The sequence below is a fragment of the Leucopleurus acutus genome (assembly GCF_964270905.1).
Source record: "Leucopleurus acutus genome assembly, chromosome: 2".
Lineage (NCBI taxonomy): Eukaryota > Metazoa > Chordata > Mammalia > Artiodactyla > Delphinidae > Leucopleurus > Leucopleurus acutus.
In genome coordinates this window covers 170,852,001-171,140,358 of record NC_139143.1, presented here as the reverse complement: position 1 = coordinate 171,140,358, position 288,358 = coordinate 170,852,001, and the positions used below count along the sequence as shown (strand labels likewise).

The 288,358-nt window shown below is 42.9% G+C and overlaps 3 protein-coding genes across 31 annotated transcripts; 2 read left to right on the top strand and 1 right to left on the bottom strand.

The window, feature by feature from the left end:
- Window positions 1–1,481: 1,481 nt before the first annotated feature.
- Window positions 1,482–37,850, top strand: OPRD1 (opioid receptor delta 1; the record flags this gene model as incomplete). The annotated part of the gene is made up of 3 exons (XM_082864174.1): window positions 1,482–1,696; window positions 34,299–34,648; window positions 37,309–37,850. 3 exons carry the CDS (start codon window positions 1,482–1,484, stop codon window positions 37,848–37,850), a joined length of 1,107 nt encoding a protein of 368 aa, XP_082720300.1.
- Window positions 37,851–60,303: 22,453 nt separating this feature from the next.
- EPB41 (erythrocyte membrane protein band 4.1) lies at window positions 60,304–270,266 on the top strand. Of its 29 annotated transcripts, XM_082863799.1 has the most exons (24): window positions 64,263–65,207; window positions 140,767–141,241; window positions 145,012–145,224; window positions 148,396–148,500; window positions 155,723–155,765; window positions 162,737–162,812; window positions 164,885–165,103; window positions 176,400–176,487; window positions 180,667–180,819; window positions 183,271–183,368; window positions 185,773–185,945; window positions 204,930–205,135; window positions 208,453–208,509; window positions 208,675–208,716; window positions 209,709–209,771; window positions 214,421–214,597; window positions 216,375–216,425; window positions 217,766–217,873; window positions 237,517–237,966; window positions 239,187–239,315; window positions 251,198–251,299; window positions 262,875–262,955; window positions 265,749–265,853; window positions 266,509–270,264. In XM_082863799.1, the coding sequence occupies exons 1-23, from the start codon at window positions 65,155–65,157 to the stop codon at window positions 265,845–265,847; spliced, it is 3,261 nt and encodes a 1,086-aa protein (XP_082719925.1). In that variant the 5' UTR covers window positions 64,263–65,154; the 3' UTR covers window positions 265,848–265,853; window positions 266,509–270,264. The 29 variants fall into 29 exon arrangements, with proteins under 29 accessions (XP_082719917.1, XP_082719918.1, XP_082719930.1 ...); XM_082863791.1 differs by lacking the exons at window positions 64,263–65,207; window positions 208,675–208,716 and adding an exon at window positions 60,304–60,384 and having other exon boundaries at window positions 140,784–141,241; window positions 204,927–205,135; window positions 266,509–270,266; XM_082863792.1 differs by lacking the exons at window positions 64,263–65,207; window positions 208,675–208,716 and adding an exon at window positions 63,643–64,256 and having other exon boundaries at window positions 140,784–141,241; window positions 266,509–270,266.
- A 108-nt stretch (window positions 270,267–270,374) lies between these two features.
- Window positions 270,375–271,301, bottom strand: TMEM200B (transmembrane protein 200B; the record flags this gene model as incomplete). The annotated part of the gene is made up of 1 exon (XM_082834834.1): window positions 270,375–271,301. One exon carries the CDS (start codon window positions 271,299–271,301, stop codon window positions 270,375–270,377), a length of 927 nt encoding a protein of 308 aa, XP_082690960.1.
- Between the last annotated feature and the right edge of the window lie 17,057 nt (window positions 271,302–288,358).

Sequence of the window (288,358 nt, the reverse complement as noted above, 5' to 3'; positions counted from 1 at the left end):
ATCCAACAAGTATTTCCTGAGCACCCACTATGACCCCAGCCTTCCACTGGGTCCAGGGATCAATCAGGTCTGGTCTTCCGAAGGAGAAAACAAACTTGGATAGAAATAATTACCGTATGGGATAATTTAGTCTAGTCTTCTCGTCTGTAAACTGGGGACACTAATAATAGAATCTACGCCAAAGTGTTGCTGCATGGATAAAGGGCTCAGCACAGTGCTGGAACAGTAGGGAGAATGTTCTGGGAAAGACAGGAGTCCCAAGAAGGAGGATGGCTCTGGGTCTGGGCTGGTCACGTTAGGGAGAAGGTGTCAGAAATAGCCCCCTTCCATCTGCACCTACAGCAGCCAGAGTGATCTGTAAGGTGGTCTTTGAGATCCTGCCCACCACCTCATCCCCTTCTCCCCACACTCCCTTTCTGCCTTCTTCTCTTCCTGGCCTTTAAATCCCTCTGACCACAGGGTCTTTGCACATGTGGCTTCTTTGTCTGACATGCTCTTCCCTAGTTTTTCCCTAAGTCAGTCCCTCCTCACACTTCACATCTTACCTTAGGTGTCATTTCCTCAGGGAAGCTGTCCTGACCCCTGGGTTTTGTAGGTCCTGCCACAGGAATGCCTTGCTTTCTTTCACTTTTCCTCCGTGTGTAACTGTATCTTCATCAGTATGGTCCTGGGATTGATGTCTGTCTCCTCCACTGGGCTGTAAGGAGGCAGGGGCCGCATCTGGTTTTATGCACTAGTGGCTCCCCAGTAGTACCTGGTTCTTATATTCGGCACCCAAAAAAGATCTGTTGAGCAAATGGAGTAAAAGAAAGCCATGGATGGTAATGGTTATTTACGGAGCATTTACTGTGTACCCGGCACTGAGCTAAGTTCTTTACCCGCATCATCTTACTAATCTCCCCAACAACCCTCTGAAGGAGGTGGTGCGATTATCCTCATTTTTCAGAAGAGAAAAATGAAGTTGAGAGAGGTTAAGTGACTTGCTCAAGGTCACTCTGTTAGTGCAGGAGTGGGAGGTGGGATTCATATAAAGGTCCTTCCAATCCCCAAGCGGCAGAGGATGCAGAAGTGAGTCCCGGCTGGGGTGGGGGCGCAACCGAGCCGGCAGAACATCTCTAGGGAGAGAGTGGGTAGCTTCCCTGGCTCCACTCCAAGTTGGTGGTGCAATGCCCGGCCCCCGTAGCGGGCGCAGACTGGCTGCCGCCTCCGGGCCACGTGGTGCGCGCGGCGGGCGCGTCCAAGGAGCCCGCAGCGGCTCCTGGCTCAGAGCGGTCTGGGCTCGGAGAGCGGGCGGGAGCTGGGGGCCGGGCCGGTGCGAGCGGCGAGGCGGGCGGAGGGGGCGCGGAGATAGCCGGGCTGTCGGGGCGCAGCAGCCGGCGGCGTCGGGGCCGCGGCCTCGTCCCTTGGCGCGCCGCTCGCACCGGGTCTCTGCGCCCAGGGCGCACGGCGGGCAGGGACGCGGCGCCGGCCGCCTGGCCGCCATGGAACCGGCCCCCTCCCCCGACGCCGAGCTGCGGTCCTTGCTCCTCGCCAACGCGTCGGACGCCTTCCCCAGCGCGGGCGCCAATGCGTCGGGGCCGCCGGCAGCACGGAGCGCCTCGTCCCTCGCCCTGGCTATCGCCATCACCGCGCTCTACTCGGCAGTGTGCGCCGTGGGGCTGCTGGGCAACGTGCTCGTCATGTTCGGCATAGTGCGGTCAGTGCGCTGCGGGCTGGTGCGTCGGGCTATGCTCCGGGGTGGGGTGGGGACTACGGACCTGGGACCCTGACCTCAGACCCCGCACTCCCGGGGCCTCTGCACTTCCTGAAGGGGGCGCCCGGGCCTCAGCGGAAAGACCACTTCCATCTCGAGGGGGACGCTGGCGCGCGCGCGCGTGCGCGTGCGTGTGTGTGTGTGTGCGCTCCCGCGTTTAACTAATAACATTTGATCATCTGTTGGCATCCCCTATTTCTCTATCAATCTATGTGGGACAGTTTGGCGACAGTTGTGTGTCTGTCACAGTTTGTGAGTGCGTGATTTTGTTTGTGACAGTACAGATGTGTGTTTGGACCTCCAAAAACCTGGTAGGGGTGGGCAGAGATGCCGGAAGGGCCTCTGGGGAGACGGCAGTGTGTGGGCTGACTGCACAGATGAGGGCACAGGAGCGCTTGTGTGACCGCATCATGCGGAGGTGGCACTTACCAAGTCACACTCGGGGATCTTCTGCTGGGGTCCCAGTGTTGGTGTGTGTGCTTGTCTCACACTGTCAGTTTGTGATTCTCTCTGTAGGAGCACGTGACAGTGTGACTTGTTTCTTGTCAGACCCCTGAAACCCTCGGAGGAGGAGAGCATCCAGAGTGGCTTTGGACACTTGTGTTTGTGCACCTGTGTGTGCGTTTGTTAAGGGGTAGCCATGGTTCCTGGGTACAGTGGGCCAGCTAGTCGCTCTCTGCTTCCTTCCCCAGTGGCCCTCTAGTCCATGGCTCTGGACGTGATTCAGAGAGACCTCAGATCCTCCTCACAAATGCTCCCTCTCACCTTCTCCTCCTCTCCTCTAACAGTCTTTTGTTTTATGGAAAAGACAAAAGTGATTTGTTTGGGCTGGAGTGGAGTTTGTACTTTCATCTGAGGAAGTGAAGTTCGCTTCTTGGTATCTATGTTCAGTGCGGGGACCTTCTCAGAGAGTCTAGAACATCATTGGCTTGTCCAAAAGGAGCCTTCCTGACCCAGCTCTGTCAGTGCAGACACTGGCAAAAAGAATTGAAAGGAAACGCCTATCCTTATAACAACAAAGATGCCCGAGTATTTACTGTTAGTTGGAAATGGGTCATCCACGGTGGTTGACCAAGAGTACAACCCTGAACATCTCTGGGCTCTGGTGTCACCAAGCCGGGCAGAAGGCACAGGGCAGATTGTGGATTCTGAGGTGGGAGATGTGAACTGTGGTCTTGGTGCAGTCACTGATGCCTATCACATTGGGGGCCCATTCCCCCTGCCCCACCATCTGCCCCATCTGCCTCAGTTTCCCTGTCTGAGGGATAGAGACCCAACCTCCTCAGTTGGGAGTATGAATTCCAGAGTCTGGGGTCTCTGCCGGGCAGGGTGCAGTATACAGGAGAGTTGCGTTGGTGTGTGGGTATTGAGGGAGCTTTGGCGTAGATGACTCCAGGGGAAACTTTGCTCCCCCAGGAAGAGTGGAGGGCACAAGAGCGTCCTGTGCTTTCAGTGACTCATCGCCAGCCACAGTGGGAAAATTCCCTCAAGCACAGGCAGGATTGATCTTTGCTTTGCATTTTTGTCGGTGATGCTCCCCACTTTACCTTCGGAAGTAGCGTGGCATGTAGACTTGGGTCAACCTGAGTGTTAATCCCAGCCACGAACTGGCTCTGTGACTTGGGTAAAACACTTAGTCTCTTTGAGCCTCAGTTTCTTCATCTATACAATGGGGGAATAATAGAAGCTTCCTCGACAGGGTTTTTGTGAGGTGTCACTGAGCGAGCATATATAATGCAGCTGGCGTGGTGCCTGGACCCAATAAGTGAAAGCTGTGTGTACGATGCGGATGAGTAACTTTCCAGATTCTTCAGAATCCAGTGCCTACGACAGAGGAGAGTGAGGGGGCGCTTGTCCTAAGGTGGGCCTGGGAGTAGCTCTGATTCAGGGAGTCCCAGGTTCCTGGCGCTTGCGCTCTCTAGGGGGGCTCTAAGTGCTCTGATCTGGGGAAAGCTGAGTGTCAGTGTGTTCGGTTCCATCTCCGGTCTCTTTCCTGGGGCCTCTGGCTGGTGGGCTGATGAGCACGGCTCCCGCACTACCACTGAGCCAGGGGAGGGCCTCTCACTTCTGAGGGTCCACTCAGGGCAGGCCCTGGGCTCTGCCTGCTAGGGTACTCCAACCAAGCTTCCCAAAATCACATTGTCAAATGCATCTTGGAAGCAGCAGAGCTGGCCCCTCAGGTCCCTGTGTTGCTAAGACATTTCCTGGGCCAACCATCTATGTGATCACTGTATCTCTGGGCCCGACTGATTTAATACTTACCTACAACCCTGTGGGATAGGCATTGGCATCCCCTTCATTGTCACCTCCATTCTACAGGTGAGGAATCTGCAGTTCAGAGGGAGGCAAGGTGGCCTGTCCCCCTGAGGTCCCACAGCTGGCTCCAGACCCAGAGTAGAACCCTGGTCTTGTCCAGAACTTTTTCCAGAGCTGCCTGGGATAGGGGACAAAGAATTGCATGGAAGGCGGGGGCAGGATCCTGTCCCTCCTCTTGTCCTAGGATTCTCAGAGAATGATGGAGACAAAAGGACGATGAGCCTACACATTATTCAGCACACGTATTTTAGGCTGCCATCCTTGGGGAGGGGAATGACGGGCCCCTGCACTTAGTCCTTCCCCACTGAAAGGGAGGCTAGGGACAGGGCAGCTGCCTGGGGCTTGGCTTCCGCTGGCAAAGTCCCAAGAGCAGTGCAGGGAGGGGAGCCAGGATGGAGAAAAGCCTCTGGTTTATCTGTGGTTCCCTGACACCCCATGCAGAGCTCAGCCCCACCAGTAAGTTACTCAGTTGACTGGTTGAATGAATGAGTGATTGAATGAATGAATTCTGCCTGTCAGTCCTGAGCTGAACCTATCTGGGGAGCAGGGGAAGGTTTGCAAAGGAAGATCCAGAGGACCATTGAGGCAGAAAAGCAGGAGATGTAGTGGCGGAGCCGGCGCTCTGAAGTCAGATGCATCAACGGGCAAATCCTGATTCAAAGCCACTTACTTGCTGTGTATTTGGACTAGCGACTTCACCTTTCGGAAGTTCATTTCTTCACCCGTAAAGTGGAAGTAACAGCAATGCATCTGGGCTTGTGGCGAGGATTAAATAACACGTTGTGTCTGAGCCTTTTAAGCCCTTTGAGAACAGGGAGGGTCTCTATGTGAAGGAACGAAAAGAATTAACTCATTCAAGAAAAATCCTACGGATGCGCTCTGCTAGATGCTGAGATGATGGTGGGGAAGAAAATCCCCCGTCCCTGCCCTCAGGGAGCTCAGGTCTGGGAGAAATAGACATTCATCAGCCAGCCAGCCAATGGATTTAAGTCTGTAGCCGTGGTGAGGGCCGTGGAAGAGTATGAGGGAGCTGTGGGAGCCCCCGAAGCGGGGAGGGTCTCACCTGGTCTGGAAGTTCAGGGAAGGCCTCTGAGGAGCTGAAGGATGAGGAGGGGGTAACTAAGTAAAAAGGTGAGGGAAGAGCCTGTGACGGGAAGCCTGACATGGATGAGGGGCTGAACAAACAGAGCACGGGTATCTCAGAATCCCAGAGCACAAAGCACTCTCCGTTCCCTCCTCCCCCCCGCGACTCTGACCCTCTCCTTGGTCCACGGACCCGCCTGAGAAGCCCACTCATCCTTCTGGATACATGAGAGGGGCCTCTGGAAATTGCACTCTGAGCAAACAGCCTGTGGTGCCTGAGCGTTCCATGAAGTGTGAGCAGGAGTTCTGGGGATGTGTGGTCCCCAGGCAGACACTCCCTACCCCTGCAGGCTGAGTTCAGCAGGGGTGCTGACTTGTTGGGTCTTTAGAGCAGACACCCAACAACCCCTCCTTCTGGGTGCAGTCGTACCCTGAGCAGCGCTGGCATCTCAGAGTCCCCATTGGCGGCCCTCTAGGCAGGGTGGAGTGTGAAGGGCTTAAGGACCCCCACATCTCTGATGGGTGACCCCATCTTCCCTCTATGTGGCTCAGGGCTTCCCAGTTTGCTTGTCCTGAATCCAGTAGGAGATTGGAGTCAATGCTTCTCCACCTGGTCTCTTGTCCACCTGCCCTGTCCCCGGCCTCCACCTCTCCCTGACCCTGGTTTCGGCAGGTTTGCACCTTGCTGTGTCTCTCACCACCCCCATCAGCCCCGCCGGGCCTCTCTGCCTCTTACCAGCCTGGCCTGCCTCTTCATGACTGTTTCAGACTGTGCGTTTCTCTGCCCCTTGAGCTCTTCCTGGGCTGGCGTCTCTTCTGACTCTTGTATCAAATGTCAGCTCTGCCACCTGCTAAGATCCTTAGCAGGGTGGATGGCCACTCTGCACCGCAGTTTCTCTATTTATAAAATGTGGATCGCAGCACCTGCCTCAGAGACACCTTCATCTTAAAGATGACAAGATGACGTTGGTAGAGCGTCGTGTGTTCCCTCCCGGCCCAGGTGACTGCAGCACAGAGCAGGGAGGGGAGGTTGGGCCTGGCAGCCTAGTGTGGGGCAGGGCCGTGACAGGTGAGTAAGGGTTCTGGGTGTCCCCTCTGTCTACTACCGAGGTGCCAGGGGTTGCTGGGACAAGTGCTCAGGGTGAGAGCTCTGAGTCCCCGTCCTGCTCTTGGGGACGCAGCGTGAAGCCCTTGCCTTCTTGTCTCCCTCCCCTCTCTTGTCCTGATTGGAGTCTGCGGACGCAGGGCTCCTGGGCCAGGAGAGATCCCAGTGAGGTGACACAGTGCAGTGGTGAAGGTTCATGGCTGGGGGTCAGGTCATGCTGGTCTCCATCCCCGCTCGACCATGTCCCAGTGTTGTGGCTTTGGGCAAACAGCTTAACTCCCCTGAGCCCCATTTCTGCATTTGCAAAATTGGGGTGATCAGGATACATTATTGGGAGCATTAAGTGAGATCATGAATGTGAAGGTCATAGCACAGCACCTGGCACATAGTAGACCTTCAGTATGTGTCAAATGCCGAGATTAACAGGCACCCCTGCAGCTGCTCCAGGCAGGCAGAGCTGGTGGCTATGAGACCTGATCGTCTACACTTTCCACCTTGGGTCCTTTCCTGTTTCCTGCATCGTCTGCATGTTTACTCATTCAACAAGCCTGTGCTGATGCTGACCCGTGGCAGGCCCGTCCAACCTCAGCTCCCACTGACCAGACTCTCAGCTTAGGCCTCAGCATGGCCTCTGGTTTCTGAGGTACCCCCAGGACCCCCTAGTTAGTTACAGCTCCAGGGACAATTGCAGCTTCCTGGAGCTGAGGGAGGTCAGGGGGGCACCTGACCCAGCCAGAGCAGGTGTCTGTGCTGAGTCGTGAAGGGGGAGCAGTAGTTGGCTCCACGGAGAGGGGGGTAGAACATTCCAGGCAGAGGGAACAGCACAAGCAAAGAAAGCTTCAGCAGATGATCGCATGGCAGAGCTGCAGAGGGCAGGGAGGTTCACCGTGGCAGAATGGAGAGAGCCAGGGGCTGGGCTGGCTGTGAGGCTGCAGAGGCCATAAGGACCAAAGCAGGGAAGGCCTTGCAGACAGGTGTCCTCCTCACCGTGGTCGTCAGCAGTGCCTGCTGTGTGTTGAGCTGCGGCCAGGCCCTGGGGCCAGTGATGCACCCACCGACCTTCCAGAATTCCTGGGGGAGGGTGCAAATATTAGAGGAACTCCATGGACCAGCCCCAGGGAATTGGAGGGAGTCATTCTGGTGAGGGGGGGTGGGGAGGGAGGACGGAGGAGGGGCCTGGAGTCCGGCCCAGCGTGGCTGTGTTAGGGGCCAGAGGCCGTGCTGTGGCTCGAGTTGTGCTAGACAGGTTCTTGGGGCCCATGGTAAGGCAGCCATGCTGGGAAATGAAGGAGCTTTTGGTCACAGGCCATGGGGAAGAGGACTTTGGAGCAGTCTGTGCAGAATGGAGTTCAAGAGGATAAATTTGCTGTGGGTGGGCTTGGGGTGGATTGGAAGGGGTCAGCTCAGGGTGATGGAAGAGAGCTGGGCGACCTGGGCCAGGCCCCAGAAACCCTGGCCTTGGTTGTTCCTTTCTAAGCCGGAGCGCTGTGGGACCTGCAGAAGGCAGGAGGCTGGGCCAGATGAGCTCTGGCGAGGCGAGTGGGGAGGGCAGCAGCCCTGGATGGTGTCCCAGAGCCTCCTGGCCCTGCCCCAGGGCCTAGCTTCCCAGGTCTTGGGTTCATTCCCTGGGGAACATGTGTGACTCACAGACACACCGGGGAGAATCTGGAGGAGTCAGTCCCGCGCTCCTGCCACTTGCCAGAGGCTCCTCCAAGCTGCATGACAGGCCTGCGAGGGTATGAGAGATGAGGGCGGGAAGGCTCCGAGGGAGCCTCTCACAGCCAGAAGGAGGCACGCCCAGGTCTTTCTGACTCCCAAACCCCTCCACGTCCACTCTGCCACTGCCATCCATGGGACACATGGGGAATGGAGGCGAGAGCTGGGGCTGTCTAGTTAGAGGAGGGAGGACCAGGGCTGGGGAGGAGGGCAGATTGCTGTCTGCAAACCTCTGAGGCCTCTGTGTGGGGTGACAGCACTTGGGAGTCTGGACGTCATAGCCAGACTGACCTGGGATCACATTTACTAAGAGAGTGAGCTTGGGAGATACATACATAACCTCTCTGAGCCTCAGTTTTCTCATCTGTGAAATGGGAGTAGCAATAGACCCTCATAGGGTGGTTATGAGAAGTTCATGAGAAGTTCATGAAGTTCATGTGAAGGACTTCAGCACAGAGCCAGGAACTTGGTAAATATTCTATAAACATTTTCTATTATTATGTCTGTTTAGAAGAGGAGTGAGACTTGCTTCTCACTCATTTGATCGACATTTATCGAGCCCCAGAGGAGCTAGAATTATTGGGTGGATGCTACAGGGAAACTTTGTCAGCTCAATACTAGACATTTTTTTTTTTTACAATAAACACAGTATCATAAATCACCACAAGTAACACTGTAGTTATTTCAGAAAATACTGAGACGATTAGGCAGTGACAAACATTACCCATAATCCTACCATAAAGAGAAAAGCTTTGTCGTTTTGGTGTATTTCCTTCCCATCTCTTTCTGTGTCTCTCGCTCTGTGTTTGTTTGTATGTGTGTGTGTGTGTGTGTGTGTGTGTTTTAATGACATCTATATCATACTACATTGAAATAATGATCACATCATATATAATATTTTGTAAGCTGCCTTTTCACATACCATTATGAGTGTATTCTCATGTTATCAAACATTCTTTGAAGACATGATTTTTGACGGCTGCGTTGTAAGAACGTCTTCTATATGGGGGCACTTACATCGTTTCTCATATCATGCCAGTCTAAATAATGTGTCTGTGAACGTTCTTGAACCCATATGTTTGTGCACATCTCATATTATTTCTAGAAGAAAGTTTCTAACAGTCAGAGCTCTTCAGGAAGGTATGGGCTGCTGTGTAATATAGGGAGTTTCCTGTCCCTGAAGCTATGCAAGAGGGCACTGGCAAACCACTGTGTGGAGGTTTGGCGATGGAGATTTGGGTGGAGAAAGGTAGACATACGTAATTTCAGGCTCCTTTCCCCACAGCTGAGACTGGAGGAAGAATGCTTCTCAGATTCTGTGATCTCAGATTTCCCTTCTCCCCTTCCTGGCGGATGATGCCTGAACTTTAGAGGACGGGGGCTGTGCAAGGGCAAGGCATGATTTCATTAACCTCAGAGTCCTGGGACCTCGAAATCTAATTGGCTACCCAGACATCATAACATGCACAGGAAGAGGGATAATCGTGGCGTAGAGCAGAAAGCCCGGCTTAAATTAGCAATTTATCATCTTGCAGGCTGCAGAGGCTCCAGTACCATCTGGGCGGCATTGGGTGGGGTGGGGTGTCTGCGTTGTGTTCTATTGATTTAGAGCTCCCAGTTCAGCTGCAGAAATCAGCAGCTTTGTCTCTGGCCGGGGTGGGTGTGTGCAGCAAGAATTTTTTCTTCTGTAGCTTCCCAAGTCTTTCTTGATAAGTGGAAGGAACTCAAACTTCAGAGTCCTGTGAGGTCAAAGAGTCCCATTCAATAAACATGACACAGGGAGAGGTAGAAATGGCCTCACTCCCCTCCCCTGCCAAAGTAACCTTTTCACTAGGGCGTAGAATTTTGAATCACGGATGATTATTCTCTTTATTGCACATTTATTTTGTGCCAGGCACTCTGCTTAGAGACGTATGTATATTATCCTATTTAATCCTCACACACCTCTACTAGGTGAGTGCAGTTGCCCCCATTTTCTAGATGAGGAAACTCGAGGCTCAGAGAATGTTTGATATAACATGCTCAAAGTCCTGGAGTCGGATTGAAGTCAGGTTGTTCTGATCGCAGAGCCTGCACTTTTTTTTTTTTAATTGAAGTATAGTCAATTTAAAATGTTGTGTTAATTTTTGCTGTCCAGCAAAGTGATTCAGTTATACATATATATACATTCTTTTTAATATTCTTTTCCATTATGGTTTATCTCAGGATATTGAATGTAGTTCCCGGTACTATACAGTAGGACCTTGTTGTTTATCCATTCTATATATAATAGTTTGCATCTGCTAATCCCAAACTCCCAATCCATCCCTCCCCCACCCCCTCCTCCTTGGCAACCACAAGTCTGTTCTTTATGTCTGTGAGTCTGTTCTTTTTTTTTGGCGCGGGGGTGGTATAGTTGTTTTACAATGTTGTGTTAGTTTCTACTGTACAGCAAAGTGGAGTTCCTGTGCTATACAGCATGTTCTTATTAGTTCTCTATTTTATACACATCAGTGTATACATGTCAATCCCAATCTCCCAGTTCATCCCACCCCCCCACCCCCACCCCCACTTTCCTCCCTTGGTATCCATATGTTTGTTCTTTATATCTGTGTCTCTATTTCTGCCTTGTAAACTGGTTCGTCTGTACCATTTTTCTAGATTCCACATGTATGCATTAATATACGATATTTGTTTTTCTCTTTCTGACTTCACTCTGTATGACAGTTTCTAGATGCATCCACGTCTCAACAAATGACCCAATTTTGTTCCTTTTTGTGGCTGAGTAATATTCCATTGTATATATGTACCACATCTTCTTTATCCATTCGTCTGTCGATGGGCATTTAGGTTGCTTCCTTGACCTGGCGATTGTAAATAGTGCTGCAGTGAACTTTGGGGTGCATGTGTCTTTTTGAATTATGGTTTTCTCTGGGGAAATGCCCAGTAGTGGGATTGCTGGGTCATATGGTAATTCTATTTTTAGTTTTTTAAGGAACCTGCATACTGTTCTCCATAGTGGCTATATCAATTTACATTCCTACCAACAGTGCAAGAGGGTTCCCTTTTCTCCACCCCCTCTCCAGCATTTATTGTTTGTAGATCTTCTGATGATGCCCATTCTAACTGGTGTGAGGTGATACCTCATTGTAGTTTTGATTTGCATTTCTCTAATAATTAGTGATGTTGAGCAGCTTTTCATGTGCTTCTTGGCCATCTGTATGTCTTCTTTGGAGAAATGTCTATTTAGGTCTTCTGCCCATCTTTTGATTAGGTTGTTTTGTTTTTTTTTAATATTGAGCTGCATGAGCTGTTTATATATTTTGGAGATTAATCCTTTGTCCTTTGATTCATTTGCAGATATTTTCTCCCATTCTGAGGGTTGTCTTTTCATCTTGTTTATGGTTTCCTTTGCTGTGCAAAAGCTTTTAAGTTTCCTTAGGTCCCATTTGTTTATTTGTGTTTTTATTTCCATTACTCTAGGAGGTGGATCAAAAAAGATCTTGCTGTGGTTTATGTCAAAGAGTCCTCTTCCTATGTTTTCCTCTAAGTGTTTTATAGTGTTTGGTCTTACATTTAGGTCTTTAATCTATTTTGAGTTTATTTTTGTGTATTGTGTTAGGGACTGTTCTAATTTCATTCTTTTACATGTAGCTGTCCAGTTTTCTCAGTGCCACTTATTGAAGAGACTCTTTTCTCCATTGTATATACTTGCCTCCTTTGTCATAGATTGGTTGACCATAGGTGCATGATCCATTCATCTGTCGATGGATGTTTAGGTTGTTTCTGGGCTTTCTATCCTGTTCCATTGATCTATATTTCTGTTTTTGTGCCAGTACCATACTGTCTTGATTACTGTAGCTTTGTAGTATAGTCTGAAGTTAGGGAGTCTGATTCCTCCAGCTCCGTTTTTTTTTCTCAAGATTGTTTTGGCTATTTGGGGTCTTTTGTGTCTCCATACAAATTTTAAGATTTTTTGTTCTAGTTTTGTAAAAAATGCCATGGTAATTTGATAGGGAGTGTATTAAATCTGTAGATTGCTTTGGGTAGTATAGTCATTTTCACAATATTGATTCTTCCAATCCATGAACATGGTATATCTCTCCATCTGTTTGTGTCATCTTTGATTTCTTTTGTCAGTGTCTTTTTTTTTTTTTTCTTTTTTTTGCGGTACGCGGGCCTCTCACTGTTGTGGCCTCTCCCATTGTGGAGCACAGGCTCCGGACGCGCAGGCTCAGTGGCCATGGCTCACGGGCCCAGCCGCTCTGCGGCATGTGGGATCTTCCTGGACCAGGGCACGAACCCATGTCCCCTGCATTGGCAGGCGGACTCTCAACCACTGCGCCACCAGGGAAGCCCTTATCAGTGTCTTATAGTTTTCTGAGTACGGGTCTTCTACCTCCTTAGGTAGGTTTATTCCTAGATATTTTATTCTTTTTGTTGCAGTGGTGAATGGGATTGTTTCTTTAATTTCTCTTTCTGATCTTTCATTGTTAGTGTATAGGAATGCAAGAGATTTCTGTGCATTAATTTTATATCCTGCAACTTTACCAAATTCATTGATTAGCTCTAGTAGTTTTCTGGTGGCATCTTCAGGATTTTCTATGTATAGTATCATGTGAGTCTGTTTCATAGATGGGTTCATTTGTGTCATATTTTATTTTTGTTTTTTTTTTGTGGTACGTGGGCCTCTCACTGTTGTGACCTCTCCCGTTGCGGAGCACAGGCTCCGGACATGCAGGCTCAGTGGCCATGGCTCATGGGCCCAGCCACTCCGTGGCATGTGGGATCTTCCCGGACCGGGGCATGAACCCGTGTCCCCTGCATCTGCAGGCGGACTCTCAACCACTGCGCCACCAGGGGAGCTCTGTGTCATATTTTAGATTCTACATATAAGTGATATCATATAGTATTTATCTTTCTCTCTCTGATTTACTTCACTTAGTATGATAATCTCTAGTTGCACCCATGTTTCTGCAAGTGGCATTATTTCATTCTTTTTTATGGCTGAGTAGTATTCCATTGTATTTATGTACTATGTCTTCTTTATCCATTCATCTGTCAATGGACGTTTAGGTTGTTTCTATGTCTTGGCTGGCTATTGTAAATAGTAGAGCTCGCACTTTTAACCATTGCCCTGACCTCTGCCATCTCGTATATCAAGTTTAGCCCCTCTGATTTACAAATGAGTAAACTGAGGCCTGGAGAAATTCTGTGTCTTTTGAGTCAGTGGCCAAGGCAGGACTGGAACTTGCCTTTCCTAACCCCTTGCCTTCTCTTGCATCTGTTTCCATGCTTGGGATTACCTGGGCTAAGGGAGAGCCAAAGGGTGGCTGGGAATAGGAGTAGCTGGGAGCATGAGACGTTAGTTCCTACACAAGGCAGTCCAGCTTGGGGGTCACTGACAACACCTAAGAGGCCCAACGAACCCAAGTTCCCTGGGGCAAGGCCAGCATCTAGTGAAGCAGCCATATCCTTCAGAGATTGGATTCCAATCCAGGTCTGCTTCTTGCTGGCTTTCCACCCTTAGGCCCACCTCACAGAGCCTGTTTTCTTATCTGTGAAATAGGGATGATAGAAAAACACCTACATTGCAGGTAAACATACATTCAGCAACTCTTCCTAAGTATCAGGCAGAGTTCTAGGTGCTAGGTATGCAACAATGATCAAGACACAGTCCCTGTCCTCATGGAGCTGACATTCTAGTGGGGAAAAGATAGACAATAAAGAAATAGATGTAAGGCCTATAGGCAATGAAGTCAACTGAAACAGGCATGGTGACAGAGTGGCGGGGCTGCAGATGTAGATGGGGAGGTTGGGGAGGAGGACACAATTGAGCAGAGGTCAGTTGCTAGGAGGAAGTGTTTTAGCAGGGGGAACAGTGAGGGCAAAAGTTAAGGGAGATGATGTATGGCCTTAGCACAGGGCCTGGCCCATAACAGGAAATTGTTGGTGATAATGATGCCTTTTGGCTGGTTGCCTAGGACTTGGGAACAGGGGCAAGGATTAAGCCAAGGGAAAGAAACTGCTTCTGCCGGCCAGGCCAGATGCCCCTGCAGGACAGATGGAGGTAATTTGTTTCCCTTGGTTACAAAAACTCATCTTCCTGAAGTGCTAGGAAATGCCCCACATCTAGTGATTTTCCATTCCTCCCAGTGAAGAGGGAGCAGAGCCCACACGTGGTCAGAGGGCTGTCCTGCTGGGAGGGGCAGGTGGCCACAAGACGCTTCCTCCACAGGCTCAGGCCTGGTCATCCCAGGTACGAGAGAGGTCAACAGCAAAGAATGGCATATTGACTTGTCGGACTTAACACCAAAAATAGCACTGCTGACGTTTCTTGAGGGCTGACAAGGTGGGCAGCTCTGTGCCCAGCGCCTCACATAAATGATCTCATTGAATTCTCCCAATTCTTTGAGCTTGGTACCATGTTTCTCTCCATTTGACAGATGAGGCCACTGAGGCTCAGAGGTGATAATTCACTTGCTGAGGGCAGAATCAGCCTTGGGTAAATGGCAGAATCAGCCTTGAACTGAGGCGCCTTGATTCCCGGAGCCCACTCATGCAGTGTCCAAGAAGGAACGTCCATGAAGAAGGTCAAACTCATGATACCCTCTGATCCCAAATGTGGAAAAATGACTTTGTCACACACGCAGGGATTGGGAGAGGCCATGGAGCAGGACTGATTTATCGTTATTAAAATACTGACTTATTGGGCTTCCCTGGTGGCGCAGTGGTTGAGAGTCCGCCTGCCGAGGCAGAGGACATGGGTTCGTGCCCCAGTCCGGGAAGATCCCACATGCCGCGGAGCAGCTGGGCCCGTGAGCCACGGCCGCTGAGCCTGTGCTCCGCAGCGGGAGAGGCCACAACAGTGAGAGGCCCGCGTACTGCAAAAAAAAAAATAAATAAATAAAATAAAATACTGAATTATTAATTAATAGAACAAAAGTGAAACTCTATTGTGTGTCAGGCAGAAGGAAGTATAAGTGATGCCCAGCATGGCCAAAGGCCTAGAGGTGGGAAGCCTGGGCTTTTCAGAACACATGACTTTAGACCGTGGTTCTGTCCACCCTGCGCTTCTTCTCTTTGGGCTATAGGTTTCTTCTGTGAACGAAATGGGAATGTATTGATACCCACTTTTCCCGGTGGGTGTGAGTCAAAGGAGAGAATGTGTGTGAAGCGGTCTGCATGGGGCCTGCCTTGCCCATTGTCCTCAAGGAGTGGCCCTGGTGGGTGAGGCGTGGGGCGGGGTGGGAGGGTACAGATTAGGCAAACTGTAGCATCCATATGAGGCCACTAAGAATGCAAAACTTGAGGGCAATTTTTTACATGGAATTATGGGATTGGAACATTTACTTGGCAATGGTAAGTACTCAAAGTAATTAAGAATTCACCCATTACAACTGTGGCAAAAATGAGTGTGCGTTTTTTTCTTTTTTTTAATACATTTATTTATTTATGTATTTATTTTTGGCTGCATTGGGTCTTCGTTGCTGTACGGGCTTTCTCTAGTTGAGGAGAGCAGGGGCTACTCTTCGTTGCGGTGTGAGGGCTTCTCATCGCGGTGGCTTCTCTTATTGCGGAGCACGGGCTCTAGGCACATGGGCTTCGGTAGGTTTTATTATTTTTTTTACCTTTTTTAAATATAAAAGTTTTATTGAGATATAATTCACATACCATACAATTCACCCATTTAAAGTATAGCAACAGAGTTGTGTAACCATCATCACAACCAATTTTAGTACATTTTCATCCCCTCAAAAAGAACCCCATAACCACAAATAGTCACTCCCTTACCACGCCCTGCCCCAGACCTGGGTAACCACCAATCTACTTTCTGTCTCTGTAGATTTGCCAAATCTGGACATTTACTATAAATGAAATCATACAATATGTTGGGCTTCAGTAGTTGTGGCACGTGGGCTCAGTAGCTGTGGCTCGCAGGCTCAGTAGCTGTGGCTCACAGGCTCTAGAGCACAGGCTCAGTAGTTGTGGTGCACGGGCTTAGTTGCTCCGTGGCATGTGGGATCTTCCCAAACCAGGGCTCGAACCTGTGTCCCTTGCACTGGCAGGCGGATTCTTAACCACTGTGCCACCAGGGAAGTCCCAAGCATCCGTTTTGGCCCTATTACCATGCTCCATACAGGAGACCGTCCGTGCAAAATCTCACTTAATCTTCACGACACTTCTGTGAGGTAGGAACCATCTGCCTACCTCAGATGAAGAAGCTGAGGCTCAGGGATATAAGACTTTTGCCCAAGGACCCCAAGGTTAGTAAGTGATTGCAGGGCCTGCCCTCTCCATTGGATCACGCTGCCTCTCATCACACTGGACCCCTGAAACAACCCAGCGTGGTGGCAGTTGTCATTGTCCTTTTCCGGGTGAGGAGATGGTGCGGCTTCCCGGCGCCATCCTTAGCCTAGAGCATGGCTTTCGGGTCTGTATCCGTCAAGGTCTTACCAGAAAAGAAAAAAGACCAGTAAGATATATTTTGAGGAACTGGCTGATGCGATTGTGGGGTCTGGCTAGGCAAGTCTGAAATTTGTAGGGTGGGCTGGCAGGCTGGCAACTCTCAGGCAGGAGGAATTTCTTCTTCTTCTGGGAAACCTCAGTTTTGCTCTTAAGGCAGACCCTCATTATCATGGATAATCTCCTTCAAGTCAACTGATTGCAGATGTTAATGACATCTACAACATCCCTTCACAGCAACACCTCGATTAGTGTTTGATTAAATAACTGGGTACTATAGCCCAGCCACTTTGACACATAAAATGAATTACCATCACAGGGTCAGACAGACCTGGGCTTGTGTCCTGGTCCTACAGCCTATAGGCTGTGTGACCTTGGGCAAGTTTATCTGCCTCTCTGAGCCTCAGAGTCCCCTTGTCTGCCAAATGCAGTGATAGTGCTTACTACCGTCATTTGTTGTGAGGATTAAGTGCAATGATGTAAATCAAGTACTTTCATCCAGTGCCTGTCATATAGGAAGAGGGGAGATGCACACAAACATTGATGGTCTTGAAATGGATGTTTTCTAGTTGTAGTGTAATTGCTTGTTCCTGTGTTTGACTTCCATTTTAGACTGGTGGCTCCTGGAGGGCAGGAACTGTATCCCCTTCATCTTCTTTCCTGTTTCCTAGCCCAGTCCCTGACTCTAAGGAGGCATCACTGAGTGTTTCTTAAATATCTAGTTGGCACTTGTTAATGAAATTCCCTCTGTGGGGTTCTTGGGATCTATAATAAACATCCCCCAACTACAAGAGGGAAAGCAGACATGTAGGAACCTCAGGCCTCTGTTTCCTCTAGAGAAACCCCTTACTTTTCGGCTTAGTAAGTCTTTCCTCCAGGGAGCCTTCTTTGATGCCTCCTCTGTGTCCCCACAGTGTCCTATGTGTCCCCCATCAGAGACCATACACTTTTCAAACCGCTGATCGCTCCTTTCTCTCTCTCTCCCCCCGAATGAGGGGGTGTGGGGTGGAGCGAGCATCCTTTGTTTGTAGCTGGACCCCCAGCCTAGGGTCTGACACTCATGCAGCATGTCAGTACATGTTTGTAGGAGGGACATGTCCTATTTCCAGAGACCCACGGGCCGACATGCCACACTTAAGGAAATCTGCTTTTCCAGGGCTTCTGTTGTGTCTGGCTGCCCCACGCCCTGGTCCAGCCGTCCTTATGCCGGAAGCAGAGCCAGGGTGATGGAGAAGAACTTCTCTTCCCTGCATCCCATGAGCATGTTGTGGTTCTTGAACTGAACCGAACAAGGTGTCTGCCCTGTTTATTGCTGAGCGCGCCCTGGTCGGCCTCCCCGCGCATGTGCGGCTCAGGAGCTCTGTATAGCCATGTTCCAGTCCTTAATCTTCTCTTGGTGACATACTCGCTGGGCCTCGTTATAATTAAGCACTTTCCTTCCTCAAGGTTTGCCAAAACTGAGATGGCTAATTCGTTTCTGGCCTCTCGCCACTCCCGTGGAATGGTGGGCAGGGTTGTAGCTCCCAGCGCTTGCTGCCCAGCCCTGCTTGTTTTGCCAGCCAGAAGGGCAGCCACCCTTTGTCTACACATAGAGGGAGCCCCAGCTGGACCCAGTTTTATTTAAACTGCTTATTCCCTAGCGTGGGCAGAGCCTTTGGGATCCCTGCTGTAGCTCTGCCTTGGTTTCCTCATTTGTAAAACAAAGGGGTTGAACTTGACAGACAGGGAGAAGATGGGGTAGAAGTCAGGACTCTGGGTTCTGGAGTCAACCCAGGCCTAACCTAGGCCCTGCCACTCCCAGCTGCGGGACTCTGGGTAAGTTACTTCATCCCTCTGAGCCTCAACATTGCTCACCTGTAAAATGGGGAGAATAATGCTTACCTCCTGTGATGGTTGTGTAGATTCAGTGGGATAGTGAACACCCATATGGCCCTTAGCAGGGCAGCTGGCGCATAGTAAATGCTCAGTAAATCAGCCATCTTTCCTTTCAGTGCCAGCAATCTGTATTCCTGATGAAAAAAGTTGTTATGTTGGGAGAGCTGTGGAGTGGAGCAATTTTAACAGACATTGCTTTTGTGTTTTAGGCCATGGCTGGCAAGATGATTAACCCGTCTGTATCAGTTTCCTAGGGCTGTCATAACAAATTACCATAAACTAGGTGGTTTAAAACAACAGAAATGTTTTCTTTATCGTTCAGGAGGCTGAAGAAGTCAGAAATCAACAGGGCCATCTCCCTCTGAAGGCTCTGGGGAAGAATCCTTCCTCGCCAAGCTTCTGGTGGTTGCCGGCAATCCTTGGTATCCCTTGAACTTGCAGCTGTATCATTCCAATTTTTGCCTCTGTTTTCACATGGCCATGTCCCTCTGTGTGTGTCTCTGCATCATATTGGATTTAGGGCCCACCCTAATCTAGTATGACCACATCTTAATGAATTATATCCGCAAAGACCCTAATTCCAAATAAGGTCACGTTCTGAGGTTCTAAGTAGACATGAATTTTGAGGGCAACTGTTCAACCCAGTACGCTCTCCAAGGCTCACTTTCCTCCTCTGTATGAAGATGATAATAGTAGCAATTTCGTAAGGTTGTTGGAGTGATTGAATGAGATAATCTATGTAAATGTCATGGTAGGACACAATAGAATACATCAGGCCTGTGTAAGCACTGAGTCAGTGTAGCTGCTGTGATGGAGATGGTGGCAAAGATGATGACAGTAATGGGAACAGTTCCATCCATGGACCCACCCTACATTGGTTAATCACTGGACACAGGGACATAGAACGTAGGCCAGGGCCTTGTCAGGAATTCTGAAGCCTTGGATAGGAGCCCCTGTTTCTTTTTGGCCTCAGCCACCTTGAATCCTCATCTGAGACTTAGCTCCTGGGAGGGCAGCTTGTAGAAGTAGAAAGACCTTGGGCTCTCAGAAGTCAGGGAAACTGATAACCCTGTGTAACATTGCACAATTTTCTTTCCCTCTCCAGGCCTCAGTTTCCCTATCTGTAAAGTGGGAGAGGAGGTTGGAACTCAGTGTTAGATCAGAGCCTCTTCTAGTATTGAAGTTCCAGCACAGGACTCTGTGTCCCACCCCAATGGTAGTAGGTTACCAAGGGCCAGGAAAGGAGTCAGGAGCCTGGGACCGCAGGGCAGCTCATCAGGTGTCATTCTGGGCCCATTTTCCTCATCTGGACAAGAAGAGAAGCCACTATGATATGAGTGTGCCAGGCAGTGTGCTAGGGACATTGTAGGCATGAACTCATTCCACACTCACCACACCCTCAAGCAGTAGGATGCTTATACCCACTTCACAGAGGAGCATACTGAGGCTCAGAGAAGTTAGAACTCACCCAAGGTCATACAGTGAGAGGTAGAGCTGGGGCTTAAATCTAAGTGTGTCTTGTGCCAAAGTCCGTGCTTCTCCTTGGCTGCGCTTTTACTGTATCAGTTTCCTAGAGCTGCTGTAACACATTAGCGGGACTTAATGGCTTAAGACAACAGAAGTTTACCCTCTTACAGTTCTGGAGGCCAGAAGTCCAAATAGTGTATTCAGGGCTGCACTCCCTCTGAAGGCCCTTGGGGCAAATCCTTCCTTTCCTCTTCAGCTTCTGGTGGTGCCAGCAGTCCTTGGCTTGTGACGGCATCGCTCTTATCTCTAATCTCTGCTTCCATCTTCACATGGCCGTCTCTTCTCCCTGTGTGCTGTGTGTCTCTTACAAAGACACTTGTCATTAGAGTTAGGGCCCACCCATATAATCCAGGGTGGTCTCGAGATCCTTAACTTAATTACATATGTAAAGATCCTTTTTCCAAATAAGACCACGTTCACAGGTTCTGGGGGTTGGGGCGTGGACTTGTCTTTTAGGGGCCACCATTCAACCCACTACAGTTATTAAAGCCTTGGTGGTGACAGTATCTGCTGGAGGTGCAGGGAGCGGGGAATTTCTGGAACGGCTTAGAAGTAGAAAAGAGAGGGATACTTCCCTGGTGGTCCAGTGGTTAAGACTCTGTGCTTCCACTGCAGGGGGTGCCAGTTTGATCCCTGGTCAGAGAACTAAGATCCTGCTTGCCGCTTGGTGCAAATAAAAAAAAATGTAGGAGAGGAACAAAGTTGTGAGCTAAGGAGGCCAGTCTGGGGACCATGAGTGACAGGGGGTGTGGCTTAAGCTGGTGTTCCACCAGCAGTGATGTCAGTGAGGTAATAAATACACACAAACCACACCTGAAAAAAAGAAAAAGAAAAGAAAAACAAGTAAAAAAAGAAAAAAAAAAGAACCCTCCCCGCCCCCCACCCCCCACCCCATGCCACATCTGGGTATGGTGAATACAGCCAGCCATGGGGCGGAAACCTGAAGACTTGTCCACAGAGCCCACCCTTCCTATTGTGACATGTGTCTACATTAATGACTTTGAGGTTATAGATCCCACAGAAAATGGATTTGGCCTTCCTTACTTGCCTGGAGAGATGGGACAAGGCCTGGCCTGAGTGCCTGTGATGTGATTTACCTGCATCATCTTGGGCCCTCCCTTAACCTAGATGGTGGTATCATCTGTTTTTTTTTTTTAATAAATTTATTTATTTAATTTTTGGCTGTGTTGGGTTTTTGTTGTTGTGCACAGGCTTTCTCTAGTTGTGGCGAGTGGGGGCTGCTCTTCGTTAAGATGCACGGCTTCTCACTGCAGTGGCTTCTCTTGTTGCGGAGCACAGGCTCTAGGCGCGTGGGCTTCGACAGTTGTGGCGCACGGGCTTCAGTAGTTGTGGCACGTGGACTCAGTAGTGGTGGTGCCTGGGCTTAGTTGCTCCACAGCATGTGGGATCTTCCCGGACCAGGGCTCGAAGCCGTGTCCCCTGCATTGGCAGGCGGATTCTTAACCACTTCGCCACCAGGGAAGTCCCGTGGTATCATCTTTACTCAGATAATCACACTCTTGAATGCATGAGGCCCAACCGAGATGAGGGCTCCAAGGAATGGCTACACGGCGTGAGAAGGCAGCTCACCAACTGGCCAGAACCCCTAACACATACTGAGCGCTTGTACTAACTCAGGTATCATCATAGCTGGGTGAAGTGTGTATAGTTTTTTTTTTTTTAATGAATTTATTTATTTTATTTATTTATTTTTGGCTGCATTGGGTCTTCGTTGCAGTGCACAGGCTTCTCATTGCGGTGGCTTCTCTCGTTGTGGAGCACGGGCTTTAGGAGCGTGGACTTCAGTAGTTGCGGCATGTGGGCTCAGTAGTTGTGGCTCACAGGCTCTAGAGCGCAGACTAGGTAGTTGTGGCGCACGGGCTTAGCTGCTCCGTGGCATGTGGGATCTTCCCGGACCAGGAATCGAACCCGTGTCCCCTGCAATGGCAGGCGGATTCTCAACCACTGTGCCACCAGGGAAGCCCCTGTGTACTGTTAATATCTTTATTTTCCAAGACGTGGAAGGGAGAAGGGTTAGGTTTAGATTCTGTGATTCTGTGAGCAGAACCAGGAAAAATGGTGCCAGGTGAGAAGGAGGCAGTTTTCAGCTCAAATAAAACAAAGAACTTGTTCTCCTGTGAGTGGTCCCAACAATAGGATGGACTGTGCCTACAGGTGGTGAGTTCCCCATCTCTGGATATACTCAAGCAGAAGCTGCGTAGCCATTTGTCTGGAGTGCCACAGAGGGAATGCCCTCCCTGTGAAGTTTCCTTCTATCTCTGAGATTCTAGGAATTTTCCCCAAGGAAACCGTCAGATATCCGTGTGCACAAAGATGTTTATCACACTATTATTTATAATAACAAAAAGGCAGAGACAACCTACATGTCTTTTAAAGGGGGATTTATTAAGTAACTGTATTCAGGAACTTTAGTGTCTATAAGTGAGACTAGCTCTAGCCTGCAGTCTGTTTTTGTATGGTCCTTGGGCTAAAGATGGTTTTTACACTTTTAAAGGCTTGTAAAAAAAAAAAAAAGAACAAAAGCAAGAAACAGAAGAATATGCATCCAGGCCTACCAAGTATTTCGGCCTCCCAAGCCTAAAATATTTACTCTCTGGCTCTTTACAGAAAAAGCCTGTTGACCTCTAGACTAGAATAACAGTCGGTCACCAAAAATTATATTAATTAGTATCTGTGGATATAGAAAGATGGTCACAGCATATTTTTGAGAAGAAAGAAACAGGTTATTTAATAATGTTAGAACCAGATCCCATTTATATAAAACAGGGCCTGTGTGTTTGCCTGTTGTCTGTTAATGATCGTCTGTACCATTGATGTTGGTTTTTAAATTTTCTTTATGAAGTGATTCTGTATTGTTTGGACCTTTTATAGGGAGCAGATGTTATTTCTGAGATCTCACAAAGCATTGGGGAATAAAATTAACTCTAAATGCTCCAGAGTCCACGCTGTTTGGGACCAAATGAGTTTTGATCTAGGCTCAAGCATTTTGTTTGATTTGGTTCCTAAGGTGCCGTAAGGTCGGTCAGACAGAGGGTTGGTGCTCTTCGCTGGTTGCTGTTGCTGTTATTGTTTTTAGGTCTCTTGCCCTGGCTTTGACTCCCATGAGCTCTTGTGCCTAAGGGAAAAAAAAAATACCCCTCAGTTTAGTTAAAAACAAATTAGCTGCTTTGGGGAAATGATCTGACAACATTTCCGTTTGCAGTGGCAGAGCTGAGTCACTGCAGATTCGGGGCAGACAGGGTCAGGCCCAGGTGTCCTTCAGGGGACCTGGGTTGGTCCAGGTTAAGGATAGAAGGGAGGAGGGGAGGAAGGAGAGAGGGGGGAGGCGGGAGGAAGAGCTGTCCTAATTTGTCCCAAAGCTCTTGGGTCTGTGGCTGGTTACTTCCAAGAATCAGGGCTCCTGACTCTCTGTCCCACAGGGAGTCCTCCAGTAACCACTATGTCCCCTTTGCACAGCATGAAGGGGACACGGTTCCTGCCTGCAGGACGTCCCAGTCTAGTGTGGAGGACAGACATGTCGATGTTCATTCACTCAACAGATGTGTTTTTTTTGTTTTCCGTTTTTTTGGTTTTTTGGCTGCGCCTGTAGGATCTTAGTTCCCCAACCAGGGATTGAACCTGGGCCCCAGCAGTGAAAGTGCCGAGTCCTAACCACTGGACCACCAGGGAACTCCCTAACAGATGTGTTTTGAGCGCCTGCTCTGAGCTGGGCGCTGCTGGAAGTCCCAGGCACACAGTGGTGACCAAGACAATGCCACGCCTTCGGTACCTTATGTTTTCCTTGTCAAAGAGAATACGTGGGCTTCCCTGGTGGCGCAGTGGTCGAGAGTCCGCCTGCCGATGCAGGGGACACGGGTTCGTGCCCCGGTTCCCACGTGCCGCGGAGCGGCTGGGCCCGTGAGCCATGGCCGCTGAGCCTGCGCGTCCGGAGCCTGTGCTCCGCAACGGGAGAGGCCACAACAGTGAGAGGCCTGCGTACTGCAAAAAAAAAAAACAAAAAGAGAGAATACGTGAGGGGCGCACAATTTGGGTCCTCAGGGGAGAAGCTGAAACTGAAGTCCAGAGGAAGGCACTGGGGTCTCCGGGAAGAGCACGGGGTTTGAATCTCTGCTCAGCCCCTGACTGCAACCGTGGACAAGTTCCTTTACTGCTCTTTATAAATCGGGAATGATAAATACTGTCTACCCTGTAGGGGTGCTAGGAAGATTAAATGATGTAAAATGCTTTCCCAGTGCCTGGCAAAGAGTCAATGTCCAACAACTGTTTATTATCCATTAAAAAAACAAAACACAGGTGTAAGAAGTACATAAAATCATGCCTGAGAAAGACCTGGCACGTAGTTGTTGTACCACAATACTGGTTGCCACCCGCTTGTGACCAGAGGTGTACGTTTTGTTCTGAATTGACCTCTCCTCCTTGCCCCACTGAGCCCTGTCACGGTGCCTGTGACATTGTTCTGTTGTTTATAAGTCTGTCTCTCCCCGACCCTGCCTGGGCTGTGAGCAGATTTTCTCCAAACCCTCGCGGAGTTGAGGAATGTGTGAAAACAGGCAAAGGCTCTGGAGGCAGCCCACCTCTGGACCAGTTCCCTCCCTTTGGTCCCGGCCTCCAGACTGGCCTCCTCCCCATGGCCAACGGGTGATAAGCTAGCGCAGGGTGGCGGGGGGGACAGTGAACAGTGACGTACAGACTCGAGTGGTTATAAGTGTGGGCTCTGGAAACCAAGTCTGAGTTTGAATGCTGCCATCCTAGCCGCGTGTCTTTGTATGAGCCGTCTAACATAGCTCCTCTGTAGAATGGGGACGTTCCATGCATGGTCTTAACGCTCAGGGTTGCAGTGACGATGAAATGAAATCATGCATTCACTGCTTTTGGCATAGTGCCTGGTACATGAAAGAAAAGACAGAGAATATTGCTTAAAGAAAACAAAGGACCCGCCCAAAGCTGTTAGACCAGTCCCTGGTCTAACAGGGACTGTTAGAAAGGAGAGACTGTTTCAGCCTTCTTCTGGGCACCGGGCATTAAGATGTCAGCACGCTGCCCTGGCTTTGCCTGGGGAAGGAAGTTCTTACTAGGAGCTTCCTTTTCGGTTGAGAAGCCCAGCTCTCCAGAGACCCAGGAGCGTGTGTGGATTTAATGTGGCCCGGGTCGTACGTCAGTCAGAGAACATGCCCAGTCGCCATCAAATTGAAGGAAAATGGATAGAGGTGGCTGTGTTCTTCCCTGACAGGGGGGCCTGTTGGACAGATGACGGACTGGATCTAGGGCTCTGAAACCAACATGGTGCTTCATATAAGGGTAGCCTCCGTGGGGTCTGAGAAGAATGGTTGGGAGCAAATTCCCCAGCAGCTATGGAATTCAAGATGAGCTTAAAGGGGATTTTGATCTAGAAGAAAACCAAAGAGCTTCCCAAGGCATTGCAGAGGCAGTAGAGTTCACCCCCAGGGTTAGGTCCAATCCATGGAGGATTGAATTCTATGAGAAAAAAAAGCAAAAATTGTCAGGGGAAATAAACGCAAAAGGGCTGCTAATTCTTGTTTGTGTGCTGGCTAGTAAGCTAGACACTTTCACATGTGTTGGCCCTTCAAAAGCATGAGTACACTGAAATTATCAAGGAGGGAAACAGCTTCAGAGAGGTGAAGTAATATATTCAAGATCACACAGCTAAGTATGTTGAGCTAAGATCCAAATGGCTCTAAAGGACTCCCTCACCAAACTCTCTAGCTTAGACAGCAGACACAGTGCGAGCACTTGATTATAGCCAGAGCTTCTTTTTTGATAGCGGTACAATACACATGACATAAACTTTACCATTTTAACCGTGTTGAAGTGTACGTTCACTGACGTTAAGTGCATTCACCTTGCTGTGCAGCCATCCCCACCATCCATCTCCAGAACTTTTTTTTCATCTTCTCAAACTGAGGCTCTGTACCCATCAAATAATGACTCCCCATTTCTCTTTTCCCCCAGCCCCTGGCAACCACCATTCTACTTTCTGCTGCTATGACTGGCTAAGTACCTCATATGAGTGGACTCATAGAGGTTTTTGTCTTTTTGTGGGTGGCTTATTTCACTTGGCCCAATGTCCTTAAGGCTCATCTATGTTGTAGCGTGTGTCAGAATTTCCTTCCTTTTTAAGGCTGAATAATGTTCCATTGCATGTATAGACCACATTTTGTTTATCCATTCATTCGTCAATGGGTACCTTTTGGTTATTGTGAATGATGCTATGTTGAACATGGGTGTACAGATATCTCTTCAAGACCCTACTTTTAATTCTTTTGGATATATACCTGGAAGTGGAATTGCTGGACCATATAGCAATTCTATTTTCAATTTTTTGAGGAATTGCCATGCTATTTTTCACAGTGGCTGCGCCATTTTACATTCCCCCAACAGTGCACAAGGGTTCTAATTTCTTCACATCCTCGTCAACAATTGTTATTTTCTGTTTTTTTTTTAAATAGTAGCCATCCTAAGTGGTATCTCATTGTGGTTTTGATTTGCATTTCTCTAATGATTAATGATGTTGAGTATCTTTTTTATAGCTTTTTAATATGATTTTTAAAAATTAATTTTATTTATTTATTTATTTTTGGCTGTGGTGGGTCTTTGTTGCTGCTCGCAGGCTTTCTCTAGTTGTGGCGAGTGGGGGCTACTCTTCGTTGCAGGGCGCAGGCTTCTCATTGTGGTGGCTTCTCTTGTTGCGGAGCATGGCCTCTAGGCACGCGGGCTTCCGTAGTTGTGGCTTGCGGGCTCTAGAGCGCAGGCTCAGTAGTTGTGCTGCACGGGCTTCGTTGCTCCGCGGCATGTGAGAACTTCCCAGACCAGGGCTTGAACCCGTGTCCCCTGCATTGGCAGGTAGATTCTTAACCACTGCGCCACCAGGGAAGCCCGATGTTGAGTATCTTTTCATGTACTTATTGGTCATTTGAATATCTTTAGAGAAATGTCTGTTCAAGTCCTTTACCCATATTTCAAATCTAGTTGTTTGCTTTTTTATTGTTGAGTTGTAGGAGTTCTTTATATATTCTGGATATTAACTCCTTATCAGATATGTGATTTGCAAATATTTTCTCCCATTCTGTGGATGGCCTTTTCACTCTGTTGATAGTGTCCTTTGATGCGTAAGAGCTTTGACTTTTTTATTTTAATAAATTTATTTATTTTATTATTTTATTTTATTTTATTTTTTGGCTGCGTTGGGTCTTTGTTGCTGCGCGTGGCTTTTCTCTGGTTGCAGCGAGTGGGGGCTACTCTTCGTTGAGGTGCGCAGGCTTCTCATTGCGGTGGCTTTTCTTGTTGCGGAGCATGGGCTCTAGGTGCATGGACTTCAGTAGTTGTGGCATGAGGGCTCAGTAGTTGTGGCTCGCAGGCTGTAGAGCGCAGGCTCAGTAGTTGTGGTGCACGGGCTTAGTTGCTCTGTGGCATGTGGGATCTTCCTGGACCAGGGCTCGAACCCATGTCCCCTGCCTTGGCAGGTGGATTCTTAACCACTGCACTACCAGGGAAGCCCCAAGAGCTTTGACTTTTGATGTAGTCCAGTTTATCTATTTTTTCTTTTGTTGCCTGTGCTTTTGGTATCATATCCCAGAAGTCACTGCCAAATCCAGTGTCACGAAACTTTCCCTCTATATTTTCTTCTAAGAGTTTTATTGTTTTAGCTCTTACATTTAGGTCTTATATCCATTTTGAGTTAATTTTTAAGTATGGTATAATATAAGGGTCCAATGTCATATCTACAACTTTTTGAAATAGGAAAAAGAAAAAAGGAGTTAGAGACCAACAGTAGGATTTTGAGATGTGGGGAAATAAATAATTTATCTTCCTAGGAAATTCATTCTCTCACCCATTCTTGCTCTGCCCTACAACTAGCCTCCACACAGTAGAGTCAGAATGATCTTTTGAGAAACACACATAAATCAAATCACATCACTCCCCTGCCTAAACAGTGCAGCAATTTGTTCAGTGTCTGCCCCCTCCCTGAGACCATAAATTTCAAGATGTCAGACTGCCATCTTTACTCCTATATCCGTTACTCAGTGCCTGGCACATACCAGCTGCTCGATTAATATCTGTTGGATGCGTGAACAAACCTCAGCTTATAATAAGCTCACATTCCTTGACTTTTTGAAATATGGGGGACAAAGGAAGTGGAGGAGGAAGGAAGGTAAAAATCATGGAGGGGCAGAACAGCAAAGTCATTACCAGGTGTTGGCACTAGACTTCCTGAGTTAAATACCAGCTCTGCCACTTAATGGCCATGTGACCTTGGGCAAAATCACTTCATCTCTTGTGTCTCAGTTTATGTTCTTTAAGGTATGGCAACACATATTTGGATGATGAAAAGCAATTCAAAGAGGAGGAACAGGCTAAGAAGGGGTGAGATGTGGGGCTGAAAACAGGGGCAGGGAATTGATTACCTACAGAGAGAGCAGTGAGACCCTTAGTCCCCCATCCCTTGTTCCCTGCATAGCCAGGTGGCCACCCCTCCACTCTGCAGGAGGCCAGGGTTTTTTCCTTGGAGAAGTTAACCTGGAGGAACTGAACTTGGGACCAGTAGACACAGAAAGGGTCAGAGTGAGATACCAAAGGAAAAAATGGAGGTTTCTCAGACCCCTTCTCCAGCTCTGCTACCAGAATCCTGACAGCCAGAAGTGTGCTCCCCAGGCAGGAAATGGGAGGATTCTCTTCTGAAGGCCCCAAAGAAGAGACCTACAGACACTGATATTTAAATACTGCTAGTGTAAAAGCCAGATCTTCATTCAATCCCCGTAGAATGAAGCATACCAGTTGACAGCCCCCCACCCCAAGAGCTATCAATTAGTTAATTAGTGCTTCACTCAAAGACCAACCTTTAGTCACATATCACTGGATATTTGAAGGAAGTCTCCAGGATAAAAGAGGGAAGCCAAAGCAGACAAATAAAGAAAAATGTTCGAAGCAGATAGACAATGCAGAGAGCAGAAGAAAATACAAAACAAAAATTATTAGTATCCTCAGAGAGAGTAGAGAAGATATTAGAAATAAGATGCTATATAAAAAGGAACAATAAGGGCTTCCCTGGTGGCGCAGTGGTTGAGAGTCCGCCTGCTGATGCAGGGGACATGGGTTCGTGCCCCGGTCTGGAGAGATCCCATATGCCGTGGAGCGGCTGGGCCCGTGAGCCGTGGCCGCTGAACCTGCCCGTCTGGAGCCTGTGCTCCGCAACGGGAGAGGCCACGACGGTGAGAGGCCCGCATACCGCAAAAAAAAAAAAAAAAAAAAAAAAAGGAACAATAAGAGAAGAAAGTGCACTGGGAAAATAAAACATGAGAGACAAAACAAAGTTTTAAAAAGTCAGTAGAAAGGTTGAGAGGTAATGAAAAGGAAATTTCCCAGAAGATGTACCAAAAAGATGGAAAATAAAAAAGATAAGAAAATTAGATGATCAATCCAGGGGACCCGATATCTGACTACCAGATTGTCCAGGGATTCCAGAGAAAGCAGAGGGGAGGAAGTGATCAAAGAAATGATGAGAGGACATTGTATACTGAAGGGCATAAACCTGAGACTGAGAAGACCTAATAAAAATGAAAAAGAGCCATCCTAAGGCACATCATCACAAATGTCAGAATACTGGGAATAAAAAGAAGGTCCTAAAAATTTCAGGGGTGGGGAGGACAGATTGCATACAAAACATCAGGAATCAGAATCATTTCAGATACTTCAGTGACAACACTATAAACTAGAAGATGAGGGAGCCATGCCTTCAATTTTCTGAGGGAAAATGATTTCCAATCTACTCTTTTATGTAGAATGAATGAAATCAGAAGTGAGGATAGAAGAAAGACATTTTCAGACATGCAAGGGTGTAAAATTTTTACTTCCTACATGCCCTTTCTTAGGAAGTGACTAGAGGATATGCTCCACTAAAATAAGGGCATAAACCCAGATAAGAAGACTTGTAACCCAGGAAACAGGTGTGCAGCTTGTCTAGAAAGCAACCAGTCCCAGATTGAAAGGGGAGGAGGGAAGCTCCAGGAAGTGGATTCACTAGAAAAACAAAAGGAACTGATAGATTATGTGACTGCATGGAAAAGGCATTTTATGGATCTGCTGGAGTGTTTGAAGAGATTTATCAATATGTACCCAGAACTAAGCAAATGAAAAAAAGAAGCAATTATTAACTCCAGGAAAAACAAAAATCAGTACTAGAAAATAAGTGTAACTATAGTATACCATTTGGCTCAGTGGACAGTATCTACAAAGTCATAAGAATATAAACCCTGTGGGGCTTCCCTGGCGGCTCAGTGGTTAAGAATCCGCCTGTCAATGCAGGGGACATGGGTTCAAGCCCTGGTCCGGGATGATCCCACATGCTGCGGAGCAACTAAGCCTGTGCGCCACAACTACTGAGCCTGCACTCTAGAGCCTGCGAACCACAACTACTGAGCCCGTGAGCCACAACTACTGAAGCCCGCACGCCTAGAGCCCGTGCTCCGCAACAAGAGAAGCCACCACAATGAGAAGCCTGTGCACCGCAATGAAGAGCAGCCCCACCCCCGCCGCAACTAGAGAAAGCCTGCACACAGCAACGAAGACCCAACACAGCCTAAAATAAAAATTAAAAAAAAAAAGCTTAAAAGAAAAAAAAAGAATATAAACCCTGAAAAAAAGTAAACCTTGAATATCAATTTAGCTAAAAATTTTAAAATGGTGGTAGAACTATATTGGGAGGATGGAGAGAGGAAGTTGTGTAGTGTAAGAGAGTTAATCCTCATCTACCATATTTAGAGAGTTGTGGAGGATCTTAGTAGTGTTCACTAATATTTGGTTCTCCCTCCTTCTGGGCACATGAAAGACAACTTACTTCTCAGCCCCTTGCAATTGGGTGGGGCCATATGACTAGTTCTGGTCAGTCAGCTTCAGGTGAAAGTACTGTCTTGCAGCTAGAATGAAGCTTAGATGACCCTGTGGCTGTCACTTCTCCCTCTGTGGTGACCAAGGAGGCCTTGGGTTAAGATAGCAGAGCCACAAGGTTGAAGCAGGCTGGAAATGCCTCATGGAATATGGTTGTGCTGGAGACACTGAATGGATTCTGCAAGGGTAAGAACTAAAGCTTTTTTGTGTGTTAAGCCACTGAGATTTTGGGATCGTCTGTTACTGCTGCATAGCCTGGCTTAACCAAATACAAACTTCGACAGATACTGTCTAAAATAGATACATCAAGAAATAGACATTTAAGCATATTATTTAGAATTCTGGAGATAATCACTAGAAAAATAATTTAAAACATTAAAAGCGGTTGCCTCTGGTGAGCAGGACAGAGAAATGAGGATGGGGTAGGGCAGAGGGGCAAGTGTTTCCATTATAGTACTGTAACGCTAGGTAATTGTATTACATTGGCAGAAACCACACCTATGCGGTTTGGAAGGATTCCTGCCAAACCATCACAGCGGCTGTCTCTTAGGAGGGAGGGCTTGCTAGAATGAACGAGCATCTGAGGGAACCACAGATGTGGCTGGATGTGATGGGCAGGCACAGTGGGAAAGGAGGCTACCCAGATGGAATGCCAGTGTGAGGAGTTTGGTTTTTATCCAGATGGCAGTGGGGAGCCATGGAAGGACTGTAAGCGGTAGAGTCGAATCTGCCTGCGAAAATCTACCTTTTCATGTGGAGGATGAAGTGTGGGGCAGGGAGCCTGCTGTGATGGTTCCCGTGAGAACTGAGGAGGCTTGGACTAAGACATCTGTACCACAAATGTCTACTGAGAGCCTGCTATTGGCCAGGTACCATTAGTAGGCCTGACGATGCAGCAGCGAATGAGATGGGCAAAGTGCGCTGCCTTCAGGGTGGTGGTTCGTGCTGTAAAGAATGAAGCAGCGTAAAGAGAGGGAAGAGAGGGCACTTAAGATAGAGAGGGCAGGGCAGCTTCTCTGAGGAGGAGATATTTGAATAGAGTCCTGAATTACGTGAAGGAACAAGCCAGGCAAAATTGGGAGGATGAGGGTTCCAGGCTGAGCGAGCAGCGGTCTGGAGGCCCTGAGGTGGGATGGGAACAGCAGAGAGGCCGGGATGGGGGGTGGGGAGCACGTCCATCAGGGGGAAGGTTCTGGGAGCTGAGACCCAAGAGGTGGTCAGGGCCAGTTTGTGGAATGTGGAGGAACTTTGGGGGGCCCCTATGGGGCTGAGAGCCAGAGAGTGGCAGGATTTGTCTGAGGAGGTGAAGAGGATGGGGCTTGACAGCCTGTGAGCCGTGGGAGTGGTGGGGGGGCCTGTGACGAGAGGCCTCCCTCTCCCTCTGCTGGGGCCCCGCCTGCCAGAGTCAGCTGTGCCTCAGCCCTGCCCGGACCAGCTACAGCAGCTTCGTCACCCACTTCCCAGCGTCCCAGCCCCCTCTGGGAATTGAAGGATCCTTTCCAAATCAAAATAGCAGGCAAAGAACAGCCTCTGATTGTTCTGCGCAAAAGAAGTGAAATTAGACAAGTCAGCTGCGGGATTGAGGCGGCCTCCCACACAGCTGTTCCTGCACCCGCTGAAGGCGGACCTCCCGAGACTTGCAGTTCTGCTGTCTCCGAGCAAAACTTTTTGCTTCTCCAGCCCAGGGCAGATAGTTATTTTGGGAGGGAGTGGGACAGATGCTGGCCCTGAAGGACCATGAAGGAGTCAATTTTTTTTTTTTTAACCAAAACGATCAGTTACTTCATGAAGGAACAGCCTTAGCTGATATGAGTTTGTTCAGTCATTCAGAACACACTGGGTGTGCTCATCCTGGGTGCCCCGGGCTCGGCATGGTGTCAGGGGGATTCTGGCCCGGAGGAGCAGAGGCACACAGTGTGCTTCCACCCTTGGTGGAGGGTGGAGAGAGCACTGTCTGGGAGCCGGGAGGTCCAAGTTCTCACCTTGGTTCTGCCGCTGTCGCTCTGTGACCTTGGGTCAGTTTCCCATCTCTCCCCCGTGTGGGCTTTAGGCTACATATTGTTTCTCAAACTAAACTCCGTGAGAATCATGTGTGTATATGTGTGTGTGTGTGTGTGTGTGTGTGTGTGTGTGTGTGTGTGGTGTCTTGTTAAAGATGAAGATTCCCAGGCCTGAATTCCAGAGATTAAGATTGAGAAGGGGACTTCCCTGGTGGTCCACTGGTTAACACTCTGCGCTTCCAATGCAGGGGGCATGGGTTCGATCCCTGGTCGGGGAGCAAAGATCCCACATGCCGCGCATGGCCCCCCCTCCAAAAAAAAATACTGAGAAGGTCTGGGGTGGGGTCCAAGAATTTGCACTTCTCACAGGCTCTTCCGGTAATTCCTTTGGGAGTCCTTGGACCACATGGTAGCAAAATCACTTCCCGTCAATCTCTCAGGGCTCTTCCTGCTCTGAAATTTGAGGAGTTCCTCATGCAACCCTTCCCTGGGTTTCTCAGATCATTCCAGGGGCATGAAAGGCATCCTTACCCCTGCCTCAGTGTGCATGTGTTTCCGTGATGATCACACTGCATGGGAATGGTCTATTTCAGTGTAGTTAGCCTCCTCCAGGCTATCCGGTGCCCAGCCCAGGCCCTGGTACAGAGGCGTTTTGACTATAAATGTTGGCCCGACAAGGGGTCAGCTGTAGTGCAGGCAGCTGGGCGGCAGCGTAGAGCATGGAGGGACGTTGCAGAACTCTGGGTGCCCAGCTTGTTGCAGACATCGGGCTTGGACCCTTGGGCTCACACCCTGGGTCAGATGTGTGACTCTGTCACCTTCCCCACAGCTGGGTGAGTCCAGCTACCTGGGGATAAGATGGTCTGGATGGGACCATAGACTGGGAGCCCTGGTCTACCATGGAGAATATCCAGGCAGTGTAAGGCCCCAGCCAGTTTGCCCCGGCTTCCTTGGAGCTGGCTAGTCATATTCCCAAAAGGCCAGATCAGTGGCAGAGGCCAGAGGGTCAGGTCACTCTGGTCTAGCCCCCAGCTTCACTCTTATATATGAAGAATAATAACAGCTATCACATACCGAGCACTTACCATGCTTTGAGCTCAGTGCTAAATGCTGTATCATCTCATTAAATTTTATAACAACCCTATGAGGTTGGTAAGAGTATCACCCCTTTTTTACAGTTATGGACACTGAGGCTTAGAGAATTCAAGTTACTAGTCTAGAGTCACTCAGCTAATAAACAGTAGAGGCAGAATTAGGACCTAGACCTGTTTTCCTCTGGAGCCCAGCTTTATCTTTAACCATATTGCTTAGAACCCCTGGGAAGATAAGGGTTTTTCCTCCAATACCTCCTGCCAAAGTTACCCCCTGCCAGAGAACTCCTTTTGCATCTGTTATAGTGGAAAGGAGCGATGCTGAATCAGATAGTTCAGGGTTCTAGTCCCACTTCTGCCCCTGACCTTTTGTGTGATCTTTGGCAAGTCATTTCCCCTCCCTGAGTTTCATGTGAAACTGAAATCTGTGAAATGGAAAAATTACAAATGCACTTCCTTTTAAGGTACACTAAGATGAAGACGGCCACCAACATCTACATCTTCAACCTGGCCTTGGCAGACGCACTGGCCACCAGCACACTGCCCTTCCAGAGCGCCAAGTACCTGATGGAGACGTGGCCCTTTGGGGAACTGCTCTGCAAGGCTGTGCTCTCCATTGACTACTACAACATGTTCACCAGCATCTTCACGCTCACCATGATGAGTGTCGACCGCTATATTGCCGTCTGCCACCCTGTCAAGGCCCTGGACTTACGTACACCTGCCAAGGCCAAGCTGATCAACATCTGCATCTGGGTCCTGGCCTCGGTTGTTGGTGTACCCATCATGGTCATGGCCGTGACCCGCCCCCGGGGTGAGTGAGGGAGGGAGCCTTGGTACAGGTCACTGACCGCAGGAGGCAGCTCACGGGCCTCCGTGGGTTTGCAGGCCACTTACCAGGGTGGGTGTAAGTGGCTCACCAATGGAAATATGGATTGCTGATCAATGAAAGTGTGGATGGCTGGCCAGTGGGACTGTGAATAGGCAACCAATGGGAACGTGAATGGTGGACTGTTGTGAGGTGGCCATATGGGTAGCTGGCCAAAGGAAGTTTATAAATGGGATTACAGATGGCTAGATGTGTGGATGACTGACCTTTAGGGAGATGGATGGATAGCCGGTGGGGTGAGGGTGTCACTGACCAGTAAGCAGTGCAGGCCACAAGATCTGCAATCCCACCCCAAATTCCCTTCCACCCCGTTGACCCGGATGACCAAAGCAAGGCCTAGAGAATGGCCTGCACAGAATGACAGGTGCATTTTCTCAGAGTAAAATGGTAATTCGTACAGTAACCACCTGTATCAGTCAGGATGGCTGCTGTAACAATCTCCAAAGCTCCAAGGCTTAACACAGTAGAAGTTTCTCACTCACATCGCAATCCAATGTGAGTAAGCGGAGGAGGGGCTCTATTCCACACAGTCATTCAGGGATCCAGGCTCCAAGTGATGGTTTTGGATGCAGTGTGCTGGCATCTGGCCAGCAGATGAATATGGGAGTGGTGAGGAAGCACAACCACTTTTAAATGTCAGGGCGCATCACTTCCTAGTGATGGCTGGTCACATGACCCCTACTTGATGTAAGTGGGAAAAGTAGTTTAGCAGGGGGCCAAAGACACTGGTCACTAACCTAGCTGAGCCACACTCTATCATGGAGTGTTGAAAAGATTAAATGAGGTTGTACGTGTAAAAGACTTAGGACAAGGCCTGGCTCATTGTCAAGGCCCAATAAGTAGCAGCTATCAGAATGATTAAGCCTGTGAGATAGACAAGGCAGGGACTCCTACTTCCACAGGACCGAAAGAAAACAATCAGAGAGGTCAGGTGGTTTACTTAGGGTCACATAGCCAGACATTTGGTAGAATCGGCCTAGAACCCAAGGTTCCTGCCCCCATATCTGTTGCTCCTTTTGGCTGCTGGGGTGAAGGTTTGTGTTGTGGTAGGAGAGGGAACAGGCTTGGTGGGAGGTTTCTTGGCCACCTTCCACTCTCACAAGGGTAGAGCTCCTGGTGCCTTATATAGTCTCTGTGTGATTAGACTTGACTCACCAGCTGGGCCCCATTCCTCACTGTCAGCCTTGAGTTTACAGGCCATTAACTGCAGCCCTTCTGGGGCCAGGCCAGATGGGCCCCCTCATCCCCAACCCCCCCCCACACACACTCTTTTACACACACACACACACACTCCCCCAGCGTGTGTCACTGGCACTCAGTTCTGTAAGCCACTTGCTGTGTGACCTTGGACAAGTGCTGTTCCTTTCTGGGCCTGCTTCTGCCATCTGTACAATGAAGTCCTTGGGTTCAGTCATTGGTGGGGGTCCTGCCAGCCTGATGTCCCGTGGACCCGCTCTGTCTGTGGATCCCAGCCCTTTTCTTACATCTCTCAGGCTCCAAGTCCACTGGGTGGGTCCTCAGATTCCAGAATCCCAAGAGGTCCTGGAAGTCCCCTGGGCCAGCCTCAGCCCTGTATCTGAATCCCATAACATCCCCTGAGGTGCTCATCCAGCCCAAGGCCACACTCCTGGAACAGGGAGCTCCTTCCATCCTAGGTGCCCCTCTTATCTTGGGACAAGTGGTGGCAGTCAGAAAGTTCTTGACATTAAGCTGACATCTGCCTCCTTGGCCCTAGTTCTGACCCCCGGACTCCCATACGTTTCTGCTCCTCGGCCCTGTGAGTGCACCAAGTGCTTGAACCCCATGCCATGGCCCATTTAATCCTCACAACAACCCTATGAGTTTAGGTACCATTGTTAGTCCCACTTTATGGGAGCTCTGATAGAGGTTCAATAATTTGCCCAAGGCCACATCACACAGCAGGGCTTGAGTCCTGCTCTTTTTTTTTTTTTTTTTTTTTTTTTTGCGGTACGCGGGCCTCTCACTGCTGCAGCCTCTCCCGTCGCGGAGCACAGGTTCCGGATGTGCAGGCCCAGCGGCCATGGCCCACGGGCCCAGCCGCTCTGCGGCATGCGGGATCCTCCCGGACCGGGGCACGAACCCGTGTCCCCTGCATCGGCAGGCGGACTCCCAACCACTGCGCCACCAGGGCGCCCTGAGTCCTGCTCTTAACTCATGCTAAGTCAATCCTAGCAATATTTTCCCCATTGGAGCTACTTTGGAAATGTGTGGGGTATTTTCAGTTATCATAATGACCGTCATTTAGTGGGCTTGGGCTAAATTATATCATTATCATTATATCACTGCTGCCCATGTACATAGAGGCTGATAAAGGGACTGGGAGAGAATATAGAAAGCAGACCTCCTAGGTTAGGGCCAATCGTGCTGAGGTCTTGAAGGATGAGTAGGAGTTCACCAAGTGCAGAAGTGATGGAGGACATTCCGGGTAGAAGAATCACCTTGAGAAAAGGCCAGGAGGAGGCAGTGGGGCTTGACTAAGCTGAGAAGGGTGGGTGAGCAGGGAGACAAGGTCCTTAGGCCCACGAGCCCCTCACCCACTGTCTTTCCTTGTTTCCCCGGCCCAGACGGGGCAGTGGTGTGCATGCTCCAGTTCCCCAGCCCCAGCTGGTACTGGGACACGGTGACCAAGATCTGCGTGTTCCTCTTCGCCTTCGTTGTGCCCATCCTCGTCATCACCGTCTGCTACGGCCTCATGCTGCTGCGCCTGCGCAGCGTGCGCCTGCTCTCTGGCTCCAAGGAGAAGGACCGCAGTCTGCGGCGCATCACACGCATGGTGCTGGTGGTGGTGGGCGCCTTCGTGGTGTGCTGGGCCCCCATCCACATCTTTGTCATCGTCTGGACGCTGGTGGACATCGACCGCCGCGACCCGCTCGTGGTGGCCGCGCTGCACCTGTGCATCGCGCTCGGTTACGCCAACAGCAGCCTCAACCCCGTGCTCTACGCCTTCCTTGACGAGAACTTCAAGCGCTGCTTCCGCCAGCTCTGCCGCATGCCCTGCGGCCGCCCGGAACCTGGCAGCTTCGGCCGCGCCCGCGAAGCTACGGCCCGCGATCGGGTCACCGCCTGCACCCTGTCCGACGGTCCCGGCGGTGGTGCCGCCGCCTGACCCCGCCGGGCCGGCCCGCCGCGCACCCCTCCGGACTGACCCCGGCGGTCATGCCGAGTTCTAATGGGGGCGGGGGCCACGACGCGGAGTGGGGCGGAAGGGGGCCGCTGGTCTGGAGATGGGGCCCCTGCAGTGGGGTGGACCTCTGGTCTGGGGAAGGCGGGGTGGGGGCGGGGGGGGGGAAGGATGGTGGGGCGGTGCCTCTAGGCTGAGCTCAAGGTCAAAGGTCTTTGGGTTGGGCTGGGGAAGCTAGCGAGCCTAGGGGAGTGGGACCTGTTGCTCTAGGATTGGGCGGCTAAACGGGGCCCCCGCGGGGGGGGCGGGGCCTCAACCTCGAGACAGCTACGGGTTCTAATGGCAGCTGGGCTTGCAGGAATTGGGGTCTGGCCTGAGACCGGGCCCAGGACCAAGGAGGGGAAGTGGTGAGGACGGTGGAATTGAGCTTCAAGATTGGGCCTCTCTGTGGTGGGGAGGGGCCCCTTCTGGGGGTGAGTCGAAGGACAGGACAGCGAGGCTGCGTCTACAGCTCCAGATCGGGCCACGAGATAGGGCCTGTGTGCAGGGCATGGGGCCTCAATTTGCGGTAGAGTACCAACCCCGAGTTCCAGAAAGAGGCGGGGCTTGCCGAGCTCCAGGTCCAACTTGGCATCTTTATAAACAAAGAGAAAATAAAATAGAGAGAAACACTCTACCTTTTCTCTCCTTGACAGTCGTTTCCCTGGAATGGGCGGAGATGCCCCGCATCGAAGTAGTGTCTCCAGCACTGTGTCCCCGTGAGGTTTGGGATGAGACAGTGGAGCAAGGACAGAGGCTGCAGGATAGGGTAGCCTCAGGTGGGGTAGGGTCCCAGCAGGAAGGAGTAGGGAGGGCCTGCGGATCCCAAACCAGAGTTGCCAGTCGGCCTCTGTGCCAAGGGCTGGTGGGGGTGGCAGAGAGAGGGGGCTTCTGCTTTGAGGTTAGGTCCTCAAGCTGGAGGGCAGATGCTTTGGGGATCCCCACGGCCCTGGCTTCTGTGGCCCAGGTGCTGGAGGACAGAGCTCCACACTAGTTAGAGCTCCGTGAATGTAGGTGGCACCTGGGACTGGGTGGGGGCATCTGAAGCACCAGGGTGGAATTTTCCTTCTCTCAGTCTCTGGCGCCTTGATAAGAACCTCCGGGAAATCCTCTCTCCCTCCTCCCAACATCTGGCTGCACCCGACATGTCCAGTGAACTGGAACCACATCCCCTCCCCGGGACCTGACTTTGAAGGAACCGGGGGGGAAGAAGATTTTTATAACTGCAGTGCCAGCATCAGTGTGCGTCCCCAGGTCCCCCACCTGCTCGAGCTGCCCCCTTCAAGCTGCGAAGGGCGAGGTCCACCAGAGCTAGGCATAGAAGTTTTTCTCTTTGTTTGGCATTTTATTCAGCCACTGCCAGGTCTTTGCTTCCCCCCAGTATCAGGGTCTGGCCTGTTCCCTCTGCCTCCCCCATGCTTCATCTCCCCACCTCCCCACCTCTCTCCCCTCTCTCCCCAGCACTGTCTCTATCACACACCGCTGAATCCCCACTGAAGCAGTGTGCTGACATCTTTGTAAAAACAAATTTAATTTTCTTCCCTTTTTGGGACAGACGGAAAGAAATTGACGTCTTTGTCTCAAACAGAAAAAAAAAAAAAGAAACGATATACCTCTTCTCCCTTTGACAGTCATTTCCTTGGAACAAAAGCCTTTCTGCTGTCTGGGAGGCTGTCACTCTAGCAGGGGCTGAGCTAGCATTCAGGGGCTTTGGCACTTAGGCACCAAGGTGGGCTTTGGACACATTAGGGGTAGGGATGCCCTTAGTGGGCAAAGCATAGTCCCCTTCTCGGGAAGCCCCAGACCTGGGAATTTTCTTCCCTCAGGAAATGGCTCTACTAGGACCCTGGAAGATGTGGGACAATGCCCAGTACTTAGATCCAGGCTGATAAGCTACCAAGGCCTGGGGTCCCAGCCCACCTAGACCACCTTCACCATCCAAATGGATCCTTGGACTATAGAGATCTCTGTGTCTGAATGACGGGGTGTCAGCAAGGCAGGGGACACACTCCTGGACACTTGTTATCACTTGGGACCCCTCCTGCTAGTGCCTTGTGGAGATGTCATAGAAAGGGGACAATTTAGGAACAGGGGAAGACTCCTGAAGGAGGTGATATTGGAGCCAGGGCTGTTTCTTCTCCGTGTAAAGACTGTGTCCCCTTCAACCCCTCCTAGGACAGGCCTGTCTCGAGGCTGCTCTGGATCCACTCACTGCCATTTCCTGTGGCTGTAACAGATCTGCCTGTTTTTTTTTTTTTTGTTGTTTGTTTGTTTTTTACCACTTCTTATATATAAATTTGTCTTGGAGTCATCAGGGGCTGGCTGCTTCCTGTGCACACTGGGCACTGGGACGCGGAAATGAGTCAGATACGGCCCTGCCCTCAGAAAGTTCAAGCCCATGCTCAGCAAGAGCATAAACAGATCTTTGCATCTCAGTGTGATGCGTTCCGTGATAGGGAGGGCGGGGGTGCCACAGGGAAGTGCCTTTCCCAGCTTTTTACTGAAACCTATATTTGTAGGAATTCTGGAAGAGGTGGAAAGGGTCAGAGGGCCTTCAAGGATGACTAGGAGTTGACCACCGAGAAGAGAGAACAGCGTGTGCAAAAGCTGGAAATGTTCAAGTACTTGGCAAACCCAAGAAGCTGTGTGTAGCCAGAGTGTGGGGCTTAGCCGAACGCTTCTGTGTGCCAGGCCCCATGCCACGTACTCGATGCACATTATCCCTCTGATCTTCATGACAGCCCAGTGGGGCAAGTGTATTGCCCTTATTTTATTTTATTTCATTTTTATTTATTATTTTTGGCTGTGTTGGGTCTTCCTTGCTGCGCGCAGGCTTTCTCTAGTTGCGGCGAGCGGGGGCTACTCTTCGTTTCGGTGTGCGGGCTTCTCATTGTGGTGGTTTCTCTTGTTGTGGAGCACGGGCTCTGGAGCGTGCGGGCTTCAGTAGAGGCGGTGCATGGGCTCAGTAGTTGTGGCTCGTGGGCTCTACAGCGCAGGCTCGGTAGTGGTGGCACACGGGCTTAGTTGCTCTGCGGCATGTGGGATCTTCCCTGACCAGGGCTTGAACCCATGTCCCCTGCATTGGCAGGCGGATTCTTAACCACTGTGCCACCAGGGAAGCCCCAGCATTGCCCTTATTTTAGACAAGAAGTCAGGCTCAGAGAGGTCAAGCCACTTACCCCTAAGTCACAGAGCCCGTTCGTTGGTGGTGGCAGAACTCAAGTCAGTGGAACTCCGGGGTCCAAGAGCCTCAGTAGCTGGCATCCTGGGATGAGGTTTTTGAAGACTTAAGACTTAAATGGAAAAATCTGAGGGAAAGGGGCGATTTTCCATGCACTTTTGTTCCTCCTGAAGCCCTCCGAATCTTCATGTTTCAAAGTGTATTGTGCATGCTGCATGTTAAAGCTCCGAGTTGACAGTGTAGTTCCGGATCATCACAGAACTCTCAAAGCGGTGGAGTAGGTTTGGTTTCCTCCAAAATTTCCACTCCTCTCTTTTCAAGAGGTGGGAGGAAAGTTTTTGCCTCTGGTTTCAAAATGTCCTACAATTTCATATCTCTTCTTGTAATAGAAGTAGTGGTTAATCAAGGCTGGAGTCAGACCTTGGCTTTCCCTCTCTGTGCCTCAGTTTCCTCATCCGTAGAATGGACTTCCTTCATGGGATTGTTGTGAGGATTTAATGAATTAATGTATGTATAGGGGCCAGCACATAAGTTCTTAGCACGTGGTAAGTAGCCGTCATTACTTAAAAGTGGAGCTGCAGTGTAAGGTCAGAGCTAGAGGCCTAGACGGAAAAGGAGATGAGCTTTCAGAGGTAGTGATGAAGAGAAGAGATGGGGGACCCAGACTTGGGATCCCCCTGCATCTTAGGCTCAGGAGCCACCATGGAGAGTGAGAAGCTGCCAGAGAAGCAGGAGGAGGATGGGGGGAGAATGTGCTGCCATGGAAACCGGAGGAGGGCGTTCCCAGGGGGGGGAGAGTGATGGATAATGTCAAGTGTAATGTAAGAGAGGTTGGGTGGGGAGGGCAGGAGGGTGATGGGAGTAAACCAGAGCCCTCAAGTTCAGTCTTCTGCATGGCCTGGGAAGCCCCAACAATGGATTCAAATCTCGGCTGTGATGCTAACCGGCTGGCTGTGTGACCTCAGCAAGGGATTTGCCCTCTCTGAGCTTCTGTTTCCTCCTAGATTTAAGACGAGGGAATGAGTCAGTCTCTAATATGATGCTCAGTTTCTAGTAAGTGTCCTGATTTTGCCGGATTATTGGCCACTTGCTAGCAGTGTGATCTTAGGCAAGTCCCTTCACTTCCAAGCGCTCTCTCTGAAGGATAGAGATGTTGCCTGGCACATAGTAGGCCCCCAATACAGGGTTATCCTGTAATAATAATGGGGGTGCCAGAAGCTTCTGTCTAAGGAGGTTTGTTTGGCTTGGAACTTGAAACGTTCCCCAAGATGGAGAGGGGTCACTATGTCCTGAGAGGACTTCAAGGAACAACAGTCCAGGCTGGGCCCCTGCTGGGCCTCCACCCAAAGACCGGCCCCTCTGTCATCAGCAGCAGATCCTTAGCCTGGCCTCGGCGTGCCTTCCCGCCTGGCAGCTACTGCAGATCCAGGCTGGGAGCCAGCTTGGAGGCTCCAAAACACCTAGGAAGTGATCCCCCCGGATCCTGGCACCAGCATTCACACTCACTCGCACACACACACGCACTCCTTTCTCTTACCGTTTATATTCTCATCATCATGTCTTCCATTTTGTCATTTCTGGGCACTGAGCACATGGTGCTGGGTGTTGGGGGGAGTGACAGGAGAGGGTCAGGACTCTCTAGCAGGGGCTAGAATAGCAGGCTGTGTGGCTCTGGTGGTGGGCAGCTTGGAAATTCAAAATGGGGGCCAGAGAGGGGCTGGTGAGGTGCCTTCCTGACGGAGCGGAGCGCTAGGCTTGGGGGTCGCTCCGGTTCTGGCTCCACGAGCACCACCTTCATGAGCCCCACCTGTGCGCAGCTCTTCCCAGGCACAGATCTCAGTGCGAGGCCAGTGTAAGCATAACAGGTAATACAGCATGCAGGGCCCTTCATTGTTCTAGGCACTTTACATGGGGTCACATTTCATCTTCACAGCATGACTGTGACGTAGGCATTATTACCCCTATTTTACAGATGAGGAAACTGAGGCTCAGAGCAGGGAATGACTTGCCCAAGCCTACACGGCTTGTCCATGACTGGGCCAGCTAGGATGCTGTTTTGGGTCTGTCGAGTGCACTTCCTCGGCTTTCCTCCTCCTGGCTCCCAAGAGGACACTCTGTGATTACACTGGTGGTACTAGGGAGACCCTTGTGTCCGGCTGACAGGTGTGAACTGAGCATCCTCCTGCCAGGCTCCGTGCCTCATCACCTTGGCAGCAGGGGCACAGGCCAGCCATCCAAGAAACTGCTGTGACGTTGGCAGGTCGCTCTCCCTTCCAGTTTCTCCCTGCCTTGGAAGACCTGCTTGTTCTGTGATTTATTTTGACTGCCTGCCATGTCTTTGCTGTGTGACTTTGGGAAAGTCACTTCACTCTTTGAGCCCATTTCCTCCATTGTGGATGACAGACAACGCTTATCTGGTAAGAAGTTGTGAAGATTTACAAAGAGGCTATGAACGAAGGACCTGTCTGTTTGGGTCACACAAGTGTTCTCGGCAACTGACACTGCAACTGGCACAGGGCAGTTATTCTACGGAGTGGGTGAAGGAGTGTCAGGCAGAGGAACCTGGCTTGGTAACACTATGCCTGGTGCATAGTAAGTGCTCAACAAATGGAGCTTTTTAATGTCATCTAACGTGACACCTTATACCTGCTCCGACCCCCGTCTCTTAAGTGCTGTAGGTGGGTCAGGAGCAAAGAACTTTACTTTTTAACCATCTCCTTGAGTTTCAGAAGCGGGGACAGCATGCGTCGGAGAAGCAAATTTCAAGAGGATGTTTTCTCTCCAAGTACCTTCTACATAGCTGTCCCCTTTTGTCCTCACCGGGGCTGCCCGCCCAGGGACCTGAGATTGGGCACAACCTGGGAGGGAAGAAAGGTCCCCGGGTGGCACTGGCCTGGACCTTTTGGCTTGCATGTTTGAGTCATGGGGATGGTCCTTTGGCGGGCGTTGGTGCAGGTGACATCCATCTAGTGGGGCTCATCTTCTAGAATCTCCTCTTGGAATGAGTCCCAAGCCAGGAGACAGGGCATGTGGGTTTGACTCTCCATCCTCCACTTGCTGACTGTGTGCCCCTGGGCAGGGCTCTGTCCCTCTCTGGGCCTCTGCACAATGGAGGGGCAGAGGCAGGAATTGATGGGTTCTGAGTGTGCTGCCATCCTGGGAGAGAAAGAGACATTTCCCTCATGTTCCTTTATCCCAGAAGCAGACATCTATTGGTAAAATCCCCTGGGCATTTGCCCAGAGACTGGGAAAAACCAGAGATCCCCTGGGGGTCTGGTGTTTGTAATTGGAGCTGCCCCCCTTTGGGGGTGACGGAGGCAGGCATGTCAAAATGAACTTGACTTAGACACCTGGGGTTTGCCTCTCCCAGGTCCCATTTTGGGACCAAGGACCCAACCTTCTGTTTTCCCAATAAAGTGAGGCCTATTCTCAGTGTCCACATCTCTGGCTGTTTCTTTTCTTTTTTTTTTTGCGGTACGCGGGCCTCTCACTGTTGTGGCCTCTCCCGTTGCAGAGCACAGGCTCCGGACGCGCAGGCTCAGCGGCCATGGCTCACGGGCCCAGCCGCTGCGCGGCATGCGGGATCTTCCCGGACCGGGGCATGAACCCGTGTCCCCTGCATCGGCAGGCGGACTCTCAACCACTGCGCCACGAGGGAAGCCGTCTGGCTGTTTCTTTTGCTCACCCTCTGTGGTCCGCTCCTGAGGGGGCCCCAGTCTGGGGGGTGACATAGACCTGCCTGCTCACACTGAGTGGAGAGGGTAGCCCTACCCTCAGGACCTGTCTCAGAGGGAGATGCTACACTGTCCTTAAGAACCCCACCTGACGGGAGAGATAGACACACCAGGCAGCTGTAGCCACTTCCTAGAGCGTCTCCCACCCCCACCCCTCCAGACTGGCTCCTCCTTCTTCGCTGTGGCCCACCCCCTAATCTAAGGCCCTTGTCCTCCAGAGCCCTGCCCACACGCCTCTTGGGGCTCCCACTAACCTTCCTCCCCGCTTCCACCCTCCTCCCACCTGCCCTACCGTGACCCTGCCTTTGGTCATAGAAGCCCCAAGTCTCCTCGCCCTGATGGTTGGTTACTCAATAACTCTGTAACGGGAACTTCCTGCCCAGGATGTGCCTCCCCACCATGTGTGACTGGGTCCTTAAGAGAGCACCAGGGCACAGAGCCCCTCTTCCCCTCTGGGGCAACCTCCCTTTCGAGCCCCAGCCCTGGGCTGCCCACCTGGGCCCTGCTGTGTCAAGGTGAAAAGCTCCAACTCAGGTGGGTGCCCTGACCCAGACTGGGATCTCACCCCACCCCCAGCTGCAGACTGTGTGGGCAGCGGTGGAGGCAGGGCTACCGGGCTGCAGGGGGGTAGGGAGGGCCCTGACTGCTTGGCCTCACTCTACTCAGGGAGCGGCTCAAGTCCAGACCTCCCAGAGGCTCCGCAGCTCTGCCCAGAGCCAACTCCCACTGAGACTGGGAAGAACAGCTCTGAAGGTGAGGCGGGGAGGGGAGGGAGAGGAGGGGAGTGGGGAGAGGGAAGCACGTGCCAGAGCATTAGGCATTTATGTGAGTATGTGCACCGTCGAGATTTTTTAATTCACCTCTGGAGTTGCCCTGAGGAAAAGCGCATCTGCAGGACCACTCTGGGCATCACTTTCCTCTTTTGTAAAATAGGATAACAATTACTGTAACTAACTTGCCAGGATTCTCTTGAGGACCCAGCAAGACAACAGCTGTGCATGTAACGGGGGCACCTTATTATTAATGGGGAAACACACTCTGCTTTTAACCTTCAGTAGCTTCCAGTTGCCTGAAAAATCCAGATGACCTCTCGTGCTCCTTCCCAATAGAGGATGCTAGGAGTCTAAGTTCAATCTTTCCTGCCTGCCACCTCAAAATCCCTTGGAGAGAGAGGGGGACCCTCTACCGGAAGGGGACTGCTGAGGCCCAGCCCAAGGGCAGGCGGTTCTCAGAGAAATGGGGCGGGATGGGCAGACTTCTGTCAGGTGCCAGCTTCTTCACACTTCCAAGTCAGTGCCGCTTCCACTGCCTCCAGGAAGCCTTCTCTGACTGCACTGTGCTGACCCTTGGCCCTGCCTGCGTATCCCACAGCTGCTATCAGAGCACCCCCATGCCCTCTCTCAGCAAGCTGCTGGGCCCTACAGCTCGTCCAGACATAGGGGAACCCAGCTGCTTCCTAAGGGGTTGGGAGGAGAGGGGAGGAAAGACTGGTGGAAGGGAACACAGGGGTTTTTTTCTTCAGTGATGTTTGTGGTCACTATAAAATGCTCATTATAGAAACTGAGAATAAGCTTGAAAAGAAGGGGCAAAACGTCATCCATAGTTCTCCATTCTATTAGCATTTGGATGTAATCCCTTACCCAGGGGAACCCCCAGGGGGTTCACAGTGATTCCAGAACCCTCTGAAATGGGGTATGCACTCTGTGTCAAGTATGTGCTTTGCCACGGGATTCATTGGGTGCCCAGGGCTCCAGGACCCAAAAGGTTAAGAGGCTGCTCTGGGCGTTCGGGGGGAGTCCATACACACCACACAGCCACATGCAAATAGACCTACACTGACCCGGAGGCAACACGTACACATACCTGACTGGGTGCACGAACCTCCTCCCACCACACTCCTCCACACTGCTGGGTACGTTCTGTTCTCTCACCCAGACTCACTCCTGGCACCTGTACACGTATTGTTGACATACACATGCACACGCACTTCTTTGTACACACACCTCCCACCAGGACACACACTTGTTCACACTAATGTGTTCACTGTATGAATGCAGCCTGGTCTGGGAGAAATTTAGGAGAGGCTGCAGGAGGACAAGCTCATTTTACGGACGCTGCTGCCATCTACTGGCCACGCCTGACATTAGCACCCTTATTTGGTTCCTATTCCTTTCTCCTGTTCTGCTGTCCACAGCTCATCCACTGGCCCAGACTTCTCCTCATCCCTGGAAATTGTGGACTGGAACTGGTTTCTGAAAGAGGGTCCTAAATGAGGGAGGCATTCTGTTGGGAGATACTGGGTGAGCATGGAGAACTATAACTGACACCACTCTTTATGTGTCAGGCACTGCTGTGCTTTAAAGCTATTACCGCCTTTAGTCTTTAAATCTATGGGCCTTATGCAGTGCCTGGCACATGAAAAGTCATAATAAATATTTCAATTGAATAATTTAAAACCTTGAAAGTGAGTTTAAAAAAATTTTTTTAAATTAATTAATTTATTATTTTTGGCTGCATTGGGTCATCGTTGCTGCACGCAGGCTTTCTCTAGTTGCAGTGAGTTGGGGCTACTCTTCGTTGCAGTATGTGGGCTTCTCATTGCGGTGGCTTCTCTTGTTACAGAGCACGGGCTCTAGACGCACGAGCTTCAGTAGTTGTGACACGTGGGCTCAGTAGTTGTGGCTCACGGGCTCTAGAGCACAGGCTCAGTAGTTGTGGCACATGGGCTTAGTTGCTCTGCTGCATGTGGGATCTTCCCGGACCAGGGCTCGAACCTGTGTCCCCTGCATTGGCAGGCAGATTCTTAACCACCGCGCCACCAGGGAAGTCTGAAAGTGAGTATTTTTAACAAATGAGGAGCTGGAGGCTCAGAGAGGGGAAGTGACTTGCCAAACTCACACAGCAGCTTCCTCTGATAGTCAGGATGTTGCTCCAGAGAGAAAGAGAAGGAAGACACAGCAAAGTTGAAAATATTTACTAAGAACTGTAGGGGGCTTCCCTGGTGGTGCAGTGGTTAAGAATCCGCCTGCCAATGCAGCGGAGCAACTAAGCCTGTGCGCCACAACTACTGAGCCTGCACTCTAGTGCCCGCGAGCCACAACTACTGAAGCCCGCGCGCCTAAAGCCTGTGCTCCACAACGAGAAGCCACCGCAGTGAGAAGCTGCGCACCACAAGGAAGAGTAGCCCCTGCTCGCCGCAACTAGAGAAAGCCCGTGCACAGCAACGAAGACCAAATGCAGCCAAAAATAAATATATAAATAAATTTATATGAAAAAAAAGAACTGTAGGAAACCCAGCCCAGATCCCCACCCCCAGAGGACCAGGAGAAGCACCCAGAGGTGGATGAGGTCAACCTGGAGGGATGATTTCCCCACCCAAGAAGGTTCCCCAACCCTGAGCTGCTGCCTCAAATTCATTCATTCAACTAATATTTATTGTGCACAGTGTGGCAGGATCTGTGCTCAGACTGAGGATAAGCAGTGAATAAACAGATGAAAGTCCAGTCTTTCCCCTTGTACAGTGTGGGGCTCCAAAAGGGCCCCTTCCTTGCTATTCCACTCCCATGGGCCCCTGGGACCCCTTTGAGCTTCTCTTCACCATCCTGGTTGTACTGAGTGGATGGAGAATCCAGAATGAGAGCGGAAGGAGATGTGGGTCAGGGGTGGGAAGGGGTGGTTCAGCCTGGACGGTCCAGTACTGAGGTTGAGCAAAGACAGCCTGACACCTTGAGTCAGGCAGACCTAGTGTTACCGATCCAGGTTCGTCTGCCTGACACATGGCGAGCCAGACACTGAGATGCCGAAGTCTGCAGCAGAGAAAGGGTTTATTCACGAGGCAGCCAAGTGAGGAGACAAGAGAACAAATCTCAGATCTGCCTCCCCAAAGGCAAGGGGTGGGGGATAAAGAAGCAGGGTCTTACGTGTGTGGAAAGGTGGTCGGCAGTAGGGAAAGGGTGAGGTAATCAGGGTTCTGCACAGGTGTATCTGAGTGACGTGGCTTCTTTATAGGATGTATGTTCAACAACGGAGGCGCTTAGCATGATCTGAGGTGGAGTTTTTGGCCCTCTGATGTCAGAAGGTCATTCATCAGACACCTGTGCAGGCCCAGTTTTAGGGTCAGCGGCCCCAACCAGTCTTAGCCAGCTTGCACTGGACAGGAGCTGATTCCAAATTCCTGCAAAACAATGTAAGCCCCCTGTTACAGTAGTGACCCATATGTCAGAGGTGTTGTCTCTGCGTCTGAGTCCTCTCTCTCTCTGTCTCCCACCCTCCATGCCCCAGCCTGGCTGTAAGAGGAGGGGCTTAGGATGTGTCCATCTAGACTGACCACACGTGGGTGATATCCGACTGACAGCACTGCAGGGACTCAGACAACAACTCTGTACTGACCAAAGGCCTTGGTGCCAAGCACAGTGCTAGCACTGTCTGGGGAGGCAAGGGCAGGCAGAGAAGGCTTCCTGGGGCTTATGGGCTTGGACCTCCAAGCCTGGAAAGCAAAGGAGGATTCAACTGATGGAACAGAGGATCCCTGAGCAGTCCTGGCTGGAGCAACCTAACTGTTAGTAGGTGGCCACACAGAAGGTACATTGAGTATGGGCTTAGTTACAGGTAGGAAGCTCTGGAAGATCTGGGTGAAAGCCTGCCTGTGAGGCATGGGAGTGGGGTTGGTAGTGGAGGGGATTGGCTGGGAGACATGAACCCAGATCCTGCTCTGGCTCCAGAATTCCCAAATCTCCCATGGGCACTTCATACTTGACCTTACCAGGCCTAGGGGTGGACTCACCATGGGGTTTATTTGTCAGTCAAGGCCTCACACTTGCATAGGCCCTAGGAAGGACCATGGCCTTGTGTTCACAAGGTCATATGTGTCCGTAAAATTGGCAAAAGTAAAATCCATGAACTTCAGATAGCCTCATCCACAAGAGGGCAGACAGCAGAAGCAAGAAGAACTACAGTCCTGCAGGCTGTGGAACAAAAACCACATTCACAGAAAGATAGACAAGATGAAAAGGCAGAGGGCTATGTACCAGACGAAGGAATAAGATAAAGCCCCAGAAAAACAACTAAATGAAGTGGAGATAGTCAACCTTCCAGAAAAAGAATTCAGAATAATGATAGTGAAGATGATCCAGGACCTCGGAAAAAGAATGGAGGCAAAGATCGAGAAGATGCAAGAAATGTTTAACAAAGACCTAGAAGAGTTAAAGAACAAACAAACAGAGATGAACAATACAATAATTGAAATGAAAACTACTCTAGAAGGAATCAATAGCAGAATAATGGAGGCAGAAGAACAGATAAGTGACCTGGAAGACAGAATGGTGGAATTCACTGCTGCGGAACAGAATAAAGAAAAAAGAATGAAAAGAAATGAAGACAGCCTAAGAGACCTCTGGGACAACATTAAATGCAACAACATTGGCATTATAGGGGTCCCAGAAGGAAAAGAGAGAGGGAAAGGACCCGAGAAAATATTTGAAGAGATTATAGACGAAAACTTCCCTAACATGGGACAGGAAATAGCCACCCAAGTCCAGGAAACGCAGAGTCCCATACAGGATAAACCCAAGGAGAAACACGCTGAGACAAATAGTAATCAAATTGGCAAAAATTAAAGGCCAAGAAAAATTATTGAAAGCAGCAAGGGAAAAACGACAAATAACATACAAGGGAATTCCCATAAGGTTAACAGCTGATTTCTCAGCAGAAACTCTACAAGCCAGAAGGGAGTGGCATGATATACTTAAAATGATGAAAGGGAAGAACCTACAACCAATATTACCCAGCAAGGATCTCATTCAGATTCTATCGAGAAATCAAAAGCTTTACACACAAGCAAAAGCTAAGATAATTCAGCACCACCAAACCAGCTCTACAACAAATGCTAAAGGAACTTCTCTAAGTGGGAAACACAAGAGAAGAAAAGGACCTACAAAAACAAACCCCAAACAATTAAGAAAATGGTAATAGGAACATACATATCAATGATTACCTTAAACGTGAATGGATTAAATGCTCCAACCAAAAGACACAGGCTTGCTGAATGGATAGAAAAACAAAACCCATATATATGCTGACTACAAGAGACCCACTTCCAATCTAGGGACACATTCAGACTGGAAGTGAGGGGAGAGAAAAAGATATTCCATGCAAATGGAAATCAAAAGAAAGCTGGAGGGCTTCCCTGGTGGCGCAGTGGTTGAGAATCTGCCTGCCAATGTAGGGGACACGGGTTCGAGCCCTGGTCTGGGAAGATCCCACATGCCACGGAGTGACTGGGCCCGTGAGCCACAACTACTGAGCCTGTGTGTCTGGAGCCTGTCCTCCGCAACAAGAGAGGCCACAACAGTGAGAGGCCTGTGCACGGTGATGAAGAGTGGCACCCGCTCGCCACAACTAGAGAAAGCCCTCGCACAGAAACAAAGACCCAACACAGCCAAAAATATAAATAAATAAATGAGTTAATTAAAAAAAAAAAGAAAGCTGGAGTAGCAATATTCATATCACATAAAATAGACTTTAAAATAAAGAATGTTACAAGAGACAAGGAAGGACATGACATAATGATCAAGGGATCAATCCAAGAAGAAGATATAACAATTATAAATTTATATGCACCCAACATAGGAGCACCTCAATATATAAGGCAACTGCTAACAGCTATAAAAGAGGAAATCGACAGTAACACAATAATAGTGGGGGACTTCAACACCTCACTTACACCAATGGACAGACCATCCAAACAGAAAATTAATAAGGAAACAGAAGCTTTAAATGATACAATAGACCAGATAGATTTAATTGATATTTATAGGACATTCCATCCAAAAACAGCAGATTACACTTTCTTCTCAAGTGAGCATGGAACATTCTCCAGGATAGATCACATCTTGGGTCACAAATCAAGCCTCAGTAAATTTAAGAAAATTGAAATCATGTCAAGCATCTTTTCTGACCACAAAAATTTCCCTGTAATTGATTTCTATGAGATTAGAAATCGATTACAGGGAAAAAAACATAAAAAACACAAGCACATGGAGGCTAAACAATACATTACTAAATAACCAAGAGATCAATGAAGAACTCAAAGAGGAAATAAGAAAATACCTAGAGACAAATGAAAACGAAAACACAACAATCCAAAACCTATGGGATGCAGCAAAAGCAGTTCTAAGAGGGAAGTTTATAGCAATACAAGCCTACCTCAAGAAACAAGAAAAATCTCAAATGAACAATCTAACCTTACACCTAAAGGAACTAGAGAAAGAAGAACAAACAAAACCCAAAGTTAGTAGAAGGAAAGAAATCATAAAGATCAGAGCAGAAAGAAATGAAATAGAAACAAAGAAAACAATAGCAAAGATCAATAAAACTAAAAGGTGGTTCTTTGAGAAGGTAAACAAAATTGATAAGTCATTAGCCAGACTCATCAAGAAAAAGAGGCAGAGGACTCAAATCAATAAAATTAGAAATGAAAAAGGAGAAGTTACAACAGACACCGCAGAAATACAAAGCATCCTAAGAAACTACTACAAGCAATTCTATGCCAATAAAATGGACAACCTGGAAGAAATGGACAAATTCTTAGAAAGGTATAGCCTTCCCAGATTGAACCAGGAAGAAATAGAAAATATGAACAGACCAATCACAAGTAATGAAATTGAAACTGTGATTAAAAATCTTCCAACAAACAAAAGTCCAGGACCAGATGGCTTCACAGCTGAATTCTATCAAACATTTAGAGAAGAGCTAACACCCATCCTTCTCAAACTCTTCCAAAAAATTGCAGAGGAAGGAACACTCCCAAACTTATTCTATGAGGCCACCATCACCCTGATACCAAAACCAGACAAAGATACTACAAAAAAAGAAAATTACAGACCAATATCACTGATGAGTATAGATGCAAAAGTCCTCAACAAAATGCTAGCAAACAGAATCCAACAACACATTAAAAGGATGTTAAGTGATCAACACCCCCATGATCAAGTGGGATTTATCCCAGGGATGCAAGGATTCTTCGATATATGCAAATCAATCAATGTGATACACCATATTAACAAGTTGAAGAATAAAAACCATATGATCATCTCAATAGATGCAGAAAAAGCTTTTGACAAAATTCCACACCCATTTATGATAAAAACTCTCCAGAAAATGGGCATAGAGGGAACCTACCTCAACATAATAAAGGCCATATACGACAAACCCACAGCAAACATCATTCCCAATGGTGAAAAACTGAAAGTATTTCCTCTAAGATCAGGAACAAGACAAGGATGTCCACTCTCACCACTATTATTCAACATAGTTTTGAAAGTCCTAGCCACGGCAATCAGAGAAGAAAAAGAAATAAAAGGAATACAAATTGGAAAAGAAGAAGTCAAACTGTCACTGTTTGCAGATGACATGATACTATACATAGAGAATCCTAAAGATGCCAGCAGAAGACTACTAGAGCTAATCAATGAATTTGGTAAAGTTGCAGGATGCAAAATTAATGCAAAGAAATCTCTTGCAATCCTATACACTAATGATGAAAAATCTGAAAGAGAAATTAAGGAAACACTCTCACTTACCATTGTAACAAAAGAATAAAATACCTAGGAATAAACCTACCTAAGGAGACAAAAGACCTGTATGCAGAAAACTATGAGACACTGATGAAAGTAATTAAAGATGATACAAAACAGATGGAGAGATATACCATGTTCTTGGATTGGAAGAATCAATATTGTGAAAATGACTATACTACCCAAAGCAATCTACAGATTCAATGCAATCCCCATCAAATTACCAGTGGCACTTTTTTTAAACAGAACTAGAACAAAAAATCGTAAAATGTGTATGGAGACAAAAAAGACCCCGAAGAGCCAAAGCAATATTGAGGGAAAAAATTGGAGCTGGAGGAATCAGACTCCCTGACTTCAGACTATACTACAAAGCTACAATAATCAAGACAATATGGTACTGGCACAAGAACAGAAATATAGATCAGTGGAACAGGATAGAAAGCCCAGAGATAAACCTATGCACCTATGGTTAACTAATCTATGACAAAGGAGGCAAGGATATACAATGGAGAAAAGACAGTCTCTTCAATAAGTGGTGCTGGGAAAACTGGACAGCTACATGTAAAAGAATGAAATTAGAACACTCCCTAACACCATACACAAAAATAAACTCAAAATGGAATAGAGACCTAAATGTAAGACTGGACACTATAAAACTCTTAGAGGAAAACATAGGAAGAACACTCTATGACATAAATCACAGCAAGATCTTCTTTGATCCACCTCCTAGAGTAATGGAAATAAAAACAAAAATAAATAAATAGGACCTACTGAAACTTAAAATCTTTTGCACAGCAAAGGAAACTACAAACAAGACGAAAAGACAACCCTCAGAATGGGAGAAAATATTTGCAAATGAATCAACAGACAAAGGATTAATCTCCAAAATATATAAACAGCTCATGCAGCTCAATATTAAAAAAACAAACAACCCAATCCCAAAACAGAAGAAGACCTAAATAAACATTTCTCCAAAGACATACAGATGGCCAAGAAGCACATGAAAAGCTGCTCAACATCACTAATTATTAGAGAAATGCAAATCAAAACTACAATGAGGTATCACCTCACACCAGTTAGAATGGGCATCATCAGAAGATCTACAAACAATAAATGCTGGAGAGGGTGTGGAGAAAAGGGAACCCTCTTGCACTGTTGGTGGGAATGTAAATTGATACAGCCACTATGGAGAACAGTATGGAGGTTCCTTAAAGAACTAAAAATAGAATTACCATATGACCCAGCAATCCCACTACTGGGCATATAGCCTGAGAAGACCATAATTCAAAAAGACACATGCACCCCACTGTTCATTGCAGCACTATTTATAATCGCCACGTCATGGAAGCAACCTAAATGCCCATCGACAGACGAATGGGTAAAGAAGATGTGGTACATATATACAATGGAATATTACTCAGCCATCAAAAGGAACGAATTTGGGTTATTTGTAGAGCCGTGGATTAGTCTAGAGACTGTCATACAGAGTGAAGTAAGTCAGAAAGAGAAAAACAAATCTTGTATAGTAACGCATATATGTGGAACCTAGAAAAATGGTACAGATGAACTGGGTTGCAGGGCAGAAATTGAGACACAGATGTGGAGAGCAAACGTATAGACACCAAGGGGGGAAAGCCGCGGGTGGTGGTGGTGGTGGTGGTGTGATGAATTGGGAGATTGGGACTGACATGTATACACTAATATGTATAAAATGGATAACTAATAAGAACCTGCTTTATAAAAAAAATAAATAAAATAAAATTCAAAAAAATGAATTACATGAACTTCAATTGGTTGAGACCACTGCATCTTTCCACTCTGACTTTCCCTCCTTCCCACTTGTGTCCTCTGATCTTGAGTGGCTACAGGTATTTTTTATTCTTTTTTGTTTTTTTGGTGTTGTTTTGCATGATATATATTTTTTGTAATCAATTTTTTAATTGAAGTATAGTTGATTTACAATGTTGTGTTAATTTCTGCTATACAGCAAAGTGATTCAGTTATACATATCTTGATATATATTAATATATTCTTTTTTAAAATATTCTTTTCTATTTTGGTTTATCATAAGATATTGAATATAGTTCTCCATTTTTTATTCTTAACTTTACATTTTTTTTTAGAGAGGGCTCCAAATAATCTTTAGGCCCCAGAATCCTAGACCTGCCCACTGAGTCCTGAGTTTACCCAACTGTAAAGATAGAGTAAAGGCTGTGAAGGGTCTTTACAGGAGTAAAGATGATCTCTTTTAATCCTCTCAAAGGCACTGAGAGGAACACCACAACCCCCTGCCTCAGAGCTGACCCCCATGCACCCAAAGCAGCCCCCCTATGACAGGTTCAGCCCCTGGCGCTGGTCCCCTTCGGCAGCCTGGGCAGCTGAGCTCTACACCACCCCAGCGGCTCTATGACCGCAAGGTGGCGGCAGACACCATCTTTCCTTCTCCATGAAGCCTGCGCCTTCCAGATTCCTGGCCCCAAACAGCCAGAATCTTAGCCTTCCCACCAAACACCTCCATCAGCTCTTTCCTGCCCTCTCAGGAAACGGGGAGTGCTGCCTTCACGTCCTGGCCTTGCCACTGGCTGTGTGATCGCAAGTAGTCACTTCACCTCACACAGATAAAATAGGGGGATCTCATGGGAACAGGTTAGTGAAGTACCTGGCAGATATATAAAAAGCCAATCATTGGCAACCACTGCTGTTTGAATAGGGGCTTCTGGGGATGACACCTTCCCTGGCAAGGGGTTCTCCTGGCGGGATTGGCCCCCTCCCCAACTAGCAAAGCTGGGCAGCAGGGCCTTCAGAGACCTTCGGTGTTTATTGGTGGGCACCCTCTGTGCCCACACATGCGTCCCTCCCTGGACTGGGGCATCTGACTCGGCTTTTTCTCCATCCCTACCAATCCCCATCTGTCCCTTGGAGGGGGCTCTGCAGCGTCTTGCCCACCTTGATGTCATCCTGGGGATCTTCCCCAGGCTTCAAATGGATCCTCCTGGGGAGGGTTCCTTGAACCACTTCTCACCAGTTCTCTCTCTCTTCACCTCAGATGTCCCCCAAGTGACTGCCACACCCCAGCCAGCACATGGCTGTCTCTACCTCAAAGCCTCCCTGGCTGATCCCCAAATGTCAGTATCTGCCCTCTCCCCCACCACCTGCCTTGCTCTTTTATTAAAACAAATATTTATTTATTTATTTGCACCGGGTCTTAGTTGTGGCATGCAGGATCTTAGTTCACCGACCAGGGATCGAACCCAGGCCCCCTGCATTGGGAGCGCAAAGTCTTAGCCACTGGACCACCAAGAAAGTCCCACCTGCCCTGGTCTTAACCTGGCCTTCAAGGCCTTCCACTATGTGGTCGCACAATTCACTCTGTGCTCCAAATATACCAGACCATTTTCTGTTCCCAAAGTACACCTTCACTATTCGACTTCCAGGCCTCTGTGCAGGCTGTCCCTCCCCCTGGAATGCCCTCTTGCATTTCCATATAGAAAATTCATCCTTAGAAGTCTAGCTGGAAGGTCACCTTTTCCAGGCAATCTTCCCTAATCCCTCAGATGGGATCCTTTTTCTTTTCTGGGCTCTGGGTATACAGTTGCTTTAGGGCCTTCATCACAGGAGGCCGTGAATCACAACAGGAACATCCATTATGTATGGAGAGCAACTTTCAGTTTACAAATGGCAATCCCGACTAATACCCTAGAGTCATGATGCCCTGGAGTCAGGAAAGTGAGGTAATGGCAGGATGAGTGAGTTACCTCATTTGACTGTTGAGGAGACAGGCTAGGAGAGAAATATGACTGGCCAGGTCATACACCCACCCTGTGAATGGTGGAGTCAGGATTCAAACCTGCAGCAGATTCCAGCCACATCCCCTGCCTCAGGCCTGAGCTTTCCACTCTGTCTCCATCATTCCTTGTGGCCTGGTCTTGTGACACCCTTCCCCTGTTAGACTGGGTACTGGTCAGTTCTGAATAATGTGTTCAATTAAGTTTTGTTGAAGGAACAGACGCTCCCATATTGGCCCTGTCCCATACCCTGGCCTCATTATCATCCAACTCAAAACCCAATCAGGGCTGATGGCAGAGCCCAGGCTCTGGCAGGATAGGGAGTTGGCTGGAGGCCCAGGCAACGCAGGAGGAGGGGGAGACACAAACAGGTTCCTTCCCCCAAGCTTATCAGTCCCCCACAGGCCCCAGGCAAACTCGGTGCTCAGTCTGGGGAAGAGATCTGCCCCCCACCTGTAACCTTCATGCCTTCTATTACGAGCTGTGTGACCTTGGCTGTCGCTTCTGCTCTCAGACCCTCTTTAGAACACTTTTGGCTGTAAGGATTCAATGGGATCAAATGAGAGAATGCACATAAAATATAGTGATCGCCTCCTCTGGAGGCCTCCCCCACAGGGATCATCTCAGGGAACAAATTACTCCCTGAGTCAGGGGAGGGAGGTGGAGACTTCACAGGCAGGGGCAGTGGGGCAGGGGGCCACGAGTCCAGGCAGTGACAGCACCCAGCCATCCCACCCCCCACACAAGTGCACAAGTCACCTCAGCAAGAAACCCAGGCTGTCTAGGCAGAGAGGGCCCTGGGCAGGGCAGACTTCTCTAGGGCCCCAGGGCCTGGTGGGAGGTGGGGCCGGGGTGGGGGTGGGGGCCCAGTTTATATGACACAGAGAGAGACAAACACAGAGTCACAGCCTCTGTGCAAACTCACCCACAAGCACACACCCATAAATGCACCCCGCCCCCAATACACAGAGATGAGAGACACACACAAGGTCAAGATCACAAGCACACTCCCACGTAGACGTCCCGCGCACGAACTCGGAAACACAGAGGCCTCCCCCACCACACACGCATTCCCAGGCCCACACAGTTATCAGGCCAGGGCAGGCGCTGGCGTTGCTGAGTCACCCCCAAGCAGCTCCTGCCTAGCAGAGGAGGAGCCAAGTGCCAGCCCCAATCCGGGAGGGGGCGGGGCCTGCGGCAGCTACTTAGAATAGCCTAGTCCGGGCCGCTGCGGGATTCTCCTCGCCCGGCTCCTTCGATTGAGGAGCGGAGAAGAGGGGGGTGTAGGGGGAGGAAACCCCTTTTGCCGAGGCTAAATCTAGGCATTCACAGCCTGCTTTCTCCCAGGTGAATGAACACATGTGGGAGCAATTAAAAACTAACATTGGATCCATTACCGGGTATTTGCTTATGTATTTTCACATACTCTCATTTAATTTTCGAAACAGTTCTATATGAAGTTGGGGCTATTATTAATCCAGAGGGAAAGTGATTTGCCCAGAGGTACGAAGCTGGTAAGATGAAGAGCCTAGACTCGATTGCCTCCAAATCCCAAACTCATAACACTGGGCAATATCACCTGGTGGGCAGGTGAGAATGTGGACGAGTTAAAGGTGCCTCAGTAGGCTTGGGAACCTGGGTGTGTGTGTCAGCTTTCCCTGTGGGGTCCCCTGGGCGAAGGACTGAAAGGGTCTCAAGTGTCCAGATTTCTGGTTAAAGGAACTAGAGATTCTGTGGTGCATTCCAATGCACCTGTGCACCTTTATCAGAAAGCATCCCCTAGATCTAGGGGCTCAGACCCTTCTCTGCTAGACTGTGAGCCTCTTGAAGGCGGGGACCAGGGCCCTGAAAACTAAAACAAAACTTGGCTCAGAGGAGGCTTCAGTGAATTTGGGGGAGCAAACCATGAATTTATAACTTTGATATAACGTTAACATCAATAATCATAATAAAGGCTGACACTTTTTGGGTGCTTACCCTGAGACTGGCACTGTTCTTTGTACTTTACATGGATTATTTCATTTAACAACACAGCTTGTAAGTAGCAGTGTTGGGTTCTGAGACTAAGGCAGTCTGATTCCAGAGTCCATCTAATAGGAAGACCACTGAAGTCATAGGAAGTCACTAGTCCTCAGTGGGCTTCAGTATGCTCCATTTGCCCCCAGAAGTGATTAGCTCTCCATGGCTCTCCAACCTGAAATATCCTATGATTTTATGATTCTTTGATTCCTCAACAGGGAAGAGGGGTTAGGTTTGTTCTCTGTGGGCAGGACTCCTAAAGGGCAGAGCTGGCCTTAATTTTAGGCAGAGCTTTTTTTTTTTTTTTTTTTTTTTTTTTTTAGGTAGAGCTTTTGAAGTCTCAGGACGTTTTTAAAATGAAGGCGGCCTGACTGGTAGGTGGTGAGCTTCCTGTCATTGGAAGTATGTGAGAACAGGTCTGAAATGAGGTAAAGAGGGGAGGGGACTTGGACCAGTGACTATGTAAGCCCTTCCAGCGCTGATGGGATGGACAATCAGGAGGGCGAAAGTCTCTGAGAAGAGTGGCAAGATGGGGATGAAGGGAGAACCCACATTTACTGAACGCCACCAACTGTGTGACAGACCTGCCCTTGACACTTAACATATATCGCTAATTCTCAGGAAAACATTGTAAGATTTATAGTTGAGGAAATTCAGATTCAGAGAAGTGACTCGCTCGAGGTCACACAGGTGGGACAGGCCACCAAGGGGTCCTCGCCAGGGTCACTTTCCTAGGTCCCTTATGACCAACTCCCTATCTCCCTTCCAGCCTTAAGGGTAGCACCACGTGGCAAATTGCACCATACTTTCGCCATATGACGTCAGACACCACACCAGCCAATCCAGCAGCTCTCTGCCCGACCCTCCCCAGACCCAAAGGGTCAGCACCCTGCCGCCCAGAGCTAGGCGTCCGGTCAGGCCGCACCTGCAGCCCCCGCCCCTTCCCGCTTGCGACGCTCACAGTGCCTGGCTCTTTCCCCCACGCCGCCCCGCTGACTGGCAGTTGCCTGCGCCAATCAGAAGGCGCCCCGGGTCGGGGGCGGGGCCTCAAGCCGGAGTTGCCCTGTCAGTGCAGGTGGAGGCCCCCGGCGGGGCAAAGTGGCAGGAACCTCTTAAAGGGCGAGAGTGGCGGAGGGCAAGAACGCGGCCCGGCCCGGCCCAGCCAGGTCTCCGCCCCATCCGGCCCAGGTGAGCCCGGACCGCCTGGGGCCGACCCCGGGAGGGACGGGGTGAGAGACGGATGGACCCACTCCCTAGGGCCCGGGCCGTCCCGCGGGTGGGGAGAGATCTGGTGCTAGGGGTCGGGATCGGGGGCTCTAGGGGTCCCGGGTTCCAAGTTCCGAACTGGGGGTCCAGAGGGGCCTGGGCGTCTCGAAGTTCGGAGTGCGGGGAGGGGCAGGGGCGACGGGAAGCGGGTCCGAGAGCTCGCGTCCGGAGATGGACTCTTGGCGCTGGCGGTCCCAGCCGGTCCCGGGCTTGTCTGGGTCGGGGGTCCCGGGTTAGGTGCCGGCGGGCGTGTCTCTAAGGAGTGCTGCAGCCCAGCCCTCCCCCCCAACCCCGCCCTGTCGGGCCCCGAGTGCTCCTGCCGGGCCAGCTGCAGCGCCGGCGGAGCGGGCGGGCGGGCGGCGTGCAGCGGGAGGGGGCACCCGGGCCCAGGGCCCCTCCGGCCCTTACGTAACTGACTTTGAGTTTCCGGACTGAGGGACCCGTGAGCTGGGGCGCAGGCTCTGCCCGCCAGGGTGGCTCTCCGGTCGCCGCCCTGGACGCACACGCTCCCTTCCAGGCTTGGTCTAGGAGACTTCTCTCTGTCTCCAGTCGGCCGGGTATCTCTGTCGTGCTCTGGTTCCTGCTTGCCCGCGGTTCCCTGTGTCTCTTATCTCCTCTGTGTGGCCCAGTCTCTCCCTGTCCCTGTCCTCTGTCTTTCTCCGAGAGTTTTCTGCCCTCGCCTACACTTTCCTATCCTACCCCCAAACAGAGACCCCACCTCTTTGGGGGTAGGATAGGACTTCTCCCCTTCAACAAATTGAGGGCCGGGACTTGTCCAGATCGACCTCAGCCCTAGCTTGCCCCAGAAGGCGGGAGGGGAGGACTACCCCGTGGGACTGGGGGAGGTTACTCCGAGGCCCACAGCTTCTTCTGGGAGGGAGTGGCTGAATGTGACACCCTTAAGTTCCCGGATTAGGGCTGAAGGCAAACCCCTCTCTGCTTCTGGAGTCATTTTCTCCAGGAGGAGGCTTGGGGAGAGCCTGACCTGGGCTTGGGCTTAGGGAAGCTGGGAGTCCCTGTGAGAACTGCCTGGTGTCAGGTCAGGCTAGCTGCTCAGCTACTGAAGGGAAGAGGGTGGGGCCGGGGAGGGGCCAGAGCACTGGCACAGAGCCCCTGATGTTACAGCATGCTCCCAACTTCACCCCAGTTACAGGCCTGGGGACTGGCGTGGGCAGGCGATCAACAGGAGGAGGCCAGAGGACTTTTGCATGGGGGGCGGGGGAGGGTGGAGATAGAAGTGACAGACTCTCAGGTCTAAGGAGCACTTACTGGGATCACTCCCTGCTTTCAGGTCCCTCCTGAGTGTCAGAGAGACAGACACCTCAGAAATAACTCCCATACTGGCTGCTGTCCGGTGCATGTAAACAAGGTGTACCTGCTACTGTCGGGTGCATGTAAACAAGGTGTTAATAGCAGCTATGAGGTGGTAATTGTTAATTCTGACTAGGAATGGGGGAGGAGAGACTTTGCAGAGGGGGTGGAAGTTTTGGGAGGAAGGGCATCCAGAAGCTGTAGGGAGCAGAGAGGAGGGACAGGAGGGGACTTCTGGTACCCTGTAGGCTTTACATGCAGCAGAACTGGGTTTGAATCCTGGTCCTGCCACTTCCTTGCTATGTGACCTTGCATGAATCACTTCACCTCTCTGAGCCCCAGGTTCCTCCTTAGTCAATAATCCAGATCTTACAGGCATTAGCAGAATCAAATGAGGCAAAGCATGTGCAGTGACCAGAATGGTAACTGTTCTGGGAACAGGCCAACAGGGGTGTTTTAAGAAGGGAATAGAGTGAGGAAGCCCTGAGGTTTCCTCTGGGTATATAGGAGAGACAGGCAGAGCCTGCCAGTTCCTAGCAATGTGGGATGCAGGAGGAGTGCCTGGGTGTGTGGGTGACACGCATGTGTTTCCTGCTCAGCCCATCCCTGAACTGCCTAGACCAGGCTGGCCTCCCTCCTGAAGGCCCCAGGTGCCAATAGAAGCTCCCAGGCTGCCCCACTCCCTAGGCCAGTGGGGGTGGGGCCCCTAGCAGGGCAAGGCCAGCACCCCCTTTGCAGAGTGGACCCTGGCAGGGAGCCTGGCTGACTCTGCTGGGCAGGAACCTCCCAGCCTGTCTGGGAAGATGCTGATACAGTACAGGTCTCTGGAGGCGCAGAGCTCTGCTGGCTGGAGTTGGGTACAGCTGATAGGACCTGAGACAGAAGCAGGCTGTGGTGGAAGTGAGGAAGGGAGATGCAAGAAGAGACCTCTGGAGGGGGAGCCTGAGCAGAGCTGTGGAACCAAAGAGTAATTTCATGTGGTTATTCCCTAAGCCTTTCCTGAGCACCTACTGTGTGACATATATGGGTCAGCTGGCCAAAGAGCTGAATAGGATACCCATGAAAGACTCACCATAGAGGTCATGGTGGCCTGAGATTTGTTGGGGATTTGCAGAGTGGACCTTTATGATAGTCCCCGGGGGATGGGGCATTCAGAATTTCCCCGGGGCCTAAGATTTATATTAATGGGGCAGGATTCCACTCCCTGATAGTCTGTGGGCAGTCACTTTTCTCCCTGGGTCTCAGTTTCTCTTTCTGGGAAATGAGAAGGCCAGATGAGCCTAGAGTCTCTAAGGATCTTCTGGCGCCTGTTACTACAGCCTCTGGGACCTGGTTTGGGACTACCCTCACCCCACGTGAGGGGAGGGGGAGAGAATGGGGCAAGGGCAAGTTTGAGTGTGATGGGCCCCCAAGTCCTGTTCTTGGCCTGTGTTCTCGAATCACAGTTGGAACTGCAGCCGCTCGAGCACTTACAGAGTGCATGGCGCTCTGTGCCAAGCCTTTAATATGCAACATTACGTATTCCTCATAATTCTTACATCCTCGTGAGGGAATAGGTATTATCCCTATTTCACAGGAGTTCAGGGAGTGAATTGACTTGACCAAAGTCACACAGCTAGGAAGTGGCTGGGCTAGGATTCTAAGCCAGGTCTGTCTGCCTCCAAAGCCCAGACTCGGCTAAAAGGGGGAGACTCCACCTGTAGGTACTGAGGTGCCCACATTGCTTAGCCCTTACCTGCAGAACCTGCCTGACCCCTGCTGGGTGAGCTCAGAGCTCTGGGATGTTCAGGCTGGGGAGGTGGGGGACAGGCTCTGTGGGTGCCCACTGGTTCCAGTAAGGGGGGAAAGAAGCAGAAGGAGCAACTTGGGGGTCAGGGCCTCACAGGGAGTTTCTCCAGAGGGCCAGCCCCACCTGCCTATGCTCAGTGCAAGAGCTGGGCACTGAAAGGCAACCCTGGGTATGTGGCCAATTTGGACCTCAGTTTCTCCGTCTGTAAAGCATGGGTTTAGAGTAGTTGAGTACAGACATTCCTTGGCCTGTGGGTGAGTGGCTGAGGTTGGTGATGGGGTCAAGGGTTAGAGGAGGGGTTGGGTAGAAGTGGCTGAGCCTGCGGAGGGAGAATCTGGGTCAGGAACAGCTTGGATCCTGGGCTGGCTGTTTGACAGCAACTATTTTAGATGAAGGGACTGAGGTTGGAGAGGTTCAAAGGCTTGTCTGGGGCTGGACAGCTAGTATGGCAGAGACTGAAGGGCAAAATGGATGGGAAGACCTGGAGAACAACATCCAGGCAGATGCCAGTTGGCATCCTGGCTTGGCCACTTAACTAGTCTTGGAGATGTGAAGTGAGCGGCCAAGAACACACAGAGAGGAGTCCCTTCACCTCCTGTCCTCATCTGTAAAATGGGAAGAGTAATAATTTTGCCTTTGTCCACTTCCGGGGTGATTGTGAAGGTCAAAGGAGATGCGGCATTTGTGGAATCAGGTGAGAATGTGGGTGCTGGTTATTTTTCAGTCCAAAGCTGCACTTCTGGGTGTGTGTTTGTGGGGAGGGAGCATTTCTGACAGCAACGCTGCTGAGATGCTTCACCCTGGGGTGATGCACTGGAGAACAACCCTAAGAATGTCACCACTATTTATTGAGTAATTTGTTACCATACACCAGGCACTGGGCTCAGAGCTTCACCTCTCATTGTCTCCTTTAGTCTCTACCTTCTCAGGTAGATGGTGGCCTGACCCACACCAGATCTCTCTGAAACCCATGCTTACATCTCCCTGTGATAACAGTAGCTAACATTTATGAAGTTTGCTGTGTTACTGTGTGCCAAGCATTGTTCAAAATGTTTTACATATATTAACTTACTTAATCTTCACAACAACCCTGGAGGTGGGTACTAATACTTTCTGCATTTTACAGATGAAAATCTGAGACACAGAGAAGTCAAGAAATAGGCCCAAGGTCACCAAGCTAGTACATGGTAGAGCCAGGGTATGACCCCAAGTTCTCAAGTCTCCTCCTTGAAGCACTCATCACAGTTGTAATTCAGTTATTATTTATAAGATTGCTTCCTCACTGACTGTAGGTTCCATGAGGGCAGGGACCAACACCTGGCACACAGTAGGTACTCAGCTAATGTTTGTCCGCAGGGATCCTGCTGCCTCCAGTGGGCTGGGCCCATGGAGACCCGATGAGCTCAGGGTGGATTATCAGATTATCAGACTGTTGACTAAGACGGTATCTGCCCCAAAGAGCCCCGGAGGCAGACGGAAGGGCAGGGTTTCCCCCGGGCCCAGGCTCAGGCCAAAGAGGGGCCCCAAAGACTTGTTTGTTGGCTGTGCTTTTATCTCACTGCTGTCCTTTGCTCCCATGTGCCACTGCGGCGATGACTCCACGGCTTCTCCCCCAATGGCTGCGTGACCCCATGGCTGCTTCTGGGTGAGTACTGGTTTGGCTAAGTAAATGCCACATGGGCTTTATTCTAATGCGCGTCCTGTGGCTCTGAGGCCGCTGGGAGGTGTAAAAGGAGGCCCGGGGTGTGGGAGGAAGAGCTGAGGGAAGATCCTAACTCTGAAGTTAGGATCCTATCACAACCAGCTGACTTCTTTCCAGACTCCTGACACACTGATGCAGTGATTTTTGCATCTGGTTTTAGCCACTGATGGGTGGCTCTTTGCATCTCCGTTTTGCATCTGTAAAGTGGGAATATTAACACCTACCTGACACAAGTATGTTTATTCTTTTATTCTCGTAAGCCCCACGAGGGCCGGGATGTTTGTTCACCTGTGCACTGCTGTATCCCAGCACCGAGGATAGAGTGGCTCATAGTAGGTACGCAATGAATATTTCTGAACGAAAGAAAATATTAATTCAGCATCACTGTGCACCCGTCATTGTGCTGTGTATTGGATTAAATGGCTAATGCATATGAAGTGCCCAGCCTTATAGGGGCTCAGTGAGCATGAGTCCCCTCTTTGCTCCCAAGATTGTGCATTCCTTGGGGGCCAGGTCTCTGTTAAGTGAGCTCTGGGTCCTCTGAACTGAGTGTGGGATCAAGTACCAAGGAGGCATCAGTCAGCAGAGAGAGGGGCCTAGGCAGCGAGACTCAGGGCCTCCGCTTAGGCCTGGGGAAGGAGTGGCAGAGCCTCTGGATTTCATCAGAAGGGTGGGTCGGCTGGGGAGGTCTGGGGCTGAAGGAGGGAGGGATGAGGAGGGACTCTGCCTCCTAGGACTGCCACTTTCCTAGCTGTGTGATCTTGGATAAGTCACTAACCTCTCTGAGTCTTGGAGACCTCATCTGCGACATGCATATCATAGCACTTGCCCCACACGGGCGTGGGAAGGAGCCAGTGAGAAGTGCGGGGCACAGGGCCCTGCTTGGTAGCTGTTGGTTTTCTCCCAGGCCTGGGCTCATTCTGGGAGAGGACTAAGTAAAGTGTTCCTCTTTTTGGCTCCTTTCTCCTACTTTTAACTTCCCACCTGGGTGGAAATAGACTCTAGGAGTCAGGAACCCCAGACTCCCCAGCAGGCTGGCCAGGGCCCAGGGATAAGGGCTGGCTTCTGCCCAGTGTGGAAGTAGCTGAGTGGAGGTCCCAGCTCTGCCATTTTTTGCTGTGACTTGGTTCAGTAAACCACCTTCTCTGGGCCTCAGTTACCTCACCTGTAAAATAGGGTTAATAAAGCTTACTTCCCTTGAAGGATTATTCAGTGAGCGAATGGGTGGAGTAGGAATCATCATCACTATTACTATTTGGCCCTGGCTGAGGAGGCTCCAGGGAGGGCCCTGGAGAATTGCATCCCACCTTGGCCGAGGGATCCTGAGACTCTCTAGTCATCATATGTACTATTGCCACTTATTGGATATTTTTCATATGCTGGGCTGGTTGTTATATGTTATTTTAGACACATTATCTCATCTAGTCCTCCCAGTGACCCTATGAGGTAGGCATTATGGCCTCAACTTTATGGATGAGGGAACTGGTGCAGAGTAAATCAAGTGAGTTACCCAGAGTCACATAGTTATTTAGGGGTGGAGCTGGGGCTCAGACCCAAATCTGCTCACCCTAAGGCCGCAATTATTAGTGTGAAACCCTCTTAACTTCCCCAAAGGAGGCAGAGGCTGGGTCTGGGTCTTCTCTGTCCATCTCCATTGCCCAGCACAGTACTGGTGGGGGCTGCTGGGCTGTTTGCTGAATATATAGATACACACACACGCACACACACACACACTCACATATGTGCACGCGCGCACACACACACACACGTGGCGCACACACACACACGCATATGCACGTGCACACACACACACACACATGCACAGTACCCCCACCCAGCCTGGTGCTCCAAGAGTTTTCAAGAAAGGAGAGAACAGAAAGCAGGAGAAGGCCTGCCAGTGTAGTTGTTGAGAGTCAGACAGACCTGGCTTTGAATCCTGCATCTATCTCTTACTAGTTGTGTGACCTTGGGCAAGACATTTAACCTCGTAGAGACTTAGTTTGCTTATCTGTAAAATGGGGATAGAGAAAGAAACTACCTACCTCTTAAGAGTTCTTATGAGGATTAGATAATGCACGTAAGGCACATGGTGAGTACTCAATGATAGTAATTATTGTTATTATAGTTATAATTATGAGTATTATTTTGGGATTACAAAGATATCCCTCTTGAGACAGTGGAGACCAGGCCTGGGAGGAACCCGCTGGGGACAGGCAGGTAGTAACCAATCTAACAGGTTCTGAAAGTCACCTGCATATAGGGAGGGAGGAGGCCTCTTGGAAGTAGGAATGTACCTCCCTTTCCTAGCCATCTGCTTTCATTCATACCCACTCTGTGCCAGGCCCTGTGCTGGGCATGGGGCACAGAGGTGAATCTGTGTCACCTCTGCCCCCAACTGCCTCCTCGCCTGGGAGCTCAGAGTCTGGTTGGGGAGGAGGACACAGAAACTACCAGCTCCACCTTTGATTGAAGCACTAAAGTGTGAACTGTGAACATCTCCTCCAGCAAAGGCCAGGAGAAAGGGCATTCCTAGTGGAAAAACTGCTTTGCCAAGGTACTGAGCCGTGACCTGCACTTGGGGGGATGCGGCTGGAGAGACAGGCTCAGGGGAGTTAGGGGACTTGGCCCAGAGGCCACAGGGGACCATTGGGTGTGAAGCAGGGGAATGGCCTGGCCAGGCTTGTATTTCGGAAGGATCACCTTGTGCGGAGGACAGACAGGAGGGAAGGGGCAGGGGCAACTCTCCAGGTGAGTGATGCTGAGGCATGGGGCCTGGGACTGAGCCGCAGAATGGGGAGCAGCGGGGGGTTGTGAGCTCTGTCCAGGAGGCAGAGCCAGCAGGGCGAGCTAAACTGCAGTGGGCAGGCAGGAGGGGGAAGGGGTGAGAGTGAGGTCTTAGGTCTGGGGGTGATGGGGCCTGCTGGGGTCTCTGGCTGAGGGACACAGCTGGGTCAGGGGGTAAAAGCCACTTGTCTGCTCCTTGCCACCTTCTGCCTCAGTTTCCCTAGGGCCCATGCCCCCTACTTCTGCCTTGGGGGTCCCTTGTGGTGAACCTGGTAGGTCTAGCAGGGAAGAGAGCTCTTTGGGGTGGAGGCTGGACAGGGGCTGTGAGGTGCAGACAAGCCTTGGGTTCTAGCCCTGCCAGTGTCACTGAATGTCTGTGTGGCCCCTGGACGTCACACCCTCTCTTGCCCTGTTGTCCGCGCCTTGAGAGGGAGGACAAGAAAACCTGTTTTGCCTTCCTCAAAGGTTCAGTGATAAAATACAAGTATAGACAACATACATCTATTGAGCATGGACTGTGTACTAGGTTCTGGGGGCACAAAGATGACTCAGAGGGGGGTTCTTACCCTTCAGGAAGCATGAAGCACTTCAGAGCGAGCCCAGCCCAGCAGGTGCCTAACTCTAGGCCTCAGGGGAAGAGATAGCTAAGCTGGGACTTGAAGGATGAATAACAGCTCTCTAGGTGGGCAGTGGAGGGAACAGATTTCTAGGCATAGGCAAGAGCGTGTGTGAAGGCTTGAACCTACACAATGTGCTTGGGTCCTAAGTACGTAGTTTGCTATGGCCGGAGCAAAAAGGGAGAGGTAGGTGGTGATGGGAGGTGAGGATGGACAGGGAAGCAGACCTAGATCACGCAGGGCTTTGGAGATGGTCGCTTTGGAGATGATCGCTTGCTACTCTCTCCTTCCTGCATCTTCATAACTGCCTGATCCCCTCATAGAGACTGCCAGGGCCCTTTCCACCCTCCTCCTCTCCCATCCCCCCTCCTTCCCTCCTTGTCCCTTCTTACCCCCACTCTAGTCACACCCAGTGGCTGCCTCTCTCAGGAGTTAACAACCTGGGTTCCCTGCTGGCTCTGCCACTTATACGTTGTGTGGCCTTCGGTCATTTGCCCTCTCTGAACCTCAGTTTCCACCTGAGTAAAATGGGGACAGCAGCCTTCCTCACAGGGAAGGGTGGAGGCTTCAATGAGGTAATCCCCACGAATGGCCTTGTACAGTGTCTGAATGTAATGTGCCCCCATCAAAAGCAGCTCCACTTAAATCATCATGCTTTGGACTCCTCGGTCTCTCTGGTCCCACCCACTGCTTCCCCTGCCTCTCCTGACAGTGAGCGCTGGCCAGCAAAGGAAGGAAAGGATTAAGAAACAAGCCCAATCTCCAGAGGGGTCCTGGCCCACTGCCGGGCTTGCTCCCTCCTACCCCTGGCCCCCCCCTTGGCCTCAGGCCCAAGGACGCTCAGCCTTGAGGGCAGGGCTCTCCCCAACTCCCCACCCTAGAGGCCCCTCCTGGGCTAGAGGCCAAAGCCAGCAGCAGAGTGATGTCCCGTATCTGTGGGAGGCCCCATAGTCTGGGCAGAACTGGATCCCTGAGCCTCTTGGATTTTACAGCAAAGGCTGGTGACCAAGTCCCTTTTGGCACAGATGCAGGAACCTCAGATCAGAGCAGGTGGCTGATGGCGGAAGGTCATGCAGCAGGAACCTAGGTCTCCGGACCCTTTTTGCACTATCCTGTGAATGGTTTTGACGCTGGCTATCATTTCACCTCCCTGAGCCTCAGTTTCCTCTGCTGTAGAATGGGGCTGATTTTCCTGTGAGGATTGGCCATAATGCAGATAAAGCACTTAGTCCAGGGTTCAGCACTCTGAGGCCTCAGTGGCAGGTAGCAACCGTGACTGCTGTTACAACTGCTGCCTCTGAGAGCCTTCTTCTGCCCTACCTCTTCCCAGCCTAGGAACCTGGAGTATCTGATACGGTTTCTTGTTGAACTGATGACACCCAATAAACTGGTTTTAAAGCCAGAGGCTCAGCATCTTTTGCCCCCTCTCCCCCACCTCCCCCTTCCTAGTTGGCTAGAACACTCTATCCTCACCCTTGGCCTGATTTTGGCCTCTGCCCCTTGCCCATCTCTGCCCTCCTGGCACCAAGCCTGCATGGTCTCTCTTCCAGGAGCCACATGAGGACAGAGTTTCCCTTCCGCAGCCTCCTCTGATCAAATGCCGCTGCCAGTACTTTGAAAAGCAGAGTCAGAAGGGTCTTGGTTACCCAGGCCTCAGCTGATTTTACTGTGGAGACAGTTGAGGGCTGAGGGGACAGAGGTGGACTCTGAGTTCCCTGGAACTGCCCTCAGGCAGCTAAGACGACACTAAGACTTTTGCAGAGGCCATGAAATAGGCCTAGAAGGGCAAACCTGGTCCACAGCCCCAAATGTGGAAGAGTAGAAGGACCACCAGACTGGGGGCTGGAGGGCTGCGGCCCTCACCCAACTCTTCCTGACCTCTCTGAGCCTCTGTTTTCTGTTTTCTAAAAGGAAGGGTATGGATTGATGTCAGAGGTTTCTCCTAACATTACAGGATTAAAAGAAGGGCCAACAGAGCTCAGTTTGAGTCGCAGTTTCATCACTGACCAGCCGTGGGACCTCTAGCAAGTTGTTTACCTCAGTGAGCTTTAGTTTTCTCAGTTACAAAACGGGAAAAATATTAGCACCTTCTCATAGGTACTTAAGGGCTAAATTAGATAATTCAGGTAGAGTACTCCATCCATAGCTGGCACACTGGAATTTTTGTTGTTGTGATTCTTAGATTAGCAGAGGCAAGAAGAAATCAGCCAAGGCCAGTTAGGAAGCAGTTCACGGAGAAGGCAGGGCTTGAGAATGCGCAGGATTCGTCTGTTCATTCATTCACTCAACACATACGTATTTAGGATTTGCACAGACGGGGCATAGAGAAGAGGAGCAGGGAGGCTGGAGAAAGCTGGAGGCAAGCAGACCTGCCTATTCTAGATGTGTGATGTGGGATCATTACTTCTCTTCTGTGGGTCTCATTCCCTCAACTGTAAAGTGGTGAGAAAAGTGAGCATAATCCTTACCTCCAGAATTGTCCTCAGATGCAAGAGAGTTCAGGTACACAGTGGGTGATCAGTCTGTCTGATGCCTTTTCTCTCCCAGCTCTGTTAATGACTAGAGGTATGATCTCAGGCAGCAAGTCCTTGAATCCACCAACCACACTTCCACCCCAGGGCCTTTGCACTTGCGGGTCCTTTGACCTGGAACACTCTACCCCCAGATCCTTTCACGACTTGTTCTCTCATCTCCTTAATTTTTTTTGTTTACATGTCACCTGCTCAGTAAGGCCTTTCCTGACTACTCTATTTAACAGTGTGGCACTACAACACCAACACTCCCTATCCTCCCTCCTGGCTTATTTTTCTCCACAGCACTTATCACTTTTTGACATACAATATTTTATAGAATATTTGCTCATTGTTTGACTCCCCCCACTGGAATGTAAGCTCAGTGACGATGGTAATATTTGTCTGTCTTGTTCAATGTTATACCCCTTGTACCTAGAAGAGTGTGTGGTTCATAGTAGGTGCTCAGTAAATATTTGTGGAGTGAATTAGTGAATAAATGAAGCCTCTCCTCTCTGGGTGTAGCACTATTCTGAGCGCACACACACACACACACACACACACACACAATAGATTCTCAATAAATAATTGTATGAGTGGTCATCATCTCCATCTGCCAGATAATACCTTGGTTGGGTCAACCCTGAAGCCCTTTAGCTTCTGACATTTTCTGCCAGGGCATCATTTCAGCTGGAGTGCCCAAATCTTTTGTTCCTGAGTCTGAGCTATGCAGAATTTCTAGTTGGGACTCTTTGGCTGTTGGGCCCACATGGTTATTATGTCATTATTGGTAATTAGCACTTAGGCCCAGAGGATTGAGCTTTTTGTTTTTCAGCAGAAATCACAGCAAAGAGCTGTGCTAGCCAGCAGGGGCCCAGGCCTGGAGTGGCTTCCTCTATAACTACCCCCTTCCCAGCTATGGGTCCATGGCTTAGGAAGACCAAGACAGAGGTGCCCAAAGCTAGGGGCACCTGCATACCAGCTCAATCGCTGTCTTCCCCAGGCAGTATTCTGCAGACTTTCTTCTCCTGCACATGCTTGGTTCTCCATGCCTAGCCTGGTTTAGAGGGGGGTCCCCATGCCTCTGGGGGAGGTATAGTTCCCAAAGGTCCAGCTCACAGGGCCATTTTCTGGTGCCCAGGATTCAGGTATTATGGGTGGAGGAAATAACCCTATGTTTAAGACTCAGGAGACTGGGTTCAAGTCCCTGCTTAGCTGCTGAGTTGTTGGGTCCCCGTAGGCACATCAGTACCTTTTGCTGGGCCTCAGCTTTCTCATTTGTCAAACAGAGATAAAGAGATAGACACCTGCTTGGCTTCACCAGGGAAGAGAGGCAGGTTAGTGTAGTGGGCAAGGATAGGGATCTGGAGTCAGACACACTTGGTTTCCCCACTATACCCCTTCTTAGCTGTGTGACATTGGGCAAATTGCTTCACCTCTCTGACTTCAGTTCCCAAAGCTAAAGAAGGGGGTTAAAATAGTACCCACTCCAAGGGTTGTTGTGACAACTAAATAAGGAAACGCAGGTAAAGGATCTAGGCACATAGAGAGTGCTCTTTACGCTGGTATTATTATAATGACCATTACAGGAATGCAGACCATCTGTAAACTGTTAAGACGGTACTAGCAATAAAGCCAGGCAGATGTGGGTTTGAATCCTAACTCTGACTCTTACTAGCTGGGTGATCTTGGGTAAGCTTTTCACTTCTCTGAGATTCTGTTTCCTCATCTGTACAATGGGAATTAGAGTCATACCGTGTTCAAGGGGCTGTTGTAAAGGTTCAGTGACGTGTTGCATAAAGAGTACTTGGTACAATGGCTTGCAGATGTCATCCCCATTTTATAGATAAGGAAGAGAGGAGTAGTGACTCGCTTGAACTCACATAGCATCTCAGCGGTGGAGCTTTGATTTGAACCTCGGTCTGCTTACCTTAAAAGCCCCCAATCCTTTTATCTCTTCTTGCCATCACCCAAATATGGGACGATGATGAGGGTGTTTGTTCTTGGTGCTACTGGTCTCATCTCATTCATCCCGTGATCCCCAGTGCCTACGCACAGGAGGTGCTCAGTAATGTCTGCTGGGTGAAGAAAGGGGGGACCGGCATGTCCTCAGTTCCAGGGAGTCTTTTGCCTTGGGATTGAGGATTTTTTTCTGTTTGGTTGATAGCAGAATAAAAATAAACAATAAAAATCATACTTAGCACAGGCGTGGGCTTGTAATCTGAAGAACCCTTTGCACCTCCCACATAATTGATCCTTCTTGCTACCCTGGGTGATATCCTGGGTGGGTACCTCTATTTGATTGGGGTGGAAATGGGAGCCCAGAGAGGGTGTAATGGATGAAAATTTGCATCCTGCCCAAAATTCACATTGAAGCCTTAATCCCAATGTGATGGTATTTGGAGATGGGGCCTTTGGGAGGTGATCAGGATTAGATGAGGTCACGAGGGAGGGGCCCTCATGCTGGGATTAGTGTCCTTATGAGAAGGGATACCAGCGAGCTCCCCCTCTCTTTGCCATGTGAGGACATGAGAAAAGGTGGCTGTCTGCAAGCCAGGAAGAGAGCTCTTACCAGAATCTGACCAGGGTGTCACCCTGATCTTGGACTTCCAGCCTCCAGAATTGTGAGAATATAAGTTTCTGTTGCTTAAGCCACCCAGTCTATGGCATTTTGTTAAGGCAGACCGAGCTAAGAGAGAGGGTAAGTGACTTGCCCACAGTCACACAGTGAACTTATTGCAGAGCCGAGGCTGGACTTATTTGTAGTCATTTCTCTCTTTTTTCCCCGTGGAAAAACTCCCAGTCACTGGAAGGCTTAGAAATGGAGACTAGCTAAATGCTAGACAGACAGCTCAGGAACTGTCCTGCCACAGCAGCTTTGGAGGATCTTAGGGCAAGTCAAACCTGGCCATTTCTGGGTACCCAGTCTCCTCCTGCTTCCCCATAGCTCCTCCTCTGCCCTATCCCAGGGGAGGGTTGGGCCAGGCTGACTTTAGCAGGTTTAGAAGGGGCTCAGCTAGCTGGTGGCACTGAGCCTGTTCCCATGTTTCTTGGGAAACCCTCTGGGCCTAGAGGGTTGCCTGCCTGAGGGATAGAGAATCAGTGGGTTAAGCTTGAGTGAGCTGGAGGCTTGGCTGGATCAGGGACATTAGGCATACCCCAGCTGGTGAGAGAAGGGGGTTGGGGAGGGTCATGGGAGGTCAGATTCTTGGGTCTCTCCTTGAATGGCCCAGGGCTCCAATCAGAAGCAGCCACAACAGCCTTTCCCTGGGGTCTTGGGACAGATGTTGATGTTGCTCCTTCATCTCATTTCCAAAGTGCTTTCCTGAGAGTGATATGAAAGCAGTGTGGAGCAGAGGACAGTGGTAGCAGATGGACTTCGTTTAAACTGTGTGACATTGGGCAAATCACCTAATGTCTCTAGACTGTAGTTTCTTCAACTGCAATTGAGGCTAATAACACTTTGTAGGGTTGCTATGCGGCTAAGTGCATTAATGCATATAAAGTACTCAGTACGTGACTGGCACATAGTAAATATCTAATAAATGTAGTGGTCATTATTTTTTAAAATTGTTTTTAAATTTTTTATTTTTTTGTGGTACGCGGGCCTCTCACCGTTGTGGCCTCTCCCGTTGTGGAGCACAGGCTCCGGACGCGCAGGCCCAGCGGCCATGGCTTACGGGCCCAGCCGCTCCGCGGCATGCTGGATCCACGCGGACCGGGACACGAACCCGCGTCCACTGCATCGGCAGGCGGACTCTCAACCACTGCACCACCAGGGAAGCCTGGTCATTATTTTTAATAATAAGTTATCTCTAAGGTCCCTTCCGGCTCAGACAGTCCTAGGTTATGTGGCTGTACAATTTAGCTTGGCCTCCAGCTTTGGATGAGAAATGTAGCTGCACTTAGAAGAAGGCAGTGAACAGAATCTGGAGTAGGGGTCAGAAAACTTGGGTTCAAGTTTGGGCTCTGCCGCCCCTGTGCTATGTGACCTCAGGCAAGTCTCTTCCAGTTTCTGGACCCATTTCCCAGTATGTTTAAAATCAGCTTGGGCTTGATGATCTCTAAGGGCCTATCCAGTTCTAACATTTTGTGAATCTAGAGGCCTAAAGGAATTCCTTACTAAACGGTCCACTGGGTCCTATTTTACAATTTTGACTTCCTTCCCTTCTGTCCCTTGTTTCTTGGAGTGTCTTCACAGCAGAAAGGACGTAACTTGCCAACGCCAATATATGGATTTTAATCATACTTAGCTGTTTTTGCTTTTACTGTGCACAGGGAACTCTTTAAAACAGAGCTTAATGCAATTTTTGTAAGCAAAGTGCATTCTATCAAAGACGTCAAAACATGCTCTTGTGTTTTCAAATGTGAAAGAGTATTCATTCATGGTATTGTCTTTCATTGCATTTGCTGATTTCTTTTGCTTTTATCTCAAAAAATGACCAGCACAGGCAGCTGTGTAGGTTATAATTAAAAAATATATGCTGCAGTCAGTGTGTTCTAAAAAACAATCATGGGTATGATTTAGATAAAAAGATATTTGTCAAGTATATAAGAGAAAAATGGGGGGAAAAAAGGGAAAGAAAAAGAAAAAAGAAATAAAAAGAGAGAAAAATGGGAAATAACCTAAATGTCTAATAACATTTAGGTTTAATTAAATTATGGTACATCCACTTGAGGGTACTGTGGATGTCATAATATATTGTTAGGAGAAAAAAGTTGTTTCTGAAACAATATGATCTAAAATTTAAAAAAGCATTAGGTTGAACCATATGCAATTGCTGATACTTGACCATTTTAACCTATAAAATCAGCAATTTCATATGACTTAATATATATAAACAAAAATGTACATCTGGGGGCTTCCCTGGTGGCGCAGTGGTTGAGAGTCTGCCTGCTGATGCAGGGGACGTGGGTTCGTGCCCCGGTCCGGGAAGACCCCACATGCCGTGGAGCGGCTGGGCCCGTGAGCCATGGCTGCTGAGCCTGCGCGTCCGGAGCCTGTGCTCCGCAATGGGATAGGCCACAACAGCGAGAGGCCCGTATACCGCAAAAAAAAAAAAGAAAAGAAAAAAAAAAGTGTATCTGTCAGGAGAGGTACTAGAAGGGAAATCTCCCACCAAAATGTTGATGGTAGTTATTTCTGATTGATGGCTTTATGCTGATTAAAATTTTTTTCTTAACTATATTTTCTGTGAACAATGCAAGCACTACTACTGAAAATAATCCCCTAGAAAGGTATACCACTGTATAAACAGCAATTTTTCCACCTTGTTATAGCTTGTTTGATTTATCATTTGTGTTTAAAAGGTCTAAAATGACTGCAATTTTATTACCATGGGCCGGATAGAAAGCTCTACTCTTTTTTTTTTTTTGCCGTACGCGGGCCTCTCACTGTTGTGGCCTCTCCCGTTGCGGAGCACAGGCTCTGGACGCGCAGGCCCAGCGGCCATGGCTCACGGATCTAGCTGCTCTGCGGCATGTGGGATCCTCCCGGACCAGGGCACGATCCTCCCGGACCGTGTCCCCTGCATCGGCAGGCGGACTCTCAACCACTGCACCACCAGGGAAGCCCGGAAAGCTCTACTCTTCATGTACTTTTGGTACCAGGATTGGTTTTTATTCAGTAGTGACTGTTCAGAACACTTTGCTGGTGGGCCCAGGTTTTCAAAGCCCTCTTCATCTCTTGCCACTCCCCACAACCGACAAATGTTTTCCATGAGTCCTACCACTGGGGCTTCAGGCCAGCTGTGTCCCTAATCTGCCCACGTCCCAGATTTGGGAATGGTTCAGACTCCAACTGTTCCCCCACCCCACCCCCGCTTTCTTCCAATCTCATCTTTTCCAGGTCATTGGAGGCCCCATCTACTCTCCCTGGCCTTCCCCCCTGGTCACCACCTAATTTCACCATCTAATTTCACCCTCTTCTGTGCAGCTGGTGTTTGCTTTTTGCTGGAGCTCAGTTTGCAATGGGGAAGGATTAGGACCCTTTCATGTTGTCTTTTTTCTTTTTTTCCCTTAGTGCCCTTGACCGCTCCAGGGTCTGAGAGGCAGCTTGCAGGGCCTGTATTCCCTAGGAAGGAAAAGGAGGGGTGGTGGGGGAGGCAGAGGTGGGCTCAGCTGGCAGGCGGGATAGAGATGGCCCCTAGAGACCCCATCCTGGGGCTTGGAGCATGCATGGCATAGCCCTCACCCTGATGTGAGCATGGAGCAGCAGGCAGGGAGGGAGCTGAGTTTCTTCCTAGGAAATTAGCTTCAGAGAAGGTGCTTGGGACCTTTACCCTGTACTCAATGGCAGTCTCTGCAGGGTGAGCTGGGACCGGATGTCTGGTTTGTAGAGGCCTCTTCCGAGAGGGCAGATGGGCACAGGAGTAAGGGTAGTTTCTCTGCCTTTGGGTTGGGCATTACTTTTCCTCTCACCCCCTACTATGTGTTGGGCCCTGCTACACTCAAGCATCTGGCACTTAGCCTAACAGGTGATGGTGTGTACCTAACTAATAACAAAAATCCCTCATGTGTGGAGAGTACTTTACAGTTTACAAAGCCCTTTCATCTCCAGGCTAAGAATGAAAAGCCAGGACTGGATTTGAAACCTTTAAGATTCTAAAGCCTGTGTCAACAGTTCTGGTGTGGTGTTGCACGGCACTCTGCGTTTGAGTGGTTTACATCTGCCTTATGTCTGGCTGTTTTCTGCTAGCCTAAGGTCCCCACTTTTTTTTTCAGGGTGATGATTATTAAATACTACACACTCCAATGAAGCCTCTTTAAGTACAGTGTGTCATTGCCTAGCACTTCATGGCATAGAGAATCTTGGTTTTCATGAATCTGTATTTGCTGGATAACACAGAGATGGTAGTGGGGAGCTGTCTTGTGATTGATCTTCAGGATTTATCCTTCACGGCACCAGATTTCCAGGTCTGATAGGTGAAGGAAGCCTCTGAGGCACAGAGGTGGTAGAGCTAGAGCTCCCGAACCTGAGGACCTGAGGCAGGGGACCAGAATATTCAAGAACAGATGCTTCACCCCTAGTACACAGAATGACCTGGGCCAAGTCACCTGACCTAACTAAGCCTCAGCTTCCTTATATATAACATGGGGATAACTCATTCACTCGTTCAGCAAATACTTATTGAGTGTGCACTGTTTTGGGAGATGAGCAAGAGGACAAAGTCCCTGCCCTCCTGGAGCTTGCAGTCTAGTGAGTCTAAACTGCAGCAATTTATTGAGAGGGACAAATGAGTAAATATGTAGTAGAAAGTCAGGTAGAAGTGCCATGAAACAAAATTAAAGCAGGGCAAGGGTGTGTAAGTGGAGGCTGTCTTAGATAGGGTAGTCAGGCGGTCCTCAAGGGTCTCTTATGATGTTTCAAACAGATAACCATGTAATGTGCTCAGCTCGGTGCAGACAATTGAGTGCTTACCAAATATATGATGTGATGTCAGCGAGCCCCACACCTCTCAGTCCATATTTTAGTCTCCAGATAGCAGTAGTAATTAACACTTAGGTAGATCTTACTGTGAGCTAGGCACTGTTCTAAGCCCTTTACATATATATATATTTTTAATTAATTAATTAATTTTTGGCTGCATTGGGTCTTCGTTGCTGCTGTGGGCTTTTCTCTAGTTGTGGCGCGCGGGGGCTGCTCTTCATTGTGGTGTGCGGGTTTCTCATTGCGGTGGCTTCTCTTGTTGCGGAGCATGGGCTCTAGGTATGCAGGCTTCAGTAGTTGTGGCTCATGGGCTCAGTAGTTGTGGCTCATGGGCTCAGTAGTTGTGGCACACGGGCTTAGTTGCTCCACGACATGTGGGAATCTTCCTGGACCAGGGCTCGAACCCGTGTCCCCTGCATTGCCAGGCAGATTCTTTTTTTTGCGGTACGCGGGCCTCTCACTGTTGTGGCCTCTCCCGTTGCGGAGCACAGGCTCTGGACGCGCAGGCTCAGCTGCCATGGCTCACGGGCCCAGCCGCTCCGCGGCATGTGGGATCTTCCCGGACCGGGGCACGAACCCGTGTCCCCTGCATCAGCAGGCGGACTCTCAACCACTGTGCCACCAGGGAAGCCCCAGGCAGATTCTTAACCACTGCGCCACTAGGGAAGTCCCAGCCCTTTACCTATTTTAACTCATTTAATTTTTACAATAACTCTTATGAGGTAGGAATTGTTATTAACCCCTTTTATGGGTCGGAAGCAAGCACAGAGTAGGGCAAACAATTAGGGAGACAGAATTGAACTCAGGTAGTCTGTTTCTAGAGGCTGAGCTGAGTTGTGAGGGGGCTGTGATTAGATACGAGGAGATGGTCTAGCTGTCATATACAGGCTCCGATGTCAGATTGCCTGGCTTCTTATCGTGGCAGGTCTAAGCCTCTCTGCTTGGGTTTCTTCATCTGGAAAATGGGAATACCAGAATTATCTTACCTTATAGGGACCATGCTTAAAACAGAGCCTTCTTTCTGCTCGCCTGTTCAGGCACCAGCCTGGCAGGGAGTGTGAAGGTCCAAGGGGCCTCTGAAACTAATGAAAGGAAATAACAGCACATCAGGCAATTGTCAGAGCAACCCTAAGTTCAGCTGGAGACCAGACTTCCGAAGCTAAGTTTTCATGATTTTGAGGCAGCCAGGGCAGAATTAGGAGACCCGTAAATGCAGAAGACAGCTGAAATCTTGGCGTGGCCACAACACTCAGCATCCATTTCAGGCCTTACACAGCTGCCCGGAGAGGTGAAGTCTCATCGAATGTCAGTGTTGGAATGGCGCCTAGAGACGTCAAGTTAGTAGATGGGGAAACTGAGGCCCAGAAAAGCTGAATGACTTACGCAAGGTCACTAGGTCCATTTGGGGGACAGTCAGCGTGGGTAGCTTGGGAGCAACTTCCAAATCTCAGACCCTTACCTGGCCCTCCTTGGGGTGGGTGGGGTGGGAAAGGGCGTCATCTTCGTGCAGGGCACTGGCTACGTTCCCCACGTGGGTACCTCAGGGGCCGGGAAAGCACGGACTCTAGAGCGGGTTCGACCTGCGCCTGCGCACACGCGGCCAGCCCCCTAGCCTTTTCCCCTCTTTTTCCTTCCCCTCCCTGCTACTTACCGGCCTAGGGAAGGGGGGGAAATGAGAGGAGCCAGAACTTGGCCTCAGCCAATGGGCTGGCGGGCCGCGGGCCCGGCCCACTACTTCCCTGCGGCGCCACCCAATAGAAATTTACTACAATGTTGTGGCGAATAGAGGGGGAGGGCGCGCGGGGCGGGCTGGCTAAGGGCCGGGCGGGCCTCGCTTTGCTGAGTGAAGGCGGGAGGGCGCGGGCCGGGGCCGCCTGCTCGCTCCCTCACTCGCTCGCTCCCTCCCTCCGCCGGTGGGTTAGTCAGTCAGTCAGTCCGCCCGCCAGCAGCCCGCGGGCCAGCGAGCCGCAGAGGGCCGAGCCTCGGACGCCGGCGCCTCCTTCTGCCATTGTTCGTCTGGCGGCTGCAGAGGCGGGCACGGGAGCCCGGGCCCCGGAGCCAGCGGTGAGGCTAGGTGGCGGCGGCGCGCGAGCGGAGCTGGGGTGGGGGGCTCGGAGCTGTCCCCGAGGGGACGGTCCTGGAGGCCGCGGCGGCGCCGAAGCCTCTTTGTCTTCAGCCCCCCGCAGGCCCGGGCCGGGGGCGCGCGCTCCACGGCCTCCGCACGCCCTCGGCACGCCGGTGGCCGAGGGGCTGGAGCCGGGGACGCGGCCGGCCTGAGGGGAAAGAGGAGGGGGTGGCGCTGGGGGAGCGTTTAAAAGTTAGGCTCAGGGTGCATTTTTGACGAGGGGAAATCGGTACAGTCTGGTCTGTCAGTCATTGTACAGTGGGCAGGAGCCCTGGAAGGAAACCAGATGGGGGCGAGTTGCAGGTTTCGGGCGGCGAAGGTGTGGGGTGCAGCCGCAGAGAGGTTTCTCGGTGAAGAGGTAGCTGGGCGGTCTGGAGAAGTCAGGCACAATGTGAGGGGTGGAGGGAGCCCTGCAAGGACTTTAAGGCCTTCCCGCCATAGACACCCACATCATTAAGAAAAATTCCCCAAACCCGAGGGCTCTGTGCTCTCCCGCTGAGTCTTCCCGGGTCCCAGGGACCAAAGGGTTAAACCGATTCTCTCAGCGTCGTGACCTCCTTTTTCAGTTCGCGCATCTGTCGGCTTGGACGTATTTCCTCCTGCTTGCTGGGCTGCCTGTACCTGTGGAGAGGCTGGATCTCGACTCGCCCTCCGAGATGCATCCCCAGGCTGTTAGTCCTGGTGGGGGTTTGCCAAAAGAGGTTTTTTCTTCCCAGAAACGGGCATTCTCTTGAGAGAGAAAGTGATCTCACGTGAAACAAATTGCTGACGGATAGGTTTCTGGCCACATGATAGCGACTGTCATCCTGTTGTTTCTCTAACTGTACCCAACCATAAATGCCTAGTCTGTGGAGACGTGTCGTTTTTTGGCATGTATTGCTGATTAGGAGTTCGTTTTTTTTTTAAAGAGATGCCGAGCTTTTTTTAGTAGTCTGGGTGATTTCACAGCTGCTATTCTGTTCTTTCTGTTTTTAGGGAAGGTTGCAAGAAATGGTTATGTCTCTGTCTTGGATATTATTATAGTGAATTTATACTCTCTTGAGGATATATACTGTACCCAGTGCTGTTGCTCATTATTGTTTTCTATATCTCAGTCTTGGCAGTATTTTTTACCGTTTAAATCAAATATATTTATATACATGCTATATATATTATAAATATCTTTATATAATTCTTATCATCTCAATTTTGTGTAGCATTAACTCTTACTTTTTGTGGAAACTTGATGTACTCTTCATTTTCCTTTTCTGTAAGTTGGAAACATAATAAGTTCTTTGCCAGCCGACCAATTTTGGTTTTATAAAATAGTTTCTTGGGGTGTTATTAATATAATCCATATGGAGTACATAGCAGAATATATGGCACACAGTAAGCACTCAATAAATGACAGATTAAAAAAAGTTGATATAATACCTGAACATCAGATCGCCTTGGTACCAAGGTGCTAATTCAGACTGCCTTCTACAGGAAGGTTATAATTAAGGTAAGATAGGTGTTATTCATATCCCTGGGGAAACCGAAGTGCGGTATATCTTGGCCACTATTAAAAGTGAACTTACCTGCAGCAGCATGCTAACCTTCTGATTCCTCTTTCTTCTAGTAACAAAACTATACTTTTTTTCCTTGTATAATTGAATTCAGGCTTACAAATAAATGATTTTGATCTTTAAGCCTCACCGAAATTCTTCCAACATTTATACCAGTGTTTTATAACCAAATATCTTTTAGGTAAGTCCTTGCACAATGTGGTCCCAATCTACCTTTCCACCTTTATTCTCTATTACTTGTATTTTCCAACCAAAAAGAACTGCTCAGTAATAACCCATGCTTTCCTATCTCTGTACCTTTGGCCATGAGGTTCCATCTACGCTTTGTCATATATATTCCTTCTGATAGTTTTGAGTTCTCTTAAAAATGTCCCATATTAGTAATTTGAAGTGTGGGGAAAATTTCCCTATGTGAAAGGAACTTGATGGAATTTTTTGTTTTGTTCTGAGTTTTCTTTGAGCTTCATTAATATGGCCAGCCAGTTGAATTTTTTTTTTTTTTTTTGCGGTACGCGGGCCTCTCAGTGTTGTGGCCTCTCCCGTTGTGGAGCACAGGCTCCGGACGCGCAGGCTCAGCGGCCACGGCTCACGGGCCCAGCCGCTCCGCGGCATGTGGGATCTTCCCGGACCGGGGCACGAACCCGTGTCCCCTGCATCGGCAGGTGGACTGTCAACCACTGCTCCACCAGGGAAGCCCCAGCCAGTTGAATTTTAACTGGTGTTTGTTAAAAGGATTTAGGTCCTAAGTGCCCCATCAATGTGTGTAGCCCTTAGTGGTAGATGATGGCTGATGGTAGATTAAGAAAACCGCTTAGGCTTCCATTCTACTCAGAGCTAAGAACTCTACCAGTTGACAGGTTTAACACTTGGAAACTCTGGCTGTCAACAAATAGACTAAACTAATAGAAGAAAGTTTTACATTTTAGGTGGATTTCTGCTTGCTTTCTACATCTCTTTCTTGGTGGTCTAAGGGTCAGCGTGTCCTTAATGTTGGTTAAACACTCAAATCATATTTATTGTATCCAAGTATTAGATATGGTAAACAAGCCTGTGTTTTATTTAATTTTATTTTTTGGCCACGCCTCAAGGCATGTGGGATCTTAGTTCCCTGACCAGGGATTGAACCGGTGACCCCTGCATTAGAAGCTCAGCGGCTTAACTACTGGACCACCAGGGAACCCCCAAGCCTATGTTTTAAAGTAGGCTCATCCTCAATATAATATATAAAATAACATGATGTGATACTTTATATAATAGTAAGAGAATAGTACACAAATCTTTCTCTTTTCATTTTAGAAGTACTTGTATCCTTTCTTTTTCTCTTAAGAAACATTTCTAAGCTAATATCTAAATTAACAAATGATTTTAAAATATTTCTGTCTCCTCTGAAAAAAAATGGTTGTGTCATTTTGTTGAGATATGACCTATGTATTTTCCTGTTATTCTCTCTCTCTCTTTTTTTTTTTTTTTTTGCGGTACGCGGGCCTCTCACTGTTGCGGCCTCTCCCGTTGCGGAGCACAGGCTCCGGACACGCAGGCCCAGTGACGATGGCTCACGGGCCCAGCCGCTCCGCGGCATGTGGGATCTTCCCGGACCGGGGCACGAACCCGTGTCCCCTGCATCGGCAGGCGGACTCTCAACCACTGCGCCACCAGGGAAGCCCTGTTATTCTCTTTTGTCAGGTTTGTGCCTCACATTTAAAATTCACCAGTGTGATGTTTTCTTGTATGCAGCTTGAGTTTAAAATTTTTGGAAACTACAAAGCCAGCCTTCCATTTTATTCCTTAGTTTATGGTCTTAATTTTAAACAGATTCATTTTATGGGAGATAGTGTGCTTACAGTGCTATTTGGTTTCCTTCCTCCTGCTCCTAAGAAGGCTTCAGAGTTAAGCTTGTCAGAAACGTTGCCTAAAAGTCACAGGATTCTTGAATTCTCTGCAGGTACTTTGGTATGCTTATCAGTAGATTGTGATTTAAAATGTGCAGTCTGTGATTTGTGATGTGAGTTATAGGGCTTGCTTATATTGTTTTCTGAATGTCCAAATCTAATTTAATATTGGTGATCTGATTTTATAACTTTAGAATATCAGTGGCTATCAGGGGCTAAATGTGGTTCTGAAATCAATAGGAGTGTATATTTAGATCAGTCTGTTTCCTTGTTATCTAAGAAGCAGGTCAGTGCAGGTGCTGCCAGTGTACTTTTCCAAGAGTCTCATCAAATTCGTGATTGGTCACATGTATATTCAAATGCAGATTCATTGCTACCTCTAAAGGACTTATTTTTTCCCCAACTGCTAGAGCGTAGAATCACCTTATTTTATTTGTGAGCTAAACAATAATAATTCTAACATCTTTTTTCTTACGAACAACTTTGCTTTTTTTCTGTGAATAAAGGCCCCAAAGATTAAACTTTTAAAAACTATTAAGAGAGGCCTCTGAATTGATCAGTTACAGGTCTTATTTATGCAGAGTATCTAGAATTATTGGAAGGTAGTTGATTCATTGCATTTGTAATAGCTTTTAGTTAGAAAAGAGCCAGATTCCAAATATATATGTCAGTTTTTGTTGTTTATTTAAGTTTGTTGGTATGCCACTGGTAGCTTACTTTGTGTCCTTTTTATGAGTGGGTTCATGGTGTGCTCAGTAAAATGTGGTGTAACAAAGACTCTGGTGTACACACTGGCTTAGATTAATATTTATTTATTTTTAAAATAAATTTATTTAAGTAATTTATCTTTTGGCTGCATTGGGTCTTCGTTGCTGCGCACGGGGCTTCTCTAGTTGCAGCGAGCGGGGGCTACTCTTCGTTGTGGTGCATGGGCTTCTCATTGTGGTGGCTTCTTTTATTGCAGAGCACGGGCTCTAGGTGCATGGGCTAATTCTAGATTATAGTTAACCCTTAATGCAGGGGTTAGGGCTGCTGACCTTCCGTGCAGTTGAACTTGTGTAACTTATAGTTGGCCCTTCATATATGTGGTTCTTCCATGTATGTGGTTCTGCCTCTGAGGATTCAACCAACCTTGGATGGTGTAGTACGGTAGTGTTTACTATTGAAAAAAATCTGTGTATAGGTGAACCTGCGCAGTTCAAACCCCTGTTATTCAAGGGTCAACTGTGCGGTGGAAGTCTGGAGTCCTCACCAATGGACTGCCAGGGAAGTCCCCAGAAGACTTTTTGAGACATTTTCTCCTAATCATCCTTTCCCTCCATGAAGATTTTATTTTTTTCCTAATATTTATTTATTTTTGGGGGGTCAACTGTATTATCTAATAATATTATCTATTAATAGGGACAGGAATACATCAGGTTCTTTTTGGAAATAGGTGGAAATAATAAGATAAAATAAAATAGGGTATAATATATACTCCTGTAGTTAATTGTGATTTATAAATGTGATCTGCCTGCTCCTTGTGTCTACCATCCTCTATAAAAATCCAGATAAACTTTTTGGTAGGCCCTTTATATGGCTGAGTTGTAACACTGGACCCAACATAGACTGAGGTTTAGTTACTTTCTATGTTAATATTCACTCACACACTTCAATATTATATTTTGATAGCATTAAACCATTATAACGTTACTGAGTGAGCAACTCTGTGATTTAACAACATTAAAGCATGGGATTATTTTGAATGGGTTAAGTTTCAGCCTGTGACCCACAACAAGTGTAACAGAAATGTATACTTTTGGTAATTTATGAATATGTAGTAGTATGCCAAGGTTCAGTTGTGATTGCTATTTAACTATTAGTTAATGCTTGCATAAATTCAGTAACCCTATTAGAATTATTTTAACACAATGGGATCTTAACAGTATGTCTTTGAGTACATCATCTTATAAAGAAATGCTATTTTAATTTATATGTCAAGCATGTTTTTTTTTTTAAAGACTTCTTTAAAAAATTTTTTTATTTTTTTCAAATTTATTTACTTTATTTATTTATTTTTGGCTGCGCCGGGCTTTCGTCGCTGCACGCGGGCCCTCCCTAGTTGTGGCGAGTGGGAGCTACTCTTTGTTGCGATGCGTGGACCTCTCACCGCCGCGGCCTCTCTTATTGCGGACCACAGGCTCTAGGCACGCGGGCCCCAGCAGCTGTGGCATGCGGGCTCAGCAGTTGTGGCTCGTGGGCTCCAGAGTGCAGGCTCAGCTGTTGTGGCACACGGGCTTATTTACTCCGTGGCATGTGGGATCTTCCCGGACCAGGGATCAAACCCATGTCCCCTACCTTGGCAGGTGGACTCCCAACCACTGTGCCACCAGGGAAGCCCAGGCATGTATTTCAATTAACCAGTTTGAAATTCTACATATATTCAAGTGAAAAGTGTTTCACCTTGATAATACACTTGGTACAGATTTTTGAAATTCATTTACACTACTGGTTTTGACCATATGGACACAGGCAGACCTGTCAAGAGCTTCAAGGATTTAAGCCCTCAAATTTTACCTGCCAGCCATTTCATCATGCAGTAGGGACACATGGAAGACAGTTTAAAGTGAAGGCTCTTTTTTTTTACTGCTGCCACCCACTTGCACTTTCTTCCCCTTTTATCATTTTTAATGATTCAGAAAATCGACACTGTTGCTAACTTACTACCTGCAATGTTCTGCGAATCTTGATGGTATTATATAATTATATAAGCCGTTTGCGTGGTGTCATATGATGTTGTATATATGTCCTCCCACACATGTGTCTTTAGAGTAATTTCTTTCCATCTGGTGTTGGAAATGAGCTCTTTGTGAGGTTATTTTTAAATCTTCAAGCTTTCTGGCATCCTCAACACTTGAAATAACACAATTGATTTTGAAGGCAAGAAAACCCACATAGTATATATTTAGTGGGTTTTTTTTTCCAGTGAAAATGTGAATAGTATTTTATTTAAAAAATCATATCCTGTGTTCCAAATAGGCAAAACATGTGCTTTATGTTTAGATTGTTTCCAGATAATTTTGTTAGTAGGAAATAATCAGTCAGTTGTTGCCAAGTAGATAAAGTAAAGGAGAAATAGTTAAGGGAAAGGATGCCAAGAATAAGAGAACTGTTGGAAGAAAGATGTTTCAGAGATATTTTATTCTCTGAAGGTTTATTGGAATCCTCATCTGAACTCTTGCAGCATTTATTTGTTTCATACCAAATTTGTCACGTGTTGCTTTATATTGCACATGAAACTGGTGTTTCCCAATAAGGTTGTCAGCTTCTGGAGGGCAGAGGGTCAATATCGTGTCTTTCATTGTCCTCCCCATCCTCCCAAACACAGATATTGCTTAGTACAGTAGCTAGATATGTAACATAGACATGTAGAATTGTAGTGAGAATGTGAATTCCAGGATAATTAAGATTAAAACCTGGTTATAATTCTGACTGCTTCTGATTGCCTCTGTGTGTGTGTATCATATTTTCTTGGAAAGTAAGTTGCAGATATCATGACAATCTACTCCTAAAATACTTCAGTATCTCCTAAGAATAAAGAGCTTATTCTACGTTAGTCACAATACCATTATCATACATAAGAAAATTAACAATATTTACATAATAACAACGAATATCCAGTCTATATTTTAAAAAGATGGATGTCATCTACTCAGAAAGATTCATCCAATAATTTCTTTTCTTCAGATGCTATTTTTGTTGACTTCTCTTTGCTAGTTGTATTATCTCTAATATGACAGTGAACACTGGTTAGCAGGAAATGTTTAATAGTTAATGTACTCCCTTTGGTGTTTCATAAAATTGAAAAGACTAGCATTGGGGTGAATGATTGCATAATGATCAGAGCATCATATTTAAATAAATATCTTAAAGAATATATCAGGTTTCCAAAGGGCATCGTGTTTTTGTTTTGTTTTTAGATTTTTATTGTGTGTACTGTGGTAGGCAGCCTTTAAGATGGCTCCAGTGATTCCTGCCTCATGGTTTTCATGCCTTTGTGTAATCCCTTCCCTTTGAGTGTGCCCTGGACCCAGTGACTTCTTTTTTTTTTTTTAATAAATTTATTTATTTTTGGCTGCCTTGGGTCTTCGTTGCCACGCGCAGGCTTTCTCTAGTTGCGGCGAGTGGGGGTTACTCTTCGTTGCGGTGCGCAGGCTTCTCACTGCGGTGGCTTCTCTTGTTGCGGAGCACGGGCTCTAGGCTCGCGGGCTTCAGTAGTTGTGGCACGTGGGCTCAGTAGTTGTGGCTCGCAGGCTCTAGAGCGCAGGCTCAGTAGTTGTGGTGCATGGGCCTAGTTGCTCCGCGGCATGTGGGATCTTCCCGGACCAGGGATTTGAACCCGTGTCCCCTGCATTGGCAGGCGGATTCTTAACCACTGTGCCACCAGGGAGGTCCACCAGTGACTTAACTTCTAATGAATAGAATACAGCACAAGTGGTGGGATATCACTTCCAAGATTGGGTTACAAAAGGCTGTGGTTTCTGTCTTGGGCACTCTCATCTTGGGTACTCTCTGGCCGTCTTCCTGTCACTTGGATAACCAGCTGCTATAACCTAGGAACATTCAGGCAGTCTATGGAGAGGCCCACGTGGTGAGAAACCAAGTCTGTTAGTAACTACTATGAAAGTGAGCTTGGAAGCAGATTCTTCGGGCAGAGTTGAGCTTTGAGAGGAGTGTAAACTTGGTTGACAACTTGACTGCAACTTCATGAGAGACCTTGAGCTAAAGGCACCGAGCTAAGCCATGCTTGAATTCTTGACCCACAGAAACTGAGATAATAAATGTTTGTTGTTTTAAGCCACCAAGTTTTGGAGGTAATTTGTTGTATGACAATAGACAACTAATACACCTACCATTTATTAATTTAATAAATATTTATTGATCATCTACTATTCACCAGGTCCTGTCCTAAGTGCTTTGGGACATAACAGTGAAAAAAGTAGATTAGAAATGTCTGTTCTTGTGGAGTTTACATTTTAGTGGGAGAGGACAAATAATAAAGTATACAAATCAGGGATAAAATATATAAGATTTTAGTGAGGATCAGGGAAAGCAGGATAAGGGGACAAAGAGTGAGGGAAGTGGGGTGGATATTTTCTGTAGAGTGGTCAGAAACAACCTCTCTGGTAAGGTGACTTTTGAGCAGAGTCCTGAATGGTATCTGGAGAAGAGCATTCCAGGCGGAACAACATGTGCAAAGGTTAAGCGTGTTTGGTGTGTTTGAGAAACATTGAGTAAGCCAGCATTGCAGGGTCAAGATGATCTACGGGGACATGTTAGGAGTTGAGTTCAGAGAGGTTACAGGCGGGAGGAGCAGTTCACATGGTGCCTTGTTGGCTATGCTACAGACTTTGCTTTTTTTTTCTGAGATGGGAATTCTTGAGAGGATTTTAGCAGAGGTATGGCATGATCATTTAATTAATACATACTAATTGATTATCCACAATGAGCAGGACCTGTGCGTATATGTGGTCACAAAAATGTAGAAGACATGACCCCTGTCCTAAGGAAGTTTAGTGATCTAGTATTAGAAATCACTGGGCATGCACCAAAAACTTAGGAATAGAGGCGCCGTGTTGGAAGGGCATATAGTTATAGGAAGAGCACAGAGTATGACCTGGGTTAAAATTCTGGCTCTTCTACTTGGTTTAACACATTTCAGTCACAATTTTCTGGGTGGTATTATATACCTGGTAAAATAGTAATGCTACTGTTTATTGATGACTTATTATGAGCCACAGTCTGGGCTGTGTGCTTTGTAGGGATGACATAGGTGTTGAAGAGTGTGAACTCCAGGGCTAGAATGCCTGGTTTTAAATTCTCGTTATGTCACTCTTTAGTTGGTGGTGACCTTGGGCAAATTACTTCTGTACCTCAGTTTACTCATTGTGTAACATGTGGATGATAAAAAATACTTAGCTTTTAAGGTTGTTATAATGAAAAATGAGTTAATATATGCAAGGTACTTAGAACAGTGTCTGACACCAGATAAATGTTAGCCATTATTTTTACATTTAAGCCTCACCACAACCCTATGAAGTAGGTGTGAGTCATCCCATTATACATTTTAAATAGCAGGTTAAAAATTAAGTAACTTGTCCAAAGTTGTACAACTAGCAAGTGAAATTGGCCTCAAAGCCGAATTCTTTACTGCTACACCTTTACTTAGTACAACCATGAACATGTTAGGAAGGAGAGTTGCAGGCCTTCTGTCAGAGATAGTGATTTCTTAATGATTGTGATCTTGTGAAAGTACTTTTCTATGCCTCAGTTTTCTATAAAATCAGGATGATACCCACATTACACAGAATACATAGTAATAACAAGCAAAAACAAACCTTGCAGTGTGCCCACCATCTACAGATAATCAGCAAATGTTAGTTCCCTTTTACCTATGATAAAATATGACCTCGTGAAAATGGGGACAAATAATCTTTGGTTAGGGAGAAGAATTTTTATATCTTGACCCATACCTTTTTTCTACTTAAATTGGGCATCTATGTTTCTATATTATTATTATGTATAAATAAATATAGCTGTATAGAAATGTATATGGTTTTGTCTGCCTTTGGATTTGATTCAGACTTACACTGTAACATTTTTAAGCCTGTGTGTCAATATTCTAAAGACCTGTTTCACAGCAGCTCTGGCTTCAGAGCTTCATTTCCGGGTTGGTAGGACACGATCATGTGGTTGATGTCCCAATTGTTGCTTTTATCTTTTTCGGCAGATGTGAAAGTAAACATACAAGGCTGAAAAACAGGAAGGGGTTTGGCTGCTGTTCGTTGGGAGGGTATTTTTGCAGGGGAATTTGTACATAAGCCACCTGAAATCTGAAGTGCCTTGACTCTTCCTGACATTTTAGCAGATACAAAAAGATACTATACCTTATTGTCATAGAGTAAATAAAAAAGCAAATGATTTTGCAGTTGAATGAATTTGTGAATTTGCGTATAATTCTGTGTTGAAACATGTTGGAGAAGTGAGATAGTGTGTTCCTTTTTTTGTTTGAAACAGAGAACTGATGTGTGACTTCATAGTCACCCCCATTCTGGGTTCTTTTTACCTGGGGAATACTTTCTCAATAAGGAAATGTAGAGCTTTTTGTTATTTTTGGGTATCTGTATCATTACACTTGAACTTCAGAAGCCAAAACTTAAGACAGCATTTTTCTACTTGGCTCTTGTCTTTGTTTCTGAGGAAAGGGATGAACACATATGAAATGTTAGCCATATAGCAGGTACTGCTCTTCGTATATGCTAACTAAGTGCATATATTAAATTTAAATATTTCCGTCTTTGACATTCAATCCACGAGTTGTTTTTATTGATTGGGAGAAATCCCCCCCTCTTTCCCTTCTCCTTCTCCTTCCCTTTCCGTCCCTCCCTCCCTTTCATCCTTCCTACTCCTTCTCTTAAATGATTCTCTCCCATACTTTTGCTGAACAGTTTTCTATTAATAGTATTTGGAGGCAGTGTGATGTAGCAGTGAGTAATGGTATGGATTTTGGAATCAGATAGACCTGGGTTTACAGTAAGGTTGTTTTTGGCAGGAAGAAACTGCTTTCTATCTTAATAAGTAAAAGCCAGGATCCTCCAGAGTTGGCTTTAGGAGGAGATTCTGCACATGGAGTAGGATAATTGGAACTCCCAGCAAGGACTTTTGTTCCCAAAGATTCACCTTTCCCTGGGGGAATCCCTTGTTGACCTCAGGGAGTGTTGCCTTCCTTTAATTTTCTGTCCCAGAGGTGAGTCTTCTCTTAATACTCCTTTAGTACACAGCTGAGACCAGGCTGGAACATTTAGTACTTTGCTAAAGGCTAGGAGATACAAAAGGGAAATAAGCTGAGAGTTACTAGGATGCTTCTATATAATCTGGCTCACAGGATAAAACTCCTCTTTAATTGGTGGTCTTCTTTTGGGATGGCTCCCCTCTTAATTGCAACACACGTGTCTGCCTTCCAGTGGCAGAAGCCATTTCCATTAACGCTTCTACCTGGGAGTGCCTACAGCATGTACAGATTGCCCTAAACCCAGAGGAGAAGGCCAAGAAAAAAAAGAGGTTCTCTGTTTTGCCAGCCTTTGGTTATATTTGAGAGAGGAGCCACTTCTTGCTTGTGATCAACACCAGGTCTATACAACCTTTAAGGGAAACCACCGTTACTCATAGAATATCTGATTAGCATTCACAGAAAAAAACAAACAGAGGGGTTTGGGGGTAGAGGTGAGAGGGGGAGGCTTCCTTTTAACCATTTACCCCAGACTATATAATCTCTGATTATAACTCAGTAATTTGGCACAAAATAGCTCTCAATAAATATTCCCTCCCCATTTTTTGATTCTTAACCCCATTTGATACCTAAGGAGCTGTCCTTTAAACTTGTTGAATTTTATCTCAGAGTTTTGCTTGAAGAGAGCCTAGTCCTTAATCAGGTCCAAAGCTGGGCTGAGGACAGTGGTGATAAACATCACTCCGTGTGATCAAGATGGAACACCTGGTGCTCTGAGCAGTCTAAGTTTAAATGCTAAAAGAAGTGTCCTTTGTATCACAGACTATTAATTCCAGAAGGGGATATAGAACTTGGCTATTGCTACAAGGTTCCTGGCTTGTTTTAAGATAGAAAAAGTATAATAGAGTCAAAGACCTTTGGAGTCACAGACCTGGTTTAGAATCCTGGCTCTGATACTGTTTAGCTGTATGTATTTGGGCAAGTTACTTATCCTCCTTGTGTCTCAGTTTCTTTGTTTGTTAAATTTGTGTAACGTTTGACGTGACATTACTACCTTTTAGAACTGCTGAAAAGACTAGAAATAATATGTAATATGTTTAATGTAGTGCCAGCACACAGTGGACAATTAATGAATAGGAAATAATAATTATTATTATTTTAAATGACATTTCTTTAAAATCCATCTTCTCTGATTTATACATATTCTGACCTTGGCTTTTTTTTTTTGACAGCTTTATTGAGATATAATTAATTAACAATTTTCTCATTTAAAGTATACAATTCAGTGTTTTCTAGTATGTGCAGGCATCATCTCAATCTAATTTTAGAATATTTTTGTCCCCCCAAAAAGAACCCCCGTACCCATTAGCAGTCAATCCCCATTCCCCACCCTGCAATCCCAGCACTAGGCAACCACTAACTATCAATACTTCTCTATAGATTTGCCTGTTCTGGATATTTCATATAAATGGAATCATTCAATATGTGGCCTTTTGTGATTGGCATCTTTCAATTAGCATTTTCAGGGTTTGTCCATGTGGTGGTGTATCAATAGCTCATACCTTTTTATTGCTGAGTAAGATTCCCTTATATGGCTATACTACATTTTATTTATCCATTCATCAGCTGATGGACATTTGGGTTGCTTTCACTTTCTGACTATTATGTTTTTGTTTTTGTTTTTGTTTTTTGCGGTACGCGGGCCTCTCACTGTTGTGGCCTCTCCCGTTGCGGAGCACAGGCTCTGGACGCGCAGGCTCAGTGGCCATGGCTCACGGGCCCAGCCGCTCCGCGGCATGTGGGATCTTCCCGGACCGGGGCACGAACCCGTGTCCCCTGCATCGGCAGGCGGACTCTCAATCACTGCGCCACCAGGGAAGCCCACTTTTTGACTATTATGAATAATGCTGCTGTGAACATTCACGCACAAGTTTTTGTGTGAACATATGTTTTCATTTTTCCTGAGTATGTACATAGGAGTGGAATTGCCAGGTCATATGGTAACTCTGTGTTAACATTTTGAGGAACTGTCATTGGCTGGTTTTAATCATGTTTTTCCTCTTTGATTGCATGGTCTTCTGTTTTCTGTCAGCCATCTTCACTGTTAGTTACCAACAGCTTACTGAATTATTTATTTATTTGGCTGCTTTGGGTCTTTGTTGCTGCGCGTGGGCTTTTCTGTAATTGTGGCAAGTGGGGGCTACTCTTCGTGTGGTGCTCGGACTTCTCATTGCAGTGGCCTCTCTTGTTGCAGAGCACTGGCTCTAGGCACACGGGCTTCCGTAGTTGCGGCACGCAGGCTCAGTAGTTGTGGCTCGTGGGCTTCGGAGCGCAGGCTCAGTAGTTGTTGTGCAAGGGCCCAGTTGCTCCGCGGCATGTGGGATCTTCCCAGACCAGGGCTCGAACCCATGTCCCCTGCATTGGCAGGCAGATTCTTAACCACTGCCCCACTAGGGAAGTCCATGAATTATTATTATTTTTTAAAATTATTTATTTATTTTTGGCTGTGTTGGGTCTTCATTGCTGTGCGCGGGCTTTCTCTAGTTGTGGCAGGCGGGGGCTACTCTTCCTTGCGGTGCGCGGGCTTCTCATTGTGGTGGCTTCTCTTGTTGTGGAGCACGGGCTCTAGGCACGCGGGCTTCAGTAGTTGTGGCACGTGGGCTCAGTAGTTGTGGCTCACGGGCTCTAGAGCACAGGCTCAGTAGTTGTGGCGCACGGGCTTAGTTGCTCCGCGGCATGTGGGATCTTCCCAGACCAGGGCTTGAACCCGTGTCCCCTGCATTGGCAGGTGGATTCTTAACCACCTCGCCACCAGGGAAGCCCCCATGAATTATTTTTGATTATGTCTTACTGTTTAGCTGTATCCCATCTTGCTTAAATAATGTCATTGCAAATGAATCTGTTTTTATATAGATTATACCACATATCCATGAAATGTTCTTTTCTGTTTCATCACCTTTTTTTACCTGTTATCTTTCTCTCTGGCTGAATATAGTTTTACAAATAAAAGTTCTAAATAAAATTCTACTGAAATTTGATCCATACTTGGTTTACTGTACCTGGTTATGATAGTACACAAGATCTGTGATAGGAGATCTTTTTTCTTTAAATTTTATTTACTTTATTTTTGGCCGCGTTGGGTCTTTATTGTTGCGCATGGGCTTTCTCTAGTTGCAGCGAGTGGGGGTTACTCTTCGTCGCGGTGTGCGGGCTTCTCACTGCGGTGGCTTCTCTTGTTGCTGAGCATGGGCTCTAGGTGCGAGGGCTTTGTTAGTTGTGGCATGCGGGCTCAGTAGTTGTGGCTCGTGGGGTCTAGAGCACAGGCTTAGTAGTTGTGGTGCACGGGCTTAGTTGCTCCGCGGCTTGTGGGGTCTTCCTGGACCAGGGCTCCAACCCATGTCCCCTGTATTGGCAGGCGGATTCTTAACCACTGTGCCACCAGGGAAGTCCCGCTAAACTTTAAAATAACCAAATGATTTCTCATTTAGATATCTCTTCTACTTTATTTTAAATTATCTAGAAAAGCAGGTATAACAAATGATAGGTCGTTGATTCTCATCAGAGAAAATTTTCTATGTGAAAATTGTGACCAAGATAGACTGGTTTTACTTTAGTGTATGAAAAGTAACCCTTTACACATTGAGAAACTCTTTGCCTTTATCTCTGTATTTCATCTTCTATTTTTCTAAGATTTTATCTATTCTTAGAAATTCTATTACTACCTGAAGCAGTTGACTCTAAGATCTACATTTTCCAATCTTGACACCCATATTCCATTTCTGTCTTTTCACTGTCTATGGATAACTCCTTTTGGGTATTTTATGTCATCACCTCTCTTCACCATTCATCTATCCAGTATTTTATTCTTTGCTAGCCACTGTACTAGAAATCAGGATTTCAGAGATGAACAAGGCACAATTCCTACCCTCAAAGAAACTACCAGTAAAAGTGGGAATAGCTCTGTAAGGAGATATGCACAGGATATTGTGGGATTACAGAGAAGGAAAACCAAGGAAGAAAAGAAAATTCTACTAGGGACAAGGGAGTAGCCGAGGGAAAGGCTTCCAAGAAGTGACTCTGAGTAAATTCTTGAAGGACACATGAGAATTAGCCAGTCCAATTGGAAAGGAGTGTGTGTGAAGAGTTTTTCAGATAGAGGGAACTGTAAATGCAAAGGCACAAAAAGGAGAAACAAGTTAGGAGAACTTTGAGTAATTTTCTGCCTTAGAGTACATCATGTGGAGAGAGATGTAGTGAGAAATCAGATCATGAAGAATCATGGATGCCATTATTAAGGGATTTAAACTTTGTTCTGAAGCATATGGTGAGCCATGAGCTGATTATATTATTGAAAGATTATTCTGGTGGCTCTGTGGAGGATGAATGGGAGAGGACTGAAACTGGAGGCAGGAAGAAGAAATAAAAGGCTGCTATGTTAAACCAGAACAAAGATTACTGGGGCCTGAACCTAGACAGTGACAGTGGAAGGGATAAGATAAGTTAAGAGATATTTAGGAGTTAGGTTAAATTTCATTTGAAGATGCATTGACTGTGTGAAGCAAGGCTGACACTCAGGTTTTTTGTTTGTAGGACAGGGCTTATGATTAGGTTTGCTTGTTACATAACCTTAGTGTTCTGCACTTCTCTGTAATACTCAGTACCATTGTAATTTCTTGTTTAATTTCTACCTTCCCTGCTAGACTATAAGACTCTGAAGGCAAGAACCATATCTGTGTTACTGATTTTCAAATACTTAGTGACCAGTTTACTGCCTGCCATACTGTGTGAATGGATGAATGAGGAAGTAAATGGTGCTGCCATTGACCAGTACAGGTTAAATGTAGGATATTTTCATTGTTTTTTTGTTGTTGTTTTTTTATACTAGCAACAGTAATTTTCCCTTCCACAGACTTGAAACCGTGGTTTAATATTTTCCTTCTTTATATCCTTCACCCATCATATTCTCTTTGTCATCAAGTTCTCTTATGTCTTTCATTTTAATATGTCTTGGATTTGTCCTTTCATTTGCATTCTTGCTGATAAAGCACTAACTCAGACTAAGGCTAAATTGTGTTAACCTTTTTTTTATATGTAAACTTTTATCTTGGAACAGTTTTATTTTATTTTAAATTTTATTTATTTATATTTTGGCTGTGTTGGGTCTTCGTTGCGGCGCGTAGGCTTTCTCTAGTTGCCGCGAGTGGGGGCTACTCTTCGTTGTGGTCCACGGGCTTCTCATTGTGGTGGCTTCTCTTGTTGCGGACCATGGGCTCTAGGCGCGTGGGCTTCAGTAGTTGTGGCTCACAGGCTCTAGAGCGCAGGCTCAGTAGTTGTGGTGCACAGACTTAGTTGCTCCGAAGCATGTGGGATCTTCCTGGACCAGGGATCAAACCTGTGTCCCCTGCATTGGCAGGCGGATTCTTAACCACTGCGCCACCAGGGAAGTTCTTATTTTGGAACAGTTTTAGATTTATAAGATTACTGCGAAGATTGTACAGAGTGTTCTTGTATACCCCACACCCAGTTTCCCCTAGTATTAATATCTTATGTTAGTATGGTACATATGTTAAAATTATTTAACCATATTGATACATTATTATTAAAGTCCATACTTTTTTTTTAAGCAAATTTTTATTTATTTTTTATTTTTGGCTGTGCTGCGAAGCTTGTGGGATCTTAGTTCCCCGAACAGGGATTGAACCCGGGCCCTTGGCAGCGAGAACACAGAGTCCTAACCACTGGACCACCAGGGAATTCCCAAGTCCATACGTTATATGTTCAGATTTCCTCAGTTTTTTCTAATGTCCTTCTTTCTGTTCTAGGATCTCATCCAAGATACACATTACCTTTAGGAGCAGTGTCTCCTTAGGCTTCTCTTGGTTGTGGCTGTTTCTCCAAATTTCCTTATTTTTGATGGTCTTGACTGTTCTGAGGATTACTGGTCAGCTGTTTTATAGAATGTACCTCAAATGGGATTTGTTAGATGTTTTTCCCATGATTTGGATAACAGGGTTTTGGGAGGAAACCACAAAGGTAAAGTACTATTCTCATTATATCCTAATAAGGGTACATACTATCAATATGATTTATCACTGTTGATATTGACCTTGCTCTTGACTTGAGGTACTTTGTCATCTTTCTCCACTGTAAAATTTCTCTTTTTCCCCCGTCCTTTCCATACTGTACTCTTTGAAAGGAAGTCACTATGCACAGCACTCACTTAAGGAGTGGAGCGTTATGCTCCATTTCCTTGGGGGCAAAGTATCTACCTCAATTATTTGGAATTCTGCACCAGGGATTTATCTGTTCTCCATTTATTTATTCAACCATTTATTTATGGGTATTTATATATATTTTAGATTATAATTCAATGCTACTTTATTTTGTTGTTCAAATTGTTCCAGCTTTGGCCATTGGGAGCTCTTTTAATTGGCCTCTAGGTTCCTTAGACATACCCTCATCAGTGTACGTGTGTGTGTGTGTGTGTGTGTGTGTGTGTGTGTGTGTGTGTGTGTTTTAACACTTTCTTACTTTCTGGCACTACAGGATGTTCCATGCTTATTTTGTATAATTACTGTCCCAGTCCTGGAATCAGTTATTTCTCTAGGGAACCCTGTTCCTTTTATTGGAGAATGGTATTAGAAACCAAGACCTGTGCATTAACTACCTAGTTGATCTTCTTGCACTTGGTCTTTTTCCTTTCGTGTTCATCCTGCCATATTTATCTTCCTTAAATAGAACTTCCATTGAGTAGGTGATTTATCTCCTTAAGAGTTATTATAGCTCTCTACTGCTGATCTGATCAAACACTATCTTTAGCTTAGCTTTCTTGGCCTCACCTAATTTACTTTTCTCATTTGTTTAAGGGTTTATCTCTCATTTCCTTCTTGTGCTGTTCTGACCTTGGCCCTTTCTTCTCTAACATTCCAAGTGTAATTCACACTTTCCTTATTCTTATCTTTGTGTGTTTTGGGTTTTTGAATTATTAGACTTGCATGTTTATTGTACTTGGTAATTAATAGTCAAAATTAGAAATCAAATACAGAAGAGACTCCAGAAATCATTTGGCCCATCTTCTCATTTAGAGATAAGGAGATCTGGCCCCTAAATCTGGAGTGAGTGAATTGACCAATTCATGGCAGAGACAGAATTTGGTCCTTGGCTTTATCTCACTTTGTACAGTATTCTTTTCCTCATATGCAAATACTCCCCCAATATCCCTTTTAAAAAATTTGAGATATAATTTATATACCATAAAATTTACCATTTAAATATGTGCAATTCAGTGGGTTTTCATATATTTACCATCATTATTATTTAATTCCAGAACATTTTCATTACCCTAATAAGAAACCTCTTACGCACTAGCAGTCACTCCCTGTTTCTCCCTCCCCGTGGACAATGGCAACCACTATACTTCTGTAGATTTGCATATTATGGACATTTCATGTAAATGGAATCCTATAATATGTGGCCATTCGTGTTAGGCTTCTTTTACTTAGCATAATGTTTTCAAAGTTCACCCATGTGGTAGCATGTGTCAGCATCTTTTTTATTTTTACTCTTTTTATTGATGAATAATATTCCACCATATGGGTGTACCACATTTTGTTTATCCATTCATTAGTTGATGGATACTGTATTGTTTGTACTTTTGGACTATTATGAATAATGCTGCTATGAACGTTGATGTACAAGTTTTTGTTTGAATATCTGTTTTCAGTTCTCTTGTGTATATACCTAGGAGTGGAATTGCTGGGTCATATGATAATTCTGTGTTTAACTTTTTGAGGAATTGCCACCCTGCTTTCCATAGTGGCTGTACCATTTTATATTTCTACCAGCATTGTATGAGGTTACTGACTTCTCAGCATCTTCACCAACACTTGTTATTTTTCCTTTTGTTAAAAAAAACATTAAAGCTATTCTAGTGAGTGTGAAATGGTATCTTATTGTGGTTTTGAGTTGCAGTTCCCTCATGACTAATGATGTTGAATATTCTATGTGCTTATTGAATATCTGCATATCCTCTCTGGTGAAATGTCTACTCAAGTCCTTTGACTATTTTTTTAAAATGTTAATTAATTAATTTATTATTTATTTTTGGTTGCACTGGGTCTTTGTTGCTGTGCGTGGGCTTTCTGTAGTTGTGGTGAATGGGGGCTGCTCTTCCTTGCGGTGCGCGGGCTTCTCATTGCGGTGGCTTCTCTTGTTGTGGAGCATGGGCTCTAGGTACGTGGGCTTCAGTAGTTGTGGCATGTGGGCTCGGCAGTTGTGGCTCGCGGGCTCTAGAGCGCAGGCTCAGTAATTGTGGTGCATGGGCTTAGTTGCTCCACGGCATGTGGGATCTGCCCAGACCAGGGCTCGAACCCATGTCCCCTGCACTGACAGGTGGATTCTTAACCACTGCGCCAGCAGGGAAGCCCCTCCTTTGACTATTTTTAAATTGAGTTATTTGTCTTTTTATTGTTGAGCTGTAAGAGTTCTTTATATATTCTTAAGACTAAACTCTCATCAAATATATGATTTGAAAGTATTTTCTCCCCTTCTGGGGTTATTGTTTCTCTTTCTTGACGATGTCCTTGGAAGCACAAACATTTTAAATTTTGATGAAGTCCAGTTTCTCAGAATTTTTTGGTTGCTCATGCTTTTGATGTCCTATCTAAGAAATCATTGCCTAATCCAAGACTATAAATATTTACACTTACATTTTCTTCTAAGAGTTTTATAGTTTTAGCTCTTACATTCATATATTTGATCCATCTTGAGCTAATTTTTTATAGGGTCTGAGGCAAGGGTCCAAATTCATCTTTTGCATGTGTTTATCCAGTTGTCCCAGAAATGCATTTGTTGCCTGCATTGAATTGTCTTGGCACCCTGTTGAAAACCAGCTGGGCGTAAATGTATGGTTTTGTTTTTGGACTCTCAATTCTGTTCCATTGATCTACATGTCTATCCTTATGCCAGTACCACAGTGTTTTGATTACTATAGCTTTGTAGTAAGCTTTGAAATCAATAAGTGTGAGTCCTCCAACTATGGTCTTATTTTTCAAGATTGTTCTGGCTGTTCTGGTTATTCCTTGCATTTCCATATGAACTTTAGGATCATTTCTACAGAAAAAGGCAGTTGGCATTTTGATAGTGACTGCATTGAATTTGTAGATCAATTTGGAGAATATCGCCATCTTAACACTATTAATTCTTCCAATCCATGAACATGGGATGCTATTCTGTTATTCCATAAGATGTTATGGAAAAACCTGAATGAACTTTTTGGCCAACCCAATAGGTCTTTAATTTTTTCATTGATATGTTGTAGTTTTTTGTACAAGTCATTATTATTATTATTCTTTTGGTTAAATTCATTCCTAAGTATTTTATTCATTTTGATGCTATTATAAATGGAATTGTTTTCCTAATTTCATTTTTGGATAGTTTATTGCTAATGTATAGAAATATAATTGATTTTTTTACTATTTTTTATATGTTTTTTATTTCTTTTTCTTGCTTAATTACCCTGGCTAGAACCTTCAGTACAGTGTTGAATAGAAGTGCTAAGAGCAGACATCCTCAGGGCTATTAGGGAGAAAGCTTTCTCCCTATGTATGGGATGTATTGATGTTAGCTGGAGGTTTTTCATACTCTTCATCAGATTGAGGAAGTTTCTATCTATTTCTTGTCTGTTGAGTGTTTTGTTTTGTTTTTTTCTTGTCATGGAAGGGTGTTGGGTTTTGTCAGATGCTTTTTCTGCATCTATTGAGATGATCATGAAGAATTTGTCTTTTATTTTATTGATATGGTATATTACATTGATTGAGTTGCAAGGCTGATCCAACCTTACATTCCTGGGATAAATTTCACTTTGTAATGGTGTATAATCCTTTCTATATGTTACCAGATTTGGTTTGCTAGTATTTTGTTGAGGATTTTTGTGTCTATATTTATAAGGGATATGGTCCTGTAGTTTTTTTTTTTCTTGTGAAGTCTGTCTGTTTTGGTATCAGTAATACTGGACTCATAGAATAAGTTAGGAAATGATCCTTCTCTTAGATTTTTTTGGGAAGAGTTTGTGAAGGATTGGTGTCAATTATTTTTTAAACATTTGGTAGAACTCACATGTGAAGGCATGTGAACTTCTTTGGTGGGAAGGTTTTTGAATATTAACTTAATCTCTTATTATAGATCTATTCAGATTTTCTATTTCTTGTTAGTTTGTTTTCAGGAATATTCCATTTTATCTAGATTATCTGATTTGTTGGCATAGAGTTGTTCACCTGTTTATAGTGTTCCCATATAACCCTTCCCCCCCTGTAAAGTTGGTGGCAATGTCCCCTCTTTCACTCCTGATTTCTGTAATTTGAGTTTTCTCTCTTTTTTACTTTGTCAGCCTAGCCAAAGGCTTATCAATTTTGCTTATCTTTTCAAATAAAAAAATTAAAAAAAAATTTTTTGGCTGCATTGGGTCTTCGTTGCTGTGCATGGGCTTTCTCTAGTTGCAGCGAGTGGGGGCTACTGTTCATTGTGGTGCGCGGGCTTCTCACTGTGGTGGCTTCTCTTGTTGCAGAGCACAGGCTCTAGGCGCGCAGGCTTCAGTAGTTGCAGCACGCGGGCTCAGTAGTTGTGGCTCGCGGATTCTAGAGCACAGGCTCAGCAGTCGTAGCACACGGACTTAGTTGCTCCGCGGCATGTGGGATCTTCCTGGACCAGGGCTCGAACCCATGTCCCCTGCATTGGCAGGCGGATTCTTAACCACTGCACCACCAGGGAAGCCCTGTAAGTGCTTTTAAACCTTGATTTTTTCTTATATTTTTAATTCAGAAGGCCTAGTATCAGGTTATCTATTGCTACATGTTAATCACCTCAAATTTTAGTGAGTTCAAATAATAATTTTTATTGTTCATGATTCTCTGGACAAGCGTTTTGGGCATGACTTTGTGAAAATGGTTCATTTCTGTTCCATGTGCTATGGGCTAGGGCAGCTTGTCTCTACTTCATGTGGTGTAACTACCAGTGGCTGGGCTGGAGCTAGAGGATACAAGATGGCCTTAGGTTCATGTCTGATGCCTCAACTGGGGTGGTTCATCATCTGGAGGCTAGCTGGGAAGACTGGGCCTTATATTGTGACTCTAATACTTGATAGGAAGAGTTTGTGGCTATCTTTGTAGCCAAACTACCATAGTTCTTAAAGAAATGTTAAATTGGGTGGAGAGCTTAAATCTTGAATTTAAACTGTTCTTTCCTGTTTTGGACATTACTTTCAGAATAATTCTTGGAAATGCCCTGATGAAACTTAGGTAACTAACATTAAAATATATCACCTGAAATCAGAGAGCAAAATATTTCTTGTGAAATAATTGAAATAACCAGTTTTGATGTTATGTTTGGTTGGTTCAAAGATTAGCATTCTTTTTGGGAGTCAAGTTTGTTGGGGAAACTGTTCTAGTCTGGTTCCAATTATGTTTAATTATGAGATGAGTTATTCTAGTCCTAAGTAGGGAAACCAAAATATCCAGAGATTGGTTGTATGTTGTGTAACTAAAAGAAAATGTTTACAACTGTCTGACATGTGATATGCCAAGAAATATGTATTTGGATATTCAATGTGTTGCTTGATAAGAAAATGAAAGCATGACATTTAGTTTTCTTACTGGGGACTTTTCATATCTGAAGGTCTTAATGAATTACCCATTACCCAGGGGTATGGGATATGAAAAGCACATAAGAAAATCGCTAGATGGTGATTTTGGCTTTTAGAAATATTTCATAGTATTTGATAGAATACCAGATTATAATAACTTTTATTGTGGAGACAAATGATGAGGAAGAATGAGTTGAAGGTGGTTATAGGCAGGTTTTATTAGATGAGTGTTCTTTGGAGGAAAACCTGTTTTTTAATGAGTCTGTACTGAGTTATAAGAGATACTTGTCAAAAGTTACCTAAGCCATGGTAATGTTTTTTTAAAGTTATATACTTCTGTTTATTGTTACTATAGTTTGTATCAGGGAAATCAATATGTTTATGCAAAAATAAAATTAACAGCACTGTCACTCCTTGGTAAATAACCATACATTTTATCTAATTACCTTTACATTTCAGCTAATTACTTATCTTCTGGGACCTGAAGTATCAATAGCTTGCTTATTCATTTATTTTTAAGCCGTGGTATTAATTTATCAGCAGAGATAGTTTTCTGCAAAGATCCGTAGAAATAAATGACTTAAAATGCATTATCTTTCTAAATTTTAAAAGTAATAACTGTGGAGTTTTAGAAAATTTGGGCAGTATACAAAACTAAAAATTACCCATAATCTTATCAAACATTGGTAACACTATAAACATATTGATGGTATTTCTCTCTGGCCTTTTATATTTTCACTTGTTGAGGTAATATGGAGCTTTTTGGATTTCATCCCCCCAACCCCTCTCATACTGATTTCATTGGGAAGTCTTACTTTGTTCTTTAAATTATAATAAGAATAATAATAGGAGACTCAGTTTATTGGAAGAAAAGAGAAAAGAGAAATTCCTTCCCTACTTACATGCTAAGAGTTTAGCTTTCAACCCTGGTCGATGGAACAAACAAAGAAAGTCTGATGTTAGCTTGGTAAAAGCTTTTGAAGATAACAATTCACTTGATTCTAAGGTAGAAAATCAAGATTTCCAAATGAATTTGTAGAACCAGAATATAATTCTATTTATAAATCTATAAATTTTGGGGCAATAAAAATAGTTCTTAGTAGTGATGATATGAACTAAATTGTCTCTGATTGTGCTGTAAATGGCTTTATGTCCATGCAGTCCCTATTGTTACTTGGTTAGTTATCAGGTGATAATCACATGGAGACAATTCTTTGTATAATATGTGTTCCTGAGGAGAACTGCATCTGGGACATCAGTCGTCTTCTCCTTCTTCTCTTTTTCTCCTTCTCCCTCCCCCTCCTTTTCCCCTCCCCCTCTCCTCCTTTTTCTTCATATTGATAAAGATGGTGTATACATCTTTAAGGGTGTACCTGTTACATAATACGAGTTTAGTTAATGTTTGTTTATGATAATGACTACTTGTAGGCAGTTTTTAAACTGATGGGTTTTAAAGGAGCTATTTCTCCAACCCGAAATATTGTGAGAATAGATGGAAGAAGGTATCTTTTACATTGTAACATAGCAGCACTCTAAAGGAAAAAGGGGAGTTTCATAACTCTAACGGAAGAAAGGTGTTGTGGACCAGTAGAATGTATCAGGTATAGGTATTTAATGTTCTGTTATTCTTTTATTTTAAGTTAAAAAATGAGCTATAGGGCTTCCCTGGTGGTGCAGCAGTTGAGAGTCTGCCTGCCAATGCAGGGGACATGGGTTCGTGCCCCGATCCGGGAAGATCCCACGTGCCACGGAGTGGCTGGGCCTGTGAGCCATGGCTGCTGAGCCTGCGCGTCCGGAGCCTGTGCTCCGCAACGGGAGAGGTCACAACAGTGAGAGGCCCGCGTACCACAAAAAAAAAAAAAAAAAAAAGAGCTATAGTTATTGTATTGATGTGCATTATGAGGTTATCATTAGAATGCTATCTGTTGGGCTTCCCTGGTGGCGCAGTGGTTAAGAATCTGCCTGACATTGCAGGGGATAGGGGTTTGAGCCCTGGTCTGGGAAGATCCCACATGGCGTGGAGCATTTAAGTCCATGCACCACAACTACTAAGCCTGTGCTCTAGAGCCCGTGAGCCACAACTACTGAGCCCGTGTGCCACAACTACTGAAGTGCCTAGAGCCTGTGCTCTGCAACAAGAGAAGCCACCACAATGAGAAGAACGCAGACCGCAACGAAGAGTAGCCCCTGCTCGCTGCAACTAGAGAAAGCCTGTGTGCAGCCAAAAAAAACCCCCAAAAACCTTCTTTTTTTTTTTTTTTTTTTTTTAATAAAAAGAATACTATCTGGGGCTTCCCTGGCGGCGCAGTGGTTTAGAGTCCGCCTGCCGATGCAGGGGACGCGGTTTTGTGCCCCGGACCGGGAAGATCCCACATGCCGCGGAGCGGCTGGGCCCGTGAGCCATGGCCGCTGAGCCTGCACGTCTGGAGCCTGTGCTCCGCAAGGGGAGAGGCCACAACAGTGAGAGGCCCGCGTACCGCACAAAAAAAAAAAAAAAAAGAATACTATCTGTTAACAGCTGAATGTTACCCATATTAATTATTGTCTGTTTTAGTAGGGTTCCTTAATAGATTTGGTAGCAAAATTAGAAAATAAATTTGCTTTCAATGATACACATCTTGTTGGGTTGGCTGAATTAGATTGGCATCTAAAATTAGTCACGATTTGCCAGAGATGTTGTGGTAGAGCTGATAAATATAATCTTGTTTTGCAAGATGGCCTCAGGCTGCCATTATATTGATACCTGTGACTCAGTCAGAATGACCCAACTGTGACAGAGGAATGGACATGGTATGATGTATGGACAATCTGTCTTTAAAGAAGTTGAGTTTCTGTTTCTCAAATAGATACTGTGAATGAATGTAAGAATAAAAATGGTGCTAACGGGCTTCCCTGGTGGCGCAGTGGTTAAGAATCTGCCTGCTAATGCAGGGGACACGGATTCGAGCCCTGGTCTGGGAGGATCCCATATGCCGCAGAGCAACTAGGCCTGTGAGCCACAACTACTGAGCCTGCGCGTCTGGAGCCTGTGCTCCGCAACAAGAGAGGCCGCGATAGTGAGAGGCCCGCGCACCATAATGAAGAGTGGCCCTCGCTTGCCACAACTAGAGAAAGCCCTCGCACAGAAAAGAAGACCCAACACAGCTAAAAAAAAAAAAAAAAAAAAAAATGGTGCTGACACTGATTTGGGTTTTTGATAATGTTTAGTAAACATTTTTACTAAATGTTTGCTGCTTTTTTACTAATAGAAATAATATTTTTATGATTGAAATTTAGACCTTGAAGTTTATCTATTTCAACTTCTTATTCAGAATAGGAATCTCTCTTCTATCTTACCTATCCATAGACAGTTGGATTGGAACTTGTAAAAATGTGGACAATAAGCAATTTCGTGTAACTGGGCATGTTGTGAAAATTTTGGATATTTGATATTTTAGAACCCACTTTTTATTTTGGTCTGTTGATTTTCACTGGTTGAAATTTTGGGATTTGTGTAATCTATGAGTAATTGCGGCTTGAATAATACCTGATTAGACTTCCACTTGCAGTAGTGACTCCACTTTTCATTTCATTATGGTAGCAACTGTGTTTTGTTTCCTGCCTGTACTCCTGCCTCTCCCCGGTATCCAGCATATAACTTTGATCAATAAAAATCAAGTAATGAAGAAGATGGCTAGCTGGTTCAAATCTCAAAGGGCTCTCCAAGGGTTCACTGGCCTCATTTGTGCTCTTGACATATTAAAGACATTTATAAGGGCAAACTGAGTGTTAGTGAATACTTCAGATGTTTTATGTTTTTTTAAAATAAATTTATTTATGGCTGTGTTGGGTCTTCATTTCTGCATGCGGGCTTTCTCTAGTTGCGGCAAGTGGGGCCACTCTTCGTTGTGGTGCACAGGCTTCTCATTGTGGTGGCTTTTCTTGTTGCGGAGTACAGGCTCCAGGTGCGTGGGCTTCAGCAGCTGTGGCACATGGTTCAGTAGTTGTGGCTCACGGGCTCCAGAGTGCAGGCTCAGTAGTTGTGGCGCGTGGGCTTAGTTGCTCCGCGGCATGTGGGATCTTCCCAGACCAGGACTCGAACCTGTGTCCCCTGCATTGGCAGGCAGATTCTTAACCACTGCGCCACCAGGGAAGCCCTGTTTTATGTTTTTAATGTGCAGTAAAGTAAACCCACACAAAAGGTGAGAGGTGGAGAAGCCTACATCATGGCTGAAAGGAAAGATCCTGGGTATGGAGAGAATATGCAGAGAGAGATGGAACAACAAAAAGTGAGACAAGGGAGGATGCATGATTATTCAGGAGTGGGCACAGAGCAGCTGCGGATATGTGCAAAAGGGGAGGCCAAATTAATGGATGAGTGTAACTTTAAATTCTTTGCTTAATTATGAGTCTTAAATAGGCCTCTTAATCCCTGGAGGATGAATGGCTTTCTTTTTGTAAGATGCAACTAGGGACTCTTCCAGTGTTTAGATGCCATTAAAAATACAGTTAATTTTATATTCCACAGAATAGGTTGGAGATCTTAATTTTTAATTTTAGGATATTTCGTATTTATTCTGGTTAACTAAATTGTTTAAATTGTTTTAGTATACTGACTAGAAGGCATTTTGGTTTGCTACAAGTTGAAGTCATTTAATAATTACAAATGTGTTTTTTTCATGTTCTCTTTAAACATTCCTGATTCCTTACAAAACATACTTGTGGAGATTGTCACATCTTAGCTTTTATACTATTCATACTGTAGAAATTGTATTTTGTATGTCTCAGATAATGTGGAAATTTTGTTTCTTCGAGAGAACTTTGACACGTACTTTTGAGAGAAAGCAAAGCAAATCAACAGTTCTTGGAAAGCTGGGAAGGACAGTACTGTATTTACTTGTGCTAAGTGGTGAAAATTAGTTATTGAAACTCTGAAACAGCAGCTATTTGAGTGGAGCAAGAATGGGATGTCTTTTTTTAATGATTTAAATCAGCACTTAGTATCCTTTCACACTATTTTTATGTGCTTATCATGTGACATTTGATACATTAAAAGAATATATGGAACATAAAATGTAATTTAGGAAGTATAATAATAAAAGGAATGCCTGTGAACCTAATATCCAACTTAAGAGCTAGAACATTACCAGTACTATTTCTCTCCCCATGGATTCCCCTGCCTTCTCCTCAGAGATAACTGCTGCTATGCATTTTGTATTTTACATTAATTAAAAAGAATAATTTTACTATATATATCCTTAAAAAATATAACATTAGTTTTGCTTGTTTTGAGCTTTATGTAAATGGTGTATTTTGAATTCTTCTGCTATTTGCTTTTTTCACTCTACATTGTTTCTAAGAAATTCACTTATGTCACTGCATGTGGTTGTAGTTGATTCACTTTTACCACGGTATAATATTCCATTGTGTAACTACCGCACAATCAATGTGTTCATTTTCCTGATGGTAGACACTGCAATGCTGCAGTGAACATTCTTCTACATATCCGCATGTATTCGTGTGTGTGTTGGATATGTAGCGTGTATGAGCACCTCAAAGTTTCTCTAGGGTAGATGCTTAGAATTGCTGGGTCATAGAGCATACATGTTCAGCCTTACAAGATAATGCCAGGTATGGTACTAAGAACTAGTATTTAATAGTCAGAATAATGCATGACTATCAACAGTTTAATAAAGAAACAGTGGCTTAGAGATGTTATGTGTCCAAGAAGCCACATAGGTAGCAAGTTGGCTGAACAGGTTCAGACTCACGTTTGTCTGATTTAGAGCCAGACTCTTAAATGAAAAATTGTTTTGCCTTTCTATGGTAAGTGTCCATAATCACGTTTTAGATATGGTATAACGGGATGGTTTTTTAGTGTGAATGTTTAAGTCATGGATCTATTTTAGAGAGTAAAACCTATGTGTATATTAAAAAAAAAAAAAACTTTCTTGGACCCATGAAGTGAGGGACCTAGTCTTCTAAATTTATGCTCTACGAGCCTTAACATATGGCTTCTATTCTGAAGGTCATAAGATGATTACTTATACCCTAGCCAGCCATCTGTGTTCTAGGCAAGAAGGCAATGGGGAGAAGGGTAGAAGGCCAAAGGGCAATGACTTCCATTTATATCCTACTGGCTGCCTCTATCTGTAAGGAGAGCTGGGAAATGTAGCCTTTTAGTTGGGCACATTCTGCCTTTAATTATATGGGGATTTTGTTAATAAGAAAAAGAGAGAGACATCTAGGGTAGGCACCTAGCGGTTTTTGCACATGTATATCAAGGCCAAGTGAAGAAATACAGCCCTCTTCCATTTACTAAGGATGGTATTATAGATGTTGCTTTTAATTATTGAGAAAATGTGTTTATAAAAACCTACTTCTATACATCTAATTAGTAATCAGGTTGAACCTGACATGAGGTTGAACATTAGGTTGACTCATGAAATTTTATTTTATTTTTACATTATCCCAGTGTATTAGTGCTTAGAAGTAGAGCAGGTATTAAGCAAAAAAGATACCAAAAAATGAAGTGATTTGAGTTATTTGGAGGAATTGAGGCAAGAGACTGAAAGGAGTACAATAATAGAGCAGAAACAAATCAGTTACAAAAGACTTGAAATGAGAGGATAGCTATATGGCCCAGGCAGACAGAAGTGGTCTAGAAAAAATGACACTAGTTTCTGAATATTTCTTGAAATCGGGAGATTTCAAACTCGGAAGTGATATGAAGATTAATGTTACCTACCCTTTGAAGTCAACCTATGGAGAAACAGAGATGATTTTGTCTACTTACTCATGAGGAGAACGAAGATAAAGATGTCCAGTTCATATCGGGGATATGAAGGGTAGGACCAGAAGAAAAACAAAATTGTAGCCTGTATTAAACTGGGCCAAATTGAATTGTGTGATGGGACTTATAATCCACTACATAATGTGGTAATAGAAATTTTCTTCTGTTCCTGGCTATAGGGACACTTTTTTTTTTCCAGTTATCAAAGTGATACATGCTCATCATGATAAATCTGGAAAATACAAGAAAGGGGAAAGGAAAACATCCCTTCACAGAAAGATAACCACCATTTCTTCACTAGTATATTTAAACCTACTGTATCCATAATGTTGGTGTTAGGTTATCAATTATGTATGTTATGTACATTTCAGAAGGAAGTATTTACAGATAACGGCTGCTCTCTAGAAGTTTTTTTCTTCTTTTGCCCATTTTTTCTTTTTAATATATTTCTTGTATAAATTAGGATGAAGATAAAGATATAACTTGTCTTTTCCTGGAAACAATGTGACAGATTTCATGCAGGATCTCAGCTGTGGTTTCTCTATCACCCCATTTAGGAAGAAGTTGTTAGAGTGGCTCAAGGGAAGAAGGAGCATATGTATACACACTATAGCCACTTAATAATGCCGTGGGCAGCTGAGGTCATCTACATAATTATCTGTATGGACCTAGACACTGGCATGGGAAAATACTGGTCATATCATTGTTTTCTTAGAGAATTACAAAGACTTAGGAAGGCTGAGCTATGTACTTTAGCCACTTCTTTCCTTAAATTGCAAAGTACAGTATTTAGATTTGTGTTTTTAAGCTCTAAAAGTCCTAAATATACTTATTTTGAGTCTTTTCCTGATTTCAGTATTTCAGGTAATATCAATACTTGGAACAAATATTACTGTCACAGCTTTGCCAGTCTCTTTTAACTTCATTTAGTTAAAAACTTACAAAATTTTTGGGTAATTTTAAACATATATAATAGAATAGTTAACAGTATACATATATAATAGAATAATTAACAGTGTAGTATAATGAACCCCAGGTACTCATCACCCAGCTTTGACAGTTACCAACTCATGGCCAATTTTGTTTCATCTCTATCATCCACCTGCTGTTCTTCCCCCTGTGTTAATTATGAAGTAAATCCAAGACATGTAATTTTATCTGTAATAGTTTGGTATTTCTTTAAAGATAAGTACACTTTAAAAAGAATTAGATTCTGAACTTTCCATTAACCAGTGTGTGTGTGTGTGTGTGTGTGTGTGTGTGTGTGTGTGCGCGCGCGCGCGCCAGTGGTGAGTGATGTCATTTCAATCACATTTGCAGTAGACTCTTACAGATTAGACATGCTGGTTAGTGTGTTAAGATATTTTTAGTTCTTGAGTAACATTTTCTAAGGAAAGGCTCTAATTTCATACAATATACTAATATTTCTATTTTACACTTCACAGATCTCCTGCTTTTAGAGCTTAAAAATCTTTCACCAACTTGAATAAACAGGCAGAAGTGTGATTCAGAGTCCCCATGTTTAAGGCCATGTTCAATTTAGTTCGAAAGCGCATTTATTAAATAACTCCTATGTGTCACCGGCAACAAAAATGAGTTATTACCTCCAATTCAAGGAGCCCAGCCTCATGAAGTGATTTTTTTTCTTTTTTTTAATTTATTTTTTGGCTGTGTTGGGTCTTCGTTGCTGCACTCGGGCTTTCTCTAGTTGTGGCGAGTGGGGGCTACTCTTACCTGCGGTGCATGGGCTTCTCATTGCGGTGACTTCTCTTGTTGTAGAGCACGGGCTCTAGGCGCACGGGCTTCAGTAGTTGCAGCACGCGGGCTCAGTAGTTGTGGCTCGTGGGCTCTAGAGTGCAGGCTCAGTAGTTGTGGTGCATGGGCTTAGTTGCCTCGCGGCATGTGGGATCCTCCCGGACCAGGGCTCGAACCCCTGTCCCCTGCATTGGCAGGCAGATTGTTAACCACTGTGCCACCAGGGAAGAGCCTCATGAAGTGATTTTCAGTCTTAAGATTTTTAACCCTTATTTTCAACCTTAATTTTCAACCTCAATTAATAACCATTAATTATGTAGACTCCTTTTAGGTGAAACATTTTAGAGGATCTTCATGTGATACTAGCCATAATTTTAGTAATTCTTGATTAACAAAAATACATGACAAAACTTTACAAGTTAGTAAATCTTTTAAGTATAGTTTGAGTTTATTAATCATAGCAGTATCTATATACATTTGAAAAACAGTAGTATATATTGGAGCCATTATTTAGTCTACAGTCAATAGTGGCGCATATGGCTTTTTGAACTCCTCGTTATAAACTCCAAAACCTCCAAGGGCCCTTGGGGCCTTTACTTTCAATGAAGTAAGTTGGTTATTATTGTTACTAGTAATAACACTTGCTAATGCAGGCACAGTTACAATGGGTATTTGTACAAGAATGAAGGAATTCTCCTTCCTATTGCCATAGTGAAGAAGGGGCAAATCTTTTCTTCCTACTTATACTTGTAAATTAAGTGTTTAAGGAGTGAGTTGTTCTTTCTTTACAGTCTGATGATTTATTCTTGTACTTGGTTCTCCTCCATTTTCTGCATGGGTATGGGTGGGAACTTGACAAGGCTAGTGACAAGCTGTGGAGATTGAGTAAAAAGTGATACTGGGTGGGAGTCAGAGGAGACTGGATGGGAATGGGAATGTAGAACAGGATCCAGAGATCCTGCATATATATGTTGTCTGCTTAACTGTCTTAAGAAGCACCAGTTAATCAGTTTGACTGAAAACGATGACTTTATAGAAAAATCACTGTAAACTGTTATGTAACAAACACTACAACTTTTGTAGTAACTTGAGAAGAAATTTCCTTGACAAATGTAGTTTACTAAGGATTGCTTTAGGACCTATATTCATAATTTTACTTAGTCTCAAATAGATTGTCTCACTCCTTGAAATTAGATGTGTATGGAGTAAGAGAAAGGGATGAATCAATCTGCCTTAAGTGTTGTGAGTCAGTTGCAGCTGCTGTGTAAAGTGCTCCAATTTAGCTATTGAAGACTTGCACGTGCAAAATATTTCTCATTTGTTAGGAACACACATGGCTGTGTGTGTATACATGTCATTGTGCTGTAGGCTGTTCTTTATTAGAAAAATATAGATCCCTGTGGGGTACTAATTACAGCTTTGGCTAGCAAGCTGCAGAAAGGCAAATAACAAAGGCGAGGGAAAATATAAAGAGAAAAGAGGGAGAGATCTGGGCTTTGCTGTTTTACACCTCTTGCATAAATGAGCCATGGTGTGAGTAAACACAGCTGTATGGAAAAATTAGTTTTGAGGAATTGAAAGTAAATAACTGCTGGCTCATTCAGCAGATCTAAGAACAAGGACTTTTTCTGGAAACTATAGAACTGTCACAGATTGATCTATTTGTCTCTTGAAAAGTTGCTTGACAGATTAATCTTTGTGTTGGGTTGCAATCAGAATTACTAATATTGCCTTTATACAACACATAACCACAAATAAACTTTAGGAATTCCACAATTAGAGAATTATGTGTAAAGGTTTAATATTTATATTACTATAAGGTAATTCACAGTAAGAATCATCAAAAAATATTGAGCACCTACTGTGCAGTTCCTCTGATTAGGTACTGTGGGATATACAGACATTTAGGATATAAACTCTGCCATCGTGGAGTTTGCAGTCTAGTTATATACATGAAATAATAGAGGACAAAGCAGAATTTAATGAAATGCTGGATAATGTGATATAAACGAGCTCTCTAAATTCCAAAAAGTGGAAGAGAGATTACTGAGGGCTAGAGTTTAGGGAAGATTTCCTGGAAGAGCTGCAACTTGAGTTTGGCCTTGAAATAGCAGTGAGAATTCTATAGGCAAGACATGAAGAAAACATTGCTTAAGAAGGATTAGATTGGGCTTCCCTGGTGGCGCAGTGGTTGGGAGTCCGCCTGCCGATGCAGGGGACGCGGGTTCGTGCCCCGGTCCGGGAGGATCCCGCATGCCGCGGAGCCTGCGCGTCCGGAGCCTGTGCTCCGCGACGGGAGGGGCTACGGCAGTGAGAGGCCCGCGTACCACCAAAAAAAAAAAAAAGAAAGATTAGATTGTTTGTAGTGTGAAGAATGGATAGGAGTGTGGTTGAATCTGGAATAAGTCAGCCCTATTAGGAGACTTTTGCATTAGAGCTTGAGTTGGTGTGGGCAGTGTATCCTGCAGTTACAGCTTAGGTCTGTCAGATCAGGTTTTGGCAGGATAGAACCACACTATGTGGTAAAAGCCTTTTTCACGAGGGATGCTATGCAGGGGAAGTTAGAGAACATTTGAAATAGTTTCTAGACATCTTCTGGGTATGCACATTGATTTTGCTAATGACTGATTGCTTCTGGATAATCCATTTTCCCTCTCCTATATGGAGAGACTGTCAAAATTAAAAAAAGAAAAAGAAGAAAGGAATGTTCAATCTGCCTGACAGAAACATAACAGGAACATTTTTATAACAGGCCATTGGTTTTAAGAATGAGTCTTTAAAAATAGCCCGTTTCACTATGGGGAAAAAAGAATCAATTTCAGTGAACACTTACAGTTAATGAACCTGTGCTGTTCCTTCAATTCTTCATACCCTCTTCATACTCCTCTAGTTTGATTACCTTAACCTTTTACATAGTGGAAGTTACCATTATAATTCTAGTAAATACCTTTCTGTGCTGTTTTCTAACCATGAGCATGTATTGCTTTTATTTATTTATTTTTAAAGTCAACAGGTATTATCCAGTCAGTGGGATTACAGGATTATTTTTATTTTCTTCATATTAAAAAAACTAATGCTTAAAAAAAATGTATGTCACCTTTGAGTAAAACCTGTGACATGTATACAGTGGAATACTGTGAAGCTATTAAAAATAATGAGGACATTTTATGAAAAAATGTCCAATGTATCTTAAGTAAATAAAGGCATTTAGGTGAAGGGATTGATTATGACTGGACAGATTAGAGAAATTTTGGTGGAAAACATGGCATTTGGGCTGGACCTTGAAGGAGGATTAAAATTTCAGTAGATGGAGATGCAGGTATAGGGTATTACAGAGACAGAAGCAGGGAAGGGCAGGTTCTTTTAGGAAATAGCAAGTAGTTGCAGGTGGGACCTGTGGGAAAAGAGACTAGTATTCTAGTCACTCTAGTAGGGTGAGGGCAAATCACAGGCAGGCTGAGGTGCTGTGGGAAAGGAGTTTGGGTTTTATAGTGTAGCAACCATGGAGCCTTTAAAAGTTTGATCTTTCAACTTAATGAAATAAATGAATAGAAGAATGGCATGATTAAATCTTTCTTTTAGGAAGATGAACTTTTGTAGCAGGAGGGGCTGGAAATAGTGGCGGGCTATTTGTAATATTCTTGAGTGAATTAGAGCCAGGACAGTAAAAATGGAAACAAATAGTTGTGGAGATAGAATCAATAGGATTTGTCAACTGATTGGATTTAACTAATTGAGAGCAAAAAGGGGAACAGAAGAATCCAAGGTTTTGAGTTTGAGAAAATAGAGCTACATTCTTCCCTGCCTTCTTGAAGAAAGTACAGATGGCCCTCCATATTCTCAAATATGGAACCTGCAGATAGGGAGTATTGACTGTTCTTTCATATAAGGGACTTGAGCACCTGTGGATTTTGGTATCCATGGGATACCCATCCCCCGCAGATACTGAGGGACAGCTGTATATGGAACTGAGTCATCCTTTTATTGGCGACTGTGGATTATTATGAACAATAATAAAGACCTTGAGCTGTGTAGGATTTATTACCCCTACAAATGGTCAGGATTGCTATACCTTTGAATTTTCTGTGTGTCTCCTTCCTCGTTATACACTGTTATTTACTTTCAGTATGTACATCTAGTAGAATCATAACTTCTACCTTTAATTAGACAAATAAGCTTATTAGAATTAGGCTGAAAAGGAAGGTAATGGACTCTGAAAAAGGGCCAAGAGAGGCTTTCCTATATGATAGAGTACTGTTTATTTTTTATTTATTTTCTTTTTTCCTTTAACATCTTTTTAAAAATTTTCTTTAAACTTTATTTATTTATCTATTTATTTATTTATTTTTGGCTGAGTTGGGTGTTTTGTTGCTGTGAGTGGGATTTCTCAAGTTGTGGCAAGTGGGGGCTACTCTTTGTTACGGCACACGGGTTTCTTACTGCGGTGGCTTCTCTTGTTGCAGAGCATGGGCTCTAGGAGCGTGGGCTTCAGTAGTTGTGGCACGTGGGTTCAGTAGTTGTGGTTCACGGGCTCTAGAGCGCAGGCTCAGTAGTTGTGGCCCACGGGCTTAGTTGCTCTGCGGCATGTGGGATCTTCCCGGAGCAGGGCTCGAACCCGAGTCCCCTGCATTGGCAGGCGGATTCTTAACCACTGCGCCACTAGGGAAGCCCTCCTTTAACATCTTTATTGGAGTATAATTGCTTTACAATGTTGTGTTAGTTTCTGCTGTATAACAAAGTGAATCAGCTATATGCGTACGTCTATCCCCATATCCTCTCCCTTTTGCGTCTCCCTCCCACTCCTCTAGATGGTCGCATAGCACCAAGCTGATCTCCCTGTGCTATGCAGCTGCTTCCCACTAGCTAGCTATTACATTTGGTAGTGTATATATGTCAATGTTACTCTCTCACTTCATCCCAGCTTACCTTCCCCCTCCTCATGTCCTCAAGTCCATTCTCTACATCTGTGTCTTTATTCCTGTCCTGCCGCTAGGTTCATCAGAACCTTTTTTTTTTTTTTTAGATTCTATATATATGTGTTAGCATACGGTATTTGTTTTTCTCTTTCTGACTGACTTTGCTCTGTATGACCGACTCTAGGTCCATCTACCTCACTACAAATAACTCAATTTCGTTTCTTTTTATGGCTGAGTAATATTCCATTGTATATATGTGCCACATCTTCTTTATCCATTCATCTGTCGATGGACACTTAGGTTGCTTCCATGACCTGGATATTGTAAATAGAGCTGCAGTGAACATTGTGGTACATGACTGTTTTTGAATTATGGTTTTCTCAGGGTATATGCCCAGTCGTGGGATTGCTGGGTCATATGGTAGTTCTATTTTTAATTTGTTAAGGAACCTCCATATTGTTCTCCGTAGTGTCTGTATCAATTTACATTCCCACCAACAGTGCAAGAGGGTTCCCTTTTCTCCACACCCTCTCCAGCATTTACTGTTTGTAGATGTTTTGATGATGGCCGTTCTGACTGGTGTGAGGTGAAACCTCATTGTAGTTTTGATTTGCATTTCTCTAATGATTAGTGACGTTGAGCATCTTTTCATGTGTTTGTTGGCAATCTGTATATCTTCTTTGAGAAATGTCTATTTAGGTCTTCTTCCCATTTTTGGATGGGGTTGTTTGTTTTTCTGATATTGAGCTGCATGAGCTGCTTGTATATTTTGGAGATTAATCCTTTGTCAGTTGCTTCATTTGCAAATATTTTCTCCCATTCTGAGGGTTGTCTTTTTGTCTTGTTTATGGTTTCCTTTGCTGTGCAAAAGCTTTTAAGTTTCATTAGGTCCTATTTGTTTATTTTTGTTTTTATTTCCATTTCTCTAGGAGGTGGGTCAAAAAGGATCTTGCTGTGATTTATGTCATAGAGTGTTCTTCCTATGTTTTCCTCTAAGAGTTTTATAGTGTCTGGCCTTACATTTAGGTCTTTAATCCATTTTGAGTTTATTTTTGTGTATGGTGTTAGGGAGTGTTCTAATTTCATTCTTTTATGTGTAGCTGTCCAGTTTTCCCAGCACCACTTATTGAAGAGGCAGTCTTTCCTCCATTGTATACTCTTGCCTCCTTTATCAAAGATAAGGTGGCCATATGTGCGTGGGTTTAGTGCTGTTTGTTTTAACTCCTATGGTGTCTGAGGTCTTAAGATGAAGACCTTAGGTGAATAAGGTGTTAAATGTGCTTGAAGTATTTTCTATATTTACAGAGTATCCTGGTTTATAAATAGGTTATACCTTAATAAATAATTAATAAAACCATAATTTGGGGATTAGTTTTCTTTTCCCGTAAACAACGTGTTAAATTGGTTGAGTGACAGACTTGTTGAATGAAGGAGATAGCAGCATACTAAAGCTAGAGAACACTGAGTAAATGAATTTAAACCAGGCTAGGAATCAGAGCACCTGGTTTATAGTCCCAGCTCTACCATCCTAGGATCTTGAATAGGTCATGTTACTCCTCTGAGATTATCTTTTTAGATAAAATGGGGATAATATGTGTTCTATCTGCTTCATAGGATGAAGTGACGTAACACTGTTGACTGCTGAAGTTGTGTCCTTCCATGTGTGTGTTAATGTGTAATACACTTCTCAAGAATATGTATATTAATGTTTATGTCATGACATATTTTCATGAAGGAAAAATAAAAAATTCAACTTTATACTAGTGTAAACTACTAAATACTCAAGTTCGAGTCTCCCTTTCCAGATCCAGATCCAGATCCAGATTTAGGAGTTCAGTATATCTTGAGAGTGCTTTTAAATCTTTAGAGGAAACTCTCATCAATTTGCTCTTCTTTTGTGAGGAGAGCAGACTGGTTCCACCTCTGTATAAATCATATAATGTGTTGCCTTTGTGTCTGGCTTCTTTCACTTAGCATAATGTTTTCAAGGTTCACCCATGTGGTAGCATGTATCAGTACTTCATTTCTTTGTACTGTTGAATAATATTCCACTGTATAGATATATACATACAGCGTTTTGTTTATCCATTCCTCAGTTGATGGACATTTGGATTGCTTCTACTTTTTGGCTATTATGAGTAATGCTGCTGTGAACATTCATGTACAAGTTTTTGTGTGAACGTGTTTTCAGTTCTCTTGGGTATATACCTAGAAGTGCTGAGTCATGGTAACTGTGTTTAACTTTTTGAGGAACTTCCACACTGTTTTCCACAGTGGCTGCACCATTTTACATTCCTACCAGCAAAGTATGAGGGCACCAGTTTCTCTACATCCTCAACAACACATGTTGTTTTCTGTTTACTTATTTATTTTATTATTTTTATAATAGCCATCCTAGTAGGTATGAAGTGGTATTTCATTGTGGTTTTGAGTTGCATTTCCTTAATGACTGGTGACGTTGAGCATCTTTTCATGTACTTGTTGGCCATTTGTATATCTTCTTTGGAGACTTGTCCATTCAAATCCTTTGCCCATGTTAAAATTGGTTTATTTTTCTTTTCATTGTTGAGTTGTAAGAGTTCTTTATATATTCTGGAGACTAGACCCTGATTAGATATATATTTGTAAATATTTTCTCCCATTGTGTGGGTTGTCTTTTCACTTTCTTGATGTTGTCCTTGGAAGCACAAAAGTAAAACTTTTGAGGAAGTCTAATTTATTTTCTCCTTGGTTACTTGTGCTTTAGGTGTCATATCTAAGAAACCCTTGCCCAATCCAAGGTCGTGAATATTTACACCAAGTTTTCTTCTAAGAGTTTTATAGTTTTGGTTTCTATATTAGGATTTGATGCATTTTGAGTTAATTTTTGTGTATGGTGTGAGATAGGGGTCCAGATCCATTCTTTTGCATGTGGATATCCTGATATTATTCTTGGGGCGGTTATTCTATCACTAAACGTATAGGAATCACATATTTAAAAAATTCTAAGATACTACCAGAAATGTGTTATAAGAGAAATGGCTATTTACTTTTGCACGCCATTAACTTCTGTTCAGCTTTTCTCTCTGTTAATAATACCAAGATATTTAAAAATCAAGGTTTTTATTTGACATAAATCATCAGCTAAAGGCAAGTCATGTTTCTATTTTGTATTCTCATGAACAGGAAAGAATGACATGTTACTGATACATAATAAAGTATATTGACTGGTCCTGAGAGAGTTAGGCCCATACTGTTCCACTGGCCTGTCATTGTTGAACTCCAAATAGAAATATTATGCTATGTTTGTCAGTAACTAGAATTGATAATCTTTTGAAACCCTATCTCTTTTTATTCGGTATTAAATGTTTTTATGTTATTTTGATATCTGCTTAATCTGTTCATGTAGACTGTATTAAAATATACTGAATTCTGAAGCAGTATATATATATATATTTTTTGTGGTACATGTGCCTCTCACTGTTGTGGACTCTCCCGTTGCGGAGCACAGGCTCCGGACGCACAGGCTCAGCGGCCATGGCTCACGGGCCCAGCCGCTCCGCGGCATGTGGGATCTTCTCAGACCGGGGCACGAACCTGTGTCCCCTGCATCGGCAGGTGGACTCTCAACCACTGCGCCACCAGGGAAGCCCGGAAGTTTTGTTTTTGAAGATTTCTGAGGAGAAGGTCTATAGCTTTCATCAGATTCTCATAACAACAAAAAGATTAAGAATCACTCAACTAGATGATTTATGAGTTCTGATTGAGATTTAACATTCTCTGATGCTTCATTATAATCCTGGTTAGATCAGTTTACATATCCAAGGTTAAGTACGTACATTTGTTGTGTTTACACTCAAGATTGTTTTTGAAAACTCAGAATGACTTTAGCGGCTTTAGACTATTTTGGTTGTCCTGTAGACTCCTCAACACGTCTAAACACAGAATAACCATCTTTCAATTTAAACGTATTTCTTCTTTTAAATTTGTACTTTTTCCACCTATTGCTTTGGTAAAAACCTGTGCGTCAACCCTGATTTCCTTTCTCTCATGACTTACATTCAGTCACCAAGGCCTGGTCACATTACTTTATGAAAAGTAATTGCTACCATAAAGTTAGTATTTACCAAGAGCAATTACTGTACTAAGTGATTTACATTTTCTCATTTAATCCTTGCAAAACACTATGAAGTAGGGAAGATTTTACATATGGAGAAACTGAGGCTTAGATAAGTTAATTTGCCAAAGGTCATATTGCCAGTGAGTAGTTTTTCTGACCCTAAGCTGGTTGTAACCCACTCTGTCAAACTGTCTTTCCCAGTAGTTTTAGAATCCATTTACCTTTTCTGTCTCAACAATCTTGTCTCAGGCTATAATGATCTTTCATCAAGGCTGTTATGAGAGTTTCCTACTAGTCTCTTTGTTTCTGTTTCCTCCTATCTTCTGTACTCACTCACCAAAGAAAATTCTCTTAAAGCAGTTTTTACTGTGGTACTTCCATGTTTAAAATTTTTTAATGGCTCTCTGTGTTACGGAGAGTAAGGTGTAAATTTTTGAAGTTGTAAAGGAAGGTCTTCCCTAATCTATCCCTACCTAGTTGCAAGCCTGTCTCATCCTCTATGTTAGTCTCCCCTTATCCACCATTTGCTTTCTGCGGTTTCAGTTACTTGCGGTCAACTGCAGTGGGAAAATACCTGCAATAAGATATTTTGAGAGAGAGAGAGATCACATTCACATAACTTTTTTTTTTTTTTTTCATTTTTTGCGGCACGCGGGCCTCTCACTGTTGTGGCCTCTCCCGTTGCGGAGCACAGGCTCCAGACGTTCAGGCTCAGCAACCACGGCTCACGGGCCTAGCCACTCCACGGCATGTGGGATCTTCCCGGCCCGGGGCACGAACCCATGTCCACTGCATCGGCAGGTGGACTCTCAACCACTGTGCCACCAGGGAAGCCCTCACATAACTTTTATTTTATAATTGTCTATTTTATTATTAGTTATTGTTGTTCATCTCTTACAGTGCCTAATTTATATATTAGTCTTTATCATAGGTAGATATGTACAGGAAAAAACATAGTGTATATATATATATATATATATATATATATATATATATAGGTTTTGGTACTATCTACAGTTTCAGGCATCCATCTGGGCTCTTGGAATGTATCCCTGAGGATAAGGGGGGACTATTGTATTATCTTCTGTCATCCTATATTTTATACTCGTAGGAAACTGCTTATTGTTGTCCATTCAGGTGTTCATGCTCTCTCGGTGCTCATCCAGGTGATCGTGCTTTTTCCTCCTTTCTTTACCTGCTACTACTCATCCTTTAAGACTTGGCACAGGGTGTCTCCAAAAGGACTTTCCTGATAGCTGGTTTAAAGGACTTTTATCTGCTCTGCTTACTTTCTGCATATGTTACTAAATACATTAGTGCTTATTCTTGCCTGTCTTTTTAAAATAGATTGTGGACTCTTTAAGGATAGGAGGCACATCTAGGTTTTCAGCATGGTTCCTAGAATATTAGTTACTTAATTCTGGGAAAAAACCCTGTTTTCGATATTGTAAATCTCATTGGCCTCCAATGAGAATTTTATAATACTGTTTAAAATTTCTCATATAAATAATACAGAGAAGCACTTTATAATTACTTTTACTTTTTAAAGAATTTTTTGGAAAGTGATTTCCTGATAGGGTTTTTTATAGGGTAATATTACTTAAAAGAATAGGTCTTAGTCCAGAGACTGTATCAAAGGGAAGAAGATGAATCAATCAGATGTAGATATAGAGTGAGTTAACAGTGTTTCTGGATATCTAATTTGGTTCATGATCCTCTTGGCAGCGCTGACACACAACCTCAGTTTTTTTAGAACACATATGAATGAAGAATGACCTAGAGGTTAGGTAGGAATGGCTAGGTCTGCTTCTCTCTGGACTCAGACTCCTGGGAGCTGACCCAGAACTACATACCCTTAGGGAATCTGAGGTCATTGCCATTTACCATTGATCCCCATCACTCTGATGTCCTTAGAGTGTTACCTTTGTTAGAGACTATCTGGACTACACAAGAAAATATTTGGAATAAACGAGCATTTTCAAGGTTTTGGCATATTAATTTCCTTTTGCTGCTAGGCAACACAGTGATTTTTTTTAAAGTTAGTTATTCTTTTTTAAAAAATAAATAAATTTAGTTATTTATTTATTGGCTACATTTGGTCTTCGTTGTTGTGGGGGCTTTCTCTAGTTTCGAGCGGGGGCTGCTCTTCGTTGTGGTGCGCGGGCTTCTCTTTGCAGCGGCTTCTCTTGTTGAGGAGCACGGGCTCTAGGCGCGCGGGCTTCAGTAGTTGTGGCTCATGGACTCTATAGCACAGGCTCAGTAGTTGTGGCGCATGGGCTTTGTTGCTCTGCGGCATGTGGGATCTTCCTGGACCAGGGTTCAAACCCCTGTCCCCTGAATTGGCAGGTGGATTTTTAACCACTGCGCCACCAGGGAAGTCCCAGCAACACAGTAATTTGGCTGATTGTTTTGTAATTAAATTATAAAAACATTTTCCTGTGAGCAAATGTTTTTCTTTAAAATAGTATTTGTAAGTAAAAGAAACTTTAGAAGAGTAATACAGGGCCTTCCCTGGTGGCACAGTGGTTAAGAATCCGCCTGTCACAGGAGCAAAGACGCAGACATAGAGAACACACTTGAGGATGGCGGGGCGGGGACCTGGGACGAAGTGAGAGAGTAGCACTGACACATATACGCTACCAAATGTAAAATGGATGGCTAGTGGGAAGCAGCCACATAGCGCAGGGAGATCAGCTCGGTGCTTTGTGACCACCGAGAGGGGTGGGATACGGAGGGTGGGAGGGAGGCTCAAGAGGCAGGGGATATGGGGATATATGTATACTTATAGCTGATTCACTTTGTTGTACACCAGAAACTAACACAACATTGTAAAGCAATTATACTCCAATAAAGATTAAAAAAAAAAAAAAAGAAAGCTTAAAAAAAAAGAAAAGAGTCCGCCTGCCAATGCAGGGGACACGGGTTCAATCCCTGGTCTGGGAAGATCCCACATGCTGAGCCTGTGCTCTAGAGCCTGCATGCTGCAACTACTGAAGCCCACGGCCTAGAACCCGTGCTCCGCAACAAGAGAAGCCACCGCAATGAGAAGCCTGCGCACCGCAACAAAGAGTAGCCCCCGCTCGCCGCAACTAGAGAAAGCCCGCGGAGCAATGAAGACCCAGTGCAGACAAAAATAAATAAGTATATGTAAATAAGCCTTTTGTGTTCTTCTTGAGTGTGTCTGGAGTCTGTTAATTTCTTTATCCTTCACCAAATGATGTGCGTACGTCTTTTATCATGAGGAAAGTAGTTTCTGGCCTTTAAGCATATCAATGTTTCTTTCATTTGCTCATTTATTTCTTCAACTGATATTTATTGGTGCAGCATTCTAGGTGCCAGGGATGCAGCAATGAACGAAACAGGCCAGATTCTTTGCTCCAGTGGAGTTTATATTGTAGTGGGGTAGATGGCCAAAAAGCAAATTAGTAAAAACTATATAGTATGTCCTTAAGGAATAGTAACTACTACAGAGAAAACTAAAGTAGAAAAAGGAAAAGTCAAGTGCAGTGGGGGCTCCAGTTTTAGGTAGGGTGGTCGAGTAGAGCCTCACTGAGAAAGTGGTATTTGAGTTAAGACCCAAAGGAAGCAAGCCTGGTGGCTACCTGGGAAGCAGCTTTCCAGGCAGAGGGAACAGCAAAAACAAAGGCCGCAGGCAGAGTGTGCCGTCATGTTTAAGGAACAGTGGGAAGACTGGTGTGGCTGGAGCAGGGGAGGTGTTGGGAAAGATTCTGGCTTTTTTTCCTGAATGATATGAAATGTCACTGGAGGGTTTTGGGGACAGTGGCTGGGATTTCCCATTCCATTTGGGTAAACCATGGTGTTTGAATTAAAAGCATCTTTCAGGATATTCGGTGTTAGCTTGAGGTCATTGTAGCTAAGATCATGTGCATTGTTATCCCCAGCTCCAGAGGAACTCTGATTTAGTTCATAGGGATTAGGCCTTATGACGGAAGTAGCATTGGCCTGAAGGTTTTAATGCCTATGTTCCTACCTCCCAGGCTTAGTTATTAGCCGAGTTAATAGTTATTAAGTTGTTTGTTATTAAAGTCACTATTAGCTGAGTGACCTTAGGTAAATGACTTTGCTTATCTTTTTTGAACCTTAGTGACCTCATATTTCAATGAAAGATAGTTGATAAGTAAGGTATTTTTTAGTTGTAGATTTACATGATTTTAATAGTGATACCAAACTAACTAAAATGAAGGGATAGCCATTTTAACACTGGGTTATCAGTCAGAAAACAAAAAATATATTCCTCTGTTGGATCGTAAACTCCTTGAAGGCATGAATGAACTATGTCTTATTCGTTTTTGTATCCCCTGAAGTATCTAGAAAGTGCTTTTATTTATTCAAAAGTTACTTGAGTATCAATCGTGATAGACGCAAAGGATGTAAAGATTAGCAAGACAGATATAGTTGCTGCCTTTGTAAAACATTTTAAGCAAGCAATTATAATATAGCACAGTGTAATATATATGAAAATATTAAACCACAAGAGTACACAAGAGGGATACTTAGCAAGGACTTGAAAAGTCAGAGAAAACGTACTCTTCTCCTTTTTTAAAATTATGGTAAAATATACATAACATAAAATTTACCATCTTAACCATTTTTAAGTGTACAGTTCAGTGTCATTAAGTATACTGATGTTGCGCAGCCATTACCACTGTCCATTTCCTGAGCTTCTTTATCCCAAATGGAAACTCTACCCATTAAGCAATAACTTTTCTATTCGTCCCTTCCCCCAGCCCCTGGTAACCACTATTCTACTTGTTCTCTTCATGAATTTGACTACTATAGGTACCTAATATAAGTGGAATCATATAATAGTCATCCTTTTGTGTCTGCCTTATTTTACTTAGAATAATGTTTTCAAGGTTCATCCGTGTCATACTAGTATATATCAGAATTTCATTCTTTTTTAAGGCTGAATGATACTCCATTGCGTATATACACCACATTTTATCCCTTCATCTTACTCTTGCCTTTATACTTAGATAACTATATAGTTTCTCCCTTCAGTCTCATTATCCTCCTGAAAAAAAAAATCCTCACTTCTTTTGGTGGATTATCTAAAGTTATGGTTTCTACAGAATGGCCATCATCAAAAAATCTACAAACAATAAATGCTGGAGAGGGTGTAGAGAAAAGGGAACCCTCTTGCACTGTTGGTGCGAATATAAATTGGTACAGCCACTATGGAGAACAGTATGGAGGTTCCTTAAAAAACTAAAAATAGAACTACCATATGACCCGGCAATCCCACTCCGGGCATATACCCTGAGAAAACCATAATTCAAAAAGAGTCATGTACCTACACTTTCTTTCCAAGGGTCAGAGCAAAGAGCCAGAGGTACTTACTATTCCTCCTGGTATTTGTCCCCAAGTGGCTTGCATATTCCCAGAGATTTCTGGAAAACACTGTAATTTTAGAATATGTTTTTTTTTAAATATTAGTAATATACTCTTTTTTTTTTCTTGCGGTACGCGGGCCTCTCACTGTTGTGGCCTCTCCCGTTGCGGAGCACAGGCTCCGGACGTGCAGGCTCAGCGGCCATGGCTCACGGGCCCAGCCGCTCCGCAGCATGTGGGATCCTCCCGGACCAGGGCACGAACCCGTGTCCCCTGCATCGGCAGGCAGACTCTCAACCACTGCGCCACCAGGGAAGCCCATACTCTTTTTTTTTTTAATTAAAAAAAAAAAAAAGAGTCATGTACTACAACATTCATTGCAGCTCTATTTACAATAACCAGGACATGGAGGCAACCTAAGTGTCCATCGACAGATGAATGGATAAAGAAGATGTGGCACACATATACAATGAAATATTACTCAACCATAAAAAGAAACGAAATTGAGTTATTTGTAGTGAGGTGGATGGACTTAGAGTTGGTCATACAGAGCAAAGTAAGTCAGAAAGAGAAAAACAAATACTGTGTGCTAACACATATGTATAGAATCTAAAAAAAAAAAAAAAGGTTCTGAAGAACCTAGGGGCAGGACAGGAATAAAGATGCAGACATAGAGAATGGACTTGAGGACACGGGGAGGGGGAAGGGTAACCTGGGACGAAGTGAGAGAATGGCATGGACATATATACACTACCAAACGTAAAGTAGATAGCTAGTGGGAAGCAGCCGCATAGCACAGGTAGATCAGCTCGGTGCTTTGTGACCACCTAGAGGGGTGGGATAGGGAGGATGGGAGGGAGACACAATAGGGAGGAGATATGGAGGTATGTGTATATGTATAGCTGATTCACTTCGTTATACAGCAGAAACTAACACACCATTGTAAAGCAATTATACTCCGATAAAGATGTTAAAAAAATGTTACGGTTTCTAGACTCCTCATCCTTCTAGTCATTGGATACACTCGGTTTGCTTAATGTCCTGCTTAAATTGTAGTGCTCAGAATGAAGCAGTATTCTGTGGTTAACTATAAGGAGTGTGGTGGCTCAATTATTTCCATAATCTGGATACCACACTTTTATCAAAATATGTTAACCTTTTTAGAAACCACATTGCATTTTTGGCTCATTAGAAATTAAAAAAAATAATGCTACCAAGTTAAGTTGCTCTCATAATATAATTATGTAATTCTTTTAAAATTTATTGTAAAATATTTAAGAAATAGAAGTAGATAAACATTACCCAATTTACAAAATAGAACATAATTGATACAGCTGAGAGTTCCTGTGGTACCTCTCTCCAATCTCATTACTCTCCTTGTCTCTGGAAGTAACCACTCTTTTATATTTTGTGATTGTGCATTTCTTTATACTTTTGTTACCTGTGTGTTTCTAAGCAGTTTATATGATGTATATTTTTCAATTTTATGTAAATAGTTTTACACAAAATGTATTCTTTAATATGCTTTTTTCATCAAACATGACATTAATCTATGTTCATACGTGTAGTTCTAGTCCGTTTTCACTGCTGTAGTTTCCATCCTATGAATTTATTAATTACTTCATCTGTTCTCTGATTTATGGCCGTTCATTTCCACCTTTTTTTTATTTGTAATTATTTTTCAAGCTTCAGTGTGGGCACCTTACCTTGCTTTTAAATTTCACCTTGTTGGTTTTGGTCCATCTTTCTACCTTGACATATTTTTGAACTCTGATTCAGTCATACTAGCTGTGAATTTGGTAAGGACCCATAGTTTATTAGTGAATCTTAGATCCAATTTGACAAGTTACTTCTGAACTTTGAAATAAGATTTTTCTGGGACTGAAGAAATAAACACATTTTAACATGTGAGGTTACTAGCCTGAATTATCTTTGATTATAAACCCTTCCTTATGTTGTTTGGTTTGAGAGAGCGCAGTTAATTTTGTCTCTGACACATCTTAACACTATTCTGTTTTTCTCTCAAGCTGTAGTCTGAATTTGACCTTCTTTTTTTTCTCTCTTTCCTCCCCCCTCCTTTCTTTTTTGCCATTTTTAGAAGTTTTGTTTTGTTTTGCTTTGGGTTTTTTTTTTTTCTCCATCCTTTGGCGGGTTTCAGCCTTTTGATCATTTTTGTAAGTAGTCCTTTGGAATGCTATTTTTATTTATTTATTTAATTTTTAAATTTATTTATTTTTTTGCGGTACGCGGGCCTCTCACTGTTGTGGCCTCTCCCGTTGCGGAGCACAGGCTCCGGACGTGCAGGCTCAGCGGCCATGGCTCACGGGCCCAGCCGCTCCGCGGCACGTGGGATCTTCCCGGACCGGGGCACGAACCCAGGTCCCCTGCATCGGCAGGAGGACTCTCAACCACTGCGCCACCAGGGAAGCCCAGGAATGCTATTTTTAAAATTTCATCATATATTCCTTTAATCTCCCTGCTGTTCATGACTGTGTCTTTAATACTTTCCTCATGTTTTCTAAAAATTTCTGATTGTGTAGAGAAAATTTCACTGCCAATATCCCCAGAGCCTAGAAAAGAATCTGGCACTTGATATATATATGTGAAATGTAACGAATGAACTTCACTTTCTAGAATTGCCTTATCCTTACAAGTTCTATATGCTTGTAGAATCCTTGACCATGCAATCATGCCTTACTTTTGTTTAAGTGTTTAAAAAATTTGTTTATTATAAGCTTACATATTTGACTATGACCTACCTCTTTTCTCAGTATAAAAACTTTGTGGGGAATTCCCTGGCAGTCCAGTGGTTAGGACTCTGCAGTTTCACTGCAAGGGACGGAGGTTCCATCCCTGGTTGGGGAACTAGGATCCCACAAGCCGCCTGCATTGGGCGGCCAAAAAACAACCCACAAAAAACCCCCCACCAATTTTGTGAAATTATTATTTTCTGCCAAGTTTCCTGATACATTCATGTCACCAATAAATTATATTTTATTGCTTAGAATTAAGTACACAATAATAGGACACATCCTTTTTGAGAGACAAAAATGTCATCAAGCATAGTCAATAATTTTATTGAATGCTTTTAGCAAATAGTAGGTTATTTGAAATAGTCCATCATTAACTGAATCTTGTTTCTGTGCCAAACAGTGTGAGAAAGCATTTTATCTTCTGGTAGACTGTAGTATATTTTTCACATTTAACAATAGTGGGAGACAACCACAGCCTATTTTTCAGTCTTCACAATGTCTGCTAATGCAACCCATGATCCAATGTTAATTTCTATTCATATTTATACTCTAATCGGATGTTAATTATACCATAGTTTTCTGGTTAAAGTGAAATTTACTAGTATAATAAATCTTAGGGAATTTCTTGAGTTTAAAATTAGTAAGTATTGTTAGATTGAATTGACTCTAAGATAATAAAATAAAATTGTCTCTAAGATAATAAAATAGAAACAAGAGTGTAAGAAAAGTTCCATAGGCTTAGCTAAACTCCCTGGGTAGCTAGAAATTTTCAGGTTTTATTTGTATTTACCTTGAGATTTTTGATGCTGTTAAATAGTTCTCCTCCTTTTCTGTTACATATTCAGACTAAACTGTTACTTTGTTTTTGGTTTTCCAAAAGAGTTTATATGAATACAACACTTTATGTGAATAACAGCATTAAAGCTTTTGATCTCTACTTGTAAAGAAAGAGAATGGTCATTATATTGGTGTGATTTATCTGAAGGTCACTTATCTAACAGTCTCAACTAGTTACAATGTAATGGGAACCTGGAAGTGGCTTATATTTGAAGAGCTAAAATAGATTTCACAAAATCCACGTGTTAAATTATTCCAGTGAATAATGTGAAGCATTAGTCTTTCTCTTTCTTTGCACTTCTTTTATTTTAGACACAATTTTAACACACGTGGCAATTTGTCTTCCTAGTCAATGGTAGATTAACAAACAGCAGATTAGAAAAGGAGATGTTGGAAGCTACTCATTCGCAGACCATCTTGACAGCAGCAAGAAATATAAGCTAATTCTGCAGATGAACAAACAGGAAGACTATTAAAGGCAGATACACACACACACACACACACACACACACACACACACACACACACACACACACACACACACACAACCCCCGCAGTACTCAGGAATCCATGTGGCAGAGCTCACCATCCTTATAGACTTTAAAATAGCCCTTGAGGACATTAGCGCTGCATAGTAATTGAGATTCATAATGATGACTAAGTCAATAAAGGTTTAATATGTTCTATAGGTTTTTTAAATGAATCAAGGAAGCACATTATCCATTTAATAAAGGTTTCTATTCAGAATGGCTAAACTAACACATTTTGACAATTAAAGAGAGTAAAACTCAGTTCTGTGGGAAATGAATGTTTTGGTCTCACATCTTCCTCAGTGATGCCTATTAATCACGGGGATAGTGCATTCTTCTGGGAGGGCCCAGGTGGTATACTTTCAGAGTATGTCTAGACATCGTCTAAGTCCAAGCTTGAATTCTGTAGAGAAGTAGAGAGCATACAGTATTTTGGTCTTCTTAGAAGGCGATGAGTAAGAGTTTGTTTATTTAAAAATATCTTTGAATGAGTTGATTCAATCGTATTAGTCACCATGGAAATGACTTAAATTAAAAATCAAGTTGTTGAAAACAGCATGTTCATGCTGAGTGACTTTCCTGATTCACTCAGTATGGCAAGTATTCTTTAATAGTCCACATAAGGAGTAGTTTAAGGTCCAAAACATTTTGGGAGGATGAAGGGAGAATCACAAAGAAGCTCTTTTGTGTATTTTAAACTACCATTTGTATATTTTACATAGATGGTTATCCTGTTTTTCTAGAAGTGCTAATTAGCATACTTAAATTGAGTTACGATGGAAAGACACTTTCCTACATTTTGAGGAGATTGATTTTACTGGGAAACAAACTATTTTCTAGTTAATTTTCTGAGACTTCAATACTTGAACACTTGTTTCTTTCTGTCTGAAGGAATGTTACTGGATTCTGTTTTCTGATTAGAGAAGTAAAATGGGCTTTTATCCTTTTTTCCCCCCTTATTCTCCTAACGCAAATGGTAACTGACTTTATACTACAGCCTTTTAAAAAATAACCCAATTGCATCACTATTCTAATGTCCCTTTTATTTTCTTCCTTACCTTCCTTCCTATCTGTAAAATCTTAGCATTGCATGGAACCTTAGAGCTCACTTAATGCAAGGACCCACTTAATGGAAGAACCCTTTCTCTGGCATCCATGACAAATGGTCATTCAGCTTCTGACTGAATATTTCCAGTGATAATAAACTCGCCATTCCCAAGAAGATCATTAAATTATTAGATATCTCGAATTACTAGGAATTTCTTCCTTTTATTTTGAAATGAAAACTGTGTCTTTGTAATTTCCACTGACTAATCTGAGTTTTGCTCTTAGGAATCACATAGAATGTGGCAGCTCTTGAAATTTGTGAGGGCAACAATCACTTCCCTGTTCTCTGTTCTCTTTTTCTAGGTTAAGCATCCTAATACCTTTCAATTATTTACCTTATGACATGGTTTCAAATTCCATCATTATGTTATATCTCTTCTTTGGACAGATTCTGGTTTCTTTAAAACAGGGGTCCCCAAACCGCCAGGCTGTGGACCGATTGCAGTCCCCGTCCTGTTAGGAACCGGGCTGCACAGCAGGAGGTGAGTGGTGGGCAAGAGAGGGAAGCTTCATCTGCCGCTCCCCATCGCTCCCCATCACTCACATTACCGCCTGAACCATATCCTCCCGCCCTCCACCCCCCCCACCACCCCACCCCCGCCTCGTCTGTGGAAAAATTGTCTTCCACGAAACCGGCCCCTGGTGCCAAAAAGGTTGGGGACCGCTGCTTTATAATAAACTGCCCAGAGCTGAATGTAAGATTTAAAATGTAATATAACTAATGAGAACTGAGCGATTGTTACTTTCCATGATCTTCTGGATGGAGAGTGTAGCCCAGGAGGTCAGGGACTATGTTTGTCTTTCTCACTGTTGTAGCCCTACTGCTTACCATATTGCCTAGAACACTGTAACATTCTCAGAAAATACGTGTTGAAGAGTCAAATGAGTGCTTTGGTCACTATAAGTCTAGAAATGCCGCTAAAGATTGTTAGCTGTTTTAGAATTTTATCTCTGTTGGAGTGTGTTCACTCAAGACCTTAACATTCTTTTCTTATGAACTGTTGTCAAATTGAATAACATCCATCCTGTATATGTATAATTGATATGGTTAAACCTAAGTTATTCTTTTTCCTTATATTTATCCATGTACTGAACAAATATTTATTGAATATCTACAGTGTTCTGTGCTAGATACTAGGTTCTGTGCTAGGTAGCAGCACAAGTTCAGTTCTAAGTACTAGGTATACCATGGAAGGGAAAACAGTGCTTCTGTCATGGATATTGCAGTGCGGTTGGAGGTGGTGGATTGGGGAAGACAGACACTGACAGGTAAACAACAAGTATGTTCATATACATTGAGAGAAGTACTGTGAAGGAAATAAATAGGTACTGGGTAGAGAACTGGGGAAGGGACTTATGGGGGACTTATGTAGATATTAGGGCAGTCAAGGAAGGTTGTTTTGAGGAGGAATTATTCAAGCTGAATCTTGAGGTATAAGAAGAAACCAGCCTTATGGCAGGGGTTGGGGGTGTATTCCAGTCCAAGGAAATGGCATGCATAAATGACTTAAGCCAGGAGAGCACTTGGCTAGTATGACTATAGGATAGAGGCTAGGAGGAAAGTGGAACAAGGTGAGGGTGTTGAGAGCATACAAGGAGAAGTGAAAGAGGCTTGCACAAACATGGTAGTGGTATAGAAGGTGAAAAGTAGACTGATTCTAATTCTATTTTGGAGGTTATAGGATTAACAGATGGATTTGATTGGGAAGCGAAATGGAGAAGGCTGAGCCAAGGATGACAGGTTTCTGGTTAGAGCTACTAGATGGTATGATTAAGCCAGTTAATGGGATAGGAAAAAGAGAATCAAGAGTTTAATTTTGGTCATGTATTGAGATGCCTGTGAGGTATCCGTCTCTCTTCCCTTCTCTTTTCTACTTTGGTTCTATTGCTAGACCTCTTTTACTAAGCCATTTATCAGAGTGGGTCAAGGAAGTATGTTATAAAAATACCTTTGGTCTCAGACATGAAATTGACTGTGTTATTGAGAAACATGCTAATGAGAATAAGCTAGAGAAACTAAGGGCAACAGTAGCTCTTAAACCTTGGTTGCAAGGCTTTTCAAGTTTCTCTGCCCAGTATTGGTTTCAGCTTCCCTAGGGATTCCCATTGTGAATTTATTCACTGATAACCTGAATTTACCCAGTCGTTTGTTGAGTTTCTCTCTGCTTCTAGTCTGTCCTGCCTTCACTTTGTTTACCCACTTCCCTGTTTAAAAACCTTCAGTGGTTCTCCACTGCCTTCAGGATAAAGTCTGATTATTTAGCATGATATTCAAGTCCTTTCATAATCTGTTTTCTTTGCCTGTCTTTCCCTGTCTCCCCATTCCATCTTCACATACACTCCATGGGAAGAGAAATATGTACATGAATTGGGGACTTGAAATTGGTGGGAATAGAGGTGGTCTTGGCCAGATTGAAAGCCTGTCCATAAATTCTTAACAGATAGGAGTTTCCTCTCCCCCTCCCCCTCCTCCTGTAGTTAATTTACAATATTGTGTTAGTTTCAGGTGTACAGCAAAGTGATTCAGTTATATATATATATTTTTCTTCAGCTTATTTTCCATTATAGGTTATTAAAAGATATTGAATATAGTTCCCTGTGTTACACAGTAAATCCTTCTTGCTTATCTATTTTTTTGTATAGTAATTTGTATCTGTTAATCCAGTACTCCTAATTTATCCCTCTCTCACTTCCCTTTTACCCCTTTGGTAACCATAAGTTTGTTTTCTTTGTCCGTGGGTCTGTTTCTGTTTTGTATATAGGCTTATTTGTATTATTTTTTAGATTCCACATATAAGTGATATAATATTTATCTTTCTCTGTCTGACTTACTTCCCTTAGTATGATATTCTCTAGGGCCATCCATGTTGCTGCAATATTTCATTCTTTTAATGGCTGAGTAATAGTCCATTGTATATTTATACCACATCTTCTTAAACCAATTGTCTCTTGATGGGCACTTGTGTTGTTTCCATGTCTTGGCTATTGTAAATAGTGCCGCTATGAACATTAGGGTACATGTATCTTTTCAAATTAGAGTTTCTGTCTTTTCTGGATAGATGCCCAGGAGTGGAATTGCTGGATCATATGGTAGCTCTATTTTTAGTTTTTTAAGGAACATCTATACTGTTTTCCATAGTGGCTGCACCAATTTACATTCCCACCAACAGTGTAGGAGGGTTCCAGATAGGGTTTTCTTTAGCAGAGAACAGTGGGGTAGAAATACCAAGATTTGGAAAGACAGACACTATACTGGGAATTTACAATACAGTCACCAGCTTGTAGTATATTAATAGTTTCATTAAAACATGGGCTTACTTCTATGATCTGAGGCAAAAATTTTAACCTCCCAGAACGTGTTTATTGATATTTATCTGGGAAATGAAAACACCTGCCTTATAGAATGGTTCTAAGATAACATGGTAAAGTGTGTAGAATAATGTATGGTGTTTAGTAGGTACTTAATAAAAGTAGCTACTATTACTATTATTTCAGTTAGAATTAATTTTAAATGGCAACTAATCTAACCTTATTTCCTTCTACTTCCCTTTTGTAGCCCTATATCACCCAGTCTGGACTACTTGCTAATTCTTGAATAGCTACAGTATTATACTAATGCCAGTTCAGTCCCTTATCTGGAATTTCATTTGTCCTTTACACTTTAGGTTGTTTTGTATTGACATCTTATACTCATCCTTCAAAGCATAACTTAAAAAGCGACCTTTCCACATGGCCTTTTGTGATCACTCTAGTTGAAAGTACTTACTTTGTACTTCTCTAGTGCTTAACTGGTTCCACTCCTGAGGCCCTGTCTGATTAAGCACCAGGTACTGGCTTGTGTTTTAGTAATTTGTATACATGTCTTATCTCCTTAAGAGTTGTATATTATCCTTTTTGGGTCCCTCTCAAATAGCTGAGCCAAAACCTTATACATGATTAGCACCCAGTAAACACTGATAGATGTTCAGTGAGCTAATTTGAGGAGTATTACCAATAATTAAATTATTAAATTTTATCCCTAAATGGTGATTGTAAGGGAAATTTTCTTAGTGGTGCCAAACTGTAGTGTTTTTTTTTGTTTTTTTTTTTTTGCGGTACACGGGCCTCTCACTGTCGTGGCCTCTCCCGTTGCAGAGCACAGGCTCCGGACGCGCAGGCTCAGCAGCCATGGCTCACGGGCCCAGCCGCTCCGCGGCATGTGGGATCTTCCCAGACCGGGGCACGAACCCGTGTCCCCTGCATCAGCAGGCGGACTCTCAACCACAGCACCACCAGGGAAGCCCGTAGTGTTTTGGGTTTTTTTTACCAAGTTTTCCACTTAAACATTAGTGGATAACTGACCATAGTAATGTTAGAAAGAGATACAAAAAAGTTGAAAGATATCATCTGGCCCTTGCAATCTGCTCAGTATCAGGTTTTTAAAGCTCTGATTTGCCTGAAGTCAACAGATGTACACTGTTAAAACAAGTGTATCTTTGATACCAGATGGGGTATAATTCCTAGGGTTTGGAGGATTAGGATTGAGATGGAATGGGAACTCATCACTTTGTCTTCATGGCTGTGCTGATTTTTTTTTTTTTTTAAATCAGAAGACCTCTTTCTGACATTAAGTAAATAGATACCTCCTTTTGGATTTTGGATCCAGAATGAAAAATAGTCTCATTTACAAAGGAAGGGCCTGTTTGTAGAGCATTTATCCTGTCTTTGCTGCTTGACTTCTTTGTGCCTTTTTTTCTGGTTACCCATCCTATCTTTTGTAAGGTGGAGAACTTGGCTGCATGTGTAACAGATTTGTCAGGATGAGTTTATTTGAGCTTTTAGTAAATGGCCCATAGGATTTTTTTCTTTTTGCTATTTATTTTTTGTTTATTTCTGATCAGTCTCAGAGTTAACTGGGGATACTTGCCTGATTTATCAGTTTCATTTTTTATATCCCCCATCCACCCCACCTCCTTTTGCTCTTGTGACTCTTACTAAATGCATTGCTACCCATGTGTGCATGGCTGGAAAGAACATACGTGAAAACTGCCCTTAATAATTCATTTTTATCTGTTTTTCCTTGCATAGACTGAATTGTAGCATCTCTGCTGAATCTGCATTGTCTTATTTCCTGGTTGTTTTCTTGCATTTATATTACCTGAGGTTGGTTTCTGTATGTTCTGGGAGAATTTGTTTGCCCTTCTGCTTGTTCCTTATATTGTGTTCTCATCTCTTTTTCACTTGTATTCAGCTTGGTTTTTACATATGTCCAGGTATGTGGCAAAATGTATTGGTTTTGCACTGATAGATGTTATTCTTTAATTCTTAATTCATATGACTGGATCATTCCTTCCTAAATGTGGCAAAGAGAGCATATCAATAGAGATACACAGAAACTGACTCTAGGCAAGTGTCACTGCTGCATAGACAACTTGAAATTGCCACAGATCTGTGGTTAAAAATTTCAATTAACTTTTGATTAAGCACCAAACGAGTTCTAAAAAAACGTTAATCGTCAGCTTCCACATTTAATAATATGTTGCATTCTTTGCTTCATTCATTTTTAAAAAATTTATTTTATTTATTATTGTTATTAAAACTTTTGGCTGTGTTGGGTCTTTGTTGCTGTGTGCGGGCTTTCTCTAGTTGTGGTGAGCGGGGGCTACCCTTTGTTGCAGTGCGTGGGCTTCTGACTGCAGTGGCTTCTCTTGTTGCAGAGCATGGGATCTAGGTGCACAGGCCTCAGTAGGTGTGGCACGCAGGCTCAGTAGTTGTGGCTCTTGGGCTCTAGAGCGCAGGCTCAGTAGTTGTGACCCATGGGCTTAGTTGCTCCACAGCATGTGGGATCTTCCCAGACCAGGGCTCAAACCCGTGTCCCCTGAATTGACAGATGGATTCTTAACCACTGAGCCACCAGGGAAGCCCATGCTTCATTCATTAATTCAGCAAGCATTTGTTGAGCATTTGTGTGTCAAGTATTTCTCACTGTTCATATTCCACTTTCTGAAAGTAGCTTTTTGCCATCTTTGTTTCTCAGGCATTTTGAGTATGTTTCCAAAGAAATAATGATTTTCTCTGCCTTGCTACTCAAAGTGTGGTCAGTGGGCCGGCAGCAGTGGCAACATCCGGGAGCTTGTTAGAAATGCAGAGTCTCAGGCCCCATTCCAGACCTGCAGAATAAGAATCTATATTTTAACAAGATTACTGGGTGATTCGATGCACATTAAAATTTAACAAGCATACAGATTGTTACCATCTGTGTGTGTGTATTTTTTAAACAACTGAGTACTCATTCAGCTACTTTCTTAGAGATGACACCCTTTCATGTGAAAGCAATTATAGGAATATCCTTAGAAGATCTTTTTTCTTTTTTCAATGATAAGAAAATATTGAAAACACAAGAAAAATACTCTTTATTTACTGAAAGGTACAAGTACAAGGTTGTTAGAAGTAAGGTTTGAGTGATTTTCATATCTGCTAAAATGTTCCCAAATGATTTGTAATTTTTTTATGGATCTTTATGAGACCTTGTTGTAAAGTCTGTTGTATAGGAAAATTTTAATATAGAAATGGTTTCTGTGTCTTTTCAGGAAGGTGAATAATAAAGTCATGTCCGAAATCCATGGAAAATAGTTCTCAGTTCTCAGCCTGTCCTCTGTTTATTTTTGCAAAGGAAGTATGAAGTAAATTGGTGCTCTCAAATCAAATCATTACTCTTTTAGAATAGCTGGTGGTTTGATATCCAAGTTTTCTTTCTGGGTCAAGTTTGATTACTTAGAGATTAAAGAAAAAGAATTTTGGAAAAATCAATTGCCTACTCCTAATATAAGGAGGAATTGAAAACAAGCTTATTTCTTTTAAGTACAAGTGTACCTCACTCAAGGGTAGCAAATTCAGAATGTGTATTGGTTGGTAAATGTTTAAGTGATGTTATAAAGACTGAATTGTATATTTTATTAGCGCAGAATAATTTTGATGACTTAATAGATGAGACTAGAAAATATGCTTTTGTAAATATTTTTATTGCTTAAAATATTTTTAATGCTCAAAATAAAATAATTTAAGTAGATCAGCAGTAAGAGCTCACATAAAGGCTTTTCCTTTTATTAATATACCTTTATTTATTTCAATACCACTTATAGTGGTTTGTCACCTACTAGCAGTGTGACCTTGGGCCAATTACTTTCTGAGTTTCAGTTTCCTCAACTATGAGGTTAAGCAATTCCTCTTTCCCTTTCAGGGTTGTTGAAAGGCTTAATTTAAATAATGTAGATAATATCCCTTACCCGGGGCCTGACACGGAAATAGCTCTCAGTACCATTAACTTCCTTCCGTTGTTTTCACTGTTTTGTTCCATTTACACATAATTATTTAGATTTCACTCATATTGTAAATAAGAGTTCTCTTAAATTTTCTTTCATTATACTGGTTAAAGTTGAATCAAGAATATAAACTCCATGATGACAGAGACCTTATTTGTTTTGTTTTGTTTACTGTTGTATCCCAGGCACCTAGCATAGGACCTATGCATTTGAAGTAAATTTACTCGAATAATTTAGAGAACACCTTTGCAGTTTTTATTTGTCAGGTATATTCAATTGAAATTAATTTATTCAACAGACTTTTATTAATACGTATAATGTGCCAGGGACCATTCTGTCCTCATGGAACTTACATTTTAGCTGGGGGAATGGAAGACAATAAACCAGTAAACAAAAAAGTTAACATATTCGTAAATAATAATAAGTAAAGTAGGTGCTGTGAGGCCATCTGGAGGAGTAAGGGCCATTATTTTAGATAGGGTGTGTATGGGAGGGCTTTCTAAAGAGGTGACATCTGAGCAGAGGTAGTAATGAGGAGAGGGCCGTCTTTCAGATATCTAGGAGAAGAACATCATAGGCTGAGAGAACAGCAAGTGTAAAGGGCCTGAGGAGGCAATGAGCTAAATATGGTTCATTAATTCGGATTGTTAACATCCAAATGAAATTACTTCATCTAAATAGTATGGAGCAGAAGCAGAGACAATGTAAATGCTGCTTTTTGAGTGGAGTACTTTTAGGTATAGCAGTGAATCAAAGTGTAAGGCCGTCAGTAGTCAAATTGCTCAAAAGTTCCCTTGTGTGTTGGTTATCCTTTAGTAAACTAGGTGTGACATTGCTCTTTGCCATTATTATGTGGCTTAACTAATAATACTGGGATTTTTGAGATCAGGAGGCTAGAAACCAACAAGTTTGAAATATGTGAGGTCTGCGGCCTGCCTTCTCCTCTCTCATACTTGAATCAACATGTGCTTTCTAAATTTTTCTTCTCTATTTTGTTTCTTTTTCTCTATTATTTCTCTGGTTTCCTCTGTTGTAATAGTTCACTGCTACTCTTAAAAATGATGAGCATTCAACATCATATTTGTCAGAAGGAAGAAAGGTCTTAAAGAACTTAAAGTTGTATTCTTCTGCAAGAGGCTGTAATTTACTGTTGTCACACGAAAACCTAAGGAATTCTTTTGTGATTATTTTAACTGTATACTTGTCATTGCTGTTGTCAAGTCTGATAACAAATGAACAGAATTCTACATTTCTGTTCTTAATATGAAGTCTATGCATTCTGAGAAATATAAAGAAATAGAATAATAAAGAGTTGGGGAACCTTTTAATCCCATTATCTCTTGGGGTGTAGAGAATTTTGCATATAATTCCTGCAAATCTAGCACCTGAAGACTGATACCCTCAAAGGACAGTGTATAAATAACATTTTTTTTTTAGGAAGGATAAAAATGTATTTGCTATGTCCAGTTCTGAGCTTTGAATTTAAAATATGATACATTTCACTAAGGTGGCTTCAGAGGGTACTATTTTAAGCTAATTTCTCTATGTCATAACTTTAGCAAGTCAAGGTATTAATAATTTATCCAGGATGTATAGGTAAGATATTTTTGTGCTTTAAAGGAAAGTCTGATGTTTAATGGACTGGAGAACTGTCTGTTGCTGATTAAATACCTAAAAATATTAATTCTTGCACACTTGACCCAAGTGAGGGTTTTGCCTTCAGTAATGTGTTTTGCTTCTAAGAGCTCCCCTTTTCCATCTTCTTTTTAATAGCAACGTCATGACAACAGAGAAGAGTTTAGTGGCTGAGGCTGAAAATCCACAGCAGCAACAACAGAAGGAAGAGGGTGAGGGAGCCACAAACTCGGGTCAACAGGAAACTCAGCTGGAAGAGGCTCCTCAAGCAGCAGCCGAGGGAGATAATCAGTGTGAGCAGAAGCTGAAAACATCCAATGGAGACACTCCAACACATGAAGATTTGACCAAGAACAAGGAGCGGACATCAGAAAACAGGGGCCTGTCACGGCTGTTCTCCTCATTTCTCAAAAGGCCTAAATCTCAGGTCTCTGAGGAGGAAGGCAAAGAAGTAGAGTCAGCGAAAGAGAAAGGTGAAGGTCATAAAGAGATAGAATTTGGAGCCAGTCTTGACGAAGAGATCATTTTAAAGGCCCCGATTGCAGCTCCTGAGCCTGAGCTCAAAACAGACCCATCCTTGGATCTTCATTCATTAAGCAGTGCAGAAACACAGGTAAGGGTGTGCGAATGTGTGGGAGGTGAAGGGAGGTTATACACTTTACTTTTCATTTAAGAACATTTGGTTTTATTTCTTAGTAGCCAGTTGTTAGTGATAAGTAACATGATGCTTCAGAGTTTCTGCTCTAAAGAAATTCATGTAGTCAGTGGTAACTTGATTTTTAGAAAGATACTTACACGGCATAAATCAAAGAAAAGAAAATGAAAGAAAAGAAATGTATCAAACGAGTTTACATTTTGCTATTATAATGCAAAAAGTCCAGGATTTTTAATGAGGCGGCGGGGGGAAGAAAGTGAAGTGGTTTAGAGTTTATTTTGGTGGAATTATTAGAAATGGGGTAATTTATCAGCAAACATGGTCCTTTTATGGAAGTCTTTATAAAAGTCATGAGATAGATTCAGACCACCCAGAGGTGTGTGATAAGTTTGAACAGTGTCTGCCTTATCTTTGTCATTTTCTCCAACTAGGTCATATTCCCACAGAGTGTAGGATATAGATGAGGAAAGTTAGCTCTTTATATCACCTTTGTAATATATAGTAGTTGGGTGGAGCCTTAATTGTGTCACAGTGTAAACTAAATATGAGTTGTGAATGTGGTCATCTGTCCAAAAATCATGAGAAAATATTAGTACTGTAACTCAAACTATTTTCTAGGAATCCCATTTATTTTCAGGCCTACTGAACGACAAATTAAGAGTTATTTTCAAAGTCTTTTTTTTTCTGAAGCATGTGGGCATTATCTGCATTGTAAAAAATGTAAGTCCTATATGTTTCTATTATAGGTCTCAGGTTTAGGCTATACAGTTTCATTAGACTTAAAAAAATATGTATTTCTAGAATGATTACTTATACATCAAAAGTGCTAAGAGTAAAGTTTAGGATAAAGTTGTTATTGTGTACTTGCTATAGTGAAACAAGGTTGAAAACAAAATTTTATTTATAGTATAATAGTTAAGAATGGAGGCTATGGAATCAGACTAGAGGGTTCAGGTGTAGAGAAGTGACACTTTTGCTTTATCAGTTTTCTCCTCTGTACAATGAGGATAATAATGTTCACCTTATTTGGCCATTATGAGGATTAAAAGAGATAAATGTGTAAAGCTCTTAAGACATTGCCTGACATATTATAAGCACTCAATAAATGTTAGTTATTATTACTTAGTCAATAAACATGAACAGTAAAGGCAGAGAAGCTACATATCTTAATGTCATTAATTTAATTTAATTTTAGGAGTACCAAAAGAGTTAAATTACATTATCTTTCAGGAAGTCTGGTACTTTCAAGAGGTTCTTAATTGCTTTTTTTCTCCTTTGCTTTATGTATGGAAAAATCCATATCTTGTTTTAATTAGCATTTGAATCAGGGCTAGTCTGTTTTGTCTAAAGATCATAACATTTGTACTGAAGTTGAAACAGATGACAAAGTTAATTTTAGATTTAACTAAAGTCCCATTCATTGATTTCATAGTAGAATTTCATTTGAGTGGTCCTTTTCTATACCGGATTTTTTAAAAGCGAGTTTGCATTGTAGGACTGCACCAACCTTCATCTAGGGTACCTTGGATTTTTTGGAAGCCATGTGTCATTTTTTAATACTTATTTATTTACTCAACAAATTTACTGAAAACCTGCTGTGTGTGCCAGGCCCTAAGCTGGACATACATTGGTAAATAAAAATTATAATATGGCAAAGATGTTTAAGATCATGAATTCTGGAGTCAAAGTGGTATGTGACTTACTGACTGTATGATCCTAGGCAAATTAACTTCTCTGGCCTCAGTTTCTTATTTGTCAAGGGGGGATAATAATAGTACCCTCCCCATAGGGTTAAATGAGTTCATGTAAGTAATGCTTTTAGAACAGTAAATGACCCATTGTAATTTCTATATAAATGTTTGTTATTATTTTCATTATTATTATTAAATATTATTATTATTGAACAAACATCCCTACTCTTGATAACTTTATAGTCTAATGGAAGAGACAAAAAAAGTTGTAAATACAAATTAATTATGTATTGTAATAAATGTTATGAAGGCAATAAACAGGGTACTAACATGAAGAATACTAGTAGAGTGGGGATAGGCCAGGTAGGATAGCCAGTGAAGGCCTTAATGAAGAGGTAACGTTTAAGAGGGTCATGAAGGAGGGGAAGGAGACTTGTAGACACCTCCAATATCTAATGCAGGAGGAGCAGGAGCCAAATAATTAAATCCTTTTTCCTAAATGTCAACTATGGTTTTTTTTTTTGCGGTACGCGGGCCTGGCCTCTCACTGTCGCGGCCTGTCCCGTTGCGGAGCACAGGCTCCGGACGCGCAGGCGCAGCGGCCATGGCTCACGGGCCCAGCCGCTCCGCGGCATGTGGGATCCTCCCAGACCGAGGCACGAACCCGTGTGCCCTGCATCGGCAGGCGGCCTCTCAACCACTGTGCTACCAGGGAAGCCCCCTATATTTCTTTTGAATAGTTGATATTTAATCAATGCTTGTGAAGTAGTACTATCTTTTTACCAGCATCATAATGAAGTTTTTCTTTTCTTTAACCTTTGAAAATAAAAAACTCTAAAGTGTTTTTGAAATCTGTACTACGTACGTGTTTACTTTTGTCATTCATACTGTGAAAGCAGAGGCTTATTTTACTCTGTTTTTTTGGTTTTTTTTTTTTTTTGCGGTATGCAGGCCGCTCACTGTTGTGGCCTCTCCCGTTGCGGAGCACAGGCTCCAGACGCGCAGGCCCAGCGGCCATGGCTCACGGGCCCAGCCGCTCCGCGGCATGTGGGATCCTCCCGGACTGGGGCACGAACCCGTGTCCCCTGCATCGGCAGGCGGACTCTCAACCACTGCGCCACCAGGGAAGCCCCAACTACGTATTTTTTTGAAAGAAAAGAATTAGTGAGGTTTAGTTAAGAACCTTTCAGCAATTTTATTGTGACGAAAGTGAGTAAGTGTATGCCAAAATGTTGTCTCACTTACCTGTATTACTTTGGGATGACTTAATGATTGCCCTAGGACATCCAGATTTCAATCTGTCTCTTGCTTCTTTGAATCTTCTTTGCATTTATCGTGGTTGATACTTGGTAAAAATGAGTTAATTGGTATTTACAGTTGTTAGCCTACTATACATATGTTGCCTTATGCTCTGAAAAGGTCCCAAGAACCCCTCTTAGCCATTCAAAAAAATTTATGGGTTTTTTTTGTTTTTTTGTTTTTGGGCCGCGCCTCGAGGCCTGTGGGATCTTAGTTCCCCGACCAGGGACTGAACCTGGGCCCTTGGCAGTGAGAGCGTGGAGTCTTAACCACCGGGCCACCAGGGAATTCCCCATTCATAAAATTTAGATTGCATGACAAATCACAACTCGTTTTGCAATTCATAAGGCTACCTCGCTAAAATTGAGGAGCATGGGGCAAAGATGTTTAAGTTTTAATAGGTTTTAATAATAGGCAATGGTATAGTCAGGGAGAAAATATAGTGCTGAGAGCAACAGATTGCTGTCCTCTGGTTTACCTGAAACCTTCATTTATTGATTTGAAAGATGGGATTTTACCTTCTATCATAAAGTTTTGAGAATAGCAGAGTCTGTGGATCTTTTGGGAGATCATAATATCTTTTACAGAAAAATAATCTTAATATCACTTGTATTTGTTTTAACAGTTTTTCTTCTTCAGTTAGTGCTTTTATTGGTAGCAATATTATAGGCAAAAGTGTATACGGCATGTTTTGTGAAATGTCTTTGTTACTGACTTGGTGATGTCATGGGTATGTAGCCTGCTCAGGAAGAACACAGAGAAGATCCCGATTTTCAGACTGAGGAAGGAGGAGGACTTGAAGACTGCTCTAAAACAGAAGTAAAAGAAGAAAGTCCTGAATCAGTAGCAGAAAGAGAATTAAAAGCTTCCCAGAAATCGATCAGAAGACACAGAAACATGCATTGCAAGGTTTCTTTGTTGGATGACACAGTTTATGAATGTGTTGTGGAGGTGAGCGCATTTCAATCTCAAGTGGTTAGAACTCTTACAAATTGTTTCATGTAGGGTTGGGTAAGTGGTGCCGTGGCCTAAGACCCAGTATAATGAATATTTCTATGGACTGAAATGTTAATAGTGATTTTCTGGAGGTGGAGGTGTGGAAGGATTATGAGTGAGTCTTATTTTCTTCTCCAGCTTTTTCTATATCTGCCAAATCTTGTGAATTGAGCATGTGTTACTTTTATAATCCAAAATAATTTTAAGAAAAAAATTGGTTATTTATAGAGTGATCTTCCATGACTAGATTTCCCAGGATAGCCTCAATTTCTAGGTCTAGCAGTACCCATAATTGTATTTATCAAAAAAAAAAAAATTTACTATCTGTTCATTTCTGCTCTCCCAGATCTAAACCTTAATGAGCTTTATTTAATGTATTTCTTTAGCTCCATGAGATAGTATATAAAAAACTTAAATTAAGTAATCCCATTTATTAAAATTCTCTATTATTTCCAGAAAGAATAAATAATTGAATCAAGATTGAATAAAAATGTCAAAGTTGTTTCAGTTATTCTTTTGCTTCTTCAAGACAAGTTAAAAGTCCTTAAAAATTTATCAGCTTTTTTTTTTTTTTTTTTTTTGCGGTACGCGGGCCTCTCACTGCTGTGGCCTCTCCCGTTGTGGACGCGCAGGCTCAGCGACCATGGCCCACGGGCCCAGCCGCTCCGCGGCATGTGGGATCCTCCCAGACTGGGGCACGAACCTGCGTCCCCTGCATCGGCAGGCGGACTCTCAACCGCTGCGCCACCAGAGAAGCCCTATCAGCTATTTTTTTAACTAGACCAGTAATTGCCAATTACGATATGCTTGATAAAAAGCAATTGTGATTATTACTAATAATAGCCTTTTGATAAAACATATAATTCACATATGCTTGTATCTTAGGTGTGTAAAAAATTATTTTGAAATTGAATTATTTATATGCAAATATATCAAAACACAAATAAGTAGTCTAAAATATTATGCTGTGTGTATTAATAGGAATTCTCTCTCCAAGTTTTGAAATAGAAATCAAGAAAAATACACTGTTGCATTTTTAAAATAGTTACTACACCTGGTAACTGGAGAAGACCTAGGGTCTGCTCTTGCTGCTTCTCACCACTAGCTAGTCTAGAGATGGGGAAAGCTATTCCACACTCATTCTTCCCATTCAGACCAAAATCTAGATATGGGTCCCTTATATCTGAAACATTTGGGGGCAGATGGGTTTCAGAATTCAGAATATTTTGGGTTTTAGAAAAGCAACAAGTACATATGCTGCGAATTTCATAATATTCCCAGCAGAGTGTGTAGCAGTAGGTACATTATCAAACACATTATTTCTATGGTAAAATATATGAAGATTCACTCTAAGTTGGATAAATAAATATAAAATATAGCCCATAACAGTTCAGGTCAGAATTTGCCTTCAGATGAGCTTTGAACAAAAACAAAATAAACAAGCCCAACCTTTTACTTTTTAGAACTTCTGAATTTTGGAATTATAAATAAGGGAGTAGGGACCTGTATGTGAAGAATTCCCTAATCATCTCTGTCATGTAGAGTGAAAACATAGAAGGGAGAAAATGAAGAAAATGATATAATGTAGATGGGATAAGTCTAAAAATGAGTTAACATCTATGTGAATTACTAATAGTCATTAAAAATAGCTCAGCTCAGACATGTTTCTCGAAGGACATGTCATGTATATGTGCCAAAAAATGATTTCTAATCTTTTGGAAGTTTTTTTTTTTTTTTGGCGGTACACGGGCCTCTCACTGTTGTGGCCTCTCCCGTTGCGGAGCACAGGCTCCGGACGCGCAGGCTCAGCGGCCATGGCTCACGGGCCCAGCCGCTCCGCAGCATGTGGGATCTTCCCAGACCGGGGCACGAACCCGTGTCCCATGCATCGGCAGGCGGACTCTCAACCACTGCGCCACCAGGGAAGTCCTTGGAAGTTTTAAAAAATGTATTTCTCAGAAGACATTAGCAAGTTTAATATTTTTATTATTTAAAAATGTTTTTATTATTATTTTTTAAATAAATTTATTTATTTATTTTTGGCTGCATTGGGTCTTCATTGCTGCGTGCGGGCTTTCTCTAGCTGCAGCGAGCGGGGGCTATATTCGTTGCAGTGCGCAGCCTTCTCATTGCTGCACCTTCTCTTGTTGCGGAGCACGGGCTCTAGGCGCATGGGCTTCAGTAGTTGTGGGGTGCAGGCTTAGTAGTTGTGGCTCACGGGCTTAGTTGCTCCACAGCATGTGGGATCTTCCCGGACTGGGGCTCGAACCCGTGTCCCCTGCATTGGCAGGTGGATTCTTAACCACTGTGCCACCAGGGAAGTCCAGCATGTTTAATTTTTTTCAACAATTCCAGTAGTTAGGTAGGACAGGTATACATTTTCTTATCACTTTACAGATGAGAAAGCTAATGTTCAGAAATTGACTCAGGTTGTTTAGCTAGTAAATGAAAAAGCAGGGACTTTTTCACTCTAAATCTCGGTCCCTAAGTTATGGCATTTCCTCCCTATAAACAGGAATACAAGTCCCCCCAATTGGTAATGGTTTGATTTTCTGGGTAGAGAAACATTAAGAAATGATTTGTAGCACAACTCTAAGAACCACTGCAACGGGTAATGTCTGGAGGGTATCTAAGATCTTATACTTTATGCATTTTTCTGAAAGAGATTGCAGGGATTTGAGACATAGCTCATTGTCTTGGGACATTTGGTCTGGGAATGATAGAGAGTCTAATGATTTCCATAGTCACTGTTAATTGTCAGTGTTGACAGCTGATTCAGTTAAGTCAGGTGCTCATGCTGACTGACAGCGACCCATAGCAGGCTTCAGGAAATACACCAAAAATAAAGAATGTAATGTTTAGGATGGAGGTGGGGGATGCTTGATGGAATTTTGCTTTGAATTGTAGCAGCATTTCCAAGCAACTATAAATGTGTTGCATATTTAAACTGACAAATTAAGAAGCAGGATTTTTGTTACTCACTTTGTTCTACTTGCACTGTGCAGCCATCTGAAAGTGTTAGTAACCAAGGATAAAAGAGAAAATTGGAAAGTGACATTTTATATTATTTCGTGATAAATGCAGGAATAAGAGGAAACCTCAACTAAAGTATGTGTATCTTTGCAGAAACATGCTAAGGGACAAGATTTACTTAAACGAGTATGTGAACACCTCAATCTTTTGGAAGAAGACTACTTTAGTCTAGCCATTTGGGATAATGCAACCTCTAAGGTGAGAAGACTGCTTGTAATATAAGAAACTGACCCCCCAAAATTGTTTTAATTCTTTTACTGTTGTTAAGAATGTATTTATTCCTGCCTCTCCGAGATACAGTGTACGTAGTAAGAAAAGATTGAAGGTAATTAAAAAACAAAACAACACCTCTAATACTACAGTGAAAAACTTTCTGCAGCTGTGAGTTAGAAAGTTCTCCCATGAATCGAGGAAAATACTCTGAAAAGTATTTTATGTTATACAAGCTCAGTGAGATAAAATCGAATGTTTTTATATTGTGTGTGTGTACCCCACTCAGGTTTATGTTAGAATATTTGAGAATACTTGAATTTGGCATATAAATGAAGTCACTGAGTACCAGTACCTACTTGTTTAATGTAACTGTTATAATTTTTCTATGAACCAAGTATACTTAAATTGCTGGGAGCTGGCTCATCTAAAGGCATTCAGCAGAGGAAATTCTTTCATCTTGCAGTTGAGCTTCCAGTGCTCACATTGGTAAAAACCTTCCAGTTGCTTTGAAAACTTTTTGCTATTGTTGGTGTCATCCATACTCTATCGTATCAGCAAATTTTATTTCCTTATAGTAGTTTTCACTATCCTATTTATTTTTTAATGAGAAAATGTTAAATTGCTTTATTTATATTCATTGATATATTTCTGTATAAAGTGATGTTAAAAGTGCCCAATATAAAAGCTGAATTTGATTGTACAGCAAACAACAAATCTGGCTGTGTTAAAAAGGGCTTTATTGTCCCCCTTAGATAAAATATTTCTGGGAAAAAATGTTGATGTTTCTGAATCATAATCTAGTTTCAACTTCTCTGATTGTTTATAAGAACCCCTTCTGGGGAAGTCAGTGGACAAGTGAATCCTGGGAAACATAGGGCTTATCATATTTGGGGCATCTGGAAGGTCTGATGGGCCAGGTTCTTACAGGATATGGTTGGGGTAATGGGCTGTTCTATATTTTCTGCTTCTAAATTCATCATGGCTAACTTCCAGCTCTCGGAAATAGGTCAAAGCAGAGTTTTCCTTTGGGTTAAAATGAAGGTCTTTAGCTGATTCAGGTAGAACAAGTAGAACATAGAAGGGAAAGCAGGAACTTCATTTGCACATGGCCCAAGTAAATCCTGTACAAAAATGAGTTTGGAGAAGACTTCCTTAGCATGGTCAGGTTAAAGGGACAATACAGTAGCAAAAGCCATTGTGATGGTGACAGTCCTTCTTCAATATGCTCTCTTTGCGTCATACTTCTCCAGTCTGGATGAGTTGCTCTGTCTTGTATATAGTTGACCCAGGTATTTCCCATCACCATTATCCTGGGGATTTGTTGTACTTCTCTCCTGTGATGTTTCTCTTGTTTCCCCTTTATCTTAGCATTTCCTGGTATTTGATAGAGCACGCCTTCTGAGAAATTACATATGGGATGTAATCTTTTTGAGACATTACATGTCTGAAAATGTGTTTATTGTACTGTAGTATTTGGTTGTTAGTTTGGTTGGGTATAGAATTTTAGGCTTGAAATGATTTGCCTTCATAATTTTGAAGGCATTGCTCCATTGTCTTCTAGCTTTTAATGTTGGCTATTGAGAAGGTCAAAGCCATTCTGATTTGTGATGCTTTGTATGATCTCCCCTCTCTCTTGCCCTGTGTAGAATTAGGCTAGTAGAATCTTTTACCCTCCTTCCTTCCCTCCCTCCCTCCCTCCCTCCCTCCTTCTCTTCTTTTTCTCTCTTTCTTTAGTGTTCTGAGATTCACAGTGATACATCTTTTAAAAAAATTTATTTATTCATTTATTTAATTTTTTGGCTGCATTGGGTCTTCACTGCTGCACGCAGGTTTTCTCTAGTTGCTGAGAGCGGGGGCTACTCTTTGTTGTGGTGCACAGGCCTCTCATTGTGGTGGCTTCTCTTGTTGCAGAGCACAGGCTCTAGGCGTGCGGGCTTCAGTAGTTGCAGCACGTGGGCTCAGTAGTTGCAGCTCGCAGGCTCTAGAGCACAGGCTCAGTAGTTGTGGCTCACAGGCTTAGCTGCTCCACAGCATATGGGATCTTCCTGGACCAGGGCTCGAACCCCTGTCCCCTGTATTGGCAGGCGGATTCTCAACCACTGCGCCACCAGGGAAGTCCCCAGGGAAGTCCCCCAAAACTTTTTATCTTTTTGAACAAAGAACTGTTCCAGGTGCCTTTTATAGTCTTCCAGGGAATTGAAATTTTTTCCACTAAGAGAATTTTGTAGAGACCTAAATAAATGGAAATCCGAAGTTGCAATGTCTGGTGAATACGGTGGATGAATCAGAACTTCCCAGCCAAGCTGTAACAGTTTTTGCCTGGTCATCAAAGAAACATGCGGTCTTACATTATCCTGATGGAAGATTATGCATTTTCTGTTGACTAATTCTGGATGCTTTTTGTCGAGTGCTGCTTTCAGTTGGTCTAATTGGGAGCAGTACTTGTTGGAATTAATTGTTTGGTTTTCCGGAAGGAGCTCCTAATAGAGAACTCCCTTCCAGTCCCGCCATATACACAACATCCCCTTCTCTGGGTGAAGACCAGCCTTTGGTGTGGTTGTTGGTGGTTCATTTCACTTGCTCCACGATCTCTTCCTTTCCATATTATTGTACAGTGTCCACTTTTCATCGCCCATCACAATTTGTTTTAAAAACAGAACGTTTTCATTACATTTAAGTAGAGAATTGCATGTGGAAATACGGTCAAGAGGGTTTTTTTTGCTTAACTTATGTGAAACCCAAACATCAAAGTGATTAACATAACCAAGTTGGTGCAAATGATTTTCAGTGCTTGATTTGAATATTTTGAGTATGTCAGCTTTCTCCCTCGTGGTATAACGTTGATTGTTCTCAGTTAATGTCTCGATTTGATCGCGATCAACTTCAACTGGTCTACCAGCCCATGGAGCATCGTCCAGCAAGAAATCTCTAGCATGAAACTACTTTTGACACATTTGGTCAGTCACAGCACCTTCTCCATACACTGCACAAATCTTTTTTTGCGTTTCAGTTGCATTTTTACCTCTCTTGAAATAATAAAGCATAATATGCCGAAAATGTTGCTTTTTTTCCTTCCATTTTCAATATTAAAATGTCATACAAAAATTCACCAATTTTGATAAGTCTTTTTTTAAATGCATGTTGATATGACAGCTGTCACATATAATCTAACAAAATTGTTTCAAATGAAGTTGAAGACAACTAAGTGCTACCAGAGCCATCTTAACGGAAAAAACAAAATGAACCTTTTGGCCAACCCAATAGTTGCTTCCTAGATTTTATTCCTGCTTGGAATAAGTTATTTATGAATGAATCAAGGATTTTTTTCTGGAGGATTCCAGAATCCCACTTTGTTTCCCCTTCCAGTCACTACCGCCAGCCCCCAACAATCAGTACTCCTACCTCAGGCCCTGTCAAAAGTAACAGATGTCTTCCTAACATCTATCACCATCAATTAGTTTTGCCTGTTTTTAAACTTTACATAAGCGAAACCATACAGTATGTGCTCTTAGGTCTGGCGTCTTTTGTTTTGTTTAATATCATGTTTTTGAGTATCATCCATGTTGTGGCGAGTAGCAGTAGTTCATCCATTCTTGCTGCTGTATAATAGTTCATTGTTTGACTATACCACACTTTATTTATGCATTCTACTGTTGATGGACATTTGGCTTGTTTACAGTTTGTGGCTTTTATGAATGCTGCTCCTGGGAACATTCTCATACATGTCTTTTAGTGCATATCTTGTCATATTCATTTCTGTTGGATTCCCAGAAGTGGAATTGCTGGGTTGTGGATGACACATATATGATCAGCTTTAGTAGATACTATCAGTTTTCCAAAGTGGTGCTACCAGTTCACACTCCCACCAGCACTAAGGGTTGCAGCTGTGCCACATTCTCACCAGCACTGGGTATAACTCACTGCATTTTGATTTCTGCTCTTACCACTCTGCTGAACTGCCCTTGCCAAGATAAATCTGACAGTTTTTCATCTTCATGTTCCTTGTCCATTTTGCAGCATTGATGAGCTTGCCTATCCAACCTTGAAATGTTCTATTCCTTTGGATTCTGTGATACCAGTCTCTCCTGTTTTCCTCCTACCGCTTGGTCACTTCTTCTCAGTTTACTTCTCAGCTCTTTATCTTCTCTTCATCCCTTAACTGTAAATGTTCCCCAAGGTTTATCTTTAGTTTCTTTCTTTTAACTCTATTATATGTTCCCTGGATTATTTTTATCTACTTTCATGGCTTCATTTGCCACCTATATGGGGAAAGTGCCCAAATTTATATCTCTGGTTAAAATCACTCTTCTGAGTGCCAGACCTGCTTATCCAGCTATCTACTGCAATATTCTACTTGGATTTCCAAAGACACCTTGAACGTGTATCTATATAAATATACCATAATTTATTTATTCTATTGTTGATGGACATTTGGGTTGTTTTTAGTTTTTTGCTATTGTTTTCTTCTTCATGAAAATTTATTCCTTTTCCTGCATTTTCTGTTTCAGTGAATAGTACCACATCTACCCAGTTGCCCAAGCCAGCAACTTAGGAACTTTTGTTTACTACTATACTTTACCACCTCTCATCATCAGCCCACCCTATTTACTCAGTCACAAATCCTGACTATTATCATTCTCAACACCAGCTTCTTATTTGGTCTCCCTGTCTACCTCAAATTTGTGTCACTCTTATTTTAAATCCTTCAGTGATTCTCCCTTGCCTGTAACTTGATGAAGTCCAAGTTTCTTAGCATGGAATACTATGGCCTCTATGATCTGGCCCTTACTGTTCTTTTTCATTTTACATCTCTCCTCTTCACTTCTGTGCTCCAGCTTTGCTGAACTACATTCAGCAACTCAGATGTATCATGTTCTCTTTATATACCCTGTGCCTTTCTAATTACTTCCACTTCTTTTTTTGCCTGGCTAACTCTTATTTGTTCTTCAACCCTAAATTAGATCTCCCAAACATTCTTTTTTCTTTTTACCTTTTTTTTCCCCAAAAACATTCTTTTGAGAAACATTTCCTAACTGCCTCTAAGAAAAGACAAATTGTTCACTACTCAGCTCTTCCTTTAGACTGACAGCTCCTTGAGGACAAGCACTATTTTTATTTTTATTTTTTTGTGCGGTACGCGGGCCTCTCACTGTTGTGGCCTCTCCTGTTGCGGAGCACAGGCTCCGGACGCGCAGGCTCAGCAACCATGGCTCACGGGCCCAGCCGCTCTGCAGCATGTGGGATCGTCCCGGACCGGGGCACGAACCCATGTCCCCTCATCGGCAGGTGGACTCTCAACCACTGCGCCACCAGGGAAGCCCCTACAAGCACTATTTTTAAATCCTTTTTTGTAACTTTGGTGCCTAGCACGTGGAGGCATTCCTAAATACTTGTTGGCTAAATAAAATGCTCTGAATTGAATAATTTAAATTGAGCATAAAGTACCTATTGTTATGCACACTGATTTTTTATTGTCTTGTACACACTTTTTGATTTTGACTTTGATTCGGAGGTCTAGATACTGAAGAAATAATACTTTGTTCTATAAGGTACCTTATACCTTGGAGTCCCATGTGATTGGCACAAATCTGGATTTGCCCCCTCTATGTCAGATGGGTGGGAATTCTAGCCTTAGAGTCATAGAATGGCTCATGCAATCCCTGTAAGAAACTTGGCAGCTTCAGGCTACTTTGGGAGATTTCTCTTAAAAATAGGGAAAATATGGAGTCACCTCACTCTGTAGGGGAAGTGTTCATTCCACAGTGATAGAAAGTAGTCTTTGTTAAGACTTCTGGATTGCAAGGTTCTCAAAGGTTCCACAAAACTTATCAGTTGGCGCTTTTAAAGTCTTCTTTTGCCTTTGGACGTATAACAACTTAAAGTTCTTTAGTCTTAATGAGAGAGGAAGGAGAAACACCCAGGTTACCCCCTGCCCTTTCTGACAGGACTTAAGCAAGTATGTACTTAGTTTTTATACTTTAGAATAATTTTATATTAAGTGATATTTTTAAAAACATATATTTCTTAATCATCTGTGTTAATTGCAGGGGCAGGGGAGAGAAAAGGAAACTCGTCCTCACTCTTTGCTTATTATCTGTTGTGGTGACTATCTTTATATAATGGTTAGTGTAATATATAATCAAATGTAAGATTGTGGTGTTCAGGCCCACTCCTTGGGTAGGGCAAATGGGATGGTCATCTTGAACTTTGCCCTTGTTGGTAGAGGGTGAGGAGTAATCCCCCCTTACTCTTCTTTTCTAAGTACGACTAAAATTCAATTTTAAACATTTTGGAAGGGGGAATGGGGTGGGGGGATTGGGAGCAGGCATGAAAGGGGCTCCTGGGGTGCTGGTAATGTTATACTTATATGTTCACTTTGACAATTTATTGATCTATATGTATGTTTTATGTACTTTTCTGTATATGTCTTACGTCAATAAAAATCTTTTAGACAATTCAATTTAGAAATTTCTGTCTTTAAACATTTCTCTAGGAGCCTATGAAAGATGTTAATGGTGAGGCTCTTTTAAAGTGCCATTAGTTTTGCATGGTCCGCTATGGGTTGAGGAAACTTACCCTTGTGGTGTGCAAATTTTAAGTGGGGTTGGAGAATGGTGAAGGGAGAAATTAGTGTGGGCAAGAGTAGTCAGGAAAAACAAAATAGTTATTCATTCAGTAAACATTAACTGAGCATGAACCATCTACCAGGTGCTGTGCTGACACAGAAAACTTGAATGAGACTGGAGGTCAGAGTTGGAGGGAAAAATAAGATCTAGGTTATAGATCAATAATCCTGGTTATAGATCTCTATTTGTCTTTACAGAATAATAAAAATAGCAAGTGCTTATTTAGCATTTCTTGTTTGCTGAAGCTTTACATATATTACCTTTTAATCTTCACAGTAACCCTGAGATAGGCCCTACTGCTAATATCTCATTTTATTTCCTCTAATAGATGAGGAAACTGAAGTACAAAGATGCTTAAAGTCACTCACCTAGGAAGTAGTAGAGCTAGGATTCAAGCCCAACTGTCTGGCTCCCTGTTTCTCTGTTCAAAATTACTGTGCTATGTGAAACTAATGCAAAAAATATTGGAAATGTAGGTTGACCTGGAGACACTATTGGAGATGGTCAGTAATCCTGCTTCTGGTACTCTGTGGTTTATGTATTTTGGAGCTCTGTGTGAATGCCTTTTCTTCTTTTTACAGACATGGCTGGATTCTGCCAAAGAAATAAAAAAGCAGGTTCGTGGTAAGTGAATATAGCCCTTTTTCTAGCTCTTTCTTTTTTTTAGTAGGTCAGAGGATTTCCAACCTTTTTCTGGCTGTGAGTCACTTTAGAATTCTGACTATGGTAGATGGCTTTGAAATTAAGATAAAGCCTTCCTTTGGAAGGTAGAGATTCCATAATAGAAAGATACAGCAGAGGTAGACACTATTGAGATGTAGGTCAGATCTTGATGATTTTTTTTTACAACTAGGCAAAGTGGGGGAAGATAGGAATGATTGAGAGAAACAGAAGGTGGAAACAAACAAAGAATAGAAGAGAAAAGGATATGGGAGTCAGTTCTCACAATGGTAGTGATTGAAACTGTAGTAGCGTACGATTGGGAGTTTGCTGCCTGATCCTGTTCCATTTAAATTGTTCTGGACTATTGAGTTCTAACCTTCTCCATGTTTTCTTCTCTATAGTTCTTTTTTGTCCCTTTTCAACCGTCTTCTTCCAAATTGAAGTATGTAAGGAACTGTGGAAGGAAAAAAAAGAATAGAAGAAATTCCTTGCCAGTGACCCTTCTGTCATTGTGGCTTTCTCTTAGCTCCAAGCCCTCTGGCATATATTACTACTGAACACCCTGCTCAGACTGTTGTCCTGGGATAGATTTTTCTAGGTTGATAAAAGTCTAGATTAGTATTTTGTAGCCTCAGGCCCAATGGGCTAAAGGGTAGAGACTTTACCCACCCCCCCCCCCCAGTTATGACTAGATGTCCTTTTAGTTTAGTTTATTTTTGAGGAAACTTGTAGGAACTGCAGTAGATGTTATTCATCATGATTAGTAAGTTTTAACTGTATCACCTGAAAAGAAGTTTTATTTTTCATTTGTTTCTTAAAAGAAAACACTTTTGTTATGGTGAAATGTTTTCTTTTAGACCCTATTTATTTATATTTCTTAAGATAGAGAAACAAAATACTACTTTGGCCTGACAGCTCTCCATATTTGCTCTCTGCCTATAAAATCTTGTTTTAAATTGCAAATCAGAGTAAAAAGTATTCAGAATACTTGAGACATGACAACAAAAAACACGATTCCATGCTCCTTTCAATGAAGATACTTTTAATATTCAATATTACTCAGGAATAAGTGATTGTACAAGAAGACTCTTTAGGAAGAAAAGTTAAAACAGAGTTTATGATGAGTGGAGAAGACTATCTAGTAGATTATCTTCCAGGCTATTGAGAAAAAAAACTCTCGCTAAGAAAAATAACCTAAGTGTTTGTCGTTTAAAAAAAATTTACAAAATAATAAAACCTCTTCCTTCAACATGGGAAAGAAAAACCATGTCTGTAACACAAACTTTAACATCAAAATGTAAATATTTCATTGAGCCAAAGAGAAGGTTGACATTTATCTATTGCAAAGATTTTGGGTTTTTTAAAAATAGTTTTCACAGGCTTCCCTGGTGGTGCAGTGGTTAAGAAGCCGCCTGCCAATGCAGGGGACACGGGTTCGAGCCCTGGTCCGGGAAGATCCCACATGCTGTGGAGCAACTAAGCCCGTGTGCCACAACTACTGAGCCTGCACTCTAGAGTCCACGAGCCACAACTGTTGAGCCCGTGTGCTGCAACTACTAAAGCCCGCGCACCTAGAGCCCATGCTCCACAACGAGAAGCCTCTGCAATGAGAAGCCTGTGCGCCGCAACTAGAGAAAGCCTGCGCACAGCAACGAAGACCCAACAGAGCCAAAATTAAAAATAAATAAAATAAATAAATTTATTTTTTAAAAAAGCCCTTGAGTTTAAAAAGAAATAGTTTTCATCATACAAGTAATATATACCCATTGTGAAAAATTTAAGCATTATGAAAATATATCATGAAGCAAATAAAAAGCCTGTAAATCCTATCCTCCAGATATTATCACTGTTAAATTGGTATGATCTGTAAGATTTTTTCTAGGCATATATAAATTTTGTTTTTCAAAAATACAATTATGTTATACATTGTTATATATTGTATCTTCTGTATATTATGTCATATGTAGTTTTAAAATTTTTAAAATAGGTGATATAAATATGAGGTATAAAATTAAAAGATACAGATGAATATAATACAAGGTCAATCTTCCTTCTTCCCCTGTCCTTTAACTAATTTCTTGTGTTCTGTCCAGAGGTGTTCTGAGTGTATATAGACATACATTTTAATATAAATATGTATTTAATGCATACGTTATATTTTATATATAATATACTTTATAAATATATTTTAATATAAATATGTATGTTCTGTATGTATTTAATATACATATGCAATCTTTAACATAATTTGTATACTCTTTATATTAACATATATCAATTTATTTCATTTGTTAAAAATTTTTTTTTAATGATTATAAAGTTGTAGCACTGTATATATATATAATATATATATATTATATATATATTATATATATATATATAGAGAGAGAGAGAGGGGGAGAGAGAGAGAGAGAGAGAGCGCCAATCTTACTGATGGATATTTTGGGTTGCAGTAAACATGTACTGAATATATATGTATATGTGCACTTAGATGTATCTGTAGTAAATTGCTAGAAGTAGAATAAAAAAGTGTGAATGTTTAAATTTGTAATAGATATTCACCAGCAAGATTTTTTCCATATTTCAAAAAATATAGAAAAGAATGGAGGCTAATATAACAAATACCCATGTACCCATCACCCAGAATTAACATGTGTTAACTTTTACATTTAAAATAGAACAGTATAGGTAAGGTTTATCTCCTAGTCCCATCCCCTTCTCTCCCTATCCGTAGAAATCTATTTTCATGAATTTGAGGTGAGTCAATCCATGTTTTTATATTTTTCCTTCATATATCCATACCCATGTACAATAGATAGTATTGCTTCGCCTGTATTTTTGAAATTTCCCTCAGACCTAACAATCCATTTGAACCTTCTTCTAAGGTTTATCAGTCTCTCTCCCTTCTCCCAGCTTAATATTTAGCTTTGTTTAACTTCCTTGGTTCTGAATAAGAGAGATCTCCCCTGCTGAGTCAGGCTAGCAACTTCCACCTCCTTCTGGAATAGTACAGAGCAAAAGCAAGAAATCCTTATACCTTCTGAAAAATACTGATACATAAAATAACACAAACTGTGTTTAAGAAATTCTGTAGCCCAGGATATGCCCCTTCTAAATGTATCCTCCTCTCCTTCCCCTGCAGAAGTCACCACTGCCCTGAATTTTGTGTTAATGATTCCATTGTATTTTTTAATGTTTTTAAAAAATTACCTAATGTATGAATGTATACCTAAAAATATTGTTTTACCTTTTTGGACATCATATAAATTGAATTATATAACAGTTAATCATTCGTGACTAGCTTTTCTTATAAACATGATTTTGGAATTCATCTCAGTTGAGAAGAAAATTTCACAGTGATATCCTCTGAGTTTTTTCTTTTCTTTTTCTTTTATTTTTGGCTGCACTGTGTGGCTTGTAGGATCCTAGTTTCCCCACCAGGGACTGAAGCCGGGCCCTGGCAGTGCAAGCGCCAAGTCCTAACCACTGGACTGCCAGGGAATTCCTCCTCTGACCTTTTTCTCTTGTATTCTGTTTCATTTTTTAAAATGCTGATTTTGACCCATTAAACTGATTTCACAATGGATCATGATCCACAGTTTAAAAAACCCCACCAGGACTTCCCTGATGGTGCAGTGGTTAAGAATCTGCCTGCCAATGCAGGGGACACAGGTTCGAGCCCTGGTCCAGGAATATTCCACGTGCCTTGGAGCAACTAAGCCTGTGTGCCACAACTCTAGAGCCTGTGAGCCACAACTACTGAGTCCGAATGCCACAACTACCGAAGCCCGGGCGCCTAGAGCCTGTGCTCTGCAACAAGAGAAGCCCCCGCTTGCCGCAACTAGAGAAAGCCCGCGCACAGCAACGAAGACCCAACGCAGCTAAAAATAAATTAATTAAAAAAACCCCCACTGATTTAGGCTTAAAGTGGAATTGCTAGATTATAGAGTATGTTTATTTTTAGTTTTACCAGATATAGCCAAATTGCTCTCCTTTAAATTGATTGTAATAGTTTACATCCCCACCAATAGTGTATGAGATAGTTCCTGTTTTCCTGTGTACCCAGAAGGCAGGAATTTTTTTTCAATTATTAATTTTAAAAATGTTTGGACACAATTTCAGACTTAAAAGTTGAAAGAATGGTACAAAGAATTCCTGGGTACCCTTCACCCAGATTCCTCAGATGTTAATATTTTACTATTTTATCTTTTCTCTTTATCTACACACACACACACACACACACACACACACACACACAACCTTTTTTCTGAACCATTTAATAGTAAGTTGCATCGTAGCAGCGCCATTCACAATAGCCACTTTTTTCTACCCCCAACTTTCACAGTTGCTTTCTATATGCGCTGTTCTTTGCCTTGATTTTTTTTTCCACGTAACAGTATATAGTGGCAGTGTATCTTTTCTTGCTAAATAAATACATTTAGGTTGTTTCCAGACATTTGCTATTACAAACAATATCTTATACCTGTATCATTTGACCACGTTTAAGTGTATGTTTAGATACATTTATGAAAGTGGAATTGCTAGGTCAAAGAGTATATACATTTTATGTTTTGATAGATATTCTCAATTGTTCTCCATAGTGTTGTACCAGTTTACAGTCACATCAGCAACAGAAGAAAGTGCTTATTTTCCCCACCAATCGTGGGTGTTATCAAGCTTTTTATATCAGTTAGCTCAAAGAGAAAAAAAAAATCACACTTTGTAAACTGTTGTTGATTTTCTTTCTTTAATGCTAGTCTTCCTATACTATTAAAAAATTGCCATTTATATATGTTATGAAATAACTGAATTTGTGTTTAAAGTTCTTAAATGCTGAATTCACATTTATTGAACATTCTTTTAGCTGTCTTGTTTCCCATATTGATTTGCTCTAGCCAGTACATTTTTAAAAATAAATTTATTTATTTATAGCTATGTTGGGTCTTCATGCTGCGCGTGGGCTTTCTCTAGTTGCAGCGAGCAGGGGCTACTCTTCGTTGTGGTGTGCAGGCTTCTCATTGCGGTGGCTTCTCTTGTTGTGGAGCATGGGCTCTAGGCGCGTGGGCTTCAGTAGTTGTGGCTCATGGGCTCTAGAGCACAGGCTCAGTAGTTGTGGCGCACACGGGCTTCATTGCTCTGCGGCATGTGGGATCGTCCTGGACCAGGGCTTGAACCTGTGTCCCCTGCACTGGCAGGTGGATTCTTAACCACTGTGCCACCAGGGAAGCCTTTTAGCCAATACATTTTTTATAGGTAGCATAGAAGTCATCTTTTTTTAATGTCTATATGGGAATTATAAGTTAACAATGATTAGATTATTAACATATCATAATCATAACAACAGATGGTATTTTACAGTATTTGAACTGTAAATATTGCCTCCCCATCCCCTTACCCTTTTTATGAGAAACAATTATGGGGTTGGTTTCCTAAGTTCCATTTAAAGTTTCTGGGATGTGAAACATTAGAAGTGAGTTAATGGTAAACATTAGGATTGAGTAGATTTGAGACAAGTTTGTTTTATTGTCTGGAATTTGCCTTTTAGTTCAAATTTTGAAGGAAAATATCAACCATTTCCAAGGGACTCCTGTATTAAATATTTTAGCACGCTTAAAACTGCATATTCATTAAGACATTTAAACTATTTCAAATTTTAATTTGCATATGGTCATTGGCAGCCAATAGCAATAAAAATGATATTTGGAGATGAAATGCTGTGAATGCAAAACAGAACAATGTTTGAAACACAGATGTTTGTTATAGGGTAGTAGAGTCCAATGGTTAAAAGCATGGGATTTGGGGTAAGAGAATCCTGGATTCACTAGCTATGTATTTTCTTAAGCCTCTGTTTCTTCATAAATAAAATGAACTAATAGTAGCACCTACCTGTATGTAAGAGGGCTAGCTTAGTACCTGGCATGCAATAAGTACTGAACAAAATGTATCTCTTAGCATCATAACCAATCATACTTATTTCTTTTTTTTTTTTGCGGTATGCGGGCCTCTCACTGTTGCGGCCTCTCCCGTTGCGGAGCACAGGCTCCGGACGCGCAGGCTCAGTGGTCACGGCTCACAGGCCTAGCTGCTCCGCGGCATGTGGGATCTTCCCGGACCGGGGCACGAACCTGTGTCCCCTGTATCAGCAGGCGGACTCTCAACCACTGCGCCACCAGGGAAGCCCAATCATAACTTATTTATAACTGAGACCAGGCCCTACTCTTTGGGAAACTAACAGTCATGTTAGAAAAACCTTGAAGGGGTAGCACTTAGCTGGAAGAATTGAAATGTATTCTCCACTTAACTTTTACTCACAATCTCTGATTTTCATTGTAGATAAAAAATATGAAACACTTGTATGAGTCTTAGGATTAAATTCTTGTAGTTTTAATACCTAAAATATTTTCATTAGAGCTATAGTTTCTAAGAGCCACCTATATTGCCTCTTCCTTCTTATTTCTAAAATAATCTCCTAATCTCACCCATATTCTCACCCATATTAATGGGAAGAATGCTTTTGTTTATTTGAGATAATGTTGAGAGATGTCACAAATAAATAATGCCAACACCAAAAGAAAACATCCATGGATCACTTTGAATGACCTCTGAGGACCCAGAGTGGTATATAGATCACATTTTGAAAACCATTGCTGCAAACATGTTCACCTATAGGATGGTTTCCTTTATGTTATTTTGCTTATAATGTTTTATAAACAGAACTATTAAGTCGGGTAAAAAAAATGAGATACTCTTAGATGGTGTCTAAACAACTTTCTTCTTTTTCTTTTTTAAATAAAAATAATATTTCACCCACAAAGCATGAAAGTATTAGGACAGTTCAAGAAAAAAAAAGATTTTTTTGAATATTTTTAGGTATTTCTAACAACCAGAAACTTAGGCATAAGCATAAAATTCTTTTGTGTTTATTTTTACAGGTGTCCCTTGGAATTTCACATTTAATGTAAAGTTTTATCCACCTGACCCAGCACAGTTAACAGAAGATATAACAAGGTAAATAATTTATTAATAGTTAAATATGTAATAAGTAATCTCATTATCATAAGCTCTGGGAATTTCTCCATTCAGAATTGAAGAAAAATGATGAGCTATTAAACCTAAGATAAGAAGTTTCTGGTCACTTCAAGGCAGGCTTGCAAATAAGTGATCCTAAAAGCCTCAAATATCTGTGACTCGCCTGGAGAAAATTGGTAGGGAATTAACCTTGCTTATCATGGGTATTGTGCCATGCTGTGGACAGGGAACCTATAAACCATACTACCCTCCAAAGGACAAGAGACAAATACAGTGGCAAAACAGCTCTGCCGTTTTTTTTGTTTGTTTTAAATACTCCTCTCACACCATGCTGTTTCTTAAGGGATCAAAAAAACTAAAGTCTCAGTGTTACTATTTTTTTCTTCCTATTCCCCTTTTAAATTGTATAATTAGGTACGTGAACTGAACATTCCTCAGTAATTTTTTTATTTTTTTTTTTTTGCGGTACGCGGGCCTCTCACTGTTGTGGCCTCTCCCGTTGCGGAGCACGGGCTCCGGACGCGCAGGCTCAGCGGCCACGGCTCACGGGCCTAGCCTTTCCGCGGCATGTGGGATCTTCCCGGACGGGGGCACGAACCCGTGTCCCCTGCACTGGCAGGCGGACTCTCAACCACTGCGCCACCAGGGAAGCCCCCTCAGTAATTTTTGAGCCCACTTAATTTATGAAATAAATCTTGTACTGTTTAAAAATAGCTTACTGATTACTTTTTAAGAAAGTGGCCTTTATTGGATTCTATATAAATACTGAATATTAGCAAAAAAGCAAAAAGGAAAAACAGTATATAGTAAAGAATACTACTCTACATATGTATATCCATAGCATCTTGCATAGAGCCTTATACGTAGTAGGTATTTGGCAAATGTTTGTTCAATTGAATTGTTGGTTGTGGAGAAACTGCTTTCTAATTCTGATTTTGCTGTCAACTATCTGATTTCAGACAAATATACACTCTCTAGGCTTCAGTTTTCATATCTCTCAAATAAGAATAGCATAAGACTATTAAAGGTCTGCTTGTTAAGTACTGTGAAATGTCTGTGCCATTTGAAAAAATTATTCTTTGTCCAGTTATCCTTAGTACATTCTTGAGGTTGAGATGCAATATCTCTGCCTGAAAAAATTGTCTTGGTTATTGCTTTTTCACAGGTAATATTTGTCTCTTAGAGTTGCTAATTATTCATCTTTCTTCATTAAGCTTTATTATATATACAACAAAACAAATCCCTAAAAATCTGTACTAATTACCTACATTTTAGAAGAGTTTAAGATTCTTATGATTTGATTGGCATTGCTCTGACTTTTTAAAAAAGTTGTATGTAGTGACTAATCATAGATAGCAAAAATGATTGCTGGTGCATATGTTGTTCAGCATCTAATTATGGTCAAGTCAAAGATATGATTCTAATCAATATAGGAGTTTTCAATTTAATCATACCTCCCAGCTTTCCTGTTTGGTAAAAGAGTCTGAACTGGTTAACCCAGTCAGAACAAGGGCTAAGGAGGTCATGGCCATGGGTGTGAATACCATATGGTGTGTCTGACATATGTAGGGTCACTCAGTTTGTTGGACTTAACTGTTTCAACCCTCATCTGAATTCCCTATAGTTTAGCATACAGGTGGAATCGGTCTTACAAGATGATAGTGTGTGGAAGGCTGCATGCAATTTAAGCCCATCTTGGAGGAAAAACATACCAAAGAACGTTCATATCCTAGTGAAAATGTATCAGTAATGTCATCTTTGTATATGAAGGGCAGTATCTACGCATTTGGCAAAGCAACGTGATAGAAAAGAAAGGACCCAATTTGGGGGCCAAGCAGCCTTTATTACTATCTGACATTGAAATAGTACAATGAACAACCATATACCCTCTACCTAACTGAACAATTATTAATATTATCTCATATTTACTTAATCATTCTTTTTCTTTCTCCCTCCCTACCTCTCTCTCCCGTTTTCTTCCTTTTTCTCTCTCTGTATTTTGTTATTGTTTTCGTTGCTGACATGGTAACATCTTTTCTCTTTGGCTGTAGGTATTATTTATGTCTTCAACTTCGGCAGGACATAGTTGCAGGACGACTGCCCTGTTCATTTGCAACCTTAGCATTATTAGGTTCTTATACCATCCAGTCTGAGCTGGGAGACTATGACCCAGAACTCCATGGTGCAGATTATGTTAGTGATTTTAAACTGGCCCCAAATCAGACCAAGGAACTTGAAGAGAAGGTCATGGAACTGCATAAGTCATACAGGTAAATATGTCTCCAGGATTTGTTCTGTGTTTACTTTGACAGTAAGTTTAAACCCTTGACCTGGGATTGATTCAGTGTTTGCCTTAGTGGGAACTGGTGCCATAGAAAGAGTCAGCTTGAGCTCAGTTCCCTCCCAATTCTTTGGGCAAGTCATTTAAACCCTCTGAACCTCAGTTTTCTCATCAGAGTAATAGGTGTTGCATTGTTGGATGAAAACTACATGAGGCAATATATGTAAAGCACTAAGCACAGTATCTGGCACATAGTAGGTGCTCAATAAATGGTAGCTATTATTATTATTGCCTTACCTTTTTTTTTTCCAGATTTTAAATGTATTATGCTGTATTAGATGCCTTGAGATCTTTAGAGCAGAGGTTCTTAACTTGGGGTCTATGTACATGGATAGACTTCAGAGGGCCCATGAAACCCCTGAAGGTCTTTTTAAAAGTCTTTATTGAATTCACTAATTTTTTTTTTCATGGAAATAATTTGTTAATGTTGGAAGGTATAACACAGTGATCAGGAACAAGTTCAGACTGAGCTGGGTTGAATTCTTGGCTCTGCTTGGTCCTGGCCTGTGACCTTGGGTAATTCACTTAATCTCTCTGAGCCTCAGTTTCCTTATATGTCTGATAGAGATCATTACCTCAGAGGAAATAGGGTGAGCCATAGGATTAAAAAAGGTAATATGTGTAAAAAGTTAATACAATGTCTTACATAGTAAAAATTCAATAAATGTTAGCTAATATTAAAGTCCCAGAAAAATTTGTGTTTCTTGCTACCAAACATCCCATTGTTATTTGAGTGACTTGTTACAGCTAAATTTTACAAGCTGCCTTAGCATATTAAGGAGACTGATCCTGGCCTTGAGTTGGTACCCTGAATTATGTTAGCATGAGTTAGGCTAGGATGCCCCAAAGGGTCATACTGCTGAGAAGTCCAGAGTGGTCTTAGTAGGCTTTTCATGGTAGGAACAAGTATTCTGTTTGGCCGTTGAGCCATCTTATTTTCCTTAGAGTGGTTCCAATAGGATTGCATGGATTGAGATGCCTTAAATGAGAGAGTTTGAACTCAAGGTGCCCCAATTCTGGTTGCCTTATTCCCCCTGTAGGTTCCGGTCCCACAGTCATAAGAACCATAATGAGGACTTTAAAGTCTACAACCTACATAGCAATAGTCTTATAACTATCACCTTACTCTCCTGGTCACACTGTTTCTACAGAGAACTGCTGAGGTTTGCTTTTCAAGTATGAGCATATACATTACAATGCTCTGATATCTAAGACCACTAATATATCACTTTCAACTAGTTGATGATTGTAACTTAAGCATGTTGTATTGTCCTTAAATATGTTTTTAATATACTTATTTATATTCTGATTACGATTCTAGAAATTTATATATATATACATAAAATATATAATTACATACATATATATATACAAAAGCAAGTAGTGGAAAGAAGCAATCAATTAAAATAATTTGATTTGTTAAAATGTCAGGATTGTAGGGAAATTTTTTTTTCTAATAATTTAAAAATAATTTTTATTGGTGGTGTAATCTTTGAGCAATCAATAAAATGGTGAAAGAAAATATTCTACTGCTGCTGTGGAGCAAAACAGCAGAAAATAGTGGTATCAGATTATGATTGATACCTAACTTCTGTCTCTGACTTTTTCTTTTTTTTTTTTTTTTTTGCGGTAAGCGGGCCTCTCACTATTGTGGCCTCTCCTGTTGCGGAGCACAGGCTCAGCGGTCATGGCTCACGGGCCCAGCCGCTCCGCAGCATGTGGGATCTTCCCGGACCAGGGCACGAACCCGTGTCTCCTGCATCGGCAGGCAGACTCTCAACCACTGCGCCACCAGGGAAGCCCTTTTTTTTTTTTTAAGGAGCCCCAGTTTATCTATCACTCAGCTTCAACAGTTATTACCCCTGTAGCTTTCTTCAGTCATTTATTCCCCTCCATATTTTTCCCCGACAGTAGTTTAAAGCAAGTCATATCATTTCACCCATAAAAACTTAAGTATCTACCAGGATACAGACTTTAAGAACACAATACAACTATTACACCTAATAAAATTAACACTAATTCTTTAATATCTGATGATTCTTTTAATGGTTATTTGATCATAATAGAATTTCAGGTTTGGGAGGACTTTATAGTCTAAATCTCATGCAATGCTTGATTCTCCTTTTTAGCATTGTTACATAATCATCATAGCATTATAAGCAGCTAATTATTGTGTGTCTGTTATTATGTGCCAGATACTATGCTAGGCACTTTATGTATAATATCATATTTAACCTTTATAATCACCCTTTGAATTAGGCCAGCTCTTTTCTTTTTTTTTTTTTAATAAATTTATTTATTTTTGGCTGTGTTGGGTCTTCGATGCTGCACGCCGGCTTTCTCTAGTTGCTGCGAGTGGGGGCTACTCTTCGTTGCTGCACGGGCTTCTCATTGCAGTGGCTTCTCTTTTTGCGGAGCTTGGGCTCTAGGCTCATGGGCTTCAGTAGTTGTGGCTCCCGGGCTCTAGAGCGCAGGCTCAGTGGTTGTGGCACACGGGCTTAGTTGCTCCGTGGCATGTGGGATCTTCCTGGACCAGGGCTCGAACCCGTGTTCCCTGCATTGGCAGGCAGATTCTTAACCACTGTACCACCAGGGAAGTCCCAGGCCAGCTCTTTTCATATGGTGTTGTTTTACAGACTGCTGGCAGTCTCCAAGATTCTTTTTTTTTTTCCGTGTATTTATTTATTTTTGGCTGCATTGGGTCTTCGTTGCTGTGCATGGGCTTTCTCTAGTTGTGGCGAGCGGGAGCTACTCTTCGTTGAGGTGCGCAGGCTTTTTATTGTGTTGGCTTCTCTTGTTGTGGAGCATGGGCTCTAGGCATGCGAGCTTCAGTAGTTGTGGCGCATGGGCTCAGTATTTGTGGCTTGCGGGCTCTAGAGTGCAGGCTCAGTAGTTGTGGCACACGGACTTAGTTGCTCTGCGGCATGTGGGATCTGCCCGGACCAGGGCTCGAACCCGTGTCCCCTGAATTGACAGGCGGATTCTTAACCACTGCGCCACCAGGGAAGCCCAGTCTCCAAGATTCTGTTAAGGGGTCCATGAGGTCAAAATTATTTTCATAATAATACTAAGATATTATTTGGCCATTTCACTGTGTTGAAATGGTGGAGCACAAATCAAAGCAATGGCACCAGACTGTACTCCTAGTCATTATATGCTTCACCAACATTCACTTTTATTTTTATTTATTTATTTGTTTAAAATTTCCATTGTAGCCCTTTTTAAAAATTGGCTTTATTTATTTATTTATTTTTCTTATTTTTGGCTGCATTGGGTCTTCATTGCTGCACACGGGTTTCTCTAGTTGTGGTGAGTGGGGGTTACTCTTCGTTACTGTGTGCGGGCTTCTCATTGCGGTGGCTTCTCTTGTTGCACAGCACGGGCTTCTAGGCATGAGGGCTTCAGTAGTTGCAGCATACGGGCTCAGTAGTTGTGGCTCGCGAGCTCTAGAGCACAGGCTCAGTAGTTGTGGCGCACGGGATTAGTTGCTTCGCGGCATGTGGGCTCTTCCCGGACCAGGCCGCGAACCCATGTCCCGTGCATTGTCAGGCAGATTCTTAACCACTGTGCCACGAGGGAAGTCCCACACTTTTACTTTTTAACTTGCAGTTAAAAATTAAAAAGTAAAATAAAATATTTTTAAACCTGCCAATTCACTTAAAAATTTTCATGATGAAGCAGTAAAGAGTATTGATTTTATTAAATCTAAATACATCCTGTTTAATATTCTGTGTGATTTAATGGGAAGTACACAGAAAGCACTTCTGCTGCATACTGAGGTACTCGTCTTGAAGAAAAGCACGTGTGTAATTGTTTTGAGTTCTCAGCTGCATTAGCCAGTTTTTTAATGCAACTCCTTTTTTACTTGAAAAAGTGACTGATTATTCAGACTTGGTTATTTGGCATACATTTCGTCAAAAGTGAAATGAGCCAGTCCTTTAAGGATTGGTAAATGACTGATAGTATTTGTTGCTAATGACAAAATTCAAGCTTTCAAATGAAAATTAGAATTTTGGAAAATTTGTATTTGCCATCATGATCTTGACAGGTTCCAAATACTTAAACGACTTTTCTGATGAAGTTGGTGATTATTTTAATGAATGTGATTCTTTTCTTTTAATATCATACAATGAAATGTGTCAACATTTGGAAAACTTACTCAGCCAACCAGTATTTTTCAGATATGAAATGCATGATGTTACAAAATCATGCATCTGTATAAAAGACCCATTCAAAATGCAAGATAGACCAATGGATTTTAATGTAATATGGTACAAAAAGTTCACTGATATGTTTTCAGATTTCACACTGCAACTAACCTTTAGGAAACAGCCATTGTTAAGTTTTGGTGTAGTATCAAAGAAGAATATTTTTAATCATCAGTTCTTCCTTTTCCAGCTACATATCTGTGTGAGATCAGGTTTCTTCATATATTACAACCATACAAAATATTGCAACAGATTGAATACAGAAGCAGGTAGGAAAATCTAGCTGTCTTCTAAGCCACACATTAAATAAAATTTGTAGGGCTTCCCTGGTGGCGCAGTGGTTGAGAGTCCGCCTGCTGATGCAGGGGACGCAGGTTCGTGCCCCGGTCTGGGAGGATCCCGCATGCCGCGGAGCAGCTGGGCCCGTGGGCCATGGCCACTGGGCCTGCGCGTCCGGAGCCTGTGCTCCGTGGCGGGAGAGGCCACAGCAGGGAGAGGCCCGCGTACTGCAAAAAAAAAAAAAAAAAAAAATTGTAAATATGTAAAGCAGTGTCACTCCTTAACTACATTTGGGGAAAATACTGTTATTTTTCACACAAAAATTTTTTCATGTTAAAACATGAGTCGTTTATTGTTATTCATTAAGTCCCCTACATACAAACGAGTTCCGTTCGGAGAGAGTATTCGTAAGTCCAATTTGTTGGTAAGTCCAACAAAGTTAGCCTAGGTACCCAACTAACACAATCGGCTATATGCTGTTGCTTTTACGCTTGCTTCTGGACATCCTGGGCTTGAAATAAAGACACTCTACTGCTATACTCTACAGTCCTGTAAAAGTACACAAAAGCACAACCACTTGTAGAGAATGCAAGCACGTGACAATGTATGCCAGACACGTGAACTAACTTACGTGATTGGACATGCAAACGCACATTCACATCTTTGAAAGTTTGCAACTTGAAGGTTCATAAGTAGGGGACTTACTGTTCTTTAAAGATTTAATCAATAGTTTTCAATTTTATTAGTTTTAATTTCTAATATAGTAAATATTGATAGAAATAACTCACATTAAAAAAAACTCTTGGGGCTTCCCTGGTGGCGCAGTGGTTGAGAGTCCGCCTGCCGATGCAGCGGACACGGGTTCGTGCCCCGGTCCGGGAAGATCCCACATGCCGCGGAGCGGCTGGGCCCGTGAGCCATGGCCGCTGAGCCTGTGCTCCGCAACGGGAGAGGCCACAACAGTGAGAGGCCCGCGTACTGCAAAAAAAAAAAAAAAAAAAAAAAAAAACTCAGTAATTATTGAGAGTGAAGGGATCCTGAGGTCAAAAAGTTTGAGAACCCCTGAGTTAGGCAGTAAGACTAAAACCTGGGCTGTGGAGTCCGCCTGTCTTGCTTTGAATTCAGGCTCCATTCCTTATTAGCTTTATGACTCAGTAAGTTATTTAAACTCTCTAAGTTTCAGTTTTTTCATCGGAAAAATAAGGCTGATGATGTGAATTTTGTGATTGTTAAATTAGAAATTCATGTAAAGTGCTTTGCACAATGATTCTTATTCCATTTTACAAGTAATGAATGTGAGTCTGGGTTTAGAGAAATGCTCTTTGGAACTGAGTTTAAACCCAAATAGGTGAAACGATCTCAGAGGACAGGTGGATATGGTCCACGTGATGTTCTGTGAGGTATACAGATAGAAATTGAGCAATAATCGATCTCCATGATTAGAAAATTTAGAGGTCTGTCATCTTGGAATTTACTTGCTCCTTTTTGGAAAGATTGGAAATCCTCACAAACAGAAAGCAAAATGGAAATTTTAATTATGTCCAACAACGTGACATTTTAACCAGTCCAAAGAGACTTCTGCTTAGGCAGAAGCATTTACTATGCATTGGAAAATACAAGTAAATACTACTCTGCTCCTCAGATAAATAGAAGATGGCCTACGTACGTGGAATTCTTAGTAGTGGCCCTTTGCCTAGACAGAGACCGTGGAGCTATAATTAACACTAAATTTACAATAGCAAATCAAGCTTTAAAACGAATTGTCCTCCATTTATGGGGACTAAGATGGTATGTAAAGTTGTCAGTTGTCCCCCACTTAATTATTTGAAACCACAGTCCTTAATTAGAAGATGCAACAACATTATTAAAAGGCTGTCACAACCCCGCCAGATGAAAACTGCTGACCACAAGCATGTAGACCCCAAATTGGCTGAAACCAGAAGATGGGTGATGCTTGAAACTTCACTTTGTTGCCAACCAATCAGAGAATTGTCCATGAGCTGATCATGCACCCTGTAGCCCCCTCCCTCACACTGCCTTTAAAACCTTTGTCTCCTAACCAGCAACTTGGAGTTCGTTTTAGGACATTAATCCACCATCTTCCCAGGTTGCTGGCCTCATGAATAAAGCAACTTTTCCCATTAAAAAAAAAAAAGGCTGTCACATAACATTGGAACTCACTGAATGGCTCTATATCCTGACTCCACTTGCTCAAAATAAATACAGGGAAATTTTGTTATAACTTCTCTTTTTAATGAGCAAAAGTTAACCAGTGCCAAAACTCCCTGGTTAGGTACTTCTGTAAGTTGCAGTAATTTCAAGTAGTAAATTATTAGATGGTACTGAATAAATTCAGGACAGTACTCCTAATGGTTTAGAGCTGTCTAATCTCTTTCCAGATAGTTTGTTACTACTTTCAAGAGTTTTCAAACATTTAGGAAAAACCATAGTCTTTAAAATGTTAAGCTGAAAATAATTTAAGTTTAATTTAAATTTGTAAAATATATGTTTGTATTTATGCACAGGTATCTGTGGTTGGTGGGATTATGGTAGATTTTCTTCTTTTTTTTTTCTATGCTCTTAAAGATATTTTCCAAATTTTATACAATGAATTAATGATTTTTATAATCAGAAAAAGCTTCCTGAAACAATTGTGTCCTAAAGCCGTTAGGTGGGATAGAACAAGATAGTCATCCATGCTGAGAGGCAGTCTGGCTGGGGATATTGGGGCTTAAGCAGGGTGAGGAGAATGTTCATTGTGGGGGGCCATCCTGGCAGGAGAAGTTAGAGCTCAAATAGGATGAAAAGGGAGTCGTGAAGGCCTGCAGAGGGCATCCCTATGGGATGGTACCTGATACAGGTGTTGAAGCCCAAGCCGGGTGAAGAAGATGTCTATGGAAGGGGTAGCCTAACACCAGGAGTCAGAACCTGAGTGAGGTAAGGAGGACATGTGCGGGGAGCAGCCTAGCATGGGGAATTCAGAGTCTAAGCCAGTGAAGAGGGCACCCACGTGGAGGAGGGGTCAGTGGCAGCAAAGAGAGATTGGTTATGTATAGGGGGTTGATCAAATGAGTCAATGTGTTGTATTAAGGATAATGGGAGCCAGGTTTCTGACTGTCAGTAAAGGGAGATACAAATTAGAGTGAGAGAGAAATTAAAATGAACCCTGTGGTGTTGCATTAAAACTGGAGGTTTCAGTGTAAACTCATTGTTTCCAATAGATAGATGGATGGATAGATAGATGTTAGATAGATAGAGATGTAAATAGGTACACACACACACACACACACACACACACACACACACACACACACGCATACTCACATACTCTGACTCTACGTTGCGCCAGAAGGAGGTGCTCAAAAAATGATGGGAAGGGCTTCCCTGGTGGCGCAATGGTTGAGAGTCCGCCTGCCTATGCAGGGGACACGGGTTTGTGCCCCGGTCCGGGAAGATGCCACATGCCGTGGAGCGGCTGGGCCCGTGAGCCATGGCCGCTGAGCCTGCGTGTCCGGAGCCTGTGCTCCGCAACGGGAGAGGCCGCAACAGTGAGAGGCCCACATACCGCAAAAAAAAAAAAAAGAAAAAAAAAATGATGGGAAATGGTCAGAGGGACACAGAATCCAGCTTAGAAAGGCTCCCACTAACCAAATCTGGGACGATTTAAGCACTAAAATAAATAAGGAAAATAATTGATTATATTACATTGAATAAGCTGAGAATCCCTGAGTCCATACTGATATAAATGAGTGAATAGATTAAAAGTTTGACAAGGAATAGACTATTTCCAAATACATTCCCACAGAATATTTATTAATTACAAAGAGGTAAAGAGGAATTTCATGGAAGAGAAGCCCGGCAGACATCACTGATCAAAACGAACATCTGGAAGAGACAAATTGAAATCATGTTCCCCCTGATAGGATGCAGTGAGAACACAGGGTCACTTCTGTGATATTCCTGTGAAAGATGTATAACTTATGAGGTCAATTTGTGGAGAAACATCAGACAGGCCCAAATTGAGGGGCATTCTATAGAATAACTGGCTTATAATCTTTAGAAGTTCAAGATTAGGAAAGTCAAAGAAAGACTGAGACTTTTCCAGACTGAAGAGGATGCAAGAGAGATGAACTAAATGAAACTCCATGAGGCTAAACTGGATTCTTCTGCCATACAGAACATTTTGGAAATAACTGGGTAAACTTGAATGGGGTCTGAGGATTAGATGGCAGTAATGTATTACTGTTTATTTCCTTGTTTTCAGAGCCCTGTGGAGGTTATGTAGGAGAATATCCTTGTTTGTAGGAATTACACACCAGAGTACTTGGGAGTGATTGGTCATCAGGTTGACAATTTGCTCTCAAATGGTTCAGGAAAAATTGTTTGTATTGTAGGTAACTTTCAAGCGTGTTTCAAAATTTTTTTAGTTATATAAAAAAATGTTAAATGCAAAGCATCAGCCAAACCTCAAATATAAATATTATTTTCAACTAACAAGGAAAGTCATAGTTTTAAAGATCTCTTCTTACCACCTGCCCTTAATACAATTTTAAAGCATGCTTACTTATTAGAAAATCATTTACTACATAGTTTGAAATTTAAATCTGTATTAAAATTGATTGACCCCGTTAATGTCCCTTAGAGTTGGAGAAGTATGGGGAAGATTTCATCATGATTGCTTCATTTAATGTCTTAAAACTTGTCTTCAAATTAAAGTGATTAAAATTATTTCTCGGGCTTCCCTGGTGGCGCAGTGGTTGAGAGTCTGCCTGCCGATGCAGGGGACACGGGTTTGTGCCCCGGTCCGGGAAGATCCCACATGCCGCGGAGCGGCTGGGCCCGTGAGCCATGGCCGCTGAGCCTGCGTGTCCGGAGCCTGTGCTCGACAACGGGAGAGGCCATAACAGTGAGAGGCCCACGTACCGCAAAAAAAAAAAAAAATTATTTCTCTTTTATGAGTTGCTTATGATGTACCACTGTACTAGAAACTTAAGGGTGCAATAATAATAAACATTTATACTTTACAAAGCAGTTTCACAAGCATTATCTCATTTTATCCTACTAGTCACATTCATTCATTCATCAAAGATTAAAAAAATCATTGCCTATACTAGTCTCAAGAAGTAGGTATTATTATGCTTCTTACTTTCTGGTTAGGAGATTGAGGTCACCACTCTTAAGTGCAGGAGCTAGGATTCCAGCTGCAGTGATGTGACTTGGGTCCTGGCTAAAGCCTGCTACCTTAAACTGAGTCATAACTTGCCTATGACCGTGTAATCCCTCCATGCTTGTTTCTTCGTCAGCAAAGTGAGAGTGTTGGACTCTATAATCTTCAAGCTCCATTCCAGCTTCGAATCCTAAAATTCAAGCCATCAATAATACTAACACTAACAAAGACAAAAAAACCAAAAACCCATAAAATGGGAGTAACCTTAACTAGAAAAGTATATAATTTATATGAGGAAAAAAAAACTACAAAAATTTCCTGAGATGTTTTTAATGACTTGAATATACAGACTTGCGTATGTGTTTATTTTCCCATTCTCCTTTTTTGTGTTCAATTTCAGAGTCATTAATAAAGAGCATTCAGGTATGATGGTTTAGCGCTTGTGGAAGGAAGTTTGTATTCTGAGATGCTGAGTCATTAACAAATCTGCAGTTTCTTTCCTGAGATTTTTTTTTTATGGGGGGGTGTTATTCCAGGGAACACTTTGTTCTTTTTGATGAGGATAAAGACAGATGGGTTTGGAAGAGACTTTCTCTTGTTAAATGAATAGGTCACTGCTGCTTTTTATAGCTGGAGGCTGGCAGTCTTATGGGAAATAGGCATTTACATGGTTTTTCTTTGGGGGTATGGCTGCTTTATTGTTACTATGAATTTCTGTTTGATTGGTTTGAATTGCACAGCACTAGGAGTAATATTTTTTTCTTCAAAGCTCAACATAACAGCTCATGAGCACTTTTCAAAAGAGAAGAAAGTTATAAAGGAGAAGGAAAGACTGTCACAGTGAGTGTTTAGACAGTGAGGCTGATTGTTTTCAAACAAATTTAATTCATTATATGCCTAGTAATGAAGACATCTTAATAACAGAGAAAACAGCCCCATTATCTACATGCCTCTATTAACCAATTTATTTTGTTTAGGTCAGTGGGCAGGACACCATCTGTTACCAGAAATTTTCTTTTCATCAAGCCTGCCCCCATTAAGAATCCCCAGTTAAGCAACTTCAGCTGCCCTCCTGTTTAATTTCCATATTAACTCAATTCACGGATAGGGAGAGAAAAAGGCAGCTAAGAGGATATTGTAAGTTGTACCATGCCCTCAGAGGATTTAATTTGGTCACCTCCTTGGCAAGATAAATTAGTGGGAGGAGTTTACATGTGTTGGAGAAAAGGCCTAAGGAGAGGGAGGGGCAGAACTGATGGTGGATGAGGTAGCTTTAAAGAAATTTAGAAGGTTTTATTTTTTAACTTTTTTTTTCTGATAGCTTTTGGTGACTTTTGGTTTCTCCAAGGTCTCTTTTTCCAAGGCATATTTCAATTATTTAGACACAGGTAGTGATAAGAGTCCTTTTCCATACATAATAGTCTACTTTTAGGACTATGAAATATATCTACATACATATTGGTATGTATATGTTTATATGTTTATATAAAGTACAAGTAATATACAAATGTTATTATTGTAAATGTTGACACTGTGACACTGAAAGTCTTTTTGTTTTTCTTCTATCAAAGGTCCATGACTCCAGCTCAGGCTGACCTGGAATTTCTTGAGAATGCCAAAAAGTTGTCTATGTATGGTGTTGACCTTCATAAAGCAAAGGTAATGGTAACTTTGGCCTTTATTAATATGCATGTATCAGACCTGTGTCATATAATATTTCTTACCAACCTTTATCTGGGGCATTACAAAACGTTCAGAGGAGATAGTAATTCTTGTTGGAATTTTAAGTCTATCAGTTGAACCAGTCAAGTGTATTAAGTGTATCAGTTGAATTGCCCTTTTACAATTCCACCATCAGAGCGAAGTTTCACACCTAAGCAACCATAAGGATCAAAAGATATAGCACCGAGAGCAAAAGAAATGATAATTTCCTAAAATGCAGATACACTTGAAAATATACAGTGACAGTGAGGCATGTTTCACAGACAACATCACCTACATCAGAATCACCCGGGGTGTTTATTAAATATGCAGATTCCTGAGCTTCTCCCAGATTTACTGAATTACTTTGGAGGAGAGGCTAAGTCTCCAGATTTAATGAATATCCCAAATGATCCTCCTTCATGTTTGAATCTGAGAATCATTGGCGTAAGGTAGTGGTTCTCAAAGTGTGGTCTCTGAACCAGCGTTTAGCATCGTCTAGGAACTTGTTAGAAATGCTCATGTCAGGTCCCATCCCAGTCTCACTGAATCAGAAACTATGTGGGTGGAGCCCAGCAGTCTGTTTTAACAAGCTCTCCAGGTGATTCTAATGCACAGGGGAGGAACCACAGCGGCTCATTTGAGAACCACTGGGTTAGGGATTTGGAAACTTGAGCTTTCATCCTAGTTCTACCTAATACAACCTAACACAATGAATACTTAAGGAATGTCGCTTGACTTCTCTCATCTTCAGCTACTGAAATGTCTGGGGAGGTTGAGGAGTTTGTGAGAGAAAGAAAGAGCTCAAGGGATGACCTGAGGTTCATTTAGAGAAATTTAACTAGGATGCGTGATGGGGAGTCAAAACCATGTCCAGTGAGAAACAGGCAAAGGAATAGGGATACTTAACCCACAGAAGGGAAAGTTTAGGAAAGATATAATGTCAGTCTTCATGGATTTCAAGGATTAACTTGTGAAGTAAAGATTTTACTGTGGCTCCAAGATATAACACTAGAGCCGGTAAAATGAAAACTGCAGGGAAATACTTTTCAGTCCAGTTGGACAAATTTCTCACAGAGCTATTTCAAAGATGGGATGGGCTGCCTCAGAAGGGACTGAGTCATCTATCACTAGAGATATTCCAGGTTAGGCAGAATAATCACTTGGTAGGAATTTAGAAAAGGACATTCAAACATTTGGTGGGTGATTGGACTAAAGTGACCTTTCAGGTTTCTCCCAACCTGAATATCTGTATCTGAGGTTTCTTCCTTATTTACATTCTAGTAACTAATAAAATTTCATTGCATGTTAGTGAGTTTTCTTAGGATGTTGCTCTGGATTGTTTTGGGCTGGGTACTGTTAACTTCTGTGAATCTCAAAAGTAGCTGGTAGGAAGATCAGATCAGGTCCAGAACTGAAATTGTTAGGTTTTGCTTCTCAGTTTCTGCTGGAGGCTGGTGTCAATTCAGTAATTATCAGGATTACATGAGGAGTCAGGCAGCATATTTCTACAGCAAATGTTGTAAAGCAAATTGTTTCTCCAAAACATATTGTTAAAAGAGAGATGTAGTTGTATCCACAGCCTTTAAAAACTTAAGGGGACATCTTCTGGGAAATTTTGTTATGTAGTCATCGAATTGAAGCTGAATATAATTTCTTCTCTCTATTGTGCTTGTACATAACACACGTAGGCACTAATATGTTTCTTTATACTCATTTTGGGAAAAGGAGCAGTCTAGAAGCATATAACTCAGGTCTTTTATTACTTATCTAAATAAATGGTTAGCTGTAGAGATTAACTCAGGTGAAATTTATTTTCCTTGAATTACAGACATAGATGATTAATATTATATATTTAATTAAAATTTTTTCTTTAATAAAGAGGCATGCAAATATGGCTTTATTGGTAACTTACTGTTCCTTTTTGACCTGAGGATAATAGTTATAACTTACTATACTTAAAAAAAAACTTACTATACTTAACATCAGTAATTATAAAAATCTGAGTTCTCTCATACTGAGTTTATAAGGAATAGAATCAACTCCTATACTTATGGTTTTTGGAGGGATGACCACTTTATCATAGAAAAACAAGAATTATAGTTGTGCATGTATATTTGGTAGTATACATAGCCCTATGCCCTGGCCTCCAGGAAGTCCTGGTGGTCTGCTGACTTAAACATACATGTATATGACATGCAGCTACCATAGCTACCATAGTAATTATTTGCTGACTATGATAATGATAGGTTTGAGTACTTCAGAACTGCGAGACCAAAATGCCTGCCCTAGGATTTTCATATACAGACAGGCATGGTGAAAATAAATTAGTGTCTCTTTTTGAATTATTAAGGGAAGGCTTTTTAAAAATTTTTTTATTCATTTACTTATTTATTGCCTGTGTTGGGTCTTCGCTGCTGCACGCAGGCTTTCTCTAGTTGCGGCGAGCAGGGGCTATTCTTCGTTGTGGTGCGCAGGCTTCTCATTGCAGTGGCTTCTCTTGCTGTGGAGCATGGGCTCTAGGCATGCGGGCTTCAGTAGTTGTGGCACCCAGGCTCAGTAGTTGTGGCTCGCGGGCTCTAGAGCGCAGGCTCAGTAGTTGTGGCGCACGGGCTTAGTTGCTCCGCGGCATGTGGGATCTTCGCTGACCAGGGCTCAAACCCGTGTCCCCTGCATTGGCAGGCAGATTCTTAACCACTGTGCCACCAGGGAAGTCCCAGGGAAGCCTTTCTGGAGGCTGCAGAGGCTCAGTTTTATGAGAGGAGTGTTGTGAAGGTAGATGAGGTGCAAGCCGAGTGACATTTCACAGTGGCTTTGAGGGGTGGTGATGGTGGCTGTATCACTCCTCATAGCAGTCGATTCCTTCAGTGGGTAAGATGTGTGTATGTCCATGTTTCTTGGAAAAAAGAAAAGCAGATGTTCCCTCAGTCACTAATAATGAACGAAATAATTGATAGTAATGGTTGAAGGTTTAAGCTTAGTGTATGTTGTTACTAAAATACCTTGAAATTTCCTAATTTATCAACCTACATGAATCAAGATTTTTATAAATCTGAAGCAAAGAATTTACTAATATTTGCCGTAATAAGTTATGATTAATAATGTGGGCAGGTAACAAACTCAGTGTAAACACTTACTGAGCATGTTGTCAATAACAGAATTTGGAGTGATAATAGCAATGATTTAGATACAGTTTCCACCCTCAAGCACTGAATTTTAATTTTTTTCTAGTTGTTTTCCTCATTATAAAGGTGATATATTAATAATATATGTGTATATATATATATATATATAATCCATACATAATTGTATGTGCCTAGAAAATAGGATAATCCTGGAAATTATCAAATCAGTACTGGTTACTGTTAAAGAGTGTGGGAGGAGGAGGGTAGATTTTTAAAAAATTTTACACATTTCTGTATTGTTTGAATTTCTTACATACATGTGTTAGTTTTTTCATATTTGAATACTTTTTAATAGATAATACATGTTTATTGTAATTGGAAAGTATAGAAAAGTGAAATGAAAAATTGTTCATAATTGTACCACCTAAAGAATGCCATTATTAACATTTTGGTGTATTCATCTTTCTTCTATGTATATTTTTTATATTGTTGGAATCAAATTATGTATGTAATTTTATCCTGCTTTATTTTGCTTAATGTTACAACATAATTATTTTCCCATTTATCTCCCAAATTCTATTTAACTGTTTTAATGGCCACATTGTATTTCACTATATGGATGAACAATAATTTAACCCTAATGCTTGGATACTTAGGTTATATCCAGTTTTTCACTCTTATAACATTCTGAACATTATCATGTGTAAAGCTTTTTCGGTGATTTGAATTATTTCCTTAGAACAGATTATAGAAATAGAATTACTGAGTCTGATTTGGACATTTTAAAGATATTTGTGGTAGGTAATAACATTGATTTTTAAATGTAGTATAGTAACAACATTTTTACATAGACCAAATAGTCCCATGGGTTATGGTTGTTAGGTTAAACTTTATTTTTCATTGTATTCTTTGTCACTGTATTTGGTTGTTAGTATCTTCAGATTGTCTAATAATAGTCGACTATGTTGAGCACTTTGCTCAAGACTGAAACGCTAACGCTTTTTTTCCTCAGGACTTGGAGGGAGTGGATATCATCCTAGGTGTCTGCTCTAGTGGCCTTCTGGTTTACAAAGATAAGCTGAGAATTAACCGCTTTCCTTGGCCCAAAGTGCTGAAGATTTCTTACAAACGTAGCAGCTTTTTCATTAAGATTCGCCCTGGAGAGGTACAGAATTCGTGTTTCCCTTTCCTCCTGAATCAAACACAGACCATATCTAAAACATCTCTTCATTCCTGTTTTCCTTGTTATGTCATCTATGAGGTCTCTCTATAGCTAACTATTTAGGCGTTGATATTTTGTTTCCTAATCAGTCCCGTGATGCTTCTTCTCTTCCTTCCTATTTGTTTTCTGGACAGTTCTCTTCATGTAGGTAAATGTACCATGGCCAAAAGTGAAATTTGGATAATAAACTTGTTCCTTGTTTACTCCAGGTAAAAGCTTGATGGAAAATATTTTTAAATTAAGTAGCATGAGACTTTTAAATTGTGGGGTTAAATTACTTATGTTTTATACCACCAGTCCCTTACCTTATATAATTATTTGTATATGTAGGTTCTAGTAGTTACTGGGAATGTGTCCTAGGGTCAAGTTCTAGATTTTTAGTAGAGTTGGATGTTCAACTTTGTACCAGATAACTCAGTTACTAGTTGGTGATCAATTTTCAGAATATACTAATGCTGGCCAAATTTAACTTTTATATTAAAGAGCCATCATGGTATAGCAGAAAATTGTTCAAGTAGGAATTAAACTTAAAAAGAAAGTTCTAGTGCCTACTCTGCCACCTACTAAGGAAAAGACCCTGGATAAATCTAAAGTGTTCCTTACCATTCAAGGGGGATAATACCTGCTCTGTCAAGGTTGATTTGAAGATCAAATGAGATGACAGAGGTAAAAGCTCTGAACAGGAAAGCATCGCACTAATGTAAAGAGGCTTTTTTGTGTATATATCACCATCTGCTGGTGAAAAATGGCTCATTATTTGAACATGGAAGTACTGAATGTGCAGCCTTAAAATTTAGGATAAGGATTATCATTGAAGCATTTATTTATACCATAGTTATTTACCTGTGCCTAGCAAAAGTCAAAGAATTTCAAATCCAAGAGTCATTCAGTCAATAAATATTTATTGATGGCTTTCTTTGTGTGAGACACTATTCTAGGGGCTAGGAACAGTAAATATCAATAGAAGAGTCCATCCCTCAACAATCTTTTTTTTTTTTAACATCTTTATTGGAGTATAATTGCTTTACAATGATGTGTTAGTTTCTGCTTTATAACAAAGTGAATCAGCTATACACATATACATATATCCCCATATCTCCTCCCTCTTGTGTCTCCTTCCCTCCCTCCCACCCTCCCTATCCCACCCCTCTACATGGTCACAAAGCACCGAGCCTATCTCCCTGTGCTATGCGGCTGCTTCCCACTAGCTATTTTACATTTGGTAGTATATATAAGTCCATGCCACTCTCTCACCTCGTCCCAGCTTACCCTTCCCCTTCCCTGTGTCCTCAAGTCCATTCCTCAACAGTCTTACAATTTAATGTGGGAAGGCAGAAAAGAAAAAAAAAAAAATATATATATATATATATATATGATATGGGAAGTCTTTGGTTTCTTTAAATGTTAACTATATAATATATATAGTTATATATATTATATATAATATATACTAAAAATGCAAAATTCTTACTTAAGAAAGCAATAAAGTACAACAGTAGGATTTTAAGAAGTGTATATAGTATAGAAGTGTATATAGGATTTTGAGAAGTGAGTATAGTATTGTGACTACAACAGATGATTCAGAAGTAGCGTGGTGTAGTGGCAACCATGAAATTCTGGTTCTGCCACTTAATAGCTGTGAGACTAAGCAGGTGACTTCTCTGACCTCAGTTTCTTCATGTATAAAAATACAGATGATACTGTCTGATCATAGTGTTATTGGCAATAATAGGCACTAGAAGTAAATGTCAGTGTCCTTTCCATCTTATAAAGTATGCTTAAGGCAGAAAAAAAGAGGCAAGAGACTAGCAGGACAGTGTTTCCAGTAGCCCTGGCAGGATGTGGTTTACTTCAGTCAAAGAAGTATCTAGATAAACTAATGATCAATCAAAGGAAAAAAAGGCATTTAATAATTCAATAATCTGGTTTGAGCCACAATCTTCAGTTCCTATTACTAAAAACGATTGCATAATAATATTAGTTGATTGGAGGAATCATCTGCTATCCTATTCCCTGATTATTGAGTAGTCTAGTATCCTAAATGCAGACAGTAACTAAGGAAGAGCAGTGTCTGGACAATCAAAATGTGACTTAATTGTGTCTCAGAATAATATACAGTGTATATGTGTGTGTGTGTGTGTGTTTCTGAACAAAATAACATGTGTAAATGATATAAGATGCATTCCCTGGCTTCCTTGCTGTGGAAAAAACCACTCTCAGTGAGTAAATTTCTTTTGGTAAGTAGGAAAAAATTTCAAATGATATTTTATGTCCTTAGACTAGTAACTTTCTTTTTATTCACAATGATCTCTTCTGCAGCACCATATTTCTCTGGTCCTGTATCACTGTAGTTGAATAATACTTTATGTTCCATGTTTGCTTGTGTATTTATAGCAAGAACAGTATGAAAGTACCATCGGATTCAAACTTCCCAGTTACCGAGCAGCTAAGAAATTATGGAAAGTCTGTGTAGAGCATCACACGTTTTTCAGGTATTGTCCTCACTTAAGTATTTTTCAAGGATAAATTATTTATGCATGCTTCTATTTTAAACCTGCTATTGAAATTTCCTTCTTTGCATGGCTGGCCGTCTTTTATTTAGCTCAGGTGAGATCATCTTAAGCAAGATAAAATGAGTCTAGTTCTCTTTCTTTGGGTTGAAAAACACTGTCTTAACATTCCCAGAGCACCTTTCTGTGTATGGTAGAAGGATGAGGGAAATGAGAAATAGGAACCTGTGTTTACTAGAGGCTCTGTGATTGCCCTAACTGGAGCTAAAACCAGTCCTGTCAGGAAGAGGTACCCTGACTTAGCTCCACATGGAATTTCTCTAAGGAGTGCTTAACTACCTTCTGTGGGGCTCTTATACTAGAAGGTTAAAGACGTGAAGCTGATGGTTATTTTGGTTCTAATCAACCCCAGAAAGGGAGCACAGAGAACTATCTTTGCAGCACAGTTGTATCAGATAAACAGAAGACAGAAGAAAGTTTCATCTCCTTTGCTTTTCAAGAGGACATGTAATTAACCCCTTGTGTTCATTTACCAAGCATTTTCTGTGTGCTTACCCTCTGTATAGGCACTGTACTAGGCATTGGGAATATATCACTAGATAGTTCTAGCCCTGTCCTGATGGAACATAACATCTAGCAGACAAATAATTACTTCTGTTGAAAGGAGAGCCAGCTAGTTGTCAGTTTGCCTTTTTAAGAAAATATCTTTATTATAGAAAATTGCATGTATAGCACAATGAAGAGAATAGTATAATGAACTCCTCTGGTCCCAAACTGCACCTGCAACAATGATCACCCCAAGGTCAATCTTGCTTTATCTATATCCCCACTCGCTCCTTCCTACTACTTCGCAGATTATTTTGAAGCAAATCCCAGACTTCATGCCATGTTGTTCATAAATAAACTTGACTCTTTATGAATGGCTCTCAAGAGAGAGAACCACGATAACTTCTTCTTCTATTTGTAATTTCGTATCATACTTAGCACTAAAGAACACTGGACAGAAAGACAAGTCAGGGAAAATAACATTTCAGTTCTCATTTCAAATAAAACATGAGGCTACACCTTATATTTGATTAAAGAATCTTAATTATTGGCATTAAGATATTTCTTTATGTTTTCATCATCTTCTTTAAAACCAAGAAAATAGAGTTTTAAAAGAGGGTGAGGAAGAGTAAAAAGAGGTTTTTTTCCCTTTTCTTTTAATTGAAGTATAGTTGATTTACAATGTGTTTGTTTCAGGTGTACACCGACGTGATTCAGTTATACATATATATTTTTTCAGATTCTTTTCCCTTATAAGTGATTACAAAATATTGAGTATAGTTCCCTGTACTATATAATAGGTCCTTGTTGTTATCTGTTTTATATACAGCAGTGTGTATATGTTAATCTCAAACTCCTAACTTTTCCCTCCCCCCAAAAAAAGAGTTATTTTGAATGTTTAATATCTATGGTATAGGTTTCAGCTGCAGCCAATGCATTTACTTGTAGGATAGCATATTTAAATCCATTGCATCAAAATAAGAGGATATGTTACATGTAATTCTTCATTACATAAAAGAAGGCATTTGCTGAATTAAACTACCCCAAAGAGAAAAAAATACTCTCTTTTTGGTAGTATTTGATGTAGCAATTTATGCATTTATTCAGCAAATATTTATTGAATGCCAGATTCATGCCAGGCACTATGCCCGAAGTGAAAACACAAAATGAATAAGTCATAGTCTTTATTCTTTACCCAAAGAGAGCTCACAGTCTCATAGTGGAGACCAGCACATAAACAGATTGTTTCAATTCAGTGTAGTAAATGCCATGACAAAAGAGAGCACAGGGTACTGCTTAGAAAGAAGATGGGGTTCCTAACTGAGTTGAAAATACACCAAATATCCTATTAAATAGGATTTAATAGGCATTGAATACCAGGCATTGAGTTTGGAGTGCATTTGACAAAATTATTATTCTAGGAGAGGGGAAAAGAGCTCTGGGCTTGAATTCTATGACTGCCCAACTTCTTAACAGCTATGACCTTAAGCAAGTAACCTTCTTTGAGGTTCAGTTTCTTTTATCTATAAAATGATGAAAATATTACAGGGGTATAGTGAAAATAGTACAGTGCTATAAAAGCATTTTGAAAACCATAAGACCCTACCTATAGAGGTATAAGATTATATCATTAATATAAGCCACAAATAAATTATACATATTGTTTTGAGAAATGACAGAATTAAAATAATGATTGCTTGATTGGAAATTTGTCTTAGTAACTATAAGGAAGCTGTGAGAATTGTGAAACTTTTTAATACTTGATTTTGTCTTTAATCTCGCAACCTCATTAGAGTGAGATGATGTATATAATATATGATTATCATGTTTTTCCCCCCAGACTGACATCTACAGACACCATTCCTAAAAGCAAATTTCTTGCCCTGGGATCCAAATTTCGATACAGTGGCCGAACTCAGGCTCAGACCAGGCAAGCTAGTGCTCTGATTGACAGGCCTGCCCCACACTTTGAGCGTACAGCAAGCAAACGGGCATCCCGAAGCCTTGATGGAGGTTTGTATTGAATATTAATGATTTCTTGTTATCCTAACTCTTTAGAGAGAGATAAAGGAAGAATGGTTATCAGATGTGGTCGGGTACATTCAAACTAAGTGCAGTTATCTATAAGAGAATCAAATTAAAGAGTCTCAGTGATAAAACGAAATGGATCTCACTAATTGTCGAATTTAGTGGAATCATCTTAAGAAAAGGAGAACAGAGGTTCAGAGAGAGTAGTAACTAGATCAAGGTCCCACTGCTGGGAAGTGATGGATTGAACACCACTAGAATTGGAATTAGAATTCAGAATCTCTACCACAGGGTGACACCTAATGTAGTATACTGAACTAAACCCCTCTTGAACATTTTTAAATAGTTATTTTTCAAGTAGAAAAGAGGGAAGGGGTCTGCCTCACTAGCGCAATCACTGAAAAAGTTTAGGTCATTTGTCATGTGTCAATTATAGACCAAAAAAACAATCCTATTACTGGAGTGTCCAAATTTTGTTTAAATAAAAGAGGGAGGAAATAAATAAGTTTCATAATTGTATATACTGACAGAAGATCTGTTTCAGTTTTTCTAAGTTTAGTCTCAAGGATTTGAGAGCATTAGCATTACTGAAATGAAGTAAAAAGCCACAATCAGTTCTTTTTTTTTTTTGGCCCTGCCACGTGGCTTGCAGGATCTTAGTTCCCCTACCGGGGATTGAACCCGGGCGCCAGCAGTGAAAGCACCGAGTCCTAACCACTGGATCACCAGGGGATTCCCAAGCCATATTCAGTTCTTTATGCAGCTAGAAAGAGGTGGCAAATAAATAGAAGTTCGGAAGGCAGTAACCAAAATAGAGTATTGCTGATTGCAGCTCTATACTATCTATTGTAAAAGCAAGGTGCATGTTACAGTAGTTACAGGCTTCGGTTCTGGAGTCGGACCTGGTTCCAATCTCAACCACTGCATTTATGATCTGTCTTCTTGGGTGAGTTACTTACTCGGTGTCTCAGTTTTCTCATTCATAAAATGGGTATGATGATAATATAATATTACCTCAAAGAATTTTCATGAGAAAATAAATGAGATGATATGCTTGGCACAATGTCTGGCACTTAATGTGACCCCAGAATATTAGCTGTCATTAAAATATTGTTAATATTCTGGCCGCAGCATTATTATTTTGTTTTGTATCATCCAGAACTATGCTGCCGTATTCTGGTTTGTTGCATTATGGGAGCATATATCAGAAATACCTAGCTCACTTTAAAGGGATAAGGAATGGGTCAGCCACACTTGGAAAAGAAATCACCTAAGCAGTAGAACTTTTGTGCTTCCATACCACGAGTCATGTTTCTTTCTTTCTGATGTTTCTCTACAAGGCAGATTGTAGGCTTTGTTTATTTACTCTTCATCACAACACTAGGAACTAAGCTCAGAGATTAAATAACTTTTCTTAAGATATGATAGCTGGTGGATTGGAGTATAGGTTGGTTTAACTCCAAAATCCATGTTCTTCCAGATCCATACTTATTTACTGATTTGTTCAACTAATTTAAACTTCTGTGTGTCAGGTATTTTTCTAGTTATTGGGGATACAGCTGTGAACATACAGACATGGTTCTGCCCTCATGGGGCTTACATTCTATGGGTAGAAACAGAAACAAAATGAAACAAGTTCAGATAGTGATAAGTGCTATAAAGAAAATAAAACAGTAATGGGATGGAGAGTGTCTGTGGATGGGGAGATTGGGGAGCTGTTTCAAATTGAGTGGTCCACTCTAAATTTAGAAGGTTTCTCTGAGGAGCTTCATTTGAACTGAAACCTGAATTATGAGAAGGAGCCAGCCATCCCCAAATCTGGGGGGATAAACATTCTTGAAAAGGGAGTATCAAGTACAAAGACCTGTAGGTAGATGTGAGTTTGGCATGTGTCTAGATCAGTGCTGTCCCATAGAACTTTCCATGCTGATGAAAATCTTCTATTTTGTGATGTCCAGTTTGGTAGCCAGTAGCCATATGTGGCCATATGAACTTGAAATGTGACTGTGAAACTGAGGAACTCAATTTTAACTAAACCTAAATACTCACACATGGCTAGTACAAAGATCTACTCCACTACAGGGGTAGTAAAGCAGAAGCTTGGTGAAGTCTGTTGCAGGATCTGAGTGAGAGATGACAACAGCTTGGACTTGAGTATTGGCGTTAAAGACAGTGAAAACCGGTCAGGGATACAATTCAGAAGTAGCGCTGACAGAATTACTGGTAAATTAAGTGTTGGAGATGGTAAGGAAAAGAAAATCAAGGTTTATTCCTAGGCTTGATCATTTACTACAATGGGAAAGTCTGAGAGAGGAGCAGAGTTTGGGGATGTAGGAAATCAAGACTTCTCTTTTGGACATGTTAAGTTTGAGGTATGATCACTCAATCCTCATATCTGCCATATTCATGTAACAACCTCAGGCATCGCTTTCTTGTCCGGTAAATCACCCTACCTCCAGTTTATCTTTGTTTTGGGGAGTTATTATTCTTATTATTTTATCCCCATTTTTCAGTGAGAAAACTAAGGCTGGAAAGTGTAAGCAATCTGTTCAAGATCTCACAGCTAGTAAATTCCAAAGCTTGAACAAAAACTCACGTCTGTCTGATACCATATGGCTTCTTCCGCTAAATGAAATTTCATTGTTATATAGATACTATGCCTGATGTATCTTTTCTTTCTAATAGCAAAAATAACCAACAATTCAAGGGTTAGTGAGCTTTGGTACTTTGAACAAATTAGAAATTATTTATTTATTTTCTAACATCTTTATTGGAGTATAACTGCTTCACAATGGTGTGTTAGTTTCTGCTGTATAACAAAGTGAATCAGCTATACATATACATATATCCCCGTATCTCCTCCCTCTTGCGTCTCCTCCCCACCCTCCCTAATGCACACCTCTAGGTGGTCACACAGCACCGAGCTGATCTCCCTGTGCTATGTGGCTGCTTCCCACTAGCTAGCTATTTTACATTTGGTAGTGTATATTTGTCCATGCTACTCCCTCACTTCATCCCAGCTTACCCTTCCCCCGCCCCATGTCCTCAAGTCCATTCTTTACATCTCTGTCTTTATTCCTGTCCTACCCCTATGTTCTTCAGAACTATTTTTTCTTTTTTAGATACCATATATATGTGTTAGCATACGGTATTTGTTTTTCTCTTTCTGACTTACTTCACTCTGTATGACAGACTCTAGGTCCATCCACCTCACTACAAATAACTCAATTTCATTTCTTTTTATGGCTGAGGAAAGCTTTACTTATAAAGATGCTTCTGTTACTTGTAGAAATAACATGTTGACTGTCTCTATTTTTCTAGCTGTAGAAACCTCACAGTTCAATTCAAGATTTTTTTTTTTTTTTTGCGGTATGCGGGCCTCTCACTGTTGTGGCCTCTCCCGCTGCGGGGCACAGGCTCCGGATGCGCAGGCTCAGCGGCCATGGCTCACGGGCCCAGCCGCTCCGCGGCATGTGGGATCTTCCCGGACCGGGGCACGAACCCGTGTCCCCTGCATCGGCAGGCGGTCTCTCAACCACTGCGCCACCAGGGAAGCCCTCAATTCAAGATTTTAAAAAACCTTGATGTCTCTGTCTAATTGACTAATATTGGCCAGTTATATTAAATTATACACTGTGTTCCTGGCGGGAAATCTCCAAAAATTTGTCTTCAAATGTTGTAGCAATGTTTGAGTTTCCAAAACTAAAGCATGTAAAACAATTCTAAAGGAAGACAGTCAGAGCTTTGGTGGCTTTACCGTTACTATCACAGAGTTTTGGGAGCTTAGAAAAAGGTTTTGTTTTTTTCTTTTTTTTAAGGTTTGTGGCAACCCTTCGTGGAGCTAGTCTATTGGCGCCATTTTCCCAACAGCATTTGCTTACTTAGTGTCTGTGTCACATTTTTTTAAAAATTTAATTTAATTTATTTTTTTATACAGTAGGTCCTTATTAGTCATCAATTTTATACACATCGGTGTACACATGTCAATCCCAATTGCCGAATTCATCCCACCACGACCCCCACCCCCCCGCACCTTTCCCCCCTTGGTGTCCATACGTTTGTTCTCTACATCTGTGTCTCTATTTCTGCCCTGCAAACCGGTTCATCTGTACCATTTTTCTAGGTTCTACATATATGCATTAATATACGATATTTGTTTTTCTCCTTCTGACTTACTTCACTCTGTATGACAGTCTCTAGATCCATCCATGTCTCTACAAATAACCCAATTTCATTCCTTTTTGTGGCTGAGTAATATTCCATTGTATATATGTACCACATCTTCTTTTTTTTTTTGTGGTACACGGTCCTCTCACTGTTGTGGCCTCTCCCGTTGTGGAGCACAGGCTCAGCGGCCATGGCTCACAGGCCCAGCCGCTCCGTGGCTGTGGGATCTTCCCAGACCGGGGCATGAACCCATGTCCCTTGCATCGGCAGGTGGACTCTCAACCACTGCGCCACCAGGGAAGCCCCTACCACATCTTCTTCATCCATTCGTCTGTCAATGGGAATTTAGGTTGCTTCCATGACCTGGCGATTGTAAATAGTGCTGCAGTGAACATTGGGGTGCATGTGTCTTTTTGAATTATGGTTTTCTCTGGGTATATGCCCAGTAGTGGGATTTCTGGATCATATGGTAATTCTATTTTTAGTTCTTTAAGGAACCTCCATAGTGGCTGTATCAATTTACATTCCCACCAACAGTGCAAGAGGGTTCCCTTTTTTCTACACTCTCTCCAGCATTTGTTGTTTGTAGATTTTCTGATGATGCCCATTCTAACTGGTGTGAGGTGATACCTCACTGTAGTTTTGATTTGTATTTCTCTAATAATTAGAGATGTTGAGCAGCTTTTCATGTGCTTCTTGGCCATCTGTATGTCTTCTTTGGAGAAATGTCTATTTAGGTCTTCTGCCCATTTTTGGATTGGGTTGTTTGTTTTTTTAATATTGAGCTGCATGAGCTGTTTATATATTTTGGAGATTAATCCTTTGTTGATTCGTTTGCAAATATTTTCTCCTATTCTGAGGGCTGTCTTTTCGTCTTGTTTATGGTTTCCTTTGCTGTGCAAAAGCTTTTAAGTTTCATTATGTCCCATTTGTTTATTTTTGTTTTTATTTCCATTACTCTAGGAGGTGGATCAAAAACGACCTTGCTGTGATTTATGTCAGAGAGTGTTCTTCCTATGTTTTCCTCTAAGAGTTTTATAGTGCCCGGTCTTACATTTAGGTCTCTAATTAATCCATTTTGAGTTTCTCTTTGTGTATGGTGTTAGGGAGTGTTCTAATTTCATTCTTTTACATGTAGCTGTCCAGTTTTTCCAGCACCACTTATTGAAGAGACTGTCTTTTCTCCACTGTATAGCCTTGCCTCCTTTGTCATAGATTAGTTGACCATAGGTGCATGGGTTTATCTCTGGACTTTCTATCCTATTCCATTGATCTGTGTTTCTGTTTTTATGCCAGTACTGTATTGTCTTGATTACTGTAGCTTTATAGTATAGTCTGAAGTGAGGGAGTCTGATTCCTCCAGCTTCGTTTTTTCCCCTCAAGACTGCTTGGGCTATTTGGGGTCTTTTGTGTCTCCATACAAATTTTAAGATTTTTTGTTCTAGTTCCATAAAAAATGCTATTGGTAATTTGATAGGGATTGCATTGAATCTGTAGAGTGCTTTGGGTAGTATACTCATTTTCACAATATTGATTCTTCCAATCCAAGAACGTGGTATATCTCTCCATCTGTTGGTATCATCTTTAATTTCTTTCATCAGTGTCTTATAGTTTTCTGCATACAGGTCTTTTGCCTCCCTAGGTAGGTTTATTCCTAGGTATTTTATTCATTTTGTTGCAATGGTAAATGGGAGTGTTTCCTTAATTTCTCTTTCAGATTTTTCAACATTAGTGTATAGGAATGCAGGAGATTTCTGTGCATTAATTTTGCATCCTGCAACTTTACCAAATTCATTGATTAGCTCTAGTAGTCTTCTGCTGGCATCTTTAGGATTCTCTATGTATAGTATCATGTCATCTGCAAACAGTGACAGTTTGACTTCTTCTCTTCCAATCTGTATTCCTTTTATTTCTCTTTCTTCTCTGATTGCCGTGGCTAGGACCTCCAAAACTATGTTGAATAATAGTGGCGAGAGTGGACATCCTTGTCTTGTTCCTGATCTTAAAGGAAATGCTTTCAGTTTTTCACCATTGAGAATGATATTTGCTGTGGGTTTGTTGTATATGGCCTTTATTATGTTGAGGTAGGTTCCCTTTATGCCCACTTTCTGGAGAGTTTTTTATCATAAATGGGTGTGGAATTTTGTCCAAAGCTTTTTCTGCATCTATTGAGATGACCATATGGTTTTTATTTTTCAGTTTGTTACTATGGTGTATCACATTGATTGATTTGCATATAGAATCCTTGCATCCCTGAGATAAATCCTACTTGATCATGGTGTGTGATTCTTTTAATGTGTTGTTGGATTCTGTTTGCTAGTATTTTGTTGAGGATTTTTGCATTTATATTCATCAGTGATATCGGTCTGTAATTTTCTTTTTTTGTAGTATCTTTGGTTTTGGTATTAGGGTGATAGTGGCCTCATAGAATGAGTTTGGGAGTGTTCCTCCACAATTTTTTGGAAGAGTCTGAGAAGGATGGGTGGTAGCTCTTCTCTAAATGTTTGATAGATTTCACCTGTGAAGCTATCTGGTCCTGGACTTTTGTTTGTTGGAAGATTTTAAATCACAGTTTCAATTTCATTACTTGTGATTGGTCTGTTCATATTTTCTATTTCTTCCTGGTTCAGTCTGGGAAGGTTATGCCTTTCTAAGAATTTGTCCATTTCTTCCAGGTTGTCCATTTTATTGGCATAGAGTTGCTTGTAGTAGTCTCTTAGGATGCTTTGTATTTCTGCGGTGTCTGTTGTAACTTCTCCTTTTTCACTTCTGATTTTATTGATTTGAGTCTTCTCCCTCTTTTTCTTGATGAGTCTGGCTAATGGTTTATCAATTTTGTTTATCTTCTCCAAGAAGCAGCTTTTAGTTTTATTGATCTTTGCTATTGTTTTCTTTGTTTCTATTTCATTTGTTTCTGCTCTGTTCTTTATGATTTCTTTCCTTCTGCTATCTTTGGGTTTTGTTTGTTCTTCTTTCTCTAGTTCCTTCAGGTGTAAGGTTAGATTATTTATTTGAGTTGTTTCTTGAGGTAGGCTTGTATAGCTATAAACTTCCTACTTAGAACTGCTTTTGCCGCATCCCATAGGTTTTGGATCGTCGTGTTTTCATTGTCATTTGTCTCTAGGAATTTTTTGATTTCCTCTTTGATTTCTTCAGTGATCTCTTGGTTATTTAGCAAAGTATTGTTTAGCCTCAATGTGTTTGTGTTATTTACGTTTTTTTCCCAGTAATTCATTTCTAATCTCACAGCATTGTGGTCAGAAAAGATGCTTGATATGATTTCAATTTTCTTAAATTTACTGAGGCTTGATTTGTGACCCAAGATGTGGTCTATCCTGGAGAATGTTCCGTGCACACCTGAGAAGAAAGTGTAATCTGTTTTTGGATGGAATGTCCTATAAATATCAATTAAATCTATCTGGTCTATTGTATCATTTAAAACTTCTGTTTCCCTATTGATTTTCATTTTGGATGATCTGTCTATTGGTGTAAGTGAGGTGTTTAAGTCCCCCACTATTATTGTGTTACTGTCGATTTCCTCTTTTATAGCTGTTAGCAGTTGCCTTTTGTATTGAGGTGCTCCTATGTTGGGTGCATATATATTTATAATTGTTATATCTTCTTGGATTGATCCCCTGATCATTATGTAGTGTCCTTCCTTGTCTCTTGTAACATTCTTTATTTTAAAGTCTATTTTATCTGATATGAGCATTGCTACTCCAGCTTTCTTTTGATTTCCATTTGCATGGAATATCTTTATCCATCCCCTCACTTTCAGTCTGAATGTGTCCCTCGGTCTGAAGTGGGTCTCTTATAGACAGCATATATATGGGTCTTGTGTTTGTATCCATTCAGCAAGCCTGTGTCTTTTGGTTAGAGCATTTAATCCATTCATGTTTAAGGTAATTATCGATATGTATGTTCCTATGACCATTTTCTTAATTGTTTTGGGTTTGTTTTTGTAGATCGTTTTCTTCTCTCGTGTTTCCCACTTAGAGAGGTTCCTTTAGTATTTGTTGTAGAGCTGGTTTGGTGGTGCTGAATTCTCTTAGCTTTTGCTTGTCTGTAAAGCATTTGATTTCTCCATCGAATCTGAATGAGATCCTTGCCAGGTAGAGTAATCTTGGTTGTAGTTTCTTCCCTTTCATCACTTTAAGTATATCATGCCACTCCCTTCTGGCTTGTAGAGTTTCTGTTGAGAAATCAGCTGTTAACCGTATGGGAGTTCCTGTGTATGCTATTTGTCGTTTTTCCCCTGCTGCTTTTAATAATTTTTCTTTGTCTTTAATATTTGCCAATTTGATTACTGTGTGTCTCGGTGTGTTTCTCCTTGGGTTTATCCTGTATGGGACTCTCTGCACTTCCTGGACTTGGGTGGCTATTTCCTTTCCCAAGTTAGGGACGTTTTCAACTATAATCTCTTGAAATATTTCCTGGTACTTTCTCTCTCTTCTCCTTCTGGGACCCCTATAATGTGAATATTGTTGCATTTAATGTTGTCCCAGAGGTCTCTTAGGCTGTCTTCATTTCTTTTCATTCTTTTTTCTTTATTCTGTTCCACAGCAGTGAATTCCACCATTCTTTCTTCCAGGTCATTTATGTGTTCTTCTGCCTCAGTTATTCTGCTATTGATTCCTTCTAGTGTAGTGTTCTTTTCAGTTATTGTATTGTTCATCTCTGTTTGTTTGTTCTTTAATTCTTCTAGGTCTTTGTTAAACGTTTCTTGCATCTTCTCGATCTTTGCCTCCATTCTTTTTCCAAGGTCCTGGATCATGTTCACTATCATTCTTCTGAATTCTTTTTCTGGAATGTTGCCTATCTCCACTTCATTTAGTTGTTTCTCTGGGGTTTTATCTTGTTCCTTCATCTGGAACATAGCCCTCTGCCTTTTCATCTTGTCTATCTTTCTGTGAATGTGGTTTTTCTTCCACAGGCTGCAGGATTGTAGTTCTTCTTGCTCCTGCTGTCTGCCCTGTCAGAAAAAGAATTTTGAAATAACTTATTCCAGCCATCTTATTTTATAGAAGTAGAGTGTGAAGCTTAAAAAAGTAATTTGTCCAAAGTTTACCTAGTTTGGTTCTGCAAATTTAAGACAGAATTCACATTTTCTGATATCCAGATCAATCCCTGTTTCCTTGATTTATTCCATGATGCCTTCTTCCTATCTCTACAGTTTGAAAACTTTTTAAAGATGCATGATCTTAAGTGGTGTTGGTCTTGATAATTACCACAGTACTTGCTGCATTGTAAGTGCTTAACAAATAAATTTTGAAAATAAGATGATTATTTTTCTTACTTAGTTGAATGTGAGCACAATTTTTATGTTCCACACTTTCTATGTGATATTTTAAGTGCATTAGAATTTCCTGTTACAACTCTTGTCCCTCTGTTTAATTTCTCTGCTCGGAAGAAAAGTACTTAAAAAAAAAAATCTTCACTCAAATCCTGATGACTAATGAAGCTGAGTACCTTTCCATAGTTTATAGGCTATTTGCATATAATTATTTCTGAAGTGCCTATTTGGATCTTTTGCTCATATTTTTATTGAGTTGTCTGTCTTATTAATGTGTAGGGGTTCTTTATATATTCTTGTCTCACTCCCAGTCTTAGGGAGAAAGCATCAGTATTTCATCATTAAATGTGATGTTTGCTTTGGGTTTTATGTAGCTACCTCTTATCAGATAAGGAACTATCTAAGAGTTTTTATCATGAATGAATGGTGACTTTTACCAAGTGTTTTCCCTTCATTGGTTGATATAATATGATTTTCTCCTTTTTTGAAAAAAAATTTAACTATTTATTTTTGGCTGTGTTGGGTCTTTGTTGCTTCGCACAGGCTTTCTCTAGTTGCCTCAAGCAGGAGCTACTCTTTGTTGCGGTGCGTGGGCTTCTCATTGTGGTTGCTTCTCTTGTTGCAGAGCATGGGCTCTAGGCACGCGGGCTTCAGTAGTTTTGACACGGGGGCTCACGTTGTGGCTCGCGGGCTCTAGAGTGCAGGCTCAATAGTTGTGGCGCATGGGCTTAGTTGCTCCGTGGCATGTGGGATCTTCCCGGACCACGGCTCGAACCTGTGGCCCCTGCATTGGCAGGCGGATTCTTAACCACTGTGCCACCAGGGAAGTCCTATTTTTCTCCTTTCTTATGTTACGTGGTGGATTACATTGATTGACTTTCCATTGTTAAGCCTTCTTGGCGTTCATGAAGTAGACTCAATTTGATCATAATATACTTTTCTTATGTCATTTTAGGCTTTTTGCAATGATTTTCATGAGAGAGAAAGGCCTGTAATTTTCCTTTCTTGTAATGTTGTCAGGTTTTAATATCAAGTTTATGCTGGCCTCATTAAATAAATTTGAGAAGGATTCCCTCTTCTTCTGTTCTCTGGAAGAGTTTTATGTAAGATTGGTATTATTTCTTCCTTAATGTTTGGAAGAATTCACCTATAAAGCCAGTTGATTCTAAAGATCCCTTTGTGAGAGGGTTCTTTACTTACAGAGTCAACGCCTTTATTAGAAAGGACTATTAAGATGTTCTAGTTCTTGGTAATTGCGTTTTTCTAGGAAATGTCCATTCCATCTAAAATTTCAAATTTATTGCCATAAAATTGTGTATCTTTTTAATATCTATAAGATCTCTAGTACTTTTATGTTCCTGATATTGGTAATTTGTGAACCCACTGCCCCCCTTTTCTTTTTAAGAGTCTTGCTACAGATCTATTAATTTTATTACTCTTTCCAAAGAACCAACTTTTGGTTTTGTTTTCTTTATATATATATATATATATTTTTTTTTTTTTTTTTTTGCGGTACGCGGACCTCTCAGTGTCGCGGCCTCTCCCATTGCAGAGCACAGGCTCCGGACGCGCAGGCTCAGTGGCCATGGCTCACGGGCCCAGCCGCTCCGCGGCACATGGGATCCTCCCGGACCGGGGCACAAACCTGTGTCCCCTGCATCAGCAGGCGGACTCTCAACCACTGTGCCACCAGGGAAGCTCTCTTCTTATATATTTTTAATTTAATTTATGCCAGCTAGTATCTTTATTATTTTCCTTTTACTTTTATTGAACTGTTCTTTTTCTAATTTCTTAAAAGGATACCCATTGATGTTTCTTTCTTTCTTTTTTTTTTTTTTTTTACGGTACACGGGCCTCTCACTGTTGTGGCCTCTCCCGTTGTGGAGCACAGGCTCCGGATGCGCAGGCTCAGCGGCCACGGCTCCCGGGCCCAGCCGCTCCGCGGCATGTGGGATCTTCGCGGACCGGGGCATGAACCCGTGTCCCCTGCATTGGCAGGCAGACTCTCAACCACTGCACCACCGGGGAAGACCCCCATTGATGTTTCTTATTTCTTAACAACCTGACCTTAGAATTCAAGCGATTTGCCTAAGGTCACATAGTCAGTGACAGAGCTAGAAGTAGAATCTAGAACTGTTCTCCCAGTGCTGCGTTTTTTTATTTTTCACCATGATGACTTCTTTTTTTGTAGAAGAAGGAGAATGAAAGATGTCAATAGTCAGTATTCATTGAGCACTTAGTATGTTCCAGACACTGTTCTAAACATTTTACATATATTATCTTGTAATCATCTGAGTTGCATATCAACTGAGTAGGACAAATCTTTTGTAGTTCTGTTTTTAAGTGTCTTTTTTTTTTTCTCTGTGTGCTATCTTCTCAGTATAACATTTCTGTTATCTGTTAAATGTTTCTCAGGAAACATTTCTATGGAAGCTGTTTTTCCCTCCTTTTCCTAGATCCTTTTCCATTCTTCTTAAAAGAGAGCCTTTCCCCTATTAGTTCTCCCTCTTTTATTTTTTTTTAATGAATATAGTCCTCTAAGCTAGAGATGGTGTATTAGGGAAACTTTAATAAGAAATGCTTTATAAGGGGCCTCATTTTAATGAACCTTCCCTTTCTCTTTTCTATCTGGTGCTCAAAGCATCTGCTTCACCAGCTGAAGAACTAAAACTGGTTCCAATCCTAGTTCATACAATAAGAGGGGGAAGTCACAAGGATGAGCTAATAATGACGGCAAGGATTTTTCAGTTTATATTTTTGTTGCACTTTTTGCTTTTCAAACCATTTCCATATATTCCTCTTTGGTACCAACAACCTAGCAGACAAGAACCATTTAGGAATTCTTGTTTTACTCATGAGGAAACCGGGGCACAAGAAAAGTTATATAGCTTCCTAGGATCACACAACCAAGCTGTTCATCTGTCCAGTGAGTAGTGGTTGCAGTGATTCTTGCCAGGGGAATACATCCATATCATCTTTGGAGCTTTAAAACAAAACAAATACCTAGGCCTCACTGTTAGATACCACATCTGTCTTTGGTGGAACTGAGCATCAGCTGGGTTTTTTGTTTGTTTTTCAAGATCCGTAGATGATTCATGTGGGCCCTCTGATAATGGGATCACTGATCCACTGCATACCCATTGTACCTATACCGTACTAGCAGAAATTGTGCTAGTAAGTAACAGAGCTAGAACTAGAATTTAAGACTCCTTTTACACAATGTGATGGTTTTGAGTTTTACACTTCTCTGCTCTAATAAATAACTAAGTTTCTGTTGTTGTCAGATAAGAGCAACATAATACTGGAGTTAATTGGTCCACAAGATGATCACAACCAGCATTCTTCCTTGCCTAGACCTTCAATAATGGGAAATAATTGAATTTTTAAAGTTAAGTGTTCTCTATCTATGTATCAAAATCTTTTAATAGTTAACAAATGAATTCATAAAACTGAAAAACCAAAACATCTTAAAAAGTAACCATTACCTCCAACACTGAATATACTAAAAAGCATTGAATTATATAGTCTAAATGGGTGTGTTTTATGGCTCAATAGAGCTGTTTAAAAAGACAAGAACCAGTCAACTACCATGATTCTCTGGGGTGATCCATAGTTTTTATAGCCTTCTTATGGAGAAAAGGAAAGAAATTTGCCTCTCTCCATAGCTCCTAGGTGATATGTTTCACTTGAACTGCATTTCAATGTGTGCATTATTAGTTTTTGCCCAACATACTCTTGAAATAATATTAACCCATAAAAAAAATACAAAGGCTTAGGTATGACATTAAAAGTTATTATATGTAGGATTTATAAAGTGATTTTATATCCACTGAGTATACCAACCATCCTGTAGAATTCATATCTTCCACATTTTACAAATGATGCAACTTTCTGCCTCTGTTTCTAACTGCCGGTTTCTACACCTATACCTACTTTCCCACATATAGTACAGATTTCCAGGGCTAGAAATGCTGAAGACTTAAATTATTTGGCTCTGCAGTATTAGTACTGGATTAAAACCAAATGCAAGTGGCAAAATAACACATGGTGAAAGCATGGGCTATGTTTCTCTGATGCCAGGCAGAAACGAATTAATTCTTTGAGAGGAGGTGTGAATACACATGTATAATGATACTTTAACACAACTGTGAGCAAAATATTTTGTCACATTCCCCTGTGTTGTTAGATTTGGTCTGCCATCTGCCATTCTTGCACTGACTGGCTTAGAGCACTCATGAGTAGCAGGGACTTGCAAGAGGCTACAGAGTGTTCATTGAAAGATAAGGTAGATCCTCGAGGGGCATGGGGGGCAGAAGGATTGGGAGTTTGGGATTAGCAGATACAGTCTAGTATATATAGGATGGATAAACAACAAAGTCCTACTGTATAGCATAGGGAACTATATTCAATATCCTGTGATAAACCATAATGGAAAATAATATGGAAAAGAATATATATATGGCTGAATCACTTTGCTATACAGCAGAAATTAACACAACATTGTAAATCAACTATACTTCAATAAAATATTTTAAAAAAGAAAAAAAAAAGGAAAGATAAAGTAGATCCTTGTGTTTCTGTTGCTTTTCCTGTGTATCCTCTGAGGAGTTATTTCTTTCATTGGTCATCATTACAGAACGTCAAGCATTTTTTTCTTGGTGTTGTGTATATGAAGTAGTTGTGAATTTCAATTTTTAATCTGTTCTGATTCATGGAATTCCTTTGTATGACCTAATTTTTACTGCTTATACATCTAAATTTATCAGGAAAAGTTAAGTTCAGAATACTCAGTTTAAGAAGGCAGGAAAAGAATCAACATTGTGAAAATGACTATACTACCCAAAGCAATCTACAGATTCAGTGCAATCCTTATCAAACCACCACTGGCATTTTTCACAGAACTAGAACAAAAAATTTCACAATTTGTATGGAAAGACAAAAGACCCAGAATAGCCAAAGCAATCTTGAGAAAGAAAAATGGAGCTGGAGGAATCAGGCTCCCTGACTTCAGACTATAGTACAAAGCTACAGTAATCAAGACAGTATGGTACTGGCACAAAAACAGAAATATAGATCAATGGAACAGGATAGAAAGCCCAGAGATAAAGCCACGCACATATGGTCACCTTTTCTTTGATAAAGGAGGCAAGAATATACAGTGGAGAAAAGATAGCCTCTTCAATAAGTGGTGCTGGAAAAACCGGACAGCTACATGTAAAAGAATGAAATTAGAATGCTCCCTAACACCATACACAGAAATAAACTCAAAATGGATTAAAGACCTAAATGTAAGGGCAGACACTATAAAACTCTTAGAGGAAAACATAGGCAGAACCCTCTATGACATAAATCACAGCAAGATCCTTTTTGACCCACCTGCTAGAGAAATGGAAATAAAAACAAAAATAAACAAATGGGACGTAATGAAACTTAAAAGCTTTTGCACAGCAAAGGAAACCATAAACATGACGAAAAGACAACCCTCAGAATGGGAGAAAATATTTACAAATGAAGCAACTGACAAAGGATTAATCTCCAAAATTTACAAGCAGCTCATGAAGCTCAGTATCAAAAAAACAAACAACCCAATCCAAAAATGTGCAGAAGACCTAAATAGACATTTCTCCAAAGAAGATATACAGATTGCCAACAAACACAGGAAAGAATGCTCAACATCATTAATCATTAGAGAAATGCAAATCAAAACTACAATGAGATATCATCTCACACCAGTCAGAATGGGCATCATCAATAAATCTAGAAACAATAAATGCTGGAGAGGGTGTGGAGAAAAGGGAACCCTCTTGCACTGTTGGTGGGAATGTAAATTGATAAGCCACTATGGAGAACAGTATGGAGGTTCCTTAAAAAACTAAAAATAGAACTACCAAACGACCCAGCAATCCCACTACTGGGCATATACCCTGAGAAAACCATAATTCAAAAAGAGTCATGTACTACAATGTTCATTGCAGCTCTATGTACAATAGCCAGGACATGGAAGCAACCTAATTGTCCATCGACAGATGAATGGATAAAGAAGATGTGGCACATATATACAATAGAATATTACTCGGCCATAAAAAGAAATGAAATTGAGTTATTTGTAGTGAGGTGGATGGACCTAGAGTCTGTCATACAGAGTGAAGTCAGTCAGAAAGAGAAAAACAAATACCGTAAGCTAACACATATATATGGAATCTAAAAAAAAAAAAAAAAAATGGTCATGAAGAACCTAAGGGCAAGACAGGAATAAAGATGCAGACCTACTAGAGAATGTACTTGAGGATATGGGGAGGGAGGGGGAAGGGTAAGCTGGGACAAAGTGAGAGAGTGGCATGGACATATATACACTACCAAATGTAAAATAGATAGCTAGTGGGAAGCAGCCGCATGGCACAGGTAGATCAGCTCGGTGCTTTGTGACCACCTAGAGGGGTGGGATAGGGAGGGTGGGAGGGAGGGAGACGCAAGAGGGAAGAGATATGGGGATATATGTATATCTATAACTGACTCAGTTTGTTATAAAGCAGAAACTAATACACCATTGTAAAGCAATTATACTCCAATAAAGATGTTAAAAAAAAAGGCAGGAAAGTGTGTAATAAAAATCATAAAGATTTCCATGTAAGATAATTAAAATTTAAAAGTCTCAGCACATGAAGGATAATGATCTGTTATCAGAAATATTAAATCATGTGGAAACACACTACATACCTAGACTTTGCCAGGTAAGTGAGGTCTTACTACGAAGTATGTGGATGTTTTCTTTTAGTTCCTGAAAGAATGAAGATAAAAATCATAAAAAGGGTATGAGTGATTGTTTTTAAGTGAGTGATCTGAAACTTAGATGCCCAGTAATCCAAACCAAAACAACTCTTAACTCTGTGAAAAGATAAAGCTTTTGTCATAAGCTTATATTGTATATTCCCTCTAAAACAGTCTGTATAGTCTATATACAGTCTTTGCCCTAAATCAGGGTTTCTTAACCTAGCAACCTTGTCCTGTACACACTAGAGCCAGTACCCCCTCCTACTTCACTCCTCAGTTGTGACAAACAAAAATGTCTCCAGACATTGCCAGATGTTCTCTGCGGTGTCAAAATCACCCCTGGTTTAGAACTGCTGCCCTAAATATATTAGAGAATAGGAACAATAATGCAAATTGATAAGACTCTGGAAGAGGATAGGGTAGAACTCAAAGGGTTGTTTTGGTTTTTTTAAGGACTAAAGGCCAAAGGTTTTGAATTTTATTTCATTTTTTTAATTAATATTTTTGGAGTATAGTTGATTACAATGTTGTGTTAGTTTCTGCTGTGTAGCAAAGTGAATCGATTATACATAATCATATATCCACTCTTTTTTAGATTCTTTTCCCATATAGGTCATTATAGAGTATTGAGTAAAGTTCCCTGTGCTATACAGTAGGTTCTTATTAGTTATCTGTTTTATATGTAGTAGTGTGTATATGCCAATCCTAATCTCCCAATTTATCCCTCCCCGCCCCTTTCCTCCTTGGTAACCATAAATTTGTCTTCTACATTTGTGACTCGATTTCTGTTTTGTAAATAAGTTCATTTGTACCATTTTTTTAGATTCCACATATAAGTTATATCCTATGATATTTGTCTTTCTCTGTTTGACTTCACTCAGTACAACAATCACTAGGTCCATTGATGTTGCTGCAAATGGCATTATTTTGTTCTTTTTTATGGCCAAGTAATATTCCACTGTATATGTGTACCACATCTTCTTTATCTGTTCATCCGTCAGTGGACACTTAGGTTGCCTCCATGTCCTAGCTATTGTAAATAGTGCTGCAGTGAACATTGGGGTGCATGTGTCTTTTCAAATTATGGTTTTCTCCAGATATATGCCCAGGAGTGGGATTGTTGGATCATATGGTAGCTCTATTTTTAGTTTTTTAAGGAACCTCCATACTGTTCTGTATGTTAGTGGCTGTACCAATTTACATTGCCACCAACAGTGTAGGAGGGTTCCCTTTTCTCTACACCCTCTCCAGCATTTATTGTTTTTTTGGTTTTTTTTGGGTTTTTTTTGCCGTACGCGGGCCTTTCACTGCTGTGACTTCTCCCCTTGCGGAGCACAGGCTCCAGATGCGCGGGCTCAGCGGCCATGGCTCACGGGCCCAGCTGCTCCGCGGTATGTGGGATCTTCCCGGACCGGGGCACGAACCCGCGTCCCCTGCATCGGCAGGCAGACTCTCAACCACTGCGCCACCAGGAAAGCCTGGTAGATTTTTTTGATGATGGCCGTTCTGACCAGTGTGAGGTAATACCTCATTGTAGTTTTTGTTTGTTTGTTTGTTTTGTGGTACACGGGCCTCTCACTGTTGTGGCCTCTCCCGTTGCGGAGCACAGGCTCCGGACGCGCAGGCTCAGCGGCCATGGCTCACGGGCCCAGCCGCTCCGCAGCATGTGGGATCTTCCCGGACTGGGGCATGAACCCGCGTCCCCTGCATCGGAAGGCGGACTCTCAACCACTGCGCCACCAGGGAAGCCCGGGTTGTTTGGGGTTTTTTTGATATTGAACTGCATGAACTTTTATATATTTTAGAAATTAATCCCTTGTCAGTCACTTTGTTTGCAAATATTTTCTCGCATTCTGTGGGTTGTCTTTTCATTTTGTTTATAGTTTCCTTTGCTGTGCAAAAGCTTTTAAGTTTCATTATGTCCCATTTGTTTATTTTTGTTTTTATTTTCATTACTCTAGGAGGTGGATCAAAAAAGATCTTGTTGCAATTTATGTCAGAGAGTGTTCTGCAAATGGATTAAATGCCCCAACCAAAGGACATAGAGTGGCTGAATGGATTGAATTTTATTTTTTAATCAAACAATTAAAAAGGAAAGTGTCTGATTCAAAGATTTGCCCTTAAGCTTAAAGAAGCATCAAAATATGTACATGTCTTATAAGAAGATTCCTTTATCAAGCTATTTTGTAATCATTCTGAGGAGGCTTAGCAGAAGAAATCAGACTTAATCCTTTTTACTAGAATATATTTTTAGGTTCCTGAAACCACCTATAAATAAATGGATCTTTATTTCAAAAGGCCTTCATAGAAGAAATCAGACTTAATTAACCCATTTTTTCCTTCATAGACTACCTTGCAGGTTCTTGAAACTAATAGATTACAAGGTTAAACAATCTTGCCAACTTTTTAATAAAATGAGTTTTCCATTTTTTTTTCATATATTTCTGTGTCCACGTCCACCCCCCTCCCGCCTCCTGTCCCACCCTTTATGGAACATTATCGTCAGGACATTTTAGCTTTTCTGTTAGGGTAATTTTAGCTTTCTTATTGCCATTATTGCCATCAGTTACCTGCCAGAGCACTAATAATTTATTTTTTACCTTCTGTATGATAGCCCACTGGACACTGTACCACTCGTATGTGTCCTGGAGTCACAGTTATTTCACCTGGTGGCTGTGAAGTAGTACAGTGACTCTTGCCTTCACTTATCCTTCACTTGTGCCTTTTTCACGTAGCAGCAGCTGTTGATTCAGCAGACCGAAGTCCTCGGCCCACCTCTGCACCGGCCATTGCTCAGAGTCAGGCCGCAGAAGGCAGCGTCCCAGGTGCACCTGTTAAAAAAGCAGTGGTTTCTAAAACACCGAAGGAAACAGTGCAGGTTGAAGTGAAAAAGGAAGAAGTCCCACCTGAGCAACCTGAGCCAGAGCTCACAGAAGTGTGGAAGGTATGTCATAAGCCCAGATGTCTAGCTAATTCACTTTTTGGTTCAGAGGTGTTGACTCCTTGACCAGGAAGATTCTCAAAGCACTGTTTTTTGTCGGATCCTAACAAAGTTATTTCTTCCTCACTCTTTCGGAAAGAAGATATCTCCCATTAACCTGTAAAATATTTTCATAGAATTATGTCATGAAGTACTTGTAAGCTATCCCAGTTTTCTGGTGACCCACAGCTTTACCCAACTTAAATCTTAAAAAATGAGTCTGTAAAACACACCAGAACTGTGATCATCTGTTTTTAAAAATAATTTTTACTCATCCAGAAGGAATTTCCACATTCCTTTTTAAGAGTAAGCTCTTCTAGTATGAGTAAAATATAATTTGATTTCCTAAAATGGATATATGTGTAACATACCCAAAGAATATCCAGATATTATATAAAGCACATCTATATGGTTGTTCAAATCTTAAGAAACTTTACAAAAAGGGGAAGATCCATTATGTAGGGGAGGTTATGCTACTGTTGTTTACAGTTCTGAGTTGATTGTACCCACAGTCACGGAACTTTGTTGAAACATCACCAATTTAATTAGTAGATATCCCAGGAGTAACAGTATCTGGACTGATCTTTTATATGTTGATAAGCTTTTTAAAGTACATTTAAACAGTGATGGAGTTGAGCTGTCAGTTCAGATTTATTGAAGTAAATACGAGTCTCACTGTTGACAGCAGGAATTAATAGAAGCAGTCTTTATAAGAAAAATTACATTTTTATATGTCTGTTAAGGAATTTAAAACCATATAAGACCTTGGTAAGTGCTCTCCCCTTGGCAGATGGATTAATCCTGTTCTTTTGGAGCCAGTTCAATATGTAGTTTACCTGTAGAGCAGTGGCCAATCTGGCTCTGTTTTGATTGTATTAAAAAAAAACAAAACTATTCAATATGACATATAGTTTTTATGGTCCTTTGAGACCAACTTGAATCCAGAGTGAATGGTAGGTGTTTGCATTTTTGTATCTAGCCAGATGTGCATGACATTGACCACCAGGTTCAGTATCAACAATGCCTTTTTAATGTTAGACTACTTCAGTTTTTAATGTTAGGGTAGCTCACCTGGCACTTTTGACTGTCCTTCCATTTGTGATACTAACTGAAAAGTGTTAGATTACTGGAATTGGCAAGGGAATCTTTTTGGTGGCTAAGATTCTTTTGGCTTTCTGCTAACTTATTTGTTCTTTTGCCTGTCTGACAGACATAATATCTTCAAGAATAGGTTCCCTTTGCTCTTGGGACCTCAGCAGAGTGGAGAGATCACTTCCTGTTATATGCTCACCATTTAAGTGCCAGTTGGGGGTCTTCTTGCCAGTTAATTCTATATAAATAAATTTTGAGATACTTGTATTGAGATCAGACTGAAAGCCACCTCTGATAACCTTCTGTTACTGTAATAGTAGTGACGGAGTTAAGGGTGACTCTGAGTTGATTTTATTTGTAGCAGTTAGAAAATAATTATGGAATTTGCCTGAAGCTGTATTTACTATATAAAGCAGCAGTAGTAATAAAGTAGCCTTGTAATTGTGGAAATCTCATTGCCTAACACTAAGTTGGTGCCCGATAGAGATAGCTTTTTGGCATCTTGAGTCATTTGACAAGACCTACTTTGCAGGTGTGGAGATAGTACCTTTCCTCATGTACATCTTTATCTCCATTGATATTCTCTGTAGGAGCATAAATAGAACTACTGTTACTACTTGGTCTCCATTCTTAGATTGAAGTAGAGGCTCTCAATTTCTTGCTGTTGGATTGCTAAGGACCCAAAGCAAGAAGTCATCATTCATTGAAACAAGTAATTTAAGCTTTACAAAATAATTGAAAACTTCCATTTGCTAAGCATTCACAACTCTATGAAGATATTATCTCCATTTTATCAATAACAGACTTAAAACTCAGGTGAAATAACTTGTTAATGGCAACACAGCAATAATCCCAGAATAATCCCAGTTATTTCTACTGAGATTCAGAGTAGAAATAACCCAAATTCTTAATTACCCCAGTAGTTAAAAGGACTGTAGCCAGATGTGCTTATGATTTGACAGTGTCACAAAGGTTGGTATCATCTTATGTTCTTTACATTCAGTCCTAGAGAAAACAGCACAATGACATTATATTCTGAGGTAATGCTCCCAAGTGTGATTAAAAAGAATGTGTCAAGGGAATTCCCTGGAGGTCCAGTGGTTATGACTATCTGCTTTCACTGCTGAGGGCCCAGGTTTGATCCCTGGTTGGGGACCTAGGATCCCGCAAGCTGCACAGCGGCCAGAAAAAGAAAAAAAGAAAGAAAGAGTACATCAAAACCACAGATTAATGAGGTTCTGTAAAGAACGTAATGATACAGGGTGATTGATTTGACGCTTAATAAAAACATTTTTCTCATTTTGATATATCCAGTGCTTTAGGCATTGATCACTCTTGGTTTTTAAATTTATGCTTACTCCATTTTGGGTATATAAAATGACTGCTGCTAAAGGTATTTCAAAGCCAGGCAGGAGGGCTTAGTTATTCTCTTCCTGTTCTTAAGGATGAATCTTTTCCATCCACCGAACACATGGGCTCCAACTCCCTGGAGAGGAGATTACAGTGTGTTGAATGTTGCAGCTGAGCCCTGTGTGTGCTTATTTATAAATCAGCCTTGGAAGTAATTGCATGCATCAGTAACAATTTGGATTGAGTTTATTTTGATGTGTTGTTGTCTAATAAACTCAAGGGTTAAACTTGCCTCCTTAAATATATTGATCAACTAACAAAATTTTTTGTATTTACCTGCTTGGTGTCATATGTGGTTTATTTTATGTGTGCTCTAAACTGTAAAGATGTTCTTTTTGTTTCTGTCATGTATGTCATACATTGGTATCTTCATTTGTAAATTTGTTTTTATGTTATTTAAGATACTTCTACATCATTTTTAAAAAGCAAAACAAAAACATATGACTTTTTAAAGTCTAAATTATTATTTTTAATAAGTACTTTTTAATCAATAAGTATAAATATGTTCTCTTCATGAATAGAATAATTACCTTAATTTTCTTTTTTGATCCTTTGGTTGTCCATATTACCTCTTCAGCTTTGAGAATGTGATGGTGAACTAACAGATTGTTCTTGAGAGCAGTGTCCGTGCCTGTAATACCCCCGTAAGACTGCATCATGATGATTACGTATCAGCTTATTTCACAAGCAGCCTGAAGATGCAGCTGATTTGGAAATGACGCTATTCGTAGAAACCTACTAACCTGAAATGTTTTTACCACTTTATTTCTTAAATGTAGGTGGAAAAAACCCACATCGAGGTCACAGTACCCACCTCAAATGGTGACCAAATACAGGTTTGTGCCAATAGGCCACTTATTCCTTTTCCCTCCCTCCCCAATTTTTTCTTCCCTCCCACTCCCTGCTCCTTAAAAAAAAATTATTAAGTTGAAGGTTCAAAAAAACTTCAATGAGCCAATATTTTATCATTTTTCTTTCTTTTTTTAATAATGGCAAAACAGAAGCTTGCAGAAAAAAATGAAGATCTGATAAGAATGAGGAAGGTTAGCCATTTTTCACTTTCACAAAATCACTTTACCATCACCCATGCTGACTTTCAAAGTGCATTAAAAAGACAGTGATCCATTCTTTTCATTGATTTCTCTTAATCCGAAATTACTTTCTAATAGCAGGTATACATACACACATGTTATGTATATATATGCATATACATACACACATATGTATACCAAAGAAATTATAATCCTATACTATATATTGAAAAATTTCATTAAAATAAACTTTCCAGTAGGAAAATATATTTTTAAACAGAATGAAATAATTAGTGAAGGCCAAATCTATCCTTTATATTTAAACTTTATAAGAAATATTTCACAGTGGTACCATATGCTTGGAATTGTTGACAGTATTTTATGCATATTTATTATGGAAACCATCATAGCAGCAACTCCCAGTATTGCTAATAATTATGGGTTTGGCTGTTCTGTGTCTCATTCTTCCCAACCATAGAGTAGGATGAATCAATTCTTACTGAATAGAATATTGATTGACCATGTATAAAATGCCCTTAGATCTTTCTTATGGAAGATATTAGAGCCGTACGTACCTGCAGTATTACTAAGTTTGAAATAATGTCCAAAACGCTAAATAATGTCTTAAAGCATTTCCCTACTCCATGGAACACGGAGAGTCAAGGCTTCTTAAAGTCATGCATTTTAAGGTAACCCTCAGACAGCTCACAGAGGAACGTAAAGCAGCTTGTTATGTAAGAAGCCAATGAAGCCAGGATCACTGTCTATTTAAATAACATCGTCGCATTCTTCCATCATTCATGAACAATGTCATCCATTTTCTAGTGGTAATCGTGTCCTCTGTGTGTCCTTGTGGTTCTGTGACCATTTCATGTTGGCATATGCTGCGCTATGGACATTTAATTTTTAATATTTTTTTGGTTTGCCAATTTGCAGTTTTTTCGCGCAAGAACAACATTTTAATTTTTTATGCTTTTCTGTTTTTCCCTCTTTCATTTTCACAGAAAAAGAGAGAGAGACTAGATGGTGAAAACATTTATATCAGACATAGCAATTTAATGTTGGAGGTTTGTATGAACTTGAAGCTTATTTCAGTTGGTTGCCTGTAACCTTCTGCATTCTTTGCTGATTCCCTTTCTTCTTTCTATGCTGCGTTTGGTTTTGCATGCCATTGCATGAGAGAATTTTAGGTTTAAAATGCTTTTGCATGTTGGTAAACATGAAGATATGCAACCATCTCTACTTCTGACTCTTTAGTTTCCATCTCTCATACTTATCTAAAAAATATATGATTGGGACTACCTCAGCATCCCATGGTTCCATTGTTATACCCACTTTTAGAAAGAACTACATCACTGTTTAAAAGTTCCTTGAATTGCCCAAGAGTATAAACTCCTGTATGTTTCAAGCATCAAATTTATACAATTTTTTCATCTTCTGAATCAGGAGAATGTGGAAAAATAGGAGAAATGATCACAATTCAAAATGGACTTAACTTTTTGAGGATACCAAAAAAATGACAGAAGAATACTCAGGGGGAAAAAAAAGTAAGATACAGGAAGGAAAGAAGGGAGGCTAGCATTTAATGAGTAGTTAGTATGATATTAGATAGTTTAATTATAAAACAAGCCTATGGGTATGGGATTTTTATTTTAAAAAGAAAATTGAGGCTAAGAGAAATTAAGTAATTTCCTTGTGGTTATAGAGCTGGTAAATCAGTAAAGCTAGGATTTGTGTTAGGGTCCATCTAACTCTATTAAACTACACTTTTTTTTTTGCCATTCGGAAATAGCAACATACTATGTGCTGTAGGAATTGTAAGGTCATTTTCCCATTGTATTTAATATCGGTCAGATTTTCACCAAGCCTATATTAGTATACTTTATCTAGTGTCAGGCTCCACATGGGATAAGGAAAAAACTAACTAGAAGATTAGAGGAACTCTATGAGGAAAAATTAAGGAAATTGGAGTTATTCTGTACAGAAACAGGCCATGTTTACACTTCAGAAACTCTTACCTGGAAGCTAATGATCTAATTATCTTACAACTCCACTCAAGACAGAACCAAAAGAAATGGGTATAAATTCTGACATCAGAGATTTAACTTAAGTATAAAGGAAATGTAACTATATAGAAGATGATAAATCGTTCTTGCCTTCAGGAAGCATCCAATGTAGGGACAAATGGAAGAGAGAAACAATAAATAAGTAAACAAATACTGATAAAATGATTACAAGTTATTATAAAAGCTATGAAGGGGAAATAGTGTGCTGTGCTAATAAAAAGGACCTACTCTAAATAAGATGGACAGGGAAGTTGTCTATGAAGAGGTAACACTTAAGCTGAGACCTGAAAGATGGACATATGTAATGGTAAATATTATTAAAGTGGATGTTTGAAGCAACTTTTTTAGATAGAACTCTAATAGCATCCAGTAATTACTTAACGTCATCTATTCTTTGTCAATACATATATTTTGAGCGCCTGCTAGGTACAAGATACTTTGATAAAAATAAAAATTATGGCCAGTTTTCATTAACCATGTACTGTGTGGTAGGCACAATACCAAGTGTTTTATATATGTTTACCTCATGTAACATGAAGTTTTCTTAGGCTGGACCCTAGGATATTTCAAACTTGGTAACTAGATCTCTTTGCTTTAGCGCATAGCTGAAACTAGACCTGAATGGTTCCGCTTCTGAGATTAGGGAGAATGACAGATATCAGTTGATCTCCTTATACTCAGCAATGTAACATCTCCCAATTCCAAACATGCCTATTTCTTGACTTGTCCATCTGTAATTCTGCCTCTTAGCTGGAACCTGCGGTACCAATCATATATTTGTCCTTTGTTCAATGAGGTGTGTTATGGCTTCTGAGACTCACAAAGTCCTTGTGTGTGATACGTTTTTCCCAGTATTTCATTGACAGCCATGAGAGGGGATTTCTAAATATTTGAAATGTTTGAAAATTAAAACTACTAACTATCTTTTGAGAATATTTTCTACTTAATTAAATGTTTGGTTTGATTGCTGCTAAAATTATAGGATGATAGGCATCAGAAAGTGTCTAATCTGAAAACAGCCCAAGTAGTTTGGCTAACCATCATTCTCTAGTATTGTAAAAGTTTTTTTCCCCCGCTTAGGGAAGTTCTCTCAAGTTATCTGTCACTCTAGCAGATTTTTTTTTAAGCATTCCCTCCTCCCCCTACTCCTACCCCACCCCCACTAATGCTTTGTTCTGGCACAAATAAGGTCGAGTTCATTTTTAGATCTACTGTTTCCTCCTTCATCTCCCAGTGAGAACCTGTTGCAAGTTTCTGTGACAAATTCTATTTGGAGCAGGTCCCTTTGAGATCTTAATTTAACTCTGTGCCCCCACAGGTTTCCAACAGAGCCAGCTAAGAAGGATGGAGAAAGCTCCCTCAGAAGCTGCTGATTTTATTGGAACATTTATTTTCTCAGGTTCCAAGCCAATCAAAAGCTAGGCAGGACAAGTAACAAATCACCACTCTTTTATAGTAAGAGGCTAATAACCCAGAGAGTTATGGTTTTATCATAGCCTCTCTTGATCATTTTTTTTTCTTTTGTTTTTGTGGTACGCGGGCCTCTCCCTGTTGTGGCCTCTCCCGTTGTGGAGCACAGGCTCCGGACGTGCAGGCTCAGCGGCCATGGCTCACGAGACCAGCCGCTCCGCGGCATGTGGGATCTTCCCGGACTGGGGCACGAACCCGTGTCCCCTGCATCGGCAGGTGGACTCCCAACCACTGCGCCACCAGGGAAGCCCAATCATTTTTTTTTTTATTTTTTATTTTTTTTGCTCCATTCTCACCTTTAACCCTCCCAAATACGTTTAGTTCTTGGCCCAAGCAGATTTGATTTTGTCAGGAGCTAGGTCACAGAGCCTTCCATGCCTGATGGGTCTCAGTTGTTCAGCCTACTACTGAGTCTTTGACTGACCTTGTTCCTGCTTTTCTTTAGCTAGTAAACATGCTTTTCTTGCTTTCAGCTAGAACAAAAGTGCAAACTGTTGTTTCCCCATGGTGAAGCCCATATTCTTGAGCTGTACTCACATTTCATCCCAGCAGGCAAGAGGTACTCTTATGGGGGAGCTGCAGGATTGCCCTTTTTGGGTTAGTTTTCTCTCTGACTGATCTAAAAGCACATAAACATCATTCAGTCTTGCAAAAATAAAAAGAATAGACTATTAAATGAATTTTCTGAATGAATATCTCCAGAATCAAAATTGTGTCATATGCCTCACTGATTCTTTTTCCTATACTGTTTTCTCTTTGACATTGCTTTTGAAAAAAATTTACTTAATTGCAGCCTATATTGCCCCAGGAAAAACTTTGAAAACAATTTTTTATTTAAATGAATTCCTCCCCCCAGCCCTCAACACCAAATGAGGCTGTTTCCCACGGAGCCAAAAAAAAAAGTCTAATCCCCAAATTCACACAGCATATTAGGAGATATATTTAGTATTATGCTTTTCTTGGATACAGAGCTGCCTTGATATATAATAAACACAGAATTTTTAGCAGTCATCAAGTGACAGGCTCCCACATGTTTTGATTTCAAGCATAGATCTTTTGAGGGTTTTTTTGAAGAAATATGTTGGACCAAGAACATTTGAGTTTTTGTCTTCACGTTGTATTTCCCAGATTATTTCTGGCCAAGTCTCTTGAAAGTTGGTTTATGCCTCCTGTTACATAAACTTGAGTGTTATTTCTCATATTATTTACAGCTTTATTAGCCTAGTTTTGATCATTTCTCCCTGGAATATCGCCTGTGAGAGTTTCCCCCTAGTTGTCCAGTAGTCACATCTGCTGGAACAGTTTAGTTATTTTAAGTCATCAGGGAGACATATAAGGTATTTGACAAGTTCTTATTAAATCACTCCCCATCCATTGACGGTTACTGGAAGATGGTCCCTAGTTTGAGTGGTACTGAGGGATGAAGTGAAGCTGTCAGAAGCTGCAAAACATAAGGCTTTTAGTGTGTGTGGATAGTATTGACAAAGAAAAAAAAATCCATTATATTATATACCCCTGAGTAATTATTCAGAGATAGTAACCACTTGCTCTGGAGGCTTGAGCCAGGAATTTCAGTAATAAATTTTTGTATCGAGAAAGGGCTATTCCTGTTTACCAAAACCCAGCAACAGTCACCTAGTGGTAAGAAAGCAAAACTATCTCCAGGTAGAAATAGAGGGATACTGTACAGTTGCAACTCACCAAGGCAAGGCAACCCATGATGGGAGTTGAATCTTTCACCATGTCCTTCGTTTAAGTTTCTCCTTCTCTATTGATACCTCCATCCTGCCTGAGCTGAGCCTAAATCAGTTCCTATCAAGCTGAGGCTAATTGAGTTGTGGGATTACCTGCTTGGGATGAGGAGTTGGAGATCTAGTGCTGTGTCGTAATGGGAAGAAGAGTTGTAAAATGAAGGAGTGAGCTCTTTATAGGTTATATAACTGCTAAGAGCTATAGGGTTACGATGCTTCACTGCTTCCAAGAAAAGCACTGTGTTAAAAAAAAAAAAGCAAATATACCATATTGTATATTTACAATTTGAATGTAATTTATGGATTAACAACATCTATCCTGGATGTGGTGTATTTTCTACCAGTGCCCATAGTCTATGATGGGCTCCCCTTGGTGTTGTTTTTTTCCCTGAATATTTATTGTTTTGTATCTTGTCCTTTCAACTATAGGATTTAGACAAAAGTCAAGAAGAGATCAAAAAACATCATGCCAGCATCAGTGAGCTGAAAAAGAACTTCATGGAATCTGTACCAGAACCACAGCCTAGTGAATGGGATAAACGCTTATCCACTCACTCTCCCTTTCGAACACTTAACATCAATGGGCAGATCCCTACAGGAGAAGGAGTGAGTACTTTGTCCATGTGACCAGTTGTGAGAATGAGTGAGATAAATGCTTTTGTATATTGATAATCTGTATCTGAAAGTTTAGAGCTGAAATTTAGCTTTGGTGTCTTACCAATTCATTCCAGCTTTAAAGCATTCATCATCAAACACTTGTTTTAAGTCATATAGACTACTCAGTCCAATTATGGGGGCCATTTGGAGCTACCAGTCGATGACTGGGCCCTGAGAACTGTCTCTGCAGCTGCATGCTTCTGCCTAGTGTATGTTTACAAATTGACCATAAGCCAGTGGAACTTTATGTTCAAACTGTGACTTCAGGGACCAGAGAATTTACTAAATTTAGTAAGGTCAAAATTTGGAAAGGGATAGGCATTTTTAAAAAACTTTGAACGTTTGCACAACTTAGAAATGTCTGGAATGGTTGACCACAATTATATAATAAACCAAGGAGACCTCAGCCAGAGAATGCAGAATACCAAGTATTAATGATTGTATTTCAGTCTTAGAAGAACTATTGATGATTTATTTTATCTTTATGAGTAACATCAAGCTTTTAATACACTGTTTTATAAGATAGTCACAGTTAGAGGAAGAGATACCTTTTAGAGGCTGTTCTTTTTCTATAATTGTTGTCATTACCCATTTTAGAGATCCTACACCTGAATCTGTGTAATGAGAATATCTTAAAAGTTACCTTGAGCACATATTCAAAAATTCTTTACTTAACCTTTACCCTATACAGGTTAAGTATGTATATAACTAGTCACAGTGACTCAGTGAGTGAGTGTAATGATTTTAAAATTATATGCTTGTTTCCTCCCAAAACAATAGCAATTCTAGTTAAGAAAGGTAAAGTGATGTCTTAATAATTTTTTTAAAATTTGTTTTTATATTCAGAGTTCATGGTAAACTATATCCAACTTACTGTTAGTTTCTGGAACTGGAGAAGATAATAAAAGTTGGTTCACAAAGGATACATTTTATATTTTTCAAAATGTGATTAAAATTGGCTAACAGTTCTCCAAATAGAGTTGAACCAGCTTCACCAAGAAGGCTGGAGAATTCCTGAATGATGGGCAGGGAGAGAGAGTTACCAGGGTTGATAGGATGCAGTTGTTGTTATTCACTGTCCTCTCAGCCTCCACTCTCTGGTCTAAGTGGACATTAGTTCTGTATCCCAAATCTGGAGCATATACCCTGAACTGAGTCAGTGACTGCTTTCTATAAGTCTATGGCTCCCTGATAAAGCACTTGTTGCTACCACGCCTGGCTAACCCTATCTACAAACCATAACTGCATATTTTCTAGAAGATTTCTTTTTGATTCTGTGCAAGTAATAAAAGATACTCAGCTACTTTGGAGAAGTAACTTAGTACCCTCTTGGATGAGGTTTGGTAAATTTGAACCAGTCTCCATTTCCAGAAAATATTTTGTGTCTTAATAGAAACCCTTCAGAAACCATCTTAGGGCCAGTTTTGGGAATGGCTGTTTCATTCTGTGGACTTTAAAGAAATGACTTTTATAAATTAAATTAGATCAATAGGGAGTACTTTAGCTCTAGGGTTATGATACTATCCCTCTAAATGAATAATGCAATAAGTAAGAACTATATTGTGATAACCTTTTATATAGGATAATTCTACTTCCTGGCATATCTTACTTTTTCTTTAATAATTAGGACAATATTTTTGTTCTCTGGGGATACCTCTTCCACCTTTGACAGCATTGTTGTTACATTGCAAGGCAACTGAATTTTATATAATTTGTGTATGACCAGGTGAAGAAAACCTCTGTCCTTCCCTCGGAAAGAAAGGTTGGTGGGCCAGAGGTAATGCTGCTGTTATGACTTGTGCTTCTCAATCAGAATTTGCTCTTGTCATGGCACTAAGCAGATAATTCCCCCAGAACTGAACAGCAGCTGCTCAGTGATTTTTTTTTTCTTTTGGCTATACTGGTAAATTCACACTCACCGCCTTTTGACCTAACACATAACATTTTCGCTGCTGCATTTTGCAGCTTTCAATTTGCTTATTTCGGCGCATGGCTGGTTGAAAAGCTGCATGAAGATATAAATATGTATTCGGAGAGAAAAACGAATTTAATTGTACCCTATTCTTTTTATGTTGTCTTTCTTCTCCCCCTTATTTTCTTTTAAAAATCATTATAATTTTGCATCCTTTCTTTTCCTTTTTTTCCTTTTTTTGCTGACCAGTCCCCCAGCTACTTTCTCCCTGATACGTATCACTTAGGGGTGTGCAAAGAACCAGTGTTGAACTTCCAAACAGATCAGAGAAGGCTGGCTCAACTAAGAGAACTTAGAGCCAAGTTTTTCCTTTCATAGAAAACATCTGTCTTGACTGGATGGCAGAGTACAGAAATTGCCAGGGGAGAAAAATTTCTCAATTGGACAATTGGAAAAAAATAATTTTCCTTAAAAGTATCAAAACCATTTGCTTAATGTGTTGTATAAACCTTCATGATGGTCGTTATTATTATTTTAAATCATGATTCTGAAGGGGGGAGGGAGTTTGTAATTGTTGAGATTTGTGGGAGTTTGGTTTATGGTTTTTGGGTTTTTTTTTCTGATAGACCTTGGAGGCTCATATAAACTTTTATACTTTCGTTTTTCTTTTGCAGTCTTAGAAATGTATAGGATTAGGATTTTTATTCCCTTGAGCAAAAGCTAATTGCCATACTGAATGAACTCTTGCAGTTTTCTAAGTCCATATGAAGAGATATGAGGATAACATTTTATATTCTGCCATTCTATTTGTAATAAAAGTAACTTTTCTGATGGCAAGAAGAATGCTTCATTATTGGCTTTGCCCAATTGATCTAAGGAAAATTGGCAGCACCAAAGCAATGAAAAATGACCGAAAATTTGTGTGAATATCCTTAAAGGAGGAATAAATACTATAACTAAGGAAGTCCAGTGATTCCTTGAACTTTGAGGACTTCTACTCTTCATTCATTCATTCAATTACCTATTGAGTACCCTACTGTGTTATAGAAACTTTGCCAGTATAATTGCCAAAGTAAAGTAAAATACAGTGTTCAAAAGATCTTCCCAAATCCTTTGCACATCCCCAAGTATCATTTTTGAGCATTTTCCATCTGTCATTTTGTTCATCTTTCTCTGTCTTTCTTGATCTTCTACCGTGAAAGCAGACACAGGAACGTGCTCTGTTAGTGCAGGATGAAGAGAAAATTAAGAGGCAAGAGAGATCTACTGAAAGCGCCTTGCCCCAGCAAGAAAATGAAGAAATTCTTCCCAAGGTTTCTATTCCAATCCCTGAGGATCACAAGTTTCTCAAAAAGTGCCACCTCTACTCTAGTACTTTTTCATCTCCTCGTATTCCTTTTGTGATGTCTTTTCTCGTGGTTCTTGCATTGGCTGTCTGGTGGTTGGTCTTTCTGTGATCGGAAAACAGGGTGCTCATCTGAAATGTCAAGACTAAAACCATTGAACTTTGTTGTTCGCTTCTACTGTGTTATCTCCTGTGTGATGCCCTCTGATCTTGATAGTTCACTGTCCTAGGGGAGAGCCTGTGATCATTTTTCTGTCAATAAAATGTTACTCTTTGTAGAATATATATCATGGGGTACAAAGGAGTAGCAATGCATTGCTCAAGCCAGTTTTCCTCACCAAAGTTTAACAAGTTTAGGCAAATCTGATTTAAGCATATGGCAGGTTGGTACTTTCCCCTAAGGCTTTAACTCTTTTATCCTGCATGTTCTTATTGTTCACTGTTGCTATGTACTCCTCTCCAGTGTTTCACAGAAAGCAGGATATCCTGTAGAAACATTTGATGGAATATTTTCCTAATCTTCGATAGCTATTTGTGGGGCATGGGCTCTGTAGTTTAAGAAAAAAGTTCAAGTTGCTAACCTTTCAAAAGCCTTAAAATGATACATTTTAATCTGTGAATCTATAACCACTCCTTTTCTTGATATATCAAACCAATATATACAAAGGCCTTTTGTGGAAAAGGGCTTTTGACTTCTGTGGCCTTCTTATGTGTATTTCTGAGATGTACAGGGACAAACAACTTTATCCTGCCTGGTGTATAGAAGAGATCTGCAAAGGTTAAATGCATTTTTCACAAGTATAATGTTGATGGTTTAAGGAAAATGGTGCTGGTGCCCTTTAGCCTCCAGCCAGGGCTGAATTTTCCAGACTACTCTGCCCATCTTTAAAAGTCCTGGAGTAACAAATTTCTTTAAGGTCTGTACATAAACATACCCTGCTCTGAATTAAAATACTGTGTTACTTCTTTATGAGTTAAGTAATTATATTGCTAGAAGCAATATTTAGCCATATGATAAGCTTAAAATAGATATCGATATATTTTGTTTTTCTGATAGAACTTTGGACTTGTTTATTCTTACATGTGTGTTGAAATCAATTGTTTTTCATTGATGGCCTTGTGAGCTAAGGTTCTGTCGTGACAAGTATGTGTCTTCTGTTTGCATGTTGATTTTTAAGGCTTACCTGAAGTAAATATGCGTGTGCTCTCTCTTCACAACACAACTCGGATACCTAACCTGTTTTTTTTTTCCCTTCAGTATTAATGAAATCTTGCACGTAGCTTGCTTTCTGTGGCGCTTGAATGTACCAATATGGATGATTTGGTTAATGTTGTCTCAAATATTTGTTTTGAAATCTGAGTTCATAGAGTTATCAAATTGAGATTATTGCACTTTACTTCTCAACACTTCCAGCTGATGTAACTTCTAAACAAGACTTTTTGTTTTTAAGATGACGGTGTCTTAGAGCAAAAAAAGAGAACCCTAAAGCCAAGAATCTTTTGTCCTTCCACACCCACTATTATTATTCTATCTTCTCTGGAGACATGTAGAAATAATTCTCTGGTATTTCCTGAAAACTGCTACTCTGTTATTATAGGCTATCCAAAAAGATGGGAAAGAAGTGAGAAGCAGGTTAAAATTTAAAATCTTGTATATCTTTCATGTCACAGGCTATGTCTGTTTATAAGAAATATTTTGTAATTAAGCATATTTATTGATGCACTCATAATAAGAAAAAAGAGACCTCAAATTAACCTGAAATATTGCAGAACCATTCTTTTTGTTTGTTTGTTTTGGTTTTTGTTTTGTTTTTTGCGGTACGCGGGCCTCTCACTGCTGTGGCCTCTCCCGTCGCGGAGCCCAGGCTCCGGACGCACAGGCTCAGCGGCCATGGGCCACGGGCGCAGCCGCTCCGCGGCACATGGGATCCTCCTGGACCGGGGCACTGAACCCACGTCCCCTGCATCGGCAGGCGGACTCCCAACCACTGCGCCACCAGGGAAGCCCTGCAGAACCATTCTTTAACACAGAAAGTGATCAACCTCAGTACTCCCCTTTATCTGTGAAATAGAGATATGAGAGCTTTCCTTATGAAATAACAGAACTAAGGCATTGGTTAGATTCTTCTGAATTTTTTTCAAGAAACTAAAAAGGAAATAATCTTAGGATCTTGTTGATACTTTTGTAACTGTTTCAGATTATAGTTCCAGTTTTCATCCATGTACATAGCATTTTATTAATTATTATTGTAAACGTCCCCTTGAGTTTTGTTTCTCTTTGTATTGGAGTTATTTCAAGTCCATTAAAAGTCTACCGTAAGCCAAGAATACTTTTCGGTTTTCTGAAGTGCAGCAGGAGCCCTCAGAGGTCCTTACTGATGATCAAAGGAGAGGCCCTTTCTTCTGTTAATAGGGTGAGAATGGTTGAGAGGGGAAGGGCTGATACTTCGTATTGGACTAATAAGCTGGCCAATGCAGGCTCAAAAGATATGCCCGTCACAGTTATCAGAGGAAAAATATTTTTCACTGCTGCCAATATGTATAACATAAAGCTGTAAATAGTCTTGGTTTCCCTCTCACATCTCATTTCATTCTTGGTACCAGAGACAGATCCAAATAACTGTGTGTTGGTTTTACCCTGGTTCAGCTTCTTAACAGCAGGTTGATGAGTGAAAAACAATTTGGACTAAAGGTATCAACACAGACCAGTAAAAAGTCTGGGGGTTTTGCCTTGGTTTTGCTATTAGTCATTTCTAGGGTGACTCTGAGAAGTTCACTTAACTACTTGGTGCCCAGATTTCCATCTAGTAACGTAGAGACAAACCTACCTCATGAGAATGAATCTGTAACATGTTCCAGTAACCAGAAGCTATGGTTGTCATTAAATTCTTGGTCTTTTGGGGACTGGAAATTAAAAAAACAAACACATTAACTTCCTGGATCTTTAAAAACAAAAGTAAGCAATTAAATAGCTGTGTTGATTTCCATCTACTCTGTATTGATATTTGACCAAGCACTTAAAACTACTAAAGTTAAAAATTCCTTGTACTCTTAAGCAATTCATCTTACCCATATGGTATTTTAGAGTGGACCATACTTGAAGATAAATCCAGCCTCTATATTCTGGACCTGTCTTTTAGCCATATTCTTATGCTAATGCATGGATTATGAAGGAGATTCAGTTTGCATGGGTCAATTCTACTACTTGTTTATATCTTAGGTAAAAGTTTTGAAGGGAGAAGATATTGACTCTGTTGACTAACATGAGACTAGTGATTATGTGTGGACTAGATTTCGTTGCCATCCTAGATCCTAGTACGTTTCTTTCTATTAGATATTATTGTAAGTTTTACTCTGAAATTTCTGTGGATATAAGCCAATTCATTTCTTCCTACATTCCAAAGTCACTACTGTAATATTTCTTATAGAAAAGCATATAAGACATCCTACGCATTAGAGGTTTGGTTATTTTTTGAAGGCATTACCAATCAAAATTTATATTTAGGCTTTACCTAGTGATCATGTATTTACAAAAGGAAGACAGAAAATTCAAAGATAATATGAGACACTTTCTCAATGTTGCTTTTTTCTTGCCAAGAGTATTGAGCATAGTAAAGATATATAGAACTTTTCTACCAAGTTTCCTTCTCTTCTGTTCATCTTCATAGAAATTATAAAATCCCAAACTTTTTTACAGCATTTTCTATCACATTGCGGAAGACTATTATATTGCTTCTATTATACATAGAAGTTTTGCTTTTTTTCACTGCACTCAAACGAGCCCTGTTGCTTGTAATTTTGGTAGTAGAAATGGAGACAACTCCTTATTCTTATCTGTGGGATAACTCAATCTGCCTCCTCTACACTGTTGGGAATAGTATCAGTAAGCTTGGCTCACTTCTGCTGCTGTTATCCCTCATGCCCTTGGATCTCCTTTTTACTGCATCAGAACATGATGCAAAAAGAAACATGTTGGTGTGGACCTTACGAATGGACACCTGAAATGGTTAAGAAGTTGTTGTTAAAGTAAGAAAGCCATATAAAGTTAGGCTGGAACAGGAAGAGGGGTAGCTGTGATCAGCGATTACAAATTCATGGAGTATTTCATGTTGTAAACGAAATTCCTTTCATACTAGAACTTGAAAAATAAAGAGAAGAGAAAGCAGAGTAGTTTATTACTCCCACAGATCAGAAATAGAGGCTGAAAGCTAAATAACTTTAATAATAGCCTAACCAAATGTACAGATGACAGATTGTTGAGGAAACATCTACGTTAGGAATGCTTTTCTAATCTTTTGTGATTGATATCCTAGAGGGTAGCCCTCCCCTTTATCATAGTCAAAATGCTGTTTGGGGTAAATAACAGAATAAATCTAATCTTAAAGATTAAAGGAGGTGGGAAGGCATAGAGTCCCAACTATCTTTTCAGGTCCCCCAAATCAATAAAGGATGCAGTTTAATTCTGTCTCTTTAAAGAAGAGTCTCCATTTGTATAGAATCCTATCTCAACAAAACACAGAGAATAAGAATTAAAGGAAAAACATGGTTACTCTATCCATTCTTTATTCATTGCCCTCTAGGGCAATCAATGTATTGCAGGGATGGGTTTCAAAGAGGCAGCATTATCAGAATTTTAGGATTGGATAGGCCCCCAATCCAACTCCTCTCCCCTCCAATGCTTGATTCTTCTGTACAGTATCATTTAGAGATTCAGAGACCAAGTGGTCTCCCAGCCTGTGATTAAACATCTCCCAAGATATAGCACATTATGTCTTTCAACATCCCAAATTTTTAGGTATTAATCATTCATGTATTAAGTCAAAGTCTGTTTCCCTGTAGCTTTCACTTCTTGGTTCTAATGGAGGCATTCTGAAGAATTTTCTATCTTCCACATTATAAGGTCTTCACCATAGTTAAAAGTAACTCTCACGTTGCAATTAGTCACAGTTCTTGCCCTCAGGTAACTTACCATCTGATATCCAGTTCTGTCCCAGTCTTCCTCCTAGCATGTTATCCTTCTGCTTTCTTCCTTTCTTTTTCTAGCTTTTCTTGTTTTATCAGCTCTTTTTCTTTCTGGCTCCGTTGCCCATTGGTTGCTTCCCCATGGTTTATTCAGTTTTATGTCCCTTCCCAATGACTTGCCCTCTCTAAAAGAACATTTTGGAATTCCTGGAAATCCTAGCTTCTTCATAGATCACACAGGCACTTGGGGTTTTTTGTTTGTTTTTCAGATAAAGGAGTTGGGGGGGAGGGGTGGGATACTTTTGTAGCTTTGGAAACTTCCTGTAGCCCAGAATCTGCTGACAAGATTGTATTGCCATTATATCCTGAAGCAGCATACCACCAGAGCCTGCATTCTAAGTTTGCTTGCCTTCTCTTGACAGCCTGGCTAACCTTTACATCCTCTATAATAGCCCTCACATGATTTGATTTATACCACTTTGATATGATACAGTTATGGAACCTTACTTTCTGTTTAACATTCTGATTTTGACTTAGAGCCCCACTAGAAAAAGTGATATTAAAAATTTGAAATGTTAATCCATGTCTTTTAGTTCTGCCTGTCTCCTCAAAACTGTGAGATTCTGAGGTGTGAAGCCTTGTTTTATCTATCTTTGTTTGCCAGAGACACCTTTGTATCTCAGATATATAATGAATAATTAATATTTGTTAAATTGAATTAAATAATTAGTAACATGGTAGCAGATAAAGTCTAACTTTTCACTTAGAATCTCTTGTATTAGGACACAAGTTCGTGCCATAGTAATCACCCTGTGCCCAATCAGTACATGCAGGTAGCCCAAAAAACCCATATATGGCCCGGAAGCCACTGTCTCTCCTATTAATCCTGTAGTATGGTCCTTGGTTTATTCAAAGAATCTACGTATACTTCTATGATAGGTGTCAGTCTCTCTTGTTAATGTCTTGTAATTTGATTCAGTTAAAAGCTCTTATCCATTTACCACAGTAATAATCAACTATTTTCACTATAGAATGTATTATCGAGACCAGGGTACTTGTTTATATGTGTAAATACATCTTGGGAGTGTGATATCATGAAGAGAACCTGTTATTTGACATTTTGCGTTTATCTAAAATACATTTCAGAGAGCAGTTTGATACATTTGTCTTGTGTTTTATATGATATAAAAACACCAAATATATCAAACTCTTGTGGTATCAAGAGTTTTGTATCTCAGACCAGGGGTTGACAAACTTTTTCTGTAAAAGACCAGATAATAAATATTTTAGGCTTTGCAGTCCATATAGTCTCTGTCAAAAGTACTCAACGTTGCCATTGTAGAGTGAAAGCAGCATTGACGATAAATAAAGAAACATGAATATGTTCCAGTCACACTTTATTTGTGGACACTGAAATCTGAGTTCCATATAATTTGTATGTGTCACTAAATATTTTTCTATTTCTTTCCCAACCATTTAAAAATGTAAAACCATTCTTAGCTCATAGCCGTACAGAAGCAAAGAAAGGGCTGGATTTGGCTGCTGGCTGTAGGCTGCTGACCCCCGACATAGGTCTAGAGAGACAGAACTGATCAGTTAGATTTTCTGCCTTTGTACTGTTTCGAAAAGTTGTAGTCAAGATCTTAACATCTTCATTCAGTGTTGAAGTGTTTTTGGTCTTGTTTATGATTAGAAATGGAAAACAAAAGACAAGGCACTCATTCCTGTTTATCTGGCAGCCAGGGCACACCTGAACAATAATCTAAAATATCTTTACCACCACAACATGCCTGCCTCTGTCAGCTTCCAAATTGTTCTGTGTTAACTGTGCTCTTAACATGTTCAGCGACAAATCCAGCTAACCCCTTTGTTCTTTTTGGTTTTTAAGGGTCTGCCTCTATCTCCCCCTAAGGAATAAAGAAACAATTCCCAAATTCACCTTCTCTTTAGCCGGGTTTTAGAGATATCTAATGAACATGGTAAAGAAGATTTTCACTCTAAATTTTTGGTACACCATAGTGTATAAATTTAAGGTTGGGCATCTAAGGGAAACATTTTAGAAGGGTTCCTCTTTCAAAATAAAGATTTCTCTGAGAGGAGTTCCCTACTTCAGGGCTGATTTGGGCAGTATTTACCAAGAAGTCAGAATAAAATAAAGTTCTGTGCTTTCAGAGGTGTCTTTGCTCCCTAGTTGACTGGTTGTGTTCTGGAGGGTTCCTTGGTCTGTAATTAGCTTTGGGAGGTGCTTTCTAACACATTCCTAAATCTATGTTCCTTTCTCCCTGGTCTAGGATCCTTTAGCTATGATTCACGGTTGAATAAATTGTTTATCCATTAGCAGTTGAGCAAGATATTTAAGTCTAAAGAAATCTGCTAAGAACTTCTCTTTTTGGAACACTTTCTTTGATATTTTTCTCATGTTATTTGCTTTGTTAATATGTAAAATTATTACGAATAAATCTTATTGCAAATCTGATTCTGGTTACTACTAATCATTAAGGAAATGAGTCAGTAATGCTGCACGTAGACAGACCCACTACCAAAAAAGGGGGGGAAGGAACCTCTGCTTCAGCAGATCAGCAAGAGATATTGTCAGCCAGTCTTTCTAGAAAAATTCTCTTGTTTTTCCCATATTTTCACTCTTTTGTGTGGCCCAGTAATTGTCTTATGCTCAGTCCTAAAACAGAGATAACTTATTCACATGCGTTCACTTCTGAGAATATTAATGTTTTAAACCAGCTTTGGAACTATTTGACTTATTTATACGAAGTTTTAAAAATAATTTTTTTCTAACCCATTTAACCAGTCACTATAACACATGTAATTGTCACATCTGTTAGAAGCATTTTTAATATGCTGAATTTGTCTTGTTTTGTTTTGTTTTGTTTTAAAAGGAAGCACTCTACAAATTAGTAGTTATTAATGCCTCTCTGATCATATTGAAGAGTGAGGATGGAGTGGGTGTGGATGTGTGGGCATGAGGAGAGCTGCTCCTATAATGTGGAATTAACAGAAGGTCCACTGCTTAATCTCTTACTTCACCTTGGTGAACCTTATCTCTTATCTTATTCTCACAGTTCTAGATTCTGTTGTATCATCCAGGTGATTACTTAAAACCAACACTCCACATTTTGAAGTGGTCTGTTTACTAGCACAAAGTATGTACCTTGTTGCCATGTCTGAGTAATACAAAATTTTGTAGTGTTTCTCCAAAGCCACATTCCTTTTAGGAATTTATTGAAAATGTTAACATGGAAAACCATTTCATTATTATAGGATTTTTGGGGAAGAGAAGACACAGCTAATTAATATCTAGTCATCATTTTCTGTTGTATATAGTTCTGTGGAATCAAGGTGCTATTTTCTAGATATCAAATTGGGATATAATATTTTCCTTAAGTGCTTATGGCTTTAATCATTTTTGGAATTGGGACTTCTGAGAAATCTTGCCAAGTGTATTAAATTGTGTTCCATACTAAATGATCAGAGTTTTTGTGCTGGTTGTAGCCCCTTCCTTTCCATCTCCATCTCTTCAGCTCTTCAACTCAACCCTTCTTAGTATAATGAAATAAACTTGACTGGTCACATCTGGTCTCCTAGACATGTTTAGTATAACCTTTCATATATGCTCAATCACTTTGATTTCTATAGCTCTATTCAGGTTTGAGAACACTCATTTGATCTGTGGAGTCCTTGCTGGTGAGTGCAGTGTTAAGGCAAAATTTTCTATTATTTAATAGTTAAAATTTTGCATCAGGCACCGATTTTACAGCTGTTTGCTTTTACATTCACCTATTCTGGGGATAATCTAATAACAGCACTATTTAGGAAATGATGAAAACTATGTTTGAAGGATAGTTGTCATTGGCAAATTCCATTTGCTGGCATTTGTAAAAGGCTGCATTATAGAATGATTTTGATTTTCGTACAATAGGCAATTTTACCAACCGTAATTTAATAAAGGCCAGTGTCTTCCTAAGTAAGCTCCTTTATCCAGATGTAATTTTTATATGCCAGAGAATAGCAATGGACAATGAAAATGGCTCAAGTTTTGTGGAGAAGCTAGTGAGCACTATAAGGATGTACTTCTAGCCAGGGAGGGACCAGTAGAATAGCAACTTTATTTAAAAAAAAAAAAAATGTAGGGGAAGATATAGCCAAGAGAGAAAATTTAGACTGAAGAGAAATGTATTGCATGATTAAGAATGACACACTAGAGAGGAAAGATAGAATTTTAAAATCGTCTTTTGCTAGCCACGTGGTTACTCTGTTGTTAGTTTATCCCCATCTTGAGCATTTGTGATTCTAATGTCCTTTTCTAAACTGCCAGTTGACGTGAGTTTTCCACCGAAAGTGTATCAAAACTATTATTTATGAAGGTTTTGGGGGTGGAGGGGCCAGGGGATGTTTTTCTTTTTGGTAATTTTTGTTCTCCTTTCTTCGTTTGTTTCCTTTTTCGGCTGAAGAATGGGCTGCTGCTGCTTGACCTGTCATCTTTATGTGCTGTTTACACATGGCTTTTACAAAAGAAGCCATTACCACATCTGATTTATCTCTTATTGCAAGTGCCCCTTTAAAAGCATTTGTTTTAACTTAACAAATTAAAAAAAAAATCACCAGGCTAGCGTTATTTTATAACCAAGGGAAACACCGATATTACTAATTTTTCAAAATAGGAATAAGATTACAAATATCGATAATATAGTAAATGTATAAAGACATGTGTTTCGCTTTTTAGAGCTTTTTCCCAAGGCACTTAAAGCCATTCTTTGCTGAGACATAAACTTGCCATGTTTTGTTAGAGAGAAGTATGTGGAAACAAAGCACTCGCAATTAACTGATCTTATCAGGATTGGAGTCTACTACATTTTTTAGTTTGCATGTTGCAGACCATTTGGGGGTATTATTTAAATACATCTTGATAATTTAAGTGACTGTAATATTTATCGTTTACTTTAGTTAAGAACCAGGAGCTGGACTCTTCTGCTGGGTATCTTCCTTCTGTGCTTAGCAAGATAACCTCGATTCCTGCTGGTTCTGTGGGCATTTGCAGTACAAAGCATTTCTTACGGGGTTTGCAAAGCAAGGGTAATGTGCTCTGTGGGTGTATGTGTGTCTGTGCACACCCCTCCCCTTTAATCCCACTGCCACCTTCTGCTCACTCCTTTTTTCTTATCAAAACTTATTTTTTTTAATTATATAAGCCTAACGAATCCCCAAACCCCCATTTTTCCTGACATACAGGAACGCTGATAAAAGTTTAATGTATTAACCTTCCCTGAAGTATTTGCATTTCAGTAGGCCACAGAGTCATTGCAAAGATGATGGTGACATTACAGAGTTGATCATACCGTTAAGCAGTATTTCCAAGGTTAGTCCTAACTCTCAGTTTACTTGATTGAATGGCAAAATAGAATGAAGAGAATGTGAAAACCAATGGTAGTTTAATAGATGTGGTGGATTTAGGGTTCCATTGGGTAAAGTGACTATAGAGATAGTATGCTAAATCTCAGAGTCTCTTTTTACAGAAAATTTAGGAATTTCTGGAAGCAGAATCTGTGGGTCGTAGCATAAAAAGATATGCTTTGGGCTTAGAAACAGCAATAAATCTATTAAGCTTTAAAATGATTGTAAATTTTGTGACTAATCAGAAATGTTCTCAAAACTATTAAAAATGGCCTATCCAGTGTTATTCATGAGAATCTTGGCTCAGAAATATTAAATATCCTCATAGTGTATCAATTTTAGGTCTTATCTTCTATCACAGTTTTTTTCTAAGTTCTACCTGGTGATGTCCTCTAAAATATAGTGAGAACCTGGCTTAGAACGTGCTTAGCTGAAAGACCAGCCTTAGTTAAATCCATAGGGTTGGCTAATTTGGATACTCAAGAAACACTTCCATAAGGACTGGTTCTGGTTCATGTTTCTTTGCAAAAAGTAATATTTTAAGAAATATAGTATAATGACAAATAATATCTAGTATTTGCTTAGCACCTCAGTTTGAACACTCTGCACAGTTAACCCTCACAGTAACCATATCAGGTACGTAGTGGTGTTCCTTTTTTTTTTTTTTTTTTTTTTTTGCGGTACGCGGGCCTCTCCCTGCTGTGGCCTCTCCCGTTGCGGAGCACAGGCTCCGGACGCGCAGGCTCAGCGGCCATGGCCCACGGGCCCAGCCGCTCCGCGGCATGTGGGATCCTCCCAGACCGGGGCACGAACCCACGTCCTCTGCATCGGCAGGCAGACTCTCAACCACTGCACCACCAGGGAAGCCCCAGTAGTGGTGTTCTTGCTTTATGTGATAAAATTGAGTCTCAGAGCGGCTCAGGGACCTACTTAAGAACAAGCAGTTTTTAAGTGAGAGAACTGGAGCTAAATCCAGGTCTTTCATGTTTCAGTCCAGTGATATTCTGTTATGACACAGCTATATCCTAAGTCACTTAGTCCCCAAGTGAAAATGTGATGAAAGTTACAGAAAGTGAATTAAGGAGAGGGTTGGAATTTGTGAGGCTCTAATGACTTATAAAACTAGGTATTAACAATGGTGCTCTAAGATCCCCAAACCACTAATGAGTTGGTTTATTAATACTGGACTGCCCTTAACTTGCCTTAAATCCCTCAGGTTGTTTCACAGAATGTCCCAGAACCTGAAATAGGATCTTTCAGTCAGTAGGAACCAGAAGATGGGAGTAAGAAATGAGGTCTTTCCTATTGTTGAGACAGAGAGTCTCAGGGCTTTTGTTTGGCCTTGGGGATAATCTGGTTCCTGGTTTAAAAATCATTCAATAAAAAGAATTGAATTTTTTAGAAGAAAATAGTTGTTTCCTTTATGTATTTATTGGGGATATTTAAATAGATCAATAGTTCAAATTCACATTAATTAAATCAAACCTCAAGTACCAGGTCTGAGGAAAATTAGATTGGTGTCCAAAAGCAAACAAACCAAAAACACCTTGTCATCAAACCAAATGACATTTTATAATTCTAATAATTATTTGTTCTTCATCAAAGAAAGTATTTTTGGTTTTCTGTGCTCGAGCCTCTAAGTATATTTATGTAAAAGTGAAACTCTTGCTGATTTGGAAGGGAATGTTTGAGACTATTTAAGATGGCACTGGGAAAGTGGGTTAAGACAGGATATTTCTGTAATTTAGTGAGAGAATTTGTATTTTGGTCTGGCCAAACTAAGAAAATTCTTTTGCAGTCATCATTTGTGTTTCCTGCTTCTCAATTTAGTCATTTTGATAAAATAAAATGTCACCTTAGCATGTTAATTGCCCTTCTCTTAAAATTTGTCTTGTATAATTTCAGCAAGTAAGAAAACCCATATTTATTAATTTGTCTATAATGTCTGTTTAAACATGCATATATATATGATGATAAAATTTTCACAGATATTCTAAAAATAGATCTTTGAAAATACTGAGTAGAATATGAAGGAAAAAAGGAAAAGGGTTTTCCTGAAAACTTAATATTAAACATATATTGATTGCAAGACTCTCATTAGAAGTTAGCTTTGTAACTGATATCACTGTATTTTCTTCCTTCTTTTAAAATTGTCCTGTCAGCTGTCTAATTCTGCTAATGGTGGACTCAGTAACATTGTTGACTGGCTTATTCCAGTGTTTAGTGTAATGTTATAATACCTGAGAAGGCACAAAAAATAACAAGACACTGTAATTACGCTTACTGACCAGCTCTGATAAAAGTTTGCTTTCTCCCCAGGGTTCCACCATTGCCCAACCACCACACAGCCCTAAGTTTATTATGCAGATATGTGTAACTGCTATCTGTACATATCATTGTTAATACCTTCATTCAGCTAAATCTAAGTACCCTGGAAAATGGATCACTGCCTTCTTTTATTTATCTCAAAAGCACCTAAAAGAGGATTCTCTTCTGAGGTGGCAATTAAACAACTCTTTATTGAATTTGGTCATTTCATTCTGCTGTCTTATACTTAATTTCAGTAAAAGAAGGTCTCAGCCTGAGGTGTAGGGCACTCAGCCAAAACAAACAAACAAAAAACCACACACACACAAGGAATATAAAGCATTCTGATGTGAAGTATGATAGTGTTTATCTATAGTCTATATCACTAATCTAGAGTTAATGTTCAAATCAGGTCTTGGACACTTTAATATTTTATATTCCCAGTTGCTAGCATGACTTTGGCAAGAGAGTGATAATTTTCCTTAAGTGTCTTTACTGTTTCAGAAGCAGATGTCTAATAAGAAATGCACAGAAACTCTGTGACAACTCACAGATACAACCATATTTTTAGTCATATTCCTGAGAATATCCCTGCCATTTCTAAATCAGAAAGCATTAAACAAAATGTAATGAAGCTACACCTTAAATTTGAGCTATTTCTTCTCCACTCAGATAGATTGTCCATCATCCTTGACTTTGACTTTCAAAATCCACTCACTAAATTACTACAGTTTTATATTACATTCTCCATATAAAAGAGAATTTTTATACTACTTACCAGTTACTGACATTTCTTATCATTCTTTCCATTAACTACTTTTTCATTTAGGAAACGATTAAGGTTTATTTTTAACTGTTTTCAAAGGCTTGGAGTATATTAAGGATTTATCAGCACTTCCTTCATAAATTGTTTACCAGACTCTTCGGGTTTTACAGACCACTTCATTAGGAAACCCGTGTAAAAGCCTGCATAAGGAAAATTATTTAATAGCATTTTTATTACAAAGGTAATGCATATTCATTTTAAAAAGGTTGGGAAATACAGAAAAACACAAAGAAAGAAATTAAATTATTTGCAGTCCTACCCCTACTGATATTTTAGTATACCTTGACATCTTTTTCATGTATATAATTACACACATTGGAAAATATAATTTTTAAATTGGCAAGAAATAAAACATAGCATATATTATTAAGAGGGGGATTTAGTCTTTGAAGTTAGCATTTTTGCCTTCTTCCCTTATTCCAACAATCTAATCATGGTCCTGAAATGAAAGTATGACCCTGAAATCATATGACAAGGTTGGCAGGGAAAGAGCTGCTGTTCTTCATTTGGTCCTTAACTGCCTACCCAGGATTTTAATGTATAGGAAGCTAAAATGAGACAATAGCAGGTTCCTTTTCTTTTCTTTTTTTTTTAACAGAGAAAGGAATTGTTTTCCTATTGCCATCTAAAGGTAAAATTGGACTTCATTAAGCAAGGAACAAGGACAAAATGTGTGTGGGGAAAATTACCACATAGGCCCTCCAGAAAAAAACTTATATGGCTCTTGCTTATGTAGCAAAATTTTAGAAAGATTTTCAGGATTTATTTTCATTGTGTTGCTTATAGGATAAGAGAGTCTTGTCAGCATAACTGTACTTCTCTTAATAGTCTCTTCAAATATATAAATCCCTTCCTTCAAAAATAACCTAAAACGAAAGACTCTGGATTGCATTTAATGGAGTAGCAGCAAAATACCTATAAAACACCCATATCCTGCTCTTAATATCTGTAATCCCTAAGTCAAGGGAGAGGTTATTTATAACTCACAAAGTCACATACATACTCAGGATTTGATGATCCTGTGACATAATCCATTTGAATAAGTCATTTTCAAGAGAAAGCCTTTAGGGGAAAAAAAAAAATCTCTTGATTTCTGAATTATCATACTTAGCAGGAACCATTGACGTTTTAAGTAAAATTGAGAATTTTCAATCAAATAATGTTCCTGCTCACTTAAATATTGGTCTAACATTCTTCCTTCTCATATTCTTTTATTAAATATTTAACTAATTAATTAATTTTTGGCTGCCTTGGGTCTTCATTGCTGAGCACAGGCTTTCTCTAGTTGTGGTGAGCGGGGGCTACTCTTTTGTTGCGGTGCACGGGCTTCTCATTACAATGAGAATGTGGCGCACGGGCTCAGTAGTTGTGGCTCAGGGGCTCTAGAGCACAGGCTCAGTAGTTGTGAGGCACGGGCTTAGTTGCTCCACGGCATGTGGGATCTTCCCAGACCAGGGATCGAACCCGTGTCCGCTGAATTGGCAGGCAGATTCTTAACCACTACGCCGCCAGGGAAGTCCCCCTTTTCATATTCTTGAAACCAACTAGACAGCCTTGTGGTACTTTATACAGGCAACTGGTCTTTGTATTGTAGCATCCTTCTTATAGATCCTGCATCAGGCCAGACAAGCAACACATCAGATCTCAATTTTATCTGTCACTGTGGGTGGTGCAGACGCAGTCATATATTTATTCATATCCTTGAGAAGATCCCTTTAAATTTTCCAGGCCAGTTTGGTATATGCAGCTGTGCAGAATCTTATATAATCCAGTGGTCCATGCTGATGGTCATAGCCAAAGGCACAGCACTGTCAGTTAAAATTCCTCACTCACGTTAGATGCCAAATTGTGGGTGTCTTATGTCATGGGGATTTTAGATCTTCTTTTTGACCCAATCTTTTCTTCTGGCTTTACAGCCTTCTCCTTATATTTCAAAGTATGGTGTCGGCCACTAAAACCAGACTCTGCTAAGGACTTTGGACAACTTTGTGCTTCCCAAAAGAATAGTCAGGTTTAGTGTATATTCTTTTGAACATAATAGGACATGTCCTTTGGGCCTACTTGAGATACTTTCTTTTGCCATGGGAAGAAATGGGCTTTTGAATCAAACACTGACCTTAGTTTAAATCCTAGTTCCATCACTTCCTAAGTCTGACTTGCTTACCCTCTCCATTTCTTCATCTATAAAATAGAGATAGTGACTACCTCATAGTGAGGTTGTGAAAAAGTAAATGAGAAAACATGTTAGAGTGACTGTCACACAGTGAACATGCAATAATGTTAGTTTTCCTCTTATTTTACTGATGTAGGAGATAGAATGCTGGACCAGAATGCTGGTCTGGTCAAGTGGGCCACTTCTTATGTTCTTTGTAAACAAGCCTTTTCAATTTTTTTTTTTTTTGAAAGAGCATCTCTGGGTTTTTTTTTTTTTAATTAATTTAATTAATTAATTTTTTATTTTTGGCTGCCTTGGGTCTTCGTTGACGCATGTGGGCTTTCTCTAGTTGCAGCGAGCAGGAGCTAACTCTTCATTGCAGTGTGTGAGCTTCTCATTGCGATGTCTTCTCTTGTTGCGGAGCATGGGCTCTAGGTGCGCAGGCTTCAGTAGTTGTGGCACACGGGCTCAGTAGTTGTGGCTCACAGACTCTAGAGCGCAGGCTCAGTTGTTGTGGCGCACGGGCTTAGTTGCTCTGCAGCATGTGGGATCTTCCCGTACCAGGGCTCAAACCCCCCTGTCCCCTATATTGGCAGGCGAATTTTTAACCGCTGCACCACCAGGGAAGTCCCAAGCCTTTTTAATTTTTGAATAGCACAAGTCAAAGCAGTTCTTAGGGTTCCTGGATTTATTTGGTATAATTTCAGCAAGTTTTTACTGAACATCTATTACGTGCCAAAAACTGTGCAAGAGAGATTAACAGAGCTAAGAAACATAACAAGTTCTTATCAGTCTAATGGAAAAGACAGATGAGTAAACCAATAATGACAGGGTACAACGGGAACAAAAGAGGCATGGTATCTAAATGTACTTTAGGCAGTTGGGGGAAACTTCTAGAAGAACTGACCTGAGCTGAGTATGGACTTGCAGGCAGAAGGAACAATACGATATTGACAAAGGCACGGGGACAAAAGAAAGCATGCTCTGTTCTAGGAACTGCAAATTGTCTTGAATTAATGGAGAGAAGGATGTATGTGAAGTTATAGCAAGGTGAAGCTGGAGAGAGAGGTAGGAGTCATATTTTAAAGTATTTTCTATGTTTTAATAAAGGACCTGAACTTTATCCAGAAGGCAATGAAGAACCACTGAAGGATTTTAACCTGAAAAATGGAATTCTCAATGTTTCATTTTAGAAATAAATATTTTCATGACAGAATATAGGATGTGTTCAGGGAAGGTTTGAGGTGAGAAAGAAGGAAGGAAGAAAGAAAAGAAAAAAAATTGTTTAGGGCATTAGTAGTAAGTGGGGTGAGGCACTATTAGAGCCTGAATGAAGATAGTAAGTGTGGGAATAGAGAAGAGTAGACAGATAAGGGAGATATTAAAGTGGAATAGATGAGTTTAGTTTGGGGCATATTGTGTTCCATATGCCTGGGAGAGTGTCCAGTAAGTAGTTGGCTGTGTTGTCCAAGAGATCTGGACAACAGAGCCAACTGGAGCGGCTGATTTGACCATATGTGGGAGTGTTCTAAGTGGTAATCCAACCCAACTGTTATCAGTTTTCCTTTTATTTCCAGTGACTAATACATATTAGGTGATCAGTAAATATTTGCTGAATTGATATTACTGTGGCTACAGCTTTTACCCTTGGTCTCGTCTGTTCCTGCTTTGAAAAACATGATTGATCTATCTAATTTTACTCAGCAGTAGGCAACTTTGGGCCAGGTGGTGCTGGCCTAAGCAACGTTTAATTCACAAATGACTTCTTGATGACAGACCACTACTTATCACTTGAGCAGACTGGTATAAAATTGGCTCTTACTTGATTATCTTAGGTATTCCCCTGGTTATTAATCAGCCTTCTCATTTGTGACAGAATTATTTGGAGAAGCCATGAAGTGCCTCTCCATGTGAGTGGGTGGAGATATGCTATTCACAGCGCTAGCGCTAGCATATAGCAATTTGAGAAAGCCTGTTTGTTTATTACCAGCTGGTCTATTTTTGGGCAGCTCCATAGCAGCTTGTCTGACTCAAAAGAAATGGTGAGATAAGTGCCCTAGAAAGTAGTACAGTGTGTTAATAACATAACAACAAACTCATTCTAGTGTCCTCCAGGCCCTAGCCTATTATAGGTGCTCAGGTAATGTTGATTGAATTAAGTGAATCTAATGGTAATTGACAGTTACAGAATTTACATGCTTTCATATATATTATTGTATTTGATCTTCAGAACCCTGTGAGCCAAACCAAGTATTACTCTCATTTTAAACACAAGGAAATTCATATACCCTTAGTATGTAGTTTATGTATAGTAGTTTATGTATCTCTGATACATCTGCAGACAGAGACAGTTTCTCTTGTCATCTCTCAATTCCACCTTTTCATGTGCTAAGTAATATTCATGATCAGTCAGTGAAAGACCTGCCTAATGTGAGTTCAACTTGTACCACTTTGAGATGCTCTTGAGTTGACTGTTTTAGAAGTAAGGCTGGCCTGGAGTTCTTGAGTGCAGTGCATCTTTTCTTACCTTTCTTGGCCACTGGTTTATATTCATCAAAATGTAGGCTGTTTTACAACTTAAGGAGCAGCAGCGATTTTTTAAGAAGTATAATATGTGTAGTGTGATATGAGCACTAAAATGTGTAGGCTGCTCCTAGCGTACGTCATCTACTCTAGGAACACCTTTTTAAAAGAGTCCTTTTCTGTTAAGTTCCTTTATGGCAAGCATGTAATATGGTAAATTGATCTTACCAAAATTTCAGACCTAAGTGGCTTATGTACAGCTCTCTGGTGAGCACATGCAGATTTTCCTGACATTTGGTTTCTATTAGAGTGTTCATTTCTCAAATGGTTCCTATTCTTTTCCTAATAGTGTGAATTCCTACTTTTCTTCCACCCACAGCACCTTTCTTTAAACTTTAGGAGTAGGTCTACTGTGATGTTATCTTCTCTCCACATTCTCTTGAAAGTTCTTATTTTAGATCTATTTTCCCTGTGATGTGAGGCATTTAGCCCAGGAGGGAACTCTGTGTTTCCAGGATTTATTTCTCTTAGGGGTTGGAGATATGTCATTCATCTGTGGAGAAATACTTCTCAGCTGCTCAGTTGCATTTATTCTGTTTACAAAGAAATGTTTCACTATTTTTGATATTATAGTTAATTCTTTGACGATGATTGGATTAAGTCTGTGCTGGATGTACTCAATTTCCATATCTCTGCCAACCAAAGTCTAGATTTTAGCTTCTCCATTATGGGCCAGCATGATGATACATATGGCTTGGAGATATGTGGAATATTTTTCAATCTGATCAGACTCCTCAAGAATATGTTTTATTGACTGATAAATTGCATTGTGTCCTGTGCCTAGTAATGAGTTAGGTATTTAGGAATAGTGACTCCTCTAAGTATGAAGAGTATGTGTTATACAGAGAACACCATAGTAATACGAAGTGCTTGTAATATGAAGTGCTTGGTACTATATGAGGCACATCGAAATCGTTTCTCAGATTAACCATGTTGTAGAAATATGACCAAAATGAGGTTGGAATCACTTAAGCTGCTGACATGTTTAGTGAACAGTAATTCTTCCTTTTGACCACCTCAGGAGTTAAGATTCTTGGTTTATATTAGTATTAATTTTTTTTTTTTTTTTTTTGCCGTACGCGGGCCTCTCACTGTTGTGGCCTCTCCCGTTGCGGAGCACAGGCTCCGGACGCGCAGGCTCAGCGGCCATGGCTCATGGGCCCAGCTGCTCGGCGGCATGCGGGATCTTCCCGGACTGGGGCATAAAACCGCGTCCCCTGCATCGGCAGGCAGACTCTCAACCACTGTACCGCCTGGGAAGCCCAGTATTAATATTTTTGAGGCCTCTTAGAAATCATTGCTGATTCTCAGAGTTCACTGTATTCCCCACTAATTCCTAATCTTGCTTTTGTATGTGTTCATTCATTTGTAGAATATAAATGACATTCGCACAGAGGAGGTGGCTGCCATGACCAAGGGGCCATCTACCAACCCTGACTCTGAATGGGAGGGCCCCAAGCATTCAATAATTCCTAGTAAGAGCCAAATGACTACCCCGTTGGAGTCTCCACAAAACTTTGACTTTGGCTCCCTCTCCATAAGCAGCAAGGAGACGGAAGAGAAGGAGCAGGGGGCAACTGGCTATCTTGATATTAAGGAAATGTCGAGAGGTCCAAGTGGGGAATGTGTAGGAGTGGAGGAACAGGCCAGTGCCTTAAAGTCCTCAATATCACCAGCTTCCTCTCAGCTGCAACTTGCTGAAAAAAAAGCAGAGAGTAGTGAAGAACATGTTATACCAGGAGAGCCTGTTGGAGAGCAAAATGGATCATTTCTTGACTCTCGTGTGGGTAACCAGTTCCCCACCCTCATTCGAAGTTTCCAGGTAGTAACTGATTCAGTCGTGCAGATCTAATGACTCACTTTGGGAGAGGGCCAGAATCTATTCTGTGGAGGAGGTGGTGGTGGTGGCAGTGGTGAGGGTAGTAGCCTCTTGGCTTTTTTTCAAAATCACAGAATAAAATTGAAGTCCTTGATTACTACAAAGAAATTTATTCAGAGTCACTAACACCAAGGCTAGAAATGCTCTCTCCCCTGTTGACTTAACAAAACTCTTGGGGGTAAACTCCAGCTGTTTATCTTTATGAAGCTGGTGTAAGTATGTTCCTCTTTTCCTTGCTCAAGTATGGTCTGTGTAAAGAGGTGAATTTCTGAGACTTCTGTGATGAGGAGCCCTCAGTGTTCTGAGACACTGCTCAAAAAATTCACATACTCTTAATTACAAGGGGTAACTGACTTTTTAAATAAGGAGTCAGGCCCCAAATAATTTTTTGTGTATTGCAGCCACATAGCACAGCCCACCACTCCCACTGACCCCGCTCACGGGAGCTTCCATGATTGTAGGTACTAATCTCCTATGCTAAGGTGGATGGCCGTAATTAACTTTACCACAATCAAATGGTAGTTTTAGGGTGATTTATAGTCTTGGGGAAGGTGAGCTGATGGACAAGAAACCTTTGGTATTTCGCTGATGTTCATTCTTCTGAAATTCTGAGATTAATCACCAGGTGGTGGTAGAACTGATTATTTTCTCTCCAGTTTTCCAAATACTGTTTCTTTTCAATAACTCCAAAGTGAATGTCTGACATTGATTTGAAAGAAGTTAATGAATTCCAGGGTAATGTGTTCCGATGTCACTGCTATTTCATGTACCATTTGTACATAGGGGAGGAAATGTGGCTGATTTTCTTAATTTTAATGGTACAGTCACAAGGACAAACAAAAGTGAGTGCTATTTGGCAAGTAGTTTTATATTCAAATTCTGAAGGTCAGTCTGAAGTGTTTTGTATCACCAATCGTAACTGTCTGATATCATAGCTTTCCATTAAGCATATGAAAGTGATTATCGTAATGCTGTTCTTTAATATCTTTCATGATTTGACACCTTGTCAGGGCTACTTTGGAATAGTGTCCAAGTCTTGGGCAAAGATTGAACTAGCCCTTCGCTTGATTAGAGCAATCACTTTGATCAGCTCAATGTCAGAAGGTTAGTTCTCCACAGCCTTCAGAAGACTCCGGTAACTCTGTTTCTTTACTGCTTCACAGCCTCCCCTGGTGAAGACTCAGACCGTCACCATCTCAGACACTGCCAATGCTGTGAAAAGTGAAATTCCAACCAAAGACGTCCCTATAGTCCACACTGAGACCAAGACCATCACTTATGAGGCTGCCCAGGTAGGACACACTTTGATGTTTCAGAACCAAAGACTACAGTAAACATGATAAATAACCTTTCTTCACAGGGTTGCTAATCACTTCCTGCAAATAATGCTAGGCTTTTCTGGGGCAGTTCTTTTCAGAAGAGATTACTGATCTCAAGATGTCCCAAAATACTTTTTCAAAAGCAACATTATCTTGGATCTGATTGCTTATATCCACCCAATTTAGTTAGGGAAGGCAGTCTAGTGTAATGGTTGATAACATGGGCTTTGGGTCAAACAAACCTGAGTTCAGGTCCCAGCTTTTTTTAAAATGTATTTAATTAATTAATTTATTTTTGGCTGTGTTGGGTCGTCATTGCTGTGCGCGGGCCCTCTATAGTTGTGGTGAACACGGGCCCCTCCTTGCCGTGGTGCGCAGGCCTCTCATTGCGGTGGCCTCTCTCGTTGCGGAGCACGGGCTCTAGGCGTGTGGGCTTCAGTAGTTGTAGCATGTGGGCTCAGTAGTTGTGGCTCGCGGGCTCTAGAGTGCAGGCTCAGTAGTTGTGGCGCACAGGCTTAGTTGCTCCGCGACATGTGGGATCTTCCCGGAGCAGGGCTCGAACCCGTGTCCCCTGCATTGGCAGGTGGATTCTTAACCACTGTGCCACCAGGGAAGCCCCAGGTCCCAACTTCTTCATTTGCTAACTTAAACAAGTGGTTGAATGTCTGTGAGCCCTGATGCCCACCCCACCCCACCTCCACCCGCATGATGTTAGTATCTACTTAATGATTCTGTTGTAAAGCTTATATAAAATACAGTACTGTATGGAATCAACTTGAGCACCACGCCTGAAAGTGTAAATAAGAAACAGCTATAATAATTATAATCAATTTATTACAATTAAATTTAAAATCATGTAAGAATTTAGTACTTAAAATTTTTGTTTACTTCCTACTTTTAGTAATATTTCTCCTTCATTGTTAGTAATTTGAATGAGCTCGGGTTGCTTGTGTTTTCTTTTTTTTTAAAATATATATATATATATATATATTTTTTTTTTTTTCTTATTAGTCATCCATTTTATACACATCGGTCTATACATGTCAATCCCAATCTCCCAGTTCATCACACCACCACTCCCAACCCGTGCCGCTTTCCCCCCTTGGTGTCCATACTTTTTTTCTCTACTTCTGTGTCTCAGTTTCTGCTCTGCAAACCAGTTCATCTGTACCATTTTCTAGGTTCCACATATATGCATTAATATACGATATTTGTTTTTCTCTTTCTGACTTATTTCACTCTGTATGACAGTCTCTAGATGCATCCACGTCTCAACAAATGACCCAATTTCATTCCTTTTTATTGCTGAGTAATATTACATTGTATATATGTACCACATCTTCTTTATCCATTCGTCTGTCAGTGGGCATTTAGGTTGCTTCCATGACCTGCCTATTGTAAATAGTGCTGCAATGAACATTGGGGTGCATGTGCCTTTTTGAATTATGGTCTTCTCTGGGTATATGCCCAGTAGTGGGATTGCTGGGTCATATGGTAATTCTAGTTTTAGTTCTTTAAGGAACCTCCATACCGTTCTCCATAGTGGCTGTATTAATTTACATTCCCACCAAAAGTGCAAGAGGGTTCCCTTTTCTCCACACTCTCTCCAGCATTTGTTGTTTGTAGATTTTCTGATGATGCCCATTCTAACTGGTGTGAGGTGATACCTCATTGTAGTTTTGATTTGCATTTCTCTAATAATTAGTGATGTTGAGCAGCTTTTCATGTGCTTCTTGGATATCTGTATGTCTTTGGAGAAATGTCTATTGAGGTCTTCTGCCCATTTTTGGATGGGTTGTTTTTTTTTTTAATTGTGAGCTGTATGAGCTGTTTATATATTTTGGAGATTAATCCTTTGTCCAATTATTCATTTGCAAATATTTTCTCCCATTCTGAGGGTTGTCTTTTCATCTTGTTTATGGTTTCCTTTGCTGTGCAAAAGTTTTTAAGTTTCATTAGTTCCCATTTGTTTATTTTTGTTTTTATTTCCATTACTCTAGGAGGTGAATCAAAAAAGATCTTGCTGTGATTTATGTCAAAGAGTGTTCTTCCTATGTTTTCCTCTAAGAGTTTTATAGTGCCCAGTCTTACATTTAGGTCTCGAATCCATTTTGAGTTTATTTTTGTGTATGGTGTTAGGGAGCATTCTAATTTCATTCTTTTACACGTAGCTGTCCAGTTTTCCCAGCACCACTTATTGAAAAGCCTGTCTTTTCTCCACTGTGTATCCTTGCCTCCTTTGTCATAGATTAGTTGTCCATAGATGCGTGGGTTTATCTCTGGGCTTTCTATCCTGTTCCATTGATCTATATTTCTGTTTCTGTGCCAGTACCATACTGTCTTGATTACTGTAGCTTTGTAGTATAGTCTGAAGTCAGGGAGTCTGATTCCTCTAGCTCCATTTTTTTCCCTCAAGACTGCTTGGGCTATTCAGGGTCTTTTGTGTCTCCATACAAATTTTAAGATTTTTTGTTCTAGTTCTGTAAAAAATTCCATTGGTAATTTGATAGGGATTGCATTGAATCTGTAGGTTGCTTTGGGTAGTATAGTCATTTTTATAATATTGATTCTTCCAATCCAAGAACATGGTATATCTCTCCATCTGTTGATATCATCTTTAATTTCTTTCATCAGTGTCTTATAGTTTTCTGCATACAGGTCTTTTGTCTCCCTAGGTAGGTTTATTCCTAGGTATTTTATTCATTTTGTTGTAATGGTAAATGGGAGTGTTTCCTTAATTTCTCTTTCAGATTTTTCATCATTACTGTATAGGAATGCAAGAGATTTCTGTGCATTAATTTTGTATCCTGCATCTTTACCAAATTCATTGATTAGCTCTAGTAGTTTTCTGGTGGCATCTTTAGGATTCTTTATCTGCAAACAATGACAGTTTTACTTCTTCTTTTCCAATTTGTATTCCTTTTATTTCTTTTTCTTCTCTGATTGCCGTGGCTAGGACTTCCAAAACTATGTTGAATAATAGTGGTGAGAGTGGACATCCTTGTCTTGTTCCTGATCTTAAAGGAAATGCTTTCAGTTTTTCACCATTGAGAATGCTGTTTGCTGTGGGTTTGTCATATATGGCCTTTATTATGTTGAAGTAGGTTCCCCCTATGTCCACTGTCTGGAGAGTTTAAATGGGTGTTGAATTTTGTCAAAAGGTTTTACTGCATCTATTGATATGATCTTATGGTTTTTATTCTTCAGTTTGTTACTATGGTGTATTACATTGATTGATTTGTGTATATTGAAGAATCCTTGCATCCCTGGGATAAATCCCACTTGATCATCGTGTATGATCCTTTTAATGTGTTGTTGGATTCTGTTTGCTAGTATTTTGTTGAAGATTTTTGCATCTATATTTATGAGTGATATTGGTCTGTAATTTTCTTTTTTTGTAGTATCTTTGTCTGGTTTTGGTATCAGGGTGATGGTGGCCTCATAGAATGAGTTTTTGTGAGTTTTCCTTCCTCTGCAATGTTTTGGAAGAGTTTGAGAAGGATGGGTGTTAGCTCGTCTCTAAATGTTTGATAGAATTCACCTGTGAAGCCATCTGGTCCTGGACTTTTGTTTGTTGGAAGATTTTTAATCACAGTTTCAATTTCATTACTTGTGATTGGTCTGTTCATATTTTCTGTTTCTTCCTGGTTCAGTCTGGGAAGGTTATACCTTTCTAAGAATTTGTCCATTTCTTCCAGGTTGTCCATTTTATTGGCATAGAGCTGCTTGTAGTAGTCTCTTAGGATGCTTTGTATTTCTGCGGTGTCTGTTGTAACTTCTCCTTTTTCATTTCTAATTTTATTGATTTGAGTCTTCTCCCTCTTTTTCTTGATGAATCTGGCTAATGGTTTATCAATTTTGTTTATCTTCTCAAAGAAGCAGCTTTTAGTTTTATTGATCTTTGCTGTTGTTTTCTTTGTTTCTATTTCATTTATTTCTGCTCTGTTCTTGATGATTTCTTTCCTTCTGCTAACTTTGGGTTTTGTTTGTTCTTCTTTCTCTAGTTCCTTTAGGTGTAACATTAGATTGTTTATTTGAGATTTTTCTTGTTTCTTGAGGTAGGCTTGTATAGCTATAAACTTCCTTCTTAGAACTGCTTTTGCTGCATGCCATAGGTTTTGGATCATCGTGTTTTCATTGTCATTTGTCTCTAGATATTTTTTGATTTCCTCTTGGATTTCTTCAGTGATTTCTTGGTTATGTAGTAACGTATTTTTTAGCCTCCATGTGTTTGTGATTTTATGGTTTTTTCCCTGTAATTGGTTTCTAATATCCTAGCATTGTGGTTGGAAAAGATGCTTGATATGATTTCAGTTTTCTTAAATTTACTGAGGCTTGATTTGTGACCCAGGATATGATCTGTCCTGGAGAATGTTCTGTGTGCACTTGAGAAGAAAGTGTAATCTGCTGTTTTTGGATGGAATGTCCTATAAATATCAAGTAAATCTATCTTGTCTATTGTTTCATATAAAGCTTGTGTTTCCTTATTAATTTTCATTTTGGATGATCCGTCCATTGGTGTAAGTGAGGTAAGTCCCCCAGTATTATTGTGTTACTGTTGATTTCCTCTTTTATAGCTGTGTGTGGTTGCCTTATGTATTGAGGTGCTCCTATGTTGGGTGCATATATATTTATAATTGTTTTATCTTCTTCTTGGATTGATCACTTGATCATTATGTAGTATCCTTCCTTGTCTCTTGTAACATTCTTTATTTTAAAGTCTATTTTATCTGATATGAGTATTGCTACTCCAGCTTTCTTTTGATTTCCGTTTGCATGGAATATCTTTTTCCATTCCCTTACAGTCTGTATGTGTCCCTAGGTCTGAAGTGTGTCTCTTGTAGACAGCATATATATGGGTCTTGTTTTTGTATCCATTCAGCAAGCCTATGTCTTTTGGTTGGAGCATTTAATCCATTCATGTTTAAGGTAATTATCGATATGTATGTTACTATTACCATTTTCTTAATTGTTTGGAGGCTTTTTTTGTAGATCCTTTTCTTCTCTTGTGTTTCCCACTTAGAGAAGTTCCTTTAGCATTTGTTGTAGAGCTGGTTTGGTGGTGCTGAATTCTCTTAGCTTTTGCTTGTGTGTAAAGGTTTTGATTTCTCCATAGAATCTGAATGAGATCCTTGCTAAGTAATCTTGGTTGTAGGTTCTTCCCTTTCATCACTTTAAGTATATCATGCCACTCCCTTTTGGCTTGTAGAGTTTCTGCTGAGAAATCAGCTGTTAACGTTATGGGAGTTCACTTGTATGTTATTTATCGTTTTTCCCTTGCTGCTTTCAATAATTTTTCTTTGTCTTTAATTTTTGCCAATTTGATTACTATGTGTCTCGGCGTGTTTCTCCTTGGGTTTATCCTGTGTGGGACTCTCTGCACTTCCTGGACTTGGGTAGCTATTTCCTTTCCCATGTTAGGGAAGTTTTCAACTATAATCTCTTGAAACATTTTCTCGGGTCCTTTCTCTCTCTCTTCTCCTTCTGGGACCCCTATAATGTGAATATTGTTGCATTTAATGTTGTCCCAGAGGTCTCTTAGGCTGTCTTCATTTCTTTTCATTCTTTTTTCTTTATTCTGCTCCGCAGCAGTGAATTCCACCATTCTGTCTTCCAGGTCACTTATCCGTTCTTCTGCCTCAGTTATTCTGCTATTGATTCCTTCTAGTGTAGTGTTCATTTCAATTATTGTATTGTTCATCTCTGTTTGTTTGTTCTTTAGTTCTCCTAGATCTTTGTTAAACATTTCTTGCATCTTCTCGATCTTTGCCTCCATTCTTTTCCCAAGGTCCTGGATCATCTTCACTATCATTATTCTGAATTCTTTTTCTGCAAGATTGCCTATCTCCATTTCATTTAGTTGTTCTTCTGGGGTTTTATCTTGTTCCTTCATTTGGAACATAGCCCTCTGCCTTTTCATCTTATCTGTCTTTCTGTGAATGTGGCTTTTGTCCCACAGGCTGCAGGATTGTTGTTCTTCTTGCTTCTGCTGCCTGCCCTCTGAGTTGTTTTTCTTGTCTTTCTTATTCACAGATGCCAAAATTGAGAGAAATTTTTCCTTCTATAAACTGAGCTGTTAATTCATTACTGCAACCAGTATTTGTTGAGCATTTATATGTTAGGCCAAAGCAGTGTACAGGGTGGACACAGGCCCTATGCTCTGGAACTGACATTCTAGTCAGGAGAGACAGGCAATAAAACACATAAATGTATGAATTTCAGACAGTGATAAGTGCTATAAAGAAATTAAATAGGATCAAGAGTTAGACAATGTGGAATAACATGAAAAGTTGCTATTTTGGGGCTAGAATAGTCATGAAAATCCCCTCTGAGAAAGTGACATTTTAGCTGAAGCCTGCACGATGGGAAGGAGACAGCTACATGGAGCTCCGGCTGGGTGTTTTCACATGAATCCTTTCAGTTAATCCTCACATCACCATGAACTGTATGATGATATCCACCTTTAGGAAGCAGTGTAACTTGCCAATTAAAAGCACTTGCTTTGCAATTAGACAAGTAGAATTTGTATCCTAGCTCAACCATGTACTAGCTGGATAACTTTAAACAAATCGCTCATCTCTGTAAGCCTCTGTTTCCTGTGTGTAAAATGGGGATAATACTACATACCACTGCAAGATTTGAGGGAGGATGGAGTGAAATGATGTCAGTAAAGCGCTTGGTGCATTCATAGACATTCAGTTAACGTTAGTATACTTCCCGTGTCTCTCTCTTGTGGTCTAGAGTGTAGAATTTGAGTTTGGTAAACAATGAGAAATTGCTTCAAGTTTTCTGGCAGTGGTGATAAAGTGGCCTAATTAAAGCAGTGGTTTTGGAAGATGGTTCCTAAAGCTGTATGCTGCACCTATTAAAGGAGAGGCTGCCTAGAGACAGGAATACGGCTACGGGAAGTCTGGGGGGTTACTTTTGAAGAACTGAGGTGTAGCCTGAGGAAACAAGAAGAAAGAGCTGCGTCAGGAGAGACAGTGATGGATGAACAGGACTTGGCTGTGAAGCGGTTACAAAGGAAGTCTGGGGACATTCCTTTAAGATTGTGCACACAATGAGCCAAGAATGTTTAGAAAAGAAGTACTTGCAGATGGGAGGGAACCCTTTAAGTTGTCACTACCATGGAAACAACCTAACTGTCTATCAGTAGGGAACGTGTTTGTAAATTATGGTACATCCAATTAAGGCAATTCTGTGCAGCCATTAAACAAAGCTTCTGATGGGAATAATCTACGTGATAAATCAGTAAATGAAAAAATGCAGTGCAATATGGTATAAATAATATGCTACTGTTTATGGGAGGGAAAAGGGTTGTATGTACAGCTATGTATGAATAGGCTTATATGTGAATATACTAACTCTGAATGGGTACTTAGAAAAACAAAAACAAAAAACCACCAGTGGTGGCCTGGGATGAAGAGGCCTGGGATGCAGGCTGTGGTTAGGAGTGGGAGGGAGACCAACAGTTCATTGATCTCCATTTTAAAGATTTAAAATTTTGTAGCATGTGCATATCAAAAAAAAAGTTTTTAATCGTTCAAAATAAATTATTAAAAAAGTTGTTAGGGCCATCCTGACCACAGAAGCCCATGTTTGGTTTGAGTATAGCCCCTACAAAAAAGGGAAAGGAAGCAGTCATTTTTAAATATCCTAGCACGTAAGAGAAATACAGAGGCATTATGAAGTACAAGATAAAGCATGTGGGCTTTGGAGTTAGAGAGACCTGGATCTTCATTCCAGCACTTGCTAGTTTCATGACCTTCAGCAAGTCACTTAACCTCTGAGCCTTAGCCTTCTCTTCTGAAAAATACCTTTTTAAGGTCACTGAGATAAAGATAATATTTGCCTGGCACATAGTGGCTATTCCAAAATGGTACATATTATATTGTTATACATCTAAGACAGTCAGCCAAGATACACATTACTTCTTATTGACTAGACAGTGGAGTATAGTGAGGAAAGGTATTGACTTTGGAATTAGATTTCCTGGGTTTGAACCTGCTCCATCACTTACTAGTGTGCAGTCAAGTTACTGAATCACTGTGTGCCTCAGTTTCTCATTTGTAAAATGAGGCTAATAATAGTTGTACCTCATAGGGTTGTTGAGAGGAATAAATGAGTTAATGTACATAAAATGTGAGTTTCACAATGTGCATTTCAAATTAAGTTGTCACTACCATGGAAACAATCTAAATGTCCTTCAATAGGGAGCAGGTTAAATAAATTATAGTACATCCCATTAAGGTAATGCTTTACAGTTATTTTTAAAAGCTTCTGCTGGGAATATCTACGTGATAAACTGGTAAATGAAAAAGCTCAGTGCAGTATGCTGTAAATAATTTGTAGAAAAAAGTGCCTGGCACATAATAGGCACCAGATAATTATTTGCTATTGTTATTGTTTATTTACTATAATTATTTCTGCTTGTGTTTTTATTATCTTTCCAGACAAGTAAACCTGAGAACCTTTTTTTTTTTTGGCGGTACGGGGGCCTCTCACTGTTGTGGCCTCTCCCGTTGCGGAGCACAGGCTCCAGACGCGCAGGCTCAGCGGCCATGGCTCACGGGCCCAGCCACTCCGCGGCTTGTGGGATCTTCCCGGACCGGGGAATGAACCCGTGTCCCTTGCATCGGCAGGCGGACTGAGAACCCTTTTTTAATCCATCCATAATTCCTACATTTTGGGACATGGCGAGAGGAGGTGGGGAGCCAGAATAGGGTTTTACTGTTTGCATATATGTGCATGTATGTGTACCTGAGGTAACATTTACATACAGTGATATGCACAGACGTTAAGAGTTCAGTTTTTTGTTTGTTTGTTTGTTTGTTTTTTTGCGGTACGCGGGCCTCTCACTGTTGTGGCCTCTCCCGTTGTGGAGCACAGGCTCCAGACGCGCAGGCTCAGCGGCCATGGCTCACAGGCCCAGCTGCTCCGCGGCATGTGGGATCCTCCTGGACCGGGGCACGAACCCGTGTCCCCTGCATCGGCAGGCGGACTCTCAACCACTGTGCCACCAGCGAAGCCCAAGAGTTCAATTTTTTATTGGTTTTGACGAATGTATCTACCTGTGTAACCAAGACACATTTGGGTTCAGAACATTTTCATCACTCCTGAAACTTCCTTCATAGCCTTTGCCAGTCCATCCCTATCCCTCTAGGCAGCCACTGCTCTGATTTCTGTTATCATAGCTTAGTTTTACCTGTTCTTGGACTTCATATAAATGGAAGTATACAGTCATACCCTTTTGTGTCTGAACATGTTTTTCAGATTCATCCATGTTATATGAATCCATAGTTCACTGTTTTTTATTGTTGAGTAGTATTCCATTGTATGAATATACCACAATTTGTTTATCCTTTCATTTGTTGATGGACAGTTGAGTTGATTCCAGTTGGGGGCAAATATGGATAAAGCTGCTTTAAACATTCATGTGCGAGTCTTTCTGTGGACATATGTTTTCACTTATCTTGGGTAAACACCTAAGAGTGGAACTGCTGTGTCATAGGATAAAGGGATGGTTAACTTTATAAGCAACTGAAAGCTACAGTACCATTTTGAGAAAACACTGGTAAGAAAAGAGGCCCCATGTGGAAAGAGTGTTAAGTTGGAAATCATAACAATGTCTCCTCCCTCTTCCACCTTCTTCAGAGACAGAAAAGGAGGAGGAAGGGGGTGGGAGGGAGGTAGAAAAAAATAGATTCTTAGGTTTAGTAGAGGAGGAGCTTTTCAAAAAGGTTTAGCCCTCTTGGCACGCAAATTCTTTTTTTTTTGGATTAAAAAAATTGTTATTGACGTATAGTTGATTTACAATGTTGTGTTTCGGTGTACAGCAAAGTGATTCAGTTATACATACATGTATATATCTGTTCTTTAGATTCTTTTCCATTATAGGTTATTACAAGGTATTGAGTATAGTTCCCTATGCTATACAGTAAGTCCTTGTTGGTTATTTTATATATAATAGTGTGTATATTTTAATCCCAAACTCCTAATTTATCCCTCCCCCCAACCCTTTCCCCTTTGGTAACCGTAAGTTTGTTTTCTATGTCTGTGAGCCTATTTCTGTTTTATAAATAAGTTCATTTGTATCATTTTTTTAGATTCCACGTATAAGCGATATCATATTTGTCTTTCTCTGTCTGACTTGCTTCACTTGATAATCTCTACGTCCATCCATGTTGCTACAAATGGCATTATTTCATTCTTTTTAATGGTTGAGTAATAGTCCATTGTGTATATATTGGCACACAAATTCTTAATAACAACTTATAATGTACTTTTATTTCTAAAATCTCTTTTGATCTTCACAGCAGTGCTACAGTGGAGGCAGAGCACATCTTGCAGGGTAGCCTGTTATAAAAATGAGAAAACTAAAGCTCAGAAAAGTCAGAATGACTTGCCCAAGGTTCCACAGCCAGCCACTGTCTGAGCTGGGACCTGAACCCCAATCTTCAGACAGGAAGTCTTTGCCCTCAGTCCTAGTTCAAGCACTTATTAGCATAGAACCTTGGCAAATTATTATTTTTTTAAGGTTTCTTTTTATTTAATTAATTTATTTACTTTTATTTTTTTGGCTGCATTGGGTCTTAGTTGTGGCACACTGGATCTTTTGTTGCAGCACATGAGCTTCTCTCTAGTTGTGGTATGCAGGCTCCAGGGCACATGGGCTCTGTAGTTTGTTGCACGTGGGCTCTCTAGTTGAGGTGCATGAGCTCAGTAGTTGTGGCACACGGGCTTAGTTGCCCTGTGGCATGTGGGATCTTAGTTCCCTGACCAGGGATTGAACCCGCATCCCCTGAATTAGAAGGTGGATTCTTTACCACTGGGCCACCAGGGAAATCCCTTTGGAAAATTATTTAACCTCTCTGGACCTCACTTTTCTGAACTATACAGTGAGTATAATAATAGTACCTACTTCAGATACTGAGAGGTGTGATTGAGGTAATAGTTGCATTGTGTGCTTGGCATATAGTACAAGTGCAATAAATGTTAGCTGAGTCTGAATCTAAGGTAGATAAATATGTCTGGGCTGAAGAAAGTGTTAGTAAACTAGCCAATAATATGCCTGGTATGAGGGTGACGTGTATGAAAGACTTAGGTGACACAATCATGTTCCCTCTCTTTGTTTTGTCCATATTCCTACCTGGAAGTGAATCCAGCCAGGGACTCTTCTCTTTTCTAATTCTCTTCTCCTCCTTCTGCCCTCCCCACAGTATCTCAAAGTTTTGCCTCAATGAAATGTGGCCCTGCTCATAAAAAAGTTGGAGGCCTCTGCTTATAATGCAAATGACTTATATAAAGAGGTGGAGAAGGATGGTAACCTAGCACATTGCTTGCTGCAGAATTCTTTATGAAAATAATCGCAATTCTCTAAATGCCCCTCTGAGTCAGTGTACAATACCAGTAGTTTTGAGTCCTTGGGCAAATCACTCGCTTTCTCTAAGCCTGAGTCTTACCTGGGAGTGCTAATAAGTTTCTGCCTTTTCTATTTATATTCATAGGGCTTGTGTAAGCATCAAAAAAGAAAGTTTTGAAAGCCATTTATGAGCTGTAAAATGCTGTATACATGTGCATAGTTATTGTCACTCCTGTTGAACCTGTGGTTACACTCCTGCCTCCTTTTTCTCATCCACTCCTGTAACTGACCCAATGCTGGGGAAACTGGACTTGTCCAACTATTTTAGAAGGAGCTTTGTTCCCAGGGGATTAATTTTATTAATTAAGAGATCACTGTAAGGGAATTGGGTTTTTGCTTTAGAACGTGCAGCTGCAGAGCAAAGCTGCATCTACAACATTTGCCCATGAGGTTTCCTAAGAGGCATGGTGATGAGTTGTGTCTCCTTCTGCAGACTGACGACAGCAATGGGGACTTGGACCCAGGAGTCTTGCTGACAGCTCAGACCATCACATCTGAGACCACCAGCAGCACCACCACAACTCAAATTACCAAGGTAACAGACAGCTAGAAATTCCTTCTGAAATCCAGTGGCATGCCAAGCTTGCTGCCTCTCTGCAAGAACCCTGGTCCATAAGCAAGGGTTTTCAGCTTCTTCCCTACTGAGCCAAATTTTTCCCAGTGTCCAGGGTGAAAAGGCCCTGTTGCTTTCCCCAGCAATAAACCCAGGGAGACCCTGAGCATCCCTGTCTACTTCATGGTCTCATTAAAGTCACATGTGGTTGTTCTCTTTACACATTCGTCTGTCTCCCTGGTCAGTGAGTCCCCTGTCTGGCTGTGGAGGTCAGCCTAAAAATTCAGTTTAAAAAGTCAGACGCAGAGTTCGCGTCTCCCCACAACTAGGGTGCCTGCCGAATGCTGGTGTGGGACCCTGATGCCCAAGGAGATGGGAAGAACCCCCAAGCGAACCGGTAGGATGTGGGGAGACTGAGGGGGGAGGAGAAGTGGAGGCTGGACAGGACCAGCGCCCCTGAGGGGTGGCTGAGAAGGGGGAGGGGTTCCAATGCCTGGAGGGACCCTCAGGGTCTCGGGTCAGTGGGGAGCATGCCCAGCGTTTCCCCTGCCCAATGGGCCGGGGAAGTCTGCCTGGCTCTTGGGTGGGACCTACGCCCTCAGAGGTCCCCTCTGGGCTGGGTTGGTCCTGGGGTCGTAGGAGGGAGGCCAGGAGAGAACAGGAGAGGCAGGTGGGAGGGACCCTCCAGGACCAGAGGAGCAGGAAAGGAGCAAAGGGTGTTTGCCCCGCCCACTCAAGCCCAGGAAGCCAAGGGGGTTCACTGCCCTCTGAGACCAGAGGCAGGAGGCAGGGGGCACTGGGCCCCTTCTGTTCTGTTGAGCCTAGGCCCCACCATGCCTCCTTCCTTCCCAGGGCCTTTTCCAGCCCTGTGGGTCCTAAGCATAGGCCCCGCCCACCACCCAAACCTTGCCCCTGCTTAGGCCCGCCCTCCACAGCCAAGGCCTTTTTCCACTTTTTTTTCTCCTCTTTTTTACTATTATGGTTCTGTTTTACCTTCCAGTTGTTGTTTCATCTATATTTTTATTTTTATATTTTTTCTAACATATCTGTTAGTTACCTCGTCTAATTTTATTTTTTACTTTATTATTGTTCTCCTTTTTTTTTTTTTTTGCCGCCTGGCATGGGCTTGCGGGATCTTGGTTCATGAGCCAGGGGTCGGGCTGAAGTTCCTGCGGTGGGAACTCTGAGTCCAAACTACTAGACTAACAGAGAGCCTCAGACCCCAGGGAAAATTCATCAGAATGAGGTCTCCCTGAGGTCCTCATCCCAGCTCTACCCAACAGCCTACAAACTCCAGTGTTGGAAGCCTCAGTCCAAACAACCAGTAAGACAGGAACACAATCCCACTCATAAAAAAAAGAAAATAAAAAATAAGACAGCAGGGCTTCCCTGGTGGTACAGTGGTTGAGAGTCCACCTGCCAATGCAGGGGACGTGGGTTCATGCCCCAGTCCGGGAGGATCCCGCATGCTGTGGAGTGGCTGGGCCCGTGAGCCGTGGCCGCTGAGCCTGCGCGTCTGGAGCTTGTGCTCTGCAACGGGAGAGGCCACAACAGTGAGAGGCCCACACACCACTAAAAAAAGAGACAGCAAAAAAATATGTCACAGATGAAGGAGCAAGGTAAAAACCTACAAGACCAAATAAATGAAGAGAAAAGAGGCACTCTACCTGAAAAAGAAATCAGAGTAATGATAGTAAAGATGATCCAGAATGTCAGAAATAGAATGGAGGCACGGATTGAGAAAATACAAGAAATGTTAAGCAAAGATCTAGAAGAACTAAAGAAAAAACAAACGGAGATGAACAACACAATAACTGCGATGAAAAATACACTAGAGGGTATCAATAACGGAATAACTGAGGCAGAAGAACGAATAAGTGAGCTGGAAGACAGAATGGTGGAAATAACTGCCGAGGAGCAGAATAAAGAAAAAAGAATGAAAAGAATTGAAGACAGTCTCAGAGACCTGTGGGATAACACCAAATGCACCAACATTCGAATTATAGGAGTCCCAGAAGAAGAAGAGAAATAGAAAGGGTCTGAGAAAATATTTCAAGAGATTATAGTGGAAAACTTCCCTAACATAGGAAAGGAAATTGTCACCCAAATCCAGGAAGCACAGAGAGTCCCATACAGGATAAACCCTAGGAGAAACACACCAAGACACATATTAATCAAACTAACAAAAATTAAATTCAAAGAAAAAATATTAAAAGCAGCAAGGGAAAAACCAAAAATAACCCACAAAGGAATCCCCATTAGGTTATCAGCTGATTTTTAAGCAGAAACTCTGCAGGCCAGAAGGGAGTGGCAGGATATACTTAAAGTGATGAAAGAGAAAAACCTACAACCAAGATTACTCTACCCAGCAAGTCAAAAGCTTTTCAGACAAGCAAAAGCTAAGAGAATTCAGCACCACCAAACCAGCTTTACAACAAATGCTAAAGAAACTTCTCTAGGCGGGAAACACAAGAGAAGAAAAAGACCCACAAAAACAAACCCCAAACAATTAAAAAAATGGTAATAGGGGGCTTCCCTGGTGGTGCAGTGGTTAAGAATCCACCTGCCAATGCAGGGAACGCGGGTTCCAGCCCTGGTCCGGGAAGATCCCACATGCTGCAGAGCAACTAAGCCCGTGCGCCACAACTACTGAGCCTGCGTTCTAGGGCCTTCAAGCCACAGCTACTGAGCCCACACACCACAACTACTGAAGGCTGCACACCTAGGGCCCATTGCTGTGCAACAAGAGAAGCCACCACAATGAGAAGCCTGTTGACACAATTAGAGAAAGCCTGTGCACAGCAATGAAGACCCAACGCAGCCAAAACTAAATATATAAAATAAATAAATTTAAAAAAAGAGAAAATGGTAATAGGAACATACATATTGATAATAACCTTAAATGTAAATGGATTAAATGCCCCATCCAAAAGACACAGACTGGCTGAATGGATACAGAAACAAGACCCATATATATGCTGTCTACAAGAGACCCACTTCAGACTTAGGGACACGTACAGACTGAAAATGAGGGGATGGAAAAAGATATTCCATGCAAATGGAAATCAAAAGAAAGCCGGAGTATCAATACTCATATCAGATAAAATAGACTTTAAAATAAAGACTGTTGCAAGAAATAAGGAAGGACACTGCATAATGATCAAGGGATCAATCCAAGAAGATGATATAACAATTATAAATGTTTATGCACCCAACATAGGATCACCTCAATACATAAGGCAAATGCTAACAACCAGGAAAGTGGAAATAGACAGTAACACAATAATAGTATGGGACTTTAACACCCCACTTACACCAATGGACATATCATCCAAACAGAAAATAACTAAGGAAACACAAGCTTTAAATGATATAATAGACCAGGTAGATTTAATTGATATTTATAGAACATTCCACCCAGAAGTGGAAGAGTACACTTTCTTCTCAAGTGCACATGGAACATTCTCCAGGATAGATCACATTGGGTCACAAATCAAGCCTTGGAAAATTTAAGAAAATTGAAATCATATCAAGTATCTTTTCTGACCACAATGCTATGAAATTGGAAATAAACTACAGGAAAAAAAACTGTAAAAACCACAAATACTTGGAGGCTAAAAAATGTGTTACTAAATAACCAAGACATCACTGAAGAAATCAAAGAAGAAATAAAAAAATACATAGAAACAAATGACAATGAAAACACAGTGACCCAAAACCTATGAGATGCAGCAAAAGCAGTTCTAAGAGGGAAGTTTATAGCAATTCAGTCTCACCTCAAGAAATAGAAAAATCTCAAATAAACAACCTAACCCTACACCTAAATCAACGAGAGAAAGAAGAACAAAGAAAACCCAAAGTCAGTAGAAGGAAAGAAATCATAAAGATCAGAGCAGAAGTAAATGAAATAGAAATGAAGAAAACAGTAGCAAGGATCAATAAAACTGAAAGCTGTTTCTTTGAGAAGATAAACAAAATAGATAAACCCTTAGCCAGACTCACCAAGAAAAAAAGGGAGAGGATGCAAATCAATAAAATAAGAAATGAAAAAAGGAAAAATCACAGCTGACACCACAGAAATACAAAGGATTATAAGAGACTACTACAAACAACTATATGCCAATAAAATTGACAACCACAAAGAAATGGACAAATTCTTAGAAAGGTACAATTTTCCAAGACTGAACCAGGAAGAATTAGAAAATATAAACAGACCTATCACAAGTAATGAAATTGAAACTGTAATTAAAAATCCTCCAACAAACGAAAGTCCAGGACCAGATGGCTTCACAGCCGAATTCTATCAAACATTTAGAGAAGAGCTAACACCAATCCTTCTCAAACTCTCCAAAAATATTGCAGAGGGAGGAACACTCCCAAATTCATTCTACGAAGCCACCACCACCCTGAAACCAAAACCAGAAAAAGATATCACAAAAAAATTACAGACCAATATCACTGATGAACATAGATGCAAAAATCCTGAACAAAATACTAGCAAACAGAATCCAACAACATATTGAAAGGATCAGACACCATCATCAAGTGGGATTTATCCCAGGGATGCAGGAATTCTTCAGTATATGCAAATCAATCAATGTGGTACACCATATTAGCAAATTAAGGAATAAAAACCATATGATCATCTCAATAGATGCAGAAAAAGCTTTTGACAAAATTCAACATCCATTTATGATAAAAACTCTCCAGAAAATGGGCATAGAGGGAAACTACCTCAACATAATAAAGGCCATATATGACAAACCCACAGCAAACACCATACTCAATGGTGAAAAACTGAAAGCATTTCTACTAAGATCAGGAACATAAAAAAAAAAAAAAATCAGGGGATAGGGCCCTAACGAGCCGGCCGGCCGGCCTGGCTCCCCTCCCCGGCCCCGACGGGCGGGCGGGCTGCCCTGAGGAGGCGGGGAGGGGAGGGCTGGGCCGGCCGGCGGGCAGACAACGATGCCGAACTTCTGCGCGGCCCCCAACTGCACGCGGAAGAGCACGCAGTCGGACCTGGCCTTTTTCAGGTTCCCGCGGGATCCAGCCAGATGCCAGAAGTGGGTGGAGAACTGTAGGAGAGCAGACTTAGAAGATAAAACACCTGATCAACTAAATAAACATTATCGATTGTGTGCCAAACACTTTGAGACTTCTATGATCTGTAGAACTAGCCCTTACAGGACAGTTCTTCGAGATAATGCAATACCAACAATATTTGATCTTACCAGCCATTTGAATAATCCACACAGTAGACACAGAAAACGAATAAAAGAATTGAGTGAAGATGAAATCAGGACACTGAAACAGAAAAAAAATTGATGAAACTTCTGAACAGGAACCAAAACATAAGGAAATAAACAACAGCAATGCTCAGAACCCCAGTGCAGAAGAAGGGGGTGAAGAGCAGGATGAAGACATTTTACCTTTAACCCTTGAAGAGAAGGAAAACAAAGAATACTTAAAATCTTTATTTGAAATTTTGATTCTTATGGGAAAACAGAACATACCTCTGGATGGACATGAAGCTGATGAAATCCCAGAAGGTCTCTTTACTCCTGATAACTTTCAAGCACTGCTGGAGTGCCGGATCAATTCTGGTGAAGAGGTTCTGAGAAAGCGCTTTGAGACAACAGCAGTTAACACATTGTTCTGTTCAAAAACACAGCAGAAACAGATGCTAGAGATCTGTGAGAGCTGCATTCGGGAAGAAACCCTCAGGGAAGTGAGAGACTCTCACTTCTTTTCCATCGTCACTGACGACGTGGTGGACATAGCAGGGGAAGAGCACCTGCCTGTGTTGGTGAGGTTTGTTGACGAAGCTCACAACCTGAGAGAGGAATTTGTGGGCTTCCTGCCTTATGAAGCTGATGCAGAAATTTTGGCTGTGAAATTTCACACTACGATAACTGAGAAGTGGGGATTAAACATGGAGTACTGTCGTGGCCAGGCTTACATTGTGTCCAGTGGATTTTCTTCCAAAATGAAAGTTGTTGCTTCTAGACTTTTAGAGAAATATCCCCAAGCTATCTACACACTCTGCTCTTCCTGTGCCTTAAATATGTGGTTGGCAAAATCAGTGCCTGTTATGGGAGTATCTGTCACGTTAGGAACAATTGAGGAAGTTTGTTCTTTTTTCCATCGATCACCACAACTGCTTTTAGAACTTGACAATGTAATTTCTGTCCTATTTCAGAACAATGAAGAAAGGGGCAAAGAACTGAAGGAAATTTGCCATTCTCAGTGGACAGGCAGGCATGATGCTTTTGAAATCTTAGTGGACCTCCTACAAGCACTTGTTTTATGTTTAGATGGTATAAATAGTGACACAAATGTTAGATGGAATAACTGTATAGCTGGCCGAGCATTTGTACTCTGTAGTGCAGTAACAGATTTTGATTTCATCGTTACCATTGTTGTTCTTAAAAATGTTCTATCTTTTACAAGAGCCTTTGGGAAAAATCTTCAGGGGCAAACTTCTGATGTCTTCTTTGCAGCCAGTAGTTTGACTGCAGTGCTGCATTCACTAAATGAAGTGATGGAAAATATCGAAGTTTATCATGAATTTTGGTTTGAGGAAGCCACAAATTTGGCAGCCAAACTTGATATTCAGATGAAACTCCCAGGGAAATTTCGCAGAGCTCAGCACAGTAACCTGGAATCTCAGCTAACCTCTGAGAGTTACTATAAAGAAACTCTAAGTGTTCCAACAGTGGAACACATTATTCAGGAACTGAAAGATATATTCTCAGAACAACACCTCAAAGCTCTTAAATGCTTATCTCTCGTACCCTCAGTCATGGGACAGCTTAAATTCAATACATCAGAGGAGCATCATGCTGACATGTACAGAAGTGATTTACCTAATCCTGACACACTCTCTGCTGAGCTGCATTGTTGGAGAATCAAGTGGAAACACAGAGGGAAAGATATAGAACTTCCATCCACTATTTATGAAGCCCTTCATCTGCCAGACATCAAGTTTTTTCCTAATGTTTATGCATTGCTGAAGGTCCTGTGTATTCTTCCTGTGATGAAGGTTGAGAATGAACGCTATGAAAATGGATGAAAGCGTCTCAAAGCATACCTGAGGAACACTTTGACAGACCAAAGGTCAAGTAACTTGGCTTTGCTTAACATAAATTTTGATATAAAACACGATTTGGATTTAATGGTGGATACATATATCAAACTCTATACAAGTAAGTCAGAACTTCCTACAGATAATTCAGAAACCATTGAAAATACCTAAGAGACTTTTAACATAGGCTTTCTCTTATATTTGATATTTGAAAAAATCTGTAAGAAATTTGAAAATATCTTACAGAAAAGTTGTAAGGTGTACGTAGGCCACTTAATCACTGAATATCTTGACCTGTAGGCCTCCCTTTGAGTACATTAGTCATTGATAATCTGCCTGTTTAAATGGCCCATTTGAAGGCCCATGCTTTGGAGACCTAACTGTTCTTCCAGAAGATAGCATTGAAAGTACCATGTTACACTCTGTGTGATCTCTGCTAATGGCACTTTGAAATTGTATTAGTTAAGTCATTTTAGATATAACATTTGTCACTGTGGATCCAGTTGTCAGGTACTTAGTTATCATTTCTTTGAAGAAATAAATTTTGAGGAGGTATGGGAGGAAGGAATACATTTTATAAAACATTACAGTGAAGCTCATGACTGACCTTTGAATAGTAGGAATTTTAAGTATGCTGTTAAAAATCTGTAAGGGACCGTTAAAATGATCAGACTGTAAGAGAAACGTGTGAGCTCACCAAACAGGGATTTCAGTGTAGATTTTGCCTTTATCAAATGAAGTTGAAGGAACAAGTTATAGTTAAAGTTTGAATGGAAGAGCCTGCCATTGTTGTTCCACATCTGATTGTTGCTGTTTACATTCCTTTATTGAGCCTACATCTTCATAAGCTTTTTGACAGGTATATGTTGAACACTTCTGTTTCATGGTCAAGACAGGATCAGAGACCATGGATACTGACAACTGATTTGTCTGTTTTCTTCTGTCTTTTTCCATGACTATATCTACTGCCTCATCTTGATTTACAAACAAAACCTAGAAAACCTACAAAAATAAGTGTTTTGTGGTTTATCTAGGAATAATATAGAAAATATTGCTGTTATTTTTGGTGAAGAAAATCAATTTTGTATAGTTTATTTCAACCTAAATAAAATGTGAATTTTGTTTAAAAAAAAAAATCAGGGGATAGGGAGGGAGACGCAAGAGGGAAGAGATATGGGAACATATGTATAGTATAACTGATTCACTTTGTTATAAAGCAGAAACTAACACACCATTGTAAAGCAATTATACTCCAATAAAGATGTAAAAAAAAAATCAGAAATGTCTGGCATTCCTATACACTAACAAGGAAAAATCAGAAAGAGAAAATAAGGAACAATCCCATTTACCATCGCAACAAAATGAATAAAATGCCTAGGAATAAACCTACCTAAGGAGGCGAAAGACTTGTACTCAGAAAACTATAAAACACTGATAAAAGAAATCAAAGATGACATAAACAGATGGAGAAATATACCATGTTCTTGGATTGGAAGAATCAATATTGTGAAAATGACTATACTACCCAAAGCAATCTACAGATTCAATGCAATCCTTGTCAAACTACCAATGGCATTCTTCACAAAATTAGAACAAAAAACTTTACAGTTCGTATGGAGACCCAAAGACCCCAAATAGCCAAAGCAATCTTGAGAAAGAAAAACAGAGCTGGAGGAATCAGGCTCCCCAACTTCAAACTAAACTACAAAGCTACAGTAATCAAGACAGTATGGTACTGGCACAAAAACAGAAATATAGATCAATGGTACAGGATAGAAAGCCCAGAGATAAACCCACGCACATATGGTCACCTGATCTTTGACAAAGGAGGTAAGAACATACAACAGAGAAAAGACAGTCTCTTCAATAAGTGGTGCTGGGAAAACTGGATAGCTACATGTAAAAGAGTGAAATTAGAACACTCCCTAATACAATACACAAAAATAAACTCAAAAAACAAACAAACTCCAAATGGATTAGAGACCTAAATGTAAGACCAGACACTATAAAACTCAGAGGAAAACATAGGAAAAACACTCTTTGACATAAACCACAGCAAGATCTTTTTTGACCCACCTCCTAGAGAAATGGAAATAAAAACAAAAATAAACAAATGGGACCTAAGTAAACTTAAAAGCTTTTGCACAGCAAAGGAAACCATAAACAAGACGAAAAGACAACCCTCAGAATAGGAGAAAATATTTGCAAATGAAACAATGGACAAAGGATTAATCTCCAAAATATACAACCAGCTCATGGAGCTCAATACAAAAAAACCCAAACAATTCAATTTAAAAAATAGGTGGAAGACCTAAATAGACATTTCACCAGAGAAGACATACAGATGGCCAAGAGGCACATGAAAAGATGCTCAACATCACTTACTATTAGAGAAATGCAAATCAAAACTACAATGAGGTATTACCTCACACTGGTCAGAATGGCCATTATCAAAAAATCTAGAAACAATAAATGCTGGAACGGGTGTGGTGAAAAGGGAACCCTCCTCCACTGTTGGTCAGAATGTAAATTGATACAACCACTATGGAGAACAGTATGGAGGTTCCTTAATAAACTAAAAAAAAGAACTACCCTATGATCCAGCAATCCCACTACTGGGCATATACCCTGAGAAAACCATAATTCAAAAAGAGACACGGGGACTTCCCTGGTGGCGCAGTGGTTAAGAATCCACCTGCCAATGCAGAGGACATGGGTTCGAGCCCTGGTCCGGGAAGATCCCACATGTCACGGAGCAACTAAGCCCAAGCCTGCGCTCTAGAGTCCCTGAGCCACAATTACTGAACCCATGTGCCACAACTACTGAAGCCCATGTGCCTAGAGCCCGTGCTCCACAGCAAAAGAAGCCACCGCAATGAGAAGCCCACGCACCTCAACAAAGAGTAGCCCCACTCGCTGCAACTAGAGAAAGCCTGCGCGCAGCAACGAAGACCCAATGCAGCCATAAATAAATAAATAAATATATAAACAAAAAAACCAAAAAGAGACATGTGCCACAGTGTTCACTGAAGCACTATTTATAATAGCCAGAGCATGGAACCAACCTAAATGTCCGTCGACAGATGAATGGATAAAGAAGATATGGCACATATATACAATGGAATGTTAGCCATAAAAAGAAATGAAACTGAGTTATTTGTAGTAAGGTGGATGGACCTAGAGTCTGTCATACAGAGTGAAGTAAGTCAGAAAGCGAAAAACAAATACTGTATGCTAACACATATATATGGAATCTAAAAAAAAAACAAATGGTACTGATGAACCTAGTGGCAGGGCGGGAATAAAGACATAGACATAGAGAATGGACTTGAGGATGCGGTGGGGGAGGGGAAGCTGGGGTGAAGTGAGAGTAACATCAACATATATACACTACCGAATGTAAACTAGTTAGCTAGTGGAAAGCAGCAGCATAGCACAGGGAGATCAGCTCGGTGCTTTGCGATGACCTAGAGGGGTGGGATAGGGAGTGGGGGAGGGATATGGGCATATATGTATGCATATGGCTAATTCACTTTGTTGTATAACAGAAACTAACACAGTATTGTGAAGCAATTATACTCCAATAAAGATCTATTAAGAAAAAAGTCCGTTTAAGGGCAGGTGTTGTTGGTATTATTAAGCAACCATATTTTCCAAGCCAAATATCAGAACTCCGGGTCTCACGAAGAATTTTTATGTCATGTCCAGGATCAAGGCCATGGGAACTGTAGTTTGGATGCTGAAATATTGAAATTATTAGAATATTGTTTATGGGGGCAAGAGGGACAAAGTATCTAAAATTGGGACTACTCCCAGAAAATCAGAGACAATCCATGTTGGCGGTAGCACTAGATGAAAAAGCATTTTCTTGTAAATAAGAGATCTAGATTGCTGACCAAGCTCCATCATCAACACACAGATGGCTGGAAGCCAGTTACGTAATATGTCTAGACCATGGTTTCCTCATCTGTGAAGTAGGGAAACCTACCTACGCTGGGGGGATTATTTGAGGGTCTTTTGACATCAGTAATATGAAAATGTTTTAAAAAGAGCCTAATTTCAAGCTTCATGACATTTTTTTGTTCATAGTCTTCTGATTTGTTTGCCTCTTGAAAACAATCAAAATATATAGGAAAATATAATAGCAAACAGGAACACCTGTTTTGTTTACTCACAGAAATTCTTTGGTGTTTGGGAGGAAGAAAAAGGTAAAAATAAATAATAGAGAATTATGACTTTCTGTTTAGCTTATTAAAGGTTTTAGCAACACTAGGGAATAGGCGTGTGCTCATTTTAGCAGGTCCAGCCAAGATTTTGAACAAGTGTGTGAGAAAGCTCCCCTATTCAGTACCCAGCAGCAGATTAAAATTTGGAGTATAGTTTTCAGACTAATTTCTTGCTGTTGTTTTGTTTTGCTGTTTGGGTTTTTCTTTCTTTCTTTCTCATATGGTCACCTCCCTTTTGTTTCAGACTGTAAAAGGTGGGATTTCAGAGACCCGGATTGAAAAGCGAATTGTGATCACAGGAGATGCCGATATTGACCATGATCAGGTGGGAATGCTGAGATCCTGGGCATGGGAGAGGTTCTGGGGAAGGATCACTGATGGACACCGAAATTGGCTTGCAAAAGACAACAGCTTACGGGGCTTCCCTGGTGGCGCAGTTGTTGAGTGTCCGCATGCCGATGCAGGGGACACGGGTTCATGCCCCGGTCCGGGAAGATCCCACATGCCGCGGAGCGACTGGGCCCGTGAGCCATGGCCGCTGAGCCTGCGCGTCCGGAGCCTGTGCTCCGCAACGGGAGAGGCCACAACAGTGAGAGAGCCCGCGTACTGCCAAAAAAAAAAAAAAAAAAAAGATAACAGCTTTATCTCCAAGGGGGCTCCTTAGCTAGCTCTTAATCGAGAAGAAGGACAAAGGGAGTCGGATCACTGAGGCCTGTGGGATGGGGGCCGTAGATTGGAGAAGCAGGGAAGTGTAATGCAAAGAACATGGGCTTTACACTCAAATCCTAGTTCTTACCATATTCTAGCCCTAACTCCCTAGGCCTCTGTTTCCTCATCTATAAGATAGCATCTTCCTTCAAGTTTGTGAGAATCAAGTGAGATACAGATGTACATTGTGGGGCATGTGGTGGGCTCCAAGTAAATAGAGCTGTTGCTGTTCAGGGGATATCATGTACCCAAACCTGTGCTGGAGACAGTAGATGATATCAAACCAACATGTAGTCTCTGCCCTCAGAGGGGCGAGCTAGAAGGGACACAGTGTCATGGGGCTGGAACTCAGGAGACCTGGAACTTAATTTCTGTCCTAGATCTATCACTAACTTGTTGTATGACCCTGGGCAAATCACTTTACCTCCCATATATTTTTTTTTTTGTTCTCTCCTAAAAGAGAGTAGGTTGATCTAGCTAATTTCTGGGCCCTCTGAGTGCTAAAATTCTATGCCTTTATGTTAATTAGGTGCTAATTGTGTGCTTTGAGCAATTAGCAAATAATAAGGTCAGGATTAATGTTCCCAATTCTGTGCTGGGTGAGGTTAGAACAGTAAAACTACAGAGAAGCGGGGGTGGAAGAGACTGCATGTAAATGCTTCTGGAATCATTGACAGGGGTGCTGGAGCAATAGTTCTGTGGCCTTTATGCTGATATGCTGAGCGCCTTAAAAAGAAAAAATAGACTGAGTGGCAGTGCTGACAGTTCCCTTGGTAGCAGGGTTGAGACTTACAGCTGAGAACACCGGGCTGAGGGTCCCAGCAACAAGGCTACAAAAAGCCCAAGTGGGAGGCCTTGCAGTCTATTTGCCCCAGCGCAAGGGATGCTGCTGTGTTACCAGCCTGCACTCACCTACGCGGCCTGATGTGATCTGAGCCCCTGCCACGTGCTTCATCTGTGCTAGATGGCACAGGAAGGTGTTTTGGCTTTGGAGTGAGACAGACCTGGGTTGAATCCTGACTCTGCAACTTACTGGTTGTGTGTCCTTGAGCAAGTTATTTTACTTCTCTGAGCTGTGGTTTTGCCCTCTGTAAAATAAAGATTATCATAGGTTTCTTTCAGGGTTATTGGGACAAAAGGACAAGCACACTTGATAGCTCAGAGAGGTGCTCCAGTGTCCCTCAGTCTCTGAGACATGAGGGACATGTGGAAGGGATAAGATGTGGTGCACTCTGGATTGGGAGTGGGCACTTTAAGAAGGTGCAGGCTGTCAGAGAGGGGTGTAGGCCAGAGTAACCAGAGAGGGGGCTTGGGCTGGGCCTTGAAGCGTGAGCAGACTGGTTGAGCAAACAAGCTGAGAGGATGAGCAGGGGCCTGTAGAGGTAGCAGTGCCAAGAACGGCTTTCATGGAGTCAAGAAACCAAAAGAGGGATCTCCCTTCTTCCCGTCCCTCCTAGAAGTAGTCTTAACAGCCAGGGTTAACAGTCAGCTGGTCAAATCTAGCTAGAGTCCTTTTTGATGGAGGCCTGGCACTGAGAATCCCATGCCACCATCCCCCAAAGTCTGTGTTGGGCTCTTCCGCCTTGGGGTGCTCTGAGCTTGAGGCTCAGCGACTTGCAGCCCAAGGGGAGTAGTCGTGTCATTGTTCTTCTTTGACTTTCCCTCTGCTCCCTTCAGCTTTTCTAAAATGATCAAAACTCCTCCAGATACTAAAATAGGGTCGTCATCCCTTCCACCTCCCTCTGAAACTAAAAAACAGTGTGGCAAAGAGGAAAGTCTGATAGACTCAAGTGAAAATCCCCACTGTGTTACTTACTAGCTGTGAAACGTTAAGCACTTTAACCACTGAACCTCGGTTTCCACGTCTAAAATATGAAATTAAGGATACTGCCTTAATTCATTGAGTTGTTGTAAAGATCAAGTAAATCATAATAAGTAATGTACTTAGGCCAGTATGTGGCATGTCATGGGCCCTCCCACTCTTTCTTCCTTTCTTGTCTCTACTTTAGCCAGAGACATCTCTTCCTTCTTGTAGCATGCTTCGCTAGTTTCCTCTCCTGTCCTGAGCTTCCCGGTTACCCTACGCTGAACACAGATTTCACTTTGTTCTTCAGACTCCCTTTCTTGAGTGAATCTTCCCAGAGCCACCCAGGCTGTCAGCCCTCAAGGCCCTCCCTGATTCCTTGGAGACAGCTCTAAGCTCTCCCTGTGTCTGTGTTTTCAGTCCAGGAGCCTCCCTAAGCAGGATAGGGTGGGTACGGCCATCGTCAGCTTGGCTAAGCCTACATGCTGCTCTGGCTCTGCAGACAGAAAGATTGAACTTGCCAGAGAAATGGTGTCCTATGACCCCTGCCTTTTTCACCAGCCAGGCTGCTTTCTGCCTGATGGACGTTGTTTCTGTCTTTCTCAGGTCCTCGTACAGGCCATCAAGGAGGCAAAGGAGCAGCACCCAGACATGTCAGTGACCAAGGTGGTCGTCCATCAGGAAACCGAGATCTCTGAGGAGTGAGCTCAGGTATGGGCCGTGCGTGTGGAGTGGAGCCATCCCCCCAGAGGAGTCCACGCTGGGACTTGATAAACCGAAGGCAGAGGAAGGCTGAGGAGGAGGATGTGGGAGGTCATTAAGTGTCTGGCTCCAACTAAAGCAGCTAGGTCTCCTCCTGCCCTCAGCGGTGCCGGCAGTGATGGGGTGGAAGAGATACACCAAGCGTGGATGTAAATCCCACCCACCTTTTGAATCTTCACGCATCCTCCAGCTTCTCCACCTCACCTCCCCCCACTTCTCCCTGCTGCTCTACTCTCTGCTGTCACAAGTCTCTCTGAGCCTAGACCTGGGAGGGCCAGAGGAGAAGAACAAAACCAAGAAAAGCAGCGCTAGCTGTCTGGAAATGAGGGTTTGGGGGATAGGAAAGAAAGGGCTGAAGCTCTGGGGCCAGACTAGAGAGTTGGAAGCAGGACAGCTGCTTTTGGAGAGCCAGGGTTCCAGATAAAGTCATGCCTACAAGTAGTTTACAAATAACTTGAAGAAGCCATCAATCACCAGGTAGGACAGGGCCCTGTAAAACCGCTCAGGCCCTGACTGTCACTTGTGGCCACAAGAACTTGGCACTGGGACTGGGTAGCAGTCTCCTTTGCGGGATTTTAAAACTTTGCTTCTTTCTTTCCTCTAGGAACTGTCCTACCCTCCCCCCTCCCCCCGACTCCCTGCCCATCTCCCGTCCCAGAGAAAACCAGCAGAATGATAAAGAAGCTAACCTGCAATAGTCAGACTTCAGACTTTTAAAATGATTGATTCTAAACCACCAGAAAAGCAATTTCATTTTCTATTTGGAGTTTATACCAAGAAAGTCTTCTAGATATCACTGATCCTTTTGAATACATTTTTCTATATTGTGATACCAGAAATTGTTCAACTTTTCACTCTTTGGACTGTTTTTAAAGAGCCTTTTGTTTTTTTATGGGGTGGTTTGTAACCCCTTCAGCCCAGCCTCTCCCCATTTATACTGGCAGGGTCCCCAGCATTCTTCGGGAAATCCTCCAATGACTCTGTCAGCTGTGCTGGGGGACAAAGCCAGCTTAATGGGGCTTCCCTGCTCCTCCCCTAGTTTATACCCTTTAGATGGCAGCAGAAACTTCATAAACCAGCCCTTTCTCAGAGCCAGTGATGTAACTTTATCAGAATGTCAGGCAGGGCGGCTGCCCTGATCCAGAGACCCCAGGAAGATGTCCCTGTCCCTTTGCTGAGGGTGGTATGGGGAGGCAGAGGCCTCTGCTAAGAGTGTAGTATTGTTTTCCTTCCTCTCTCCTGTTCTTTCTTTTTGGAGCTTCTTTAGATCAAAGACATAAGTTGCTTCAGATATATCTGATACTGTGAATGTTTGAACATATCCGTGGCCTTCACCTTCCTGCCCTCCCTCCCCTTTTACCTCATCAGAAGCAGTGGCTCTGCTAAGTGCTCCCCCCACCTCCCATCTCAGGAGAGACCAAAACTCACAGAAAAATAGGCACTTTGGGCCAAAAGCACTGACCGCACATTTTTAGTGGTGATTTGGACAAAGAAAGTTGACAAGATTTTTTTAAAGATTTTCTAGTTCTGGGAATGTGCACTTCACACAGGGGAGTGGTGGAGTTTACCTCAGTTGGATCCTGCTAAGAAGTATTTCCAGGAGAACATCCCTGAGCCTCTCTCTTTAATCCTGGGGTGAGAGAGGATGTGACTGAGAGAGGAGGCGATCGTGGTCCAGACCGGCCCCTGCCTGCAGAGACCCTTCTGGAGCGTGGGAATTGGCTTTAGGGGCCACGCTCCCCACAAAACCCCACTTGACAAGGGGTACAAACACCAGCTCCACTCATCCCCATTTGCCATCTGAGGTCTGTCAGGTTTTGTGGCTTGATGTTTGTGGTGGGTTTGGGTTTAATTTTTTGTTTCTGTTTTTGAAAATGAGGACTGATGTCCCCAATCCCACTATTCCTGGTAAAGATTAGGGGACATTTTTATTCAGTAGGGCCTCTCTGATCTTCCAGCTTGCTTCCCACAAACAGATCTACCTACTAGTTCTTAGAATCCTGATTCTAGGACAGAAAGTGAGCTTCCTGAGGTGGACAGTGGGTCCCAGTCAGCAGTGGCTGGGGGCTCCAGGGCGGTGAGCAGGAGAGAAGTCTACAGCCTCTGCTCCCAGCCCACAGCACGTCTCCGGAGTCTCTGCTGGCTGACCTTTGTTTAGACAAACTCAGTTGGTTTGAACTGTTTTCACGAGTGTGCGTTTTTCTCTTAGTACTTACTTGAGACTGTTACTAACCAACAGGTAGCTCTCTCTGGGCAGGGACAGGAAGAGCTCAGGTGGGATATGTGACAGGCTTCGGGGGGAAGGAGAGTGCCCTGTCTCAGGGACAGACAGCCTGGGGCATACAGTCTGGAGCGATGGGGCTTTTCCAGGCCGTGCCCAAGCCCAAGCTTTGTTGCCCAGAGCGGTGGTGAGGTTGGAAATCCAGCTCACATCATATAGGCATGCGATGTGAGCTCACTTGCCAATGGCCAGCTGTCCTGCTGGAAGAGCTGCCGGAGCTTGCAGAGCTGCAACCTGTGGAATGAAGATGGGGAAAGGAAGAGGGCACAGCATGCATGTCAGGAACCTGGCACACTGAGTATTCCGTGCCATCCAGGTCAGTGTGGCCACTTTCACTGCCTAGGACCACAAATCAGGGGCCTGAACTTCCCCTCAATCTGTCACCAACTCACTTCACCCTGCTTCCTTGTCTATAAGTCGGACCAGAAGATCTCCAATGCCCTTCTGGCGCTGAGAAGCCATGATTTGGACAAGCCAACACGAGGGGTGTCCTTCCAAGCCTCTTTCCTTTTCCTCCCTCTCTGGTTACAGAACTTGGGGTTTGGCAATTGTTTGGATCTTTTTTTTTCTTTCTGCCACTGTGTGTGTGCGTGTGTGTGAAGAAGAACAGACTGTCCAAGTGGAAATGGTGAAGAGGGGAGAAGAGTTCATTTCCAGTGTCAACAACTTGGCAGTTTTCCTAAAGTGACTCAGACACAGCACAGGAACAACTCTCACTGCAATTTTATTTTTATCTCACTTCAGCAACAAAGATTTCTTCCAAGCCACGTGAGGTCTCTGCCACCCACCTACCCAACCCACCCACAAAGCAGGACCTGAATTTATCCGCTGAGGGCCCACAGAGCCTGGCTGCAGGGACCTGTCAGGGCCTCTGCCCGCCCCCAGCCCCCCACCGTGTGTTGCGGGGCAGCTGAGGGTGAGGGAGCAAACAGTCCACCTCGGGAAATGGAGCCAGGGCTATGGCCTGACCAACACCAAGGAAGGCTCGTGGGAAATACCTGTCCAGGATCTTAGCCCCAGGCTGGTTGGTTTTACAGATCTCTCTCAAATGTTTTATTTTGGTGACAAAAATGAAGGAGCTTTGTAAATTAAAAAAAAAAATTATGAATCATATCAAGTAGTTGTTTACATTTCTTGACAAAATAGGAACTATGCCAGCCGAATCAAATTGGCAAAATCCTTAGATTAAATAGGCAATAATTAGGTCTGCCGTTCTGGCCTTTTGTAGTTAGAGAAGTGGTGGTAGTGTTTAGATACTGTTTGGTCTTGCTTCTTCTTGTATTGCATTTTTCAATAAACTTAAAAAAAAAAAAAAAGGACTCTGTGAAGATTGATCAACTTTTAAAGTTCTCTTCTCTTACCGGCAACTCGGGAAAAATTAAACGTGCGACAGGAAGACCCAAATCCAAGCCATTTTCTAAAGGTGTACACGTTGACCAAAATGCAGTTTCAACATATAAAAGGATTTCTGGGAACCGGCATATGCTTTTTGCCAACTGGAGGGAAATTTTGTGGCACAGGCCACGACAAAGGAGAGAAAGGGGGCTTCTCAGACCTCTTTAAGGGAGGGGCCAGACCCTCAGTATGAAGGCATTGGCAGTAGTGTAGCCCTCGTGGGATATACCCTGCATGGCTGAGGGGGGGAGGGCTTGACGTGGTAGGAATTAAAGGCTCAGTCTCCATCCCAGATGGCGGTGGAACATCTCAGCTCCACCCCATTGCCCGTCTTCCCAGAGGCGCAAACCGTATCACTAGTGCCACCTTGGAGGGAGCCTGTCCCAGCCTGTAATATCACAACCTACCTTCCAAGTCTTAGTGTCCTTGCCCACCACTTTGGGTTTGCCAAGACACCAGATACATCTCCCAATCACCCTGGCCTGGACCTCCAGCCCCCTCAGGTACCTGTCCAGGGCTAAGGCCACTTTTGGAGGCTGAAGGAATTCCTAAGGCTGAGTCACGCTGGTCTCCAGATTCCACGTTAAAACACATTCTCTCCGGCTTTTTGAACCCTTGTGCAGTTGGCATTTCTCTGCTGACATGCAAGTCAGGATGCCTTAGCAGCTGCTGGGGCCAGAGCATCCGTCCCCAGTCTGGGATGTGACTGAAGCATCTACTAGACATTGGGACTCCCATCCTAGTCTGGTACCATGGTCCATGCTGCAGCCTCATAGCAGGCTGTCCCCTGCTCCTCAGACCCGGGCCCCCAAGTCCCCTCCTCCTCCCAACTTGGCGTAACCCCCCAGACTAAGGCGGTCCAGCCGCGGCCAGCTTCGGTGAGCACAGTCCCGAGCTGCTGGGGCCCTAAGCAGGAGCTCCCCAAGGCCCAGATCCAGAGACTTGGAATGTTCAATGCAGGAACCAGAGGGCTGCACGGTGATAATCACATGGCCAGTCTGGGTCCGTGGACCCCAGGGTGGGTGCAGCCCTGGGCCCTTCAGCGGGTAACTGTTGAGCAGGGCAGGTAACCCCAAGCGAGGATTAGCAGGCTCTGAACGCAGACTCCGCACTGATGGGACTGGTGAGGTACCCCGACACGGGGACAGGTCCCAGCTTTCTGGCTCCACGCAGCCTATGGCTCGGGGAGTCCTGGGGCCGGGGCTGGGGAGGAGAGCGCAGTCCCAGCCCGGGCCGTCCGGGGGTCGGAGCGCCTGAGCCCGCAGCACCCCCTGACGAAGCCGTCGAGTCTCCAAGTCTCGGTTCTCGTAGAGCAGCGTGTTGGCGCAGATGAACACGAACAGGCCTACGCCCATGACCACGGGCCCAAGGAGTCGCAGCCGCTCGTGCGGGCCGTGGGCCCGGCCGGCGCCCCGACCCTCGCGCCGCAGCTCGCTCAGGGGGGGCGCGCTGGCGTTTGCAGCCCGGGGTCCCGGGACCCCGGCGCGGTGCGGCCAGTAGCCGGCCACTGCGATGCCCATGCCCACCAGGACCACGAGCGCCCCCAGCGCCGCGAACGCCCCCGACGGCGATCGCAGCCGCAGCCGCGCCCGCACCCGCAGGGGCTCGGGCGGGGAGCGCGGGCGCCGGCGGCGGCGGCCCAGGCGGCGGCCCAGGCGGGAGACGCGGCCCTCGGGGCTCCTCCGCACCTCCCCGCAGTCTCCAGGGCTCCCAGCCGTCATCTCTCAGTCGTCTTGGCGCTCTGCGGAGAGAAGGTGGGAGGCAGGGACTGAACCGACGGGCCTACGGTCGGAGCGCCAGGTCGGGGGCCCACATCCGGGAGGGAAGATGGGGCTGCCTGGCCCAGGACGCTTGGAGATCCCTGGCGGCCACCCCCGGATTTTCCCGGGCTGCGAGGCGGGGAGCCGCCCCCGCTCGGGTTTTCCGCAGCGGAGCTCCGAGCCAGGGACGCGCGGCAGAAGCCAGAGTTGGCCGGGCCCGCGGGCGGAGACCAGGGAGGGGGTCGCGGGCTGCTCCTTGGCGCATCCTTGGCTGCGGGGCTCCGGCCGCCTGCGCCCTCTTGGCCAGCTTGCGGGTCCCGGGCCTCGGGAGGTGTGGGGACCCCGGCAGCGGAGTCTCCAGGGTAAGTGCCGCCCGAGCTCGAGCTCACCCCCGCAGGTGGCTGCACCGTAGTAAAGGAGGGAGGGGGCACTCAGCCGCCCGGGTCCGCTGGGGTCGCTCGCGGGCCCCACCTCCCCTCTGCTGCGCTTCAAGTACCGCAGGGAAGGAAGGAGTGGGTGTCGCGGCCTCCAGCCTCTTCCTGCCCGCCTCCTCCTTCCAGACCTCCTCAGTCAGCACTGAAGCTGCATGCAGCAAGAGAGACTTGAGCTAGACTCCGAGAAGACCGCTCTGACCAAAACAAGTGGCAGATTTGGCCCAGGATTTCTTTAAACTCCGCGAAGAAGAGGCCGCCCCCTCCTCCAGCGGCCGGGCTAACGCCAGGGCAGGAAGCAGGGGGCTGCGGGTGCCGGGCGCCGGGCCTTGCCAAGTGAGCTCCCCTCCTGTCTGTCCTGTCAGCCCGGGCAACGCTGTTCCCCCAGGTTGCAGCGTTTCCAATTCGGGCTCCTCGGGATGAAACATCCCCCTTTCCAGCCGCCTGGCCTCCTTTCCGGCCTCCACCGCCCGAGGCCTCAGTGGCCCGCGTCCCGGCCGGAGCAGCACCGCCCTTGCACCTCTGGCTGCCGCAGGGTCTGGGCCGCCCGGCTTAAGCCCCTCCCGGCTGCTGGTGCGGCCTGGCCTGCGACCTGAGGAGTGAATCCGGGCCGGGCAGGAGTTGCGGGGCTGCGTGTGGTGTGGCCCCCACGGAAGGGAGGATGTGGGAGGAAACCGTGCCCCGGCCGGGGCGCTCCGGCCTTAGGAGAGGAGGTTTAGCACCTCGCTGTCCAGTGGTGCATCCTCACTGCCCCAGTCTGGTTTCTCCACAGCTGCAACGTTGGAACCCATAGTCGAGGCCCCAGGAAGGAGGCCTTGTTACCCTACTCACTCCCCATTCGCACCCCCGAAGCTCAAAGCAGGACACCCCATCCCTGCCTCCGACAGGAGCGCTGAAGGCCCAGGGCCTAGCATAGAGCCCCGGCGTCTTCCGCGTCCAAAGCCTGGTGTTCACAGAGGGAAACTGCGGCCCGGAGAGGCGGAGGGGCCTGCCAGGGTCATAGGCCACACAGGACGGGGGCTCTACTAGGACCCAACGCTGGTCACTTCTCTGCTCAGACCCGGGAGCGTCCTGGGAGGAGGCGAGTCCCGTTCCCCACCCCGGTCTCTGAGTGTGGAGCTCTTTCCCCAGCCCCAAACTGGAGAAATGACCACCCCGCCCCAGGCCAGAGCTGGCGCTCCGGCCCCAGCTCCGGAAAGGTCACCCCTGAGCCACCGCGGGTCCTGGCGGGAAGGGAAGCGGAGGCTTGCAGAGAGATGGGGACATGATCAGAGACCCTGAGACTCTGGAGGGCGTGGGTCGACGCTGGGGACCCCTGAGAGGCAGAAACTTGGAGACACAGTCCGAAGGTCCCATGTCTCGGGAAGTTGCTCGGGGCTGGATCCCGGACACTCCGGGGTCCCGCCTCCCCGCGCGTCCAGACTCCGGGGAAAGGGGGAACCGGGCTCCCGAGCCCCCACTCAGCGCCCATCTGGAGGGAGAGGCTAAACAAAAAGTTGGGGAAAGTGGGGGACGAACCCCAGGCTCCTAGTTTTGCTCACCTGCCGCCTCCGCACCCGGCTGGGTCAGGGTCCGAGTCCGCGCGCCGCGGCTCGCGGCACTGCCGCGGTCTCCTAGGAATCCCGGCCCCCGGCCCCGCCCCCTGGCCCGGCCCCGCCTAGCGCTGCCCGGGCCCCGCCCTCCTGGAGCCCCAGGGACAGTCTGGCCGGGGCCCGGCCAGGCCCCACGGCTGGAAGGAGGCAGCGACTCAAGTCTGAGGCTCGCAGGTAAGCGCTGTGTGCGCGCCCGGTGACTCGGAGGATCCGGGGGCTCGAGTCCCCCGCTAACGTCGTTCAGAAGGCCTGGGAGGGCGCCCTCTTCCCACGTGCGGAAACTGAGACCCAGCCCCACAGCCTGAGCGAGCAGACAGGATTCGAAGCCCGCACGCCCTCCCCCGTCTCGCAGAGTCCCTCCTTCCAGTCGCCCCGGAGAGGAATCTGGGGGCATCTGAGAGCCTACAGATGCCCAGCGCCGTCCGGGGAGCTTCCGGGAGGAGGTGGCCGGAGTTCCTGCTCCGCCCGACCCTACTATCTGAACCTTCCTCTGTCTGAACCTCACTGCCTTCACCTGTAAAATGGGCATAATGGTGTCTGCCTCGCCAGATGCTGAGAGGTGAAAATCCGGCGTTGAGGGCTGGGCGCACAATACGGGCGCAGCCCGGGGTAAGCCCACGAGCGCTTAATGAAGAGTAATCACGTGGGGGGGAGGGTAACTAGAGATGAACCAGGTTCGCAGAGTTGATTGAATCGAATGGAGTGTCGCGGGTTCTGCCGGTCTCCCTAACCTCCCCGAAGATCTGCCCAAGCTGGAATGGGGAGGCGGTGCTCGTCCCAAATCATAAGGAGGGTTAGGAGGTCCGCGGCTCCCCCTGCGGACCGGCCCGAAGGGGGTAGCGCAGCTTTCGTGCCCCGCCCGCCCCCAGAGGCAGGAATGTGGAGCGGAGCCAGGGGGGTCGGCCGGCGGCCCAGTTTCCATGATGCGGGGGGCGGAGGAGGAGGAGGAGGGGTGGTGCGGGCAGATTGCCAGCCTCAGCGCCGGCCCCCCCCGACTCCCGCAGCCCAGCCGGGCCCCTCGGGAGGAATTTCCGGCCTGGGATTCATTATAACCCGCCCCTCCCCCCGGCCGCGGAGACCCCCCGGCACGCGGGGCGCTAGCGGAGGGGGATGGGCGGTAATGAGACCCTGCTGTGCGCCCGGGGCGGGGAGGGGGAACTCGAGGAAGTCGCCGGCCTGGGCCACCCAACCCCGCTGCGCGTGGCAGAGTCAGGTCCCGGAGCCACACTGCACAGTTGGGCCTCGAACCCAGGCTCCGGCCCTGTGGCTCGGCGGAGGAGACCAGGGGTGGCATCAGCGACCCCGGGAGCCCCTCTGCCAGCTCCCGGCGACCGGACATCCTCCGGAGCGACCGAGGCCAACGCTGGGGGCGGGGCCTCCGGTGGGCCGACCGCGAGGATGCCAGGGTCCCCGAGGAGGCCACAGTGGGTGGGGTCGAGCCTCGGCGCCCGGGGCCTCATCCCTGCGGGTCCGAGAGCGAGGCCGCGGTCGCCTTCCTGCCGCCCGCGCGGCACGCAGGGCTCCTGCGGCCTGAGCTCGCGTCCGGGCTGTTGCCTGGGCTCCACTGAGGCAGCGGCTTCTTTTCTGCCTCCTCCCACTTCTTGCCTCCGCTGTTTCCTTTTCTGGAGACCCCTTCCTTCCTCGCTCTGCACTTGGTCTACTCCTCACACACTGACCCCACCTCCGCCCTCTCAGCATTTCCCCAGCACCCCACCCGACACCGCTGCCCCTCCCCGCTCACTGCTCTTCCTGGGAAACACCAACGCTAGAGGCCAGAGCCCGACGGTCTCCCGGTCCTTGTCCCCCTACTCCACCTGCCCTGGCATTTACCACTTGCTGCCCCCGCTGCCCCTCCCGGCTTTCCCCGTCCTCAGCGCTCTGCCCTCCCCAGTGCTGGGGTTTCTTCCATCCTGGGCCACGAGGCGCGGCGCGCTTCCAGCAACCAGCCATATCCCTGGGCCCCGTGATCAGCCCCATTGCTGCGCCTTCCGTTCCCCCCACTTTGTGAACGGCCCCACCCCCACCCTAAGGCCAACTACACCGGGGGTCACCTTAGGCTCCTTCCTCTCCTCGTTCTGTCTAATCCATCGAGTCCGGTGGACCCTGCTCTTGGGATCTCGCATTAGCCGCTTTCTCCCGCCCCAGGGCCCCTGTCCCTCTGCAGGCCCTCCTCGCTGTTCCACAGGGAGGCACCAAGCATCTTTCTACACGGAATCTGAACCCATCACTCACTCCCTGCTTCAATCCCTCAGTGGCTCCCCAGTGTTGTCCAAGTGGAGTTTAAATCCCTTCTTACCTCCACTAACTGGCCCTGGCCCTGGTCCTCTCACACTCCTGCCTCCTGGGTAGCTGAGCTTCTTTCCATCCCCCAATCCTCTGTGTTCTGGCCTCTGCCCTTGGCACCTGCCTTGCCTCCTGTAACGAGCACCTACTCCCCTGCTCATCCCCTTGGCTCCTACTCACCCTTCAGACCTGTCCTGGGCTTTCTCTAGGCCCCCAGACCAGCCCCTCCTCTAGCTTTCCATTACACCCCACACACACATGAGCCTCCCCGCACACGAGCCCCCCCGCAGCAGCACTGCGCACAGGTGAACTGAACTCAGTGTTTGGGATCTGAGTCTGTTTCCTGCCTGTGTTCCCTATGGCCATGAACTCTGAAGGGCAGGACTCGGCGTGTCTTGCTCACCCCTGGAGCCCTTTGCCCAGCTCAGTGCCTGCCCACAACTGGCCCACAACCGGCCCTCGACTCCCCCACCCCTGGAGCCCCTCCTAATTCCCACCCCTGGAGCCCCGGCTCTGGCAGCAGGAGGTAAAGAGGACTTTTCCCATCTGTAGAAGAGCAGGGAGTGATACTCCCAGTGTTGTTTTCAAGCTTAGAGTACCCATGGTCAGCATCCGGCACAAAGTGGATGTCCACTGAACAGCCACTCCCTCCTCTGACCATGGGTATCAGGCCCACAGGGCGGTGTTTGGGGGCTGTAGAAACCTTCCCTGGTCATTTGGGGTGATCGGGGAGAGAAGGGTCCCCCTTCCTAGTCATAACCCCTTTTAATTCTCTTGAGGGCTCTGGGAGGTCAATGTTATGCCCAGTTTACAGATGAGGCTCAGAGAGGTAAAGAGACCTGAAGACCGACACACAGCCAGACTGATTAGTGCCCCCTGATCCTCCACGGAGGGACGTCCCCTGGTGGTTTGGCCCTGTGGATGTGCAGGTGTGTAGACAGCCAGTGTCTCAATATTGGGACACTGATCCCTTCCTGAATGTGCTCTGGCCTCTGTGTGACCTGGACCCCTTCACTTCTGAACCAGGAAGGGCCTGGACGAGCTGTCCCCTAGGGACCAGGGTGGTCAGCATGCTGCCCGGAAGCTTCTCTGTGAAGGCAGGGAACCAGACACAGTGACCCTGAGGTCCCTGCCTAACTGAGGCTCCATGTCCTTTCCAGAAGCCACTACAGGGAGGGAGCAGCTGTCACCTTCTGCATGTCACAGCCCCACCCTGGGGCCATAGATCAGCAGGACCTGGGAATCCGTCTTCTCTCATCTTCACTTTAGGAACAGCAAAGCTGGCTGGGGCTGGGCTGCCCTGGATTTCCTGCCCAAGCCCCAGGGGTTTCTAAAACCATCATAGCCCTGTGCCAGCGTGGCTCCCCTGCAGCAGGACCTCAGTAAGAATTCAGAACCCGGGCTCAGAGGCGAGAGCCTGGCTCTGGGCCCCAGGTTTGACTATGCTGCTCAGTCCTTTGCTGGGTGCCCTTGGCCACATCACAGCACTCCTGCACAGCCCCTGCCTCTGTAACGTGTCCTTCTCAGGAAGGGTTGGTGTGCCAGTTCAGTGAGAACCGATGGGCAGGTAGAATCCAGAAGCCCGGTGCTGATGCCCCATTTTACACGGATGGAAACCAATGGCCCGAGAGGGGCGGTACCTCGACCAGGGTGACCCAGCTGGTAAATGGCAGAGCTGGGCTTCGAGCCCCACAGCCACAGGTCCCACTGGGGCTCAGGCCCTCAGAGGATTCTGGGATACAAACCCCAAGTCCATCTCCTCTAACCCATGGAAGCTCTCAGCTGGGCAACTGGGCTTCTCACTGAGTGTCTCTGGGCCACTAAGGGAGAATAAGCTCCCCGTCTCCACTGCCCTCTGCAGCCCAGAGAAGAGTCTGGGTGACACTTGGAGGGCAGGGAGCTGAGACCCTCCTGGGGACAGAGCGAAGCCAGCCTCCCACCTGAGCCCCTAGGCAGAGGGATAACAGCAGGAATGTCACCATCACGCCGAGCTCCCCCTGGCTACCAGGCCCTTTATACCCGTTACCTTCATAAGTGTGCAAGGCAGCCGCGAGAGTGAGGCGCCACTATCACCCCATGTCACACGTACAGAGACAGGTTCAGTGAGGTCCAGGCTTGCCTCTGGTCACACAGCTGGTCAATGGCAGAGCCGGGGATGGAACCGGGTTTTAACCACAATGCTACACAACCTCCCACTAGCCCTGTGACTGCAGCCAAGTCAGTTCACCTCTTTATGGCTCTTGTTTCCTCCTCTACAAAATGGGGACAATGGTAGCAACAGCTCCAAAGGGCTATAATGAGGATGGAGCCCCATGCTAGGGTTTTTCTGGCCTTTAGCTGGTTCTTGCACCTATAAAATGTGAAGCTGAGGCTAGCGACTGTATCTCTCTAGCCACCTCCTCTGGGCTGGCTGTTGGGGACCAGAGAGGACTCAGCCCTGGCCTCATCCAGATGCTTCAGGGGTTGGGGTAAACAGACCATCCACCAAAAGCTGAGGAAGCAGCAGCTGATTCCATGTGGGGTGGGGGGCAGGCAGCAGGGAGTATTGGACAAGGGAGTATTCCCGCTGGGTCTCAGGGTCAGGGTAGTTTTCCAGGCTGCAGAGCGGGAAGATATTCCAGGCAGCATGCAGACAACCTGGAGGAGTGGACGGGGGTCAGGCGCTAGAGGGGGAGTGGGGGATGGGATGAAAGGGGGTCAGGGCCGGACTGCAGAGCATCTCAAACACAAGACTCAGGATGTAGGGCTCAACCCCCTGGCACTGCGAGCCATGGGAGGTTTTAAAGCAGAGGAGTGGCTTGACCTGTATTTACCTGGGAAGGACTTTACAAACTGTCAGTATGGGACCTAGAATTGTTTCTCCGAGAGCACAGAAGAGCAGTGGCATGATGTGGAGCTCGAGGCTGACCCAAGAGCAGCTGTAGGGTTGGGAAACTTACCACCTACAGAGGGAGATGAGGCCCGTGGCAGCCATGGGAAAAAGGATCTCTAAACAGCAGTCCCCTACCTCCCAGGTCCTATGGCTCTGTCTCCGAAGCCAGCTGCTTTGGCTGCCTCCCACCCTGACCCCTCCCAGTTCCCTTGCTTTATCCCTGCGTAGTCCCCTGGGGCCCTCCTCACCTCTTTCAGAGACAGGAGTGAAGGAAGATAGAGAAGGAAGTGATTTAGAGCAGAGCCCAGACCCAGGACACATGGCCACACTCAGCTCTAAGGGAGGCTGGGAAGTGGATATTGGGAGACAGCTAGGAGTTCTTGCCACAGGAGCAGCAGGGACGTGGCACCTCCATTTGGTGACATCACACTACAGATGCGGCAGTGGCTCCACACCACTGGTAGTGGGGGCAGGGAGCAGAGGCTGGCCCCTCTGGAGCCTGGGATTCAAGGCGAGACTCCTGCAGGGCAGGCCCCTTGGTCAGGGGAGCCTTGGGGTTGGCAGCACGCCCAGCCAGCCATCCTCCCACCCTTTGTGCCAAGAAGAGCCAGGGACCAGTGGGGACTCTGTCTGTCCATCTACGTATCAGTCACCCCAGTGCTGCAGACAGCGGCTCTTCAGGCTCTCAGATCATATGGTCCAGTTTCTCCCACCCCTGCACTGCAACCCTGGACTGGTGCCAGTTCTGTCTGCAACATGGGGTCAAGTGCCAGAATCCAGAGATCTTGAATGCAATGCTTTGTAAATTGTCAAAATAAAGTAACAGGCTCAGAGAGGGTGAGTGACATGTCCAAGGTTACACAGCCTAATGATGAGTCTAGGCACCCCAGTTCACCCTCCACTATCTCAGTGAGGCAGGACTCCAGTTCTAGGGGGCGATCCTCTGCCTCCGAGCCATGCGGAAGGCTTGGTACCTAGGCCCGAGGCAGGGGGGAGATGAGAATCATGTAGGAGACGCCGCAGTGGAGCCGGGGAGCCGCTGGACCGGCTGCTCCGGGAAGCCTGGATGCGGCGGGCCCGTGTGGGCGTCTCCTGGCGGCGAGGTCCCGGCACTGCACCCAGGCCACCGGCTACCCCTGCGGGTCCCGGCGCTGCCACACGTGGAGCAGAGAAGTGGGGGCCCAATCCCGCCTCTCCGCTGACTCCCCACGAGGTGATCCTGGGCGCGCAGGTGTCCACCTCGGGCCCTCATCGGGAACCTGGGGTCGCCGGGCTTCGGTCCTCACGGATGAGCTCCCTGCAAACCGCGGGCTGCCTACGACATTAAGGATTCCGCCCGGGGAGGTCAGGGGAGGGGGAGGACACGAAAGGGCGTGGCTGGACCGTTGGGGACGAAGCCGGGTGAGGGCGTGGGGCGGAGGGTGGAGTCAGACTCACCCGGCGTGGGAGCCTCTGCGATGTCCTAACGGCCCAGTGAGGGCATCACTAGCCCGTCCCCGCCCTACAATCGGCTCGGAGACACGAAATGGTACCGACAGAGCTGGGCAGGACCCCAGGACTGCCTGGTCTCAGCCCAAACTCTGGCCCTGGACTACTTGCCCGGGGCTCGGCTGTGCTCCTGCCCAGCCCCTCGCTTGCCTAGCCGGGTCCCTAGCTCGGGCATGCAGCCCAGGCCTGCAGAAGTTGGCTTTTTCATCAGACAGGTCGCACATCCTTTGACGTTTATGGTGACTATTTCCCCACTGCAGAGGAGACAGAAGGCCCAGGGCGCTCCCTCCCTTACAAGTGCCCTGTCCGCCTGTCTTCACCTCACTTGCACAGGGGGTGCAGAGATCAGCTCGCCCCAGGGGCATCCGCATCAGCGCAGCTTCACCGCGCATTTTACAGATGAGGAGAGGAGGACGTAGCTGGCTGCAGTGCCCTTCCCCAATGCCCGCATCTCCCTCCCCAGCCTCAAGGCTCCAAGCAGGGAGGTGGGGACCGGAGGAGGCAGCCCCAATGGAGGAGCTGGTGTAAGGTGAGCTTCGAAGGGGAAGGAAAGGCACTTGAGGTGGAGGGAACCACTCAGTCACTGAGCACTAAACCAGGCCGGTGTGAGGCCACTGACCTCATCCCTTACAGGTGTAGCAGGTACTGCACTATTTCCTGTTTCCAGGTTCTGGGGTGAAATGACCCCCCCCGCCCCCCAGTCACAACATATGGCACAACGCCAGGCCACATCTGTCTGACTTCAGAGTCCTCCACACTGAGCTGGGAGATAGGGGTATGAATTACTACCTCCATTTTACAGATGAGGACACTATGGCCCAGAGAGGTTAAATCACTTGTCCAAGGTCACACAGCAAGAAGGTAGTGAGAGTCACACCCTTCCTAGAATCTCTCATGTTCTTATCTGTAAAATTCAGACAACATACTGACCTTACAGGGCAGGTGACCTGACATGTGTAACCCCCTTCACTGAGCCTGGCCTGTGGCTGGCACAGAGTCAGCATTAAATCATTCACTTGGTCTCCTACTGATATCTCCCAGGAGCCTTATGTCCCAAATCATATTCTAGTAAAGAAGAGATAGCCAAGAGGAGGAGAAGAAAATGTCCTCAGATAGTCACAGGTCCCGGCAGAGTTTCTTCACTGGGGCACCATCACCTCCAGCCATCAGGCTAAGATGCCCCTGCCTGGAGCACTCGCCAGGCGACGGTGACATTGTTGGCTCTGGCACAAGTTTCTGGTTTGGAAGAACCACTGATGATCCTCTGAGAGACTTTTCAGATTTCTTGCCAAGAGATGCTTGAGGAAAAACATTAAGATGACTAAAAGGTCATTGAAAGACCCCACAGTCAACCTTAATGGCGGCTAAATGACATCACATTGCAGCCACCGATGTGTGTGGTCATGAATTGTTCATTTCTTTTCAAGTAATTCGAGCCTTACCAATAAAGGTGATTCACTGAATGATATTTGATATCCAAGCCTGTGTAAGATTTTTCATAGGAGTAAACTCAGGACTGGGGGAGCGAATTGCTCATCGATTGGGGGGCTGCAGAATGGCCCCAGAGGGGACTTAGGACCCTGGGTGTGGTGAGTCCCCTGTGGTTGGGCTTGAATGCTTCCCACCGGTCTTCCTGTTATAAATGACACCAGTATAAACACCTTTGCACTTGGAGCTCTTTTCTTTGAGTTGTCACCTCAGGATGAATGCCCTGGAGTGGAGATCCCAGGTTCACTCCCAGTTCCCGGTGATTCCCCACATCCTGGCTGCGCCCACTCAGAATCACAGCCCAGCCGCCCTGGGGTTCATAATAGATACCAGGTGGGATGCAGTACCTGCTGGTTGTTCTAATTTGCATTTCTTAGGAATATCCCCAAGTTCTGGTTTCCTGGAAAGTGTGAATTAAGGATCAGTATTCTATCTTAGGAATTTTGATTCCCATAGGACCCGATTGTCTCCACTTGCCTTTTGGTAAAACTCTTTCATTGTGAATATAACACATCTCTAGGGATGTGCATAAAACCTGAAGGTCCAGCTCTGTAAACTTTCCTAAAGCAAACTCCTATCTGATCCCCACCAGGGATGCCCCCAGAAGGCCCTTTACAATCGCCCCCTCTTCCCTCTGCCCCAAAGTACACACTCTTCTGACCCCTAATGCTATAGTTTAGTTTTTTTTAAAAGAGCTACAGTGTAGTTGGGCCTGTTGTAGAGGTTTGTATACATGGAGTTAAAGTCGTGCTCGTGTGTCTGGCTTTTCTAGTTTTTGAAATTCATCTGCGTTTGTAGTTTGTTCATTTTCATTCATGCAGTTCTCTGTTACAGAAACACGCCATGGCTTGTTGATTTTCCTATTGAAAAGACTTTTGGGCTGTTTATAGTTTTTGGCCCTTACAGTTAAAAGCTGCTAAGGGCAGTCCTGTACATGCACATTCCCGGCAGGTCCACACCAAAAGGTGAAGGTGCTTTGCTTCTTTTTTCTATTCTTTTTTTTTCTTGTGTGGCTTTGCTTTGCTTTGATTTGCCTGGCATGTAAGTGGTGAAATGAAACGTCCTACATTTCAAGTCCTGGGATTTTTGCCTCATACAGCTGGTACTCCTGCAACAAAGCTGGATTAATTTAAATTTGGATTTTAGCATTAAAAATGAGGCTTTCTGTAACTCTTGAAGCAGCTTTTTAAAAAAAATTTTTTTTATTGAACTGTAGTTGATGTATAAGTTACAGGTGTACAGTATAGTGATTCACAATTTTTAAAGGTTATACTTCATTTATAGTTACTATAAAATATTGGCTATATTCTCTGTGCTCTTCAATACATTCTTGTAGCTTATTTTATACATAATAGTTTGTACCTCTTAATCCTCTACTCCCATTTTGCCCCTCCCCCTTCCCTGTCCCCACTGGTAGCCACTAGTTTATTCTCTATCTGTGAATCTGCTTCTTTTTTGTTATATTCACTAGTTTATTGTATTTTTTAGATTCCACATATAAGTGATATCATACAGTATTTGTCTTTCTCTGTCTGACGTATTTCACTTAGCATAATGCCCTCCAAGTCCACCCATGTTCTTGCAAATGGCAAAATTTCGTTCTTTTTTATGGCTGAGTAGTATTCCATTGTACATATATGTATATATATATATATATATTGTGTGTGTGTGTGTGTGTATATATATGCCACATCTTCTTTATCCATTCATCTGTTTATGGACACTTAGGTTGTGAAGCTTCTTGAAGACAAGTCCCGTGTCTGGTTCATCTTTGAATCCTCCTCAGATCATGACACCGAATTTTGAAAATGTGTAGCAGAAATTTGTGGTTGTTTGACTGCCCTCCTCCCAGCCTCCCACTTCTACTTTGGGGGAGTCCCCCATCTTAGAGCATCTTGGGGAGGCAGTGCCATGCTCCTTTCACCGAACCTGAGGGAACTAGATTCCACCCCCACCAGCAGGTTGGAATCTGCTGCCGGCTGTCCTGAATTGCCTGGATGCTCGCCCATCGTCCAAGCAGGTCCCCCAGCTCCTGCTGGCGTCCTCATGCACTAGGAACATAATGATTGTTTTGTAGCTTGATAACAGGTGGCCTGCAGAAACTTCCTTTTAAAAATCAGCTTCAGGCTTCCCTGGTGGCGCAGTGGTTGAGAGTCTGCCTGCCAATGCAGGGGACACGGGTTCGTGCCCCGGTCCGGGAAGATCCCACATGCGGCTGGGCCCATGAGCCATGGCCACTGAGCCTGCGCATCCGGAACCTGTGCTCCACAATGGGAGAGACCACAACAGTAAGAGGCCCGCCTACCGCAAAAAACAAAAACAAAAACAAAAAAAACAAAAACAACAATAAAAATGAGCTTCACTGAGGTATTACTTATGCATGGCATTAAAATAGATGCCATACATAGGAGGGAAGAATAAAGTCAACCGAGGCCTTTTGACTGGTAATAATAAAATAGGACCGCAGCCTCTACCTGTGTTTACTTTTTGGATATGTCGTGCATCCATTTCTATATTTTAAATCATTTTCTTTTCTTTCCTTTCCCCTCATTATTTTATATTGGCTGTGGTTAAGTTTGTCATTTAGTACAGGAGTCGGCAAACTTTTTCTGTAAAGAGCCACATAAAACTATAAAAACTCTTCAACGTCCGCCCCCCAAAAAAAGAGCCACATAGCGAGTATTTTAGGATTTGAGAACGACTCGATTTTTGTTGCAGTGACTCAACTCTGCTGCCACAGACAGTTCATAAACGAATGAGCGATCATGTCTGGGTGCCAAGAGTGGGCCCTGAAATTTGAATTTGTGTAACTTTCATGAAATATTCTTTTGACTTTTTTGCCATGCTTCGCAGCATGTGGGATCTTAGATCCCAGACCAGGGATCAAACCCATGCACCCTGCAGTGGAAGCATGGAGTCTTAACTACTGGACAGCCGAGGAAGTACATCTTTTGATTTTTTTCAGCCATTTAAAAATGTAAAAATTATTCTTAGCCCAAGGGCCATATAGATAGGCGGTAGGCCAGATTTGACCCACAGGCTGTATTTGCTGACCCCTAATTTAGAATATAGATTGCAGAATATCAAGAAGGGATTACTAAAAGACCTAGAAGAGTGGGAAATACCTGAGGGATTTTGTATACTCGGGAGACATTAGGTTGACTCCCTTTTACTTAAAAGAAAAATTAATAGACTATATAGGTTTACAGAAAAGTTGAGTGGAAATTACAGAGTTCCCATACACCCCTCCACCCGACCCAACACCCCCCTTCACACCCCCACCCCCCTCCACACCCCCTCCCCTCCCCCTCCCCTCCTCCCCTCCCCTCCTCCCCTCCCCTCCTCCCCTCCCCTCCTCCCCCCCTCCCCTCCTCCCCTCCCCCTCCCCTCCTCCCCTCCTCCCCTCCCCTCCCCTCCCCTCCCCCTCCTCCCCCTCCCCCTCCCCCCCTCTTCCTCCCCACCTCCTCCTCCTCCTCCCTTATCTTTTTTTTTATTTTATTTTTTTTGCGGTATGTGGGCCTCTCACTGTTGTGGCCTCTCCCGTTGCGGAGCACAGGCTCCAGATGCGCAGGCTCAGCGGCCATGGCTCACGGGCCCAGCCACTCCACGGCATGTGGGATCTTCCCAGTCCCAGGCATGAACCCGTGTCTCCTGCATTGGCAGGTGGACTCTCAACCACTGCACTACCAGGGAAGCCCGGTGTGGACATAATTTTTTAGCTCATTCGGATAAGTGCCAAGGAGCATGATTGCTGGATGGTAAAAGTATGTTTAGCTTTGTAAGAAACTGCCAAACCATCTTCCAAAGAGGCTGCACCATCTTGCATTCCCACCACCAATGAATGAATTCCTGTTGTTTCACATTCTCGCCAGCATTTGGTGCTGTCAGGGTTTTGGATTTTGGCCATTCTATAATAATAACTGTATAGTGATGTCTCATTGTTTTCTTAATTTGCAATTCTCTGATGACATATGGTATTAAGCATCTTTTCATCTGCTTATTTGCCATCTGTATATCTTCTTCGTTGAAGTACCTGTTCATATTTTTTGCCTATTTTAAATTGGGTTGTCTGGTTTTTTTATCATTGAGACTTAAGTTCCTTGTTTATTTTGGGTTTAAGTCCTGTATTAGCTATGTGTTTTGCAAATATTTTCTCTCAGTCTGTCACTTGCCTTTCAATCTTTTTTTTTTTTTTTTTGGCGGTACGCGGGCCTCTCACTGTTGTGGCCTCTCCCGTTGCAGAGCACAGGCTCCGGACGCACAGGCTCAGCGGCCATGGCTCACGGGCCCAGCCGCTCCGCGGCATGTGGGATCTTCCCGGACTGGAGCAAGAACCCGTGTCCCCTGCATCGGCAGGCGGACTCTCAACCATTGCGCCACCAGGGAAGCCTTTGCCTTTCACTCTTTTAACAGTGCCCTTCACAGAGAAGTTTTTAATTTTAATAAAGTACAGCTGATCAATTTTTCTTTTGTGGATTGTGCTATCAGCATTTTATCCAAAAAGTCAGTGCCAAACCCAAAGTCACCTAGATTTTCTCCTCTGTTATCTTGTAGCAGTTTTGTGTTTTACATTTTGGTCTAGATCCATTTTGAGTTGATTTTTTTTGTGAGAAGTGTAAGATCTGTGTCTAGATTCATTTTTCTCCATGTAGGTGTCCAGTATTCCAGCACCATCTTTTGAACAGACGAGCCTTTCTGTGTGCAATTGCCTTTGCTCCCTTGCCAAGGATCAGTGGGTCTATTTCTGGGCTCTCCATTATGTTCCATTGATCTATTATTCTGTCTATTCTGTCGCTGCTACAACTCTGTCTTGAATATGGTAAGTCTTGAAGGTGGGTAGTATCAGTCCTCTGACTTTGTTCTTCTACAATACTGCGTTGGCTACTCAGGGTTTTCTGCTTTCCTATGTAAACTTTAAAATCAGTTTGTTGATACTGAAGCCGTTCCTGGGTTTAATCCATTTCACCTCCCTTCACTAATCAAGGTTGTTTTAAGACGTGCCTGTCCTCCAAGTGGCACACAGCCTACACAGTAAGATGTTTGCCTGAGTTATTGTCTAGGAACTTGGAGTCAGCTGCTTCTAGTTCCAGCTGAGTTGGTTAAGACTGGATAGGACTCACCAACCCTTTAACTGGGCATGCGTGAGCGGCTCCTTTTGCCATCATAGGGCCGAAAATTCCACCCTCCAAACTTGCTGAGGCCCATAGCCTAGTTACACCTGTGCAGAATGATAATTACTGCACCTTTTCCCAATCACTTTTCCCCACGCCTCCCGTGCCCTGCTTCTATTTCTTTATCTCATAAGTACCTTCGGGGAGGCGGATTGGAGTTTTGTCCTCGGATCTCCTCGCTTGGCTGCCTTGCAGGTAAACCTCGGCCTGTCAGCGTTTTGGCTTGCTGTGTGTTCGGCAAAACGAACCTGGTTTGGTAACAATAGCCACAAAATAACTTGCTGGGATTGTGCTGAATCTATGGCTCAAGTGGGAAAGAACAGACATTTTAACAGTAGTGAGCCTTCCTACCCAGGAGCATGGAATATCTCTCCATTTATTTTGTTCTTTGATTTCTTTCACCTGAGAAAGTACACAGTTTGTTAGTTTCATACCTAAGTATTTCATTTTGGGGGGTGCTAATGTAAATGGTATTGTTTTTAATTTCAAATTCAAATTTTTCATTGCTGTACACAGGAAAGCAATTGACTTTTGTATATTGATCTTGTATCCTGAAAACTTGCTATAATTGCTTATTAGTTTCAGGAGTTTTTATGTCATTCTTGAGATTTTCTACAAAGTTGATCATGTTTTTTGCAAATAAAGACCATTAAAATTTTTTTCCTTCCCTATCTGTGTACCTTTTATTCTTCTCTTAGTGCATTAGCTGGGACTTCTAGTATGATGTTGAATAGGAATGCTGAGGGGGGATATCCTTGCCTTGTTGCTGATCTTAGGGGGAAAGCATTTAGTTTCTCACCGTTAAGGATGATGTTAGCTGTAGGCCTTTTGTAGGTTTCTTTATCAAGTTGAGGAAGTTCCTCTCTATTCCTAGTTTGCTGAGAGTTTTTTTATCTTGAGTATTGGATTTTGTTAAATGCTTTTTCTGCATCTATTGATGTGTTCATGTCATTTTTTCTTTAGCCTGTTCATATGATGAATTACATTAATTGATTTTTTGAATGTTGAAATAGTCTTGCATAGCTGGAATAAATTCCACCTGGTTGTGGTGTATAATTCTTTTTTTTTTTTTTTTTTTTTGCGGTACGCGGGCCTCTCACTGTTGTGGCCTCTCCCGTTGTGGAGCACAGGCTCCGGACGTGCAGGCTCAGTGGCCATGGCTCACGGGCCCAGCCGCTCCGCGGCATGTGGGATCTTCCCAGACCGGGGCACGAACCCGTGTCCGCCACATCGGCAGGCGGACTCTCAACCGCTGCACCACCAGGGAAGCCCTATAATTCTTTTTATATTGGGTTGGCCAAAAAGTTCGTTCAGGTTTTTCGTAAGTTGTTATGGAAAAACCTGAGTGAACTTTTTGGTCAACTCAATACATCATTGGATTCTATTTGCTAATATTTTCTTGAGGATATTTGTATCCGTGTTCATGAATACTGGTCTGTAGTTTTCCTTCCTTGTAATATCTTTGTCTGGTTTTGGTATTGGGGCAGTGCTGATTTCATAAAATAAGTTAGGAAGTATTCCCTCTGCTTCTATTTTTGAGAAGTGGTATAATTTCTTCTTAAATGTTTGGTGTAATTCACCAGTGAACCATCTGGTCCTGAAGCTTCCTTTTTTGAAAAGTTATTATTGATTCAATTTCTTAATAATTTTTTTTCTATCACTACATTTTTTGTTTTATTTAAGCAAGTGTTTT

Bases quoted from the DNA above. Each gene is read 5' to 3' on its own strand.
- EPB41 (XM_082863799.1), top strand. From the start codon at position 65,155: ATGACTCCACGGCTTCTCCCCCAATGGCTGCGTGACCCCATGGCTGCT. The intron at 162,813-164,884 runs GTAAATAATTTA...CTTTGGCTGTAG, and splicing joins TTAACAGAAGATATAACAAG to GTATTATTTATGTCTTCAAC. The intron at 183,369-185,772 runs GTATTGTCCTCA...TTTTCCCCCCAG, and splicing joins GAGCATCACACGTTTTTCAG to ACTGACATCTACAGACACCA.